Source organism: Cyprinus carpio, chromosome B12 (genome assembly GCF_018340385.1).
Source record: "Cyprinus carpio isolate SPL01 chromosome B12, ASM1834038v1, whole genome shotgun sequence".
NCBI classification, from domain to species: Eukaryota; Metazoa; Chordata; class Actinopteri; order Cypriniformes; family Cyprinidae; genus Cyprinus; species Cyprinus carpio.
The window spans coordinates 12,258,050-12,479,020 of NC_056608.1; the positions used below are offsets into that span (position 1 = coordinate 12,258,050).

General features: G+C 36.2%; 1 protein-coding gene and 1 long non-coding RNA gene across 2 annotated transcripts; both read left to right on the forward strand.

Annotated features, from left to right (window-relative positions):
* The first annotated feature begins 29,926 nt into the window (after window positions 1–29,926).
* On the forward strand, window positions 29,927–190,715 carry LOC109070743 (carbonic anhydrase-related protein 10). The gene is made up of 10 exons (XM_042735411.1): window positions 29,927–30,090; window positions 30,473–30,881; window positions 43,833–43,907; window positions 103,629–103,771; window positions 173,600–173,785; window positions 178,537–178,632; window positions 181,207–181,279; window positions 184,853–185,007; window positions 185,899–186,073; window positions 189,901–190,715. The coding sequence occupies exons 2-10, from the start codon at window positions 30,821–30,823 to the stop codon at window positions 189,921–189,923; spliced, it is 987 nt and encodes a 328-aa protein (XP_042591345.1). The 5' UTR covers window positions 29,927–30,090; window positions 30,473–30,820; the 3' UTR covers window positions 189,924–190,715.
* On the forward strand, window positions 160,902–162,798 carry LOC122139216. Its single transcript, XR_006156092.1, has 3 exons — window positions 160,902–161,068; window positions 161,796–161,861; window positions 162,268–162,798. It is a non-coding gene; the product is annotated as an uncharacterized LOC122139216 (long non-coding RNA).
* Window positions 190,716–220,971: the final 30,256 nt, after the last annotated feature.

Below are 220,971 nucleotides of genomic sequence, written 5' to 3' on the forward strand. Positions count from 1 at the left end.
ATATCCAAGTTCTAGAACAACATATGCTCCCATCCAGACGTCGTCTCTTTCAGGGAAGACCTTGCATTTTCCAACATGACAATGCCAGACCACATACTGCATCAATTACAACATCATGGCTGTGTAGAAGAAGGATCCGGGTACTGAAATGGCCAGCCTGCAGTCCAGATCTTTCACCCATAGAAAACATTTGGTGCATCATAAAGAGGAAGATGCGACAAAGAAGACCTAAGACAGTTGAGCAACTAGAAGCCTGTATTAGACAAAAATGGGACAACATTTCTATTCCTAAACTTGAGCAACTTGTCTCCTCAGTCCCCAGACGTTTGCAGACAGATGTTGTACTCTGAATAAAATATTGAAATTTGAAACTTCCACATCATTGCGTTCTGTTTTTATTCACAATTTGTACAGTGTCCCACATTTTTTGGAATCGGGTTTCACTTACCTGTCTGTCTCCCAGAGGTCTCCTTCTGTATTGTGACAAAAATATTGTAACAGTGTTATTCTGTTTTGTATAAATTATAGTGCCATGCCAAAGCATTTTCATCACTTTATCGAAGCTAAAATAAAAATATATTTATATCACCATATACGTTCATTTTCTGGAGCCATTTGAGTTCAATTTACAAGTCCTAGGACAAGCACAGGCCTCCCTGAACTTTTATTTATTCATGATCATGTGCACCAAAAAGAAAGAAAAAAAAGTTAGATGTTTATTAATTAGTAGAGTGTTGTGTTACTACCTGCCAGTCACTGTGGTTTCATTTGCATCCATTTTTATATTCGTACCAATAACCTTGCTGCCGCCATGTGCCATATCGCCATCTGCATGTGGGCTGTCTCTCCCACACAGACTCACAGGTCAGACAGTTTCAGGATATGATGATATCTCAATGTCTACAAAAAAAAAACAATAATTTATTTTGGTTGATTCTTATTTTATTCAATTAGTTTCAGTTTACGAAAAGCTTTTTAATTAACACTGACATGAAGATTACAGATGGGATTATGTGTTTATAGAGGATGTTTAGGGACCTTGTGCATTTTGTGCTCTGGGGCCCCATGGTGCTTTGATTCGGTTTTGATTCAGCGGTCAGGAGAGCAAATAACAAAAGGCCAAATGACAAACTTCTGCAGCTGCCCCCACAGAACGCAGTGTTTAAATAGTCGCTGTGATCTACTTACTGAAATAGATATGATAATCAGTGTGAGGGACTGTCTACAGATGGATGTGAATGAGAATCAGCGTCTCGTGTTGTCAAGAGATGTGTGTGACAATCATGCGGATAGAAGCAGTGAGAAACACAGCGAGGTCCCCAAACATCTCCACAGTCTTTTAACCTGTCACACTTCATCTGCTCACTACGATCATTCATGAATATTGCAACTAAGCAATGGAATATGACTGGGAAGTGCACTGTGGAAGGTCTGAACGGTGTCCCTCAGGTGTTACACCCACTCCTGTCACCAGTTGCCCAATTTAAACCTCAAATTTAATTTGTCCTCATAGACCTGACGGTCAGAAGAGTGCATGTCATAGCCTCTGTGACCTTGTTTTTTCTTTCTTCTGCTTCTTCTGTTGAAATTACATTTCATTTCACATTCTTTCCACAAAACGTTATGCTGCTATAATCCATATTTGAAAATTTATTTATAAAAAGAGTTTCACACATTGTTGTAATGGATTAAATATCACTGTTCCTAACACTTTCTGGAATAGACGCATAGATATTCCGGTGAGTGGCAGCTAAAGTGATGCAATCAACAATGTTCTATCAGGCATGACAGACCTCAATACCATGGAAAAAAGTGTTTTTATACCTAGAACAGACATTAAAGGGATAGTTCACTCTAAAATTCTGTCATCATTTATTCACTCATTTCTTTTTCATACAGAGATCACAGGTTATAAAATATGTCCAAGTTATAAAAAGGACATATATTTTTCTGAAGTAGATAACTTTGAGATATAGTAGTTTTGTGTGAAGAACTCAAAGGGTTAATTCACCCAAAAGAAAGTGCCCAACAATATCTTAATTTGTGTTACGCAGATGAATTAAGGTTTTACGGGTTTGGAATGACATGAGGGTGAGTAATTAAAGACATAATTTTAATTTATAGGTGAACTATCCCTTTAATGTCCCCAAATTTGTTGGTGTGCAATCAGTTATTTGATTTCAGTGTACACAGATGAGATTTGAAGACTGTGGTGGTTTTCAATGAATAATGGTTATTCCTTGTAACTTGTCATTATAAAATATTTTTATGATGCTTTTTGTGTTCATATTGACAGCTCTGCTCATCATTCACTTCAATTGTATTGAAAAGAGCAGCATAAACATTACATCTAACATTCTCCTTTTGTGTTCTGTAGAAGAAAGAAAAGTCTTTTAGTTATGGAACAACATGAGGGTGAGTAAATGATGACAGCATTTTGTTTTCCCTAAAAAAATGATCCCTTAGAAAAATCCCTCAATTGAATAATTGTTTTTAGTTGCAAATTGATAGGATTATACACAATTTATTTTTGTAAATGACAACAACAACAAAAAGTATATTAAAGATAGTTATAAATGGAAGGTGTATTATAGAAAATATATTAGGATAAGACTACAAATATATATGATCCTTCATATGATTTTTGGGATATTATGTTCTCAGAGGTGATTCGTGTTTTAACAAGCAACTATTTAAAAAGCCTGAGAGTGATTTGTATGTTGCCAATTTGTACACAGAAAATGTATTCAGGATTTACCGCAAAGACATTTACACACAAACACCACTCACACATTCGAGGGGATCCTTGTTCACTTAAAACAGGGAAAGCTGTTAGAGAGGATAAGGATCTCATCCAGCATTAATCCCAACCACTCAGCCCCGTCAGGAGAACGGAAAGCTTTGCCAATGTATTTTGCTTTTGTTACTTTTGATTTCATGCTCTGGAAATATTACACTTTATATTATGTTTTGAATAGCAATGATATAAATCTACAGGTGTAATATCAAATTCCTCAATTTTTCTCATAAAACAAGAATGAAAGTGCTCTTTGGCCCTGAAAGACAGCCCATATCATACAAATAGAATAATGTTTCAGCAAAAGTCAAGCCAAATCATTCAATTTCCTCAACTATACAGGGATTCAATAATCGACAGTTGAGGTGATAAGACGGTGACTGCAGAGGCCTGACCTGAGGTCGAGAAATTAATAAAGCAAAGACATTTGAATAAAGTATTTCGTTTCTCCAGTGCGATAAGCTCTTAGCATAAAGCTTGAAATTGTATAATCACCACAGCTTCTTTTCTTCTCACAGGACTCTGCAACTCAGGTTTGCTTGTAAATGAATATTGATTTGTTTGTTTCAAAATTCATCTGATTAACATAAATATTTTTGCTCTGGGGTCCACATTACATGTTTAGAATGTTTCATTATATTGGTGCCTGGGGTCTATGAATGGAAGTTCCACTATCAAAATGGAATTCTTGATCTTAAAAAAAAAAGAAAAAAAGAAAGAAAGGTAATGACTTAATTTTACTGTTTGATTATGTGGTTAACTAGACATGAATCCTTTGACAATTAACTTATTCTAGTGTTTAGCCATGTGTCCAGAGGACACTTTGGAGGCAGTGGATGGCACGTCATGAGAATGGATGTTTCATGGCGAGGTGCCTGCTTGGATTGGCATGTTTCCCTGTGTAGACACAGGTGTGATTGCTTAACATTTAAATCACACTGTCGAGGTCTGCTAGGGTTTTTTATTTTTTTTATTTTTTTAATTGAGAATGATTTTAAATTCCAGTTAAACTCCTGAATTTGAACTGAACGACTGCAACCTGAATTTGAACTCAAGGAAATAGAATTAAAATTAGTTTAAATCCAAAGACTGCAACAAAATTGTTAGCCACTTTTCACTGTAACAAAGAAAATTAGTAGATAAGCCATTTTCAGTTAAGTTTATGAATTTTTCCGTCAACCCTAAAACATTGTGTGCTGTGTCATGCATATTTCAAAATATGGGTAAACATATGTGTAAAATTCCTTCATTTTACAGTTTGTTACTGTATTTAAATAGACTGCACACATTATATACCTATATTGAAGAATCTTTTTTTTCAAGCATCTATTTTCAATATAAATATTATGAACTGTAATTTAACATTGAAGTGTCTCTCAGCAAGACAGGGAGTCTACTAGACTGTGTATATTTTAGTCATCAAGTTAAGCCTTGTTCATGCAGAGGCTTTGAAATATTAAGAGTCGGACAGTCCACATTAATAATTAAAGTATGGTATTCCAAGACAAAGTGTCTGATGTGTGCTAGAGAGAACATTTGAGCAGGCAGTGTACTACGGTTATACTCATGAAAATAAAAGAAGGCATCCAGCATTATAAGAATATTATCAACCAAAAACGCACATATCTTTGCAAATTACCTCCCACAGTTACCTTAAGTTTATGTATACATTATAAACTTCCCAAGCCTTTGGTATTTTGTCCTAGGTTTTCTTGATTGAATTTAAAATTCAACATTGTACACTGTTAACATGTTTTGCTATCAATGAAAAAAAAAAAATGTTGCAGACTAGTTGATGATTACCTTTTTTTGTAGATTAATTGCTTAATTTCAGAAATCACATCATAAATCAGACTAGACAATTGACCCATCTGAAAAGAAAGCACAAGATGGTGTTTTCATCTACATGTGTAATTTCATTTCCCAGTTCACTGAGATTAAATTAATTAGTGTTTTTAAAAAATGAAACAGAAATATGTTCATAACATCTATGTCTATTTTTTTTTCTTAAATAGAAGCATTGGGCAAATATTAAAGAATCACTAGTAGTTCAAGTCAAACAAAAAGTCATTTTGAATCTTGTTAGTCTACAACACACAGGAGCCTTTTGCTGCTGGTATAATTGAAGGAAACAATTAACTGATTGTGCCAAAGGCAGGACACAATTAGTCAGGATATAATAATAACAATATAGAAAAACAAATATGTTAAATTTCCATTTCGCTCCTAGCAAATAATTACAGTAATGAGATTTTCTCTTGTAGAAGTCTTGTAAGGTGGAAATGGGACTAAAACCGATTGAACAGAGAAAATTGAGTGAAATCAATTATCAAGTGTAGCTAGAAGCTGAATCTTTGGTGGTCAAAATGCTTTGGTTGTACTATTGTTTTTAGTCTAAATGAGATAGTATGTTCTTATTCTGTCACTCTGTGGTAGAACGAGTTTCCAGCCTCCATCCGATCTGTACAAACGTCACCCCTTTTCCACCAACGCAGTTTGGGTGCTGGTTCAGAGCTAGAGCCTAGTTTCAAATCGGTTCTTTGTCTTACGACACCCAGAGCACCAGCTCTGAACCGGGAAAAGTGGTTTGTAAGTAGCACCAAAACATTACTGGGCTAGAAGTAAGAACTGCTTGTGTCAGGGGCTGGGGGCGGGGTTACTGTGATCATATTTGAAATAACAGCTAAACACAAACAGGTTGGATTCGCTGTGTTCGGATGCCGATGTAGGTTCTTAAAGCTATGAACATCAACAGCAACGCAACATCCACCATTGTTGATGGTGTTTAGGCTTGTTCGGGATGGCAGCGGCTGGATCAGTCAGCGCATGGCACTGGTGCACCGCGAGAGCGACTGGAAGGCAGACGGCTCTTTATGCTTTTTGATTGTTCTCGCGGCGCTTCAGTATCACTTGCCGATCGGTCTGCCTGGCGCCAATGCATCCTGAACAAGCCTGTTGTGTTTTGCGCTGCCGTGCTACCATTGCTATGGGAAATGATCAGATGACGTAAGACCTGGCTCTGTGGTGGCTTTCTAGCCAGTGGAAAGGCAAACCGGTTCTTAGAAGGCTTGCCAGTCGAACCAGCTCTGAACTAGCAATAGCACTGGCTCTGAACTAGCACCCAGTTCATGCTAGTGGAAAAAGGGTAATGGAAGTCTCATTAGCATAAGCTCTTGCGGATTCATTGTGCTTTTCACAGCATAAACTGCTGTGCTGTTTCCCATCAGATCTTGAGTCTGTGCTGAGGTCAGACACCAGATCTAACGGCCCACCGACATTCTAGGCTGACCTGACAGTGTGGAAGTTGCACATTCTTTTTTAGAATCACACCTCTCCCTTTCACACCCTTTCATTTCCTCTGCATTAATCAGGCGACTGACAGAGCTAGAGATAGTGACTAATGAAATGTCACCGTGACTCTGATAGAGATGCAGACCTGCAGAAAACAGAGAGGGTGAGATGGACGAGGACCACATCCACAGTATGGTGGTCTCACCATGGTGAGTCCATCTGTTTTTCACATGCGGTCCATATATGAAACCAAATCATCTGCTTATGATAAATGATAAATATTCCCGTTTGCACCATAAGTAGGTCAGGACAGTAAAAGTCTTTTGTAAAATTGCTGTTGGGACAAATCAACCAGGTTTATTTGCATTTAGGAAATAAACAAATTTTCTAACCTAGATACTGTAGGGTATATAAATCAGTGTATGTTGGGTATGCAAGTAATTTCTACACATTAAATTGATACTTTTTAGTGCTTTTAAACTGTTTTAAGACTTTTATCAGTTGCATCTGAGCGGTTTTATTTTACATACAGCTGGACACGTTAAGGTCACATGACCAGCTGAATACTGCTCGTTTTTTTCCAGGAACTTCACTGTTATTGAACAGTTTTACTTGCAGAATAAATTAATCTGACAGACTCCCAATAGGACATTTCAATAGTGTCAGTAATTTAGGAACTACACTGTTATTGAACAGTTTCACTTGGTGAATATATTGGTCTGAGAAGGCCATATTGGCCGAGCACCTTCAATAAAACAAAATGAAAAAAAAAAAAAACTTCTGAAAAAGGTAAATTCAAATTTTTATAACATTAAAAGTAATTTGTATTATTATAATTGTTATATAAGCAAACAATCTTTGTAATTACTTGTTCAATGCAAAATTAAACTGATTTCCATTATATTTATCCACCTTATTTTACAATGTAGAAGTAAGTTATTTCCAGTGAATGTGTTTAATTCTTCCACCAGTGTAGAGTTATATATACACTGCTCAAAAAAAATTAAAGGAACACTATGAAAATACATCAGATCTCAATGGAGAAAAATATAATGCTGGATATCTATATTGATATGGACTGGGTAATGTGTTAGGAATGAAAGGTTGCTTGATGAAAATTCAAACAATTTAAAGACACCCCGAAAATCAAAGTGAAAAAATTAAGCATTAGGCTAGTCCATTTTGCTGAAATTTCATTGTAGCAACTGTAACAAAATGGTACTCAGTAGTTTGTATGGCCCCCATGTGCTTGTATGTTATCCTAATGAGACAACGGATGGTGTCCTGGGGTATTTCCTCCTAGATCTTGACCAGGGCATCACTGAGCTCCTTGACAGTCTGAGGTGCAACCTGGCGGTGTCAGATGGACAGAAACATAATGTCCCAGTGGTTTTCTATTGGATTTAGGTCAGGCGAGCGTGGGGGCCATTCAATGGTATCAATTCCTTCATCCTCCAGGAGGTGCCTGCATACTCTCGCCACATGAGGTCGTGCAGCAGGAGCAACCCAGGACCCACTGCACCAGCGTAGGGTCTGACAATGGGTCCAAGTATTTCATCCTGATATCTATGCATTATTTCATCCCGATATCTAATGGCAGTCAGGGTGCCATTGTCTAGCCTGCACCACCAAACCGGTCATGCTCCACGGCTTCTCCAGACCCTTTCACATGTGCTCAGGGTGAACCTGCTCTAATCTGTTAAAAGCAGAGAACACCAGTGGCGGAGCTGCCAATTCTGGTGTTCAATGGCAAATGCCAATCGAGCTCCAGTGAGCACAGGGCCCACTAGAGAACGTCGGGCCCTCAGGCCACCCTCATGAAGTCTGTTTCTGATTGTTTGTTCAGAGACATTCACCAGTGGCCTGCTGGAGGTCATTTTGTAGGGCTCTGGCAGTGCTCATCCTGTTCCTCCTTACACAAACGAGCAGATACCGGTCCTGCTGATGGGTTAAGGACCTTCTACGGCCCTGTCTAGCTCTCCTAGAGTAACTGCCTGACTCCTTGAATCTCCTTCATGCTCTTGAGACTGTGATGGGAGACACAGCAAACATAGCAATCGCACGTATGGATGTGCCATCCTGGAGGAGTTGGACTGCCTGTGCAAGCTCTGTAAGATCTGTAAGCTCTGTATCGCCTCATGCTACCAGTAGTGACACTGACCCTAGTCAAATGCAAAACTAGTGAAAAACAGTCAGAAAAGATGAGTATGGAAAAAAATGTCAGTGGCCTCCACCTGTAAAATCATTCCTGTTTTGGGGGTCATCTCATTGTTGCCTATCTAGTGTACCTGTTGTTAATTTCATTAACACCAAAGCAACTGAAACTGATTAACAACCCCTACTTAAGGGCCTGTTTACACCTGGTCATTTCAAGCATTTTCATTGATCGAATATCCATCTGATTTGTTAAAACATTCCCATTTACACTTGGCCACATACATGTGTCGTTGCAAAATGGATATAAATCCGATCTTCAATTCTCACTCTATATTTAAATTTAACGGAGTAAACGTCAACAAAATCAAAAGATAAACTGCATTTTTATTAACTATCAGCTCATTTTAAGATCAAAGACTGCAATAGTAGTGCGCTCGGTATCAGCACTGGAAAGATAAGTTTGTCTTGCTACTTTTAATTAAAATGATTGTGTGTTGAGTGTCTGCGTCTTACTTTCAGTTTCAGGCATTTTGGCTTAATGAAGAGATGTTCAGCTGCTCGTCTACAGCCATGCGGGTTGCATAAATGCAGTCTGACTAATGTCCTATAACCTATAACACGCTCTCACACATTTATTATTTTAAACTTTTTGGGAGGAGTAAAACTTGTGGTTTCAACAACCAGATGCATTTACACTTGTCCAGTTTCATCTAGAATGTGGCCCAGACCACCTCCTGAAGTGATTTATATCCATCTCAAATGCATTTCGGAGGGCATTTACACCTGGTCTTAATAGCTATCCGATCAGAAAAAAACGCATAAAGTGACCAGGTGTAAACAGGCCCAATATGACCAGATCAATATCCCAGGAGTTTAATTGACTTGATGCTATACTCTGATTAAAAAGTATCCCTTTCATTTTTTGAGGAGTGTATATAAATATCAGTTTGTGCTTCCAAGCTGAATAACGGACAATTTTGTATTGCTAAAATAATGACACCATAAGCCTTGCACATTCAAAAATCTTATATTATAAAAGTAAGGTGGATAAACATTGTATGTAACATTTACATTAATGCAATTCACCAGTTTGTTGATTTTGCTATCACATGGCTTTTGAATGGTGATATATATATATATATATATATATATATATATATATATATATATATATATATATATATATATACATCTGTTTCTTTTGTCATTAGGCTTATATACAATGAAAATGGGTGTTTAAATAATTTTCACTCAAACTGCTAGTAATTACAAATAATTACAAAGAATTGTCAAGTAACACATTGGAATAAACTTGAAATTTTGAAGAAGAATTTTCTTGTAATACATGCTTCAGTTTTATTTATGACTTTAAAAATATATATTTTTTTTTTTGACAATTAAGATTATTTATATTTTATACTTTAAAAGATGGAAACAGAAATAAATTTGTATATAAATATTTGAACAAACATATATTTGGACAAATACATTAATGTTATTAATGGGGTTGTGTAACAGCTACCACAAGTTAAGTTGTCAATCAGTTGGTTGAGATGGTCCAGTGGCAGCTTGCTCCATTTTGTTAAAAGCCATCTGTCTCTAATTTCTTAAAAGCAGGTATTGAACCCACATACAAGATCTATGTGTCTCTTTAAACAACGTTATAAAAGTTGCCTCTTTGGATGCTAGGTGATATATGAACATGCAGCTAAGGCACATTATCTAAATGTAGGCCACAGCACTGGTCCCATCCATTTGCTGATTAATTAAGATGACATTGCTTAATGGCATAGCAAAGGTTTAGCAGTTTGGACACTTAATTGTAATGGTAGAGCAAACAACATGGATATTAAACAGACCGCATTTAGGAAACACTGCCTAGAATGTTTGTTCTCACTCGGATTTGAATTGTAAAGATTGATCAACTCTAGTCTATGAATGTTTGTTCTCACTCGGATTTGAATTGTAAAGATTGATCAACTCTAGTTTTTTTTTTTCTTTTTTTTTTCTCACAAAGACCTCAGAAGTGCATATTCAGAAAAGATGTAGGTCTGTTTATTTTAGAGCGGAGAAAATAAATTAGACATGCACCACCTGTCATGGTAACTCTTCAGATACACAGAGCGTTGATTGTATTTATAACGCAGCTTTCGGTAAGTCAACTCGTGACAAGCTCGTGGTTTCCCGCTGTTCTTGTGGTAGCTGCTAGGTGTGTGTTCCCTAGAGGAAGCGGCTTGTTCGCTGTGCAAATACAAACGTTGAGTGTGAAACCGCTTCCCGAATGTGTGTTGAAGAACACGGCACAACACTGAAAACACATCCAGCCCCTGACATGTGCTGATGGAGCTTGTTTCCTCTCTCTCAAGATTAGTAAACACATTTCAACACAAATTCCCTTTACGATCAACTTAGATGAGAGATTTGTCTTTTTTGTACTTTCTGTGATATGTTTCCCTGTGAGATCTCTTAATCACATGTGAAGGGTGCTACAATGAATCTTAATTACATAACAGACATTGTGCTACACATATTACAAATCCTCTTTTGGGACACACTATAAAACAATAGAGGAGAAATTAGATAGGGGATTACTGTTCAATAATTCCATTAACGTGTGAAAGCAGCGGCAGGACTTCTCACCCCAGTTGTTTAATTCATGGGAATATTTTGGATGCTACAGTGGCTTAAAAATCTATAAAGAAATGAAATGAATGCATGATGTCCGTCGAAGGCATTTTATAAAAAAAAAAAAAGACTACTAACTAAACTTTCACTGGTAGGCTACTAGAATGGTCATTTTCTCCAAACAGACAAGAAAGAAAGTGCCTTAATATATATATATATATATATATATATATATATATTAATAATAATAATAATAATCAATAAATTAATAAAATAAAATAATTAAAAGGCAAAAAAAAGTATAGACAGTAAAAATAAATATAACAAAATATAAGATAAAATTGTTTGTAAGCATTAACTTTTTTTCATTAACACTCTTCATCCAGCTTTAGTATTTGTAAGGATTCATTTGTAACATTTATTTGTACATTCTCTTCAATGTATACACTGAAATATACAATATAGATGTATTGACAACATCTAAAACATAAAAGTAGTTATGTATACACAGCTTTAAAAATGTCTTTTATAGAGTCTTTTATATTATAAATACTTTTATTACAAAAACATATTGTCTTATAACTTCACCCTCTCAACATTGGGGGGAAAATAATTGTCAAACAGTGACAAAATTTTAGTTAGTATATCTTATTATATGGATGTTTTATGAATATTTTAAAGTTTAGGGTTGAGTAAAGGTATAGGCTAATACTTCGAAATAAATTGAATGCTGAATACAAGAAATCACACCAAACAAAATGACAATTAGGTAATTGTGTTAAATGTCATATAGATGTAATTAATACTTGTGATTAAATACCATAAATTTAACCTATTATTAAGGCTGTGCAATTAATCGCATGCGATTGTCACGCGCATCTTGTCAGTAAAGCCGGCCCCAAGATCAGCAGTAAATATCCATCACCTGCTTTCAGACGGAACGACATTTACTACACAGACCTGTAGTTCACTGACAAGCTACGCAATATCGCGTTCAGTATCGTAGGTGATTTGATCTGCGATACTGAACGCGATATTGCCTAATTGTCAGTGAACTATGGCTCCATGTAGTAAATGCCGCTCTGTCTGAAAGCAGGTGATGGAGATTTACTACTAATCATGGGACCGGCTTTACTGACGAGATGTGTGTGACACTCGCATGCGATTAATTGCACAGCCATACCTATTAGTTACATAAATGTATCTTTATTCCTAAAAGGATTTGTAAATATTTCCATGACCAAAATGCTTGTTTTTAGATGCTGTCATTATATTAATAATGTATCCCACAAATTTGTTCTATTCTTTTTCTTAATTTGAAGACTTGTCAGCTGCCACTGTGGCCTAAAGAACTGCTCTCAGAAACATTAATTGAGCCAGTCAGGAGATTGTTATAATACATTTATAATGTTGTTTCTCCAAGGAGAACATTAAATCCCATCATCAGGCATTGTGCAGATGGTACTCATTGCTTGGTCAATGAGCACTGCAAACAAACCGTTTATAAGAGTGCATTATAATCTTAGAAATTAACTTAAAAATGTAATGGATATTCCTGTTTCATTCTTCTGTCATATAGTGAATAATATAGATTAATACTGAGAAAATATATCTCAGCTAAATCTCTTGAGTCTTAGTAAAACATTTCTCCTGCTTTTGAATATCTCAGTGGTCTGATCAATTTCTGATATGTTCTGTGTGTGGTGCCCAGGCAGTGGAGAGATATGGGTTTGTGTTTCCTCTCACATGACTTACATGACTTGAATTACAGTACTACTGTAACACTATTTCTGTGAAGTCACATTAGTAATATATACTAACTCTCCCTAATGAGAATATTGGCCTACTTTTGATATCCCATTTACAGGAATATCAACTCAATATGAAACAATTTCCACATAAATCAAACAAATTGCTTGTAATTGTTTTAGTTCAGATTCGTTATTTATTTCCTTTTTAAGGACTTCAAATGAAGTTCGTTTTCGTTCTTCGTTCGGGGGGCAAAAAGAATTTTGAAAAGGCTGAGCGGTGGTATACTGTTTTCGAACATTCCAACACCCTCGCGCTCCTGAAGGCGGGGTGTAGATTAATGTAAACGATTAATGACAACAATGAAATGAAGTGTGTAGGCAATATAGGTGTGAGACGGGCCCCAATGGTCAGAATATTATAGACAAAAGAATAATGATTAGCAGCAGTTAAGAGTCAAGTATTATGTTTGCAATACAAAAGAACCATTCCATTTCCATAATCAGTAATTTATGGGAAGTGTAAATGGCTCATAATCTGTAAATTTTAGCATGATGTGAAAAAAAATGGAGTCAGTTTATTACTTAATTTTATTAGTGTTCATTTATTTTATTAAACTGGATACATTTTTATACCTTTTTATATTTTATGTGGTGTCATGATATACTTTTGATAAAAACAAAGGTTTATTATTGTATGTTCATTTGGCATATCATTTATTGTAGGCTATATCCTTTAAATTCGCTTATTGAAAGAACAACAACAGCTTTAATGCTTTCTCTGAAAGTCTGTCCGCGAGTGATTGTACATGTGCGGATATATTCGACACATTGTATTTATGTTGCTAGTGACTAGGAGATGTTGTTCTCTTGCCTGACCTGTGGTGAATGAGATGCGAACTGGGAAAAAGAAAAAAAAAATCGCACGTCAAAGAAGGTGGAGTTTGAGAACACACCAACTGATTGCGTAACTGCCATGGACCAACGGAAACTCAAAGGTGTTTAGGAGCCAAAACAAACTCCCCCAGAAAGTTTGCTTTGGTCAGCTGTATCGAACTGCCAAAACGATCTCAAAACAAAAATTTTTTTTTTGGTGTTTTTTTTTTGGATTATTATCAGTTTATTGTTTTTAGTTTTAGTTTTATTTATGTTGGGTTTTTTGTAGTAATATGATGATGTTTTATGAAATGATTGTTGTTGATTTATCTGCTTTTTATTCTAAATTTCTCACTGTAATACAAAGGTGTTTTTGCATAATAAATAAGGGTAAAACCATAATTACTGTAATCTCTACTACGATGCACATAGCATTCACATTTTATGTCAAAATGACAAGCTGAATTGTAGCAAATATCATTTCTCTAAATATGTAGATGAATGAATAGGTGTCTCTGATGCAGGTAGTTTGTTGAGAAATGGCAGACATTCTTCTACTTGCTGATCATTCAGAGAGAGAGTTAAATGAGCCTAATGGTCTGGATATGATTAACAGGTCTGTGTGTTGTGCCAAGAGTTGTATCTGGAACAATTTACTTGGAGTGATATCAGGATAATTGTGTGTTTTGGTTCCTCCATTATCTTCATACTTCTTTCTGTCTGAGAGTGGCAGAATCAAATCCCAGAAGTCATCTATATTCCATGTGATGGGCTTGTTTTGAATTCCACACAGAGTCAGATTCTGTACAGGGAGTGTTTTAGCTGCAACACGATCTATTTTCATACCTGAAGCGTTAGGCCAATTCACACTTTGAGAGAAACAGCAGACACTTGCATTGCCACAAATAAACAACAATGAAAACGCCGGAGAGTTTGATTGCAAGAGCCAACTGTGCAACACTTACAATAGCATGAATTACTCTCTGTTTGAATATCTATCTATCTATCTATCTATCTATCTATCTATCTATCTATCTATCTATCTATCTATCTATCTATCTATCTATCTATCTATCTATCTATCATTGTTTATACATAGGTATTAATATGTAACATTTACAAGCACAATTTTGTGTACGTTTTCATTGATGCTCAAATTTAGATGCATTTTAACATTTAAAATGTATGTATCACTGCAATGAAGTAATCTATAACAATTTCAACTAAAATGAATGTTTCATCATGTTTCATTTATTTGACAAATAATTTTGTAATGTAGTGTCAGGGGCATCATGCACTCATTATTTTTGAGGGGGCACAAATGAAGGGGATGGGGGACTCTCATGTCAAGCTTGTTTACAGAGGAGCACTGCCACCACCCCGGCCACCCCCTAGAACCGCCCCTGTGTAGGCCTGTTCTTGGAAATGAGCTGGCAGGAGAAATCACACTGAACAGAACGAAATGTTATCATTTCATATCAAGTAAATGAGTAAACAATTTAATAAAGCAATTGAAAACATAAGGCCATTGATATGACAACTAAAAACACCAATAATAATAAAATTAATGCCGCAGTTTCAATATTCATAGGGATTCATATTCAAGTGTCATCATTACGTCAGTATTGTACATTTAAATGCTGAAAATACGTCAGTATTGTATGTTTAAGTGCCTGTAAAAATGTAAGTAAATGTACGTTTTGTAGAACCACATTCTACGTAAAAAACATACGAATTACTATGACATCGTGTTAATCTATTAGGGGTGTAACAGTACACGTATTCTTCATGAAAATTTTCGGTACAGGTGTTTCATACAACAAATACAGCATTGTTTTAACCACTGCACGAATTGAACGTCATTGGAAACTTCCAGTTTTAAAAGATGTTACTTTTAATAAGAAACAAACTCTAATCTTTCAAATTATGCGTTTTTTTTTTTTTTTTTTCAGAAAATTCAAATAATAAATGCCATTTTGACGCTCTTTGATGTGCCGTGATAGATCACTGTATAAATGTCTCAGTTCATACGGCAATGTGGAGGACAAGTGAGCGCAATCATCCCATCCTCTTTACTACTAGTTTTAACGTGAAATAAACATAAATGAATATCTCACTATATTTTACTTTATTTACTACCTGTTAGTGATGTTTTAACCTGTTTAATGTATGTTTAAAAAAATCTGTTTTGAAACAAGTTATGATAGCCACTGTGTAAATGAATATATTTAAACAACAAATAGAAATGTTAGAATTTAGAAGTTAATTTAAAAACTGCATTATGTGCAATCTATCTGCCTGTCTATATTTTTTTCTCTCTCTCTATCTATTTTTCTATTTAGTTAGAGTACGCAATCAACAATATGGATTACAACTGCAATTATGGAAACTTCTAAGGCTGACTGTCTGTCTGCGAATGTGAAATCTTAAGAAGTCGTACATTGGTTTGTATTTTGTGTCTAGTGTATGTATGATGAAGTCTTGCTTTCTTGAGTTTTCCTATTGAACTAGAAAACCAGAGTTGATCCCCTTATTCTTTTAAACACTTACCACCAAGTTTAGATTAAAGGGCTGTTTTATCCCTTCGGGAGGCTTTTTCAGCCATGGAGGGCTGTCTCATGGAGGGAGTGTGCTTCAGCAAGATTGGTAAACTGCCTGATTCCTGTTCTTGAGATAATCTCTCCTTTATGCTTTTGAAAATTGTTTTGAAATATGCTGACAGTCATGAGAGAGGCAAAAGTGTCCAGGCCACCAGGTAATGCCTTTGCATTGAGGGTTCTAAGATAATTCTCAGCTTGTGTTCTCTTCTGTAAAAAAGTTAGTAAACACGATTGTTTTTTGTTTTTTTTTCTGATTGCTAAAATCCTAAGTCCCATGGGTAAGAATATCTTTCTGTCTCGCCTGTTTATGGGAGCCGTGATGTTGAATTCATTGCTCCTGCGGAGAGGCATTGCCACAGATAATTCCAGACTTCTAACAAAACGTGGTTCAGTACAGAAAAGGGGTGACTAAATTCCCTGTGTTTATTGTAAAGAGACTAAAAGAGGAAATGTCTGATGCAAAATGAGTCTGTCTGATGAGGTTGGGGTGAAATAACACCTTATGAAACAATGGCTTGGGGGTGGAAAAGTATCCTTGTGTGAAGTTCAGCAATTGCGTCTGATTATTTATTTATTTGTTTTTCAGGGAGCCTCTAAGCATATTTCTTTGCTCTTGTTAAATAAGACACATTTAAAGGACCCCCATAGCTAAAACCTTGCCACTATTAACACCTTCCTTCAGACTGGTAAATACTGCAGTGTAATTATCACTCATTTGTCTAAAAGGTGTCATTACAATGACAAAGTCAGCATTCTAATGTGTTTTAATGGACTGGATGTTATAATGCAGTCTTCAAGAGGACTCAGAAATATCGAATGAATAACATAAATGATCGGGCAATGGTAAAAGTCATATTTACAGTACAAGTGGGAAAACTCTGAATTCTAGTTCAGAAATCTTCAAACTTTTTGATGCTATGGACCTCCAAATATATTAAGCCATACACACATTAATCACACATCAGTTTGGGCTGAGAAATTACCCCTCAAAAGATCATTTGAAGTCATTATTGTGTGAAATGAAAAGAACATTGAATAAACAAAAAAGGAGCTTAAGAAATATTTTGATTCAACAGAATATATTACACAAATATTAAGAACACATAAACCTTTAAACATTTAGTTTTTAGGAGCTGGTATTGGGCATATTTACACAGACTGTTCTAAGAGAGCATGAATGTAATTACACTGCAATTAAAATAGCATAAATAATATTGTAACATTAATGGGTTATTAGAAAAACAGAATACTGAAGAAATATATATATATATATATATATATATATATATATATATATATATATATATATATATATATATACAGTAAATATAAAATATAGACTTAATGAGTGAGTGTGTTGCTGTGTGTTGAATTAATGTACTTTCCAAATTAAAGATAAAGTCTAAATGTTTCTGATGTGTATCAAGCAGACAGCTTCAAAGATCTGTAGATGATGCGTTGCTTTGGGCTAAAGGTATTAAGTGCAACACAAGGATCTTCTCTGGATAATTAATGAAATGACAAATATAGATAAGAGAGAATGACAGAGAAAAATCCTTCATTTACCTTGCCTTCATTATATCTTACTGCCTCATTGAACAATGTTTGCCGTGTGCGACTTTATATTGGTTCATAAAGTAATTAAGACAGAGAGCTATGTGGGACAGGGGGGGGTTATGTGGGACAGGGGGAGGTGGGGTGTCTTTTAAGAAAATGGTGTGTCTTTTAAGTGCGTACTTGTTCTATATTGTGAGTGATTTCCATTACCACATCCATGGATTAGAGATGCTCTGATACATCTTGCATTGAACAAACCATATCCATTAGTGAGCTTGAAAGACTTGTTAATGGACAACACTTTATTCAGAGCATGTCTTATTGTAAATGGCATCGACTGACACCGGATTATATAACCCAGTATCACTTCCAGCACACAGAAATGTTAGTCAGCAATGACAACAAATCAGACAGAACTGTGAGAAAAGGAAGTAGCACCACGGAGACTGTCATGCTCACATTAGTTCCAAGCACCAACTCCAAAACATTTACAGCGGCTGGATCAATGTAGTGCTGATACAAAGGTTTCAGAGATTTATGGGCCGCGACATAACAGCATCTACAGACGGAGAGCGAGAGCTAATGTAGAGATGGCAGGAAGTGTCCATCTAACACAATCAGCCTCCCTGTTATTTCTGACACTATACTGCAGACTAAAAGGCTACATTAGGCGCCCCTCACCTGCTTCGGGAGTCCAGACTGTGCCAGCTTTAATCAATAGACACAGACCTGCCCACTGGCTTTTGCTAGCAGACATGCCTCATAAGCTTTTCTGGCAGAAAGGCCGGGCTGAAATGCAAGTTGATGAAATGGAAAAGGAAGAGAGTGTCAGGCAGAGCAGCAGCGAGGAGATAATTATAAAGGATAAGAAGGGACCGACGGTGAACAGAGATCCGTTTCTCGCCAGTATCCACTCCACAAAGGAGGTGATATCCTCCCGAAAGCCATCTTTGGGCGACGGCGTCTGCACGCTATGATCAGGCTGGCATCATAGAACGTGCAGAGCACATCGTCCTGGTAGCTGGTGTGATGAGTGGTGTCCAGGAACAGTCTGGTATGGCCCTCGAGAGATCTTTCCCCCTGCTCCAGCAGGAGGAGGAGGTATTCAGGACAGGTTAAGGCATCCAAGGGGGAAAACAAAACACTGTACAAAACACAGAAAACAAATGGAGGGAAACATGCAGTTATAGACCACAGTATCAGCAAGCATGGCTTCATTTCAGAAAAAGGCTTTCTTCTCGGTCTATTTGGACCCAAGAAATGGAAGAAAAATTTGTAGAAATTTTGGCAGGAGCACCCGTGTCTGTTTGACGTTTCATCTGAGCTATCCCAGTCTCACGTGAGAACTCCAGTCTTGCACGTGTGATATTGCGTTGTTTCCTTGTCACATCTCGCGTGTGTTTGGTTGTGAAACGTAGTTTGCGTGCCAGACAGAGTTGTCGGCGATTCTTCCTATTGTAAAGTCATGCAGTGTGAAACCTTCTGTCACTGATCCATCGTGCAGTGTGAACACAGCAGCGACTGAATGCTGGCCAAGATAGCCATGCAGTGTGAAAAGAACAGTGACCCGACTACTTTGAAAATCATGCAGTCTGAACTCGGCTTTATTTTAAAACATTTTTTATAAATCATACCTAACCCAAACTTTTGGATTGGTAGTGTATGCTGAGTAAAATTAATTGTGAACTATTTTATTAATATTTTTCTCTATTTATTGATAAGTAAGATTGTTTATAATGAACATTTTTCTCACCTCATCTGATTTGTCTTTTCACAGAGTTCACTGCATACCATTCTGTGATTGCCTTTTCTATACGATTCATGATAGAATGCCCTGAAGGCACTATTAGATTGGTGGGTGGTGTGGTAGTAACACTTAGGGCTGCATGGTAACCAGAAGGTTGTTGATTTGAACCCTGCAAGATGAAAGCCGTGAGCTATCACAGCTGTACCTTTGAGTGATGCGCTTAACCCCAGGTTACTCCAGAGGGAGTTTACATGTACTGAACTGTAATTCATTTAAGATAAGTGTTGGCTAAATGACTGCTTTCTTACCAGACACTAGAAAGATCTAAAATATTAACAGCCATGTGATAGGCCATTCCTCATCTACAACAACACAACAACTTGTGAAGCAGGGAGGCTCTAAGGAGGCAAGGGAGGAATTGTCTCTTAAGAAAGTCCAGTTACACAAATGCTTGTTTTAACAACACAACAACTTGTGAAGCAGGGAGGCTCTAAGGAGGCAAGGGAGGAATTGTTAAAATATCAGTATATCTTATTCCATCTATTGGGAATAATCATAGCATACATTCAGGTAAATGGGTCAGTATTTGATAAAGATACATTTTCACAGGAAGATTGAACTTTTAGGGCATTTTGCACAAACATCAATTATGGTGAAGGCTGTCACGTGTGGTCCAGTTACACAAATGCTTGGTGTACAATTTTTACTATACAGGTTCTGGTCATATAATTAGAATATCATCAAAAAGTTGATTTATTTCACTAATTCCATTCAAAAAGTGAAACTTGTATGTTATATTCATTCATTACGCACAGACTGATATATTTCAAATGTTTATTTCTTTTCATTTTGATGATTATAACTGACAACTAAGGAAAATCCCAAATTCAGTATCTCAGAAAATTAGAATATTACTTAAGACCCATACAAAGAAATGATTTTTAGAAATCTTGGCCAACTGAAAAGTATTAACATGAAAAGTATGAACATGTACAGCACTCAATACTTAGTTGGGGCTCCTTTTGCCTGAATTACTGCAGCAATGCGGTGTGGCATGGAGTCGAGCAGTCTGTGGCACTGCTCAGGTGTTATGAGAGCCCAGGTTGCCCTGATAGTGGCCTTCAGCTCTTCTGCATCCTTGGGTCTGGCATATCACATCTTCCTCTTCACAATATCCCATAGATTTTCTATGGTGTTGAGGTCAGGCGAGTTTGCTGGCCAATTAAGAACAGGGATACCATGGTCCTTAAACCAGATACTGGTAGCTTTGGTACTGTGTGCAGGTGCCAAGTCCTGTTGGAAAATGAAATCTGCATCTCCATAAAGTTGGTCAGCAGCAGGAAGCATGAAGTGCTCTAAAACTTCCTGGTATACGGCTGCGTTGACCTTGGACTTCAGAAAACACAGTGGACCAACACCAGCGGATGACATGGCACCCCAAACCATCACTGCCTGTGGAAACTTTACACTGGACCTCAAGCAACATGGATTGTGTGCCTCTCCTCTCTTCCTTCAGACTCTGGGACCCTGATTATCAAAGAAAATGCACAATTTACTTTCATCAGGAAATGCTTCTGACGCTGTCTGTTGTTCAAGAGTGGCTTGACACAAGGAATGCGACAGCTGAAACCCATGTCTTGCATCGAAGCACTGACTCCAGCTGCAGTCCACTCTTTGTGAAACTCCCCCAGATTTTTGAATGGGTTTTGTTCCACAATCCTCTCCAGGGTGCGGTTATCCCTATAGCTTGGACACTTTTTTCTACCACATCTTTTCCTTCCCTTCGCCTCTCTATTAATGTGCTTGGACACAGAGCTCTGTGGACAGCCAGCCTCTTTTGCAATGACCTTTTGTGTCTTGCCCTCCTTGTGCAAGGTGTCAATGGTCGTCTTTTGGACAACTGTCAAGTCAGCAGTCTTCCCATGATTGTGTAGCCTACAGAACTAGACTGAGAGACCATTTTAAAGGCCTTTGCAGGTGTTTTGAGTTAATTAGCTGATTAGAGTCTGGCACCAGGTGTCTTCAATATTGAACCTTTTCACAATATTCTAATTTTTCTGAGATACTGAATTTGGGATTTTCCTTAGTTGTCAGTTATATTTATTAAAATTAAAATAAATAAACATTTGAAATATATCAGTCTAGATACTGAATTTGGGATTTTCCTTAGTGTTTTAACTCTTTGAATGGAATTATTAAAATTAAAATAAATAAACATTTGAAATATATCAGTCTTAGTGAAATAAATAAACTTTTTGATGATATTCTAACTATTTTTTGATGTTTTTTTTGTATTTTCCATTACTGTTTCATTTGTTTTGTTTTTTTGTGTTTTTAATGTTTTTATTGTTTTTTTAGTATTATTAAAATAGTCTTCTTAATCACAGGTTTTTATTGTGTTAACTTAAGCCCTGTTTGGACTGGATTAGTTTCACAAACGTAGATGGAGTAACGTCTGTAATATTAATGGCCAATTTGCACGGGATAAGACATCTCAGTAAAACTACCAGAAGTGGGAGGAATAACTCGATTTACACACCGCCATCACCTGCCTGTCGTCATATGCGTGCTACATCAGTTTAGTAATTAAATTAGTTAAATTATGATTGGATTCTGTTTGCAATAGGCACTTACCTAAAGCTCACAGAAATTTCATGCCTCTAACAAGTGCTTTCAACCTTCTTTTTGATCTGAATGGTATGCATTGTCATATTCAGAAAACATTTAAGGTTTGCAACAGACTTGTCCCACCCCCTAGAACGCAACTGAATGCTTCTTCAAGCATGGAAAAAATACGGAAAACTACTTTTAAATAGGAAATTACAGAATATTTACATACATATTTACAGCTGGTCTATTCGGACGGAATTTGTTTTACCTGAGGTAATTCTTCCGGACCTTTTTACAGAAGTTGAAAGTCGCTGTAATCTTTACTGACATCATCTGTAATGATTACTGAGATGGCACATTTGGATGGGACTAAAATCACTGAGAAGCTCTGGTAAAAATTACTTTACTCCACCTCTCCAAACTTATCACATCTGAATAGGGCTTTAGTGTGATAATATGCCCCACTTAAAAGGTCATAAGGTCATCTTGTCTTTAAAAACATTTTTTTTTTCATGGGCAATAATGGTGGAGATGTTAAATACTCAAACATAAACATAGACATTCACTAGAATAAAAAGTCTGATAATTAGCACTGCCTCCCTAATATCTCATTTATATCTTCCTAAGACTAATATAACATATTGTCTGCATTATGCATATCAGTGTTAATAGCGTTCATTTAACTATAAACATTTAGATGTGTTAAACTGTTTATGACTTTGTTGTTTTGATTCAGTGTTCATAATTTGTTGAGTGTAGTTGGTAGTAATCCTCTCTGGGTCCATTGTGTTCACTGGAAGGGACAGATAATCTGTACTCATTGTTTAATCAGTCAAAATGTTTAGTATTACGACAGGTGTCCTGGCTTAGCGCCGTTCTGTGTGATTTGTCAGCTGGAAATGGGACAGTCCACCCTAGCCACATCACCTAAAATAGGGCCATTTTTCTGATCCAATTCTAAATATGTCATTTTGGAAAGAATTATGCAATTTTGCAAATGATGCAAAACTTCATAAAAAAGTCATTCTTGTGGTTTAAAATAATATACATAAAGTACTCTTGAGCGATCATTCATTTACATTTGAGCCATTTGTGTTGGATAATGTGGACCAGTCTACATCACACTTTAATGGAGATATTATACATAGACCATTGTGCTTCTTGTTTTTCCAAGACCAAATGGTGTGTGGGTGAAGCACATTTTAGTTTGTAGGTGTTTGTATTTCTCTAAAAAGCTATGAGCGTCAGGAGTCCAGCAGAGTTAAGTAACTTAAGTAACAGTTTCCATGGAGTCTATAGTGCTAACAGCTAATCTCCAAGCTTTTAGGAAGAAATTTTCATATTGGTAAATTAAAATAATGTTCAGAAAGGAAAATGCTATGAACATACTATTCAGTGTCCAGATTTTGTACAGGACAACAGAACCGTGGGGAGTCATATTTACCTTGCACTTTTGAGATAAAACAGCTTCATATGGAAAACCTACTAAAACATTGTAGAAGTTCCTATCAGGTCAAAAAAGGGAAAAAAAAAAAAGTTATTTAAATGAAACCATAAAAATTACATTCAAACAAGTCTGTTTCAAATGTGAAAAGGGCATTTAGTTAAAGCTAATTTCATTTCATTTCATTTAAAAATTATATTTGAAACTTGTGAGGCATATGGTTTTAACCAAAGGTTTATCGAATTAGTCAAAAAAAAAAAAAATTTTTTTTTCAATTATATATATATATATATATATATATATATATATATATATATATATATATATATATATATATAGGGCAAATGGAGTTCTTTCAGAGAAATTTCCATTAATAAGGAGGACAAGACAAGGGGATCCCTTATCACCTCAGATATTTGCTTTATGTATAGAGCCCTTAGCGCAGAGTATACGAGCGAATCTTTAATAAAAGGTCTTAAAATTGAAGATGAGGAACATAAACTTGCATTGTATGCGGATGAGGTGATTTTGTTTTTAACAGATATAGAAATATCATTACACTAAGTGTTAAAAGAGATAGAATTATATGGAATTATGTCAGGATATAAATTGAACTTTAATACAACAGAAGCTATGGAAACCGGGGGTAAACTACAAGAGGGTTTTAAAGAGATGTATGATATTAAATGGAATGAAACAGAGATAAGGCTATAAGAAACTATTTTAAAAGGTGGAAACTATTATCATTATCTTTGTTTGAAAAAAGAAATATTATTAAAATGAGTATACTCCCAAGATTTTTTATTTCTGCTTCAAAATCTTCCAGTTTATATACACCTTAGTAATTTCACAAAGTGGCATAATATTTTTAGAAAAATTCTCTGGGATGAGGGGAAACCAAGAGTAAAACTGAAGGTTTTACAAAATAGTAAAAGGGTTGGGGGGGATAGGTCACTTGAGGCAATTAGTACATTAATATTTTGTGAAAGAAAGAAAAAGATGAATACTAGATATTACTGTATAGGTGAAACTTTCAAATGGTTTGTTTTAAGAGAAATAGTGTGAAAGAGATCCAGATTTTAAACCAAATACTTTTGATGATGTATTTAAGTTTTGAGCTAGCAAAGGATTTAAAAGATTTTTTCAAATTTATGGAGACAATGAGATGGAGACGTTTGAGAGTATAAGGAGAAAATACGTATTGTCTAAGAAATTATTTTACAAATATCTTCAAATAAGAAGTTATTTAAAGGATGAGATTAAAATACATTTTTTTTTTTTTTTGATGATGATATTCACCCTCTGTTGTGTTTTATGATTAAAGTTAGTAAAATTAATGGAGTAGATAACCTGATAGGTTGAATAAATAATATATTCAAAGAAATTAAGGACACAGGTTTATATAATATTAAAATAAAATGGGAAATTGAATTAGATCACAAAATAACAAGGAGATTGGAAACAAAGTTTAAATGAAAATGTAAGAACTATGCAATCTCTTGATTTTTCATATAAAAAAGTGTTTAATTATGTATGTATTGGTTACTGTTTTAATTATTTATTTATTTATTTATTTATTTATTATGCGTTGGTGATGGTATCATCACAAAAGTAAAAAAAAAAAAGTGAAGAAAGAGAAAGTAAAAGGAAAAATTTGAATAACTATTGGTAAAAAAAAAAGGTGTCTTTAAAGAAAATGTTCATTTGTATAACTTTATTAAATGTGCTTGAACTGAAATAATAAAGTGTATTAAAAAATAATTTAATTAAATAATTGTAGCAGTACTTCTTAGTATTACTTTTTTAGATTAACTAAATGTAGCCTTGGTGAACATAAGGCACTTCTTTTAAAAAGATTTTTAAAAAGAAATAATAATAATCTTAATGACCCCAAACTTTTGAATGGTGGTGTAAATTATTTCAAGCAAACAATGTGTTTTTGAATATGTCATGGTGATTTACCAGTTCCAGTTTAGTCATGCATAGTGGGATTATCAATAAATCAAGTGATCCACTTTGTAGGGTTGGGGTGGCGTTTGGGGTGAGTAAAAGCAAATAGCTATAGCCATAGCTGTGATTAAGGACAATAAACATCTGAACACCAGCCAACCGTGTAATTGAGTACCACATGCTTTACCTCTGGTTAGTGTCAACTAGCTCTAGAACAAAAATCACATAAAACAAATGAGCCATTTGTGTGGATGAAACAATTCCCATTAGTGCTGTTAATCTGATGGGTATTAGGGCCACAAGAGGTATTTTTAAACACATTGCAATTAGTTGATTGTTGGAAGAGTCATGATTTATTAAAAGCTTTTTCATAAACACTACAAACACAGCTACTCCAGAGAGGGCAAACAAACAGACCGGCCATCACTTTAAAGACCCGCAATGCAGTGGATTTAAAAGTTTGAGGAGAATTATGATTTTGCAATGTGAAAATAGTAAAGTTTATCTAGAGTACAAGTCAATGAGGTCGAGGAGCGCAATCAAGAATATAAACTTCCTGTGCCTTGAGATTAATTTTGCCACTCTCTCTTCAGAGGAAGAAAAATTACTTTCATTATATCATTTAATTCTTAATACCTGTCAACCCAAGAGAGCTGTCCCTACAAATTCAACCTGCACTTTTATTATTGAAAGCATAACAAATAGTAACAGTGCACTATATATATATATTTTTTTCATTTTCAGTCTGGTCACGTATGTCTTGTTTATAACTTCCTCTTTGGCAAATAGGCATGGTCAAATGAATGCAAATACATCCCATTATTGTGAGTAACATAGGAGATGGGGAGCTAAGAGTGAGTGACACATAAGGTCTTGGGTTTGCTAAGAAAATATTAAACAAAATGAAACATGACGGAGTCATTTTGGAGACTTGTAAAGTACGTTTAAATAAACATGAAAAACTAATTGCGTTTCACCTGTTCCCTTGATGTAACCATGGAAAGCACCTGAAAATGAAAAGAAGATATTTTGTAGAATATTTCAACTGTTTTTGTCCATGTAATGAAGGTGAATTCACTTATTTTTATGCACTGAGACCTTTTTCAAAATATCTTTTGGTTTTCACAATTTAAAATAAATCAAGCAGGTTTGGAACAACATGATGGTAAGTAAATGACAGAACAGACTTAGGTAAGTTAACTGAATTTTTAACAGGAATAAAAACAAGGCTGTGAGGGATAGAAGTACGGTCTGTTCATTGGATTGTACTATTGTATTTATTGTATGTATTGTACTATTGTATTTACTATTGCTGATGAAAGTCTTTGCCGAGAAAAAAAAAAAAAGAAACTTTCAATGTAGACAAAATCTCCGTAAAACAATTTTGAAAGTTGTGAGTTGGTGACGTGATCTAGGACTTTTATACAGTGTGTGCCAGTAAGTCTATCCCTCACAGCCTCGAGTTCATCTGCATTAAAATTAATATGGTGTCCAACCTGAATAAGGTCTATGGACCATTTTCACAGACTGTGATGAAGCAGTTCAACAGTCACCAGCATCATAAATCAAGCATTAAAAATTTTCAAAACTATTACCTTACCCTTATATATAATTTTGACTGCCAGTTTTATATGAATACACTCTTGCTTTATTTTTTGGAGGTCCTTTTAATTTAATGAATCATTTATGTGAGTCATGTTGTGGGTGTTGATCCATCACTCATAAATGCTGTGTTTTACCAATAAGGCTGCCAAATGTATACACAAACTTGCTTTATTTCTCACAAGCCTTTTTGAGAAGCCTCGTTTGAACGTAACTATATTGCATCCAGTTTTGGTTGTGTGGATTGGTTGGTGCTCCTACCACTGGCATGCAATGACCATTTGCAACAGAGTGGCTGAAGTAGAAATCAAATCATTTGGCAGTCCTAATGTGTTTTGATTTTTCCATTAGCAGGCCAGTCGTTCTGGCATTCATGCCGGCATGATCATAATTAGTGTCTTCCATTTGCATTTTTGCAGTCAATTGAACTGGTAGAGCATTGATCCCATGCTGATTGGCACTACCTGCACCGCTTTACAACACTGATCTGAGTTACAAGCCAGAGTTGGTTTCTGAACCCTGACTGCATTAAACCTGCTTATGTATGTCGCTTTCCATTTGCAGGGCTAATGTGTCCCGGCTTTGGAACAACCTCCCGACATGAGGCCCTTGATGGTGATAGGCGAATTAAGGTTGACATTCAATCGATCTGGGCCTGGCCTGGCCTGCAGCGAAGGGAGATATTCGCACACTAGGATTATGACCCCTGCAACCCCCCGCAACCAAACAGCGATTGACCTCCGAACGGATGGATGAACTACTTCCTATTTCACAACACACCTCCTCTCTCACAATAACCTGATGGCCACTCTTCAAATGATACTCTAGTTTTTTTCAGCAACTCTTTATACTTTGTAGGCAGACCTGATCTTCCTATACGCAAAATGTGCAAGCTGCGTAGGGCCCCCGAAACACCAGGGAGCCCACTTGCTCTCAAAGATGATTTAATTTTAGTTTTGTTTTTGAATTTGGCCAGCGTTTATGAAAACATGAATGCTCATTTCTTGTAATGCAGTGCGCTGCTGCCCTTTCTGTGTTAAAATCAGTCAAATTATGTAACATGAATGTCATACAGTCTTGCTCGAGACTAAAAAAACGAGTTGAAAGCGAACCGGGCCACGGAAGATACACTGTTTCTCAAGCGCTTTCCACAAACGCGGTTCGAGACAGAGTGAAACAAGGACAAATGTGTTTCATTCATTCATAACCATTCATACCCCCCAACACAGTTTTGCGTAAGGCCCCTAGAAGTCTAGGATCGGCTCTGTTGGTAGGTCATCTTGTATAGACATAACTGTGCTGGTTGCATTTGACTTTACATTTTCTTTTGAGACACATAAAATAGAAGAGTGTAGCTGATTGGTAATCTTAATAAACATATGTACTCTGAAATTTGGGCTGGTTGACACTGAATCAATAAGTTTCATGCAGTGTACTGACAATTAAAATATCTAGAATAATCTGCACTCCTCTTCTCGTCATCCCTCTTGTTTGACAATTGACTGACCTTGATAAAGGAAAAACCATGACTTACTGTATACCAGTGAGAGTCTGACAAAACATTTGTGAAAGCTGCATTTTAAATATTTCTGACAATCAAATTTGTGATTTTTAATAAAAAATACTTCTGTGTTTAGATGTTTTGCATTGTCATTTATAATTCTTGAAATTCCAGACCACAAATGACGTGAGTCAAGCCTGTCTGATTATTGCTATGGCTTTTTCATGCAGATAATCTTCTTTATAAAAGTAAAACTCTCCAGTCTTGGATTTGATCCTTCTCTGCCATATTCAGCATTGTTGTGAATAAGCCACAAAGGAAGCAATGAGTCAGCATGAGCAACTGCATTATGACATCGTACTTTGTAATTACAGAGAAAATTTAAAGGATATTGTTTTTATGATATCATAAGGACATGAACATACTGTATAAACGAACATCTGAACACATTAAATGAACACTCATGGATAATGATAACAGTTATCACATTTGCATGTTAATGTGCACTAAAATCATATCATCGTAAAACTCTGCAAGGCTCACTTACAGTATATTTGAATATGAGCACTGAGATTATATAATTAAGTTATGTAAAAAAAAAAAAAGATTATATAAAGATCTCAGATGAAGTTATAACTGTAAACTCTAAAGATAAATCTATGAATACCCTTAATGAGAAATCAAAGTACTGAGAATTCATAAAGGTAACAAACTGGAAATAAAGATTGATTGATTGATTGATTGATTGATTGATTGATTGATTGATTGAAGCTGTGAATTTTTACATTTTTGCATGACAGCAAACATCATATAAAATTGCAGCTTTAGCAATTTTCCATAGGCAAAACTATCTTACTTTATATTTGTATGTGTTTGTTTGTTTATGCATGCTTCTATTAGATGTAGAATTACCATCTGGATTGGTATCAAATGCAATTTGGGATTTATAAATTCAGACCATTCTACAGTAGCATTCATAACAATCAAAATCGCTGTCACTCTTAAATTAGTGACCTTAAAACAGTGAATAATAGCTACAGATATTATGCTTCAACGTGCCTAACTTCATTTTAAATTTATACAGTAAGTCCTAGTAACTTTAATACTGAGAAAAAAAAATGTGACAACGCATAGGTTATCCATAAAACATTTATGTAAATGCATATCCACGCTCGCTAAGTTAAAGCATTTTGTAGCAAAGAAATAAGAAAATCTTGCAGCTGTTGTGGGTCTGAAAGTGTTAGGAAACATGTATAGCTACTATTTATTGAGAAATGCACGCAACCTATTTGGATAAAGCGCGGGTTCTTGTTTCTTGGCAACCCGCGTATCTCTAATGTCTCCGCCCATCTCTCTCTCTCTCTCTCTCTCTCTCTCTCTAGCGCTCCATCCACCTGTGCCTAGGTAACGTGATCACGCAATTAATAGCGGGAGCGCGCACTCTGTTTTTTTTGTGGTCCGCGTACCCGCAGCGCTCGTGGAGCTCAGGAAATCTGAACAGCTGTTTCTTAAAGAAAACAGTGGATTGGGATCGGTTTGTTGTTTTTTAGGTTTCTGAGCCGTCGCAGGATATCAAAAGTAACAGGTAAGCTCAAGCTGTCTTATCTCCAGTGTTATTGTGGTTTGTTTACTGACGTTTCCGCTGCAGTGTTTCATAAACTTGTTTGTAAGATACTTTGCACTGTGACAGGAGCGGTCAACAACCGTAAGTGTTTTAAACACCGCAGGTTATACATTTACACCTTTCCTTTCATTTATGACACTTTATGAAGCAGGTGGATAAACGAATCCGTGCTCGTGTGCGCTGTTAAGTGTAACGGCATGTCGTGAACGAGGGAAGCACGCCCCCTTACAGCAAGTGCGCGGTCCCGTGACTTTCCCGTTAAACCTGGCTGAGTTAAAACTGTTACTCTCGCGCAGAGCTCCGAGGACACGTCAAATCACAGTTGTACTCTCTCTTTTCGCAGGGTCAGATTGGCGGAGTCCAGCATCTTCGTGGCATAACAGGAGCGCTTCTGGAACGGGAAAGAAAGCCTAAGTCGTTTTACGGAGGCTTGCGGGACGCAACGAAACATTTCAAAGTGTTTGGCACTGAGGATATCAGTCCAGATCCCCCTTCAGTTCGGAACATAGTCTTGGATAGTTTGGATTTCAGCCTGTTTGAAATGTGGCATTATGTGATCGAGATAAATGTGCTATGTGTGTGATTTGGAGAGGATCTTGTGGAAGGTGTCCATTGGGAAAGAGACTGGGTGGACTCATCTGCAACTGATCCCCGTTTTCTGAGCGCAATGGACTTGGAATGAAGACAAAACATGGATATAATCTGGGAAGTATTTATTATCCTTCAAGCCAATCTCATCGTTTGCACCTCAGGTAAGATTGTACATTACGGTTAATTTGAAAGTAAGTGCTTAATATTCATTTTATAATAGCTTAAGTTGTCTGTAAAACCATAAAAAACGTATTATAAATAGTTTACGTAGCTACTTTGTCCCTATTATTAAAATAATATTATTAAAAAAAAAAAAAATTCGGAAGGGGCAGAATTCTGTAGGAATCCAGTTTTTTGATTATAGGCTATATAAAAAATCGCTTATGCATACAACGACCCACGTCATGTTATGTGAATTACTGTTCCTTTTTATTATTTCGAATAATTTAAGTTAAAAAATAATGTATTTTGCTTAATATTTGCTTAAAATAGTATTTTACTGATGGTTTGCCATCAAATACTAGCAAACTCGTTCGGCTATATCCTTGTGTTGTAGATGGGCTAGGCATACAGTAGCCTAAGTTATGCGTAAATTAAATTACATTTAAATTACATCAATTATCATTGTCATATTTTTCCCCACTGCTAATATAAACGTAAATACTGATTTTGGAGGTGGTCATCACTGGACAGACTAAATGTAGAAGCAATGGAAACCCAAATTACAGCACGGATCCCTGACTGGTTTGCTCTGTCTCCATTAACACTTACTATCACTTTAGTCAATCTAATGCGGAGCCGAATGATCGTGTAATGTCGAATATCTATTGTTCTCTCAGACATTATAGTGTTAAAAACCACAACAGCCACGGAAATAACTTATTGAGTGGGCAGAAGTCTGAATGACTGCCAAAAGCTGTCCAAATAAGAATCACGATTATTATTAAATGACTAAACAAATCAAGTCCGTTCTGGTTTAACTTTAAAGCTCCTCGTGATAGGTTTATGGAACCGCATCCAGCAGCGTCGCCCACACGAGAACTGGACATTGATGGCAACGCAGCGCGCAACACATCCGTCTTTTTCATGATGCGTGGGACAGGCAACGTAAACGTCCTTGACCAGTGTTTATGGCCTCAGAGTGCTTCCCTTTTTAGTAGCTTCATGCAAATGTACACCATCATTTTGCATATGGTTGCTTTGAAATAATGGTATAAACACCCTTTTTAAAGTGACATTACAGATGAGCACAATTTAGTAAGTGTGAGTGGTTTGTTTTTACTTTGTTAGATATGAAAAATACTAGTCAGGGTTTAATAATATTGTGTGATTGAGAATGCTAATCAAGGATCAAAAGATTTCCTCATTCATAATGATCTCAAAACTTCATTCTGGTTCCTATAAAGCATCATCTCTAAAGATGATCTTGACATCAGATGTAATAAGCATGATGATTATGTTTATTAGGGCCCTTACGTCGATGATTATTTTTGTTATGTAAATTTCGTTATTTTTTTTTTTTCTTTTTTTTGTAGGACATTTTCAGAAATTTTATCCATTGGAAATTGATTGGATTATGAAAAGTGGGCATTGGATATCAGAGCAGAGCCACACTGAATGTGGGTTTGCTTTTTTGCCATTCAGTTAACGTTTCCCAGTAGCACACAGCCTATGTGACGTCAACGGAAAAGGATGTTTCTGAAGAAGAGCAAGTTTTTAAAAAATTGATTAATGATTGTGATGGCAGCCTTTTTAAAATTCAGAATAACATGCACAATGAATCATTCAAAATAAGAGCATTGAAATTAATATGCATTTGAGTAAACTGGATAAATGTTGCATTTTGCAAATTTTTTTACATCGACTTTCAGATACTTCCTGGTATAGCTATGGTGAATCATGTTTCATTTTCAAGCACAACATTTCCAATTTTCCACTGCCATCACTCCCCAAATAGCAAAGGCCTCTAATGTACTTTCAACTCTGTTTTCCCCAGCAGTTTTCTTGATGACGTGTCTTTTGTCAGCAATTGCATTGTTTTATGACAGATGGAAAACACTCCATTTTGCTGTTTAAAAAATGGTTTTAATTATTATTATTTTTTTTTTTTTGAAGGTCAAATTTATGTCTCTGTCTTTGGTATATAAGAAGGAAGCTCTCAGTGATTTTGTTGTTTGTTGGGACATATTCACAAAGATCAAAGATTCTATTTTGTCCCCACTACAGTCATAATTGGATCATAACAAGTGCCATCTTCCTCAGTTCTTTGGTTTCCAGGCATTCTTACCGGAACATCATAGATTTTAGCTGACATTTGCAGAGCATGAGCATTTGTTTAGTTATGGCAGTTAACATTTGCTTTGATGCCGCTCTGGATCCAGCAGAACAGTGATTGCCTCATGAGCCCCAATTCTCAATAAGTGAGGAGCATCTCCTTGTGTCGATGTACACAAATACTGCATTTTTAGGTGGAATGCGTTAGAAGATGATGCAAAATCAATTACGGTTTAATCAGTTATGAGATCTTATTAGGACTGATCTATTTGTGCACTTTCTGATTCTTTATCCCAATACACTGAATGATCACCCTGATTAGGATGTACAGCGAGGTGCAAAATCTTATGGTGATAAATGCAGTTCATGTGATATATCAGTAATCTAAGTTTGTTACATTGATCATGTGACTCTTGCAGACGTCAAATGATCTTTCTTTTATTCAAGCTCAAGATGCTCAGAAATCATGCTTGAGAACATGATCATTAGATTCAGAAAAGACAATTTTAAAATGTTTTTAAATGTAACTGCTTTAAACAAGTAATGCTGCCAATAGTAATTTCTATGGTGGATTTTAAACCTCACTGTCTTGGTATTATGTTAAAAAATGTAATTTAGTCACTTAGTTGGCTTTACTTTAGCTCTTTAAGTTCTGACATCCTTCAGTTAAATTCCAGGGAAGTTATTTAGTAGCCAGACAGACACTTTGCTTAAGATAATATTCCAAAACGGTGAGCAATGTTGCAAGTTATAGTAAAATTTCCTTATCAGAGCTGCAAGGGCCCATGCACTGTTATTGTCAAATTTCTCAGACCAGTCAATCAGTTTGGTGTGCACAAAAACATTGTGCCACCGTTATGATAAACAGACTTGATTATGTTTTTCAGGTTTGTTTGAATAGGACTGAGAATCCAAAAAATCTCAATTTCGACACACCAGAGGTTACAGTTCTGCTTTGTTGTACTGAGTCTTTGCTTATGAAAACACAAGAGTCTGCATTCATCCAGGTAATTGGAAGAATGTGTGTGTGTGAAAGTCTAGTCAAAAGCATCTGGACTTCTAAGTTGTTTTTCCGCTCAATTCACTGATACAAATGCATATACAAATGATGTGCATTGTAGTTCTTAGTCATCATTCACATTCATTTCAACCCTTTTGAAAATGAGAAAAGTTAGTTATTTATTCTCGACAACAGAGTTGAATACTGTGTCTAATTCTTTTAAAGAGCACCTCTTGTTTATTGAGAGTAAGGCATTTACAGTGGCATTATTAAGAGGTTGTATGCACTTTCATCTATAGTGGCTAAATGTTGTAATTTATCAATTCCTAATTTACATGGTTCTTGTTGTTGTGAGCACAATATATGTGCATGATTTTAAATAGAATATTCAAATTAATGCATAAAATTAATCATTTTTGTCCCTTGCAGAACATGTATTTTATAGATTCAGTTAGAGAAAATGTGATAAAAATACAGATAAGATAAAATTGGAGTAATGTTTCTCATTAAAATAGCAATGCTTGTAATGTTTTTAACGTCATGCTCTCTACAAAATGACTCCCAGCTTCCCTGAGTCCTGACAGTTTTAGAGTGAATATTTAATTAGCCCGAAGAAGCATGTCATTTAATAAGGCACTTGAATTATTAAAACTAGACACAAGCCATAACTGAAAGGCTGAAAACCTTCTAAAACAACCGTGGGTCAGGAGCAGCTGTGTTTAGCTAGGTCTTCCCTGATGGGTGGGTGTAGCTAACGCTATTGGCTGTCACATACATCGGGCATAGCCATTTGTAAAAACCCAGCCATGAATCTTGTCACAAACCCACAGCAGCGCAACACCATGACATGTTTGCAATAGCTCTCAGGTGCCCTGTGGCACATCATCCACAATGTGCACCTGGCCACTCTTAGCTCAACAAGCGACGCTAGCCACAGCCTGACAGCGATCTTGGCTCTCTTTGCAAGGGAGGCTTTGCTGCTGCCATGCGTGTGACACCGAGAAGGTGTTTTTAATGTTTGGGCAATGCCACGGCTGAAGGCTGGAACATTAAGCAATGATATCTATAGTACAGAGGCTTTTGCTGTGGCTGGGTGATCCTGCACGCCCACACTGGGCAACACTGTCTCAGCCGACTAATCTGATAATCCCATGCAGATGTGTCTGTGAGTGAGTTTGCATCTGTGCATGTGGACCAGGAGAGAGAGAATTGCAAGACTGTCAGCATCCTTCTTACGTGATTTGGTTGTTTATCCGTTTCCCTTCCGGGATGAGGGGTTTGTGTCACAGTTCAAAACGTTTAGATATTATGGAAATTGCCAAATGAATTGTTCTAAGTGAACCTGAATGCATAATACAGATGCAGATTGTGTTCTTGTTGATAAAAGTGTGTGAGTCTCTGAGGAGAATCGCTCCTGTAATACTGATAAAGTTTATATCTGCTAGTAAAATGTCCATTCTCACATTTGCCTCGATGCGTTTCTCAAGGGAAGTGCTAAGTTCTTCATGTTGTTTTGCTGGTCAAAGCAGTGGGTGTGTGTTTCATACCATGCCATCTGTCATATAATTTATTTATAGTAGAATAACTTTTAAGACTGTGGTGCTGCTTGGGTTGCGGTAAGGTCATCAGAGCTAACAACACCCTCCAGTATTAAATTTTTACAGACCATTAAGGCCCTGATGTACTCATTGCAAAGTTTTTTTTTTTTTTCTTTTTTTTTTTTTTTCATTGTTTCTTAGGAGTAAAAAGAAGTCCAGAATACTGTACACTGCTAGCGATCTAGGAGCTGTCAGGATGAAACCGATGCTGCTGGTAGCTGTGTTTAGATGAACATGTAAATATGTGCTACATGCTTTCCTTTTGATAATAAAATAAACATACAACAAAAATGAGAAAACGGTGGTTAAGAAAGCATCTGATCATAGCGATGTGGATATTATTGCACCAGCTGTGCAATTCAGCACTCTGGTCAAGTCACATTATGTGTATTTATACAACTGATTGCCTCAAAGCAAGCAACTTTAAAGTATGAAGCATGGGAAAACCATGTCAGTGTCTCTTTAAATTAGAATTACTACTTTCTACCATAAAGCAGCTCTCCAGTGTATTAATATTTTCATTTATGGACATCTGACTCGACAGACTGAACAGAAGAAATGAACCATAGAAGATTTCCACGTCAAAGGCGGAGCTCCAGAGCACACCTTTTTTCCAGAAAGTCTTATTTGCCAAGTTGCTTTGAACTCCTGAAATGACTTTCAATTTAGCCTGATTTTGTTCTTTGATTTTGTATATCAAAGACATTTAGCTTACTCTATACTGGTTCAAACAGCATACAGTTCATACATGTTGTTGTTGTTGTTGTTGTTGTTTTTTTTTATATATATATATAAATGAGCATGACAACTTCATTAAAGGATTATTCACTTCCAAAATATGCCCTGGCTGCAATAATGTAAAATATGTAAAAATAAAAATGTGTTTTTGGACCAATCAACCATGAAAACCTATTCTGGTACACCCTGAATACTAAATCAAGCATAATAGGAACCCTTTAACTTTATAGATACAATTAGAGAAAATATGGTAAAGTTTATAATTAGATGTTAAAATAATCATGCTTCTAATGTTTCTAATGTTATGCTCTCTATAAAATTATTCCCACCTTCCCTCAATCCTGACAATTTCAGTGTGAATTTTTAATTAGCCTGAAGAAGCATTTAATTTAATTAAGGATGTAATTCATTAAAACCAGACAGAATGCATATTTTAAAAACACTAAAATGCTGAAAACTGCCTAAACTTCTGAACTGGCTGTGGATCAAGAGCAGCTGTGTCTGAAATGACATGATGTTGATTATGTAAATACACATCTGCGTGGAATGTGTTGTAAAATTTACGTTATCTCTAATACCTTTTCATATCTCATACAAAATAAGACTCTCTAGATGCTCCCAAATGCTAATGGCTAGTATGGCAATGTTGATTAATACAGTTGCGTTCATACAGCCCCCAACACACACACACTGGACAGCTAGTTGTCTGCCATGGTAACAAATTAAAAAACGCAATGTTTTTTTTTTCTTGTTTTTTAAAAAAAACATTGAAAGATTAATGGGAGAAGCTAGGGTTATTATTTATTAATCAATTAAAGTTAACCAAAGGAATAATTGACTATTTAGAAAATAATTGATAGATTAACTTTAAAAATATCCATAGATTAATCATCAAAATAATCTTTAGTAGCAGCCCTAATTTGACTGTACAGAATGTCGTTGCTGCTGATAAGTCCTTATATTACCTCTAAAACGATTATGCCATGGCTTTGAAGAAGCCAGTGCAGAGGTCTGTTCAGTGGCACATAGGAATGATAAAAGCGTATCAAGGGTGATTACACATACAGCATATCGCCTGGCCTTTTTATATTGATAAACGGTTCAGGATGCTTGGGCTTGATTGAAAGAGTCCACCGGGGATGAGCCCTGCAACATTACACTGGTGCAGCTGGATCCATAATGTGGTGCCACAAACGGGCCGGGTGAAAGACAATTATCTCATAAGTCAGTAAGCACAGCTGTCGGCAAGGTCAAGTTTCATTTATGGGCAGGATTTGCGCCTCTTTCTCTTTTCACCCTGCATGGATGAGCCCCGGGACTGCCTCGGTTCCATGATGAATACTAATGTTTGCATCTGACAATTAGTTTCTGATGAAGTGTTTATTTACAGCCTCACCTAGTTTCTCTGAGACTTCTGGAAGTGCCATTTGTAGGTAGTTTATCACTTGGGTTTGAAATGCTCTTTAGAAGGATCAGGGATATAAATGTACTGTATGCAGTAGTAGAGTACCAATTCTCTTTTGTTGTTCTCTACTTCCATTGAGGAAAAACACTTTGAGTTGGGTACTACTGTATATATAAATTGCCTTTTTAAAACCAGTAGTACAAGATGGTATGACTCTATAAAAATTAATCTGATTCTGCTAAGTTAACCTTATTGTAGTCATTTTGTTCTCTTACAGGTGGGAAGAAGAAAAAGAAAAAAAAAAAAACATTTGCCGGACGAAATATATTGGATTTGTGATTTGTAAAAAACCTGTGATTAAAAACTTACATTTCTGTTATTTGGCAACCCAGCGCAGTGTAAATATTGGACAGAACACATGCTGGGTTATTTTGACCCAGCTTGTTGGGTTTTATACATTTGTTTTATACGTTTAATGTTTTTTAATGTAGTACTGGGTCAGTCAACCTGATTTGCAGGTTTTATACATATAGGAACAGTTCATATACAGTATTTTTGTTGAAATTTACTCTGAAGCAAGTGTGTAAGCACATGACAGGAGCAGCAACAGCAGCCGATGGGAATCTCTGGGAAGAAAACTGGCCTCAGTAAGCTGTTCCAGTTCATTAAATGACAATCTTATATATTCAAGATTGAAAAGTTACATCAAAATCAGCTTCACCTCTTGCTATCTCATCTGTCCGACATTTAAGATTCAGTTTTAAGCTGCCAAATGGATAGCGTGACTATAGCTGTGTTGCTAACACACTATGATCAATAGCGCTCAGCTGTAGTCAGTGGAGCACACAGGAAACTTTGTTACATATAATAGTGATGTAGCGTCAGCCCTGGTCATGCCAGAGATTGTCTTCTTACAGGGAGATGCAAGGGTCTGTAGTACTTACTTTTGGAAAAAAGTTTAACTGCTAACTTGGAAGCTGCGAGGGACCTCAGCCAATTATACAATGGCCTCTGGTCTCCTTCCCTGTGTACCGCCAAAGCTGCAGTGTTAGCATTAGCCATTATGGCTTTGAGTGTAGATCCAGTGAATGCTGCATTTGTAGAAGGCTAATGTTCTTATTTAATTCAGGAAGTTTCCCGTCAGTCAGAACACAGAATGACCATTGACAAATTAGTCCAGTTTTAACCAGTTTGGCACAGATTACCCAGTATTGGGTAACACTGACCCAGCACTGGGAAGGTATGTGAGGAAGGTGTCATAATTTCTACTGACAATAAAAATGGCCAAGCAGCTGAGTTACAGAAAAACTACCCAGCACCAGGGTAAGCATTTAAAAAACGACCCAACTGGCTGAACCCAACATTTGGGTTAAAAAAATAAGCCAGCATTTTCTAGAATGTGGGATTTGCTCACACTATGAGTTGAATCGGGAGCTTAATAAATCAGTTCACAATATGTGAAAAAGTGTCAGAAACTTTGTAATATACCAAAAGAAGAAAATATAATCTTTTTAGAATGATATAGCAAATGTGAGAGACTAAAGCTGTATATGTGTAAAGGAATAGTTCACCCAAAAATGAAAATTGTCTTAATTTACTTGTGATGTTGCAAAATGCTATAACTGTCTTCTGTGGAATGCAAAAGGAAATATTTAGAAACATATCTTGGATGTCTGTCAGCTTGTCGTGTTTCTAAATATGTTGTATCTAAGGGAAATTAAATGTGGCAGGAAAAATGAAACCTTGCGCTCAAATGGCAGTGCCTTATTTTCATGTATATCAGCGGCACAATTGCATGTGCTCCCACAGGTCCAGTTCTCTCTGCAGCTGTGTGAATGTTATAGTTTCTGTGGTCTTTAATATACACATTAAAGAGTCTCTCATGCCAGATAGATGCTAATAATAATGAGCATCACTCATTTCTTAACATACACAGAACTTCTCCAACACCAAATAGGTGCTAAAATACCATTTGGTTGCATAATGTTGCCTCTCATCCAATCTCTCTAATACGAATTGGAATTTTGAGCAATTTTGTTGGTCTGTTTTCTTAACACACACAAAAAATGAATGATCATTTGCTTACTATACTCATACTTACTGTACTCAGCAATAGTAACCTCCTCTGGTCATATAACAGGACTTCTGCACAAACCATGTATACTAATAATTAAAATATTGCCCCACTTGCACTATTAATCTGTATATATTTGAAAACTGAAGTTTCATTTTCCTAAGGTTGCTTGTCCACACTGACATTTCAGAAAACACTTAAAACACCTTGCTGTGCAAGCTTAAAATGTCATAAATGCTCACTGAGATGATACCACGAGACAAGACAGAATCAAATTCTCACTCTGTTCTTCTGAATAGATTCTACAAATATCTTTAGCAACATTATTAAAGTAAATAGCAGGCACAGCAATGCCGCTACAACCATAGATATATACAGTATTGTCACATTACTAAACGTGCCACATTTTCGCTGTACTTTCACATTGAAAAGATGTGTTTTTTATTTTTATCCAGATTAATGGGAACTGCAAGGTCTAGGCAAGAGATTAAATGTGAAAGTGCATTTCATTGATGCCTACAGCTGCAAACGTGTAAAGAAAAACCCATCTGTTTAAACCGTGTTAGTGAACTACAGTAGTTGGTACAGAACGAGTACTGGCCTAGCTAATTACTCAGGCACAACTCTAATCTCCAGTAGTGACAAATGTAGACAAATTTGCCTCTTTGCCGTTTTATGTTTAGCTGTTGTGAAGTGCCTCTTTGAAAATCCTTTACCAAGCAGGGGGGGTCCCTCCATTGGGAACTGTAATCAGAAAATTAGTGTTAATTACTTTTTGATCTATTGACATAAACTCTGCAGACATCCAATAGGTTTGTTACCTCTGTGCTGCAACTGCCCTCATCTATTCATTTGATTACCCAACTTTGAATAATGCATGAGCAAGTCAGCTGCTGGGAAGCGGTATCATTTGTAAAATGCTGAAAAGGCAACGCCAGCAGCATTCAATCATTTGAATGAAATTATTAAGCCAATCATTTGAATGCCATTATTACAGCATAAAGTGTAAACCCTGTTGGATCTGAGTTGATACCGTCCCTTAGAGGCAGTTCAGACTTAATCTGCCGATTATGTATCGTCTTCCATCGAACGTGGGGAGATTGACTATTTAGTAATTTAGTGCTCCTGTAGCTCAAGTGGTAGAGCATTGTGTTAACAAGCGCAAGGTTGGGGGTTCGATTCCCCGGGAGCACATGATAGGTAAAAATTGATAGCCTGAATGCACTGTAAGTCGCTTTGGATAAAAGCATCTGCTAAATGCATAATTTTTTTTATTTAATAATTTTATTTATTTAGTAATTATTTTCGCTCCCTTTTGATTAGTTTTTACAGGAAGCAAAGCGATGCAGATGTCGCCGCATACATCCTGACTGTGGACCTCCAGCACGCTGCTAATAACTTGAAGTCTTTCGGACAGAACCTTTGAAATTAACAGCTTTAGATGTCTATGACATCCGACTTCGTTTTCGCTTTATAGATTTGAAGCATTTATTTCTGCTGAAGCCAGTAAATATGTTATTGGGGCATTGCCATGCTGTGTGGGAAATGGAATAGAACTTAGCTGCTTTGCTGAAACTGCTGTCATAATGAAATATGTGATGTCTCATTTTCATGCAGGCCTGCACATTCAACTGGGACACACATAAGATCTGAGTGCAACGAATTACATTCAATCACAACAGTTCTTTGGTTCCTGTAAGCTTACATCCATATATACACTTACATAAAAGCCATCAGAACTCTCATTTTAATCACAATAGGCATAAAAAACCCTACACTTGGATGTTCTGTGGAAAGCTTTTGTCGCATAAAGTCTGGAGTGCTCGAGTCTTATGCTTTCAGAAATGATCAATTGGCGTTATGTTTTCCTATCCTGTCTCTGTCCCGCTAATGACGGCAGCTTTGAGCTGCAGGGATGGGAGCTTTGTTTTCCCCACTGAGAGGGAGAGAGATGGTGTGGTGCAGTGTCTGATGCTTGTCCTGGAGCTTCCACTAAAGCTTTCCTGTATTATTACACCAGTGTCCCTCAGGAGAACATGGCTGATGAATTGTTATTGCCTCTCACTCCATACTAACTTCAGCTTGAAGATAGACCCTGACAGGATACCTGAGACTAGGAGAGGGAGAAAGATTTGTGATGTTCATCAGGTGGTGATGAGATATAAAGTTCTGTAGTTTTCACAGTTTTTGTAGGCTTTGGCATATTCAAACACGTAAAATGCATGCGCTCTTATTTCAATGTTGTTGTTCATTTTGAGGTTATTTTAGCTTTGTACATTTAGTTTAACTGCACTGTTGAAGAGGGTGATTTTTACCATTCAACTGAACTATTTGAGCTTGCCACAGCGCACCGGCAGAAGTAATGATTATGAATGTGTCATTGAAAAAATGTAAGGAGACTGCATTAAAATTTTGACAACCTAGTGATTTATCGGTTTAACACCGCGTCTACACCGGACGCGACAGTTGTCACACCATGCCACAACAGCTGAAGTCTGTCTACACTGGGCACAACAAAGTGACCATTGAAAATCATTGGAAATCATTGGAAATTTTGTGTCAATACGTCATAAATAGAACGCAGCAGGAGTTTTCTGTCAGGGATTTGTAGTGTCGCGACATGCTGCATCCAGTGTAGACAGCATCACTGATTATAATGAGTTCTATAATATAGTATTTTGCCTCGTCTGGTGTAGACACGGTGTTAGAGAGGAAGTGACTCGTCATTTCCGCAGTAGTGGATGTGCCTGTATGCATGTTTCACACCGATATTGCATAATCTGAAAATATTTGTTTTCCATTTGAATTGGTTCATTTGAAAGTAGACATTTTATTATCTATAGACATATATTATTTTTTTTTATATCTGTAAGGTAAAGATATACATGGTGTTATGCGCTCAATTTCACAGACCGAGACGGCAGAAAGCGTATCCTGTTATCTTTCATTATTTCACAAAAGCGCAATTTGTTTTTATTGTGAGAGCACACAAATAAACGTAGAGTCTTTACAGATTCAAAGATGTATTACTCTTATCTGTATGGCCAAAAATGAGCAGTATTTTTAAGAGCAAGTGAGCGCACCGGCACATCAATCTGTCCTGCAGTGAGCGAGCTGCTTTTCAGCTTCCGCAGAGAATAGCGCACATTTCTATAGGTTAAAATTACATAATTCCATTATAACTGTAATTAATTACTTTTCACCTCTAAGTAGGTTTCACTGTAAATCCAATATTTTTTATTATGTTTTGGAAGACAAATTTGAGAACTATAGCCCCAAAGCAATTCAAAATCACTATTCAGAATTATTAATGAAGTATGAGAAGTCTGTGAACATCCAGAAGTGGTCCTCATTCATAGGGATCTTTAATCAAGCAGCTTTAGCATTGTGATCAACTTCAGTTTTAGGGTTTCAACAGCATTATGTTCAGATAAAGTAGTACTCAGTGAAATCGTTAGCTTCACTGTGGTGTTTGATTTTCCCAGTAGAGCCCCTAAGAGGAGGAAGCATTTTCACCTCTCCAGCCACCTCCTCTTTTTGTGAAATTGAACCACTCTCCTGCATTAGTTCTTGTCCTTGATAGAAGGATTAACCCTCCTCCAGTTCCATTAAAAGGCAGCCTTGCCACCTCTGGCCTCATAGTCATGTTTTCCAGTGGCAGTAAGGACGAGAAAGTTTAGGTGTAAAAATGCAATATCCTAAAATCTTGCCTTGTAATTTCAGGCCGTGACCTCCTTTAGCAGCAGGATCTTTACTTGGTCACTTCAATTATAAACTACAGCCCTGGTTCAATCGGATCTCTTGTCGGGTTCACACAAAATGCATCTCCATTCTAATGTTTGAGGAACAAAAGTGGAGGCTTGTAATTCCAGCTTTGTTTGTTTTGAGCTTCCCTTGCAGGGCTGTTTGCCAGAAATAATTTTTGAATGGAGAATGACAGAGAAAACAGTGAATGGTCATTAAAATTTTTTTTTCCTATAATTAATGCTAAATCACTCTAATTTTCCTCTTCTTTCCTCACAGCTCAGCCAAATCCACCCAAAATCCACGAGGGATGGTGGGCTTACAAAGAAGTTGTTCAGGGGAGCTTTGTTCCAGGTAATCATTTTACAACAGCTTTTTATCAGTGTTCACGAGTGGCATTCCCTACGCTTATGTTAAGCACATGTATACTACATTAGTTCTAATTAGAGAATAGTTATTGCTTTGTGATGTAAAATCACATTTTGTCAATCATTTGGGTCCTATTAAATATGTCATTTACTAAACAATTTATCTTAAGGAATAGTCCACTCCAAATTTGCCAGGTGTAGAGTTTATACTCGCCACATCAGCACAAGTGCGAAGGTGCATGCAGCATGCTGCAAAAATGACGCGAATATTGAGGAAACGATGGCATACGAAAGATTTGGTTTTCAAGCTAAAGTAAAAGACCGCTTCTTAAACCAGAGAAGGTGAACATGTTAATATTCTTGTGGAAAAAAACATGCAAGCACTGTCACCACAGAGTGTTTAGTGTTACTTTTATTTTTGTTTTCATTTTAAAAAAGTTTATCGTTCTTGTTTACCTCACGTCACGCTATGGAGGCTTTCTTTTCTTTTCTTTTTTTTAATTATTTGATTCCTCAGTGTTTGTTAAACTTTCTCTAATTTATTAGTCAGTATGTAATACTGTGTGTGGTGTATGCCATGCCTCGTATTTGTTTTTGTTAATAAACGTTATGTAAGCTAGTTTGTCATTGTAGCCTACTGTTTTATTGTAGTTGTGCTATTAAATTAAGAATGACAATAAATCCGTCTTTGTTTTAGTCTTAAAAAGTGAAAGGTGTTTAGATCAGTGGTGTGCGGTGGTGTTTTAAAATTAGGAGGCAGTTTTATATACATGTATTTATTATATATATATGTGTGTGTGTGTCCCTGTTACACTTAATGTTGTCAAATTTTCCTGGGTAAATAAATATTTGCCCTACATAAAAAAGAGAACAAATTTAATTATATTTTGTATTTTATTAATATTTTGTATTTTAAAAAAAATATTTTTAATACTAATTATACATTTCATAGTGTTTTTATGTATTTTTACATTTATTCCAAAATAATATCTAAAGGCAGTAACAATTTGAACAATATTCTGGAAACAGTTTACAATAAGGTTTCATTAGATAACATTAGTTAACTACTTTAGTTAACATAAACTAAGAATAAACAATAGCTTACTTGTACAGCATTTATTAATCTTAGTTAATGCATTGTTAAAAATTTGTTTATGCACTGTGAACTAAATTGAACTGACAATGAACAACTGTATTTGTATTAACTAATGTAAAAAAAAAAATATACTATTATAAATGTTCATTATTTGTTCATGTTAGTTAACTCATTAAATGACACCTTATTGTAAAATGTTACAAAATATTTTTTTTTATTTGTGAACTGATGTTCAGCTGTTGTTTTTAATAGTCAACTTATTTTCGGGTCATCATCATAAAAGCTCTTTAAACACTGCCACAAACACGAAGATATATCTTTCATTTCATCATGCTGAATGCTCACTAAAAACTCTAGTCATCACGTTTTCAGGCGGTTTCAAGTTTTATTTTGCTGTGAGTAGTGGTGTTTATTTGGAGTGGTTGGGGAGTTAAGGAGTTTATTTGTTGCCTACCGCGTTGTGAGGTCAGCACCGCACATGTTTTTTTTTTTTTTTTTTTTTTTGCTGAAAGTTACAGGACTGCATATGGTGTGTGATTTGAACTATAAACACATTCATCTTTGCTAATAATTTACTTTTTCCGCGAGTCCTATGTTCAAGGGCTTCTGGGGAAAAAGTCCGCATCCTGCGCAAGGGAGGGACAGTCCATTAAACATATGGGGGATTTTTTTTGTGTGTGTCTGATTTTTAATTAACTGCTAGTCATGTTTCAGTACTTGTAATGTTTACAGATAATGTTAAATTAAATACACACAAACGCGGGCATAAAAGACAATAGCGTAACTTAAACAGTTGGAGTTAGTTAGATTTTAATTGCAAGTAGGCCTACCAGTAGCTATCACTTCATATGGTATAGGCAATAACCGTTGACAGCGCTAGCTGACATTATTCAAAAAAATGGCCACGAATTTAGTGTTTAAACCAAATACTGTGTCGCCTATTTGGGCACACTTTGGCTTTGAGGCAGATGACAAGGGACAGCTGGTGAATTTGGACAAGGCAGTATGCCGTATTTGTCGCACAAATGTATCCGTCTCGCGAGGAAATAACGAGATGGCGTTAAAGATGCGCTCCTGGAGGAGATGCTGGCAATGCCCGAAGAGCGGCGTGATATCGGGGATGGAGAAGCTGCAATGAGTGCTGCTGTGGCTGGAGAGGGAGAAGGAGAAAGTGCACCATCTTATCCTCCAAAAAAAAAAAAAAGAATCTTGCGGACCTGCTTGGAATGAGAAGAACACAATCCTCCAATCCGGTTCCAAAAAGAATCCGTGCAGACACTGAAGTCACAAGGTATTTGCAGGAGGAAGCCCTCGATCTGCAGTCTGATACGCTTGCCTGGTGGCGGGATAATCAGGCTCGATTCCCTCTTCTGTCAAAAGTGGCAAGAAAATATATGTCTATATGCGCTACGAGCACTCCATCGGAGCGTGTATTCAGTGTGGCTGGCAACATCGTCACCCCGTTAAGATCCTCGCTGAAACCTGACAAGGTTAACATGTTGGTTTTCCTGTCACGCAACATGAAGTCGGAAAAATAAAAGCAGCAGCACGATTCACTTAAGCGGCCCAACAGACAAACACTTGTTCACTTTTTGGTTTTGTTATTTTGCACTTTAAAAAAGGTTGTTCATGTTTAGCCTATATAGTTAACTATTAATATTTAGCTACAATTTAATATAAATCTTAATTTGTTTATTAGTTTATAATAGAATACTGCTTTATAATTATTAAGAAGAAAGTTTAACTTTAGCCTAATCATTAGTTAATTATTAATATTTACCATTTAGTATAACTGTTACTGTTATTTGTTTATTTGTTAATAAAGAATACTGCGTTATAATGATTAATTTCCATTGTATTCATTTCCATTACAAGCTGCATGCGTTCTTGAGTGTGTGACGCGGCCGCGGGGGATTTTGTGTGTGTGTGTGTGTGGTGGTGGGGGGGGGGTCGTTTTAACCGCCAAATTGTGATTCTTGTTGCTTCATCACCGCGGTAAGAAAAAATCCCATACCGTCACAGCCCTTGCTGTGACACAAAGTAGTGTCATCTAAGCGGGAGAGTTGTTTACTTACTTTATAATTAGTTGATAATGCCATCATTTTCTTAATTCAGGCCGAGAGCTCGTAGAAAACAAGAGGCGGATTTCATCACAGGAACCAATCACATCCAATCATAACCGATCATATCCAGTTATTGCGCGACTGAGGCATTGCCTCCTTTCACATGACTTTCCCCCATTCATCTCAGTAAGCCTCCAGAAAAGTCACGGCACGCTTTAGGTTTCTTTAGTAAGTCTATGGACCAAAGGGAGGCAAGCCTCCGCTGTAAGTTTACCTGCGGGTGTAGCTGTTGGACAGTGTTACTTTATAAAAACAAGCGACTTTTAGACTTTTAATATCATATTTAGTCATACGTATTTGTGCTGTTTTATTTTTTTAATATTGATTATTTTCTCATTCAATTTTGAGGAGAGGAGACACTGCCTCCCTTGCCTCCTCGGGGGAAACGCCCCTGATCTATATGTAAACAAAACAGACAATTATCTTTTCTTGTAAAACGTGAAAACAAGATTGCGAATTCGCTGATGAAAAAGAACGGGTTGAATGTTAAACAATTTCGTACCACATAATTATAAACTATGATAAAAGTTAATCAGCATGCATTGATTAATCCCATGTTGTAGCAAAAAAAATAAAAATAAATTGCAACCAAATTTTGTGCTCGTGTGACCAACTGAGAAAGTTAGTCGCAAAACAGTGACCAGTGGGAAGAATGAGTCTAGAGCCCTGACTTGCTCAGCAATGGATCCTCTGCAGGGAATGGGTACCAAACAGCTGATAAAAGCATCATTAGTAATCTGCACAACTCCAGTCCATCATTTTAAGGGTTAGTTCACCTAGAAATGAAAATAGTGTCATTAATTACTCACCCTTGTGTTGTTCCAAACCCCTAATAAATTTGTTTGTATTTTGAAGTTAAATTAAGATTTTTTTGATTAATTACTATAGCTTTCTGACCCTCCATAGACAGCAACGCAACTGACACATTCAAGGCCCAGAAAGGTAGTAAGGACACCATTAAAATAGTCCATGTGACATCAGGGGTTCAACCGTAATGTTTTGAAGCTATAAGAATACTTTTTTGTGCAAAGAAGACAAAAATAATGAATTTATTGAACAATTTCTTCTCTTCATTCTCAGTCATCGACACACGTTCACTAGAGTACCACAATGTCAAGTCAAGTCACCTTTATTTATATAGCGCTTTTAACAATACAGATTGTGTCAAAGCAACTGTACAGCATTAATTAGGAAAATAGTGTGTCAACTAGGCAAAATGATCAAGTCAAGTCACCTTTATTTATATAGCGCTTTTAACAATATGAATTCAGTGATGTCATCATTCAGCTCAGTTCAGTTTAGTATCTGTGCGATCAAGTCAACGATATCGCTGGAAATGAAGTGTCCCAAACTAAGCAAGCCAGAGGCGACGGCGGCAGAATTCAAAAACTCCCATTGGTGACAGAATGGAGAAAAAACCTTGGGAGAAACCAGGCTCAGTCGGGGGGCCAGTTCTCCTCTGGCCAGACGAAACCAGCAGTTCAATTCCAAGCTGCAGCAAAGTCACATTGTGTAGAGGACTCAACTGGTTCCTGTGCTCCTGTCCCAGTTGCCGTCTAGGAGACAAGGTCTTTACTGGGTATCTGTCTCTGGGGCGCATCTAGTTGTCCTGGTCTTCGCTGACATTCAGGGCTGTAGAGGTCATCTCTGGGTGCTGATCCACCATCTGGGCTGGATACGTACTGGATCTGGTGGCTACAGAAAGCTCTTAGATTTCATAAAAAGTTAGTTTGCATTCCGAAGATGAACTAAGCTCTTATGGGTATGGACCGACATGAAGATGAGTAATTAATAACAGGATTTATTATTTTTGGCATTTTGCCTTTATTATGATAGGACAGTGTAGAGTAGACAGGAATCAAAGTGGGAGAGAGAGGGGGCTGGGATCGGTAAAGGTCCTCGAGTCAGGATTCGAACTCGGGATGCCCGTAATGCAACACCGTTATATGTTGGTGCACTACCCACAAGGCTGTTAGCACCGACCATGTTATATTTTTAACTTCAAACTGTTACTTCTGGCTAAAATATGAGTCCTCTATCCATGCTTTCTTGATTGAAAAAGACATGTTGTATCAATCAGGAGCTAAATGATCAAGCACCATTTATAGCATCCAAAACAGTTCTAACAAATCTTTGAAGTGAGAGGACAATAGGTGATGGATTTCTTTTCACTGGAGGAAGTGTTATTATGGATTATGAAGAAACTGAAAATAGTGTGTCAACTAGGCAAAATGACGGTGCAAATTTTAAGATAATTTCATTTTTGGGTAACATATTCCTTTAATTTCAAAAGTGTGCTATAAGTGTTGGGATCGGTGAATGTTTTTTTTTTTTTTTTTTTTTTTTTTTTCAGAAACCACAGGCATGAACCAAATCACTAGATACATTCTGACATTGATTCATTAGTTATTGTAGAGATTGTTGGAGATTGATTATTCCCTTTGCTTACCTGGAAGTAAAGCTGCATGGATACAAAGTGACATAATCAGTGTTTGATCACACTGCTACTTGTACTTATAGCATGATGCATGATTAGAGCTCTTGAAACAAAGAGGATGAGTTAACAGCAGAAACTGAAATGCCAGACAGGTTGAAATGCATGAAGGAATCCTCTGGCTTCAGATTAAGGATTCTTCAGAAAGGTTTACAAACTCAAGAATCTGTCCAAGTAATTCCTGATGCTTGAGCACAAGTCAGATTTCATTGTAAATTGTTCTGCTAATGAAGATGTTCTGACTTGAGTTATAGGGATGTGAAGATGGTCTTTCTCATGGTCTTCAGAGGGTTGTTGTTTCTTTCTATCGATTCTGTGTAATTGCACATTGTTTTTAACTTTGAAGCAATCAATTTGTGTCACAGAGATTTGAATCAGATAAAATGCTGATTTAAAAATCAATAAATGTTTGCAACATTTATTATTAGTGCCACAATTCTACAGATTTCAAAGTCATTGGGTCTTGTTTACTAATTGTGCTCAAATTGAGTTATGTATGTGCACAGAAAACATTCTCCTCCCCATTCAGGTGCATATGCACAAGATTTTGTTTCTGAAAAGTAGGGCTGTCGTGATAACCGCAATATCGCAATACTGCACTATTGACGAGCAAACAACAGAGGAAAGCAAGAACTGCAGCAACCGCGATTTTTTGCATGTTTTTTTTTCATAGGGGTATGCCCTTCTAGTTTTACACTTAGAGCATGTGTACTGAATATTAAATAAGTTAGTAATGATATCATAATGTGTACCATTCTGATTTGTACAGAGGCTCCATAGATTTGCACTTAACAAGCCTAAACAGACAGTGAATGAGAGAGAGATCAACTGAGCATGTGCGATTACTTGCGAGTCTTACAGTATATTTGTGAAAATAGGTTGTCATGTCCAAGGAAAGCCAAATCTCTATCTTAGTATTGAGGCATTGCTGGTCACTTGAGCCTTCTAACGTGGAGTTCAAAGTTAAAATGATTTCAACAGCGTGTTTCATTATGTCTCTGAATGAATCAGCAGTTTTTAACGTGTAGTTGAATGAACGGTTAAAAGACTGACTAACAGACCGTGTAGAATGCGCGCGGGTGGAAATATCAGTAGAAAGTCTCTTGTCCAGTCAGATTCGAGGATCAGAACTAGAGGTCGACAGATATGGTTTTTTTACTGGCAGATGTGGATATTTAGAAATCAGGGCAGTCAATGGCCGATATATAATGTTGATTTATTTGGCCGGTATGTTTGACTGATTATCTTTTTTTTCTTTTCTTTTTTTTTCTCTTTTTTTTCATCTCATAAAAGTGAGTTTGAGCAAATGATTATTGCAGGGAACAAGACAGTAATAGTAGTAGTAGCTCAATTTAGAGTAATAATACATGGCTCAAAACAGTTCTGAAGCACACTTTTTGTTTATTTTTACTGACAGACACCAGTGTTTCCTACAGACTGCAAATTAATTCTCTGCCAGCAGGAGGCGCTGTTGAAGTGGAGATATAGCAGTTTCTCCGGTAACGACTGTAATCAAATAAGCACTGCTCACAAATGCTACTTTATCAGGCATTACAGGAAAGACGAAATGAAAATGACATCAAAGCTTTTCTGAAGACAGTCGGTTCTTTTCAAAGATGCGTTCATATAAAAACACCTGCGCTGCATTTTAATTCTGAAACGTGAGGCGCTCATTTTATTCAACGAAGTATAAGACTTTTGGAAAATCTGTTTGTGGCAGTTTTGATATAGTGGCGAGCTGTCACAAATAACTCAATATATAGGGAACACTGGACACTGCTATAAGTCAAATGGCCATAGTGATAACTAGAGGTCGACCGATGTATCGATGTAAACTGTTTTAGACCGCTGCTCGAGTTGAGCATGATGCGTCTGGAGTGTGTGTAATACCGGTGAGTTCTCCTAGACTCAGCGTTGCTCTTTAATTTTGATTAGATAATCGTTAAGTGTTCAAGAATAGAAGCAGTTAAAGTGTGAGGGTATACATTGTGCTGGTATAATTGTAGGGCCCTATGATTTCCGTGATGCGGAAAACGCGGACGGAATCTAGTCATAAAAACAGAATTCACAGTTAAACGCGGAATGTCTCGGAATTGGTCAAATTTTGAATGAATTAATCAAAAGTAGGTAATTATACTTAAATCAAATCGCGATATGGACTAGTATCTGTTACTATTAAGCCGCAAAAGTCGATTTAAAAATGAATCCTGCATGTTCTGCATGACTCTAATGAATGTCACAGACGTCTCTCTAAATGAGGATGTAAACACATGAACAACATCTCCAGAACTGCTCTGAGAGAGCTTTCATGAGCTTCTGACCGTTTGATTTGAGTAAAACTAGCCTCATATCACATACACAGAACTGTAAAGGTATTCACGGCAACCCGTCAAAATAAAAGTCCAGTCTATTTTTCAGTAGAATGTACATAGTCTACTACTACTACTACTACTACTACTACTACTAAAATGAAACAAACATTATTTTTTAAAGAATAATCATACAACATTTCTTCCATGTTTTAATTTTTATAGTAAATCTCCTTTGTTTGCCAAAAAACGTTTGCATAATTTTCAGTAATTAAAAGATAAATGAAATACATGTTTCATGCCTTCATTTGATAACCAGAAAATTTTTAATACACATCACATAATTTTTGCTTCTTTAAGAAAAAAAAAATGAATAAATTAAGTTGTTTTATGGATTCAAATAATTAGACATGCTAAAACACAGAATTTGGTAACAATAAAAAATATGGTTAGAAAAAAAAAAATTCATAGGACCCTAAACATGTAATTTTTGTTAAACTTGTTTTAAATTGATGTGAAAATGTATAAGTTTCATGGTTTTAATTAATTAGACTTGCTTTTTGATTAATAAACTTTAACTATTAAAACGGAGTGGAGAAAAATTAAAATGGACAAAAACAGAATCCAGAAAAATTCAAACGGAAGTTACAGAATTTGGAAAAAAATAAAACTGAATTTAGAAAAAAATAAAATGGATTTTGTTTTAATTTCAACATTTACTATTACTATTATTATTACTTTTATTATTATTACTACTACTAGTATGATTCAGTATGGTTTTTTTTTTTTTTTTTTTTTTTTTTTTAATAAAGCATTTAAACTATTTTAGTTTTTGTTCAGTATCCATTTTAAAAACTATCGGTTAATTAATCGGTATCGGCCAGTGTGGTCCAACCTAGCTATTGGCAAAATCCATTATCGGTCGACCTCTAGTGATAACAAAAATAAAAGATTTCACACATATTACACAGCCTGCTGCTCCTAACTGCTTAAGAGTGCGCTGGCCACGAACGATGACATCATGGAGGAAATTTGTCGGACCTACACACACATTTCATGAGGTTAACAGTTAACATGCACGTTATAATCAGCAAAGAAGTTTCATCTGAATTGAACGTGTTTCTTCTTTCACATGCAAATGACGTGTTGCAGTTATGGATATGATAACTTTCCGGCATCAATTCAAGTAGGGTAAAACTTAATTCCAAAATGGGCTGTTTTGCCCTGCCATTAGCTTAAGCTGTGTGTGAACAAGCCGCTGCTGCAGAGTGTGCGCTGCTCCAAGTGTCACACGTAGCCTCAGATGGAGTTGTGCAACAGCGCTTAGCTGTCCGTCGGTGCGCCTGCCTATAAATCGGCCTAATTTGCAGCACAATCGACCGATGCTGATTAATTAAAAAATGCCAAAAATCGGCTGGCCAATCAGTCGGTCTACCTCTAATAAGAACGAACTGTTATACATACAGGCTAGGGCTGGGCCAATTTGCAATATACGGTATATATCCCGGCAATTTCATTTTTGTATTTGTTTTAAAAAATTATGTATTTAATATATATATATATATTTCACTTACTGCCCAATGTTGTCCAACAAAACAATACATATTAAAGGCTATACAAACAAATAAAGTGAATGAAACCATGTAAGCCTTTATATTATGTGAAAAAAAAACACATTTCATTCTAACATTGTAACACTGCAATCTAAAAACAAAAATAAGGCTTCTAAAGCAAAAGTTAAATTCACTAAAATAAAAATGAAAATAAATGAGAACAAAAGCACAGGGGTGTGTTAGGCTATTTTGATTACCCCATTACAGTCACTTTACACGCATTGTGCCATCATAAAAATAGACTTACTTGTAGGTTTAAAATTTTACATGTCACTTTTATTTTCAAAACTACAAATATTTCAGCAAAATGTTTATTTTAGTCAAAATTATTTTGCTCCTATTTAATTGAGCTCTGTCTATAGTGAATGGGACCCATTATCTGCAGATGAAATGTGTTTTTCACAGATTGCTCTTTCTGTCTCTATCTATAAACTATAAACCTTTTTGTGGAATAGTGGCGTGAAGAGGATCCATTGGGGTCAGCAAAGGGCCATCAACCTTCATAACATGAGCAAGCCAGACGTCCAAGCTTATAGTTTATGATACCTTATTTATGTTTATGGTTTTATGTGCTTTTTGATCCCTTTTTAGAGGATTACACTGTTCAACATTATGAGGGAGGGTAAAAAGAAGGATTTTAAAAGAGATAAAGCTGGAGAAACATTTTAAACCTTTGTCTCTGAGTCAGAGTCACATCCTGTGGTATATCACGCTGGGCTTAGAAGCACACCATCTTGAGCTGCTGAGAGGGGTGTTGGATTGGCAATCTGGTTCCTGTTTATTCACCAGAGGTGTGGGAAGGACTTTGTGTTAGGGAAGGGGCAGCTGTATTTTGATGATTGTTTAATGCTCTGTGCCTGGAACACTAAAGTGCTTGTTATCTATGAGCCCCAGCATTCGTGTTTCTGAGAAACTGTACTGTATGTTGCATCAGTGTGATCTGAGTGTGGAATGGATGGCGCCCCTGACCACTGCTGACTGATGAGCTACAACACGTTCAACTCTCGCCAGTGTTCTTAGCATGGCTTTGATATTGCACACTGCAGCTGATTTAGTTGTAAAAGAGGTGGAAAGAGTACAAAAATATTCTACTTAAGTAAAAGTACCATTAAATTAATGAAATTTTACTTAAGTAAAAGTAAAAGTACCATTCTAAAAATCTACTCTAGCAAAAGTAAAAAGTAGCTAATTTAAATGTTACTTAAAAAATTACTTAGTTACATTTTAACAGTGGGAGGGAGGCAAAAATGGGACAGGCCAAGGGGGTCAAACTCAGTTCCTGGAGGGCCACAGTCCTGCACAGTTTAGATGTAACCCTAATTAAACACACCTGATCCAGGTAATCTTATCATTTAGGCTTATTTGATAACTACATGATATGTGTTGTAGCAGGGTTAGAACTAAACTCTGCAGGGCTACGGCCCTCCAGGAACTAAGTTTGATACCCCTGGGATAGGTTTATTAAACTCAATTAAACTCAGTTTTTAATTAAAGGAATCAGTTATTTAGAATAATACGACATTTGTTACCAGGCAAATCAGCATCAACAAAATTCATCTTTTCAATGCAGAGGAAACGCAGAAGCTTCATCGGAAGTGCCATTTAGATGTATTTACACACTGTTTAATGCAGGACATGAATGCATTTATCCTGCAGTTACAAATGCATGAATAATGTTTTGATATACAAGACATAAAATGTTGAATACTCATTTGAAATTATAAGAAATTAATTATAAAAAAATCAAAAGATAATTTAAATGTGAAATTAAAATGGCCAGTATGTGTCAGCAAGTCACTGTTGATAAGTGAGTCGTTGCAATTGAACCGAATCGTTTAAGCGGTTCATTCATTCAGGAACGAAACACTGTCATGTTGCTCAGAGACACAAAACTGTGCTTTGGTGGCTGAGTTTGGAAATATTTTTTGTTGTAGAAATAGAGTAAAACAGGCAATATGGTGTCTAAAACGCAAGTCTCTTAATTGTTTACTGAACTGTTGTTAAAAAAAAAAATCTATCTATATGTAATCATGCAGATTTTTGGAGGACAGCATTCTTTGTGTGATATTAATTTACTATATGAAATGATATATATGAATATAGAAATGAGTACAATGAATATATACATTTTATATAAATGAATATATAAATTTTCTGCCCCATATCTTTAATTTTGTGATCATTCTAAATGCATTTTAGCAGACTGAATCACACAGTGAAAAACGCACTCTGAATGCGCGCGCACATCGTTAAAACAACATCGCACACGCCGCACCAGTGTCTTTTTGGCTAATTTGTGCAAAACCTCTTGCTAAAACATCAAAGCTTCATTTTAACCACCAATGCAACGATGCAATTATTTAGCTTACCTCTACATGCTTGCGAAGGGTTGATGTCTTGTTGAGATTTTATAAGCTGCAAGTTTGGTCTCCCTAGGCAAGCACAGCATACACAGCATAATAGAGCATAAATATGGCCAGGGGTTCACTTCATTTCTTTGCAGTTCAACTTCAGAATATGACGGGGTCTCATTTTCATGGGTGTCTGCACCACTAACGCCTATTTTGTCCGTCTGCATCTTTCTTGTGATTTTAGCGCCAGTTTGCCCTCCTGCCCATTATTTACTGCAGTAGTTTCCAGGGAACAATTTTTTTATTTTTATTTTTTTTTACTCAGTAATTAATGTGTTTTAAAATGTAGCTTTTGTACAGTACTTCAAACAAAATATACTTAAGTAAAATTAAAATTACAGATTTTAAAAATTACTTTAAAAAGTAGAAGTACACGAAAAAGCTACTCAATTACAGTAACATGAGTAAATGTAATTCATTACTTTCCACCTCTGCATGTGAGTATCTCAATATTTTGTTTGGTGATACTGTATCGATTCTCAAAAACGGAATATTGATACTAAAAAAAATAAAAATCATACAAGATTCATGGCAGTTGTTTCGTTTTGAATTCATATCCCGACCTCTAGATAGCAGTCTTCATCTCTGAACTTAAACAGTGACAGGAAATACCAGAATTAGGGCACACCATTAATGTTAGTGTTAATATAGTTCGCTGTTGGTGTACAAAGTTAAAGTGTGGTGTCATTTGGGCTTTTGTGGTAACATCCTCGGACCTCAGTTCCGCCGCTTGCAGCGTCCCATATGAAAAGCCTTCGCGCGGGCCACAGCGATTGGTAGGTTTGGCTGCATCTTTCTTTTGTGTTGGGGTTGTATCGTGTTCAGTTGGGGTTTTGTTCGTTTGGGGGGGTGTTGGCGTTTCGGTGTATTTAATTTATTTTATTTGTTTTTTTTTATATGTATTTATAAATATGTGATGTAAAAGTTGAAAGGTTCTGAGAATGTTTAACATCTGTATTTATTTTATTGTTTTACAATTGTAAATTCCTATTCCTAAAATAAGATATATCCCAATATATTGCCTTGCTTACAGTATCGCAATGTATCGCACAGGGCTGTGTATTGGCAAGAATCTGCCAATACAATACGTATCATGATACAGGGGTTGCGATACGATGTTTCGATACATTGCGATATTGTAAACATTAGAAATGATCCTCCAGAAATCAGTGGGACTGAAGACTTGAGTAATGGCTGCTGAAAATTCAGCTGTGCCACTCAATGAAAACATTTTTACAATATAATTTAAAATATATTAAAAAAGAAAACAAATTTTGAATTGTAATATTTCACTTTATTTTATTTTATTTTATTTTTGAATGAATGAATGAATGAGTCAAATAAATGCAGCCTTCGTGAGCATAGTAGTGTAAAACATTTAAAAACATTTAAAACTAATTTTAATATTGTTTTTGTCTAGGTGTTTGTTAGTATTTTTATATATGTATAATACTTAGATAAAATATTGCAAATAGTATACTTTTTAGTACCATCTTTCAGTTAGTTATTGGCCTTTAAATATTATGTTACTTGAAACAAGATCAATTTAGTTGGGAAGCAAAATTATAAAATATTGAGTTTTCAGTAAATGTATCTTACATACAAGTTTAAGTATAAACAAGTTAAAAAAATCTGAATATTGTGACATTTATATTTACATGGTGTGCCATGTAATCTATCTCTATATGTAATGTTGGAGAGTCACCAAAAGCTTTCATTTAAGCTGTGGTTAAGCTACACAAAATCAATGAAGGATGCTAATAGGCAGGTAGATCCTGCATGTCAAGCACTTACGAGCGGTTTACGGATTGACACCCACTGGTCGAAAAGTAATTAAGGACAGAGAAAAAATGACCTTTGGAGCTCTAGTTGAGCTGGGTCTGGAACAGAGGATGTGTAGCCAGTAGAAAAACATTGGACTGCACTGAAAACTATTTAATAGCTGTTCATTTATTAGACGACATGTGAAATTGTTTTACGCAGCAATAAGTTCCATGTATATTATAATAAATGATTTTGTGCATCTCACAGTGCTTTTGAACCCTCTCTTGCATCACATATCATGCACATGGCCTGTGTCAAATCTGCAATTGTCACAACTTTCAAGGCAGCCAAAACAAATTCTGTGCGTTGCCAGAAAAATAGGGGGTGCAGATGGAGGACGTCGTGCTAAGCATCTTTCTATGTGAATTACTGAAGAATCTCTGCACATTTTTATATAAATCTGTCTGAGTCAGTCCTGATCAACACAGATTTTATTGCTGGATACAGTGTTTCATTCGTGAATGTTGACACCACAGGAAAATTACTGTGATATACGACAGTCTGAAAGGAGAACGTTTGATAGGAGAACCTATGTGCACCATTAGTTGAAAAACCAAATGTTTCTATCATTTCAAGGCACAAAGTTTGTGGACTTTTTAAGAACCAAGACATTTGCTTGTCCTGACAGAGTAGTTTTAGTATGTAGTTTTAATGTACTGATGTCAGTTAGGTACACAGACATGAATTCACTTCAACACATACATCATTGGGTACTAAATGGCCCATTCTCCATTCACTTTTGACTGGATTTGTCATCAGAATATGTACCTGTACTGTACTATCATTGGTATTATACTACATATTCATCTGCATTCTGACAAGGTTTTAGAGCTGAAGCCAAAGATGAAAATCAAGGTCAAACACCATTTGAATGGCTATAATAGGGATAGGAATCAGCAAGGGTCTGGTCAAATAAGATATACATACGAATTCAGATTTTTCAGGGTCAGTAAGATTTTTGAAAATGTTTTTGAAATAAGTTACTTATGCTTACCAAGGCTGCATTTATTTGATCAGAAATACAATAATAACATTAATATTGTGAAATTTCAAATTGAATGCTTATTTATTCCACTATCATTGTTATTATTTATATTCTTATTTGTTTAGCTATTTATTTTCATAATATAGAGTAGTTGTTTTTTAGCTTGTTTCTTTTAGTAAAAGTCTCTTACTACATTTTTTTTGAAGTTTAGCTTGTTTCTTTTAGTAAATTAAGTCTTTTTTTCCCATTCAAAACTATACAAGTGACATGTCTTGGGTATTCTGTGGTCTTTGGGCGAATTCCAAATGGAAGTGAGCAACCCTATGCCTTACTCCCTTTGAAGTGTATTCTTTGAAGGGTGTAGGACATAACTATATAAGCGTTTGGAACTCCTTTGGTGAAGGCAATGACTGACAAAATGTTACCTTGACAACGCTGCACATACAGTACATGCAGTATTCAGCACTCCACCAGTTGTGGCAAATAAATTTCTTCTCATTATTATTATTTTATTCAAATATTGTCTAATTGTGTCTTATTTACTATTAAGCTTTTTCAAACTAAACTTGCTTAAATTTGCTTATACTACCATCTTAAATAATATTTCTGATGAAAATATTTTGTTACATTAAAATAAAGACAAATTTAACCCTCTGGAGTCGATCCCCACGTATACGCGTTATGAGGAATTTTCTCCTGATAACCCTGAAAAGAACTTAAATTACACTTTCAGTTTTGATCGTACAGATAAGAGCAATACATCAATCGAATCTGTTAAGGGTTTACTTTTATTTTTATCCACACATAATAACAACAAAACTTTGTGCATTTATAAAATAAAGAAAAAAACAAGGTGCGCTGTCTGTAGCCTTGATCTGCGGTGATCTTCATTTAGGAAACGCGTCATTAAAATGAACTGTAACTCAGTGAATACTCAACACAGAGACATGAGAGATAGATCTATAGAAAGCTTGACATGTCTACTTTTAAAAACAAAATACACAAATGATATTTAGACTGTATTTCTGATTAAATAAAGCAGTAATTGATGCCATAAAATCATGAGTAGCCTATGTTTTGATTTAAAGGTCAGAAGCTATAGCTTACATAAAAAAAAAAAAAAGAAAATCTGAATCGTGACACTTAAATTAAATAATTTTATATATACTGATTTGTTCATTAATTGTGTAATATGTTATAATTTTTAAACAAATTATGAGCTCTAAAATATTTGTACAACTCTTTTGCTTTAGACCATTTACAAATGATAAATCATAAAATAAAATGTTAAGGTTACCACTGCATCTTTCTGAAAAAATTTAAATAAAAAATGCAGTGATTAATATATAGTTTATAGTTCTTTTCAAATCTTCAAATGTACTGTCATTGTAAAAGAGCTTTATTATTGTTTCTTTAATTATAACAAATAAGTTCTTGTTAAAAACTAACCAAAATTAAAAGTAATTATGTATTAGCATCAGCTATCAGCCAAAATGAGTTGAAAATTATCGGCATATGCCACAGAACATCAGCTGAGATATATGTGATCATTATGTAGCAGGAACTGCTTTCAAAGGGTAATGGCCTATCCTGGCCACATTTTTACTGTGGTCTGTTTGATGATGGCCTGCAAATAATCCCCATGTATGAATAAATGAGCAGCGTCTCCGCTCCTCTGACTGATGAATGGGTGTTCTTGCACACATTAAGTGCTGCAGTAAGTAAAGAGGATTCAGAACATTAAAGAAGCTTATTTCATCTACAATGCTTTAGGTATTTGCTAAAATGCTTGAACTTTTACAGTATTTCTTAATTCCCAAACAAAAATATAATAGGTAAAGTTCTTCATTATTCAGAGAATAAGGATATAGGCATCTTTTAGACCGGAAATGATGCATATTCACATGAGATGACAATTCCAGTCATTTCTGTGTCCTAGAAAAAGCTTTTGAACAAAATGTTTTGTTCTACATAAGGATTGATTTCTTTGTATGTTCTATGGTAAAGTATGTTTGTTGTAATATCATCATCTGATTAATACTTGTTTTTTTTTTTTCTGTTATTGGAAAAGCCATTGTAGAATAGATTAATCATGTGACAAAAATATGTCTGTGAATAGGGTACAGTAGCATAAATAAGCATTTTTTTTTTCATCCATACCAGCAGGCGTCACTGTAAATCCAAACCATCAAGTTAACTGTTTTGGAAGACAAAATAGAGTCCTCAAAGCCATTCAAAGCCACTTAAGAAGTCTTAATACAGTACAAGACAGTTTAATGTGATCTTTATATAACAAAAACATAAAAATCTGCTGGTAAATAAAAATCAACCTCTGGGACTTACTTTTGATTTTAAGTAAAAATAAAAATATTTGAATTAACATCTGGTTATTAAAAAATAATGCATTTTTTATGATTTAAGGCATTTTTAATGATTACGGTAGGGGGAGGGGACATGTTCGGTTCACTTAGTTTTGTCATGACCATGACATATTTACTAGTTGGAACGTGATATTATGTCATGGCCATGAGATCATTTTGTTGAGGTAACGATGTCGTGGCCATACAATTTGAAGTCTGAAGTCAGATTTATATGATTTTTTCGTGGCCACCAGTTTAATGCATAAACAAATGCATTAAACTTGAGGTCACGAGAAATGGATGTTGTTCCCTCAGCATAGCATCTCAAGGCCATGACTTTACATCGCTAGCCACGAAAGGATGTCATTACCTCAACAAAATTGGACCAAAATTTGAACTGAAAAGTTAAGAATATTATGGTGACCAGGAGGGGACATCTTCGGTTCACTTAGTTTTGTTGTGGCCTCGACATATTAATTTGTGGGAATGTGATAATATGACATACCCACAAATTAATATCTTGTGGCCATGACATATTATTATGGTCCCACAAATTAATATGTCATGTCCATGACAAAACTAAGTGAACTGAACATGTCCCCTCCTGGTCACTGTAATATTCTTAACTTTTTCTGAGTTCAAATTTTGGTCAAAGAAATTTGGCGTCTGTGTTCTGTTAACATCTCCTCATCTTAGTCTCCACAACTTCAAATGATCCAAGATATCAATTCACCCGACCATCAAACAGGACATAATATATACAGGACATAGTATAATAATTAATATAAACAGGACATAGTATAATACTTAAAGAAAACACACAAGCATATTCCTTGCCTTTTGTTTGCGAGTGAACCATAGAGAAAACGCATTATGCTGCCGCCTTAATCTCTGGGTGCAAGAGACCCGACAACAAAATCCCCACCACAGCTGAATGGTAATTCATCTCATTGACAGTCATCCCCGCTTTCTCCTCAAGGCACACAGGAATACTAAGTTTAGGCAGCAAAACATATCCAGAGCAGCTAATTTTCTCTATGGTGGTGAAATACATCACAGGGCAGTTCCTCTCAGAATGGGTGACAGCTGTAGGTATTAAGAGACTGGCTGATGGATGGGGTGCAGGGAGGAAGACTCTCATAACCTGCTCTTTATTTACTGCCACTTGACTGACAGGGATGAGTACGAGCACGATAGGGTCTGGAGGAGAAAATGGGGATGGTTTGGGACGTGTGCGAGACTGCTTTGGACGTCTTGGGAGCAAAACTGTAGTCACTCCTTTCTGTCACTCAAGCTTGAATGCTCTGTTATCACCCATCAGTCAGAACACCAGGTGGGAAGCCAAAGAGCTCTTGGTGTGGCTAGAAACCTTAAAGCTTTAAATGACATTTATATTGTAGGTTGTTTGAGATATTTGATATCTATTGTGGATCATCCAAAATTTGCAAAACGTATGTAAGCCATTTGCATACAAGAGCTGCTGCTGAATGAGCCCTCGTTAGTGAAGATAAATGTGCTATTCGTTTCAGTTTCTTGGAAGTTATCGTCGTTTTAACCAAACTTTCATGTCTGGTTCACAGGTGGTAGATTTTGCTCTTAATATGGTGCATTTTCTTTCCAGCATGTACGTCAGCACTATCTGCTGCAGATCAGACCAGTTTCACTCCAGGGGGTGAAAAAAGACCACCCTCATTTAAGGGAAATACAGAGAGGTATAAGTCTCTGGGGTGTGCTGAGGAGTCTTGCAGACTATTTTAAAATGCTGCCGTTCCATATTTTTACATGTGCGGTTCAAACAAGACTCTTTTAGAGATGCCCTAAAGCAATAGAAGGGCTAATGTTATGGCTTATATAAAGATTTTATGTACATCCCTTATAAATTGTTTGGTATAAAGGTAGGGCTCTTAATGAAAGTGAACCAAGATCTTTCAGTCTTGGATTGTATATGAGATCTGTTCAGAATGTGATTGTTTTACATGGAAATGTGATGCAATGTTGGTGTTTTTCCACCACTACATAGGAGAAAATTAAAAGGATGGTTGAAAAAATTAAAATTTGCTTGCAAAAACAGTCCTTTTAAAATATCTCACTTTGGTTTTATGTTCCACAGAAGTCTTGGGTTTTGAATGGCATGTAAATGTAGAAAGTAAATGATGACAGAGTTTTCATTTTTGAGTGAACAGTCCCTCCTTATCCAAATCATGACCTCTTGGGTTTACATGAAGGAATAGTCCCACATTTCTTTTTTGACCAAATCCATGTACTGTAAGGCTGCTATTTCACACTTTATTTGGCTCAAAGGATTCTTGATGTTGAGAACCTGTGAACTTTGTGAGACCTCTGAACATGGTTGAGAATATCTGACATTTAATTACAGCCACATATACACTACAAAAAGTAAATTCAGGAGTGGATACTAGGGGCGATTCTAGGATTTTCATTATGGGGGGCTCAGCCCCCAGTGAGGGTATAATAAAAATAAAAAAATATATATAAATAAGATAAAAATGTTTGATTAATAGGGGTTGTTTACTAAACTTATTGCAGCATTCCACTGTATTGCATAGATGCGTATAACATTCGAGTACTGAATAAGCCAAATTCAAGTCTTCATGATCTCACACACACAACCCGTTTACTGTACAAACACAAATTTTTACTGTTTGCATTTCTAGTACAACCCTCTTTCCTTAACTCAAGTATGCAAACCTATATGCCACATTCACTGGAATATGTATTATATAGAAAGTTAAATTTTCAAATGAAAATGGCAACATGATTATTGCTCCCCCATGATATTTTGTCAACTGTATTTATGACAAAGAACTGCACAGATGCAGATATTATAACAATCTATCGATAAACACACATTGTCTTCTTTTTCTCGCTCTGCTCCGTCACGGTCTGCATGCCGATTGAAAAAGAATGCGCTGAAAGACGGGGAGATGCCGATCGAAATTTTGAGTTGATAGAAGTGTTTATTCAAAGTTGTGCTAAAACCAAAGCAATACCCGTTCTTGTCTTAGGACAACTTTGATGAACTTTTTTGATCCATTTCAAATGTTGACTATTGTAGTCAGCTATAGCCCCCTCTAAAAATGGCCTAGCAACGACCATGGTGGATACAGTTAAATGTGGTTTCCAATCCCCTAAATAGCTGAACGGGATTGAGCAACTCTACAATGGTACAACAGTATTTTTAACTAAATGCTGTCTAAATGTTTGAATTTTATCACAGAGGAGCCATGAAATGTTCTTTTACAGATATTACCTGAGAAACTTTTACCCTAAGTTTAACTGTGCTAAAGAGTGAAAAAAAAAAATTTTTAGGAGTTTTAGGAAAGGTTTTTGTTGGATTTTTAAAAAAAAAAAAATCACTACATACCTGAAAGCCATGAAGCCTTTCTTGTAAATTCCTGACTTTCGTTTATATTCTTTTTATGCCAGGATTAATTTATCAAATAATAGGCACAATTTTGTATAATACAAAATAGCACTGAGAAGCCCATTTTAAAGGTGATGTACCATGCATAAAATGCTGCTACCACCTGACAGATATCACTGAAATGGGTGTCATGTGAAATCACACCCATCTCTGTGACAGACCAAGGCCCCGTAAACAGCAAAAAAGAGGAAAGTCATAAATAAAAGGGGAGTCAGTGGAGATTTGTTTTTTTTTTCTTTTTATCAGAAATGTTCTCTGCCTGTCAATCATTGTGCACAGGGGTGCCATGCACCTGTTTCTGGCAGGACGCAGCTCACTTGGTGTTCTCTACAAGATAAGACCAAAAAAAAGGTTCCTTATATATATCATTTTAATTTTTTTTTTTATAAATAAGCACAGTTACAGCTGAACTTGACAGCTAGTGATTAGCATGCATTTTCTTCCAATGGAAAAGAGCAGCTTTGACATTTTGATTAACTCCTTTTGTGTTCAATTAGGGAAAAGTTGAGTTTTGAGTGACAAGAGGTTGGGTAGGTGGTGAAAGACTTTCAGTTTAATGTTAAATGACCTGTCAGAGGTTAAACTAGATTGGACTGGCCAAAGGTAGACGGTGGAATATATGTTTTCTGCCACAGATTTTGAGACAAAACACTTTTACCAACAGTAATTGTGGCAACATTACCGTTCAAAAGTTTGGGGTCGGTAAGGTTGTTTGTGGAATATATGTTTTCTGCCACAGATTTTGAGAGAAAACAGTATCCCCCAGAGTTAGATAAGTCCATACATACATTTTTCATTTCCTGTGCGTTCTGTAAGTGTTATTTACGCACCGCCACCGCTAGCCTAGCTTAGCACAAAGACTGGATGTAAATGGATAATGGTAGCATAGTAATCCCAATAAGTGACAAAAATAATGCAAACATTTTCCTATTTTCATGTTGTGATCTGTATAGTCACAGCGTGTACAAATAACAAGGCTATATGAGACAGAGACCATTTTTAATCGTATAAATACTGGGAACTATATTCTCACTAGGCGTAGGAGCACAGCTTACGTTACTTGGGCGGGAGTGGCTACTGGGGCGGAGTGATTAGCGCAGCACACGAGACGCCCTGTTGATGGTTCCGTAAACAAACAAAACGTGACTAACTAGCTAGACATGACTCGTGATCATGGCTGACTTTGAGGAATTGTCAGACTCATAGGAATTTTACTGTGTATCAAACCAAGATCCAGAACCATATAGTTTTGAGCCAGGATACACAGACGAGGAGTTACAAAGTGCTGTAGAACACTCCATCTCATCCTGATTAATAATTATCACAGAAAATGTATAAAGAATTATTACAGGAATTGATATATTTGAAATGCAATTTATTACAGCTGACCAAATGTATTCAACAGCATATAATACAGTAATGTTAGATAACTGCATTACAATAGCCAAGAATATGGGGAAAGTAATAGCAAAAGGCAAATAGTTTTTGCACAATGAACCCACAGACAGTAACGTTAGCCTACTATTTTCACAAACATTTTCTCAAAAAAGAAAACTGCCCATCCCCCTCCAATTCATTAGCAAGTTGAACGTATTATTCCTGAGAGTTACATTTAGCGCCGCTCATTTGTTATTGAGCGATACAGTGTGTTCACGACAACACAATAATAACAATAAAGGGGATACACGGAGCCCATATTCACGTAATAGTGTCACTACTTAGGTTATATTACATTAGCATGGCACTGTTACAGTATGGCTAATGTTAGTCATCTCAAAACATAACGGAACACTTACCGCAGCAACAGGTGATCCAATTTGTCCTGTCTTTATTATCGATGGGATGGCTGTATCCTTTAGCACGTTTCATGGTCCGTGTGGCAACTTGCATTTTTTCAAAATAGTCGTCTACAGTAAAATGTTCAGAGCAAACAAAATACTTCGTGATGGTGTTTACAGGTGTGTTTGGAACTATACCCAGAACAAGTAGCTATCGATTCATCAGGTCAGCGTTTTTGGTTGGAATTCTATGAAACATCATAGTATTACCTAGTCTCCCCTGTTTATTGTTGCAGCTCTTTACAATACAGCGAACACCCATGATTGTACACTATAAATTTACTATCTAGTAATTGCTGACTCTATTACTCCAACTCTGAGCGAACTCTCTACTCCTCACCACGGCACGTCTCGGGTGCTGCGCTAATCACTCCGCCCAAGTAGCCGCTCCGCCCAAGTAACGTTAGCTGTGCTCCTACGCCTAGTGAGAATATAGTTCCCAGTATTTATACGATTAAAAAATGGTCTCTGTCTCATATAGTCTTGTTTATTTGTACACGCTGTGACTATACAGATCACAACATGTAAATAGGAAAATGTTTGCATTATTTTGTCACTTATTGGGATTACTATGCTACCATTATCCATTAACATCCAGTCTTTGTGCTAAGCTAGGCTAGCGGTGGGTGCGTTAAATAACACTTACAGAACGCACAGAAATGAAAAAGGTATGTATGGACTTATCTAAGTCTGGGGGATACTGTGAATAAGCTAAAGTCCCCCAAAAAGTCGGAGTGTTCGTTTAAGAAGTCTCTTATGCTCACCAAGGCTTCATTTATTTAATTGAAAATACTATAAAACAGTAATGTTGTGAAACCATATTACTACAATTTAAAATAACTGTTTTATATTTTAATATATTTGTTAATGTGGAATAATATAATGGTGATATAGATGGAGCGAATGCTTAGTTTATATTGTGTAATTTGATGTATGGTTTGTTAGGAAAAGACAGTTGTTGGCTGATATACAACTATTTGAAATTCTAGAATCTGAGGGTGCAAAAATAATCAAAAGTTAAGTTTGTATATATTTATGGTAGGAAATTTATAAAATATCTTCGTGGAACATGATCTTTACTTACTATCCCAATGATTTTTGTATAAGAAAAACCGATAATTTTGACCCATATTGTTGGCTATTGCTACAAATATACCCGTGCAACTTATGGCTGGTTTTGTGGTCCAGGCATAGGCGTAAACCCCTGCTAATGATTTTTGTGTGAAAAATATCGCTGTTTTTTTTGTATAGCAATGTTTTATACTTTAAATAATTGTTTAAGTAGTAATAAATTTTAATTTTAGGTTTAGTTTTATTTTTAGTTTCCTTTCCTTTGAGTGCTTTGTTCTTTATGCCTGCTTTGTTCTTTTACATCATACATTTTAAGTTTATGAAGAGTTTTAGTGTGATAGTGATTTGGATAGTATTTGTTTGTTCATTAAGTAAGGCTGTCAATGGCTATTTTATTCACTTTAATATCGGATGAAGTGATTGCACACATGTCCTGTGATAGAGATGTCATTAGTTGTGGAACTCTATGTTAGTAATAATAACCGGTCAATGGCTATTTTATTCACTTCAATGTTGTTTGAAGTGATTATTTTAATTAATTATTTTGTTAGGTGGTTTGACGGTAAGGGTCGGGTGTTTTATTGGAGTGGCGAGGTAATGTAATTTAGAGGGGGTCCACCAGTAAAAATCGCATTCCGGGGGCTAAAATACACATTATTGGCAAGAACGATGTCGCGGCACGACCACAACAGCTTGATGTTGTCTAATTTGGCACGGTCTCCCTGCTGCACTAATAGTAGTGCCGCTTTCCTCTGTGTATACATATCATAACAAGTACAATTTTAGCTGGATTATTTTTGTCCCCTTCAGAAATTTTGTTTATTGCCCCGCCGGTTTTTTTAGCTGGATTATCCCCCCCCCCCCCCCCCCCCCCCCCCCCCCCCCCCCCCCCGCCCCCACCCCCCCCCCCCCCCGCCCCCCCCCCCCCCCCCCCCCCCCCCCCCCCCCCCCCCCCCCCCCCCCCCCCCCCCCCCCCCCCCCCCCCCCCCCCCCCCCCCCCCCCCCCCCCCTTATTTTTGTCCCCTTCAGAAATTTTGTTTATTGCCCCGCCGTCACATATTTTAGTGTAGTTTATTATTAATGTAATCAGGCCTGCACGATAAATCGAAATGAATTCGAAATCACGATTAGGCTGAAGCTACGATTGTCATGCATATCTTTCAGTGAAGCACGGATCTGTGATCAATAGTAAATCTCCATCTGAAGGCCAGAGGGCACTCTCGTATGGAAACTCCAAATACACCCCGCAGAAGAAACCCAGGAAATCCCTATAGCGGTTGCTGAATAAACAGAAGATTTAAATGCTTTAATTGATTCAAAGTGACTAATAAACACACAACTACGACAATATATGGTTCATCTGAGTTCTTATTATTATAATCTTCATTATAATAAAGTATATCTATAATGCAATGCAGGATTCTTCAATGAATAGACATTTTAAAAGAATACATATATATATATATATATATATATATATATATATATATATATATATAATAGGGGTGGGTGGGAGAAAAAATTGATTCTCTGATGCATCGCAATTCTCTCTTCAACGCTTCTGAATCCATTCTGAACATTTCAGAATCGTTTCGGAGCTTGTTTATTTTTCCCGCATATGGCACGTGTGCGCGCTAGAGACGCGGCGGGCTTCATTGCACAGAATTTGCGCTGTGAGACACGTGCACATTGCTTGACAGTCTGTGCTTCCACCTGCCGTGTTTTACTTTAAATATGCTTTCATTTATGCCATTTGGAATGCAGTACTATTAGCTACACGAAGCTTGCGCACTGACAGACTTTCACGTGCGCTTTGTGTTTGTTGTCCTGAAGCTCAATTGTGGCTGCGGTTAAATGCACTTGCATTTTCAAATACTTTTATATGAAATTGATGTACACACAGTCAGTTATATTTTCAGAGCAGGACAAAACATCTGATATCGAAATAGATCTGTGCATTAGTTTGAATGCAGCCTGTTAAAGCTGCCACCGTTTATGATATCATCAGTAATAATCAAACGGCAATAATGCTGAGGAAAAAAAGAACAATCCTCATCTATTGTCTAAAAACTTTCGTACACTTAAAGAACACTTATTTTAAATAAGTAATTGTTTTAAAAAATAGCCTGCTGTGCTTAAAGTTAATTTTACACAAAATAAATTTGATATAATGTTTATATGAAAATGTAGCCATGTGCAGTAATATTGAAAACTGAGAATGTGACGCATTGTGATATTGAGTTGATAATGATAATGATAATTGTAACTGAATTGAATTGTGAAACCAGTGAAGATTCACACCCCTATTTTTAAAATGGCAGTACTGACATACAGAGATTCCAAATATAAACGAAAAGAATAACTGCAATTTTGTTTAAGATGTAAAGTTGTAAAGATGTATTTTCACAGCATGTAACGGCCACGTAATGTTTAACGTTATTAATGTTAATGTTTAGACTCGACATCTCTGGTAGACGTTACAAGCAGAAGAATTAATTGGGGAAAAAATGTAGATCAAGATTTGTTTTGGAATCGGATTGTGACCCCCAGAATCGGAATCAGATTGGATTGTGAAGTGCCTGAAGATTCCCACCCCTTATCGATGTACAGGATGTATTACAACATTGTGATGCATCGATGCATCGTTAATCGTAATTGAACCGAATCATGGGCCTCTGTATCGTAATCTAGTCGAATCGTGAGATACCATAGATTCCCAACCCTAGTATATATATTATATATATATATAGTATATATAGCATATATATATAGCGATATATCTATCTATCTATCTATCTATCTATCTATATATATATATATATATATATATATATATATATATATATATATATATATTTTTTTTTTATATATATAATTTATATATATTATATATATATATATATATATATTATATATATATATATTTGTTTTTAACAATGTAAAATTCTTTACTGTCACTTTTGATAAATTTTTTATCTGTCTTTCAGTTTTAATTCTTTTAAAAATATCCTTTTGAACACTGGTGTAATTATCAAAAGAACCTTTTCTTTCTTCTTGGAAATTTAAAATCAAAGTCAAAGTTAAATTTAATATTTCATAATACATATTAATACATTTAACATTGTTGTTAACGTTTGACTAGCCCATGCTATACTTTCATCTCCAAGGCAGCTTTCAGGAACACCTTCTCATCTTGTCTTGTCCATAGTACACTTGTCTAACATAAGCTGCTCTGCTGGGATCTGGAAGTGAACGATCCTCTCCAGTTGGGCATCCCCTAGACATGAATGTTAAAAAGTAAGGAGTGCTATTATGAGAAATAACCCCTACTGCTCAGGAAATCGTCCTGGAACATCTTAGAAAGACAAGATGATAGCTTTGTATGAATAAAGTTATTGGCTTTGACTCGCCGTGGTGATAATGACAATTGAATTCAGTTGTTCTTGTACGGCTCGATGGCGGTCATGCCTAGCTGGGTAATACATGGGGATGACACACAGGAAAGGTGTGTATAAATAGAAACCTTGGAAATGTGAACTGGAAGTGGATTTACTGTGGAGATGAGAAAATCACAGAGACTGAGACATTTGTGTTAGCTAGCTTCAGTACAATTTTATTTTATTTTATATTTTTTTGAGGTGGCCTTTGCCTGACCTTTTCTTTCCTCTGCATGGCATAGCAGGATAGAACACCATTTCAGTTCCATATAACGAAAAATTGATATTTCTAAAAGATGACAAATGGTTGGGGACTTGTCATGACATGCTTTTAACAAGTTGTTTATCAATTTGAACACAAGTCACTCATATTAGATTATAAGGGATTATAAAGGCCAAACAGATATCTCATTCACAGTGTGAAAGATCAAGATCTTTCATCTTAATTTTAGTAAAATTTGCATTATAGACATGTTCTCAATGCAAAGGTTGCACCAAAAATTAGACAACTTAAAGTTGTAGTTCACCATAAAATTACTGTTGTCATAATTTACTCAAGTCATGTCATTTTAAATGAAATTAGTTTTTCTGAAGAATGTTTTCATTCATTCAACACTGTAAAAAATGATTCTGATTTTAACAGTAAAAACTGTAAATATGCTACAGTAAAAACCTGTTCATTGGTTATTGGTAAGTTTCCATACTATATACGGTGAATAACTGTAATTACATTTAATGCAATTTTAAAATACTGTTATTTGGAAGTGAATAAAGAAAGTCATTGTATAATTTACAGTGAAAAACCATAAATTGACACTCCCAGAATTTCCTGCATGACACTTCATATTTTTTTTCGTTGAAATAACTACGTTTCTTCTTAGTTTTTTTCTTATCAGTTGTGTAGTACACTAGGGTTTTATCTTACATCTAATGTTGTTAAATTAATGTTTATTGCATTATTTCAGTATCATGTGCGTCACCATGCTGGTGTTTAGTGTTTGTGTGAATGACACTGTGCACCTTCTATATATACAGAAAAGCAAGATCATGTATAATGTCTCTCATGGCAAAACTGTAAATTCTGATAAATTATGAAAGGAAAAAACCTTATTTAATGTGTGGGAATTGGGTGACCCGATGACTACGATATAAAACAATCAAGCCATGTGGCCTGGTGGTTATTTCACTTGCTATTCTGAGGAGAAATCAGTAGATGTAGGTCTTTACTTAATATTTACCATTATTCCAAATACGGTGATGGGTCAGGTTACTACATAGCCCACCTCAATCAAACTAAAGCTAAGAATAATTACTGGGACAAATGGTGTCATGACTGTAACTGGGACAGGGGACACGGACCGTAAAATTGAAACTGTCCCAATTTTATTGGACTGTCTGGTCAACTTAATCTTGTGTAGCCAAAGTTTGGACTATCAACACAGTATGGTCTAGTTTTCATATTATTCTGTCCAAGAATATGATTGGCATTAAAAGAAAACAATCACAGTCTTTTATGTGCTGTTTAAAGATGGATTCATCTGGGATTTCTTTCTGTCCTGCATATGATTGTCGTCATCCTGTGATTTTACAAAAAGCAAGAAAAAAAGATTAATTATTTAAAAGTAAAAATAGACATAAAAAAAAAATCTGCATAAAGCTATGTTGCATAAACTGCCATTAGATCAATATACTTTGAAGCTAATTATCTTGTTCAGATGAGAGATGAGGGTGTCAAAGCTAGTGATAGTTGTTAATATTGATGTTGCATTGCCAAGTAGGGCTGTTTCTAGGAGTTCTTGTGGCTTAAGAAAGCATTTCCGATTCAATTTTTGGGTTGTTTTTGTATGCAGTGGAAAGCTAGTACATGCCCAACAACTTTGTGAGCATCAGCAACTTATTGTGTTTAGCTTCTGCTTTTGTCATATACAGCATTTTTTTAGTTACACCACCATGGACTCTGCCCCGTGTTGCTGTGTTGTTGCTCACTGTCAGATTAAAATGGCTGATCTGCTTCACAACTGTTTCACTATGCAGCTTTTCTGCTAAGATAACATTTTAAGGTCCCCATATGATAGTCAACCAAAAAGGTCATTGTTATCATACAATAAGTACAATAAAGCTTCCCAAGTCTACTGAAATAAGCAAAGCCTGATGGGAAAGAAGAAAAATCTAAACCCACACTCAGTAACACTGCTGGAGGAAATATGCTCTAGTTTTTATTTTTTTTTTCGTCTCGTCCATTTTCTGAGTTCTCTTTTAAATGGTAATACAATGAGAGAGAATCCAGAATGCTATCAGAACTGCATACCAGCAGTGTTTGATTCTCTTTGGGCTTTTTCTTCCCTTTTAACTGCTGCCAAACAACCAGAAAGCCCAAGAGAGGGCCAGACACGTCTGCCTCTGGCTCCAGATTTGAATACACACACTCCACATTCTAATAAGCTGTGAGTTGGTTCCCAGATATTAATGCATATAGCAACATTAATCTCTGATAAATTCTTTTTAGGGCTATAAGTAAATGAACCAAATTAATTACATGCTATTCTAATTGATTAATCAATTTAATCCGCAATTTAGAATGGATAAACAAAGGCCTGTAAAAAATGTTCTGTGTGTTTGTTTGTTTGTTTGTTTGTTTGTTTATTGATCATTTTATTCAGCAGGAATGCATTAGCTTTGATAGTGACATTAAATTAAATTCTGTTCTTTTGAACTTTCTATTCATCAAATAATCTTGAAAAATGTTAAACTTTTTGCTTTAAAATTTTAAGCATCACAACTGTTTTCAACATTGATAATGATAAGAAATGTTTCTTGAGCATGAAGTATGCATTAGAATGACCATGTAACACTCAAGACTGGATTAATTGCTGCTGAAAATCCAGCTCTGCCATCACAGGAATAATTTTTCACAATATTACACTTTTATATTATTGTATCCTTGGTGAGCATATTAGACTTTGTTACCAACCCCAAACATTTGAACGTTACATTTTTTCTCTAGTTTTTCTGTAGCTCATGATCATAAGTTAATTTTAATAAAGACATAATCCATCATGCTGTCACCTTTCACTTCTATCTCACACCTTGCCACTCTGAAAGGTACAGTAGATGCAGGAATAGCAGCAGTATTATTGGACCAGTTTGCTTTTTTTTTATTTGTATACCTGGTTTGTCAGTGAAAATACCTATCCACTTCTCTTTGCATCTGAATGCTAAATGCTTTGTTCTTTTATAGCCTTAGTTATGGTTCACAATAGGCCATTTTGTATTTTTCTGTCATCTGCTGTGTGCAAGTGTTCAAGCTTTATTTAGCATACACTTTAAATCTGAAGTGTGTAATTTTTTCAATGTTAAAGTACTTCCTCCTATCCTGGCGTGATATGCAGAGACAACCGTTTGTTGACTGCTTGTACAAACACTGCCATTTTTTTTTTTTTGAGCATCCCGATCAACCCGACATAGAATAACTCAACCAATAGCATGATATTTAAGGCAAGACTATCCATTTTGCCATCTACTGAAAGATAAGGAGAGGAATTTGGGGGAACCCATTTTTGTTTGGTTTTGCTATGGTGCAAAAATTTCATATCTAACATCTAAGGATGTATTCTTAGATGTTGTCTTCCAAGAACACAACAAAGCTTGACCAATAAAAGACAACCCCGACCACCTACGTAGTCATGTAACATATGCTTCACCCGGTCTGTTTCGGTCTCTCAGAGCATGACTCGCTGATCTCAAAACTGATCCATTTGCCACCGTGGGCCTGCCAGTCTCCTCCACAATTACAGCTCTGCTCTCTGACAGTCGCTGCATACCACCCTCTAGGTATCTGACAACCTGCTTCCTCCCACACATACATTTATAGCCCTGTCACCAAAGAACGCCGTGTAATGAGGAATATGCTTTTCCTTGTTGTAGTACCGATTCCTGCCCTGTGTTACGCCATATTCCTTTGTTCTACAGACTCGTTGCACACTCTAGAGATTAGGCTGGTAGAAGATGGTCACTCGATAGATGCTGCTGCACCTGTAAATCATGCTAATTTAGCACTGGTTTTACCCGATTGCTGTCTTTCCACAAGATGAATCTTTTATGCGCTCATCAGATGTCAGTCCTCTGTTGCTTGATGTGTTTTTGTGGAGGCTGGAGGTTTCAAACTTATACAATTCTGTGCAGAAAACTTTGCTTGTTAAAGGAAGAAATGAGAGAAGAGATGCAACACTAAACAAAATCCGCTCAAAATCTGGCAAGACTGTTTATTTCATCCTTGAAAAGATTTATTTTATCGAACACCTATATATTGATCTGGTCATCTAGTTGTATTGATATTTTTGGTGTTTGTCCAGATTGAAAAGCAGATATACAGCCAGGTATTGTTAAATGAATAAAGCAGTATGAGTGTGATCCAAATTGAAAATCTCAGAATAAAAATTTAACTTAAACTTAGGGATAAACAGTACTGTATAACATTTATGTGAAAATCAGTATAAAATATGTAAGTAAATATATGAGATTCTGTGATGTTGATGGGTCATAATCAAATTTGTGACATTGTATTTCTCAAAAAAGTTCGGGACACCAAATCTAATACCAGTTTGGGGTGGATTTTTCAAGGCTGCAATTTTATATTTTCAAAAATACAGTAAAAACAGTAATAATGTGAAATATTATCAATTTAAAATGTAAAAATGTAAAATGTAATTAATTCAGGCGATGGCAAAGCTGAATTCTCAGAAGCCATTATTCCAGTCTTTAGTGTCACATGATCCTTCAGAAAATAGTATGCTGATTTGGTACTCAAGAACCCTTTCCTATTATTATCATAGTTGAAAATGATTGTACTGCTTTTTTTAACTCAGTATTACCAGTATTATTTATAATTTGTTTTAAAAAATTGTACTGACTCCAAACTTCTGAACAGTATTGTACTATTCACATAATTCTTCAAGTCAACTTGACACTATATATGCGTAGCATTATAAGTCATTTTAGGCAAACAGACTTGAGAACTGAGGTTGTGAAGTTCCTGATAAGCAGCAGTATTTGACGGGGCTCTGAAAGGCTCTGGGTGTGCAGTCAGTTGGATCTGGTGATAGCAGCCTGCGGTGCAATAAATTTACTACAGTAGATAGAGGATTACTTCCACAAACCTTTAGCCAATCACTGGCCTGTGTCGCTGAGTGTCTGTTACCTTTTGCCACTGATTTGGAACCAGTTTTTCTGCTCTTCTTATTATATTTAAGGTTAAAATGATATTGGGAATGGGCTGTATGACTGCAGGTGAAATAAAAATGAATCTCTCGTACTCTGAATGACTCACTTATTGTCAAAGTGCATCTTCGGGGTCTTCATTCATTTTCCATTTCCACTGGGGCACTGAAAGGCCATTACATTAGAGTTCATGTTCATCTAATTCTCCAGAATGGTAAACAGGTTTTGCTGTACAGAATGGAAAAACTGAAAAACTTGAGAATTAACTCAGGTTCTACATGTATGCAAAATCGCTTAAAGGGGTCATAGGATGCTAATTTCACTTTTACATGTTGTTTGAACATAAATGTGGGTTGGCAGTGTGTGTACACATCTACCCTATAATGCTAAAAATCCACCCAGTGGTTTTTATTTAATCCCCAAAAATAATATCCTCTTTTTCAAATCAGGCCGTTCTCAACTTGTTGTCTCTGTGATGTCATACAGACGAAGGCCCGCTCCCACGACTTTTTGACAGTTGATTGACAGTGCCGTCTTACAGTCCGACCGAAATTGTTTCGCCGCCGAAGCAGATGTAGACAAGAATGGCTCCATAGCGATTGAGGTGTTCTGTTGTTGGATTTAATAATGAACATAGCAGTCGTCATTTACTCTGAGCTAGGGCTGAGCGATTAATTGCATTTGCAATAAAACGATATGAAAAAACACAATTTTTTAATCGCAGAGGCTGCAATTACATTCAATCACGTGACATGCGAGAGTAAAGAGGTGTGTTTGACTGGACTTGAAGATCCATAGATGTAATACATCAAAGTATGGTGAGAGAAAGCATAAGTAGACATCTTCTCTCTTATAGCTCTCACAGTACTTTGACATGCACCGATCGGTCTAATCAGTGCTGCTTCAAGTCGAACACATCTAAGCAGTCTTCAAAGGAAGCATCAGGTTGGCAGGCTACAGTGTTGCCAAGTCCGCGGTTTGGGGAACCCCTCCATAAAACATGTATTTTACTGGCTGGAATACTGGTGGACCCCACTCCAAACTGATTGGGCTAGTTTTGAGTAGCATTTGGGTGGGTTTTGTTGTGAAAACCTGGCAACCCTGGCACGCTATACGTGGAAATGTTTGAAATCGTATATAATATGAACGTACTTCAAAACGGTACATTGAAATTACTCAAGCAGTAATAGTGTTAATACGGTGCATTTCTTTACGGAAAACATCGACCATAAAATAATATATATATAATAAGGTAATATATATATATATATATATATATATATATATATATATATTTATATATATATATATATATATATATATATATATTCTTTATTTATTTACTTATTTATTTATTTATTTAAAGTCTTTCTAAAGAAGTGGTTCTCAAAGTATGGGGCGCACTAGTATTGCAGGGGGGCACGGGCCATCAGCAGAAAAAGAAAAGAAATAAATCATTAAACAGCCAAAGGACGTAACTTAGAATGGGAGATGGATCAGTTTGTGAAAGGGAAGAGAAAAGCCATAGATGTCGCACAGAACCAGGCAGATGCTGGTCATTCAAATGCTAAATGCAGAAAATATGACGAGGCATATCTTGCTCTCAGCTTCACTCACTGTGTCTATACCGGTCCAGATGCTACAGTTGTTGCGTCGTTCCGAAACAGCTCTACTGTACAAAGCGACTGTTGCAAATCATTTTAACTTTGTGTCAGTACATCATAAATAGAACAAGGCATCAGTTTAATGTCAGGTTTTGTGGAGTCGCTTCACGCTGCGCCACATCCAGTGTAGACCGCGTCACTGATGATTAAAAGGGGTTTTACTGTATTTTGCCACGGCTCGCGTCTGGTGTAGACACGGTGTTTAATGTCGTTGGTGAGGAGTTGGTGATGTGTGTGTCCTGTGTGTTTGCTGTGAGTTTGAAGACAGCATTAAATAAACAAATAACAAAGAGAATAATAATAATAACAGTCATTCTCTCTATGCTACCTTTCAATGTTTCAAGTGATGCAGGTGTTTTTTCCCTGTAGATTTTTTTAATTAAAAAAAACATAAATATTTCATAATGTTTAGTGAAATTAGGCTATTTGGCGGACCAAAAAAAGTTTGAGAACCACTGGTCTAAAGTTAACAGACAGTGTTTAAAAAGTGCAGTCCACATATTTACATATGCCTATTATAGTGACTTTGAATAACCTAAAGTAGTGTGGTAAAGCAACAGATTTGTTTTTATATTTCTGCAATCTACTTTAGTTTGTGTGATTTATATATTAATGTTTACACCAGGCTTATTTGTCAGTGCTTTATGTTGTCATAATTATAACATTCTTACAAGGTTGGAAGTTCAACAAATCAGTCAATATACTACTGTGATTGTAGTTGTTTAATAAAAATGTCATATCAATTCATGCATCACGTAATTTCATCGTAACATAGACCTGGCCTACAGAAAAGAACATTTCTGTTTAATCTATCTAATATTGTGTTGGTCATACTATACAATGATTTTTAGCTCGTCGTTGTTGAATAATACAGAACATAAAGAGCTTTAAAAAATAGTCGCATATTAAATCGCAATATTGGTCCAAAAAAAATCACAATTAGATTATTTTCCAAAATTGTTCAGCCCTAATCTGAGCCGCTGAAGACAGTGGATTATTTTTGTTTGTATAGGGGATGCGCCCCGATCTACCTAAATGCATTTATGTTCGCTTGAATCATTCGTGATCCAGCTTCACTTAAAGCAGAAGTGAGTCTTTTTTATTTTTTTTTATTTATTTATTTATTTTTTAATCTTTACCATCGCCGTTCCTAATAACGTTCTACTTAGCAAGTTTCACGGCTAAAGTAAACAGTCTCTCACGGTTCTTCACCCCAAAAAAGAGAGGGGCGAGGTCAGCAGAGCTCATTAGCATTTAAAGCAACATGCAAAGAATGGGTTGTTTTCTGTAGAGCTGATTTTGACAAGGAAAAAAGGGTGTTTTTTACACTATCATTGAGAAACTTTAACCAAAGTAAACTTTTCATTATGACCCTAAAGAATCATATCAACTTGTGGAAATAGGGCATCCAATGACCCTTTTAATAAAGGTTCGATAATAGAGGAAGTCAAAATTGGACTGTCAGTTGATTTAAAATATTTAATCTGCATTGATTTTTTTCTAAGACAAAAACTTTGCATGGACAACATTTACAAAAGACTATATGTGAGTATATTCTACATAAAGACACATCTGTACTCCTCACACATCTGTACTCCTCTTGCATTAAAATGCACAGAAAATGCATACACTTTATGGACTTATGTTTAAGTCCTGTTTATGTTATGTTTAAGGGCTGCTGTTCTCTAATGGCCTTTTGAGTACAAAGGGTACAATTGTCTTTAGAGAAATGTCCCATCTAGATATGATTCATTAATAAATCACAGTAGTTGTTAGGTATTGTTTCCGTTTATGGATAAATAGGAGTAGAGCTGCCCCCTAATAGCCGACTAATCATTAGTTGACCAGAAGAGGCTTGGTCGACCAAAATTTTATTAGTCGCTTAGTCGCAGAAAAAAAAAAAAAATCCACAGGCGAGGTCACGCAGTCCGTGATGGACAGATTGCTAACGCCTGGTCTATGTGGTAATACAGTACATCGGGCAGGACATCCAAACACTTACCTATCATTCATCGACCTCAAAAATGGCTTATCATCTGAAATATGTAAGTATAAACTTCACATTGCCACTCAATCTAATGTTAACCAAGAGAGATGTGCACTATTTAGTGTCTGTGCGGAGTGTGGAAACTGAACTGTAGCGATTACTGCATGATAGATGGAGGCGCCTCTGCGCTCACTTGCTCTTAAAATACTGGTCATTTTTGCTCATACAAATAACAATAATACATTATTCAAATCTGTAAAGACTCAGTACTGTTATTTATATTAAAGGGGTCATCAGATGCCCATATGATATAAGTTGATATGATTCTTTAGGGTCTTAATAAGTCTATAACATACTTTGGTTAAAATTTCTCAATGGTAGTGTAAAAAACAAACTCCGTTTTTAGCAAGCCATTCTAGTGCATGTTGTTTTAAATGCTAATGAGCTCTGCTGACCCCACCCCTCTCTTCTGTGGGGTGACTAGCAGTACTGTTTACTTTAGCCAGAAACTTTCTTACTAGCACATATTAGGAAAGGCAATTTGCAAAAAAGCAAAAAAAAAAAACCTTATACCCACTTCTTCTGTAGATGAAGCTCGATCACGAATGATTCGCATGAACATAGATGCATTTAGGCAGATTGGGGATCAGCACGTTCCCTTCAAAACGTAAGTAACGTTAATCCTCTGTGTCCTCAGTGGCTCATATGTTGGGAGTATATGATGACTGCTATGTTCATTATTACACCCAACAACTGAGCACCTCAATTGCTTAATTAGAGATGTTCTTGTCTTCTGCTGCAACAGAGTTGACTCAGTGGCGGACCGATGTCAGCTTACTCAGGGCGGGTCTATGGTAAGATGGCCTTGTCAATCATGGGAGGGGCCTGTGCAGAACTAAGTCATTCTGACAGGAATGTCAGAACAGCCTGATTTGAGAAAAGGAATTTTAAAATAGGGATTTAAAAAAAAAAACACATGGTGGATTTTTATCATTATAGGATGGATGTTTACACACACTTCCAACCCACATTTATGTTCAAACAACAGCAAAAGTGAATTTTACATCTGATGACTTTAAACAATGTTAACCCTATTTAATAAACTGCATGTTAACTTTGACAGCCCTAATTAGAAATAAACATTTATTGGGGTGTTGCTTTTTGCGTATATTTACATAACATTATTTTTTTTTAATGAAGACCGTTCTAACTAGGTCACAATGGCTTCTTTAAATATTCCATATCATGTACCCAGCTAGGAGGATCAGAGAATGACGGTCTGTTATGAATTTTAATTTTTTGAGTGAAATATTCCTTTAAGCTTCTTTAAAGTATGTCTTTGAGTATTGGACTGCTGCTGAGCTCACAAAAGTGAAGCTCTTTCATTGCGTTTGTAACAATGATCGTTTAAAACCAATCAAGGTGCTGGACAAGAATAATTCTGCATGATTTCAATTTAGCGAGTACGTTAAGCCATGTAAGGTGGGCTGTGTAGTAGAATGAAATGATCTTCAATGAAAGCTTATTAGTATAATGGATTATTACAGTGTCACATCTTAGGATGTTCTTGCATCAGACTGACAACTATTTGTACAGTGAATTCTAGAATAAAAGTAACCTTTTAATCATCTGAATGAAATGTGCTGCAACATAAGCCCAAGGTATACTTAGGGTAATTTTTGTGTCTGCATGGACAGTGCACGTACAACAGCGTACATGCAAGGTGAATGAGAGCCCAGGTGGTAGTGTGCATGTGCCAAACTTGTTCGTCCATGCTAATCATTGGTTAAAGTATGTTTTGAAAGTTGTGCGTACATCGCTGTGTGTGAGGCCATAATATTCCAAAGCGACTTGTAGGACTGGGCGAGATATCGCATGCGATTGTCACATGCATTTCATCAGTAAAGCCGGTTCCCTGATTACCGCTAAATCGCCATCACCTGCTTTCAAATGGAGCGGCATTTAATAGACAGAGCCGTAGTTCACTGAAAAGCTATGCAATATCGCATTCATTATCAAAGGCGATTCATCTGCGATAATGAACGCGATATTGCATAGTTTGTCTGTGATCTACGGCTCTGTCTATTAAATGGCGCTCCATTTGAAAGCAGGTGATGGCGATTTAGCGGTAATCAGAGAAAAGGCTTACTGACGAAATGTCGCCCAGCCCTAGCGACTTGTGTAATGAAATTAATTTCAAGCACACAGAACTGGAAAACTGCTCAATTCCCATAATTGTAACAATATTCCAAGAGTTATTCCACTGGATTAGACATGGAATCTCTTGTTTCTCTTCCCAAATCCTCCATTCCATGCCAAAAGGCATTTATATAGGGAAAATATAGAATCTAGGTTGTTTTTAAATTTAAATTTACTTATAAGAGTGACGCATAATATATTTTGCTGCCACATTATACATGCTGTTAGCTGTCGGTGTCATATGGAGATGACTTTAATGTTTGCTTTCCCTTCTCTTTTCTTTGCGTTCCTACTGTACAGCAAATATGCTGTTGATGATTCAAACATGCAGAGAAATGAATCTAAACACTGGTTCAGGGTTTTACTTAAGGATTATTTACAGTACATTAACAGGCAGTACAACAAAACATAGTGTCTTTGTTTCAGCTTCCCACAAAGTCTGCAAATTTTTTTTGAAACACAGAGCTTTTTCTTACTGAATTGTGACGAATTCGCTACAGTGATGTGAATGCTTATGTAAATGCCTTGTTTATAAAGAAGATTTGTATTCAATTAAAAATACATGTTGAAGAGGCTGTCAATAGAAAAACAAACAAATCTTACCACTGTAATTCTGTAATCTTTCTATACCTTTTTATTCTTTTGTTTGTATTATTTTTTTAATTCCATTCACATTTATTCGGAATGAGTCAGACATTAACATTACCTTACTACTCAAACTGAAGAAAATACAATGGTAAGAAAGGTTTTTGAGTAGTGCGGGGGTTTTCATTTACAGTACAAATACACTAAAAGACATCAAATGATGATAAGAGAAGGGAGAAAATTTGGTGTGGATTCAAATTCATTTCACCAGTATAAACACCATGGCCACATCTTCAACATGAGGTAAGTTTTTGATCATTGATTGCTGAACAAATAGTGAACAAATGCAAATGTAAGTTTCAAATATTAAAAGAGACTTTGCCAATAATAATGAATCATATCAAGAAATTAAAGGCATAGGTTACTCAAAAATGAAAAATCTGTCATTTTTTTGCAATCATGTCTTTCAAAACTTGTATTGTTACTTCCTTTCTTCTGCAAAGCAGAGATATTTTGAAAAATGTTTCTCAAAATGTCTTTTTATGTTTCACAGAAAGTTTAGAATGACATGATGGCAAGAGGTTTTGGATCAACTGACCCTTTAACTCAATTAGTTAAAAGACTAGTGGTGCTTGTGAATCCGTTTTCAATTACATTTTTGATCCTGCCAAAGTCTCATGTGGTAACCCTTTATTGTCTAATAATATTTTTTCACTTTTTTTGGCCTTTATATAATTTAGGGAAACATCTTAGAACATTGTTGTTAAATATGAAGGTGAAAAGAAATACTACTTTTGAAAAACCTATACAGATAGGCCTCACCTTATAAAGATGTATGACGTTCATGAAGAATTTATTATTTTTTGAGTTAAATCTTTTCAGCGAATCCAAATCATAAAATCATAAAACCCTTTTGAATCATTCATGAATCTCATTGACTCAAATTTGGTCACTGTTGTTTTTAATTATTGCTTGGGTTCATTTAAACTCTTTAAACTCACCTTTGTTGATGGAAAGGATAGTTTTGATGAACTTTGAACTTGAATCTGTCAAGTACTCATAACTACCATAACTACTCTTTATAGTAGTATACTGTGTATAGTTCCAAGCATGCTTCGCACTGCATTTAATGAGAAAATGATAAAATTAAGTGTTGTTAGTGTTTAATGTTCATTTATGATGGAGGTATAGTATTATCTTTGAATTGTGTATTAATCATTGTGGGAGGCTGTGAAAGATATGACCATGATGTGTGTTTCTTCATTCAGTGAGCAATAATTTGGTTAATGCCAGCACCTAGACCAGTCCCTTTCTCATTTGCTCATCTGATGTCACTACTACTACTTCAACTACTACTACTACTAATTGCAATAGTAAATTAATTTATTTGTCTTTAACATGCTTTTGCTAGTTATTATCTAACACAGGAACGTAAACGTATTAGAGGGATAGTTCACTCAAAAATGAAAATTTGCTGTTAATTTACTCATCCTCAGGCCATCTAGGTAGGTGTTTCTTTTTTCTTTAGTAGAAGAGTAAAGGAGTTTTTAGCTGAAATCGTCATCATTAAAATGCAACCAGATTCATAACATGCAAGTCAGCGGCTGCAATTAAAAAAAAAAAAAAACACCTTCAAGGAAAACTAAATGATTATCCCTGGCTTCTGACGATATATTGAGATCGAAATGACCAGTCTGTGCAAGAAACTGAACAATATTTACAACATTACTACCTGTAATCCATTGCCTCAAGCAAATAGGGAATTTTTTTTTCCCTGCAAGCTGGTTTTAATTTTTTTTTTTTTTTTTTACTCAAATATGGGCAGCCTCTGAATGGAATTTTATGAATTGCCAATGACCACGGTTTCAGCTAAAAATTTGTCTTGTTGTACAGAATCTAAACTAATTACAGTACATGGAAAAGTTTTCCTGGTTATACTTTGTTTTAAGGTGTCATTGTTACAGTGTAATTATACATTTAAGTACTGAGTAATGTAGTTACTCTATGGTTAGGATTAGGGTTACTTGCATGTAATTTTGCATAATTTATTGTTATTATAATAGTAAGTACATGTAACAAGGACTAGGCTTGCCACGATAGACGGTGCTGACGGTGATGCCAGTGTTAAAGGGATACTCCACCCTAAAATGAAAATTTTGTCATTAATCGCTTAACCCCATGTCGTTCCAAACCCGTAAAAGCTTCATTCGTCTTCGGAACAATTTAAGATATTTTGGATGAAAACTGGGAGGCTTGCGACTGTCCAATAGACTGCCAAGTAAAATACACTGTCAAGGTCCAGAAAAGTATGAAAAGCATCATCAGAATAGTCCATCTGCCATCATTGGTTCAACCGTAACGAAGGAAGGCAAGGAAAAGAGGGAAAAGGTGATTTTGTTTTACGCAGAATTGCCGCCATTTTAAGTGAAAGTAAAATGTGCATGCCGCTTTTACAAGCTATTTAAAAGCAGAGGAAAAGAGGGAACGCCCCTGCCCCATGGTGAGACCGGTATTACCGGTGTTGTCACACGTCGATTAACCAGTGGAAAAATTTCCTCACTGTTACAACTCTAAAAAGGACACCGTAAAATAAAGTGTTACCGTTTTCCATAATGTAATTAAGTTTAAGCTTTTTTTTTTTCAGTGATTTATTTTTAATTAATATTTTCTCACTGTTGATGGTCTTTATACAATTTAGGGAAATTTACAAAGTTAGATTTCTAAAAGACCTATAGTACTGTTTTAAAACATGAGGGTGAACTGAAATCCTATTTTTGAAAAACCTCCAGGCTTCATCTTGTAAGTTGGACAGTTAGTAGACCTACATAAAATGGAGAAAATATGTGTAAACTGGATGTAGAAATGCAGATGGGACACTGTGGCATCCTTGTGGATATCCTAGATGAAAGTGTGATTGCTGCTAAGCTGCCAAGACTTCCTCTGCTCTAAACTCCTCCAGCAATGTGTTGTGATGTGAAAACTAGAGCACTAAATACAGATCCTGTCTGGATTGTACCTTATCAGGCCACAGTAGGCCCAGAGCTGCTAAAAAGAATCAAAACAAAACAGAAAAGCAGAGAACAATTGTTTACAAAGCTCTGCGTGAACTGATACTGTTTTGTCTGATCCTGAGGGCCAGATGTCTGGGAGCGGGCATGGAAGGGTAATGTTTTCACAACACACCTGTACAACCTGAAGCTGTTCATGGGGCTGAGTGTGTATTGGTGTGTGTGTGTGTGCATTTATATAGTTGTTTTGGGTGGTTGTTTTTCTTGAATCTGGATGACACATTAGGCTTAAAGGGATACTCCATCCCAAAATTAAAATTTTGTCATTATTATAAATAACAGTGTCAAGGTCCATAAAAGTATGAAAAGCATTGTCAGAATAGTCCCTCTGCCATCAGTGATTCAACCGTAACGTTATGAAGTGACGAGAATACTTTTTGTACACAAAGAAAACAAAAATAGCGACTTTATTCAACAATTCCTCTCCTCTGTGTCTCTCCAAATCAGCATAGCCCCATTTTCAAAAAAAGTATTCTCGTCGCTTCATAACGTTACGGTTGAATCACTGATGGCAGATGGACTATTCTGACAATGCTTTTCATACTTTTATGGACCTTGACACTGTTATTTATTTTGGCAGTCTATGGGGCAGTCTCAAGCATCCCTGTTTTCATCCAAAATATTTTAAATTGTGTTCGAAGATGAACAAAGCTTTTACGGGTTTGGATCGACATGGGGGTAAGTGAATAATGACAAAATTTTCATTTTGGGGTGTAGTAACCCTTTAATATGACCCACACTGCCTAGGGAGTGGGTTAGAGGGGAAGTGGAAGTGGAAATTCTGGTGCTATTCTTCCCTTTAAGTTATTATTTTGGTGGTGTTTTTTTATAGTGTTCTTTTTGTTTTTTATGTCTTGTGTTTTGTGTTTTGTCTTGGGGTTAAACTTGTAGCTTGCCCCACTTGTATGCACATACATTCTACGTGCATTGCTGGAGGAGGATGGGCTCCCCAAGCTGAGTCTGATTCCTCTCAAGGTTTTTCTCTCTCTTCACTTAAATATATTCATCATTACTCATTCTTTTGGTGTTTCAAACCTGTACTACTTTCTTCTGTGGAACATTAAATAAGAATATCTGCTCTTTTCAATAAAAACACAAAAGTTTTCCATACCACTTTCTGTGTTCTAAGTCTTCTGAAGTCATACTGTAAGCTCTTTGCAATGAACAGACTTAAATTTTCAAGATGTTATTTACTGAAAACCTAGCTCTTCTTGGTGTGTTTATGAGCAGCAATTCGTTTATTTAAGTGTAGCTAAAATAAATTGATTGCAACCACTTACCTTAAAAAAATTGTAAATTTTAAATCAGAAATGTATACTTTTTTTTGCAGAAAGGACACAATAAATTGATCAAAAGTGACAGTAAACACTCAGCAAATATATATATATATATATATATATATATATATATATATAAAAATTACAAATAAATGCTTTTCTTTTTGAACTTTTTTCAGTAATAGGTTTTATTAAGAAGAAAAAAAATATTTCTTCTGCTCTTTTTTTGAAGGATTGCGTGGCAGTGAGGACTGGAGAAATGACTGCTAATTTATTCAGCTTTGCTAAATAATTTCCATTTTTAAAATATTAAAATAGAAACCAGTTATTTTAGACTGTAATATTATTTCAAAATATGAATTTTTGAAATACAGTAAAAAATAAATGCAGCCTTGGTGAGCATAAGAGACTTCTCTTAAAAAAAAAAAAAAAAAAAAACACTTTCCGACCCCAGAGCAGTAGTGTATATCATATCTTCTATAATATATTTAGGATTCATGGGTTCAGCACATCCAAGAACAAGAAGAGAGCAAGATCCTCTACTTGCTACTTATACTACATCCTATTTTCTCCAGCAGTGTTTTTTTTTTTTTTTTTTTTTTACAGATCCCTTCAACATGATTATGAAAGCAGACAGAGAATATACTTCAAGAAGAGCATAAACAGGAAATGAACTCAAGATATCTTGCTTCTACCTTTGGAGGAAAAAAAAGATATAGAATTTGATATCACATATACCTTTCATTTTCGGGCAATAGTAATATTGTTTGGGTTCATTTCAACCTTTCTCCCCACAGATTGTGGAGGTGAATTGCCCAAGTGTGCACCTGTAAAACATGTTTTGTATGAATAAATGAAGTCAGATGATGTCAGACATCACTTGAATTGCATTGTAGTGTAGCTTCGCTGCAAGGCCATGATTATTATGCTAGAGGCTCGAATTCCGTAGCTTTTATTAATGCATCAGTCCCCAGTGCTCTGGCCCTTTTCATATCATTCATGAAATGACTCTGAAATCAGCCCCCATAGATATGGGCCTCAGAAATTCTGCCCAAGATTTCTTTCTCACATTAATTACCTTTTTTTAAATTCCAGAAGCCCAGTACTAATGAAAGACCTGGATGAAGTCTTCTCAGTGCTGTCCTCTTGAGTACACATGTCTCATCTCCAAGACATTTTCTGAAGAGCTCTTGCTCCTTTCTTTCTCTCCCACACACTCTCTCCTCACTTGTTCTGTTGCTGCAATCATATCACTTACACATGTTGTGCACGTGCATGCAATGTCTTTTGCATTGTTTCTGAAGTTCTTGATGTGCAAGATCCAAAAAAATATCCTGTTGAAGTTGGGGATAAAGCCAGAAATTTGGTTTGGGGACAATGTGATGCTGGTATGTATTACAACTTAAAACCGAATATAATAATTTAATCAAGCGAAATGATGTCATATGCCAAGCTACCTGAACTACCAAAATCACCAATTACACTTAAAATGTACTGATAACCACTATGATAATACAGATAGGATGATACAGGTGGCCACTTTATAAAGCATGGCCACTTATACAGGGTATATTGTAAATGGTACACAGAGTCATACACACAAAGACAAAACACCATCTGGGTAACACACAACACTAAAATGAGACAATAAACACTATCTGAATAACACGCATTATAACATAAAGCACCCTAATGTACAGTATTAATTGAAAGAAATATATGTATATAAAACTAAGCTACTTATATAAAATATAATTGCGTGCGATGGGTCATTTAGGGACTTGCCTACTGTAATTTATATGGTAATTTATAACTTTAATAATAATAATTCATTACATATAGCACATTGTGCTTTTAATTTCAACAAGTATTTAGTGTAAATTTGCATATGCAATTGTTATTTATTATGTTTTTAGTAAAGCATTTATAGTTTTTTTATGGTTAATAGTCAAATAATTTGGTGAAAATTTAAATTAAATATAAAAAGACAATACAGTCGGTTTGTTTTGTTTTTCGTGAGTAGCAAAATACAAGTCTCTTCATTTATCAAAAAAGAAAAAAAGAGAAAAAAAAAATATGTCCGTGTGTGACAAATCATATTTGATATGTATTTTATTGGAATATAAACTATTCTGAATATTTCCAGGTCTCTAATGATGATTTGCAGAAGTAAGCTATCTTCTCTGTATGTACAAGACTTGTACAATGGCCGCACCCATTCTTACTTTAAAATTAAGGTGGATTACATATCACAAATAATGAGAGGTCATAAATTGCAACTGATAGCTTGCTTTAAATGTGCTTCCTTTCTTATTTCAAGTCCATGCTTTGTCAAATGGCCTGGGTTTGTCATTGTTGTTAAATCTCAGACGCTTCATTGCCAGTATGTTTAGTAGTCCTTTAGCCCACATTTTAAACCCAGACACCACAAACCATTTTCCTCACTCACAGAATCAGCTTTTCAGCTATTATCATACAATACATAGTGACATAACGTCTCTCTCATGCATGTCAGTCATCCACAAATTGCTGGATTTGTCAAGTATAGCTGTGTGTAGACTAGGTTCAAAATGGTATTTTTGTATGTTTTGAAAGTCAAATACACTCCTGCAGTAAGCCTATAATTTAGTACAAATCCAAAATAAGAGAGCCTTCTGATCTCTTACGTCTGTTGCAGACTGAAGAAACATCTGAAACAATAATGCATCACTTAGATCTGCATCAAATAGTTCTTTTAATCAAATGTTACAAACCAAACTCTGTCAAACTTCTGTCAAATTAATTAAAAGGAGCCTTTTAGAGTAGTAGCTTATGATGATCATTTGTAGATTTTTGATAGTCGTTACTCTTATCAGCCTGGCTTATGAATATTAATTAGGTGATGTAATACTAGCCCAGTAGTCCTAACTGATTTGCCGAAGGTAGATATAGGTCCTAGTTATATTAGGATTACTGCTACTGCTACTCATTGAGTTCACTGCCAATGCAACCAGTTGGCAGAAGCTTCTGCTTAGTCTTACACCCGTCATTTTATACGTGTGCCAAATGTATTTCCCCAAAAATGGGGAAATACAATACCTAAACATTTCAAAAATGTATAATATTTGCTATTACACCTCCATCTGTCACAACCCATAACCCATCATCAGATTAAATTAAAGATGTGAGAGATGTCTGCCTGTGATTAGTCCTGGCAGCCAGGCCCAACCTCTGCCAACGTCGTAATGCTTTTTTCAGCCATGAAGGTAAACATTATTATCGCCCTTTCATCTTTTAAAACCCGCTGAATGTGAGACACATTGCTGTGTCCTCTGTCACGCCCTGCTCATTTGGCACGGTGTCATTCTTTTTTCCCGCAATTAATGAGAGCAAAGGAAAACAAAGCAGCGGTGTCTATTAAATTATTTGATTAAGTAGCTGCAGCTAATGGAGTTTCAGGATTTAAGAGCAAATGATGTATTGCAGATGACTCATCAAGGCATATAATTTGCCCACTTACCCATTTATGCATTGTCTCATTCATATGGCCATGCATCTTCATTTCATCTTTGAACAGCAGGTCATTCGGGGGCTTGGAATGGTGCGAAACAGGGGGAGGTGGTCAGTGCAACCCAAGGGAATTGATTTCTTCATTGCGCTGCCTTTCTCTCGCTTTTGCTCTCTTTCTTATTAGTGGTTAGGCCTCTGTAAAACAGTGTCTGTGATAAGTTCAAAGAGCTCGGGATACAGTTGAGCCGCCTGTGAAATCCTTTCAGAAACCACATGCTTGTTTATTGCTTCTGAGCTTAAAAGATTCATGGCTGGGGCACATAATCAGTATTCTAATCAAGGCATTAAACCAGCGTTTTCACTCGCACACAGCTGTTTTCTTTACAAAACATGCAGCGTTCTTAAATCGCACAGCGTCACATGGACTTGAATCGTGACATATATGGCAGAGGTCATGCGGCTGATTGAAGTCCTTCCTTTCACTGTTCATAAGGTCATTCGCTTAAGTTTTATTTATATCTGCATGATTAGAGGGGTGGCTTAAAGAGATATTCGGTTCTTACGCAGTGATTGTGGAGTTTGAAGGCTTTTGATTCACATGCATCAGACGGTGGATTGCGCAGTGTTTTCATGCCTCAGCCCCTTGTTTTCTCAGATCAATCGGGCTGGATGGGTAAACTAAATCGTAAAAGACTCCACATATGACCGTAATCTATTTCGAGTCATTTATCAGTGCGGTTCACCTTTGAGAGACATTACTCACTTCTTACAGCTGCCACAGACAACTGTCAGGCTTGGAGGTACATCAAGAGACATCAAGAGACTGCTTTTCATAAAATGGCCTCCTCATTCTCCTGCTGGGTCGAACGTACTCAAATATTAATCAAGTTCAGCATGCATGTTGATGCGTTAGAGCCTCAGCGAATAAAAGCACTGTACTTACACCCCGCCGCATATTCCTAGCACATAGACGCTGCTGAAAGCAGCCTCAGGCAACCCTCTAGCATCCAATACCATGCACAAATGCAGAGAGGCTCCAAAAGTGATACCTTGGACACGCACACAAAGGAAACTAGCAAGCAACCTTGAGCCATGCCTCACCCACTTCTCATCATAGTGAGTTACCCTAATTCGCAGACATCTCCTGGTTCTGTCCGGATAGCAACAGATGAATAATTCAAGTGATGCATAAGAAACACATCGACAGCTGCACGTGTTTCACAGTGGCTGCTATAGCTGCTGTCTGACACATGGACCTCCTTGGTACCATCCAGCTATCAAAAAGCACCAATTTTAATTGTGTTAATCAATTGCCAATAATGAGATAAAATTGAGCTGTGTTATGCTCTTGAGAAATTTTACTATGGTGTTTTTGAATTTGGTTCCTGGTTGTATTTTGGCCTTTTCTACTTGCTTGACTGGGTTAGTTTTGCAATAATGACCAACTCACTGTACATTATCTGTCCTTATCTCTGTCATTATAATTAAATGACTACTTATAAAATGATTATATACACTGAAATTAAATATTGCCATTGAGACTACAACTATATTACAGTACTGTATGAATTTATTAATTATGGTAATGCTTTAATTTTTAAGGTTCATTTTTTATATATGTTTATTAGGTATTGTGAACTAACATTGAACAAAATCTTTTTTAAAAGCATTTATTATTAATATAAATACATGGCAATGAAATATTGGATTAGATCAACACTATAACAATACTGGAATATTAATTTATATTTAATAACGATTAAATTTTACAATATAGTTCAACATTTGTTCACATATTCTGTATCTTGAACTAACCATTAATAATTTTTAGTCGTTTATTATAAATACGTGGCCATTAAATATTGATTTGGGTCAGCACAATAGCTATTGCAATATTAAATATTGCATATATAGGCTTATGATTACAGTAGCACAATAAGTTTCAACATAAATATATTTGGTATCATGACCTAACAACAAATAACTATTTTAAAGCTTTTATTAATCCATGTTAATATTATTTTGTAAATATACTGTTGTTTATTCATTTTTGTTCAGAATATATTAACTTGAAATGTATTCATACACAGAAATTGTTAACCTATGTTAATGCAATCTTCAAATTATTGTTTATCAGTTTAAACAAAATTATTATTATTACTCTGCAGTTACTTTTAAATGAATCTAACATGTCTACCTCTATTTATACTGTTTCACTTAACTTTTATTTATTAATTTTTTTTTTGCTGTAACACTTAGCTTCTAGTATTGTGTTTTAGAAAATGATACTAAAGGCATTAGTATCCTTAGTATTTATTTGCATTTGCATATAAAACAAGAATACTAAATCAGATTTATATTAGTTTTGTGCACAGACACATTTGTGTGGTAAAGTGTGAATTTAATGTGCATACAGTCAAATAGCTGCGAACATGTATGAAGTGCCCAAGTGTAAATACCCCCATAATAAACTGGACAGAACTGTGTGCAGAGCAGGGTTAAGCACTTACGAGATACAACAGTCGTATTTAGCTGTGGCATGTACTGTATGTGGCCACATATCTGATGATATTTTCCCATATTTTCATTCAATTTTCACAGATAAAGTCTGACTTCATTCCATTTATGCAGCTGACAAGCTCCGGTGATGTGTGGGTATCAAACATTGGCTCCAAATGCATTTACTGTAGCTGCTGTCGGAATTGGTCTTAGAACTCAGATCTGCACATCTGTCAGTCTCCCAGCGCTGTGGCATGAAGCCCAGAATTGTCCTTGTCGTTAAGATCTGATTAATATTTTTCCCCCGGTGATCGGGCAGAGTGCTCAATAACACAGTGTTTCCAGCATCAGTGCTCCGTGTCAGGCTGCACCTTCTCTCTCTTTTTCAGAGTCACGTTGTTCCATTATGGTTGATGGGTTGCATGTTGAAGGTGGAAGGTTTTTTTTTCCTCCAAAAAAATGGATCTTATCAATTAAGACTACAGAGAATCAAGAATGATGGGCAGATATCATTGTGATATTGGTATCTAATCAGTTCAGGACAAGTATTGTTGTTAATGTAAAAATGAAAATTTTGTTTTTTGTTTTGTTTTTTTTGTTTTTATGTTACAGAATGTACATTTCCTAGTCTAGTGGCGGTTATGTTGCCTCCCTTCTTTCCCATCACATATTTCATGACTGTTTGAGTACCTAAGGTGTCCACCCACAGCCGAATTTCCCCACAGTGTTGTAAAAGTGAACTATGTAGGGCAACTAAGCAAAGACATCTACCTAGTGAACAGCTGTGGAGAGATTTACTGAGGGGAAGTGGAAGTTTTGTAGGACATGAGACTAGTACTGTGGTAAGGAGTGTCAGATGTTTAAATACTATATGAAATACTGTTATTTATTATTTATTTTTTAAAATAAATACACTGTTTTATTTAATTTTTTACATTTATTTTATTATATTTTATCTAATTTCCAGTAAATAGGCTACAGTATGATTTGCAGCTTTTTAGCCTGTTACAGGTGGAATTAAAGGGAAGGGCATTCTCATTCTATAGAGCATTTGATTGGACAAACATCGGTGTAGTTCAGGATGAGTCATCAGTATTTTTGCACATTTTAAATTTAAAATGTTTTTTTTTTTTAAGATTTCTGCTCAAAGTTTACTTACATTTTTTAAACAATTATCATTATACTCAATTCAAAGATAATGTCAACACATGCAGAGCAACACTAAACACCACAAAGCTTTTATTTTGTTTTTGTTAAATCATCTAAATCAATCAATCTGGCTGTTTGAAAAATCAAAAATAACTTACAAATTTAACAAAATACTCATATTTCAAATAAATGCTCATCAAATCCTGAAAAAAAAGTATATTAAACAGCACAACTGTTTTCATCATTGATAAAATCATAATATACAATGATTTCTGAAGGATCATGTGACAGTCTGGCTGCTAGTAAATTAATTACATTTAGCTAATTTGGTACAGTAAAAATTTAATATGTTGAAAAATATTGCAATTGAAAATAACTTTGTGTGTGTGTGTGTATACAGTTTGTATAAAATTAGATTTCAAAAATATTTCAACATATTAAATTTTTTACTGTATTAATCAAATAAATGCCTCGGTGAGCATAAGAGAACACTGTTTAAAAAATCTTACCAACCCCAAAACAAATAATATCATGGCTTATGATCCAATCAGTCCTGATCGACAAAATCAAGCCTAATCCCACATTATTGCCCACTGAAAACAAACTTAAATGCATCATATTACATAAGGTAATTGTGTTGTAAATGGATGTTTCACATGGGTTATAGTGTTTTTAGCTCTTTACGAATCATTATGCCTCTGTTGTTTTTGGATAAACACATGTAATGAGCACAATTTAGATCTCAGTGACACAGGAATCCTGTCTTCTGATAAGCATGGCCAGGATAACAGCAGGATGACTTGGGGATTATTTTCAGATTCAATGAGAGGTTTAGGCTAAATCCACACTCTGACATGCCTGACATGGTTAACGGACAGCCAAAGAGAGCTTAAGTGATGGGGAAAACAGGACAGAGACTGAGATAAAAGAGAAAATGTGTGTAGTGGTTCAGTTGAGGAGAAGGCTAGCCTCAGGACTGCCTGTTCAAATGAGTGTTTACACACCACACGAACACAAGTCTACTAGTAATTTTGTCCTCCACCCGTTTATTCAGATATTATCCCCATGCTGAATTATAAAGGAATCAATAAGTCTGGGTTTCTAACCTCTAGAGATGTTCCATAAGTCATGCCAGACACATTTTGCTAGCTAGTCGATGTTATTTACTCAATCTCAGATCTGCATGATGCCACACACGAGCTGACCGTGTTGTAGTACACAAGTCAAAAAAAATAAAAAAAATATGTATTTGTCCATTGATATCAAGTTGATAAAAACACACTGAAAAACAGTATTTTGCCCCAAAGTATCATGTCCTCAGATAGAGGTTGGATTAGTTTAGATTTTTAGACAGACAAACAGAAATGCTATAGTATATTACTGCTAAATATTATATTATATTATATTATATTATATTTTTTATATTTTATTTTATTTTATTTTATTATATTATATTATATTATATTATATTATATTATATTATCGCTTTTGGGTTATAAGTTTTTACTGGTTATGAGTACAACTGGAATTTACCCTGTGTGTGTAATTTACTTATTTTGTACGTTTAAATAATTTGCACTTTAAACATCTACATTTCTGTTCAGTAGTACCTACGTATGACACAGTTTAATTCTGGTGCTTCTAATTAAGTGATTAAAAAGTAGTTGCAAACGTTTTACGGAATACACTAGGGATATGCATCTCCATAACTGAGGCCGATGCGATATGCATCTCAATGCATAGCTAGCAACACGATACATTGAAGATAAATATGAAGCAACTACTGATGCAATGCGATATGATTCACCCCTATTACGATGCAGTGCGATTCAATTTCGAGTCAATTAAACACATTGCAATTCAATGCAATACGATGCAATAAAAAATATGATTCTATAATTCAATATAGTTCTTTTATTTCATTGGTTCAGACAGACAGCAAATCATAAATGACCTAACCCTTCTGAGTTCTAACGTCTCGGTCTCTGTTGTGATACCTCATAAAACTTGATGAGAGAATGCACTTGAGAAACTGTTTAGAGAGGAGAAATAAATCTACATATAAGATATTGGTCACAAATTATTTGTCACTTTTCATAAATAATAAAAGTATAGCGCATTTAACAATAATGCTATACAAATAAATTGTTTTTCCAGTGCAAATGTGCATTGCATTACAAACGGCAACTTGTTTCCGATGCACATTTTTTAAATTGATGCATCATACACATACTCATCTCTGCATCAATCAAATAGGCAACACTTAACATTTTACGCAGATTATATGTAGTATCTAATTAAATGAACTTGCACTGCAATTTTTTCCTCAACATATCTTGATTTCAGTGCACGTGATTGCAGAACCCAAACCTAAATGATGGGATATGCTCCAAAGCAGTATAAGAGATGCTTATGTGTATTAAGTGTGCATTCAGGGAACTAAGCTTTGACATTTCTCAGACCTAGGACAGTCTTGTGCACACACTTCCTGTCACATGCTCTGATGTAGCCAAGATGACACAAGTGTGGGTATCGGGACAGGCCTAGCTTCTGTCCACTTCACAGATCCTCATCTTTGCACGTTTTTGGATCCGAAGATGCTGTATTATTTCAGAAGATTTGTAACAGCGCCCTCTACTGTATAATAGGAATAGCTTGTCAATGATGGGTAAGTATAATGTCACAAGCAAAGAAAAAAATACTTGTGGACAAAGCATTAAATGTCACACTGTATCCGGTAGTCTGTATAAAAATATCAACTGTGCTTCATTTGAAATCCTTCCCGTAGCATTTAATTTTGCTCTGTGTGGTTATTGTCAGCTCAGAAGTGCTCAAGGAAAAAGCCGCTCTCCAGCGTATCCTGTGGAGGCCAGCACTGAAGGACTCCTCAGAGATGCGAAGCCTCCTTAACAGGCGGGTGACATTTAGCAAGCGAGAGGAGAAGGTCCTGTTGAGTGTTTTGCTGTTGATGTCTCCGTGGCGGAGGAGCCAGCATACGTGTGCAGCCTGTGGAGAAACCACAGAGATTGTGGTGACCACGGCTCCTCTGTGCAGGCTGCACCATGGCAGTTTTATTCTCATTTGTATTCTGCTTTGAGAAGCCCTCTTTGCTGCCAGGTCAGATATCCCTGCCCATTAACAAATGACAGGAGGAGTTAACTTGACTGACATGTTTATTGTTCTCAGGATGGTCCGGCCTAATGAGGCCCATCGGCCCAGGGTGCTGAGATTACGCTGGCATTAGAGGACACGTCCAAAGAGGTTCAGCTGTCCTGTGCCATTTAAACACGCCGACTGCACGCTTGTCCCACTTGATGCAACTTTACCTCTTCAGCTGTTTACCTAGACAATGATAGCTTGTGAATGATTCGTGGTCTCGGCCACTTATCATTACGTGAGGGTTGATACTCCTGTTTGCTCTAATGCTACACCTGATAAAGCACTGCTTTGATGAACTGCACCAATTAACAGACAGAGAGCTGAATTACTCAGATGACATTCTGACTTTCCAAGCACAAAACAGCTGTCTTTTGCGATTTGCATGGAAAAATTTGTTGCAAGATTGCTGTAGGCTTACTAGTTGCAAAATTACTTAGTTGCAAAATTACTGATCTTAGTTATTTTTTTAATAATGCAGTTCATAAATGACTTGATACAATGGCTTGAATACACCTTTTCTGTGGTGAGCATGTTTTTAAATTTTGAGGTAAAATTAATATTTTTAAAGTATAAAAAAATGCCTGGTTAAAACAACAGTACTAATATCATAATTAATTAAAAAAGTCAATATAGAAGGAAATTCTTAGTTTAGCATAGTAACTATTTTTGAGAAAAAAATTACCTCATTTACATCACTGCTTATTATTAATTGAAAAAGAAAAATCTTTAATGAAACACATAATATGTATGGATGAATAATTCATAATATTTGTTAAATACATTTTTATTACATTATTGGTGTAAGTAAAAAAAAAAAAAAAAAGTTTTTTATATTAATACATTTTAAATATTATTTATTATTTTATTCAATTCATTAGTCATTACTCCAGTTTTCAGTGTCACATGATCCTTCTGAAATCATTTTAATGTGCTGATAGTTCACCCCCCCCCCCCCCCCCCCCAAAAAAAAAAGAAAAAATAAACTCCCCTCTGTCTTTTATTTCTCAAGATAATTTCATTCCAAACCCCATAAGGACATTGTCAAAATAGTCCATATGGCATCTGTGGTTCAACCGTAATTTTACGAATCTACAAGAATACAAAACGCATATGGCATCTGTGGTTCAACCGTAATTTTACGAATCTACATTTCTTCTCTTCTGGTTAGACTCCATCATTCATGAGAGTACCATGACACGCTTTTGTGAATGGCGGCGGAGACTAACTGGAAGAGAAGAAATTGTTGAATGAAGTCATTATTTTGGTTTTCTTTGCACACAAAAAGTTTTGTGTCTATGCAGGGTCAGAAAGCTCTCAGATTTCATCAAAAATATCTTAATTTATGTTCCGAAGATGAACAAAAGTCTGTAACGACAAGAGGTTGAGTAATTAATAATGACAGAATTTTAATTTTTGGGTGAATCTCTTTAAGAACCATTTCTTATTATTAATATTACCATTTCCAGGCTTTCCTCTGGTTTCTTGTTTACTGCTTAGAGACATAAAGCTGATAGCCAAGGGTTATCATTTCTTTCAGTTTTGCCATATGCTGGGGAAAGAAATGAACCCTCCCCACGATGTAGTCCGGTTGTGAAGTTTCACTGCTTCACTCCAAGATTAAGGATTGGTTGAAGAGGTTACACATTTGAAAGCAACTTCCAAGCATTTAGCATCAGTTTTGTAAAGGTATTTTCCCATCCTTCCTTTTTATGTATTTATTGTCAATCTGTTTGGCAAAACAGACGGTACTTTTTGATGTTTGTCCAAGATAGCCAGGGATATATGGATTAACCGTATGTTTTCAAAACTCACTGCTTTTCCACACCTTCCTTTTCCCCTCATCTAAGACAGTGCTTCTTAAACCTGTCCTGGGCATTCCCAACCACTGCACATTTCGTATTATTATGAGCTGATGAGCTGAATCAGATGTGTTAAATGAGGGAGACGTACAAAATATTTAGTGGTTGGGGGTCCCCAGGACAGGTTTGAGAAGCACTGTTTGAAGAAATACTTTTGCTTCTTTCATTCTATCTATGGTAAGTGCATAGCTACTCTCCTGTAGTCTTGGGGCAGAGGCTCTATGATTTTGTGGCAAGATCTGGAGTGGAAATGATTAATGAGCATCTTAATTGGTTCAAGTGTGTCTTCTTAGTCCTAGTGCATGCCTTCGCTCGACCCTGAACTGTGGTAAACCTTGAGGGTGGCCAGAACACAGGCTTTAGCTGTAACAAAGGGGAAGGCAATAATTATTCTGCAAGTGCTAGTCTTTTCTTCAGTTTTATTAATGTCAAAGAACAAGATCCAAACCTTGTGATCATGGGAATAGATGGAGTTCTCTGTCAGTGAATAACATTGTGAATGACCTTGATTTGATATAATTAACAAAACCTTCCCTGTGCTTAGATTGTTAGTGCAAACATCAAATAATTTATTATGAAGATGATTACTGTAAAGATTAATCTAAGTAAATGTAATTTTTGTCTTAAAATATATGAAAGGAGAAATGTGAAAATATATATTTATATTCAAAAAAATAATAACCATACTTCGTTATTTATATAGAAATCTTGAAATATTAATATACATAAATAAATAAACCAGGCTATCAGTCAAATTAATCCTTTTTCCCAGTTTTTGACCAATAAATCATACCACTGCATACAAAAGAACAATTACACTAAAAAGAAGACACTAAAATGCTAACCATTTGAAGTCCACTGCAGCATCAAAGAACAAAAATTTATGAGAATAACAATGTATTTTTACTCCTGTATTATGTCATATTGTCCTATGTGTACTGTTTATTTTTAAAGATCGCCAATGCCGGTATATTGCATCACCCCTTATTAACATGATAACAATATTTCATTTTTTAAATATCACAATTAATTTAGTGAAAGAAAAATGGCCATCATCCAGCATGTATGTAACTTATGATGTTGAACTGAGATGGATATATTTATGCTTATTATATACAAACATTTTAATTGTTATTTTTGATTACCACTGTATGTCCTGGGGCCTTAAAAGATAAAAAGGTTGCAGCCTTGCACTAAAGTGTATATTTGAATTTTAAGTGAGTTTATACAGGTCATTAAACAGAACAACCTCTTCTGTCTTTTTAAAGACCAGCTCTGATGTGTCCAGTCATGCTGAGAAGATAAACAATTAAACCATGCATTCAAAAATGTGTTTACTCACTCTCATATCATTCCAAAGCCACACAGTATTTTGAATTTTTTTTGCATAGAACAACAATTTTTGGGCTTTTATTTTTATTTTTTGAAAACTAGAGCTTACAAGCTTGAAAAAGAATGCAAAACTATTATTAAAGCCATCCCTACAAATCAGTAAACTATATTATTACGTTTTCAGAAGATATACGATAGATTTGAGTGAAGAGCAGACTAAAATAGTTGAAAATCTTCCCCTCCAGTGATATGTTAACTGCTATCCTTAAGCGTAAAACTCATTGCTGTTCACATTAATGTATTTTAAATCTGTCTTTAACATGCAGCTTATCTAAAGTGAAGATTCAGCTTGATTTTGTACGTGTGGATTATTTTATTGCCAAAGGTGAAAAGCTGTTGACTGTGGTTGTTCTTTTAGAGCTAACAATAGGTAATAAGTATTTACCATTTATGACATGTCACCTGTGTTTAGTGGATCGATTCCACACACTGCAGCCCCATTCCTGTTATAGATTTCCTGTCATTTCAGTGACTGATGTAGAAGGATCTGAATTATTTCCCATTCTTCTGCCTGCATCTTGTAGGACATTACAAACTAATTCAACAATTTCCTAAATAAGAGATGACTCAACATTTTTTGGAATATAATTTCATTCTCCACACTGCACCATCAAATGCAGAAATGCCAGGAAATGAGAGTGAAACAGCAGCCGGCTGTTAACGCCATTGAAGCGATGGCCGACCGCACCAACCAGCCGTGCTTTTATTAATCACAAAGCTACTAAGTTGCCTCAGTTGAGCCACACTTTTGTTTATTAAGTGTCCCCAAACAATATGCAATATGTGTCCCCTTCTTAGCGTAGCATTAGGGGGTCAAAGAGATTACACGTCCTTTGCGCGTGTGTCTGGGTTTATGTTCATTTTCCGTGTATGAAAGTGTGTGTACACATTGCTACTTTTGTCAAGTTATTCTCTTAAGGAGAATAGTTGAACCATCACATGACAGGAAACAGCAGGTGGTGCTTGTTCGGGAAAATGCAGGCTCAAATTATGGCGACTCACAACATGAAAAATATGGTGTGGAGACCACCTGCTTCTCTCAGCATCAGGACAATGGAAACAGTGATTTATGAATAGTCTTTACTTATTTGGAGGCCTGAAATGAGGGCAGAAGCATTGATGTCATTGTGGTGAGATAGACATTATGAATTATGTGTCGTCGCTTTCCTGCAAAGCCAACTGGGTCATGTGACCCAACCAAAATTTTCCAGGAGTGGAATTTACTTGATAGAAGATGCAAGCTTGGAGGTCTTTAACCACACCGCCGACTGCTCATGAATTATTAATAAAGAATCCTGTTTTGCAGGCTGCCAATCATTTCATGTAATGGTTGTCATCTGGTGGTGCATGTCGCACAATGCTGTGAAAATGCCAAGGCGAACACTTTGTATAAATCGTCTAAATTGCTTGAAAATGTCATGGGCTGCTGGAACTCAGATGTTGAATAAAGATATTTAAAAGAATAGCGGGATATTGGTGCACAGACTTTCTTATGAGTATCAAAGAGTTATGAGAAAGGGAGACCTGGGGCAGCTGTAACATTTTTAACATTTTCCTTCATAACGCACTGCTACAAATCTAGCTGGCTTCTTTTGGTATAAGAAACTGTAGCTGTGAGCCGTAGCCATTAAAAGACTTATAATAAGAAAGGCTAGATCATAAAATTGAAATTAATAGAAGTCAGTGTTACAGTTGTAACAGTGATTGCTGGTAATTATATTAACGCACTCTATCTTAAATAACAGCATACCTCGAAGTAATATAATTTCTTTAATACTGTACCTATTAATATCCCTTAATCATCTTCATTTTTATATGGTATTACTTCTTTTAGCTGTAAGGAACGTTTTATGTATTTAAAGCAGAAGACATGGGGATACCTGAAATGAGAGAATGAAAAAAAAAAGAATATTGGTGAATATTGGCTATATTTAAAAACTAGAAACTTTCATCAAATAATGTTTACATTCTTTGCATTACTTTACACATTTGCATATGCCTTTTTGTTACTTTTTTATTACATCCAAACCACCATAATTAGTACTTTTGACTTTTGCTCATAATTGTCTTTTATTATTATTATTTATTTATTTATTATTATTGTTGTTCTTATTATAACCAAATTTATGGTATTTAGTAGTTGCCATATCAAAAATACTTATAGAGAAAAAAGTGTGCCAAAACTCAAAAGCCTTTTGAAGATATCGCTGAATATTTATTTTACCATACTAAAATTAAATTTTCTGTCTGAAGTAAATTTTTCATCCCAGTTTTTAGTATTCATTTAAAATGAGACAAAACTGCTGTTATTTTAATCTCCAATCTGTTATTTATCAGTTTAGATATATTAGTAGATTATATTAGATTTATTATTATTATTTATTAGATTATTAATGCTTTGCTGACTAGCAAAAGAAACGTATTGGTTTTAAATTCCAGTTGCGCAGATGGGGAACATTGTAACACTGCATTACAATGTGCCCCGCTATTATTAGAACTATTCTATTCTATGACACAAGCGATGTAATTTACACTATTTACTTTTTTGAATTTTATCGAGAAACCACAAGAAACAGGTGAATAAAGACTACTGTCAGTGTCTATGAGAACTGATGTCATGTTCTGTGAGAGCTGTGTGTGGAGGGAGGAGAAGAGTGTCTCTGAATGTGTTTCTTCATTTGCGCACTTTGTTTTGAACTATAATCTATAGCTGTGTCTTGCGATCAAGGCCGTTCCAAGCATACTTGAAAATTTGATTATTTTTAATTCTTCAAAAATGTCATTATTTTATTCGAAAATTCGAAAATTGTATTTAATTGACAAAATATTTTAGTTTGTCTTGTGTATATATATTTATGTATATATATATATATATATATATATATATATTTCGTTAGATCAGATAACATTTTAAGCTGTCATTATGGTTATGTTACAATGTGCCCCATGTACGGGGCATGTTGTCACATTTCACTTCCTTTCTTTTGAGGTAAATAACAGATTATATTATAATTATAATTATTACATCCACTTGTGGCTCGTATTTATTAATTCATTCGTTATAAATTAAATATAAGACTACTTTTTATAAACAAATGATTATGATTTTTCGAAGAATGTCCTGTAAATCATCATTGTGTACATTCTTCCGTTGCAGTGCCATCATTCTGGGGGCTTGTAAATTCTGCATGGAATCTGTGTTCTGTGGGGAAGAGACAGTCTCCAGTCAACATTGAGACGAGCCATATGATATTTGATCCCTTCTTGACACCACTGAGGCTCAACACTGGCGGACGAAAGGTAAACCATGTCTTATGTGATGTCTGCATAGCTACAGTGTCAGTGCAGTGAGCTGCCTGGGAAAAGTAAACATTGTTTCTAGTGTCAAAGTGCTATGATCAACTGTGAAAATGCTACTTCAGTGAAAAAAAAATGCATCTAGGTCAGTAGTTATGCTAGATTCAGAACGGTTAGGAAAGTAAATTATGGTGCTTAGTTTGAATTACTATTTTCCACTGCTGTTTTTACAGTAGCTGATATCCTCCAGCATGTCATGCTAAACTCCAACAGCATTTTTATTATTATTATGCATGCAGCTTTGACCTCATATCATTCGAGATAGTTTGTCACACTGGAGGATGGTTTAAAATGAACTAGTTATAGATTCATTGGAAGAAACAAAAAAACATTTTCACTCAGAAATTGCTAGTAAATTTCACAGGCATTTACAACTACACACTTTGAATTAAACATGCTTACATAAATTTTGTTTGTAAAAAAAAAAAAAAAAGAAAAATCCATGCGCACATTATGCATCAACTAACCACATAAAAGTACCGTCATTTGTTTGTCAATAGAGAGAGGATGTTGTGTTTTGCATATTAATAAATCATCTCTTCAAATGTACCAGCAGTGGGTTACTGAGGTCGTACATGTGGCAGCACTAAAGGCAGAGATTCATACTCATACAGATCAGTCAATGACTAGAGAAAGGAAGGATAATAATTCACTGCATGCTAATTTTGCCAAAGCACTCTTGTCCTCTTGTCAAGTCTTATTAAATAATTTGTTGAATTCATTATTTGTAATTTAAAAGAATAGCAATTCACATTGAAACAATTTCATGAAAGGGGTTTGTCCTAGGTTAAATGCTGTTTTTGGCGGCACATTTAAAGCCATTTACTAGATTTTTGCTTGATAAAAATATCAGCATAGAAAGTTCATGAGTTAAAAAGTTTAGATAATTTTTTAGAGCTTGTTTCAGATAACCAAGAAAACCCCCCTGTCCTCTGATTTCCTGGAACATGTTAGACAAATCGTTTTTTTTCCACAGAGATATTTTGGTTTCAGTCGTACTGGACTGTAGTCCTTGATGAGTGTGTTTGAAGTCACAACATATGTGTTTGAGGTTCTGTCATAGTGGAGTTTACATTGCCAGGCTCTCCACAGCATGATAAATGGACTAATGAATAATTAAAGGAAATTAAAATGACCTCAGAATAGAAAACCAATTAATCAGGCGCAGACATGTATCAAGGTTATTTGCTTTGGATTGAGGGAATCACCGTTATTAAATTGTCTGTATTAATTGAATATTTGCTCTGCTGTAGATGAGCCGCAATTACTTGAAGAGCTTTTAATGAAATTAATCGCTCTGACAAGGGAGGAAGATGACAGTATCGTGTCCCTTATTGAAGTCTCCAATCAGCAAAGTGGAGAATTTGAGACATGAATATGAAAAGATGCGACATGGAAATATTTTCTCCCAGCATCATTAGCTTTGGGGCGCAGTAGATATGAGATAGGACTAATTACCGAAACGAATCAGGCCCCATGCCGTTTAGCATAGCATAGATGTACTGTGGAACATATTGTAGTACATTGTCTCACTATGTGTCTGTCACCTTCCTTTGTCAGCGTTGGTAAAACGGGACAGAATCCCGCCCAGAGACAAACAATGACAGATACGATCTGCACACAGATTTTATTCAGTTACATGAATATCATATTAGATTACTCACTGAGTTGGCCTTGTCATTGCGATTTCATTAGCTTGGGTAGTTGACAGTGTGAGATACATTCTCTGTATAAACTGATGGCATCAGTTCGGCTATCAGTCAGCTTAAACAGGCCGATGTTTGAACTTAGGGACAACACGACTCTCATGCAGATCACACACATACAGTGCACACCAAAAGAGACTCACCATGATAAAAAAAAATGTAATGGAACAACAGATTTTCTTTTCTTTTTTTTTTCAAATAACTTGTTCTTGAGGGAACTTCTGTAAATCTATTACTGATAGTAATGGTAATGTAGCATCAGCCGGTCATTATCATCTGATTATGCAGGAGTGATCAAGACCTTAATGCAAAGCATAGGGTGTTTTGATCTCCCTGTTGGGGTTTGTTTTACAGTTAGCGTTGGATGACTGTACATTATTAAAATTTTTATATAGCTACATACTTAGGCAAATACATGGCCATGGAAAATTTATTTGAGTTAAAACAGGCCAGGGTTTCCCAAGGGTTTGTAAGGGAACTGCAGGGGATTTGTGAGTTAAGGAAAAGCTTAAAGAAATCATAAAAAAAAAAAAAAAAAAAAATCAAGTAAATAAATAGAACTGAACAATTAACTGAAATAAACAGATATGGTTGTTATTTTAGTCTACATGACTGCATGTTTCGGACTACTATTGCAATAATAATATGCAGTAATTATAGTTTTATAATTAGTGAAAATAATATAAAAACTATTATTATTATGTAAATAAAAAATAATTAGTGAAAAATAATATTGAAAACTTATTATTATTATTATAGATATAGATATAGATTATTGGAATATCAACTTAAAATCTAAGAAAATATTTAGTGTCAAATTATTAGCATTAGAGAGCAATTCCATACAAGCGCTGATGGGAGGGGAAAATTCTGCCAGTGATTTACTAAAAATGCACACATTAAAGAACACAGACGCAGCCGAATCAATTCCATAATAACCAGCACAATCTACCAAGAGCAATGCAAAATAACACCTGCTTTAAGACATGCTTTTTGGGGCGTTAAATAATGGCGCAAATACCAGTAATTTGGTGAATAAAAAATATTATTTTATTGGGGTGAATTTATTTTAACATCAGCTTTAATTTATTTTTTTTTTGGACAGAAGAAAATCATAGCAGCCACCGTTTAAAGTATCTGATTGCTCAGTGGAGCCATGTAATAAGAGGTGATGGCAGTGTCAGTTAGATATAATATTCTGTTCGTTTGAGTTCAAGGATCAGTGATGTCATTTTTCCTGTAATCTGGCCAGAGGGAGAAGGAGATTGAAACCGTTTAACATGCAAGATGCATGTATGACCAGATGGGGAGTTCTGCTGCCACAGGGAGAGAACGCTCCTCTTGCAGCACTGAATCAGTATAATTACACTGGGAACACGGTGGAACGAGAAACTTGGAGCCATGGGATGACATCTGTAGTGGTCTGTGGGAACACACTGTTGGGGGTGTCCTATTACATATCCGGTCCCCTAGCTTTCGTTTCTCACACATGTGACTTCCATGTTGGCTTTGTACCTGAATGTTTCAGCTCTTTTCACTGTTTGTGGCAAATGTTTGCACTCGCATACTAAACTGTTTCTGTACCCTTTTTGCTAGCGGTTTATATTTCATGAACCACACACACCATGCCATGTCGCTCCTAGACAAGAATTTACATCCGTTGTAATTCTGCAACTCTGCAGAACACACCGCTTACAGGCATGACTGCTTCATTTCCTTTGCGAACTTCTCGTGTTGGCAAACCCTGGGGACGTTAGAATAAAATATGCAGTCAAATATTTTTGAATAAAAGTGCAAATGTAAAATATTTATTAGAGAAAGCGTTTGCAAAAGATGCCTTAACATACACGTGCATACATAAAGCTCAGCTATGTTTTTCATGGTGAATGTAATAAACCACAAAGGACACAGATGTTTATTGCTGAGGGTGAAATGCCTCGTGATTATGAGAATTGATTTAGTTATGCAAATTACTGATTCAAATTAATTAGACTCAAGTTTGTGTTGGCTGAACCTCCTAAGCTGTCACAGTATACAAAGCAGTTTGCGCATGAATATCTCAAAGGCTGCAATTATGTCTGTCTTGCCGTGGCCTCTTGCTTGTCAAGGCGCTGGATTTAATTACTGCTGGATCGCGAGAGCTCGAAGCCCTGATTCCGAGTCGGAATACGCAACCTAAGCCGGCGTTCGTGGCTCGTCCATCTGTGTGGGTGTATAAATTTGAATCATAAACATGGAGCTAAAAAGGATTAGGAAATAATTGGATTCAATCACTTGTGTCCGCAGGAAGGAGTGTTTGTAGGGTCCAGGGGTTGCGAGGCAATCTCACTGTAGCATGAGTCGCAGGAAAATGGGTCACACGGAAAGAGGAAATGGATCAGCAGTCTCCTGTCCTCTATTCTCAGATCAAAGCCTGAGTACTCCACCACAGCAGAGATTCTGAGTGCGCCTTCATGTTTGTGTAGTTCAGATCCTACTCCAACATTATGATAGCAGGGTTTTATTGAAATCTTCAGATCACATTGTGGTTTTCGTTGTACCAAATAATAACTACTGGGTGAAATCAATTGAATCTCAATTTCAAAGGACTATATTGGAATGACTTTCTTTTTATTAAAAACAATCAATTGTATTAAAGTTATTTATACAAAATAATGTTAAAAAATAGTTTGTTTTGTTGTTTTATTTAGTCTTGTTTTTGTTTTGTCTGGTTTTTTCTTTTTTCTTTTTTTTTCCTGTCTTGTTCAGTTTTGTTTGGTATGGTTTTGTGTTTTATGTTTTGATTTCTTTTTTTTTGGTTTGTTTTGTGTTTTTTTGGTTTTGTTTTGAGTTTTGCGTTTTTGTTTGTTCACTGTATAAAACCTACTGAGCCGTCTAACTACGCTTTTGTATTCTATGTTATTACACGGCTCTGTGAAATACTTGATTCTGATTGTTCAGTCGCGACATTCCGAGGTATGTTATCCCTGGATAACAACCTGTAAAAGCTAATAACACAGGCTCATCCGGGTAACAGCAGTCGGCGCTGTACTCTTGCTTGAACTATTTTTTTTTTCTTGGTGGAAGCTTTGCGTTTTTTTAGCTAATAAAATATTAAAACTCGATTCAAAATGGTGTACAATTGTATAATTATGTCATCCTGGTATCCTGGTATCGTGGACTCGCTCTCGTTTCACACAAACCCAGCTGCTGCCATTTTGCTACGATTGTTTTGTACGCTGTAATGGATTATAAGAGAACTAACAAACTGGTAAGGTTTTAAAACATTTTCATCTTAATTATTTTATTGCCTTAATTATTTTGTGGTGAAATGTTGTGTTATACGTTGTTTGATTGCACCGTTTCCCTTAAATGTCTGTTTAGTTTGAATTTGCCGCTTGCTCGCAACTTCAAATATTTAAACTCAAATCAATATTTCGCGTCTAATTATTTACTTATGTGGCAAGTAGCCATGTAATAAGCGGGATAATATACATCCAGCCGGTTGTTCTCGCAGAATAAACCCCTTCAGGCTGATGCTGATCCTGATCACCCTGTAGGGGTTTATTCTGCGAGAACAACCGGCTGGATGTATATTATCCCTTACTTAACATCCTGCCTGAACTGTAACCTCATAAGGGACTGATTTAGAGTACTCTACTGGAAACTCAACTGTTGATGTGAATTTTTTAGGACCGACCGTCCTCCCCCAGTTACACCAACATTTGTTCTGTTTCAGTCTACTGTAAAAGCTATATGCATTGCCTTAGCGGCAGATTCACTAAAATAATTATGCAACTCATGTAACAGCACAAACACATACAAAAAAAATACTCGGTGAAATTTGCATGCTGCAAAGTGCTGGTTCTGAGTTCTATATTGTGGAAGGTGCGGCAGATTATAGTGATCTGGCATACCTTGCTTAACCAGTATGAATCAACTACAACTGACGTTTATATTATCTTAAACACCTTTTAGAGATTTTTTTTTTTTTTTTCTGTTTCATTCCATAGCAAAGATATCTGAGTACTGCAGTATCTTCATTGCAGTTGTTTGTGTCTATGAGGCTTATAACGGTTGTACACTAAAGAAATACATGTGTATACATGCCGTGGACATCCTGCTGTGACTACTCTAAATCTTTCATCTCAGGGATAATCTAGTTAAGACCTCCTCCTTGATCTTGTTTAAAGATGCTAAGTCATTAAGAATTAAACATTGGGTAACATTAGCAGTACTGTATGCTGTCTGATTGTTCAGTATCCCTGGTCTTTAAAACACAATATATAGTGTTTAGGCAAATACTTGTGGTCAGTTTGACATCAATTTGAACATTATACATACTCATGGTCAATTCGGAACTGTGGCCAAGTCAGTAACTTTTTTAGAAAGATTCTCTTACATGGTTATACATTTTGCAACAAGGCTTGGCAATATATTGATTTTGCTAGTGATCTTAAATAGCATGATTTTAATACATTTTGTACTTGGCCATTAAGTTTCCTAAAGACCATATCATTAGAGTAGTAGCAATTAAGATGTTTTAAAAGCTTCTTGAATTTAAAATCATTTAACCAAAACTGCTTTAGGGTTGGTTAGTTTGGCTAATTTCCATGTATCATTTCAAACGGTCATTTCAGTGAGTTGATTTATAACTGATTCACTGTTTCCTTTTTGATATAAAGGCTAAAATGTAATATGTAATTAAGCATGGCTGTTTATATGTTTTGATATATTGGTGCATATAAATTGTTCTTCGTTGTGTTCATGTATAGTTAAAAATAGTGTGGAAAACATAATTATCAAGATACTGAATATTTTGTCAAAAAGTCTTCTGTGCAGAATAGTTCTGCCATAATTCACAATCATCATATTTGCATGCTGGACACAACTGACCCAATATTAAAACATTTTTGATAGTTGAAATGTGTTTAATAATTGTTATGAAACTGGATTGATGTTTTTAATCTTACATCATGTAATATCATCAGACTGACACAGAACTGCAGTTGCAAAATTCTGCTTCGTAATCTGCTAGCTGCTCTCATTCGGTGCTGTATTTTATTTATTTTTGTCTGACTAGCTCTTTGGCAGTTTATAATAGACATGGTAGCTGCTATAGACTAGCCATCAGATGTGATCAGCAGGGAAATGTGACATATGTTTTTGCATGTTTATGTTTGCTAACAGTCTGACAATGGAAGAGAATGACATACATAACCAATAGTGACAAGGGGTAGCGCAGTTAAGCTGTGAATCAGTGGAGGGAATAGTGTGTTCGCACATTGACGCTAGCTACTAATAAGGTCAATGAACAACCTGATTTAAAATGAACACATTACACCAGTTTCGTATCGCAACAGTTCGCAGACATTTCAGAATTCTGTGTGTCTAAAGGGCCTCATTCACTCCTATTAGTTTTACATAGAGTATTGATCTATTTGCCTAAGTGCATTTTCAAAACCTGTAGCATGGCTTATGATACACTGTGCAAGTGTACAGAATGTAAATAAGCCAGTGGTGTACATTTCAATATTTGCAATACGTATGGATGAACTGCAGCATTCCACCCAAACAGACTCTGAGCACTAATGTATTTCAGTAAGTGACAGTATATTAAACCATGCATTTGTTATCTGAATGCACATTAGAATAATTATACAGAGATGTATTGTTCCATAAAACTCAAGTTGAAATTAGCAAACAATGGAGCGAAGCATTGTGGTGTTTGTTGTTTAAATTAGCTGAGTTTGAGGGCCATCATTGGAATTAATTTGAACGCAGTGTTTTATAAAATGGAGCCCATAATTTCATATGGTTAATTAGAATGTCCTTTTTTAAAAATGTAAATAGTCTAAAAAAAAATCATGCACTGCTTTTTGTAATATATATACAGCATATGATTCAAATCAAATCCATGCCTCAGATTAATCTTATGTTTAGTTGAAACACAGCACATCATATTAAGTACTATTGAGTTAAAACTAAAAATATCGCGTGTAGATTCATAACATTGTATATTCTCAACTATAACTGAGCGTATGTAATCAGTAGCGATCATACTTGATGTAATGATGCTTAAGTGTTATCAGTTCCCATAATGTATGATCTTCACCTGCAGCCACTCGTAATGAAAATATTAATGATGAAGCAGAGATTGCTGAGGTTATAGTAACTTGTGATCATATCACTATATAATAATAATTTCTTACATTTATATAGCACTTTTCTGGGCACTCAAAGTGCTTTACATAGAAGGGGGATCTCCTCAACCACCACCAGTGTGCAGCATCCACCTGGATGATGCGTCGGCAGCCATATTGCGCCAGAACGCCCACCACACACCAGCTCATTGGTGGAGAGGAGACAGAGTGATGAAGCCAATCAGCAGATATGGGGATGGTTAGAAGGCCATGATGGTCAGAGGCCAGTGGCCGAATTTGGATGGATTACACTTCTACTCTTTTTCGAAGGACATCCTGGGATTTTTAACAACAACATAGAGTCAGGACCTTGGTTTAATGTCTCATCTGAAAGACAGATAATTATATTGTGTATATCACTGATATACAGAGTGTACATTAATTAACAAATCGTAAGAGCAAAACTAGATGACAAAGACATCAAGTAACAACAGAACAAGATCTAAAATATATCTCTTTATTAGCTTGCTGAGAGTCTTTTGGTGATGCCTCTCGTGTCTGTTGATTGAGACATGGGCAAGAGTCCTCTGGTCAGCTGTCAGGATGACTGATTGGTTCAGAACGCATAGAGGCCTGCTTGAAAGTGAAGTCTCAGTATACACTGCAGTACACTACACCACAGTTTTCATTAGTTGGACTTTCTATTAGATAAAAGAGGGAATTTGCTAAAAATATTTTGCATGACTAATAGCAATTGTTTATATTCACGTGATGTACTGTATGTTGTTTTAGTACCCAATTGAATGTTATGAGAATGAAGCATCAGCACTTTTATTTATTTATTTATTTATTTATTGTCACACTTTATTTTAAGGTCCAATTCTTGCTGTTAATAAACCATTAACTACAACTTTTGCCAATAAACTCCTAATATGCAGCTTGCTAATAGTTAGTAAGGTAGCTGTTAAGTTTAGGTATTGGGTATGATTAGGGATGTAGAATATGGTCATGAAGAATATGTGCTTTATAAGTGCTAATAAACAGCCAATTAATAATAGGAATGCTAATAAGCAGCTAGTTATTGAACTGGTCCCTATACTAAAGTGTTTTTATTTAATTTTAATTTTATTTATTTATTTTACAATAAATAAGTTTGGTATTTGTATTGTATGGAACGATGGGTCTTATTTATGTGGTCATTTACTTTTAATTAAGAAAATCATAGGAAGTTTTAATTAATTCCCCTAAGATTGCCCTTGCTGTATTTTTAGGCATATTAAAATTGTTCAGTTCATTCCATCTCTCTGGCTCAGTTTGTTCCTCTTATTGCTAGTAAACATGGTCCATAGCTTTTAAAATTACTTCTCTGTTTTTCCATCCCTATACAAAATTGCCCCCAAAAAAGGTTGAAATGGAAGATCTTAAAATTTTGGCTCAGAATACCCATCCTTCCTGCCTCAGTCTGTGAATGAAGAATTGTGAAGAGACGTAACAAAAAAGGCCTTTTATCTCTTTTACAATATCCTCCCATTGAAATATTAGTCATATCAGCTGTTCTTTGCACTCAGCTCTCAAAAATTCCACTTTCTCTTTAGTTTCTACGCCTGTCATTTTGCTATCCAATATTTTTTGCCAGAGTCAGGCAACCGATGTATCAGTGTCTGAAATAGCCTCTGTACTTGTCAGTTGTGCCTTTTCCCTTTGTGCACTTCGACAGTGCATTTAAAATCATCAAACGCTTTCTTTTTTCCAACTTTTAAAAAATACATTCAGTGGCCTGTGAGTAACGTCTGTGAAAAATGACTATTAAAACATAATTTCCATTCTATTTATGAAAAGATGGCAGTAGGAAGCTTCTAAAGAAGCTCTTTGTCATTTTTAAATTATTGATTCAGCTCTAGAATTTGGAGAGATGCATTGTAAGGCAGAAGAGAGAGGTTGGATGGAGGTGTTTTGCCGACAGAGATTTGGATACAAAAGCCTGCCATTAGTGCCAGAAGAGCCTGTTTTAATGGTTTTCTCACACAGTCAGTCTGCCACACTCATATTTTGGCTTGCACTGTGCAGGTGAGCTGTATTGATCTCAAGAAGTATCAAGGGAGCATTATCTTCCAAAAACAATTAGCATATGCCTTTAACTAACCTTAAATTGGAAACAAAGCTGAGAGTTGAGGTGTATCCAGAGAGACATGTGACCTTGTACTGAAGCCAGACATGCCATGACATGTTTAGGTAAACTCATAACTCATGTTTTTGATGAAACGCCTCTGTTCCCAGGTTCCATAACTGCAGGACTTTTATGCATATCCCTGGCTCCTCTGTGCCAAAAGATCAATGCAGACCTTGATGAAGGTGCGCTCAATGGATTTCTTTGCTGTCATCTTCATCAAAGTATTCATCTCTCTTGGTGTAATGATGCTTAACCTAAAGTTCGTATCTTTGGTACCTTAATTTCTGTCTGGCCATTACAGGCAGGCAGTTACTTAATAAAATGCAAATGGATGAAGAGAGGAGTATAAATCATCTCCCTCTTGTTCCACATAGAATGATTATTATGCCTTCCTCATCATTATCATGGAGCGCACACTGGAAATGTCCTTTCAAATGGAATATTTTCTCTGCTTCAGGTGAACTTGAGTCTTTTTTTTTTCAGTACAATGTGTCTAAAGTTGTTTAAGAAACTTAGAAAGACTGTGGGTTCATACAAAGACTATGGATGTGTGTATTCAAGGCCTTTCTTCAGCTAACCACGACAGAATGTGCCAAAAAACACAGTTTTCTCAGAGGAGGCTATACATACGTGTGGAGGAGGAGGGGAAATCAGATGAGAAAATAACCAGTTATACAGAAATAAAATGGACTTGTTTTTCTTAAATGACTCAAATAGAAACTCGCCGCATTCTGTCACGCATGAAAACAAACTTGAAATTGAATATGAAATGATCTGAGGAACATATTTTTAGTACTTTGCTTGGTTAAATTATAAATTATAGTGTGACAATCATTACATTTGCTACATTTACCAAGAATCTGTTGACTAATCATCAGAAAAAGTGTATTAATTATAGTAATCTATAATAAACTGATAGTGGACAAAAGAGACACTATGGTTTAACAGTCTGAGGTCAGTAAATTCTGTTTTTTTAACTTTTTTCATCAGTATATCACTTTTGTTTTTAACAAAAATATATTGAGCAGAAGAACTGTATATTGTGTGTGTATTTATATATATATATATATATATATATATATATATATATGTATTTATATATATATATATATAATACAAGGGATGTGACGAGATCCGATGTGTCCCGTGAGATCCGGCTGGTGTCGCGAGAACGTGACGATATCCTCGCAAAACTATTTGCAGTTTACATTAGATCTGCACAATTAATCGAATTAAAGATTGTGATCTCAATTCAAACACACAGGTAATCTCATTCCTGAAAGACAACGATTCAGCTATGTCTATTACAACTGTTTCACATTGCAAGTGTCAGTGGAGCGTGAGAAGCAGGTTTTGTCGCTGCCCATAATCATCAGAAAAAGTGTATTAATTATAGTAATCTATAATAAACTGATAGTGGACACATAATTATTTCTGTTACAGACATTTAATTAACATAAGTACTGGGATAAAAAGTTATAGTTTGGGTATAAACACTTACTGTATTCTCTACAGTAGCGTTCAAAATGAAAGTATCTTAACACATGTATGTATTGTAACACTTATCCTCTTCCAGCAGCAGGTGGCGACAACTGCCCGTTTAAGAAAAAAAAAAAGTATTTGTCATTGAATCATTCATTCAGGAGATTCCAATAGTGAAACAAGTCTTTATGAACTGAGACACTGACTTCATTTATTTATTTATTTATTTTAATTTTGCTCAAGTTAATATATGTTTTAAAGACTTAAGCAATGAACATTTTGTCAAAACCACTAGTAAATTGTTATTTTGTTTAGTTTTCTAATCTTTTTTTCTTCAGAATTGTGAGATAATCGTGATCTCCAGTTTATATATATATATATATATATATATATATATATATATATATATATATATATATATATATATATATATATATATATATATATAAATTCAATTTATCCAGAATCATGCAGTTCTAGTTTACATGTTGTTAATTGCTGCATATAATAGATATATTATATTATATAGATATATAATATAAGTTTAATTTCATAAAGCACAAGTTGATTTTTTGCATTTTGTGTTTTTTAGTTGAATAAAATAAAAATTTTCCCTATATATTTCATCATTGAGGATTTCTTTTAAAAAAGTCTAAAAATCTCGTGTCGTCTCGTTCTCGTGAACCCAGTCTCGTGTCTCGTCTCATCCCGTCTCGTGGGACAAGTGTCTCGTCACACCCCTATATATATATATATATATATATATATATATATATATATATATATATATATATATATATATATATATATATATATATAGTAATATTGTAATAAGCTGTAATATCACAGTATCGCTGTATTTTTGATCAAATAAATCCACCCTTAGTAACCATATCAAAGAATATTCTATATTAATAGAAATATTTAAAAAATAAAAAACTTACAAACCAAGTTTTTGAGTGTTATTGTACATGAAGTGTGTGTTTTAATCCATTTTTGTGTAGTTATTTTAAATAAATAAATAATAAAATTGCATAAAAGATATCTATGGTTTTTAAACTAATATACAGATCATTTTCAGGATCTAAAGGCACAAAATCAGCTGAAAGTCTGACAGAAGTGCATGCTGGGTGAACAGGCGGTTAAGTGCTCCCCTGAGGTAAATAGTAGGGCCTCATATTCCACTGCTGTCTGTCAGGTATCGCCGTGATTCGGTTTTCTGTCAGTAATTCCATCTTATGTTGATATTGAAACCACAGCTGCCTGTTGGAGCCTCCTTCCAGATATCATCCTACGTGCCATATCAATACCAATACGCCATTACCAATGACAGGTGTCTCCTCAAGGAACTCATATTACCACAAGAAGCGCAATTACTGCATCTCAAGAACGCTTCCTCTTTTTATGTTGACAGTTTCAAGCTACATTTTGTTTTAATGGGAAGTGTAGCCGTTAAAGCTCTGGATTGTAACTCAAACGTTTAAAAAATGGTTAAAGGGGTGAATCGTATTCTTATGAACTGCTGAGTTTCACTGTCCCTCTTCTGTCCCATTGAACCTCAGGCTGCTCCAGGTGGGAACTGTGAGGTGTGTTAAATGAAAAGTGGCTGCTAAATGGTAAATATGTGATTAATTAACCTAAATGTAATTAGCGTTGCACAGTTTTACACGTTTCATGTGTCGACTGATGTTTTGACAGTTCTTAGGAATAGACCGCTGAGAGCTGGCAGGTTAAGAAATGCAATGCATATCAACCATCGTACAAGAAAAAAAAAAAAAAAAGCTTATAAGAGCCTTGCAAGAGGTTAAATAATACAAGGCACAGCATTAACGTTTGGAGAATTACATCTTAAATGTAAAACGTTTAATGTTACAGTTGCCTGTGGCACAGTCTGCCAACCTACGCATGATTTCTTGTGAGTATACGGACTGTTTAAGTACCTGTTGAAGCCATGCTGTGACACTCAGTTGGTTGCATTGCAGATTGAAATGGTGCAAACACTGTTACTGCGCAATCTGACGTTCACTATTGTTCACAGTTTGTTTTTTATGAAGTAAAAGGTGCCAGGTGCTGCGTCTGGGTGCACTAGACATGAGATTAAAGGGACACCAGCGCTAACCTGTCATGAGACTGCGTACTCTGGCCTTTTCGCTCCACTTCCTGTGCGCAGCACTATCAACACATCAAATAGGTCTTCAACCTGCAGCAGTAGGTTTAGCACAAGGCTCACAGGCCACACAGTCCACTCAGCTGAATGTCTTGTTGGCAGATCCACCTTCCTGTCACTTGTCTGACTTGTTTTGCTGTCTAAAAATGCACTTATTGCATTTCTGTAGTGCAAGTTTGGACTTTAGCATATGACAGCACTTGATTGATTTACACCTTAGACATTTGGAAATCTACAAGCCAGATTTTACAAAGTATCTGTGTAATACACAAACAGTTAACAGATAGACTAGTTATTATTTTTTTGTTTGTTTGTTTTATTATAGGTTAAAAAAAACCTATAATTTGCACAATACTGTTCAAAAGTTTAGGGTCGGTGATGTTTTAAATGATAAAAGAACGATGCATTAAATTGATCAAAAGTGACATTAAAGCCATTTACAAAGAAAGAGTTCATCAAAGAAGAGTTTTCAAAGAAAAAAGTGCATTAAAAATATTAAAAAGCACAAATGTTTTAACTTTTGTATTAAGAAAAAAGCATGCTGAAATTTCAGTTTTGCCATTACAGAAATAAATGGCATTGTAAAATATATTAACATAGAAAATTAAATTGTTTTTAAATTGTCAGAATATATCACAATATTGCTGGTTTTACAATATTCAAGTCAAGTAAATAAGTAAATGTAGCATGTATGAACATGAGACTTCTTTCAATAACATTTAAAAATATTGCCAACCCCTATATATATGGATATGTGTGTGTGTGTGTGTGTGTGTGTGTGTGTGTGTGTGTGTGTGTGTGTGTGTGTGTGTGTGTGTGTGTGTGTGTGTGTGTGTGTGTGTGTGTGTGTGTGTGTGTGTGTGTGAGTGTGATACTGCGTGTGTATTAATAAATATATATTTTTTTTACTTATCTAAAAATTCCTTATGTGTTGTTGTGTTTGAGTTTGATTGTGATTGTGTATTGTTTGGTGTCCCATACTCAGAATTAGTGCTCTGCATTTAACCCATCCGAAGTGCACACACACAGAGCAGTGAACACACACACACACTGTGAACACACACCCGGAGCAGTGGGCAGCCATTTTATGCTGCGGCGCCCGGGGAGCAGTTGGGGGTTCGATGCCTTGCTCAAGGGCACCTAAGTCGTGGTATTGAAGGTGGAGAGAGAACTGTACATGCACTCCCCCCACCCACAATTCCTGCCGGCCCGAGACTCGAACTCACAACCCTTCGATTGGGAGTCCGACTCTCTAACCATTAGGCCACGACTCCCCTTAGATACATATTTTAGACACTACCAAATGTTTAGAGAGACAGATGTGCAAAAAGGAGCACTTTATGGTTGATAGAGATATCAATTTGGAAGATCCCACATCCGATTTTGAATGAAAAACAGTATTAGTCTCTGATATGAAACTTGTTTCAACATGACAGTGCAGACAGAGTGAAAAAACTCCAGGCAGCAAAACAAGAATTGGACATTCATCATGTCGCACGGTTGTTTAGATGCAACTTCGAAGGGTTTTATTGCCAACCAAACACAATGCTATCTGTTAGCTCGGATACTACAGGGGATCCAGGGAAGGGATCCAGTTATTTTGTATGTTCTGACAGTTGAGGTAAATGACTCCGTTACTACGCCTAACACCAGGTGTACAGCACAACTTTTTGTTGCTTGACCCAGTCAAAACCACAGAAAAAGAGTAAGTCTTCATTTTAGTGTGACTTTATTACAGTGTGATTATACATTTACATGCTGCGTAATAATAAATTAACTACTTGTACTTTCTATAGGGTATAGGGTTTAAGGTTTAAGGTTAGTTGCATGTATTTATGCATAATTTACAGTAGTATTTTGCAACATGTAAAAAAAAAAAATAATAATAATTTATGTGAAACACACACACACAAAAAAAACAGTTTTTATATCTATTCTGTTTGCGATGCATTGTTCTAACCAGTAGAAACGCACAATATGAATGATATGATTTAAGGAATTCTCTTCTGCTCACCAAGCATGCATTTATTTGATCCAAAATACAGCAAAAGCAGTAATATTGTAAAATAGTTTTATATATATATATGTACAGTATATATATTTCAAAATGTAATACAAAATTCAAATAAAATTCAGAGCTAAATTTTTAGCATCATTACTCCAGTCTTCAGTGTCACATGATACTTCAGAAATCATTCTAATATGCTGATATGCTGTTCAAGAAACATTTATTATTATTATTATTATTATTATTATACATATTTTTTATAGTACATTATAGTACTTTTTTTCAGGATTATTTGATGAATGGAAAGATCAGCATTTATCTGAAATAAAAAAAGCTTTTGTAACATTATACACTGTATCATTCAAAAGCTTTTTTTAATTATTACTTTTTTTATTAGCAGGGATGCTTTAATATGATCAAAAGTGATGATAATGACAATGTTAGAAAAGATTTTGATTTCAGATAAATGTTTGTTCTTCTGAACTTTCTATACATCAAAGAAACCTGAAAAAAAATCTACTTGGCTGTTTTCAACATAATAATAATAAATGTTTTTTGAGCAGCAAATCAGAATATTAGAATGATTTCTGCAGATCATGTGACTGGAGTAATGATGCTAAAATTCAGCTTTGAAATCACAGGAATAAATTACATTTTAAAACTGGATTGGAATTGAGGTACACATCCAAACAGAATTTTGGTTTCAATATTCGATTAGCAGTTCTGTATTGTAAAAAAAAAAAAAAAAAAAGGAAGGTGCTGTCGGGCGCACATGCACCCCAACCAAGCATCATCTGGTCTTCTGTCTCATCCAATCACATTTTATCATTAGATATTTGTTTTACTTAACTTCCCATCAAACATTCCGTCAGTGAATTCCTCAGCTGTCATGAAATTTGAGCAAACTGACAAACATTTTCAATTTTGTTTGGTTTGTTTAATCCCACAACTGCAGGAAGCCCAGCAACCCTAATGAATATTACAGAGGCTCTTCTTTCCCACTAGGAAAAGCAGCAAGGAAAGGAGGTGTTGTATATGCACCGTGACCTTTGTCTGGCAGTGCCTGCTGCGGTTAGCCTTGTGTCAGAATGAAGCCTGACACAACTGCCTCTGGGGGGTCAAGACTCACTCCTGGGGATGTTTAGCACCTTGGTGTTAGCAATGGGGCTTATAGGCCACAACCCCTCAAAGAGGCCTGTATACACACCTGTCCGCCTTTCCCTGATGTGTATTGACGATATAGCCCCGCATTAGCATAACCACCGGCTCAAAGCACTGTCGTTTAGAATCACGAGACAGCCGTATCGCTAATGTGTCACACGCTCGGGGTGATTGGAGATCTATATAAGCCTCTGAGATGTACAAGAGCAGAGGGCAAACAAGCCAGATTCCCATCAGCCATCAATCCGTCAACCAATCAGCGTGTTGTATAAGGATGTTCTAACTCAAGCAACTGTTTCTGGAAAAAAACGGGATGAGACAAGTACTTGCTCATCCATATTCTTGACATGTAACATTACTTCTGGCAAAAGAATGAAATGGTCAGGGCTTATTTAGAATCAGCATAAAATCTATTGATTTTGGGAAAGAAAGAATTTAGAAGAAACTCTGCCTATCCAAAGCCCTCAGCAGAGAAAACACCTTCACTTTCTTGGCAGGAAAAACTGGAATAATCTTTCTTTCAAAACAGCTGCTGACAATTTCCATAATTTCAATTACATCAAATACCATGGTGCTGTCTGACTGAGATTGATGTAGTATAATTATACAGCACTCTTCTCCAAAGCAGTGCCCTTAACATCAATAAAAAGCCATCACAGTCTGATGAGGTAAATGGCTCTGGCTTGCAGTAAATTGCGGCCTTTACCTGCTTCTGCCGATTTTCTCCAGCTTTATTGTTTGATATAATTAAAATGTAAACCAGCTCCTTCCATGGGTGGTTTCTCAAGCGATGTTCAATCACTCTTTATTGCATTGGGCCTTGGCTGTACAAAAGATTCTTGGAGGAACCAGGGGAAGATTGAATCGGTCGGCAGCCTAGCTGGGCTTATTTCCTCTAATGTGCGGTGGGCTTAAAAGGCTATACAGGAGATTAATATGGCTTCAGTCTTTTTGGAACAGTGACATTTATTCTTTTCCCAAAGTTTCTGCTGTTTGGAGGCACTTCCTTATTTTCCTGCATGCCGTGTTCCTATTTCTCGACTTTCCTTTTATTTCCCTGTCTCTCCCTTTCTCTTTTTCACTGCCTGTTACTCTTTCACCTCCCTCTCCTTTCCCGTTCCATCCGGCTTCGCTCTATCTCATTATCTTTCTGTCTCTCTTTTTCTCTCTCAGCTTCCCATTTTTAAGTTGGGAAGCTTCCAAAATCCTGCCTTTCGCAGATGCACTACACTACAATCTGTCATTTCTGTCACAGACTCGTTTATTATACATTGTACCTCAAAAACACTGGAGCGCAATACATGACCAGAATTTGAGCAGACGTGCATGGGGTATTTGGTCTCTTTTAGACAGTTACCGCATGCAAAACGCTCTGCCATTGAGGTTATACTTTACTGTTCAGTTGAACTGCAGAGCAGAAGTTTCACATAAATAAACCCCTGCATGTACCGCTGTCTTTGTACGCTGGAGATTTGATGTTCAGTGGAAAGCATGTGTATAGAGAATGTTTGTATTTGTGGGGCCTGCATATTTCTATATCACCTTTTACTCTCCTCAATATTTCTAAATGTTGGTTTAGTTTTGAAAGTCGTTTTCTGGTCAGGCGCATATGTAAAAGGATTAGGTCACGTCTAGTTCATTATGTTCATGTCTTTCTTTCTTCAGTCAAAAAGAAATTAAGGTTTTTGAGGAAAATCTTCCAGGATTTTTCTCCATATAGTGGACTTCAATGGGGATCAACGGGTTTAATGTCTAAATTGCAGTTTCATTGCAGCTTCATAGGACTCTACACAATCCCAGCCGAGGAATGTTTTATCTAGTGAAACGATCAGTAAAGATCAATCAAAGATCAATAAAAATGTATATATATTTTAATCACAAATGCTCATCTTGCACTAGCTCTGCGATAAGCATGACTTCATGTAATACGTAATCACATTGGAAAGGTGTATATACTGTGTGTGTGTGTGTGTGTGTGTGTGTGTGTGTTATTAAAGATGATTAATTAATAATGTGATGTTTGGCATGTGAGTGAATGGTAATTCATTTACCAAATGTTGACATCCCTGTCCCCTTGGAGTGGGGACTTTGGAGTGAGCAGGGCACGTTCATGCCATTATGTAGTCATTTGGAATGCACTTGGCAAAAGGAGCGATGTCATTTCCTCATTATCTTCAGCTGGGATGTTCCTGTGGCAACGCTGCACGGTGTCCGTCAGCAGATGACGCTGTTTTTAATGTCATAAATGACTTTTTATTGTTGTTAGCATAACTGTTGCAAATAAACATTTTTTTTTTATTTTAAAAAAAGTTTTTCAAATATGCTATATAATATATACATAAATTTAGATGCGATAAATTTTTTTTTTTTTTTTATGCTGGTGTCCATCAGCGAATCTGCTGACGGACACCGTGCAGCGTTGTCACAGGAACATCCCAGCTGAAGATAATGAGGAAATGACATCGCTCCTTTTGCCAAGTGCATTCCAAACGACTACATAATGGCATGCACGTGCCCTGCTCACTCCAAAGTCCCCACTCCAAGGGGACAGGGATGATCACTTCCATTTGGAATTTGCCCGGGAACCGTTCGGTACACGGTACGCGTATCGTTACACCCTTAGCGTTCGGTAAAATTTTATATTTTATATATATATATATATATATATATATATATATATCTCAATAAATGCATCTCAATAAGGTGCATCTCAATAAATTAGAATGTCGTGGAAAAGTTCATTTATTTCAGTAATTCAACTCAAATTGTGAAACTTGTGTATTAAATAAATTCAATGCACACAGAATGAAGTAGTTTAAGTCTTTGGTTTTTTTTGTTTTAACAAAAACCCACCAATTCAGTATCTCAACAAATTAGAATACTTCATAAGACCAATAAAAAAAAACATTTTTAGTGAATTGTTGGCCTTCTGGAAAGTATATTCATTTACTCTACATGTACTCAGTACTTGGTAGGGGCTCCATTTGCTTTAATTACTGCCTCAATTCGGCGTGGCATGGAGGTGATCAGATTGTGGCACTGCTGAGTTGGTATGGAAGTACAGGTTTCTTTGACAGTGGCCTTCAGCTCATCTGCATTTTTTGGTCTCTTGTTTCTCATTTTCCTCTTGACATTACCCCATAGATTATTTCAGGTCTGATGAGTTTGCTGGCCGGTCAAGCACACCAACACCATCGTCATTTAACCAACTTTTGGTGCATTTGGCGGAATCCTGCTGGAAAATGAAATCAGAATCTTCAAAAAGCTGGTCAACAGAAGGAAGCATGAAGTGCTCCAGAATTTCTTAGTACATGGGTGCAGTGACTTTAGTTTACAAAAAACACAATGGACCAACACCAGCAGATGACATTGCACCCCAAATCATCACAGACTGTGGAAACTTAACACTGGACTTCAAGCAACTTGGGCTATGAGCTTCTCCACCCTTCCTCCAGACTATAGAACCCTGGTTTCCAAATGAAATACAAAACTTGCTCTCATCTGAAAAGGGGACTTTGGACCACTGGGCAACAGTTCAGTTCTTCTTCTTCAGAGCCCAGTTAAGATGCCTCTGACATTGTCTGTGGTTCAGGAGTGGCTTAACAAGAGGAATTTAGTGAAAGTCGTGACATTTGTCAAGTATGGTAACCCATACTCGAAATTGGTGCTCTGCATTTAACCCATCCAAGTGCACACACACAGCAGTGAGAAGTGAACACACCATGAACACACACCCGGAGCAGTGGGCAGCTATATACAGCGCCCGGGGAGAAACTGGGGGTTCAGTGCCTTGCTCAAGGGCACTTCAGCCATGGGTATTGAGGGTGGAAGAGAGCGCTGTTCATTCACTCCCTCCCACCTACAACTCCTGCCAGCACCGAGACTCGAACATGCAACCTTCTGGTTATAAGTCCAAATCTCTAACCGTTAGGCCACAGCTGCCCCGCTAAAACGACAGCAGGCTCCACACTGCCGAAACCCGGGCCTCATTATCTTCAGCTGGGGTGTTCCTGTGACAACGCAGCACGGTGTGCGTCAGCAGATTTGCTGATGGACACCAGCATAAAAAAAAAAATAAATTATATATATATAATTTTTTATATATATATAGCATATTTGAAAAACTTTTTTACGAATACGACAACTGTAGCCAAATTCCTTGACACGTCTGTGTGTGGTTGCTCTTGATGCCTTGATCCCAGCTTCAGTCCATTCCTTGTGAAGTTCACTCAAATTCTTGAATCGATTTTGCTTGACAATCCTCATAAGGCTGCGGTTCTATAGTTTAGGACCTTGGCTTCCAAATGAAATATTTTTCCTTCCACTCAACTTTCTGTTAACATGCTTGGATACAGCACTCTGTGAACAGCCAGCTTCTTTGGCAATGAATGTTTGTGAAGGGTGTCAATGATTGTCTTCTGGACAACTGTCAGATCAGCAGTCTTCCCCATGATTGTGTAGCCTAGTGAACCAAACTGAGAGACCATTTAGAAGGCTCAGGAAACCTTTGCAGGTGTTTTGAGCTGATTAGCAGATTGGCATGTCACAATATTCTAATTTGTTGAGATTGAATTGGTGAGTTTTTGTTAAATGTGAGCCAAAATCATCACAATTAAAAGAACCAAACACTTAAACTACTTAAGACTGTGTGCATTGGATTTATTTAATACACGAGTTTCACAATTTGAGTTGAATTACTGAAATAAATAAACTTTTCCACATCATTCTAATTTATTGAGCTGCACCTGTATATATATATATATATATATATATATATATATATATATATATATATATATATATATATATATATATATAGTTTTAAAACAGACCGATTCCTGGCACAGCGCAAGTTATTACAGTGTAAACTGATGGACATACAGAATCATACCTGGAACAGAAAACTAATAAATACAGTAATATTCAAATTGTACAGTATTAAAATTTAAAATGTATTTGAGATGCATTTGAACTGCTTGTTAAGCACTTGAGCCTAAACCAATGCTTGAGAAAGTGAGAATTTGTACAACTGCACTTTCCATCTTCTAGATAGTGAGATATAATCTTGCGAACATTCCCATGTGACTACTAGCCCTGGTCTCTCCTACTATCTAATCTATTGTACAAGTAATACACTAGTATTCGCAGTGAACCTGCCATATTTGTCATTGTAAGCTATTCCCGCTGGGTCTTCTCTCCTTATCAGGAGCCACTACTGCAGTAAATCTGACACGCCGATAATCGGTCGACCCCCAGTGAATATGACTCACTTAGCCAGAGAAAGTAGAGTTCTAAGGCTGAGCAATAGATTGATGATTCAGCCAAGACCATCCATGTTCAAGAATGTAGTGTTAATGGGTCAAGGTTAAGCGAAATTAGACATCTGTTTGTATTGTATGAGTTTTGTGCCAGTAAAATCCTTAACACAAAACAGAAATTGCTGTTTTTTTGTAGTTTCAAACAGTGAATGGCATTCACAGACTAGTTTAAGGACTTTTCAGCTTAATACAGACTGTCTGGTAAATGCTAGTAAACATTAGTGGTCAGCCATTATGGTTTGTTTAATGGCTGATGCTCATATTGATTTCTAGACTGATTTTCTAGAACCCTTAGTAGGACCTCTAGAGACCTTTTCAGAAAGTGCAGTTCTTTGAAGAAAAAAAATTAATGGAGGCATTTGATAAATGTATTTGAAGTTCTACATTGTAGTACACAATTAGGACATTCTTTGCACCTCCATGTTCTCCAGAGGGTTCAGCAATCTGAAGAACTGTAAGTATCTGTCAAAGTATGTATTTTTACAGTATTATTGCTGACATATTGCATGATAGTGTTGGCAGAATGAATCAGAAGAGGTTTGGATCATACTTTTAGTTAGTTATTTTCAGTTTATACGTGTACTGAGATACAGGAGGGGGGTGTTTGGGCGATTGAGTTTCTGAATGTTTCACCAGTCTTCTTAAAGCAGCATATCTATCTGCCAAACCACGTTACATTGAACAAACTTTCGAACATGCTCCATTTATCCCAGGTCTCTTGCTCCATATGGCTGCCTGCTCTGAAATATCTGAAGCGTTTTTTATTTATTTTTTATTTTTTTTGGATCTGACAGAGAACATACATACAGTAGATGTGCATCACCCATATGCTTCTCAAAATGTGAAGAAATCTGGTGCTGTTTATCTTAAAACAATCTGTATGTCTTTGCACTTTTGACTTTTGTCATAAAAGTAATCTAAAAGTTTCACAAGACAGAAAAGTTCAGTTTTATTAATTATGCAGCTGGATGACATTAGCCATATTCATATTGACAAAACTATATCCTGTAGTTCTTAGCATTAAGCATAAATCCGCCAAGCCTTATTGACAACATTGACGAATTCAGCCAGTTTACTTTTTTAATGAATATCTCTGACCTTATTGTGCAAGATTCATCAGTACACATTATTCTGGAGGAAAAAATTATTTATTAAAACATATTTTTACTTTCTTTTTTCTGCTAATGTAATCAAGATAAAAAAATATAAGACAAAAATAATTAGTCATACTGGTAACACTTTATTTTGGTAGTCCACTTTAGATATTCTACTAACAGTAAGTAACTTTGCAACTACATGTCATATACTGTCTGCTTAATATCTTCAAACACTTTCTTTGTCAACTTATTGTCAACTTATACAAACCCTAAACCTACTCCTAACATTAACCCTAAACCTACCCTAACAGTCTACTCGGAGAGTTAGTAGACATGTAGTTACAAATTAATGAGAATTAGTTGACATGTAGTTCACATGTATTTACAAAGTTACTTACAGTTAGTAGAATGTCTAAAGTGGACTATCGAAATAAAGTGTAAACGTCATACTTTATTTAAAGGTTCTATTAACAAACCATTAACTATGTCTTTTGCCTCAGTAAACTACCAATTTGCTGCATATTATTAGTTTGTAAGGTAGTTAAGGTAGTAAAGTTTAGTTATTGGGTAAGATCAGGGATGTAGAATATGCTCATGCAGAATACGTGATAATAAGCGCTAATAAACAGCTAATATGTTAATAACAGGCATGCAACTAGTTAATATTGGGTAAGTCGTGGCCTAATGGTTAGAGAGTTTGACTCTTAACCCTAAGGTTGTGGGTTTGAGTCTCCGGCTGGCAATACTACGACTGAGGTGCCCTTGAGCAAGGCACCGAACCCCCAACTGCTCCCTGGGTGCCGCAGCATAAATGGCTGCCCACTGCTCCAGGTGTGTGTTCACGGTGTGTGTGTGTTCACTGCTGTGTGTGTGCACTTTGGATGGGTTAAATGCAGAGCACGAATTTTGAGTATGGGTCACCATACATGGCTGTATGTCACGTCACGTTTGAGAATTGGTCCCTATAGTAAAATGTTACTAAATACTTTAACCAATAATACCATAGCCCACATTTCATGATTCAGTTTCGTTTTGAATGAAGTCCCACCCATTCTCGCTGAATATTTAGTTTCACTCAGAAATTTGCATTACAGAAGTGGAATGCGTTGGGTTTCATGTTGTCTTTAAGTGCTGGTTTATTGTCCTAATGCCCTTCAAACCTCTCCAGCGACTGAAATCAGAGGCAGCGAACACACCCAGCAGGACCCCTGTGCATTGTTGGGAGACTCAAATCCCCAGGCTTTGGATTATCTACGTGCTTAAACTGATTCAGGATCAGGGGATGCTAGTCACAGCTCACTAATCTCCCTGTGTAGGTCAGAGGAAAGCTCTCTGGAGTCAGTGAGCCAGCACTGTTTGGACTCCGCTGAGGGCTATTAATTCCCTTTCTTGCCACAAGGCTCTCTGTCAGGAATCGATTGTGCTGAGAAATTGACAGCGGAGGCTCCTCTACTCTGCCTAGCTTTCTCTTTTTCTTCACTTGCTAATGTCTACGTCTTCCTCACGCTCTATATCCCTTTCTCTCTTTTACTATTATTTATCTCTTTTTTTTTCAGCTGTGCCTCTCCTTTCTCTCTCTTTGTCTCTTTCTCTCTAATTGGCATCTTTGAGGTAGTTGTTAGACACATTGTATATGGGTTTGATTAAACCCAGTGTTTGTTGTATACACTTTTAGGGGGTTGATTGTTTCAAAGGAGTTTCAGGGTGCAAGCTGAGGTCCATCTCCCGCAACGCAAATTGTCATTTGGCATTGCTAACATAGCTGGCTAAACAGCGATTATCTAAATAGTTTCAAGCAAAACAACAGAACATTTGATGTCTAAAATTCTATTTAGGCAACATATTTTAACATATTGTAATGGTATATCGCCCAACAAAATGTGATTGAGCAGTGTACAGTTATCAAAAGTTCAGTTCATATTAAGCAGCACAACTTAATATGATTTTTTTCTTTTTTTTTTTTTTGAGCACCAAATGAGCATATTCAAATGATTTTTTGAAGGATCATGTGACACTAGAGACTGAAGTAATGGCTGCTAAATATTCAGCTGGCCATCACTAGAATAAATTACACTTAAAATAAATTAAAATAGAAAACTGTTTAAATTGTAATAATATTTCACAATATTACTATTTGCACTTTATTTTTGATTAAATTAACTTATTAAATCAAAGTAACATTGCTGCAAATTAATGAAATAAATTACATTGTCAGTAGGACCTAGTTTTGGACCAAGTGTTGTTTTGACTTTTAACAAATTACAGATTATTTTTCCTTTTTTTTCTTGTACTAATTTGGATAACAGACTATGTGTTTAAAACTAACTGCTTTTTTATACTACACTGTAGCATAAATAAAATAATACAATTTAATTAAATAAAAAAAGCTGTAATATCACAATGTACTGTATTAATTTTAAGGAATTTTCTATATTTTTAATAGATGCTTTACGTGTGTTTTAAATTTTGCACTTCATTGCATTTTTTTTTTTTAAATGGTTGATTTTATGTTTGTTAATGGCTTAAACTTTTTAGAGCAATATCTAAAACATGCCATGTTATTTAGAAAGTAAAACAGTCGCAGTGGCCTTTGGCTGGTTAGCTTTACTCCGTTTGCACCTTCTGGTGGCACCAGCACCACCTGACTGCATAACGCATCTTTCTCCATTGACTGAGAATTACTTATGTATTCTGATGGAGGCACGTATTCTTCTCGCTGTATCAAAGCACAGGCAATAAGAGCAGCATGTGGCACAGGCTGCAGGAGAACACTCAAGTGTTTATGTCCATAGTTCTGTTTCCTCCTGTGCAGCCTTTACAGAAGAGTGCATGAATGGAGCTCTCATAAATGTCCTTCATACGCTGAGAGAAAAGGAAATATTGCGCACACATGATCGCACGCGTACACGCACGAACCCACACACTTGGACTCAGATGGAGGAGAAATGCTACAGCAGTCTGAGAAACCAAGTGTGACAAGTGAAATTAGGACATGAAGTTTGCATCAAAGCACAGCTGAACAAAGCCTGGTTCTTGCAGCGAAAGTGTCCTTCACCTCTTCAAGTCAGTGCAGAAAGTGCCAGAGACCACTGTTAGTGTACGCTTTGATCTTCTACCACTCCAAACTTTGTCCTTAGTGACAATAATAATGATGTTTGGTAAAAATACTTTTTTTTTCCAGAAGATCTTTCATGTGTTAGTATTGACCTAAAGCAGTGTACTGTATCAAGAAACAAACAACCGGCTGAATCAGTGTAATCTTTGTTATAGTCCAGTCCAAGTTTACCCAAAAATAAAGCACTGGAAGAACATAAGGGGTAATGCACTTAGAATGTATAGCGTGTACTGTTTAAGCACCAGATTCACTACAGGAGTTATGCAAATCAGGTAACAGCACAGACGCTGCCAAAAAACCTTCGCTGAATGCAATTTCGACAACTCCGTTTCCCATCTTATAGACCGGTTCTGAGTTGTGGAGGATGGAGCGGATGCAGAATGCAGAGTGTTTATGGAACTACACCAGCATTTGGATTTATGTGCCGTCAGAATGCTTTTCTATAGAAAATGCACGCAAACATCTCTTTTGAAGGCAGCGCATACAGTATAGCGGGTGGTCAAATTAAACTGTAAGTGGTAAAAGAATAATACTCATTTCAAGTGGAGTCAGACATATTATAATTATAATTTATATTAAAATTAATGACCAAGCGAAAGTAATTTTTACCGGTGGGAAACTTCTCAGTGGTACCTCAGTAATTGAGTTGAAGTGAACATGGCAAACAGTAGTTTTGTGAAGTGTTTTTTTTTTCTTTCAATATTTTATATATATATATATATATATATATATATATATATATATATATATAGTATATATATATATATATTTTTTTTTTCTTTTATTTTTTTATATATATATATATATACATATGTATTGATTGTATTTTGTTTATGAATTGATTGTATATTTTTTTATATGAAAATATTTGTGAGAAAAATGTTAAATATGATATTGTAAAGATGTCATGTTGTTTCCTTAACTGCCTTTTATTAATAAAATATATGGAGTTTATTCAATTTGTATGTTAACACTGTTTCTTTATCTACTCATTCTATTAATGCAAGATGCGTAATCCTTTAAAATAATAATAATAATAATAATAATAATAATAATAATAATAATAATAATAATACCGTACTGTCAAACCTTACTATGGCTGTTAATAGAATAAAATAAAATTAATCATGATTTTATCAGCAATCTTTAGAAAGCAGAATGAGAAAAGGTGAATGTGTAAAAATAATAATAATAACAATAATAATAATTTTGTTAAATATATTTAATATTTTATGTTAACATTAACTTTACTAAAGAAATATTAAAATATAATATGGAGATTATTTACTTATTATTATATATATACTAATTATTATATTAATACATGATGTATAAACCTTTCAATAATAATAATGAATAATAATAATAATAATAATTATTATTATTATTATTATTATTATTATTATTATTATAAACAATCTTAATGTTACCAAGGTTTTTAATTGGAGTAAATTAAAAGATTAATCTCATGATTTCTCCAGTATTTAGAAAGCAGAACACACACACACACACACACACACACACACACACACACACATACCATGTGCAAATAAACCAATACACAATCATGCAGACATATGCTGTAACTATGTTTTGCTGTCATTCATGTTTTTTTTTTTTTTTTGGTTTGGCTACCTGCGTAATTTATTTTCATCTTGAATGCATTGCAATTCATAATAACGGCTGTCCAACTTAAAGTGCACTTGAAGGCGCATATGACAGGATTTTGAGCTGAAATACTTCGTGCTAAAGTGCTGCTGTTTAGCAAATTCAGTCTAAGTGTCTCATCAAATGCTAACTATAGTGCTGATGCACATGAGGCCCTTCGGAAAGTTTCTAGAAAGTAACAGAGTGCAACGGACGTGCTTCCGTTAGTGGAAAAATGCTTTTAGTTGTTTAAATGTGTAATATTATGTCGGTGTATTGAGTGTTATCTTTGTTTTCCACTACTTTGTATTCCTGCGCTTACTGAACTTGCGTGTCTCTCGCTCAGATTTGCCTTCATTGGTATGCTGAAGAAAACAGGGTTAAGTTTAGACATAAACACTCCAGCATCTAAATGGAATTGCCAGCTCCCATTACCTGGAAACATATACCTCTTACACCTTCCCCTGATGGAGTCTGGTAATACATGCTACCGGAGCACTTTAGAGAGACTGTTTGTGAGCAGAGAAAGTGTATTATTGTACACATACTTTCAATGTCTCCTGTAATCTTTAATACTCATGACCTTGATGTTGAAAAAAGAAACAAAAGATAGCAGCAGACCCTCCTTCTATTCTTTACTAGCCATTTAAGGTTGAAATATGAATAATAGATTTGTGTTTCTTCTCTTGTTATCTGCTAAGTATGCTATGCGTCTCACTCACATTCCATCAGATAATCTTTGAAACAGGAGAGCGTGTGATGTGATGGCCGATATTGGCTGCTTTTGAAGCTGTTGTTTGGTATACAGTATCTTTGCTGGTTAAGTGGCTCTCCTTCGCAAAACTGTAATGTAAACCTTTTCAGGCCACTCGCCACAAATGTTGTGGCTTGACGAATTGCAGCAATACGAGCCTCAAAGTGCATTCTTGATAGCTTTTATCTAAGTTTGGACGAAGTGCTCAGTGATCAAGCCGGACATGGACATTTTGAATTGAAACCAGGGGGACGTCTGATAGAATTAGGGAAGAGAAAAAAAGTTGATTCATTTTGCATTTACTGAGAACAGATTGATCTACTAATATAAGATACATAATGAATGTAGCATTCTAGATTGTCCAGTTATTGATCACAATAAGGGTCAAAATATTGGATCACAGTAAGGATTTTTTTAAAAACATTTTCTAAGTAATTAGAAAAAAATATAATTTAAAAAAAAAAAAAAAAATTAATGACTCATGTCTTTGCACATGACTTTGATTTGGTGGACAAAACTCATAATAATATTAAAGATTATACACAGTTTACATTTTTGTGTGTGTTATGTATATTTTTTCTTATTTATTTACTTATTTTATTAATTTAGGTTTCATATGTTTTGAGAGGTGGATAAAACCTATACAAATTTGATGTCTTTGTATCTGAATATTGGCTTCACCATGATCCATGTTCACACTACATGACTTGGTGGACAAAACTTAAAATAATAATATTAAATATTATACACACTTGTTTTGTCTTAAAAATGCCAAACTATGTGAGGTTCTTTTTAAGAATTCCATTATTTTTATTTTATTACAATTAAATAATACAAAAAATTACATTTTTAGAATTAAATTTGAATGAATGAATTAATAATAAAATAAAAAATAAAAAAATAATTTAAATAAAATAAGAAATGAAAAACATGCTCCCTAGAACAGTCATTGTACATATAAACTGAATTTAATTATGTATGAAATAATTTTTCATTTTTTAAATAAATTGATGGGATGATATATGTGTGTGTGTGTGTGTGTGTGTGTGTGTGTGTGTGTGTGTGTGTGTGTGTGTGTGTGTGTGTGTATACATGTATGTATATCATCATAATGTAATTCAATAAAAAAAGTCAACATGAATAAATGCTTATTATTTATTTGCCTCATTCCATAATGAAATAGTTCTTTAGTTCTACAAGAAATTTTCTAAGGCAGTCACCTCAGTCACATTTATATGAACACTGTGGATAGAGGGATTGAGGCTGATAGATGGAAAATGCATGAATGAATGACAGGCATTGAGAAAGAGAGAAAGATTGAATTGGTAGTAAATTGGCCTTTTGTTCGACTAAAAGCTTTGACCTTTGAGGCTTCATTGGCAGACTGATCTGTTGACATCGCTGATAGGTTGCAATCATTCCAGGAGTGTCCCAGAAATAGCACCGCTGTTGTACTGTATGTCTGTGCGATGACCCTTCTCAGCCATTAAATCTTGTTAAAGGTTAAAATGTGAACTTGACTGTCCCATGCAGATGACCCAGCAATGCTATTAAAGCAGCCTTGTTTATGGGGCAATGTTTATTATCTGTTAGAATTACCACAACACAGCTGGTAAAGAAAATGCTGTCACATACGATAAGCATTTATTTCAGAATTCCACAGTAAGCTCAATGCAGTTTCTGTTGTTTCCTTGCTTGACAGTTTCAATGCATTTTGCGCTTTTTTTTTTTTTAGGCCAGTGCAGATTTCTTTTTCTTTTCTTTTCTTTCTTTCTTTCTTTCTTTCTTTCTTTCTTTTTTTTTCTTTCTTCTTTTCTTTCTTTTTCTTTTCTTTTCTTTCTTTCTTTCTTTCTTTCTTTCTTTCTTTCTTTCTTTCCCAATTTTTAGTATCCATTCATAGTCAAATTACTGCATTGTGGTAAAGTAATAATAGTTAAAAGAGTAAATCAAATGCAAAATTTTACTTGAACGACCAACCTTTTTACGAGGCAGTAGCAAATAACTGCTTTCTGTCTAATTCATTATCAAAAAATTTTGCTTTTATTAAAGCTGTGAAGTAGGGATAAACGATAAATATTGGCACGATATTAATGCGCATCTCATCAGTAAAGCCGGTTCTTTAATCAGCTGTAAATCTCTACATGTGCGTGCTTTCACGTGGAGCAGAATTTACTACACAGAGCCATTGTTCCTTTAAAAGCTTGCTGTAAAAATTAGAAAAATAGGACTGTGGTTTTGCGCAGCTTGTCAGTGAACAACGGCTCTGTGTAGTAAATGCTGCTCCACGTGAAAGCACGCACGTGTAGAGATTTACAGCTGATTACAGAACCGGCTTTACTGATGAGATGCGCATTAATATCGTGCCAATATTTATCATGCATGCCTATAGTGAAGCCATTTATTACTGGAGAAAATGTTGTAAATTGTGAAGAGGAATAGGGCTGTTAGCTGACTGATTCACTTTGTGTTTAACAGCGTAGATTAAGAGCCCTAACATTTCTGACAATAGCTCCAATCAGAATTACCAAAATGTTTGTGTATGTATGTATATACTGTATGGGCACACACACATTGGTTTTTATGGTTTACAGGGACTCTCCATAGGCATTTTTATACTGTATAACTTTATTTTTTTTTATCACCCTACACATAAACCTACCCCTCACAGAAAACTTTGTGCATTTTTAGATTTCAAAAAAACTAATTCTGAATGATTTATAAGCCTTTTGAATTACAGGGACAACGGAAGTGTCCTCATAAATCACCTTCACGTCATAATACCTTTTTCATACCCATTTCATTATACAAATTTGTGTCCTCATAAACCACATAAATGTGCACACACACGCAAACATTTCAATAATTATAGAAAACATTATTTTTTTGTTACATGTGCATCTGTATATTTGTGAAAGAAAATAGAGGAAAAAATCTTTTGATTTTTTTTCTATTTGTATTTCCTCTTATATACTTTGTAGAGGGGAGGTGAACAGTTCTTTCTGAATGGACAGTAATTAATGTGGCAAGTGCTCTTTTAATCCTCCTAGAGAATGAAGTAGATGTCTCTAGCCTGGTTGTACTCAGAGGAACCCACACACAGCTTTGTTTGCAGCCCTGAGTCCAAGGCCAGGAACACCAAGTACTGACTATTAACCCAGCCATTGCAATGAAAATGAAAGCATGCAGAAATAAGAAGCTGTTTCGATTGTAAAGCTGAGTGTCATAATGTTCATTACCATTAGAGAGCCATTGGAAATGCTCCTATCCAATTGGTTCCTTGTATATGGGCACATGCAATGACATGTTTTTTTTTTTTTTTTTTTTTTTTTGAGTTTAGTCTTGAAATCAGAAAGCTGGATGATGTGTGTTTGTTTGTGCTTTGTTTCTTGACTATACTGACAGAAAGAATATTGCAGCTGAGTTTGTTCTACTCTTCAGTGTATATATAACCGTTCACATCAAAGGAAGCACACAGGGTCGGATGATGAAACCGCTGTGTCAGAGGAGACGTGAAGCCATCTCGTTCCGTTGTGTTTACTTTGGAGAGGTGCATTTCTGTCCTCTCGCCGGTCTCAGTGCTTCTCCTTGCATTGTTTATGGCATGTTATTAGTGGCACTCATAGGTTGAATGACAGCTGAGCGAAGCCAGCTCAAAAACTGTTTTAGTTTTGATGGAGATGCCAAGCGGCCAGTGTAAACTGACACTTGGACCAGCCCGGGAAAGATGAGGAGTGAGGAAGAATTGACGTGCACGGTGGGTTAGACTATGTTAACAGCTTTCCTTGTCTGATTTATGGAAGCTAGCCACCCGGTTCTTCTGAGACTGTGGGGCTAGATTGAGTGGTCGGGGTGTCCTGGAATTACTAGACGAATGGCTCTGCTTGTACCTCTAGTGAAGGGAAGAATTATAAAACAATAATATTTTTTACTGAGGTTCTCAGCATGTACTAAAGTCTGGTGAACAGTCTGCTCCCCTTTTGGATCCCATTAGTCTGTCCGCCCACAAAACAAACCTCAGTCTTGCAAGCCCACATAAAGAAATGTATAAAGAGGCTTGTAAATGGGCTTTGTAAATGATTCAAAATGTCTGGCTATTAGGGCTGAAACTGTTCCCATAAAAAATTAGAACTGCATGGTTCACCACCCACGCTTCTGTGCGCATTTGTGCAACGGTTCATCTCCATGTCCAAGGATGCCTCTGAAAATATACATTTTAAATGTGTTGGAATTGTAAGCTGTCCATTTTCAAGACTCGTTACCATGCTTGGCTGTATAGGTCAAGCTGCAAAAGAATGTACAAAGATGCGAATATAAATCTGAGTGTAACTGATGCAGTCATGTGCTTTATTAGTAGCAGTGACAGCACTTGTCAGACATACATTACAGAAGCACTGCACAGAACAAATAATTACTTTGTTTATATGTGTGTGTGTGTGTGTGTGTGTGTGTTAGCAGTGTGTGTGTGTGTGTGTGTGTGTGTGTGTGTGTGTGTGTGTGTGTGTGTGTGTGTGTGTGTGTCTTGAAGCATCTTGGAGACGTTGCCACGGTTCTTCTGTATTTAGTCTGTCTCAGTTTGTACTGTTTCTTCATGTTATTCCAGACAGACTGGATGATGATGAGATATATATGGCATTTAAATAATTTTATTATTTTCTTAATTAATCATTACTGTTTTTTATTATTTTATTCCCATACTCCATACCCCATAATGACAAAGCAACAACAAAAAAAAGTTTAAAGTACATACTTTGTCATCATGGGGTTTAATGCTTTAATATTTTTAAATCATTTTAGCATAAGGCTTAACATAACAAAATGTGAAAAAAATGGAAGGGTCTGAATACTTTTTGGATCCAATGTGTATATCTATATAAATGTTCCAGAGCAAAAAAACAATACATTTAACTCAATGAATTGTTAAAAAAAAAAATGTATTTACCATGACCAATAAACAGTAATACAAACTGGACTATGAGAAATTTGAACTCTTAGGGGCTATTTATTTTATCTGTATGGTTACAGGCGATAATCATATCAGAGTTTATGAACACTGAGATATCAACGGTGGTGGAATATGTGGTCAGACAGTGTTTCTGTACTGCTAAACGGCCTCATGTTGGCCTCTATAGTTGGTAGGGGACTTGATGAGCATAATCTTTCCTGTACTTTCATCCATAGCTAGGTGAGGTAATGAGGTAATTTGTCAAAGTTATGGAAAGCAGACCCATCCAATGTGTATTTCTATCCCGCTGAAAGATGCATTTCCCAGACAAATTGCCTCTGAGTGCTGATAGCAGTAATCCCTTGAAACAGACGTATCTCAATGCCGCCAACAGCATTCCATTCTGGGTGCAGTGCAGAAGCCATTAAAAGTTGAAATTGTGCTCATAATGTAAACCTGAAGAGAGACATGTTTAATGTTCACTTCCTCCTGCTAAAGACCTTTTCTCAAACATGTTCCATAACACGAGCCAGATTGGCCTCTCTTTGCCTCTCTGTTCTGTTTAAGATGTCCAGTTTAGAGCAACAAAGCTTGAGACACAAAGAGCTACACAACTCACTTACAGTAAACACTGAGTGATAAAGAGAGGAGAGAAATCAATAGAAGGGAGACACCACAAATCTGTCGATGGAAAGAAGTACTGGAGCCTGGCAGTGGGATTAAATCCGCAAAGTACTGCCTGTTAAAGAGAGGCCATAAACACTCAAGCCGCATCCATGTTTGTCAGTGCTCTATATTCTGAGCTCTGGCCTTTTAATTCCGCTTGGCCCAAATTAGAGGGATTTATTGAACAAAGATACACTGATTGGGAAAGCCTGGAAAAGCTACCAGCAGTGGCTGAACTGTCCTAAAATAGCTTCCAGAAAAGACAAGATATATAATTTGCATTGAATGTTATTGGTTTCTGTTAATGGTTCCTGCACATGCATTCTTCTGCTGATGCAGATAAAATAGTACTATACTAAAATTTCTTACAATACTGTAGTAGCACCGCAACAACGGTAAAGAGTTTTACAGCACAAAATAAACAGCATGACACTTACAAGCTAGTCTTTAGAATCAGGAATATACAGTGCAACCAATGTAGTTTGATTCCTACATGAATGATTCTTATGAGTAGTTCATTGTAGTGAGTTAAACACAGAGCACTTTCAGTATTGTCAAATTCCCCAATGAATGACTGTTATTAGTTGATTCTTTTTAGTGATTCAGTTCAATTCACATTCATTGGCACAGTACTCCTTAAAGATGTATATAGTTTCAATTTTAGTGATTCAGTTCAATTGTAGTACTCCTTAAAGATGTATATAGTTTTCAATTGAGAGTGATCTGTTATCAGAGGTGAGTGTCCAAATGACAGAAATTTGTCTCTAAGATTATAAATATCATGCAGTTAGTTAACATCACATTTTCGTTTAAGCAGAAACTATGAACATCTTAAAGCAATGATAACATGACATGATCATAGTGATCATCACACACATAAGATCCGATTACTGTAACCCGATTCACAAACAAATGACTCTAATGCACATACAGCTCAACCACTATAGACTAATTCCCTCACAAGTGATGTTGATGAGTTGGTTCTTTTTAGTGAATCAAGCACATACCATGCATTATAGTCATTTCTACCAAACAAATGATTCTGAGAATCAAACAATTGTGCTGCAACATCTAAGAGACATCTGAGATGTCAGTACACACTTTTAATATTTTAAAGAATATTAATAATGAATGAATGAAAAATCAGTATCATTTCAGAAATAGTTAACGCCAAAACTTCTCCTTTTGCAAGAAGTGTTTTAAAAAGGTAAAGTATTATTAATGTTATAAATTATTATTTTTCCCCCAAATATTTATTTCTTATACTCAACTTGGCTGTACAACTTATTTCGACTTACGTTCAAATACATTAAACTGATTTTAAAAATCAAGTTGAATTTCCTATAACTTTCCTAAAAGTTGAAATTGCTCAACTTATTTTGATGAGTTCAAGTAATGCAAAAAAGTAAGTTGCCATGACTGATCATATCATTTTAACAGTGTAGAGAAATTACCATAGTAGATGCTAGAGGCTTCCCAGGAGGTGCTGGTGAAAAAGCAGTGACGCTGTTTCCTATCGACAGCTTCATGTAAAATTCATGTCAAATTCTCCACCCAGCCACCCCCTCACTAAGCCCTCCCCTCAACCACTCCATTCAACCTTCCCTTTTCTTTTGCAGCCTTCCTGTCTGCCCTCATCACAATATGTGACTACCAGACACACATTTGCCACACCTTCCCCTTGTTGTTCTCCCGTCTCACTCCACAGAAACACATGAGCTTCGATAAGAAGCCAAGTCCTTGTGCGAACAGCCAGCTTCTCCAGATGGCAGTGAGGGAGGGGAGGAATGGGAAAAAACAGAAACACCTTGTGTTTGCTCACAGGGTGAGAAAAGATCTGGATTTGATCAGTTGACACTGAATGAAATGACAATTTCGGGGGCTATGCTGCTATTATTTCACAGATCAGAGCATTTAAATAGGACCTGCCTGTTCAGTCTGTGTGCTTTTCTGAGGAATGTTGTCCCTGCTTTTTGTTATTCCTGCCAGCTTGATCAAGGTCGTCTTCCTTTTTAGTTATTAGTCTGCACGCTCCCTCTGCTGGCTGCTCAGGGGGAAATAAAGGGAAGAATGATGAGGGGATCAGTCAGCAAATGTATGTGTGAGGTGCCTGGGGGCAAACAAGCTGTGCCTGACTGGTAAGGAGAGACCTGAAATGAAGCACTAATGATAGGTGAATCAGCATTTCCATTGGGTTTATGGTGGATTCTCAGTCAGACTCTAATAGAGTCATTAAAATGAGGGGTCAAGTGCTCCCTATGCCCACTGTTAGTATCAGATAGATTTACGGACTCTCAGAGACACTTTATATAGGGGACAGTGCATGCCACTAAGCATTGTTTTCCTATCCCGTTGTGTCCTGTGAAGTAAACCTAATTTATTTTATCGAGAAATAAGTTAGCACTTGGTTTATTCTTCAATAAATTCATCCACTGCTTAACTCTGGCTGTCTCTCGCTGCCTCTGATAGTCTGTCATCGCAGGCCTGCTCTGAGCAGACATGAGCATCTGGGTGTCTTTTTGAAGTTCCCAGGTGTGAGCTCACAGGCAGCTGCACTTCCTCCCCTGGTTGTATCTGTGAAAACAGAGGAGGATGATGAGTTGAAAGTCCTTCACACTCTCGTCAAGTTGTTTTTACAGCACTACTTTTGCTATAATTCTTTCTCCCCACTCTACCGTGGCATCCCTCGCACCGAGCTGCCTTAAAAAGCAGACAGATGGACTAAACAGCAGGTAGATAAATGCTGATAGCACCTTGACGAGCCCTCAGACAAAACAAGGGGTCTTGTGAAAGAGAGCACTTAAATGAGGCAAAGCAGCTGCTTCCTAGGGGCTGCGAGAATTGGTTTGTTTCATCCTTTTTGTGGCATCCACATCCACTCTGTAATTTGCTAGTCAGCCCCAGTTTAATAGCATTTAAGAACTGCTAATATGGCAGCGTTTTGCACTTGAGTGATGCTAACAACCCCAAACCTTGTCTGTTGCAAAAAAGAATGGGCCATTGAATAGCAAAGCAGCATTTTATTCAAATGAAACTCTTTTAAATTAATTAAAAAATCTGCAGTTCTGTGGTGCAGGTAATTAAAGATAGATTAATGATTAAGCTAATGCAGTCGTCTGCCCAGTTCAGTACCTTGGAGAGCGGCACCTTCTCAGCTCAAATGTAGGGCAGTGATTTTCAGCACCATGGACAGCGGTCATCAGCTCTTGCTGGAACGCCAATATAGTCGGTGTGCTGTAGTAACTGACACGCTCAGACGAACTGCTCCTCCGTGTACCTGGCTCTCACCTCTCAGGGGTAGTTTGTCTGCTCCTCTCGCAGTTCCTTGGCAGAAGTCCTTTGCCTCTCAGCTCTCTAGGCTAAGAGTGATTGTAGAAACCTCCCAGTGCTATTAGACCACCATGTTCAATTGCCCCATAAGTCTCTACCCTGACCACTGACTCAGTGTGGCATTAGATTATGTGATACATCACCAAAAAAAGAAAGAAAGTCTACTTTTCCTTTTAGTTTCACCCAGCATGCTCTGGAATGTTCTTGAACTTGTCCTTGACAAAGGGCCCTTGTCTTTTTACAGTAGTTACTGTCATCCACTTGGGAAAGAACAAGCTGTAGGCTGTCTTTCTTCTGAAGGAAACAAGTAAGCAGCAAGTCTTTTGTATGGGATTTCGCCTCTGGCCCTCTAGGGGCGATGAGATGCCCTGGACAGGCTATACACAAAGTGTGTTGTGATTCAGGAATGGTACTTGCTGGGGTCAGCTCATGGCCAGGGATTACGCTGGAGGAACGTGCATAGCTTTCCAATCTTCTCAGCAGGCCATGGAACAACATTAAACTGGATTAGGAGCCTCACTCACCCTCTCGTCAGGTCAAAATTTTTACATTGTCTAGCCAACCTCACTATTCTCATTCTGTTGTCATGAGAACATTTTCTATGCATTCATGGACCAAACCCTATATGTGTTGTTAATTAATTTTACTCAAATAGTACATATTTGTGTAGTCATTTATAGAATTGTATGCATGTATTTTTAATTTATTGTGTGCTATGATTTACCTGTTTATCTGTTAAAATCCTTACTGAGAAGTTATAGCATCAGTGTGAGTCTGTCCCAGATGTTGTTCCCATTCCATTGCTCTCGCTTTCTCACCTTGATTTCCTGTCTTCTATTTCATGTATCCATAAAATAAGGCCAAATAATAATAAAATAAACGGCACTTTTACAGCCATAAACATGCAGACAGATGTCTTAGGCTGTTGTGTCACGACTCCCGTTGTATTGTCAAGTGAAATAATGGTTTTGCTTTTCCAAAGCATGTCTCAAGACCAGTGCGTCCCGTTCTTTTCTTTTACGCTCCATTTCGCTGTTTTTAGTGCAACAATGTGTCTTATTTAAAGGCCCCATAATAAACTTGTCTGAAAACCTAACCTAATTATACAGGGCTTAGAGCCTGATGGATTTTAAAACTATATAGCTTTGCACATCCCTAGTACTGGTCCTAAATCCAGCCTCTGCTGATGGCTGCCATAAATTCCTCTATGATGCTTTTACAAGCTTCAAACGTCTCTGTGTCTGATGGAACAGCCCTTGTCTGGCAACACATCCACAAGTGAGCAAAATCATCATGTACAACACATTATGTGACAGTTGGCAGATGCTACACTCCTGTTAGAGGTGAGTTACGGAAGCAAGCGTTGGCCAAATTCAAGGATATTCCTCTCATTGGTCAGGTAAAGATTTGTTGCTGGCTATATGCATAGACCCTTTCAGATGTAATCACTTTAATTACGTAAATATGGCTAATGAAGCAGGCCATTAGCTGGCAATAGGCTAATGTTTCAGCATTTGTTTTCTGTGGAGCGATACATTTTGTTTTTCCCCCAGGTAAACTGACAAGCACACCGTAATACAGGGCTAGTTCATGTTATCGGAAATCTGACTGGCTGTCAATTTCCCGGCTAATTTATCCCATCTGTTATTCATATGCAGCTGCAGGGGGACGGTGAGGAAGAATGGACAAGCAAAATCAATCTGCAGACCCTATCTGCTACACATTTTCACAGATATGATGACAGCAAATAGTGTCATCACATTTCACAGTGTACAAATCCAGGGAGGGTCTGTTTGGCTGACATGTCAGTACAAAAATGACACATCTGTGACAGTGAAATGAAATCTGTCATGTTTGACTGTGAAATGTAAAGCCCTCAAACAGATCAGATTAACATTGAAAGGTTTTGACATGAGGTCAATCAGGAGTGCCGTTTTCTGTGCACATGTGGTACATAACCATGTTTTAGATCATTATTTTCAATAGTGGCCTTAAGTATTAATTAAGTTGATGGTTTTCTCTGACCCTCTCTATTCCTCTCAGTATTGTCCTATTTTTTGCCTCTTGGGTGGGATTTGTCCTAAATTCTTCACACAACCTCTGGTCTAAAAATGTATCCGTACTTTGATGTGACCATATTTATTTGCTTCACATGGATCGGCACGGCTTTTTCCTCTGAACAACTTATTTCAAAGTTACTCAGGCCTTCATTAGTCCCTCAATGTCCTTATCATGTATCTTCATACACTACAGCAAATGCTGCCCTTGAGAACCTTCACAAGATCCACTTCAGGCTATTTTTCTCCTTTTCTCTGTTCAGGCGACAGAAAGAACTCCTTTTTTCTCTGTGCAACCACAGCAAAAGAAGATCCCACCAGGGAATTACAAGCAGAATTAAAATCTACAGCAGGAGGAGGGGGGGCCAAGGGTAAAAATCTCACACAATCCCTTTCCTCTGCTCGGTACTTAAACATAATTTTTTCCATAATCATTTACCAGATCCTAGTAAGGAGTTTCTCAGATGTTACAGCAGTTTTGTTTTGTTTCCGAATGGTGTCGACACTTAGAAAGATCCAGAGGATACATGTCGAACAGAAGGTGCCCTTTGCCCCAATATGTTGTTGTTAAAGCATTCAGGCCGCAGCCACATGCTTACTCACTCCCCCTGGGGGTGTCCCATCTTTGTTCATATCCTGAATGGAGCTCATAATAAATACATTTAAAGGACCACACATACTTTACCATTTACATAGGCATCAAAATGACAGATCAATGTCAAATCCACCTGCAAATATCAGCAAAAGTTCAGCAAAATAGCAAAAGATATGATAAAAGCCGGCATCTCGGCTACTTCACAGCCGTCTGTGCTTGGCATGATCACTGCTGATTTGGTTTCCTCCATTCTTAAACTTTAAGGCAAGCAAAGATGTAAAATGAATCCAAACAGGTGTTGGAAATCCCAACATTTCACAGACAATTATTTTGTCAATGGCTTACTTAGTGATCCTCCTTTGTGGGCCCTTTCAAAATGGAGAGAATTTCATTTCACAGCCATCAAGAAGAACAGTGGCTTTATTCCCAGTTGACACTGTTACTTGTTTTCTTGCTGCATGATTTCTCGCCTTAGAGATGTTTGTGTTGTTAGGAGTTTGTTGTTCATGTTACGGCGCTTTGGGAATGACCCTAATGTGGAGGGAGAGGCAAAGAGGCCTGTATAATCGCTGTGCCAGAATGTTTCATAAACAGCTTAGTTGCGAGATGATGCTTTTAAATATAGATGCAACATAATGAAGAAAGAAAGGAAAAATATAACACTGGGTGAAAAGATATTGTGTGAGAATAGGATCCGGCACACTGCATATATTGGTTTGGGTTTATATTGCATTTTAACTTTTTTCGACCTCTCCCACAAGCGGTTTTCTTTGGAAAGTTTGGCACTGCATTTTTTTTTCATGGCAGAGAAGTAAATATGTAAATACTTTTAACACTTTCTCAAGTTTTTGGAGTGTTAAGTTTTAGAATTGTCTGTGTATCGGTTTTCATATACTTAAAGCGATATGAGAAGTAGGTCACTGACATTTTTCCCCAGAATCACACAAGCTTTTTTTTTTTTTTTTTTTGACCTTGCAAAGATTGAGCGAATGCCAAATGCATGTCACAAACTGTAGTTCAGTGTCAAGTGAACTCGGTTTGCTCAGTGTTTTATAGTGTCGTCTTCCTTAAAGGAATAGTTCACCCAAAAATAAAAATTTGTTGAAAATGTACTAACCCTCAGGACATTCTAGATATAGATGAGTTTGTTTATTCATGGGAACAGATTTGGAGGAATTTAGCATTACATCAATTGCTCACCAATGGATCCTCTGCAGTGAACGGGTGCCGTCAGAATGAGAGTCCAAACATCTGATAAAAACATCACAATAATCCACAAGTAATCCAAAAGCCTCCAGTTAATCAATTAACATCTTGTGAAAAGTCTTAAAGTTATTCTATAAATATGTTGTTAACTTAACAATAATCCTTATAGACTACTAATACTCTACTAACACCCTAGTGAGAGTTGGTAGATATGTAGGTGCAACATTACTTACAGTCAACAGAATGTCCATCAAAATAATGTTAAACCAAATTATGAACAGATCAAACACAGTTTGCCAGCAAAGACAGTCCAAAACAATTTGGATGTGAGAGGACAACAGGAGATGGACTTTTTTTTTTTTGCAGCTGTTTTGGACTCTGGATTCTGACGGCACCCATTCACTGCAGAGGATCCATTGGTGAACAAGTGATGAAATGCTGAGTTTCTCCAAATCTGTTGAAGAAGATGAAGAAACAAACTCCAGAATTTCAAATTTTTTAATTCATAGCTTTTATGGAATTATGTCTGTACAAACTACTATTGCGTTTTTTTTTTTAATACATAGTTTTACGTTTATGATATTTCAGTAATTCATTTTGTAAACTGCATTAGACTTCACAGTAAATTAATATTACAAACATATATATTTTTACGTAAAATGTAGCTAAAACAAAAATAAACTTTGTTGTTGTTGTTGTTGTTGAGCAAGCAAAAAATGTTGGCAGCGACAGTAAAAATCTGCCACCATTATTCTGACCAGGCCAGCAGAAAAAAGACTTTATTGTTGAGCCCTGAGCCCTACTTGATTTGAAGATTCTCTTTTAATCAGTTCATCCTATCCTCAGAAGGCCTGCTGGTGTATTTCAGCTCTGTATGTGCCTGCCAACACCTCCAAATGTGGTCACACAGATCTGAATTAAGTGTCTCCGCTCTCTTTTGACATTGCACACACCACTGCCAGTGTCACGGTGTGTCATTAAGTTTCTTGTGTGATTTTTGCAATAGCTTCTGCTGGCTCTGATTCCTCATCCCTTTCCAGAGTGCCCTTCAGTTCAGTCAACAATGCAGCATGCCTGGCAGCATCATTACCGAGACTGAACAAGGAATCAAAAACAACCATTGCACTCTCCTGCTCCCTTCACTGAGTTAATGCAAATCAAACACAACATACAATTAACCATTTTGAAAAGCGCTATTAGGAAATTGTGCCTGTTATATCGGAATGTTTAATTGCGACAATTTACCAAATTCATTACATTCTGAAGTCAATTTGTTGTTATAGTAACAAAGAAATGTGGAATGATATGAACACTAGTCATTCATTTAATAGTAAAGAGAGGAAAAGTGCATAATATCAGTCCTGAAACTAGAGCAGATTAAATATTACATTTTTGTCTATTAATTGACAATCTGCTTGGCCCTTAATGACATATCCTCAAATATCCATATTTCAGGGTTTATTAAAGGCTTTTTAATATAACAGAATAAAACATGTCTGGATAAGTAGAGGAAAAGAGGCCTTAAAATCGCCAGATAGCTAATTAGACGGCTACGGCTTTAAGCAGGGTTGCTCTATGCCAATTCGCACGTCTCCTACACAAGACTGCAGAGGATTGTGGTGTGCCATTGTGGACTGCTCAGTCCCATCTCATGAATATGCTAATTTGCTCAGAGGCCACCCCTCCGAGTTCCCATACCTCACTTTACATTTAAATTTCACAGCCTGTCAATGTCATCCACACTGACTAGTTTGACCTGTGCTGACGAAATGTCAAAACCCAAACGTGTGGCATCTCCTGGCTATGAGTTTAGAGCTGTGGCAAATCTCTCTGTGTGTTTTATTAGCACATGGATTCAGTATGGCTTTTTTGTGGATTTACAGTGCATGTGATGGTAAGTATCACACTGCAACCTGTTTGTGATGCCATGACATTCTGGCTTATCTCCTCTTTAGTTGTATAGAAACAAATTTCATTACTGATTATGCCACCTTGTCCTCAGGTTGTATTTTAATTTGTTTTTTTGTTTTTTTTGGTAAATGTGTTGCAGCTTTGTGTGGTGGGGAGGAGTTTATTGAAGCAAAAGTTGTAGTTAATGGTTTGCTAATAGGGAGAATTGGACCTTAAAATAAATTTGCACAGTAAAAACCTATTAAAATAGAACATATTTGTCATTTTCTAATTCTTCTGTAGCCACAGGAAATGCTGAAATTGAAGTAATTTTTCACTAATAAACTGTTAATTCGAGAAATGCAACTGGATATTTGAGTCAGTGAGTTGAGCTCCTCTTTTAATTGTTTATTCCTATTTGTGGAATGGACCAACCAAATTCACAAATGAATCAAAAGTATTATTATAATTATTATTAGTTTTATTATTAATCTACCTCGTGGTCAACTCAGTGACTCAACTGTTGTTCTTGTTTTTTCTCCAAGCTCTCTTGACATGGACATTGTGAATTATTATAATAAATAGCCGCATGAAGATTCTTCAAAATTATTATTATTATTATTATTATTTTCCCTGAAAATGTTTGGAATAACATGACTTAATGACAAGAATTTGCATTTTTATGCTTCATTTTTCAGTGCAAATAGCCATATCAGACCCCTTTATGTAAAATTAGTTTACATTATTTATTTTCTGATGCACACAGATTACTCTCATGCCAAAACATCTTCCAATTTCTCTTTTCCTGTCTCATTCTGCTCTCACCAGACCGCTTGGTAAGACAACCCTGTTTGCTGAAATGATAGACCTCCAGGGCCTAAATTCTGAATAAAGCTTTTATTTTTTATATAGATGATGTTTTCATTTCCTGTTTCATTCCTCCACACTTCCATGTGGTAAAACTCCAGGGTGAACCAGACAATAATCGAAGATGTGCTGTAATGTAATGTGTTTTTGGAATCAACACAATGATGATCACTCCTCCTGTCCAGCTGGAAATCTCTACTTCATTGAAAATCAATCACAAGGGCACACGGGGCCAAGCATACTGATGAGGGTCGAACACCCCTCGTAAACTGTAGCCCAGGTAATGCACAGACATTATGGCAATACAGGGATGTTATGGAACCCCAGTATGGCTGATCGCTGAGTATTTTCCTCCTTAGAGAGACTTTATGTTCATAACATTCTTATTTTTGCCTCTAATGTTATGCCTTACTTTATGAGAGGAGAATTATGTAGAAGCCCACAACAATTCAAGATGAAGAAAAAAAGACTTAATAAATGTGTAGGTAACATTAATATTTTTTCACTTCATGTCTCTGACAACATCACAACTGTTCTCTCTCTCTCTCTCTCTCTCTCTCTTTCTCTCTTGTCTGTGTGTGTGTGTGTGTTCTCTCTCTCTCTCTCTCTCTCTCTGTGTGTGTGTGTGTGTGTGTGTGTGTGTTTAATACTGTTAATTCATGAGCATTCATTGTGCCTTCCAACCTGACTCACAGGGCCAGTTACTTCACTCACATCTGGAAATTGGAAAATGAATTATAAAACTGAAAACAGAATGTTTCTTGCCTTCACACATTTCCCCGTAAAAACAGAAATGAAAGATTTACATTGGCACTTTAAAATTAATTTGACCGGCATGCCATTACACTGAATTAGCATACTGTACTTTGTTTTGTGGAAATATCCCCAATGCTTTACTGTTCATGCAATATCAAAGTGCATTTGTAATGCTTAATCATTAATGCACCCAGAAATGTGCCCATGTTTCTGACCGCACAGAAAATGATTTTCTTCTCCTTTGAGAATCTTCTGTAGGAAAATAACCAAGAATAAAATAATTTTCTGTCTCCTCATTGAGATGCTCATGTACTATAAAGCATATTTGGACAAGAAAAATATTTCAGTTACTATTTTTATTTTTGTTGTTGTGGCAAGGTAAGAAATTATTGTATAGTGATGTTCTCTTTTCAAACATTGCTCAAAGAAATGACAGGGCTCCTGATTACCAAGCGTTTCAGACTTGATCCAATGAAACCGTTATAATAACTAAAAATATCCACAGCTCAGAGCACAATGTGGGAGTAAGTTATCAAGCTTTAAAATCACATGCGTGCAGAGTGTGGAGTCTGGCTAATTATTGGCAGTGACTTTCGTTTCAGTTTTTACGACAGTTCCAACTGTGAAGTCTCTGATAATGTCCTCCGGTCTCATTTTCTACTGCTGAACAGAATAACTGTTAATTCTTCAGTTCCAGTGGTTAGGTCTTAGTGCACTTTAGGGGGTGGCAGACTGCTAACATAAATGCTCATCTATTCACCAAAATTACTGTTGTCATCTTGATCTCGTATTAGCGCTGAAAATTCAAGAGTACAATTGGAACATGAAAAAGATGAATGATAATACTGATGATGCTTTGCTTCGAATGCATTCTGACATGTTGCCTGAATTACACATACTCTACACATCATATATTTTCATACTCGTACTTCATACTTCTATAGTTACATTTATTTATTGTACTTCTTTAAATTAAATTAAATTAAATTAAATTAAATTAAATTAAATTAAATTAAATTAAATTAAATTAAATTTATGCATTTAGCAGACGCTTTTATCCAAAGCGACTTACAGTGCATTCAGGCTATCAATTGTTACCTATCATGTGGTCCCGGGGAATCGAACCCCCAACCTTGCGCTTCGTAACGCAATGCTCTACCACTTGAGCTACAGGAGCACAATCTTTAGAGAGATTCATTTAGAGAATTATATGCATTGTGTAAAAGTTAAATAAATTAATAAATAAAACAAATAAATTATGAAAAATAGGTACAAGAAGATTGAAATATAGATCAAATTTGTTCAATTGTCTAAATAATCCTTAGACATCAGTTCGTTAGACGAATAATGTATTATTATTAACGATAAGAAATAAGTACAGTAGTAGTATTATTGTTGTTGTTATTGAAACAAAGTTGCTTTATGATTTGATTGGTCACTTTTTTCAGTTTTTATCTAATTGTTAATCTACACATCTCTTGTTGAAGAGATGTAATTTATACAATTGTGAAATTATTCAAAAATACTTAAATAAATCACATTATCTGTGAAAAGCATTGTTAGAAACTGTTCTTTAAAGACCCACCAAATGTTGACTGATATATAACAACTGTTAAGTAAAAAAAAGTGAAAATCAAATGAATCTTCAGAGAGGTAGTGTTGATTTTCTGCTTGTAAGACAATCAGCCTACAACTTTTTTTTTTTTGACCATATTGCAGACAAACATCCCTCCTCCGACAAAAGATCTCAGGAGCATTTGGTCTCTATAATAGGGGTTTAAGCAGTGTCAGACACAGAGGCGCAGTATATGCTGTTTGTGACAGCTCTGAGTCTCTGGAGAAGGCCATGTGAAAGGCGCTATGGCTGTGTGCATCTGGGATAGATGGGGGGGCCAACAGAAACAGCTGGCTTGTGCTCATGAAACCTCCACAACTGGGAGCCAAAGCTGCCTATACATTTAATATGGCTTTTTGCCAGCATTCCAATCTGCCACCAAAGTATCACTGCCACTCAGATGTTCAGTACGGTGTGTTCAGAGACATATGTACAGTTTGATATTGCAGGCTGATCACATACATGTTATTTATTGCCATCTGCCGTCGCATAAGGCCAGCTACTGTAGAATGTGTTACAGTAGCGCTTGCCTTCGATCGACAAAGTGCAAAAGGAGGCGAGATGCAAAGAAGGCCATTCCTTGACATTCCCAACCTCTTTAAAAACCCTGCTCTCCCACAGAGCCCGACTCCCTGTTGTCATGCCAGGGAGCGAGTTCAGTCAGGCATTTCAAAGGTTCAGTCTACCCTTGGCATTTGAGATTGAATAAACTATAGCTTATCCATCTAAAACAGCAGGTCACTATCTCCCAAGAGCGCAACACAGAGTGCTAGAAGAGAAGCAGATAGTTAATCTTTCACCTTCTCTGGAAAAGAATGAGGCCCATAACCCGATGTACCTACATGATATGTGGTCCGTCCCCCTTTGCGCCATATGTTGTCCACGAGTGTGAGGGTGGAAGAAACATTGCCAAGCAGCATCATGTCAAAGAAAGGCAGAGAAGATTTCCCAGAGGGCAGCTTGGATGACATCCCATGACCCACTTGTCCCTTTTTTTTCTTTAGGTAACAAAAGTGTGAAGTATGCAAGTAATTCTCAGGGTCCTGAACTCAACACCCTGCTCCAGTGTGTAGTTTAATGAGTTTTTTCACAATTGTCGGCTGTGGCTGAACGTGTCTTAACTTGTTTAGTGCCGTTATGGTCGATACATATGGCAGGGGATTGGTTTACGGATGGGGGCTGTGGGCGGATTGATTCTTGACTAATTCACAAGACTGTTTTATCAGTTCAAACGCCCTTAACCCCATGTGCACTCCCACCCAAAGGACTGCATTGATGTTTTATTTCACAAAGAATGAAACTAGAGCTCAAAGTGTATTCTGTAGGCAGTGGAAGGTATGACAAGAAGGTTTTTGCTAAAATAGGCCAATTTAGAGTGTTATTACAGTGCTTGCGAGGAGAGTTTCATATTGATATTCCTCTTCTATTACAGTGCTTGCAAGACAGCGCTGTATTGATATTCCTCAAACATTATGATTTGAGATTTGTTCTGAAGTATTCATTTTCTACAATTAATTCAGGTCTGTTCAAGCTTTGTTTTGTAGATAATTTCAGTCTTAGGTTTTATGTCTTACTAGAATATCAATATGCACTTATGATGGATGGTGTCACAATAATGCACTTGCATGAATTACAGCATAGCACCACCCCACTGTGTCTCAAAATAATTCACAGTGTTTTCTATTTGTAATTTTCGTAATGTTTATATTTTTTGTTGACAGTGTGAGTTTAAAAATTACGCTTTGTTATGTTTTTGTAATTTTTTTTTGTTTTGTGTTATAATATACTTTAAAAGAATGTACTGAATTAAAATTAAATGAAAATGTATTGTAGTTTAGATTTATATTAAATTTTAGAGTGTGTTTTTGACCCACTTAAGTACATCTTTACATGTAATTTCATAATTACTTCTACTGTCTTTGAAATATAGTTAAAATGCACAGTACTGCTTTATAGCAAAGTAATAGATACTTAATATAATTTCCATTTGAACTGATGTCATGTATTTAAATATTAGTTCATATATTTTGAATGACAAATGATAACTAAAATAAAACTATACTTTCAGTATTGAACTTCAGTGCAGGTGCACATTCAATGCAATTAAGTATGCTTATTTTTTTACAATAGTACTGAAATTCAATTGGTTTTTCTATAATTATATTGAAAAAAGACTAAAACTAAAGTCATCTTCACTGTGACATGGCACCTTTTGTGCAGGTGATTCTGGTTACGAGACACTTGAAATCCAATGTTTGTTATTGTTGATGTCCCAACTGGCGATTGATTTGAGTGATGCGCTGGAAATGAAAAATATTAGTGTGTAATGACATACAGAAACGTGGTGTTTTTGTCACACAAAGTTACTGTTTGGCTTCAGAGAAATTGAAATAGCATATGATTCATATGGACATTTTTGTCCTTTCTTAATGCTCATGGTCACAATAAACTGTTATTTTCTGGGGAAAAAGCAAGTTTCTTTAAGTAAAACATTTGTGTATTGCTTAGGAAATTACTTAGCTGTTGGCTAAAAATAAACCTGTCATCAAAGAGCTCTTATGTGTTCTCTGCAGTTGCTTTATGGCTGCGCCAGCACATTGCAGTATCATTGATCAAGATGAGATTCATTGTCAGTGTGAGCCATGTAGCATTCATCAGTCCAAAGCCCAAATTCCAATTCATATGTCACATGAACATCTATTGACCCAGATTACCCCTGAGCACCACACCAACATGATTACACCCATAATTCCCCAGTATTGATCATCCATCGATCTCAGGTAATGCTACCATTAGCCTCTTTCAATTCGACATTTAATGATTAATTTCAATAATGAAAGCAGCAGACAGTGCATTGATGTAAAGCATATTGACTGTTCTTGCTCTCTCAGGACAGTGAATCTCCGTGACCTCCCATTATATTACATTTATTCATTCCGGCTTCTGCTTTATATTATTAACATCGCCTGGGTTTGGAAAATTACAAGTGCTGCACATTCTACCCATTAAAAGACGCTTTATCTCAGAGAGATAATGTAGAGGCTTGTGAGTCACACACTCGCAACAAAGAGAGAGACCCCGAGTTCACTCTCTTATCACGCAGGTGCTCCTCACTCAGCCAGAAGCACGGCACTCTAGGTAAAAGAACCGTCTCTAAAGCCCAACGAAGAATCAGATAATAACTTGCAAGCAGTTGTGGTATGTGTTGTTTGCTTCATTATTCATTAGGCCTGAACTTGTGAACCTTTTTGAGTTTATTAAAAGTGATCAACCTAGCTTGAAGTCATCTAATATTGATATTGTTTCATAAGGAAGTAAGAACATTACACACAAACTTTTTTGTGTGTGTGTGGTTTTAGTAAGTTTATTAGTTTTGGGGCCATTTTAATGCTTGTGTTGATGAAGTGGTGTTTTTAAAATGTATTTTTATGGGAAAATGGGCTAAAAAAAACATTGTCCAATAAGTCTCTTCTTAATTTGATTAGTGATATCAAGTAGCAAATCATGTGCAGGGCTATAATGTAAACTTTTTTCACTATTTTCTAACTATTTTTAACTAAGATATTGGCTTTGAAAAAGGGAAAACCCTTTAGATAGAACACTGACTTCCTGTTTTAATAGGAAATACATCAACACAGGGAAGTAAGGCATGACTGCTGGATTGTTTTGTTGAGTTACCTGCCTTTTTTTACTTAAAAATGAATATTTATGTACATTTTAATTACTCTCACTGTCAGTCAACCCATTAGATGTATCATCTGGCAGATTAAAGATGTAGTTTGATTGTTTTTGCTAGCTTGGGAAATATAGGAAGTGTTGTGGCTCAAAGAGCAGTGGGTTTTGTTGTGTTCCTCTGTAGAATTCCCTCCAGATCCGCTACTCTCTCCCACTCAAAACAGCCACCGATATATAGTGCTGCCTCAAAAAAGACCCTCGGGCCAAGAATGGCAGTTCCTTGAAGAATGAACTCATCTGAACAGCAAGGCAAATAAATAAATCAAATGTTAAAAAATGCAGACAAAGTCTACACGGCGCTGCAGAAACCATCTTCGCTGTTTCTAATTTCATAGCATGTTACAGTGACAAATGTGTTTTATGCAGAATACAAATCTTGTGGGTTTTCTGAATTTTTTGACAGTTGTTGGGATTTTTTTTATTTTTTATTTTAAATTGAATCTCTTCCAAACATCTGTTCTTTGTGATTCAGAGTGCAATGAGAGTTTTGATGGAGTCTTGTCTAAGAGAGAAACATGGCTGTGAAAAAACAAACTTTAAATCTAATCACACCTGTCCACCTCTCAAACTGTGTGTATTTTTGGGAAATGGCAGCTGTTCAATCTCTATATGAAAGCACAGTCAGCAATTGTGCCACTTAGCATTGGTTATTTACCCATTGACGTCCCCTGAAGTGTTACCTGTACGTTGTTTATTCATGCGATGACAGCAAACTCACAAGGGAAAGCTGAGCGCCGGTTTACCAGAACAGCAAAAGCTTCAGGCTACATCCTTATCCCATCCCTCGCTCCCCTCCCAGCCGCACACAATAACTTATAACTGTAAACGCCCTGGTAAAAATGTGTTCCTGCCATCCCGGCTCACCATGATATGTGGCAAGACATCGGTTTTACAGCTCACCTCTGCTCCTGCATCTTAATGAGACGGCTTCACTGTCGATCAGCCGGGCCAAGATTCTTGTGTCGACTCGTCTGAAGTGCTCCTCTACTCTTTAATTGAATCTTCCGCCCCTTTCCTCCCCCTCTGGCTCTCTTTGGCTGTCAGCGAGCCAAGGGTGTGTTTAAGTGTTAATTTGTCAACAGCGGTGGGGTGGCGTCCGGTTGGCTGTGTTGGCATTGGTGCGACGGGCACACAGCGGGAACAGATGGAGTTCAGATGTGGCTTCTTAAACGTGTGCATAAATACTGCCATTGTTGCTGTCTGAGGACAACTCTTGAAGTTGCATTTGCCTAATGTGGATTTTGGGTACTCATTTGCACTAGCTTTTGCATTAATCATTTTAAAAAGTTTAGCTAATTTTTTGGTTATTTTTTTAATATTTTTCGGGGGGAAATTTTAAAAAGTTTAGCTAATTATTTTTTTTTTTTTTTTTTCTAAAATTATCTTTAATTTTTATTTGTTTAATTTATGTCTAAGATTTTTTTTTATTTGTTTTTGTTTTTTTCAAATCATTTTTAAGAGTTGTTAGTTGTTTAATAATTATAATAAAGATGTATTTTTTTTTTTTTTGTGGTATGTGTAAGGATAAAGGCATTTTATTTCTTGGGTAACCATTTTGTAACTAATTCTGCAGAAAAAGTAGATTTGTCAGCAAGTCATTGTTCAAATAGTTCCATAGGAATTCATTGTTTGTATTCAAAAAGTAGTTTGTTGTGAAAGGACCTACTGAACTTTTTTACTTTGCAATTTAATTATTTATTCCAATTATTCATATGAATACATTTGAATAATGTGAATAAATATTATTAAAACTAAATTTATTCAATAAATGTATTGCTGCATTTCATATTTTTTTAGATTAAAGGAGGTTTAGGGATTTATTTTATAATTTTGTTGATGAATTTCATTTTTTTTTGTATTAATGGATGTTTAGTAGGCCTCTTAGGCCTTATACTTTATTAGAGCACCACCATATTCCCTCTCAACTCCAGTCTGTTCTGCCTCTGAGGCTCAGATTGTCAAAATTCCATAAAAAAATCTCTTTGAAGTAAGAGATGATTCTCCTATTGATAGTTTTCACGTGACATCACACACTCATAGGAACGCCCACCTGGAGGGCAAAATAAAGCTTTGCTCCACTGACCGCCAATTATTTTCACGCATTTTGCATTAAGTAGTAATGTAGTAAAACGCAGATATTAAAAGGTGAAATTCAGTAAACACCTTACTGATGATGTATATTTTGTACAGGCAAGCATATGAACCCAGAATATAAACACAATGTGCAAAGTTTTACGTTAAATGATTTCCCATAGAAAACTATTATAAGGAAAACACTGAATCATTTAGCGGATTGCGTTCATATTCTGACCTCATCTGTTTGCCTATGTACACTATGCATCATTAATATCTAGTGATTACTGAATTTGATCTTTTAATATGTTTGTCACACTGTTTAATGATTTAAATATTGCCGCGGGTGCTTAATATGGATTGCAAATGGCTAAAACTCGCATTTTGTAAACATACCTTTGTTTTATTCTTCAGGTGATCTGAATATTTGCGGCTGTGAAACAGATTGATAGGCTTGTGCTGCAGTTCTATGGATTTTTTGCCCTCCAGGGCTTCAAGCCGGTCACATGACTGAAGGCTATCAATAGGCTTCCACAAAAAATTACCAGACCCTGAGACAGTTCACATACTGTAACACCTCCATCTACCTCCCTAGATAACAGTACTTAAGCCCGAAGTGATTTTTTCCCAGCTGAGTTTTAAGTTACTGCATTGTTTTCCGTGTAACTGCCCTTTTGGGGTTGTAACACCAACTTTGAAGGCTTTAATTTCTCTATTTGTGTTTAATATGGATGTCTTGATGTAGTTTGCCATTATAATCAAAACAGATTTGGCATCTAAGAGCTTAAGATTGCATCCTCAGGGAGATTTCTTGTGATATGCTGCAATATATGGATGCCTAATTGCAACGTCCGCCTCCGCATCATGCATCCTCCCCATGAACAGAAGTTAACACAATAATACATAATAAATGTACTCCGGGTACATGTATACATAGTGCACAAATGTGCTGTTTATGTGCATGTTCCATGTTTTTCCTCCCTGCTGTTTGTATTTCTATAGCAAATCATACCGGCATGATAATAGTAAGGAAAGCGAACCTTGAATCTGGGACAGCTGGCTTTGAGTCATTTATTGAGTCAGCAGCTTCAGATCAGCCACTAGACCTTCAGATCCCTTATTTGTCTCCGTTTCCCTCTCTCCTCTTCCTCCTCTGAAGGGTCTCATTATTAAACTCTTTGAACCAACTCTGGAACAAAAGAAGCAGTCACTGCAGAGGCAAAAGCAATATTAGGAAAATTTGTGTGTGTGCTTTTACTCATTTTTATAAATGTGAAATAGCGAACAAAAGCAGCGTACTGGAAGACAATTCCTACAGCCTGTATGCACTATAGATTTAAAAGGACAGCACGACTGCCATTTGCCATTCATGTGTAATTGCATGAATGTATATATATATATATATATATATATATATATATATATATATATATATATATATATATATATATATATATATATATACATACATATACATGAATATACACACACACACACACACGCACAAATACTATATGTGTGTGTGTGTGTGTGTGTGTGTGTGTGTGTGTGTGTGTGTGTGTGTGTGTGTGTGTGTGTGTGTGTGTGTGTGTGTGTGTGTGTTATGAAAGTACGATGCTCACTGGCTCTGAATACACATACAGACAAACCATGGGTCTCAGGAGGGGTGGGATGTTTATCCGTACCGGCTTGGGATGTTGATCAGTACTGGCTTTAGATGGGTGTCATCACGCGTCTCAACCAATAAGAGCATTTGGGGTGGGTCTAAGACTGCAGCAGCGTCCACATGAGTGCTTCCGATAAAATTATTTAGGCTAAGCATCAAATTAACAGAAAAGAGTGCAACCTGCTCGTAATCACTGCTTCATATGTAGGAAATAGGGAGTGTCCGATAGCACATGAAGACAGCAGAGAAGCGCTCTCGCTCAGCACAGTGGAGTGCATCGTTTTGTTAACTTTGTGGTTTATTATTTTGAGTCATTTGGGACGCGGTAACACACGGTCCCCTCACAAAAAATTGCTTTATTAAATATTGCTTTATTATGGGGAAGTCGTGGCCTAATGGTTAGAGTCAGACTCGTAACCCAAAGGTTGCGGGTTCGAGGCTCGTAGTGACAGGGATTGTCGTGGGGGGAGTGAATGTACAGCGCTCTCTCCCACCTTCAATACCACGACTGAGGTGCCCTTGAGCAAGGCACCGAACCCCCAACTGCTCCCTGGGTGCCGCAGCAAAAATGGCTGCCCCTGCTCGGGTGTGTGTTCACGGTGTGTGTGTTCACTGCTGTATGTGTGCATGAGAGATAAAATATGCATTCTTACAACTGTCTAAAACATATTATATAAATGTCATAGAGTAAACATTAATCACTTTGAAGCAGACTAAAGTGCTCGCGCAACAGCATCGCCTTGTGACACTGCAACCAATGTGCAGTGCTCTTTTTTCTTATTTTTTAATGAAATCACACACACACACACACAAAGTTTAATAATCAATAGTCTGTATCGTAATCTGTTTTTCCATCCACAAAATATAATATGCCTAAAAATGCACTGCGAGCTCTGTCTTTGTCTCTGCAGCGCACGTGTGAATGTCAGCGGGAGGAAACAGTTCTCATGCACAAAGGTATGAGTTTGAAAAGGTATCATATATCTAAAAGTATGAGACAACAACAAACAAACATACTATTAAGAGCCGTGCTTGCACAGGTTCTGTGCAATCCTCTTCATTAATATTCTCTGTGTCTCAACTGGGCTCAAATTGATAAGCAATATAGAGGACTTCATTGTTTACAATACAACCAGAGCACATTCTGAGCTTGAGGGGCAGGATGTTCATATGCGCTCTAGAGGCGGTTTAGCGAATCACAACACACTGAGCCAGCTGACCAATCTCAGCCCATAGTGTATTTCTGAGGGAGGGGCTTCATAAAAACAGGAAATAATCGAGGCGTTTGTTAGAGAAGGGACAGGTCGATGTGGAATAAATGTAAATTATGTGAAAAATAATGCATTTTTTTAAAGAACACATGTTAGACTGCACCCCATAAAGACAATCAAGGCTAGAAAAAAGCCAGTCAACCACCCCTTTAAAAAATGAATGAGGGCAAAGGTAGTGAATAACTATGGTAGTGAATAATCCCAGGTCACTAAACACTTAAAGCAGGGGTGTCAAACTCAGTTCCTGGAGGGCCGTAGCCCGGAAGAATTTAGTTCTAACCCTGCTCCAGCACACATATCATGCAGTTTTCAAATAAGCCTAAATGATTAGATTAGCAGGATCAGGTGTGTTTAATTAGGGTTATATCTAAACTGTGCAGGACTGTGGCCCTCCAGGAACTGAAATTGACACCCTTGACTTAAAGGGTTAATGGTGTTCTGAAGAATTCAGACACTCACCATCTTTGAACTTCAAATTTTAGAAACTTTCAATTGTTTTCTAGTGGGACAGAAACCGGTAAAAATTGTAAGCTGAAAAGTGAAAACGGTAACTATATCTGGCAGTCAGCATATGCGCAAACTGAAGGTGAACTAATACAAATCACAAAAAAAGAGAACAATCAACCCAGTAAATGGAGAGCAGATATGCCTGACTTGAAATGCTAGGGACAATTAAGGAAACTGCTTAAAGAGTGGATACATGTGTGCTGACAGATCCATTTAAAGCACATTTAATTGTGCTAGCTGGATTTTTTTTTCTGCACAATTTTTTTTCAGGGTGCAATGGGGTTGCATGCTGGGACTTCTGTGTAATCCATCGTTTAGCAGTGTGTTAGCAATTAAAACTAGGAGCATTGGCATTACTGACCATTTTGAGAAACTGGATCAATTCTAAAATTGATCCGAATCTCAGAGGTCAATTTGCATTTATGTGTAGGGATGCATGGGCAAAAACGGCAAACTACTTTTAGCTCGCTCAGTTTTGAAGGCAGAGATCTCTGAGGTGGAATTAAACTGAGGCAAGACATCGGAAAGAGCAAGCAGGAAAGCATGTCTGTCTGGACGCGTGTGACGGTGTGTATTACACTGAGGACATGTTCAGCAGACAGCATTGCAGATATCAGATATTGCTCTCTAGTTCCCTATGACGTCAGTCAGTACAGTGTGAGCATAAATTTGGATTATATCAAAGGCCTTGTTTCACCAATCACTGGGACTAATTGAGCGGTTGCGCATTAAAACGTAGCTGGTGTTTACATTTTCATTTTAGCTGTTAAAAAGTACAGCCTGTTTGCAACGTGTGTTCGTCTGCATTTTTTATTAAGAAAAAAGTACATACATGGCTTTCATATATTTTATTAATAAGCATTAAAATGCAGAACATGCATAAATGAACAAATAAAAATAAATAGGAATAAATCTTTTTCTAACAACTCTGATGTAAACTCTGAAAGTTTTTTTTTTTTTTTGTGCATACTAGTGATGAACATAATCAAAGATAGAAAAAAGTCTGTCTTTGTACACTGTTAGAAATCGCTTTATTGATTTAGCAGCACACTACTGTAAAAAACCTACAGTACAATACCACATTTATCCATTACAGTAAAAAAACTGTAATTTATATTATAATCTGGGTAATATTGACTTGGCAGGAATATTTTACAGTATTTTAGTGTTGCTGTATCCTTGCTGTAGCCTGACTGTAATACACCAGGCAATAAATCAGGATTGCTGTAAATAGCGCGCCACCTGATGTCACATCACAGACAACACAGCTGCTGCTGACCGGAGAGAGAAGCAGAACGGAGGATTTATACAAGTTCGGTAAGTTAATTTGATTATTATTCTATATGTTTTTATTCTAGCGTACATGATTTTTAGTGTGGTATGAAACCGCAAGTTTAGCTAGTGAGCCTTATAATCTCCTCCCTCAAAGCTGTAGTCGAAACTCTGCGAGTTATGCACTTTCACCCGCTGCTCTCCCGACGTTTTCAGATCTAGTGAATTAGCTTAGGGTTTTTTTCTTTTTTGCGAGTTATGCTATTTTAACCGCTGCTCTCCCGACATTTTCAGATGTTTTGGTGAGTTTTATTTTGTTTCTGTCGAGTTTGAATGAAGCTTTCTTTACTATGGTATGCGAGGTAAAATTACTGTGTTTGTCAGTGGAGTTTGCTGGGTTTGAGGAGATCGATTAAGGTAGTTTGAGTTTTAACAAAAGAGATATTATGATAAAACAATTATTTATCTCTCTTGGAATCTCTTTTATAATGTTGTCTGATTCAAACCTGTCTCTGATAAAAACGAGCACTTTTTAGACATACAGTACACATACACAGAGCGCAGAAATATATATATTTGCAGTCTGCTTCACAAAAGACGGCAGCAGCAGTCGGAGTCAATATCTGTACTGGACATATTAAATTAGTCACTCACTTAGACACGGTTGAGAAATATATGTATACGGTATATGTGATTTTAGCCCATACATCATCAACAAGTAGGCTAACACATTGAATCAAATTTACTTTTTTTCAAATTTAATTTCTTGCAGCTCTACAGTATGGTCCACTTGTGTTTGCTCCTGGGAAAGGCACTGCTGTCACAAGACAGTTTTTTTGTAAGTATTATTTAAATAAATTTAATTTTTATTTACAGTTTAAGTCAAAAGTTTACATACCCCTTGCAGAATCTGCAAAATGTGAGGGATTATCATAAAAAATGCATGTTATTTTTTATTTAGTACTGACCTGAATAAGACATTTTACATAAAAGATGTTTACATATAGTCCACAAGAGAAAATAATAGTTGAATTTATAAAAAAAAAAAATGACCCTGTTTAAAAGTTTACATACACTTGATTCTTAATAAAACTTAAATACAGTTGAATTCAAAAGTTTTTATTTCTTTTTCATCTATGCTACAGAACTTTCATTTACTATTTTCCCCATGCTGTCTGTTCATCTTTATTGGTGATGTGGATAACAGGTTTTGTCTTTGTGTGTGTTTCATGAATTTGTTTCAGTTTCACCACTGATGGGAAGAAATGTACTAGTAGACAGGGAGTGAGCAGAAGATCAGGACGGTGGTGCAGAGTGATGGCCATCAGTCCTGCATGTCAACCACTTCATTCAGTCCAAAATGATGTTTAAATGGAGGACTTCACAGAGATGGTCAGTGGCCTCTTTGCCACCACCCACATGCCCTACATTTAGGGGTGACATTACATGTTGTGAGACACTACTTGTTGTTTTTGCTCATTTTTAACATAGCTTTAATATAAATCAAGTTCTCTCTTAGGACAGTGATTCCCAATCCAGTTCTCAAGATGCATGTGTTTGTTTCATTTATATTCTTGCACACTTAAAATGCTTTAATGGCTGTAAATTGTCAATGCACTGTACTCTGGGTAGCAAACACAGTACTGAAATATTTTGAAATGTTTTAATAAAAATACATATGTAAATATGTTTGGATTACCTTTTGATTTGTAATGTTATTCTGAAGTATAGTAGTATCACAATTTTACTAACTATATGTATGTATTATACCAACTACACACACACACACACACAAAATATCTATTACACAATAGCAAAATACAGTAGAATTACAAAGTACTGTAAAAAATAAAATTACAAAGTACTGTAATAATACAGTATAATATTGTTTTGTAGTTATACAGTACACTGTTTTACTTACTGTAAAGTTGCATTACAGTTCATGGCTGTAAAACCAAAATACAGTAACTTACTGGCAACTGTGCTGTCGGTAACTTACTGTAAAAATACAGGAAAACTGTTAACAGTGTACATTTGCACTTGCACTCATATTCTTTTATTTGATGATGCATTTCAGTGCACTGGAATTATTTTGACGAAGTCAAGTGCACTAAACTAGAGAGTAGACTGAGATAGTCTCCTTATTTTCAAAAATAGGTTTCAAGGTTTTTGTTATGTTTTTGTTTTTTCACCCAGTGTGACTTTTATTGCTTTGCTCTTTGCTTTTTTCTTTTGCCAGTTTTTCATTTTGACATTTTAAACTTGGTTAAAAAGGCTTTGAAAATGTTGTCACTAAACAGTATCCTGTCGCTGCTTTGATTAAGAGGTTCTGTTGAAATGAGTTTGTCAATTTAGACAATGCATTTACTTTTCACCTTTACTCTGGCATGCCTTTCACCTTAATGAAAAAAATAAATAAATCTAATCTTGTCATTTAGTGAAATGCATTATGGTCTTAGCCACATTCTCTTCACAGGGTGCCAAAAATGGTATTAAAATGTGCTAATTTCTGCTCAAACCACAAGACCTGCTGGGAGTTTACAACAATCTAGTGCAGGCAGTGACCTTGTGAAGAAGCACCCAATTGCAATGCTAAATATATATATATAAGATAATACTAAGATACACAATCAGAAAAGAGTTCAAAGCAAGACTAATGGAACCAAAATTCACAGAACACATCAACATGAGGGAAACCTGAGAGGGTATAAATACACAAGCAAATGATTAAACAAGACATATTCAGTGATCGGTAAATGTACATGACATTACTGTATCATAATTTTAGTCTTTTTGTATGTAACATCATTATATCCCACAATCTTGTGCATGATTGATTGGTGGAATAAATTAAAACGGTGCCTGAAAAAAAGTCTAGTTTCTCTTCATACTAAAACACAGACTATTTATTCATTGACTGACTTGGCAGAAAGGTAGTTGGCTTAGGTTTTGGACACAGCCATGGGCTAATAACATCAAAATGAAGGGCCGACATAAAAGTGAGACTGACATAAAGCAAATAAACCCCAGAATGTTACTCTCTCACTTATTGACTGTACCAACATGTACTGTATTGACATGGCCAAAAGTTTTGGCAGTGACATAAATTTAGCGTTTTACAAAGTTTGCTGCTTCAGTGTTTGTAGTTAATTTTTACACGCTTGAATGCTGGATATTAGCTTCTGGGCCAAATCCTGACTGATGGCAATCCATTCATGCCTTATTAGTAGTGGTTAAACAGATCGTAGTTGATCCGTGATCCATAAGGACCAAGCCCCAGGGTTCGGCACGCATGTGATCTGTGGATTAATTGCAGAATTTAATCATGATAGAGTATAAGTTTATCATTTGTTCGTATTTACACAAGCAAGCTAATTTTAAGCAATTCCAGAGAGAAAAGCTGAAAGGAAACTCGATTCCTTACTAGTGCGTTCTTTTCTATGCGCACAGCCACACACACATGAAGCGCGCACACGTGTTTCAGATTGCGTGCGAGCACCGAACTGAATCCTCTTTTGAATCCTCTGAACAGACACATACACTAAATTATGATAAAACAATCATTTAGGTAAATGCAGTCAGTTATGTCTCAAGTGAATGGAAACAGATGAGAAAGAAATTTGATGTGATGTGTATCATTATATTGCACCCGTACATCAGATGTTAAAGGGACAGCAGCCTATAAATACTGCTGCTGTCATTAATGATCATCAAACATAAAATAGCTGTGCTAAAAATCTATATTTAATGTGTACAGTGAACACTGTGCTGTGTTTGTAATTATTACATTTCTGTATTTAAATACTATCAACCTTATTTTATTTATAACATATTCTGTTGTATTTATCTATGCTTGTAATTTGTGAATTTGTTCATATTTTACTGGCTGTTCTCTTGTCTCTTTAATCATGTTTAAACTTTCTTAATTAATCTAGTAATATTTGCGGTGGTATCAAAGAAGTACTTCACTTTAATTAATAAATGGAAAGCAAGTTAAACTGAAATATTTTTATTTTCTTGTTGATCCGAAAAATGATCTGATCTGTGGGTCAAAAACCGTATTGTTTGTGATTTGTGTGATTTTGTATATTTATTTATTAGTTCTCGGAATAGATCACAATTTGTGGGCTTCTGCTTGTCCACTCGTCTTTTGAGTTTCATGGCCACGGATCTAAAAATTTCAGTGTAATGATCTTCGAATTACTTCTTTATCACTCTTGCTTTGTGACATGGTGATCCATCATGCTGGAAGATCATCACCATATTGCTCATGGATCGTTGGCAGTTGTTTTTGCAGGACATTTTGATGCCATTCATTATTCATGTTGGTGTTTTTTCCAAAATTTCAATGTAATCCACTCCCTTGGTTGAAAAGCAACCCCACACATAGATGGTCTTGGGATGCTTCACTGTTGGCACAACACAGGGCTCATGGTAGAGTTCACCATTTCTTCTCCGAACAATCGATTTTCCAGATGTCCCAAACAGTAGGAAGGGAACTTTTCTATTTTTTTTTTCTATCAGAGAAAATAACTTTGCACCAGTCTTCTGCTGTCCAATCCTTGTACTTCCTGCAGAATTTCAGTCTGTCCTTAAGATTTTTCTCAGAGATATGTGGCTTCTTTGCTGCCCTTCTTGACACCAGGCTGTTGTCCAAAAGTCTTGGCCTCACTGTGCGTGCAGATACTCTCACAGCAACCTGCTGCCATTCCTGAGCAAGCTCTGCGCTGCTGGTGACAGGATTCTGTAGCTTATGTGTCAAGTGGATAAAGGTGATGGTGTTTTGTTGATTGATTGAAACTCTCTCCTTGAAGTTCTTGATGATCCGGTAAATGGTTCTTTCTGGTGCAATATTCTTTGAAGCAATTTTTCTTGCATGTGAGGCCATTTTGAAGCAAAGCGATGATGGCTGCACGTGTTTCTTTGGAGGTAACCATTGCTAATAGGAACACAATGATTGGAAGCGCATCTTCCCTCCTCTTATAGCAACAAGTCTGCTCTTGCAATCTAATAAGAATGATAGTGATTTCACCTGACTAGTACTCATTCGCACTTTCACATGTTGATGCTGATATCCTCTTATAGCAATAAGTCTGCTCTTGCAATTGCACATGTAAGGTACAAGGCAGCGAAATGCAGTTAGCATCTAACCAGAAGTGCAATAAGCAGTAAGTACAGAATATACAAGGTCTACAATATGTACAATAACTATACAGATAAGTATTATGGACAAAATTTACAGATTTTAAATACTATCAGCATGATATTACAGATAGGTGTACTATGAACATATTATACAGATGAATATGTGAAGTGTATGTACACTCTAGGCAGAACTATGAACATATGAACAATTTAAAACTATTGCAATGGAAAGTAAAGTGCATAGAAAATATTCAGTGTGCAATGGATTATTCAGTGTTCCTGGATGAACAGACAGTAGTGCAAGTAATAGCAAGTTTGTTGTTTTTGCTTGTTGTAAATAAATAAATAAATAAATCAGTCAGATGTAGTGATGAAGTGGGGGAGGAGTCTGTGTGTATGGTGTGGGGGGGTGTCAGAGGGCAGAGTTCAGCAAGGAGACAGCTGTAGGGAAAAAGCTGTTCCTGGATCTGCTGGTCCTTGTCCGGAGGCTCCTGAAGCGCCTCCCGGAGGGCAGGAGGTTAGTCAGTTAGTCAGTTAAGGTTAGCTGGTCATTTTGTGTCAGGATCAAAAAAACTGTGAAATTTTGTTTGTTGTTGAAATTTGTTTTGTGAAAAGTTCTCTTTTTTTGGCCAATGAAGCTTTTAGCAATTATTTAAAATGCATCTGATCACTCAATATTCTAGTAGCTTTGTCAGCAAACCTTGCAAAACAAAACATTTTTGTCACAAAAAATTTTTGGCCAGTAACCTAGTGTGGTAAACTTTATGTTTTTGTGACATCTGATTCAATTTAGTGAATAAGTTTGTTCGCTACTTTTTGTACTTGTAAGTTAGAGGTGTCGAAATTAATCGTTGCATCGTGGATGTGGACAATTCTGCATCGATGCAGTAATCGATTATAGCCTATGACGTCATTTTCATATGCGCTTTTCACGCGAGTATTAAAATGTGCTCTCTATTTTTAAATCGGAGCTTGGCTTTTTTGTGCATATGGCACGTGTGTGTGCTAGAGGCAAACGCAGCGGGCTTCATTCCACAGAATATGTGCTGTGAGACACATGCGCATTGCTTGACAGTGCTTCCACTCGCTGTTATTTTAGTCTTTTACTTTAGATATGCTTTCATTTCTGCTGTTTGGGATGGAGTATGTAATAGATGCATGAAACTCACGTACTGACAGACTTTCACATGCGCCTTGAGTTTGTTTTTCCTGAAGCTCACGGCTGCGGTTAAATGCACTTGCATCTACTTTTATGATACAAAATTGATGTAAACAGTGAGTTATGTTTTCAGAACAGGACAAAACATCTGATATGTGGAAACAGATCTGTGCCTTAGTGTGAATGCAGTCTATTAAAGCTGCTAGTGACCTCTATGACCTCATCAGTAATAATCAAATGTCAATAATGCTGAGAAAAAAGAAAAACTCATAACTATGATTATCTGTAAACATTCGATACTTAAAGCACTCCCAGATACTGAAAGTCCTTTTTGTTGTCCTTTTTTCTGTCAATATGGGGTGCTGTATGTACATTAATGAGGAAAAAAAATGAACTTAAATGATTTTAGCAAATGGCTGCAATATAACAAAGAGTGAAAAATTGTTGACATTTTTGCAGATTTATTAAAAAAGAAAAACTGAAATATCACATGGTCCTAAGTATTCAGACCCTTTGCTGTGACACTTATATATTTTAACTCAGGTGCTGTCAGTTTCTTCTGATCATCCTTGAGATGGTTCTACATCTTCATTTGAGTCCAGCTGTGTTTGATTATACTGATTGGACTTGGTTAGGAAAGCCACACACCTGTCTGTATAAGACCTTACAGCTCACAGTGCATGTCAGAGCAAATGAGAATCGTGAGGTCAAAGGAACTGCCTGAAGAGCTCAGAGACAGAATTGTGGCAAGGCACAGATCTGGCCAAGGTTACAAAAAAATTCCTGCTGCACTTAAGGTTCCTAAGAGCACCATGGCCTCCATAATCCTTAAATGGAAGATGTTTGGGACGACCAGAACACTTCCTAGAGCTGGCCGTCTGGCCAAACTGAGCTATCGGGGGAGAAGAGCCTTGGTGAGAGAAGTAAATAAGAACCCAAAGATCACTGTGGCTGAGCTCCAGAGATGCAGTTGGGAGATAGGAGAAAGTTGTAGAAAGTCAACCATCACTGCAGCCCTCCACCAGTCAGGGCTTTATGGCAGTGTGGCACGACGGAAGCCTCTCCTCAGTGCAAGACACATGAAAGCCCGCATGGAGTTTGCTAAAAAACAGAGAAGTAAGATTCTCTGGTCTGATGAGACCAAGATAGAACTTTTTGGCTTTAATTCTAAGCGGTATGTTTGGAGAAAACCAGGCACTGCTCATCACCTGTCCAATACAGTCCCAACAGTGAAGCATGGTGCAGGGACAGGACGACTGGTTGCAATCGAGGGAAAGATGAATGCGGCCAAGTACAGGGATATCCTAGATGAAAACCTTCTCCAGAGTGCTGAGGACCTCAGACTGGGCCGAAGGTTCACCTTCCAACAAGACAATGACACTAAGCACACAGCTAAAATAACGAAGGAGTGGCTTCACAACAACTGTTCTTGAATGGCCCAGCCAGAGCCCTGACTTAAACCCAATTGAGCATCTCTGGAGAGACCTGAAAATGGCTGTCCACCAACGTTTACCATCCAACCTGACAGAACTGGAGAGGATCTGCATGGAGGAATGGCAGAGGATCCCCAAATCCAGGTGTGAAAAACTTGTTGCATCTTTCCCAAAAAGACTCATGGCTGTATTAGATCAAAAGGGTGCTTCTACTTAATAGTGAGCAAAGGGTCTGAATACTTAGAACCATGTGATATTTCAGTTTTTCTTTTTTAATAAATGTGCAAAAATGTCAACAATTCTGTGTTTTTCTGTCAATATGGGGTGCTGTGTGTACATTAATGAGGAAAAAAAATAACTTAAATGATTTTAGAAAATGGCTGCAATATAACAAAGAGTGAAAAATTTAAGGGGGTCTGAATACTTTCCATACCAACTGTATATATATATTTATATATATATATATATTTACATTTATGCATTTAGCAGACGCTTTTATCCAAAGTGACTTACAGTGCATTTAGGCTAACATTTTTTACCTAACATGTGTTCCCTGGGAATCGAACCCACAACAAAGAAATGGCATGTTTTCAGTGTTGTTAAACAATTACATGCTTTAATAAACTGTGATTTTCTTTTTTCAAATAAAGCTAAACAACTTCCTTTTAATACTGTAATTTCTACACTACTTCTGAAAGCCAGTTTTTCCTCTGTGAACTGTTATGTTCAGTGAGGTTTACACAACCCTTTTACTGACCGATCAGTACAGTGCATTGGAGACTGTGGAATAAATTGATTTACATCATTTTCATTGTGAATTCAGCCTTTCAAATCCTTACAGAATCTCATAATGCCAGTCCCCTTGACAGAGCATGTGCTTCTCTAATTTCTTTATTTCATTGCCGTCTCACTGCAGCATTATAATAGCGTTCATGATATTAATTTCAAAGCATGCAATTATGATTACCTGACCAGAGAGTATTACCAGCATCAAACAACTGGCCTTTTGGCTTTAAGCTAGTGGAAATAATGTTTCATAGTTTAAACCCATGCTTATGTGATCTTTACATAAGAATCCTGGAACAGTTATTGCTACATAGCAGTCGAGAAGGTATTTTGTAACAGATCTGTCACTTTTGATCATTTTAAGTCATTTATTTAATATGAATACGTATTAGGGGTTACACAGACTAGTCGAGTGATCGACTACTTTAACCACTAGTCGGCGCTGTCGGAAACAATCGACTACTCGAGCGTGCATTAACCATAATGCATGCACACTTTGCCTACAACGCAAATTGTAGGATTACAATATTGCGTGTAGATGTTACTTTCTATCACTTTCTCTATGTTACATGTAAAATTAAAATATGTAATTTAATAATTAGGGGTGTGCCGAAGCAGACTACCTTATTCGGAATGGCACGGATAATGGCTTCAAAAACGAATAACGGACAAGGAATAATTCTGCCTGAATATTCGGCTGAGGCTGGCACACTCTGCTGTTTGATAGATAACAGTTAAACTAGGGGATCAGTGCAATATTATACACAGACCTCTAAAGTCACGCAATAATGAGTGTGTGAAGTGAATGAATATAAACTTTATGAAGGAAAAGAGCGCAAATCAAACACCGCATTAGTGTTGCCTCTCCGTGCATCTCTCAGCTTGGTGAGAGTAATATCACGTATAATAATACATGATACACGTTATATTAATTGTATATATTTAAAAGGCAATGATTTAAACCGTAGGCTACGAAATGACATGAATGAATGGAATAAACACAGCGTCCTCACCAATCAAACAGCCGCGTGGCGCGCCTCAATCTCTCAAAAACCAAACCAGTTCTCTCTCTTTAAAGTAGGCTAATAATCAACTTAGATGCAGACAGATTTTTTTCTGTTTGCTTTCTTTATCTTTTGCTGGTTTGTGTGGCACACGCACATTTGTTTAGTAAGTTCAAAAAGACTCGCTTAGAGAATTCTGCGTAATGAAAATGTGCGCCTTGAATTCATTCAGTCATGTTCAAATGATCACTAAACGTTTGTCAAGACATCTCTGCTTATATGATTCATTTATTTTTAGAAATGAATAATTCTTTTACTTTAACGCAGCATATTTGTTCAGTGATAACTATGGGGAAAAAAAAGGTTAGTCATAACGGTCTTATCAAGTAACTGTACGACACATGGTTTTATCCGAAAACAGATACTAATAATTTTGTGACTGTTACAGATACAAATACTGGTTACATGAAAATTTAAATATGTAATGTCATAATTATAAAGTTCTGACAGTTAACGTATGTTATGTAATTGTTGCATTAGGCTATTAATTAATTAGTTAATTAATAAACGTTTATTGATAAAAACTATTTAATGTCTATTCATACAGTAGCTTGAACCACGAGTAGTCGAGTAACACAAGTATTTTTTAAATAAGTAATCGACTAGCAGAAATCAGTAGTCGTGAAACCCCTAACTTATATATACACATTTTAGTTCCAGTCCTCGATTATGATTGGTCAATTTCAAGTTCAGTCCAAAATTTTACAGTAGTAGTAGTTGTTTTCGGAGCAGTGCGATGTGCCAGCCATAGAATTGTCAGATCAACAAATTAAAGCGCAGCAGAGCATTTACTAGCATGATTTTGAATTTATTAATATAAATTATGAGGTGAAACAGCTCAATGCATTTGGGAAAATTAAAATGCAGAGCTGAAACAATACACAAGCTTGTGCATGAAGGTAAGAAAGTAAGAGAACATTCTCCATCTGATGATCTTCATACCCTCTGGTAACGTCTGTAGGGACTGGCTGTAGGAGGTGTGTTGCAGTTTGTTTTGCCATCTGATTTTTCAAATCAGCTGGGAAGATTGCAAGAAGAAAATGAAAAAAACATACATATATCTCAGTTAAAAAGCCCATGTATATACACAAGATGTTCAGCATGTACTGCCCCATCAATAATAGACAAATGCTCACATTTTGGAAGAAATAAAAACATCTAGCAGAATGGATATACAGCGTCTGTGAGACTTCAGTCCATTTGGCACTGTTGTCAAACAGTAGCAGAAACATCTCAGTTTGTCATGTACCCCAGACAGGGATTTTCTCCGGGTGAAGCCGCACAATGAGTCTTTTCCCCTCTTTTTTCGTTCTTTTCCCTTTGCCATCTGTAGTTCATGAATAATCATTGAGAAATGACCTCTTCAGGGTTTTTTCAAATGTCTTGCCCTTTTCTCGGACGAGTCCAGCACCCAGAGGTAACTGTGCAGATTGGTGATCTTTAAGTGTGGATATACTGTATCGTATTTACTCGCTTTTTACTCTCAAGGATGGTCTTTGCTCCTCCCATTCCCACTCTTTCTTTTCCCCTCCATCGTTTCCTTTCTTATTCACCACTTCTCTCTACCCTACACAAATCATCGATTTTTCAGAGGTTCTATAAAATATTTACGATGTGTGGGCAGGCCTCTTTCTTTGGGAATTTGGCGAGGGAAAATAATTTTGAAGGCAAAGTCGTAAAAGGAAAAAGAGAAAGAAAGAAAGAAAGAAAGAAAAAAGAAGAAAGAAAGAAAGACAACAAGGGAAAATAATTTTGAAGGCAAAGTCGTAAAAGGAAAAAGAGAAAGAAAGAAAGAAAGAGGCAAAAAAAGAAAAGGCAAGATAAAAACCATTGGAGCATTTCTTGAATATAAATAAATAAGCAGATACACTGGTAAAGATTGCTATCCATGGTTCTTGTATCTCCATGCTGTCTTCTTAAAGTCTCAGATCGAATCGATTCCAAGCAGATTCTCACTCTCTTCGACACTTCTTTGGTTTTCATTCTTCCATCTGCCACACCAGCTCCTTTCCTTCCACTTGAGTTTTTACATGTTACAGCATCATTGAGAATGAGAAAATAATTCAATTACAGACAACTATTTGTTTTTCAGTAAAACAATTCGATGTAGAGGTGTTTCTTCAACTATAGGCACTGTTAGCCCTGTAGACTTTTAGAAAATAAACTCTTAAAACACACTTTTCATATTTTCATTAGCATTCTGGGGTGAAAATGATGTGATGGAAATTATATTTTTTTAATAACACGGCTGACTCCTTTCCCTTATTGAGTCTAATTTCATAGCTAGCATTTTATATATTATAATTCACAAATTATATTTTCACAGTTTGATTGAAAATGACAAAATATTCTGTTAAAAAGTTGTTTGAGCTTGATTTTTCTTTACACATCCCATCTCATGAATCAAACATGCTCTTCACTGACACTGATTTCTCCTTGGAAAAACAGGTACAGTAACTTGTGAAAAAAAAATGTATTGCGTTCAAAACTGTTGGATGTGGTTGAAAATATGCAAAAACTGGGGGATTTTCACACATGCTCCTTTATGGATTATCATAAATTTAAACGTCAAAGACAAGGGATAAACAATAACATCTGTACATAAATAGAAAAATAGATTTTTTTTATCACCCAAATTAGAGGCTCGACCTTCATTAAAACCTTTTTATTTTAAATCAGGGCAAAGGCAGCATTAAGATGACAATTGTTTTTTGATAATGCCAACAAATAGCAGTTCTTGTGTAGCTGATTGCCATCTGGCTTTAACTTAGCTCCTTTTCTGGGTCATTTAGAACATAACCTTTTCTAAGACAAGCACATTATAAATCAGAGAAGCCACCCTTGAATGAGCCTGTGCCCTACTTGTCGAAAGTCTGGACGCTCCATTGGTCTTTTTAGCGTTTCTTTCCATCTATTAGATTGGTGGTTTTTAGTTTAATTGTATGGCAACTCTTTTAAACATACTTTTTTTTTTTCTTTCTTCCTAAAGGTGGGAGGGACGATGTACAACACCGGCCGCCATGTCTCACTCCGACTCGACAAAGAGCACCTGGTGAACATTTCCGGTGGACCAATGACATACAGCCATCGTCTTGAGGAGATCAGGTTACACTTTGGAAGCGAGGATGGACAGGGCTCTGAGCATCTCCTCAACGGCCAGGCCTTTTCTGGGGAGGTGAGCTACATCATGAGTGGGCTACAGATCAGATTGTAGAGTGCCAGTAGCTGCTGATAATCATCAGCCTATTGATCTGTTAAGGTCACCATCTAAGTGCAAAGTGTAAAGACAGCATGCCTCGAAGGTCAACAGTGTGTGTAGGCTGAAAGCAAAACTCTCCATGGCATATAGGTCTAAAATATTCAAATGTTTTATGCATCGACAGGGCATGCATTTCATGAAATGTTTAACATTGTTTGCATCACAGTTTGCACCCTGCTGAACAATATCCTTTAGCATACTGAAAAACGCAGCAATATTTTGGGCTGATATAATCCTAACTGTATTGCTGATGATGAGCGAATGTGCTCATTCTCCACTGTAAGTAGTCTCCCACTAACAGAGCCATAACAGTGGAGAAAAGCATCTCAATTACATTCGTGGTGTAAATTTAGCATGCGCTGCACTGCGGCCTCTATCATTTGATAAAGTCGGCAGTCAGTGAAGTCCTGACATTTTTCTTTGAGGGTAATAAGACCGACGATTTGTGTGGCAACAAAATAAGCGTGAGCTTGACAGGCAAATCCTCAGTAATTAATGATTATAATTTCTCTCCCCCCACCACCCCGTGGCAGCCAGCTGATAATCCAACAATAATAAAACAAAGTGTCAACAGTCTATCAGGGCAAAGAGAAGCGTGACCTGGGCACCAAAATGCCAGCTCTGTCTTTCACTCTTATGTTGAAATCATTACTTCTCAAGGTAGACAACAGTAGCTAAATCTGTATTAATTTCTGCTGTAGTTCTTATTGTTTCAGCTAATGAATTTATGCCTTGACTGTATCTGGAGAAAGATGTCTGTTGGCATTCATATTAATCTCAGTTGTTCGGCTAGTGCAGGACTCAACAGAGGTACACTACCATTCAAAAGTTTTGGGGTCAGTAAGTTTTTTTTTTTTTTTTTTTTGGAAAAGTATTTATAGCTGAGGAGTAATGACTACTGAAAATTCAGCTTTGCCATAATTTTGTATTATATTTTTAAAATAGAAAACAGTTCTTTTCAAATGTAAAAGTGGTGGGCAGTCTGTGTGACTGTGTAAAATTAAGAATCATCTTACTTTCGATTTAATGAGATGAAATATGAATTTAACTGGCAATATCCCAGAGGAAGTTAAATTGGAATTTGAACTTTATTTTAGGTCCAATTCTCACTATTAACAAACCACTAACTATGACTTTTGCCTCAATAAATGTCTAATTTGCTGCTTACTAATAAGGTAGCTGTTAAGTTTAGTTATTTGGTAGGATTAGGTATGTAGAATATGGTCATACAGAATATGTGCTTTATAAGTGCTAATAAACAGCCAATCTGTTAATAACAGGCATGCTAATAAGCAACTAGTTAATAGTGAGAATTGGTCAATATCCTAAAGTGTAACCAAAATTACATTCAAGGTGCAGTTCTGCATCCTGCTTGTTTCTGCAATTTGAATTCAGGATTTGAATTGGAATTTAAAAGGCATCCTCAATGTTTTTTTGAGCACTCACCTGAGCCAAAATTACCAGGCGACTTAAAACTCTAGAGCTGAAAGAAAATGACGTCATGTTTATGAAAGAGCTTTCAGAATCACTCTTCCTCTTGCTCAGGAATAGCTCTGTATAAAAAACGTCTAAGGATGTAAATTAAACCAAATGAGCCGGGACTGTGCCTGTCCTTGAAAAGAGAATAGAGAAGAAGAATATTACAACTGAAAATGACAAACACATTCCCAACCAGAGACTGTTTTGCATTCAAATGCAGCCAGGCTTTTAAGCTTTATTTGGATGTCTGTCTCCGTAACATTCAACACGGGTGCCTTTCTCTTGTCTCATTTGTTCTATAGTAATAAAAGATTGCTTGAGTGATGCTCACGGTACCCAGAGGGAAGTTGCCTCTCTGCAGATGCGTTGCAACACCTCTGACTTAATACATGCCTTGTTCTCCCAGATCCTAGATGGGCAGTCTCACTCACAAGCTGAAAATGAAACACCAGTGATGAAATGAGTGCTAAAATATTCAAGGTGTTTTTTTACGGACTTGCCTAGGTGGTTTCCCTCTATCTTTATTTCCCCTTGGAGGAAAAAACATAACAGCAAAATAAATAATGTACTGGATTTTAGATAACCTTTTTGTATGCACAAACAACTGAAAGCTTTTCACAAAGATTTGTCTGTTGTGTTTGTCTCTGTTATGTCTCCATTTCACATGCTTCAGTGTCTCTCAATAAACCAAGTAATCATTTTGCAGGAATATACAGTATGTTTAGCTTTTAGCCATCATTTATAGGTATATTAAAGGGATAGTGTTGTTCCAAACCCGAAAGACCTTCATTCATCTTAGGAACACAAAATGAGAATCCTGCATCAGCAGCACCACACACGGGTCATGAACACACATCGAAGACTGAAACAGAAGAGAAGAAATTGTTGAATAAAGTCATTATTTTTTGTTTTCTTTGAGCACAAAAAGTATTCTCGTAGCTTCATAACATTACAGTTAACCTGAACGTGTCAGTTGCATTGCTGTCTATGGAGGGTCAGAAAGATCTCGGATTTCATCAAAAATATCGTAAGACAAAGGTATATTGATATTTTAGGTATATTGAAGATATTTTGACTACCCCTTTAAGTTGTTTTCATACATCACAATGCACAAATCACAACTATATTTCATTATGCAATGATGCATTTTATTACCACATAATACCATCTATGACGTAAAGACAGAAATATTCGGATGTGCAGATATAACGTTTTCAAATATATATAAACAGAACAATCAAATGCATTAACATTAAAAAAAGAGTTTGTTTCTTTGCAATAATAAACAAAAAATCCACTTATTTGCACAATTATCTAACAGCCCACACTTTTGTTTTCGATCCCCTTCTCACCCTTTCATTAATTTCTAATTATCAATGGTAGAAAAATAACACATTACCATCGCTGTTCAGAGCTTAGATGCCACAGTATATTTGCTCATTAAAATCCCATTTTCATATGTCCTAAATATAGCAAAGTGCCATCTAAAAAGTAGAGGAGAAAATTGGAAATCATCAAACTTCTACCATAACTAATTATATTATGTTATAAATTGCATAACAGCCCTCTCCATCACGTCCCGTCCTACTAAAAACCTTACGATCAGATGCCATGCTGTAACTGGAAACTGGTCACGTTAGCCTGATGCTTTCACAGGCTACGTGCTCCTTCACAGGACATCTTAACGTAATCAAATAGGATTGTTCTCCGTACTCTTGGGCTTCCGTTTATTTGCTTTATGAGTGCACGCTCCGATTCATCCGCTATTGGATGGCGGTTCCAGGTGACTGCTTTTCATTTGCCCTGTTAGCGCTGTCCACCGCTCTTTTTGTTATCGACTTGCTGTCTTCATATTTCGCCCATGGTAGGCCTAAGCCAGCTATCACACAATAAAGAGCTTGTCAGGGGGCCCACCAGAGGCATAAGCTGTCTCCCGTCGTAGCAGAGACACCTCTCCTCTCACTGTCTGACAGATCCGTCTGTGTGCAAAGATGCGCTGAACATTTCCTGCTACTGTTCGACACCTTTCCACCATCTGCAAAATTCACAGAACCAATGGATCTGGTGAGATGAGCGGAGCAGATTTTCGCACATATAATGTGACTTCTTAGAAAGACTAAGTCAGTTGAGTGTAAAAGTTTCAGGTTGAATCGCTTCAGACTCACTCTGGTTAGAGAGTTGAGGGAAAGAAATGGCTTCCCGCACAAAAAAAAAAAAAAAAAAACTAATCAAATTAACATTCGCTCTGTAATCGCGTTCCTCCACACTTGATTAAGTTTATAGACGATCTGTCACTCCCTGGCTCCCCTTTTGCATATTTCATAATTACTATCAGCCACACAGATTTTAATTTATTTCTTTAAAAAAAACAGCAGGCTAAACAGGGCTTGGTAAAGAATCGATCTTTGCAAAAAAAGGATGTACAACGCCGCTCCCAGCATATCTACAGCGGTCCTCAAACTGCTTACAGTGTTCTGTGGTGGATAAGACCGTGGATGAAACACTTTTTCCCATTTACAAAAAGTTATTTTACAATAATTGTTCTCTGCTCAAGGTAATCTGTACATTTCTTGGCTCTGCTTTCTTTCTGTGGAGTTCACGGAGAAGAAATTGTGTCCTCTTCACCTATCTAAACTACCTAAGTTTTAAAGCTCTTTCACGGGGACAGCGTGCGCTCAAGCGATTCACAGGAGGAAGATTAGCCGAGCTTCACAATGAATTTGAATTTAAATTTGACAGACATGTTCAAACAAAAGACAGAAACAGCTGTTTACCTGTGATTGTGATTCAGAGCCATCTGTAATGACAGAAACTCAGGCTGTTATCCAAACTGACTCTCAGCTCATTCAAACTGTCACATATTTATTTTTCATATTTATTTGAGGTGAAAACAGGTTGTAAGATTAAATCTGCACTATGAAAACTGAATTTTCGGTAATTGCCATGCAAAGTATTATCAATCAGTAATTATTCCCAATTATGCTTTCATATTTCATAAACTCCAAGAGAAATTTGCACTTAATTTCTCAACACCTGCATAGCTGACACTTACTTGACATGAACAACAACCTTTTTTTGTGGGAAAGCTGACACTATTTTATCCTTGATTGTGAGAATAATGTGAAATGGAGAAGCATATTTTTTAAACAAATTCAAAACCCACTAATGCCCATTTTGTCTTTACACAGGTGCAGCTTATACATTACAACCATGAACTGTACACCAACTACACAGAAGCTGCTAAGAGTCCAAATGGCTTGGTGATAGTGTCTATATTTATGAAGGTGAGTAATGATCATACACTCAACAACTGAAAGTGAAAGCACAGAAACCAAGTATTTTAAGCAATATCTTAATTGGGTAATCTCAGATCATCTCTGTACTATCCACTCCACAGTAGTGTGAAAACACAGACTTACATAAATGTGTTTCTAGGTAAATTTTGTTATAAATTACAAATTATTCACTGAGAGATACATATACATATATATACATACATATATATATATATATATATATATATATATATATATATATAAACATATACATATATGTGTGTGTGTATATAATATATATATATATATATATTCTTTGATGAATAGTGTTCAAAAGTACAGCATTTATTTCTCAATTCTCAATAAATGGATAGATGGATGGATGGATAGATAGATAGAGGGAGAGACTGAAACAATTAGCCATGCAATTAGCAGACAACAGGCAAACTAAGTGTGCATCTCCTGGTCATTCTGGAAGGACAAGGTTATGATAACTTTCCCCTGCTTTTTTAAAGGACTGAGAGTAGACATGGCTGCAGAGATTCCCTCAGGACAAGAGTTCAAGCTAAGATAATTAACCCATCCAGTGTCATTGGCAGGCTTAGTCCCCTTTGCCTGAGTCTGAGTCTGGTCCAGTCACCTCTGCTGTCTGTCCATATGGAAAGCGCCTAATTAATGCTCATTAATATATAGTCTGTGCATCTAAACCCATTATGTCCATTCTCCATATACTATAGAGAAACAGTTATATATCTGTGCTATGATCAAACACTACATTAACAATATTTTGGTGTATTTACATTTAACATAAAATTAAACACTGATATTTACATATTGGGATCATTCATTATGAGCCAACACCGTACACACAAATGTGTGCTTTCAAGTCAAATATGTGGATTTGACATATAGCATTTGAAAATGATTTGAGAACACATTCAAACTATAGCTATCTATTAAATAGCTCTATCTATTAAAGAAAGGCTGACAGCTAATAGTGTTGACATAACCATATTTTTGAATATCAAAAAGGTTTTTTTTTTGTTTGTTTTTTTTTTTTCTGGTGTTCCTAACTACTAAAAGTTAGTACAATTCTCAAACTTGTTCTTCAGAATTTGGATGATGGTTCCTGATGCTGTTGACAAAAAGTAGGGATATAGCAGTTAAGCTTTATTAGAGAGGTATTCTTTTCATCCTGCCAGGACATAATATAAATATAAATAATAAATATACATAATATAAATATAAATTTTCTTCTACATATATTTAAGTATAAATCTTTTTATTCTAAATTTATTTTTATTATTGTTATGAAATATTTTTAACTATGGTATTTTGGCAGAAAATATGGTTACTGCAGTATTTTTATTAAGATATGTTTGACAAAATTTTAAATAAATTTTAAAAAGCATATTTTCTGTATAATTTGAACCATTTCTCTTAAGAGCCCAATTTTAAGTCTCCATTTTATTCTATTTTCAGGTTAATTTCTCACTGATGTGTTTGATGTTATTCAGTTATACTTTACTACGGTCACTGCCCTCCCCTGTCACTGATCCCAATGAGAACATTGTGACTTCACTCCTATTTTCCTGCGCTTTTCTTCTCTGTGAAATGAGTCACCCAAAGCCATTTTCTGAGGAACCCCATGCTGTGTTCCCAGTTATGGCATCACACCTCTGGGAGGGACTCCCATCTGAGTCTAAATAGTATGAACACAAAGGACCCCCCAAAAAAAGCACTATCAATAGAGGGACAAGCATAAAATGGAGAGGGCTGAAAAGAAGCCAGCCATTTTGTTTGTGATATAAACAGCTACTTGTATGAATTGCAGAGTTGTTATTCTTAGTATATTGATTGCAAGGGAAAGTAAAAGCTATTCTTTTTTTCATGCACTGTGTAGTCAAGCCTAATTATTTCTTGGTAGTGATAATGGCTAGCCATAGCCACAGGTTCTATAACAGAAAGTCTCGAAATGATGCGACTAAGACTTTTAAGCCTCAGACCTCACTGTTCACTGAATGAGGAGGTCAAAAGAGAAGTGATTTGTGGTGTAGTCACAAGGCACATTTCTTTTAATTGTTCAGACTGAAAGCGTTTCAAATTAGCAAGTAAAGTGGAGTCAAAAAAAAAGCACTGTAACTGTCTCGTTGGCTCCATTCATGCTCTTTTACTTGCTAAAATCAGCCACAGCTGACGTGTTTGTTTTCTTGGCAAACATGTCAGTGTGTCATAAGTGATTCTATCAGGTGTCATTTAATTACACTGTTCAGGTTCATCCTGATGCATTTGAGTGCCGTTAAAACAGTTTCAGCTCCTTAATGGATCAAGTAAATTTAATTTTTTTTTTTTTTTTTTTTTTTACTACATTAGAAACATTACTTCCCAGGATTTTGATTAGGGTTTTTTTTCAGTCATGTTTGTCTGCCTTTTAGAAAAAAACTGTCACTAATAATCTGCTGCTTTTTACTTTCCCCTTGACCCTCTTTCTCCCCCTTTTCCCCTCTCCTGTCAATCACTCTGTCCTTCTCATCTGTTTTTCCCTGTTCTGACCTTCCTTCCTTGACATCTGTTCCATTTCAGATATCTGAGACTTCAAATTCATTTCTGAATCGGATGTTGAACAGAGACACCATCACAAGAATAACATATAAGAGTAAGTGGAAAAAATTATATTGTTGACCATCTGACACTAAATCCAATTTGGTTTTCAAATGCGCTCGATTGTACTGACATTTTGCAAGTGATGAAATCAGATCAGTTTTTTCAGACAGTATAGTCAGTATCAGGTGCAGCTTCATCAGCTGCTAGAGAAATGATGTAAGCATCTCCATGAGATCTGAGGATAGCTGTCGGTGAGGTAAACTGGAGATACTCGAGACGGTGCTGAATCATGAGTAGTATGAGAAAATAAATGACAGAAAAATTTTACGTATTCATGTGTCCAAAACCGCTGACTAATTTACTCAGTAACTATTGACTATATATATATATATATATATATATATTGATTATTTTTAGTATGAGTATATATATATATATATATATTTACGTATTCATGTGTCCAAAACCGCTGACTAATTTACTCAGTAACTATTGACACCAGACTGCATTTATTTAGTTTAATTATTTTAATATATTTTAAAAATGTAATTTATTCCTGTAATGGCAGTCGAATTTGCATTTGAGTCAGCCACACCAAAAAATGACCCTTTGCTGCCTGTCTGAACATGAGAAATAAGCATAAACGTATTATTTCCGTTTTTGTTCTAACTGAACATCACAAGATAAATTGCGTTTTGTTGGCTGCTTGATTTCTTTTTCAAATTGTAGATTTTAAGATTTTAAAGTTTTTTGAAAGATTAGAAGTGGTGATTTTTTGACATTCAAGTCACACATGGTGTAGCCCAAATATAGCCTTTACTTTTCACATTAATTCTAACTTCAGATGTTTACTTCTAAAGATTTAGGGCCAGATTTACTAAAAGCTTGCGCGAGCGCAAACCATCTTTTGGCATTAAAATAGTACTGTCTGAATTACTAAAAATGCGCAGTGAAGAATTAGTGCTGAAAAAGCGTGGACAGTCATTTTTGCGCCTGACCTTATTGAATATGCATTTGTAAGAATTTCCCTTTCAGAAATTTATGGGAGGAGAGTATTAAAATCACGTAACATGATTTAATGTTTGTGCTCATCCTGCAAAGTTTTAAATCTGAAAGTGCACCGTGTATAAAGTTATTGTCTCTAAAAAAAGGGTTGACTCTGAATCATTGAAACGAGTCGTTTTTAATACGAATCCCAAGCTTTTTCATGTTGACGTCAACATGAAACATAAGCATATTGCCCGCCCACTTGTTGGTCTTTTCCTGTTGGTCTGAATGAAAATGCAAATTCATTCTTTGCCTCTAGGTGCCGCTTTTGGAGTGGTAAAAATAGTGGTTTCCCCGGTAATGCTGTACACAAAGCAGCACTCCACTCACAAACGCTGCTTTATCAGGCATTACAGGCTACAGGTATGATGGAATGAAAATGAGACCAATCGGACCAATCACCGCAGATTAGCGTAATGCAAAGGAGGGGTTTGGAAAATGAATCATTGAGCAAATCGTTTGTGAGTCGTTGAGCAAGTAAAGTAAAAAATAAATGCATATTATAAGACAATAAAAGTGTTTTTTTTTTAAACCTTGCATCAATGTCAACCTGTTTTTGGAACTCCTAAAACCAAAATATGAACCTTTCATTAATAGGGGCACTGTAATAGGGGCACTTTAAAGCAGTCGGTAATTTGTGCTGCTGTTGGTAGATTGCGCTGGTCATTATGAAAATTATCTGGCTGTGTCTGTGTTCTTTAATGCGCATTGTTAGTAAATCACCCAAAGAATTTTCCCCTCCCATTGGCACTTTAATGGAAATGCGCTCTAATGCTAATTTGCCTTGTTTAGTAAATCTGGCCCTTTGGTTTCAAAATTCATAAAACCTGGGTTCATTTGGGGAGATTTTCTGCAATAAACCAAAACCCAATGGAAAGATCCAACCAGGAACCAGGGTGATACATTTGACATTTATAACTGCATATTATGACAAATCCGTAAAGTTTCTAAAGAAAAACCATAAACCTCACAGTGGTTGAAGCATTAGATTTGACAATTTGTTATTAGATTTGCTCTCTTCAGCTGCAGAGAAACACTTCTGATAGGCTGTTTTGTAATAAACTGTGTTGCTCTGCAATTCATACCAAAGTAATGCTAATTATTGATTGACAGCAGCATTTTGAAGGCACAAGACTTGTGCAAGTAAAGGTGTTGAGTAGGAAATGTCTTCAGCCTTGAGAACTCAAACCACTTTCTAGTTTGGGAATATTTCATGGCCGAAGCTGACATGCAGTGTAGTGGAAATGTTCCGTGGCATTATCTTTTAACTCACCAGAGGAACTTTTGAAAAAAGGCCTTCATAATTGAATTAATAGGGGTGGGATAAGAGCGGATGAATAGATAAAACGTTCTGACCTCTGGTGGCTGGTGCGTGTCTCCCAGGCCGCAGCGGTGCATGAACACAGGCTAGCTGAGCTCAGGGAAGACTCGACAGCACTGCCAGGAGGAGGGCAGAGGAGCGTAGGCTTTGACAGCTGTCAGAGCCCCCCAACCTGCCTCTCCGGTCTCCCGCTCTGTTCCTGCTTGAATCTTTGGAAACGCACTACTACCAGCCCTTGCTGCAGCAGCAGTGGAGCTTGCGCATGTATTTTTCAAACGTATCCCCCTCCTGCACAGCCAAAAGGAATTATTTATGCCACCAAAGCTATCAAAGTTCTGCGCGATGACGCCGGTGGAATGACAAACATGCGGGCGGAGATAGAGATAGAGTGGTAATCAATGGGATAGAGGGAGAATAACGAACTATTTCCTCTGGCTGGCGTGAGTCGGAACCTATTACATTTCTTTTGTCAGTGAAGGGGAGTTCAATATTGCTGTTCCTCATAAATTCAGTGCCGCATTATCTCACACTGTTTCCCATTCATTGATTTATTTGTGGCGGCCCGCCACATTATCAAAACTGACCGCCACAAATAGATTTTCCAAAAGTCTTTGACTTCGTTGAATAACCATGAGCACTGCACGTTTCAAAATCTGAACCCGGTGTGGGTGTTTTTATGTCAATGTATTTCTGAAGGAATCCGACCGTCTTCAGAAAATTTGGGATGTCATTTTCATTTCATCTTGCATGTAATGTCTGATAAAGCAGCGTTTTGTGAGCGGAGCGCTGTTTTTTGTACAGCTGTTACCGGGGAAACCTCAATTTCTCCCGCTTTACAAGTGCCTCCTGCTGGCAGAGAATGAATTTGCACATATATTCCGCCACAAATTGAGTGCAAGTCTGTGGGAAACACTGTCTCGTGTTGGCCCGCTATTGTGAAGTCAAAATAACATATACTGTCACCACTCGTCCAGCAAATCAAAGGCAATGCAATAAATCTTGAAAATAACTGTTGACAAGCAAAGATAAAGAATTGTTTGGTTACCAGTGTTGCTTTCTGTTTTGCTTTTGTTGTTTGGACATCATTTCAAGACATTCTTATGTTACTTAATATATTGTATTTTGACTTGGATGAAGACTTGGCTAGAAAGTGCACTACTTTGATGATCACTATTCAAATTACAAATTCATGTTTGCAAATTGGTTATCTACTAGTTTAAATTGATACAACATTTTTTTCCCACTCTTTTTGTGTAGATGATGCGTACCTTCTCTCGGGGCTAAACATTGAGGAGGTTTATCCAGAGACAGCCAGTTTTATCACTTACGAAGGGTCTATGACAATCCCACCGTGCTACGAGACTGCAACGTGGATCCTGATGAACAAGCCAATTTACGTCACAAAGATGCAGGTAAATTAATAAATGGGGTATTTGTAAAGCTTAAAAAAAATGGAAATAAGTTTGCAGGGAATTTTGTTAAATTCATTTACAAAATTATTTTATGTAAACCTCTTGACTGAACTTAAAATGATACACTGCAATCTAATTATCTATTTAGATTAAGTAATGTTAATAAAGTAGTTGTATTAAAATACTTTAAGAACTTAAAGTTATATGATTATCAATCTACAACTATCAATCTCGAGACACAAAACTTGTGAAATAACTTAAAATCCCAAAGAGACAACAAGATTGCATGAAACATGACAACTACCTGATCATTTTAAGTAAAGGAACAAAGTCATCCAGACATCTTAAGACAACAACAGTGTAAATAAAACTGGAAAACAGTCACACAATGCAAGCATATTAATTATTCATGCCAAGTGCATGCTGGGAAGGTAGGAAATGAGACTGAACAACAAAACCATTTTTCAGTGTAAAGCTAAACTAAAAAAAATTCATTAATTCATGTCATCAGCTCTGTTTGAAGATTTAAAAAACACAGATTATTATGATAGAAAAGCTGCATTAGTTGTCAGAACTCCAGAATACCAAGTAAACAAACAAACAGAATAATGAAGTAAATCTTTCAGCGTTATTTACTTGATCCAAGAATCAATTTTTATGGATTCAGCTAACGGCATGCTTCTTAAAGGCAGAATGCCTCACTTTTGACCCTGCAGATACACTGTTTTGATGACATGGAATATAATCTGTTTTTGAATGACACTCTCACGTAGCTCCCCAGATGCTTTTTGATGTGGGTCTGTTAGGATTGGATTGACTGTGCGATAATTGCCTGACCTGCCATCAGAGAGTCGATATAAAACGTCTGCTCCGTCTGTGTCGTCCTTACAGATGCACTCCATGCGACTGCTAAGTCAAAACCAGCCCTCGCAGATATTCCTCAGCATGAGTGACAACGTGCGCCCAGTACAGCCTCTGAACAACCGCTGTATCCGCACCAACATCAACTTCAGCATGCAGGGCAAGGACTGCCCCAACAATAGGGCACAGAAGTTACAGTACCGAGGTCAGTGTCTCTGAGCTTCCTCCTGTGATCTCTAAGCCCACTTTGAATTAGAGACTAAACCAGCCCATGACAAACTAAAAGTGTTTCTATGGCTTTCATCATTTACTTCTCCAAAACAACATGGGCTCCAAGGCAGAATAACATTGTTGGTCATAATGAACAGGTTCGCTGAAGTTACTGAGTATAAGTTACAGTTTAGTTTCTAGCTGACTAAAGGTGCGTCAATATAAATGACTGTAAGTATTTGGTGATATGTAAAGACAAGCTATGCCTGTTTATTCAAAAGAAATAATTGCAACATTTTCATAAAACATTTATGAGGATCCATGACTGTTACTATGCTGTATATGTTGGCAGTAGGCAACCAGATTGCTCACTAGGTTTCATAATAGAGCTAATGTGATTTAAGGTATGTTTTACTGTTATACAACACTCAAAAACATGAGCACATGTACGTAAACAAGCATTTTGTACATATTAGATGAGTGAAATTAATTATGCAGTAGTTTATGAGCAAATATTTACCCTCAAGACAACCGTATAATTACCCTTTTCCTTAAATGCGTCATGTATGTAGAGTAGGGATTTTATGTTTGAAATAAACTCGCTGGTTGTTCCGTCATCCTGTCAAAAGTGTTTAGATAATTACTGGTAATCTCCTCTTGACCATGCATCATTTATTGACTGATCTAGTCTAAGAGGTTTAGGAGTCTCAGTAACACAGCAGTCCATGGGCATCTTAAGATGTGTTTGTGCTTCTACTAGAATGCCTGAGATGTTGTTGTAAATTGTTTCAGCACTAAAGCATCATGTACAAGGAAAAGAAGGCTCTTATATTGAGCCTGCTCTTATCGCAAAATTTCATTATGGAGAATTCGCTTGTACTCTCGATACAGCAGTGGAGTGATAAATCAGAGTCGTGCGGCATTTGTTCAAGAGGTTGGATTTACCACCCCAGCGGGTAAATGAGCGATACAAAAAAATGGTTCCTTCCTTTTATTACATTTGAGTTGTTAAAAGCTGTAAATATCTTGGAGGAGAAGGAACGGATAGAGGCATTTAATTAGTGTTGGTTAGGCATCTGAGGTCATGTATCTTAACCAGGGAGACACATCCTTTGTTGCTAGCACAGTGAGGTGTCTGCAGGCTAATTGAATGTTAAATTTTAGCTTGAGGTGGTGATATTCAGAGTGCAAGAGAAAATTGTAATTCTGGGAAACCTCACAATGAACATGAATACAATGTTACAGAGTCTTACAGAACAGGATTTAGAACTTGGAAAAAAAATTCAAATATTGGTGATTTTTAAACATAGTGAGACAACACTGTATATTGAGAGTATGATTTTGCATATGCATCAGACTAAACTGTTAAAGGGATAGTTCACCCAAAAATGAAAATTCTATCATTAATTACTTACCCTTGTGTCATTCCAAATCCATAAGCCCTTTGTTCATCTTCAGAACACAAATTAAGATATTTTTGATAAAATCTGAGAGCTCTCTGACCCTCCATAGACAGCAAGGTTACTTGTACGATCAAGGTCCATAAAAGGACATTGGTTAAATTGTCCATGTGACATCAGGGATCCAACCATAATTTTATCAAGCTACAAGAATAATTTTTGTGCGCAAAGAAAACAAAAATAACGAGAGGTCTGGGTTGAAGGGAGGTCTTATGGGTTTGGAACAAGATAAGGGTGAGTAATTAATTAAATTAATTAATTTTTGGGTGAACGATCCCTTAAAGCGAAAACTGTACAATCCAAGTTGTCCTAAAGATGAGACATGCTTTACTTGCCCCGTTTACAGTTTTTTTCAATCACTTTGGTACATTTGTCAAATCATCCTTAATATCTGCAAACCAGCAAGAGCATTTCTTAAAACAGTTTGTACAAACAGCACCACACAATCGATGTCCTGCAAAAGCCTGTAACTTGCTCATAATTCTTGGTTCATCTATCAGAAGCATTTGTCAATGGGCACACCAGTGCCATCAGAATGACAAGCCCCTGTGTCATTGTTCACAAACAAGACAGTCAAATTCTTAACCATGTTGACAATAACAGTGTACTCTGTATTTCCTGAACTATGGCTCAGCTTTTCATAATTGAAAATGCACAATGCAGCTCTTTATATATATATATATATATATATATATATATATATATATATATATATATATATATATATATATATATATATGTGTGTGTGTGTGTGTGTGTGTATGTATGTATGTATACATACATATATATTAGTGCTGTCAAACGATTAATCATGGTTAATCGCATCCAAAATAAAAGTTTTGGTTTACATAATGTGTAATAATGTGTATATTTATTATGTATATATAAAGACACACACATACAGCATATATTTTGAAAATAGTTAAATGTATATATTTATATTCATAAATTATATCATGTATAAATGTATTTAATATATAAATAAAATATATATACAATTTTTGTTAAATATATAAATGAAATTTTTTTTGTGTTTTTTTGTTAAGTAATGAATAAACAGTACACATACATACAATATATTATGTAAACAAACTTTTGGATGCGATTAATCACAATTAATCATTTGACAGCAATAATATATATACTGTGTATATATATAATATACAGTACACACACATACAATATTATATTTAAAATAATATGAGCTGTCCTGTGAATGTAAATTTAAAACAGTGCATTCAGGCTATCAATTTTTACCTATCATGTGTTTCCCGGGGAATCGAACCCCTAACCTTGCGCTTGGTAACGCAATGCTCTACCACTTGAGCTACAGGACACACTGTACACACACAGACACACACACACACACACACACACACACACACAGCCCGACACACCACACACACACACACACACACACAAGCTACACACACAGGCACATGCTTTACACACACACACAAACACACACAAACACCACACACACACTACATTTCCCACACTGCTTTATAATCGAACGTTTGTTTGATGCACCTCTGAGCTACATTTACATTTACAAAAACAAGTATAATATAAATGTAGAGAAAAATGCTTGACAGTGTATGACAACTAGTTTGACCTTTTGACACTGACAATGACTATTCAGCACATCAAATATAATATATTTTCATTAAAATGACATAATTAATAATGTAGGAAACAGCAGACATCTGTACATAATCAATGTACCAAAGCATTGGCAATTTGTTAAAAAGTATGAGAAATTGCTTTTATGATGTGCACAAATGAATAAATGATGTGGAGGTTAAACAAAGTGTTGAGAACTTCAGTCGGGATCTGAGAAATGTATAGCAAAAGCGACTGAGAAAAGCACTAAATGTAGACATGTTCTAAATCTTATATCCTTATGTGTAAATGTTAGAGAAAAAAAAATTGTGTTTTACATTAAGTTTGCATTAAATAACAAGCGAGTCTGTTAAACCTCACAGACTTCAGTAAATGAGTGTGCAGTGAGTCTGACTACACATTGTGCTATTCTGGCTATACATTTTGTTCAAATGTTTCTTGTTGGACATTAAATGTAGAGTTAAAATTCATGTCATTTTATGCTAACAGTAACTGTATAGAGACAGTGGGATAATATTCAAATAGGGGAATGTGTGTTCTTCATCCAGTTAAAAAAATCTTGTAGTGATTTAATCTTCAGATTTTTGTCCTAGAACATGATGGTCATATTTTAGTCCTTTTTTGAACAAACCAATAAGCTGATGGATTGTTCAGAAAATGTCATCTCAATCTGTGATCAGTGAAGTACAGTGAAGTGTGATAATAAACATCATATTTTTGTATATTTTTCCCCTTACAGTGAACGAATGGCTGCTGAAATAGAGCCAGAATGCGGACCAGCCCAAGACCACTAACAATATGAAAAAGAACAAAGAGAATTGCTCCTGGATCAGTACAGAATGAAAACTGACATATGTCCTGCCAGATACAGTCACGATGTTGTAAAGAAAACAACCAAACCCCAGCAAGAAGAGACTCTGCACCCATGGCAAAGAGATCCAATTTCATACATCCAATCAAAACTAGTGACATACTGTTATAACTACACAAATGTTTTGATACCTTTTTTTGGGAAAAACACTAACAAAAAATATAACATTTATTTCATAGGCTCTTCACAGATGGAACTGAATGTTTTTAGCCTTTGTACATATGGACAACTTGCTACCAATCTGGGAAAAAGGGACAGGACATTGAACCACCCTACCAATACAGAAACATCCTTGAAACATAACTGCATTCTCAATCTTTATTCTCGCTCACGCTGTGGAGAGGAGGAACAGGCAGCCTTGCAGGTTTATTGTCAAGACTAAAAAGAAAAACATCATAAAGACGACTATGGGGTGATGTCTGTGAAGAAGAAAAAAAAGTGTCTTGGCCTTGTAAATAAAATTATTCATGCTGAAAATGAATATGTAAAGATACAAATAAACATAAAAAAAAATAATAATAATATCAGAGGGAAAAATAAATGAAAAAAAAAAAAGAATATTTTATGCTTGGCGCACTTTCTGGAGCAGAGCTGATGCCTTTTTTTCTGTTTCATTGTTTACAATGGTCATACACTGTGTTTGATTAATGTTATCGGCCCAATAAATGTGTTTGGAAAGTTAATTTTTGTAAATATTTTTCAATGTATTTGGCTGCCCATGTAAAATGAATTTGTTTTACATACGCATTAAATATCCTCAAAAAAGAAGAAAAGCATACATTTGCATGGAGTTTGGTGTGGAGGTCTTAGGAGCTGTTTAAAGGTGATTCGTTTAATCTTTCACTTGAATCAGCTGGTTTAAAACGCATTATATTTTTGTTGGTGAGATTATTTCTAATGCGTGTTTAATGGGGCTGAAGCTGCTACAAGAACACTGCAGTGTTTATTTGCTATGGACTTCATTGCTATCAGCGAGTGAAAGCTGCATTGATCCCCCCACACCACCTTTTGGTTTAATTATATCTCAATCAATGAAGCATACCTCCTGTTTTAACCCTGGTGTGAGGAAAAACACGGCCTGTGATTCTAGTATTTTATCTCGGTACCTTACAGATGGCTAATAAAAAGATAACGAGAGGCAGAAAGTTTCAACAGCAAGCACACTCATGGTTATAGTGGCCATTTTTCTATCAGGCCTGCAGTGGGAGAAACAGAATTAAACCTTTTGATAGATAAATACTCCCTGTGTTTTTTACTCCTGACAAATAATCACCCCCGGACTCAAACACCTCCCATACAGTATATCTCAGTGGAGCACATTCACTTTTCCTCTCTGTGATACCTGCTCCTGCCAAGGACTATAAATATCACAAATCCGAGGAGGCGGAACTCAGATGTTCAGAGGATATTAATGATAATACATTAATAAAGCAATGCAAAGGTATTTGCCTTTCAGGGAATTTAAGTGCAGCATCTGCTGCATAAAATGATGTAAGACTTTTATTAAAAGTCCATGGAGACACAAATGTCCAGGTGCTCAAAGGCATAAAAGACAGTGAATGTGGTCAGATGGCATTTCCTGGACAAACATCTATAACAACCAATAATAACAATAATTTTGTATGTCAATAACAATTGTCATCTTATAAGAGAAAACTCTTAAGATGACAGTTGTTATTGACATACGAAATGATTGTTATTATAGGTTGTAATTTGCACAAAATCTGTCAATAAGTCCAGGTCATATTTTAGAAATGAGAACTAAGAAACTGAATTGAATAAATTCTTTAAAAATTCTTTGCATAGCAATATTTTCTGAGAAGTATATAAATTTTGCCTCCCAAATCTTATTAATGATTTTTTTAATTTCTTTATTTTTTGTTTGGTTTGTAATTTTTTCTTACAAGTTTTTATAGTATTTTATTGTATTTATATATATATATATAATATATATATATATATATATATATATATATATATATATATTATATATATATATATATATATATATATATATATAATATTGGCACCCTTGGTAAATATGAGCAAAGGCAGCTGTGATTAAATCTGCATCCTTTATCTTTTTGATCTTTTATTCAAAAACTCACAAAATTCTAAACTTTCATTGAAGTAAAACAATTGAAAGTGGGGAGAAACTCACATTATGAAATAACTTTTTTTTCTCCAATGCATGTTGGCTACCATTATTGGCACCCCTAGAAATTCTTATGAATAAAATATCTCAGTAGTATATTCCTATTCATATTTACATTTTTTAGCACACCAAGGTGATTATGAACATGAAATTGTTCAGCCAAGACTTCCTGTTCCACAGGATTTTAAATACGAGGAACACAAAACAAAATTCCATTGATCATCCATCACAAAGAATAAACTCAAGAATATACAGTAGTTCTGTGGTACAGAACAAGATTGTTGAGCTTCACAAAATAGAAAATCCACATTTCCACCATCAGGGCAATAATTAAGAAGTTCTAATTAACTAAGGATTTTACAATGCCTGGAAGAGGACGTGTGTCTATATCGTCCTAATGCACGGTGAGGACGAGAGTTTGAGTGGCCAAAGACTCTCCAAGGTTCAAAGCAGGAGAATTGCAGAGAGTAGTTGAGTCTTGGGGTCATAAAGCCATATATAAATATATATATATATATATATATATATATATCCAACATCCCCTACATCACCATATGTTGTTCTGGAGGGTTTCAAGAAAAAAAATAATCTAAATAAAAAAACTAAATCATGTTTATTTGTTTGTTAGGTATGGATGTTAATTTGGATGTTGCTTGTTTATTTAGATGAGATGAAAAAAAAAGAGATTTTTTTTAGAAAGCACACCAGATGGATTTAGCACAAACAGGGATAAAAAGTACCCCATGCCCACGGTTAAATATACTGCTGGATCTTTAATGTTGTGAGCTTGTTTTTCTGCCAGAGGTCCTGGACCTCTTGTTCAGATGCATGGCATCATGGATTCTATCAAATACCAACAGATAAAAAAATCAGGACAATGATCCAAAACAAACATCAGAATAAACACAAAAATGTGTCACTGAGCACAAAATGAAGCTTCTGCCATGGCTGTCTCAGTTCCCTGACCTGAACCCTATAGAAAATGAGTGGGGTGAACTGAAGAGAAGCACCACCAACATGGAGCTGGTAATCTGAAGGATCTGGAGAGATTCTGGATGAAGGAATGGTCTTTGATCTCTTATCAGATGTCTTATCAAACTGTCTTATCAAACTCATCAAGCATTATAGGATAAAACTCAGAACTGTTATCTTGGGAAAAGGACGTTGCAATAATTGGGTGCCATAACTGTGGCTAACATAAACTAGAGTAAATCATTTATTTCAAAATGTTTGTTTCCCCCACTTTCCATTGTTTTACTTCAATGAAAAGTTCGAATTTTGCAAATTATTTGAAAGAAAGATTAAAAGGATAAACAATGCAGATTTATTTTCACAGCCAGCTTTGCTCACATTTACCAAGGGTGCCAATATTAGTGGGCGGCACTGTATATAATGCGAGCGCTGAATGGTTTAAACACTGGCAAGAATTAAAAAGAAATGCAATTTATAAACTTTAGTGACGATGCGACTGCCTCGATGGTGCAAGTGTCAATTCCTGTGTAAACTGTGCAGCGTGCAGCTCGCTTGTAGTGCAGACACCATTTGCGCATTTTGGGAAAGAAATTATGTGAAATTATGTCTCACAGAAAGTTTTCAAATTACTTTATAGGTTAATGAAGAAATATGAATTGTACCTCACTTTCTGCATTACAATTATTTCACCCACGCTGGACAGAGACTGAGACGGTGATGCTATATGTCGTGCCAAATCTCTCACGTCAAGTGTGTGATCAGCTTGAGATCAGATTTTTAAGATTGGCCTTTACAGAGACCGCCGATCAAACATCCCAAAGCCAATAGTGATCAGTAGCCAATCAATCGGATCTATTTATATATATATATGTGTGTGTGTGTGTGTGTGTTTGTGTTCAAATGGTAAGTTAAATGTGACCTGGACATGTTTACATGAGAATTTCACCCAGTAGGTTTCTTGCTGTAACTTAATTTTTCCTCTATGTGCTGTTGTGTGTTCTCTTTCCTTTCTACATAGTTTATATATATATATATATATATATATATATATATATATATATATATATATATATATATATATATATATATATATATAAAAAATCACATCCTAAAAGACATCCAGTTTCTCATTGTGATTCCCAGTGCCTGCAGGTGACTGGTAAACTCTTTGCAATCTGTCAGTCTTTTAGAGAATGTGCTCTCTCATGGTTGCCACTCAGCTTCTCCTGAAGACAATCACTGCTAGTCATCCTTGCTTTGTAATCCAATGAAAACAAGCATTAGGGTCAAGAAAGTTAAATGCATTCCCTCTCATATGCCAGACAATTTCTTTTTGGTAGTATAGCGTTAGGGTAACTTGAAAACTGTGGCTCTAAAGAGCTTCATGGCCATTTTTCTTGGCTTCTCTTACTAATGGTTCAGGAGGTTCAAACATATTTTCTAAGTTATTTTCATGGCCCCTGCCCTTTTGTTTAGTTCTTATATCTCTTTTTATCTCTCCTAAAAACACTGGTGATCTGTGAAGGAATTTTCCAGTGAAAGCTGATATCTCTCGCTGATATATAAAGTCTCAATAATTCACATTGTGGTATAATCTTTCCAATCACCTACTTTACCAATCATCATTTGAATACCCATTATCACTGGTCAATTTACTACTCAGAGTGATTAAATGGATAAATGAAAAATGGAAATTCTGTCATTAATTACATAACCTCATGTTGTTTCAAACCAGTAAGACCTTTGTTCATCTTCAGAACACAAATTAAGATATTTTTGATGAAATCTGAGAGCTTTCTGAGGCTGCATTGACAGTGATGCAACTGCCACGTTCAAGGCCCAGAAAGGCGATAAAGACATCGTTAAAATAGTCCATGTGACAGCAGTGGTTTAACCATAATGTTATGAAGCTACAAGAATATTTTGTGAATATTCTTTTGTGAAAACAAAAGTCACAACAACATTCAACAATTTTTTTCTCTTCCATGTCAGTCTTTAACATGAGGGTGTGCAATTAAAAACAGAATTTTCATTTTTGGGTGAATTATCCCTTTAAAAAAAATTACTGGGCATCTGAGTTATGCACATAAGTAAATGAATAGATAAAAAAAAACGGTTCATTTGATCGCATTGTTTCATTCTGAATGAATCTTTGAGGAATATCAGCCTCCCTTGCCTCTACTGACAGACCGCCGCAATCTATTGTTTTACAGTTGCTGAACTAAAATACACATTGTGATGTTATACCATGTTATTAGTGTGGTGTGTCTCCATTGTCCTATTCTTACTCTCCCTTACTTTTTTATTAGCCAACAGATGGAATGTTCCCGCCTGCCAGTATATTGAAGAAACCTTTCACAAGAGCATGGCTGCAAATTGTTCTCTCCTGTCCGCTGGGATTTTATTTTCACAGCCCAGCAGAGCTCACAATGTATGCTCTCCTGTTTATCTCTTCGACATATAGAGAAACAAGATGCCCGTCGGGCTGCATTTCATAGTTTCTCCTCTCATTTTGGGTTTCTCTGACACCCCCCCTCCTCCACCCACTTACATTCCTCTTTTTTGTACATCTCATTATTTTACCCAGAATGCACTGCTCTAGCCAAACTAGTCCACACAAACCGTGTTCTCATCTTTAGGCTGATTTTCCTAACAAACTTAATTCCAAAGCATTACATCTGAGAGCTTTGTCCTCCTTCCTGTTCTGAAGATCATTGCACATCGAAAGTCGCAGGGAGTGACACAAATCGCTGGGAAAGATGCAGCATTAGTCATGAGTTTGAGGAAATTAGATGCAGCTAAATGTAAAGGAGATCAGCGGCGGGAGAATCATCAGAGTTTCGTATCTATGCGAGAACGTACCATGCCAGCCAGTGCCCCTTAAAACATTAAAATACTCAGCTTCTAACAAGTTGGCAACCTGGATTAATGAGCGGGTGTAGATGCTATTATTCTCTACCTCTCCGACCATTTCAGTGCACACAGGCTGAATGATAATATTTTATCCCTCTCTCTCTTTAAATCCAATTAGCTGAAAGAAAGTGCTTTGTGGCACCACGCCGCATCAATTATTCATTCCAGTTTTTACACCCAATACATGCGGGTTCCTGTGCATATTAAACAGAGGGAAAGGCGCAGCCCTGCCAGATGTGCTGATCCTGGTCATTTTCATCTGGGGCCTCTCTAGAGAAACGCGGCCCCAACACGCTAGCTCTCTGCACGCAGACATCAACATCTACTGCCCAGGAAACGCTGGATTCATAATGCTTACTGGCAACACAGAGTGCACATCAGAACAGTATACGGTGTTTGACAAGAGAGTGTGATCTGAATCAAGAGAGATGTGTTGTTGCTGTAGTTGGTAGTGCAGACTATTTAATCTCAAATTTGCCAATTAAAATTTTTGCAAATAAAAACCTCTGAGCTGGGCAGAACCTAGGTCACTCCTGGCATGTAGCACTTTACAAAATGAGCATGCTTATGTTGTAATTTGAAGAATTATTTAAAAGAGTATCAACCAGCTTTGTAGTATATGTAAATAAATGAACTCTTTCTCCATGTGACCTGCATCCAGATCTCCTGGTTTATTTGTCAGCTATAGTTAATTTTTATTTGTGATCACATGGGTTTCATACATTTGTACCAGGTAAATGTTCCAAATTTCTGTAAGGTAATGGATGGCTTTCCATCTTCTTTTTCTCTATTTAGCACAGATTAAAAAAAGTTCCGTTCTACTGTGTAGACAGACAATATTTTATTAAAAGCCCATCTTGTCAGTGGTGAATCAGCTCTTTAAGTATTTCTACAAAAGGACTGGACCTTGGGAAATATGCGCTTAAAAGGATTAGGCATATACTTTATCTATTATAACTAAATTATTATACAAGGGCAAAAAAGTTAAGCGACAAATTGTTAGCCTACGTAAGAGTGTCAACTAAATTTTGATTTTAACCACTTTATAAAATTCTGATGATATCACACCCATTTCTGTAATTTTCTGAAACAGGATGGAGACCATAAAAAAAAATCACTGAATTTATCATATTAATATATTAATCATATTAATATAATGTTGCTAAAAGTTACTAATTTCTGTTCTGTTGTTTTGCCATTAAGGAACTGGCTTTTGTTGTCAAAAAATGACAATAAAAGCACAGAGTCCCTAAGGGGGACAAGGTGATGAAAAAATGAGATGGGAGGAAAAATGATGTTTCAACGATTTTGTGTTTGTGTGAATATTGTTTGGGTTCCCCTGAGAAATTTTGCACTTGTTTGCAAAACTTTTGCGACAAAGCTTCATGGGGGAATTTAAAAAATAAGATAAAAAATTTCGAAAGAATGCGAAAGAATTGAAATACATTATTTCCTCCCGCCTCATGTTATTTCTTTCACCAGTTTTGCATTTGGTTAAAGCACAAAATCTTTGCAAGAAATTACAAAGTTTTTCAATAGAACACAAAAGTTTTGTAATTAGACCAAAAGCAATGTCATGGAATTTTTCCTCCCCTCTAATATTTTTTCCCTCATAATCATGTCCCTTCAGGGATGGAAAGTATAACTGAAAACAGGGAAAATTAAACGATTTGATAAGAGAAATTAATATAGTTTTATGTTATATGGTTATTATAATTCAGTCCTATGCTGACTTGCAGTAATTATGTTACTGTGATAAAATTAAATATGATTTCTTTAAAATAGGTTTAATATTTTACTTGATGTATTAAATATGATGAGGATATGAAAATATACTGCACAGTAGGAATGGCCCAGCTTGTTTAAGGTGAAAACTCTGAAATGTATTGCATCCAAATAAATATCTAGAGTGAAAATCTGTAAATTACATATATTTTATATTTTGTGGTTTTTATAATGTGCTGTTTTCAATAGCACATTATAAAAACCACAGGCCACAGATGGACTGGCACCCTGGCTGATTTAAAGTGAATTCCACAGCACTCAGAGAGTGTCTTCAGAAGCCACTGGCATTGCTCTTAAGATGAATCTGCCCCAAGGAATGTGCAACCTTTGCCCAGACAGCCGAATGAAAAAGTTCCAATGAAGTGGGAGGGTGGTGGAAACATGTCACTTTTGCCTAATTGGGTCTGCCAACTGCCCCACTTCCAGTCTCTCTGGGAAGTTCATCTAGTAGATTGCAGGTTTAGAGCTCAGATCCTTCAACTAAATCTCATGCTACAGGAAAAAAAATGTATACTTACAATTTAGGAGGTCACCACATTGATATCTCTAGTTTTATCTGTACAACATGCACATGTGACTGAATGAATTTGGGATGAAAGTTAAGTCTCTGATCAATGAAAATATTTAATTCCACATACTGAAAAACAGTATATGGTGCACTTGTGTTTTGCTGTAAAAGACAAAGCTAAAGATATTGTCCAGATCTAAAACAAAATTCAAGTCCATTCTGTGATTTACAATGCAGCTTTAAATGCCATTGTGGCCATGAACATGAGGCTTATCCTCCATCTGAAGCAGCACCACACCGTGTGTGGCTGCATTTGTCCTGGTAGGAATCCTCAGATTAAAGGTACAAACCATAAAGCAATATGACGAGTAAGAATGCTGCTGTACTGAATGTTACAATTTAACAGCACATTTGCAAGTGTGAAAATGTTTTTTTTTTTTTTTTTTTTTTTTTTTTTTAATAACTTGAATATATAAATATATATATATATATATATATATATATATATATATATATATATATAAATATATATATATATATATATATTTAAAGAAATGTATATTGCTTGCAAAAGAAAATCAGAAAACAAGCTAATATTAAATGGCCATGCAGTGCATTTTTTATCCATATGGTGTATTACAATACAGTACATAGGCCCTATCAGCTAACTGGGCCAGTCTAAACAGCTAACCTAGTTTTTAGTCTCTCACACCCAGACCTTTAACTGACAATATAAGATCTGCGCTTCATTTGGCCAAGGACTACCAATTTAGGCAGGAAGAGGCCAGCTGACTGACATGTAAAGCAACCAATTACAGGCTCTTTGTTCAATGTCATGTTTAAAGACAGAAAATGTCATGAAAATAACAGACTGCCGTGCAAGTAACATTGCAACAATCTACATTAAAAATACCTAGAAAATTAGTTATATATGTAAAACGAATAAACACAGCTATTCCAGTCCGAAGCTCTGTTTGGAGCACGTATCTCCAATTTTTAACACCCACAAGTAATTCAGGTAATCCAAATATAAAACTGGCTTTCAGCATTAGGTGTGTTCTTTCAATACAGATGTAAGGAGACATAATAATAATAATAATTCATTACATTTATATAGCACTTTTCTAGGCACTCAAAGTGCTTTACTTTGTGAAGGGGGGTCTCCGCATCCTCCACCAGTGTGCAGCATCCACCTGGATGATGCGACAGCAGCCATAGTGCGCCATAATGCCCACCACACACCAGCTTACTGGTGAAGAGGAGACAGAGTGATGAAGCCAATCAGTAGATACAGGGATGATTAGGAGGCCATGATGGTCAGAGGTCATTGGGCAAATTTGGCCAATTAAAAATTGGGATTTTTAATGACCACAGAGAGTCAGGACCTCAGTTTAATGTCTCATTTGCTTTTTGACAGTTTAGTGTCCCCATCACTATACTGGTGTGGTGGGACCCACACAGACCACAGGGTGAGCACCCCCTGCTGGCCTCATTCAAAGCTCTTCCAGCAGCAACCTAGTTTTCCCAGGAGGTCTCCCATCCAGGTACTATCCAGGCTCAACCTTGCTTAGTTTCAGTGGGCAACCAGTCTTGGGCTCCAGGGTGATATGGCTGCCGGCTAGAGCTAATAAACATAGCATAGAGCTAATAAAATGAGATCACTCTAGAAACCTTTCAAATGGCAAAATGTCAGACAATCTTGAAGAAAAAAAGACACTTCATATATTTCTTAGTTAAACATTCAAAAATATTTTCCTTTCACCTTCATTTTTTACTAAACGGTAGATTTCCTGAAAATCCAGAAAAAGTCAGCCAATCAGATTTAGACATCAGACTGAAAGTGGTTCCAGTTTAGTTTGCCATGTGCATCACACATTTAGCCAATCGAGTATGGGTGTTCCATGAGCCTGACTTCTAAGCCTGACACTAACCAAACCATTACCCCTTGGGTAATCTCTTCTGTCACACATAGCATTTACTTTACTGAATATACATTCTTAACTAATGCACAATACATTTGGAAGTTACAGTATTACAGATACTACTTTACAGTAAGATTCCATTTAACATTAGTTAACTACATAAGTTGATAAACTATTAATCGTAGTTCATGACAACTCTCGAAGGGATTGTCATTGTAATGTGAATGATAATGTTGTGTTTGGTCTTGGCGGGAATAGATCTGCTACACTGCTGCTGCTGCTGCAGCAGAGCAAGTACCGAGACTTGCTACTGCCAATAAATCCACAACATGCTGCTGTGAACATGTAAGAAATACTGCTGCACATATAACATATATGAAATAACCCCCATTTAGCATGCATGAATCACCCCATATCAAATCTATACGGTGGAGCTGGGGAAGGTGGAGGGTTTCTGAAGTGCACTGCAACTGCTACAGCAAGCATTAGTCAAGTATTTGAAAGTTGAGCAGCAAGCTCATTGGCTGCTGATACAAAAAGAAAAAAAAAATGCTGCACCATGTGATGATGTCATTATGTCAGATTGAGTTAGACTTATCAGATTGCACCTTCTAGAGTTTTATAACAGAACTATGGATTTAAATGTTTCTAAAATGTAGTAATAAGTCATTAAAATTAAAAGTTTTATCTGATAATATTATTTAAAGAACCACAGCTAACATTATTTTAACAGCTCAGGGTTGAGCCTGGTCAGTGCCTGGATGGAAGACCTCCTGGGAAAACTAGGTTGCTGCTGGAAGAGGTGTTAGTGAGGCCAGCAGGGGGTGCTCACCCTGTGGACTGTGTGGGTCCTAACGCCCCAGTGTAGTGACGGGGACACTATGTATACTGACAAAAAGCACCATCTTTCAGATGAGATGTTAAACCGAGGTCCTGACTCTCTGAGGTCATTAAAAATCCCAGGATGTCCTTCGAAAAAGAGTAGGGGTGTAACCCCAGCATAATTTACCCATTGGCCACTGACCATCATGGCCTCCTAATCGTCCCCATATCTGCTGATTGGCTTGATCACTCTGTCTCCTCTCCACCAGTAAACTGTTAAAGAGGTTATGAAAATGTTAAAATGATTTTAAAAACCATTACAATATATATATATTGTAATGATATGTAATGATATGTAATTCGTTTCCTAATGTCATATCAAATATTTTAAAAAGGACAATTCATATCATATTTTAGTTTTATGTTTTTATTGTAGTGTAACCTCTTCTGTGTAAATATTTGATTCTCCATTTCATGACCCCTTTAATGAATTAAATAACATTAAAGGGACCACGGTGTAAAGTGTTACCCTATTACCAAGTCTAAATAAATTTGAAACCACCTGAGCTCATTTTAATCATGCTTTAAAATGTGAACCTTGTAACACATGGGCTTCCAAACACTGCAGTTGACTACATTACTGAGTTGTGTATTTCTAGTGCTTACAGTTCTTCTTTACACATTTCCTCTTTTAGTTTTGACCCTCCTGCCAAGAACTTTTCGCACTTTAAAAATGCAGAAATGTAAATGCTTTTTTATGACCCTGATCTTAAAAAAAAAAAATACACTATAATAAACACAAATAAGATTCACGTCTAGTGACTGTAGTTCTCTTGGAGATGGTTGCTTAGCAACAGCAGAGTAACAAGTGCAAAAGAGAGTGGTACCCATAGCACAAGCCTATTAATGTTCATTTATATTTCTGAGATTTAAAAAAAAAAAAAAAAAAAAAAAAAAATATATATATATATATATATATATATATATATATATATATATATATATATATATATATATATATATATATATATATATATATATATATATATATATGCTGTCTGTATACTGAGTTCACATCTGTGTCAAAAAAAAAAAAAACATTATTATTATTATAGTGTGAACAATAAGCATGTACATCAATGTGTTTATTCTTGTGTCAAGCATGTTAAATCTACCAATTACCACCAATCTAACCATGAAATTAGGTCATGTCGACTCATACATGGCTGTAACCTACAGACTTGATCTTATGTAGAGTACATTTCTTTGCTTTATTTGATTAAATCTGTGGTGTGATTACAATTAATCAGGTGAGACAATATTTCTAACAGTGAACGGTGCTCATTATGTATCTCATATAAACTACATGATCTTTTCTTAATTATCATGAGTGCAACACTTCACAGAGCAATAAGTTCATGCCTCCCAGGAGCGAACTGTTATTCAAAGCAAAGGGCAAGCTTTGACACCTTACCTGATCTACTAATGAGGCCACAAGCAATGGTTTGTGAATAATACCTTAATCCAAGTGTTAGTAACAGACGCTCTGCTTTTTGAACAAATCTCAGATTGACCTGATGCAGGAATTTAACAATTATAATTCCAGAAAACTGACTCAGACACTGCCCTGTCATTACAGTTGTTTTATGCCCTGTTGGCTCAATGGATGAATCATCTAATCAAATGGGAGTATTTAAACCTTTAACAATGTACTGTCACATATTTATTCACCGGTTTGATTTGTCTAATCTAAGGATTTCGACCTGGACACGCACAGACACACACAGTGAGAGAGATCAGAGTACAGCACCACTCGTACTATCATGCACCTAGAGGAAATGGAGGTTTAGCCTGGTGTTCAAGGGCACAGTGACATTAAAACTACACGAGTGGGTGGCAGGAACCACTAATATAAGTAAAAAAAAAAATACAATCATATTGATGTTTTTCACAGGAATAAAAAATTATATTGTTTACTCGCTCTCGTGCTGTTTTAAACATGCTGTTTTTTGTTTTGTTTGTGCAATATATAAACAGTGACAGCATTTTTTTATTATATTTTTTACTTTTTATATTGCTGTTTTTGTCATGATGTTTTTTGCTTTTTTTTTTTTTTAATTACGGGAATAAAGTTGTAGCAATTTTTTCTTTCAAAATTATGTAGAATAAAGTCAAAATTAGAAGAATAAAGTCAAAATATTTTGAGAGAGTTAAAAATTACGAGAATAAAGTTGCAATATTTTGAGAATAAAGTCAAAACATTTTGAAAATAAAGTCAAAATTACAAGATTAAAGTTATAATATTTTAAGAGTATAGCCTATGTTGCTCATGCACATGGCCGGGATTGGGAGCGCTGGGAGAAATTCTGGTGGCCTGGCAACTGATTTGAATATATGTGGGATTATTAGCAGATATCATACTATGTCATATACTCACAGGCACAGCATGCTTGGAAAAAATATTTCACATCTTTGAATGCTTTATTTGTACTGTGCCAGTCACCAAGTTTAAAAAAAAAATACATTCAAGTTTCATGCAAATGTGTGTCTACACAGATTTTAGTTTTTTTTTTAGACATTGTTTTTAGAGGTGGCATAATTGAAATCCATTGGCAAAATGTGCAATTAAAAAAAAAAAATGTATGTATATATATATATATATATATATATATATATATATATATATATATATATATATATATATATATATATATATATATATATATATATGAAATAACACACACACTGCATTATGAAAAACCAGTCAGTAAATACAGTGTTCGTGAGAATGTGTGTATTAGAACTATTAATGGAACCGAACATGATTCTCAAGTTTAGTCAAGATCCTTTTTTTTTTTTTTCTTTAAAGTGAATAATTTTTTAACCTATAAACCAAAAAAAAATAAATAAAAAAAAATAAAAATAGAGCCTGAAATGACATGAGGGTGAATAAATAATTTCAATTCCGTGGATGAAATATTCAATGTGGATATATATTTAGCTCAGGCTCTTCAGTCCAGTTCTGTCCTGCTCTATTATATCATGCAATGCAAATGGACCTGTGATAACGCATATTTTCAAGGTGAACATATCCCCTCTGCAGCACAGCAGAGAGTCAAGAATATGTCAGTCCCTTATTCTTTGTCTAAACCGTTTTTGTTTTTTTCTTTCTGCCAAGTAAACAGAGAATAAACCTGTCTCGAAGTAGGGTTAGGCTGACTCCATTAAAGGTAAATTCTGATCCAAGAGCTGTCTGCATTAACAGCTTTTACTACAAATCCAGTCAGGCTAACCATGCAGAACATTGCGCCTGAGCTCACAGAGACTCTTCTCTTTTGTGACTATAATGTGCCAAAAATGTAAAACAAGAAAAAAGGTAACAAAAACGTTGCAGTTGCATAAACGTTTGCCATTTTGGCCTGTGACGAGATGCTTGTTTTTGTCTAATTCTCTAAAATGATAGGTTTGCAGAGACACAGCTCACCTGGATAATCTGGGCCAGGTTTAATCCACATGCATAATCCCCTTGCCACCCATTAGAATATTGATGCTGGTCAAAATCCAGGTAAAATACCTTTTCACGAGATTGGGTCAGAGGAAGTGAGCTGAAACTAATAAATGGGGACATGATTGGGGAGAGTGGAACAGTCAATTTAAGGAAGGAGTCTGAGGTTTGCCATCAATGTCACAGTTGTTTAGGTCTCACTTCAGCCAACAACTGCACTTTCCCTGTCTTCATCTCAGGTGATGACAGGAAAGGAATGGCGTGAAATGGCACAGGGGAAACGATGTACACAACAACTGCACTGAGAGCACCACTGTGCCAACTGCCCTAGTTGCATGCAACATTTTATGCTTTTTTCATAGGTGCTTACACCACTGTATTAAAGGAAAACAAAAAGCATCATACATAAAGTATATACTGTAGATCAGTGACACGACACTCAATTTTGTCCTATTAATTTGTCCAAAAAAAAAAGAAAAGAAATAAAATGCAATACAATGCATACATTTAAATTTAATACACGTCTTCTATGAAGAACATGTTTTTAATTTCAGAATTAAAATTTCATGTTAATATCTCTTGGGGGCATAAAATATCAGGCTGATACGACTATTCTACTATAATAAGGAAGAAAAGAAGTCTCATTAAAAGAATTAAATACATTAATATGTAGTCTGGCATAATCTTCTATAAGACCATCCACAAAATCAAAGTCATAAAATATTTATGAAAACATTAGATTTCAATATTTGATATAATAAGTGTCTGTGTGTTGGTAATGATGAAACTTTTCTTAAGAACAGTAAATAAAATGTCAAAGTACATTTCTAACTTGGCATGTGCATTTAAACTAGAGTTTTAAAAGATTTTTCTTTATTATAGACACTCATATACATCACTGACCCATATGTTGTTAAAGTAAAGCTAACTACTGACAGAGTAAAAAACGCAAACTTCATAAAAACGAGGACACCATGACAACCTACTATCATCAACCTCTCACTTTGTTCTTACCCTAATATTATTTGGCCTTTAAAGTCTATAGTCAGCAAAAAAGAACTTCCTGAGGACCCACATATCTTTCTTTCAACTCTGCTGTGAATGATAAATATTAATTAACTGTTGAGTAAAGGCCCATTGATGGCCCATTTTTCAAAGGCCAGACATTTTCCTCAGGTATCTGATAAATATTCAGGCCTGTGTTATACAGCACAGTGTAGGTCATTCATAATAGGTTGGTCAGAGCTCCAAGTCTGGCCAGTTGTGATATTATAATAGGCTCTTGAATGCTGGTACCAATTTATGTGGCAGAATTGAAACCCTGCAAACCTCCCCCTTGAAAGTTTTTTCCGTTTCTGTCAGCCTGTAAAATACAGGCTGAAAAATGCCAGCCTGTCCACTTCTGTGCTTTCCTGTAGCTACCATCACATCAAGACTTGCTAATTGTTGTTAACAAAAATGTCTTGATCTTAGCATGAACTCGTTGAGTGTCTCTGTGGACCGCCCTTATAAACGGGAGTCCCAACAAATTGATGCACTAACAAAGCAACTCACTCCCTCTTTATTTTCCCCTATCTGTTGTTCATTGTTGCATACTCAATGTGATGTTTACATGTCTAGGGAGATCCAATTAAAAAGAAGCCAGGGGCAGTAAGGGCACTGCAAGGAACATACCAGACCCACAAATGCTTTGCATGCAGTGCTGCTCGCACATCTTACCTTCATAAGTTTCAGATCAAGATTTCACTTCAAGGGGCCTCATCAGTATCAGCAAATGAAGACAGTATGGATTTCTCCCTTTGGACATGACAGCTAGTGCAATCTATGGAATGCAGCATTGGTCATTCTACTCAAAAATGTAGCATGCCAAGCCTCCAATTACTGAAAATTAAGCTGAAAACTGCCCTGCACTCTGGGCTCAGATGGCTCCAGGCTGCGTTTTCTGTACAGTGACGTAAATCACTATTTAATCATCGTAGCATGATGAAAAGGGAGTATAGGGTGTATAGAGATCTTAACTAGCTACTAGTCACAACTTTCCCAAAAGCTTACATGGACGAACCTGAATCTTTAAAACATTGGGTTCAGGATTTTTTAAAAGCTTAGCTTAAAGATCTGATATAGGATGATGAATAGTACTCATAAATGGCTATTGAAATAGTATTTTCACTTAAAAAAAAAAAAAAAAAAAGTACTCATAAATGGCGTATTACTGGAGCATCCATGCCTCATGACTTGATTAAAAAAAAAAAAAAAAAAAATGACATGGTATATTAAAAAGAAACTATGCTTTAGTAAGTCGAGAGCTGTAGTCCCAACCACACTTTGCAATGCCTGTTTGTGAAGGTTTGCTGAAAATATGGTTTCAGGAAACACTGATTGGTTTAACTACGTTGGTTACAATGGAAACTATGACCATTGTTGGATAATAATACTTTACAGATGAAACTCTGGGCAGTTTATGGCTACTATAAGCTGCAATATGGACCGGACCCTACATCCATTCAAATGTCTTGTTCTGCCATACTGCTTTTTAGCTATTTACATTTCTTATAAATATGAAATAAAATAAAAAAATAATAGTTAGCTGTAATTTGTAATTAGAGTTTATTTTGACTAGCAGTAGCCTACTAGTCAAGCTTTCTCAAAAGTCCTTTTAGGAACATTGTCTAGTGTGGCAGTATCATGATTTCAGATGATAAAACCATGGTACTTTGATATTTAGGGTAACTTTTTTATTGTCCCCTTTTTACTAAGAATTTCACAATACTATATGGTGCATCCTAAACAAGGCAATGTTATGCGCATATGTGTATTGTTTTGATAGTGTTGGAAAATGTAAAAAAAATGTTGGAAATGTGGAAAATGTATTGTTGTTACCTACAATACTGAGGTGTTCACACACTGCACATGTAGGCCAACTTCATCGCAAACGACAGGATACAACGGAAAATTTGGCTTCCACTGAAAATATCCCGCTTAATTTGAGACATTTTTTGTCACAGTAACGTTACTTGAATAATGGTCTTGCTTAGCTTTCATAGCGTTTACTGAGGGAAAACCCACTCCAAACAATGCATTTTGTGAGTGAGCTGAATGAATGATTCAGAAATATCTTGACTGAGCTAAATGTTTTTTTAAACAGTTAGTTTTGTTAGTGAGTTTGATTTGTGATTATTAAATATAAGAGAAAAAGTGATCTATGAACCATTCTGTCGACGATATCTGCTAATAATGTATTAATTACAATTCATATAAAATAGTTAAAAATGCTGAACAACCGTTATAAAAGATGCTTCTGCCCAATACTAGGGACAAACGTTTCGAGTTTTTGACACACTAGTGCAGGGTTCCTCAAATCTCGCCCTGGAGGGCCAATGCGCTTCAGCGTTTTTCTAATAATCCTGAAGACACTGATAAACATGCTTAGGTGTGTTTGATTGGGGTTAGAGCTAAACTCTGCAGGAAAGTTGATCTTGTGGGCCAGATTTGAGGATCCCTGCACTAGTGCTTCGAAACAGTGTTCCAGAGCATTGCTTGAAATGAGGCTGTCACGTGACCTGTGAAAACGAAGCTTCGTTACCTCACTGACATGTCACGCTAGGCTCAAATACAAAGTGCATCGATTGCAATGCATTACCGCGATCCATTTTGTGCAATGTTATAGTTATATCAGTCAGCATGCCTATATGTATGTAGTGTTTTTACTTGGTCTATCGTTGTTAATTATAGTACTACTATTAAGAGCAATTACATGTGAATGTCTGTTGAATGAATGAAAATTAAAACACCTTGCAGGCTCAATTACTGCTTATGTGAAAAGACACAAGTTTGATGCAGGTAAAAATGAATAAAAATTAAGTCTTTATTGTCATTGTATTGTGCAAAATACAATAAACTCTATCGCTGTACATGCACATGCCGCATTGCTATGACAAATATGCTTATTAAATAGTCAATTAAACCTTAGAATGACATCCCAATGAACAAAACAGTTAGTGTAGGAATTTTTATTGACCACCAGATGCACTGTGTCAAAAGCTTCGAAGCATCAAAGCAGTTTGTTGTAAAAGCCTCACTGCTTCAAAAGCCTCCGTCGGCACATCCCTACTCAATACTGATGAAATGAGACTAAAGAAAGTTCATTAGCACATGTCACGTGGGCGTACATTTGTCATCATGCACATGCACATGTCATACACACATCATGCTGCCTTCACGTGTTATCAGAATTATTGTACAAGTTTCCTAATCGGAAATTTACGGTGCCCGGGAGCTGACATGGTCGGTTCACTTAGTTTGTCATGCCCAAGACATAACTCGTGGGAATGTGATAATATGTCGTGGCCACAAGATATTCATTTGTGGGAACATCATATTAAGTCGTGGGAACGTGATATTATGTTGTGGCCACGAGATCATTTTGTCAAGGTAAGGACATCCTTATGTCGTGGCCTCGAGATTCTATGTTGAGGGAACAACATCCATTTCTTGTGGCCACACTTCTTATGTTGAGGGAACTACATATTTTTCTCGTGGCCACGCGTTTACTGCGTAAAAAAAACCTGCGTGACGATGGCAACTGGGATTATCAGAGATGGATTCATTAATATTTTATTTTGAATTAAGAAATAATTATTTATTATTGAAATTATTGCATTTTTAATTATTATATTAACCATAGGCCTTGGCTACCAGACTGTATTAAGTGCGATAGTCAGCATTCAATTGAAGTTATCATGAATAAATGTTACATAAAGTGCATAATATAAAATAGGCCTACAAGAAAACATTTTTATTCATCCTACAGTCTTGTAAGTCCATTAACAGATCACATTATTATCTGTTATATTTTTATTTTCATTTATATTCATTTTTTCCCGTTATTTTGATCTTTTTACTTAACGTTCTGAATACTTTTGTAATAGTTTACTGTAAATGCTCGACATGCCAATAAAGCTTTGGTTATGCTGACTGGAATTTTTGCTGGAATGCAATTTAAATTTAACACACTGTATATTTCATTTTATTTCTGCTAATTAATACTAATTTTGTTGAGGAATTAATCCACGTAGTTTAATTTGTACATGGAAACACAACACACTCATTTATCATCACACATGGGCATAAATACAATCATAAAGTCAAAACTTTATTAGCATAATTGTCAGCCGTTTATTTGCAAAATATATAGTAGGCTAGCAAATACTAGCATAATTATACAAAACATTAACTAGGTAACGCGATACAAATTGAAAGGGGAAATAAGCATACATAATAAATATAAAAATATAGCTCTAAGAAGTTAATGTAATAATGATAATAATATACAAATATTAAATTAAATGCTTAATGTTAATAAAAATGTTTTATCTATCTCTGATAATCCCGGGTTGCTATGTTTATTTACGCATTAAACTCATGGCCACAAGAATAATATGTCACTCCCTCAACATACTGTAAGAAGTCGTGGCCATGACAAATTGATGTCATTCCCTCAACATAGCATCTCAAAGACATGACCAAATGTCGTTACCTTGACAAAATGATCTTGTGGCCACGACATAATATCACGTTCCCACAAGTTAATATGACGTTCCCACAAATTAATATCTCGTGGCCACGACATACTATCACATTCCCACAAGTTATTATGTCGTGGCCATCGACCATGTCACCTCACGGGCACCGTAAAAATTAGACAACCTCTCAAGCTGTATTTACTACTGGGAAATTCGGAAATAATTTTGATACCAGAGTTTCCAAGTTAGGCGGCTCAAAATCTAAACATGGTGGAGGGGACAACTTGCTGCTGTCAATGCTGTTCTCACAACAACTACATCCCTTTGTCTTTTCACTAAAGTAGTATATTTATAGGCTAGATATGAACGATCATTCAAAGCATATTGTATGTTTTATAAGCAGTGAAATAAACATGTATTTGACTGAAATCCCAGAATTGTCAGCAAACTGCATGTGTAGCTTGGTGAATGTTTATGATAGTCAACCAGTGGGATGCTATATTTTATTCTTTCCGACATTAAAGCATTAGAATACGACAAGCTCGTAATAACGACTTCATATGTGGGAAATAGGAAATTTCCAATAGCACGTGAAGGCAGCATTATGCTCAAGCATTTTTACTTGTTTTGCTATTGCTATTGCGATTGTGGTTGCATAATCTTTGTCTTACAGGCATTAAACTGCGAGGAAAAAAAAAAGTTTCACATCAGTGAGTTAGTGACTTATCTGTCCAGTGTGCGATGGCTTTCCGGCTCATTGTCAACACACGCAAAGCATCCACTGCTTTAAGCCATGATGTGCTTTGATGTAGAAGTCCACTTTAATAATATAACAGCCCTGACTGGGTATTGAACATGTTTTATTCATTGTTTTTTTATTATAAGGGCATTTCATGCATGTTATGCAAGTGACATCACAGAGACATTTCTGGACGGCTGTTAAGTGGCATTTCCTTGTTACCAGGAAGTCACTATGCTAAGCAGTGCAGTGTGAGTGATGTGTGTATGCAGTGAGAATTATTTAATATAAAGAGATTGTACTTGAAATTCACAAGTGGAAAAGCAGAATTTGCCACTCAATGTGTTTACATGTATAAATAAATAAATAATATAACTGTCAGACAGACTCACTCATACACACGTCAAACTGAAATTAAGAAATACCCTATTTGAGATGCAGCCAGCAAAGAAAAGTGTATGACAGGGGTCACTCTTGGAAGCCCAAACACCTCTGACATCTTTGAAAAAAGGGCAATGAAATTGGGTGTGCAGAATCTGCATGGCTGGCCATGCCCGGACATCCAGGTATAAATAAGCCAGCATAGCATCTGCTCACTCGTTCTGTTCTGAGGAGTCAAGAGTTGCCATAGAGACCGAGGTCCCCTCAGCTGGAGCTTTTTCCCATAATAATGCTCACCATAATAAAACAGCTGAAAAGTCTTTGGTAGTAACGTTGGGACAGTGACTATTCCCCAGGGTAAAAAAGGCACTACAGAGATCACATCCTACCCGATGGGGAGGTAACATGTGACAGGGCTCCAGACTCATTCTTCCCACTGGTCGCTCATTTGCAACTAACTTTCTCAGATGATTTAGTTGCAATATTTTTTATTTATTTATTTATTTATTTTACACTCCATCATGGGATTAACCAATGCATGTTGAACTTTTATCATATTTTATAGTTATATGGAAACAAAAGTGATTAACAGTCAACCCATTCTTTTTCATCAGTAGTATTATCTGTGATCTGAATTTTCGAAATTCGCAATCTTGTTCTCACGCTTTACAAGAAAAGATCTACACACCTCTCTTTTTAAGACTAAAACAAAAGATGGATTCATTGTTATTCTTAATAAAAAAAAAAAAAGCACAACAACAATAAAACAGTAAGATACAATGACAAACTAGTAGGGCTGGACCAGAATATTCGAAAATTCATTCGGTGGGTTGGCAAACCATTTTCAATTTTGAAATTTGAATATTCATTTTTTATTTTTTTTTTTCAAGCACCTGGCATCCACTGTGAAACAGTTCTCATTCACGCTTGAATATGAATTGCCCATGGATGAATGGTATGATTCAGTTCAGAAGAGAAGACAAAAAAGTTTGCCAGCATGCGTCGTGTTGGCTGAGTGATAGACCCCTTGCATCTGAACATGAGGAAACAGAGTGTCTGTGTCCAAACAGGTTCTGCTGCATGGTTTCAGCATCTGGCCATCGTAAATTGGAGGTTTAAAAACACTGTGCGTGTGACCCAAAGAAGAAGGAAATTTATTTTATTGACCAGGTTGTGGCTATTTGCCAGGTGGCAGACAGCCGTGGTGGAGCCGAATCCACTTCCCGTCCCCCTACCGGAAGTGGAACCAGGCTGGCCAAATGGTCACTCCTCCTTGTGTCGCCTTTCTCAGGAACGCTTTGAAGCCTTGCAAGGGTTCCTGGTGCCCAGATGACGATCTGGCAGTGATAACTTCCTGCAAGTGATGGGCCGTTGGTTAGGCTTGACTGAAGGCCCGGGCTGTTGTGGGGCCTCAGCCGTCCTCGCAGGGGGCCATCCCCGGCGACGAGCAGACGGGGGGACGGAAAGGCATGAAGTAATGATCGTAACTTCTCACAGAGAACCGCTGCATTCGGCTCCGAAAAACAAAACGAGTGAGCAGATGCTACACTGGCCTATTTATAACCGGATGTCCGGGGCATGGCCAGCCAAATTCTGCGCAACCAAATTTTTTCATTGGCCTTTTCTCAAAGATGTCAGAGGTGTTTGGGCTCCCAAGAGCCACCCCTAGTGTCGTACACTCGACACAACGTCAAAGTGAACGACAGAAAGGAAACTTTTTTTTCTACAGTGTTGTGAAACTGAAGTCAAAATCAAACATTTTATAGAATTCAGGATTTGTGGAAAAAGCTATTTGTGCTCCAAACAAAGCAAAATGTGATGAGTTCCACATATAGGACATCAACCATTTTAATTTACCTCTTATTAATTATCTAGCCTAATTTGGTGCTTTGCTTTTTTCACAGCTACTATATAGTCCTCTGGGACAAAAATATGACTACTGCAGAAAAATATATATACTGTATATTCCATTATTGAATGTTTTAGTGGTCCTGGGAAATGTTTTGGAAGGAATTTTCTTTAACCTTTGTAGAAGAAAAACCTTTGGATTTTACAAAGGGAATTATTGAATCCGTTTTGAATCTCCTCTTACAAAGTGTATTTGTACACGTATATGAGAAGGAAGAGAGAGAGAAAAAGAGGGGGACAGAAGGATGGGCAGACAAGCAAAATAACTGGTATAAAATATACAAGAGAAGAGGAAGCACCCTCTTTCTTTCATTTCCTTCCTGTTGTCTTTGGGGAGCAGGGGGAAATGGAGGCAGGAAATAGGCTGATGCAGTTTCAACTCAGGACCCTCTTTCTTTAATTTGATTGCTGTTGTGTTTTGGGTGCATTTGGAAATGGAGTCGGTGAGGTTCGAATTATGTATGATGGTTTGATGACATGGTGTAACCAAAAAAAAAGAGCAGAGTGCGAAAACGTGGAGCAAACAATGAGGTAAAGTGCCTTTTATGATGACATAGGTGAAACACAAAAAAAAGAGCAGTGGGCAAACGTTGGAGCAACAGTGCCTTTTTTATGAGTTTACAAGTGGTGAAAATAAAATTATATGTATATGCAAGAATAAGCGCGCTTAGTCCAGCAGACGGGATTAGGTGTGTTCAACTTAATGCGGCGCTGAGCAGACAGATGGTTAATGGTTAATGGGTGCAGTGCCACATTAAGTCTAACGCACCTTTTGTTTGATGTGTTCAGTAAGTTCCGTCACGATATAGCTATACGTCATTCAAGCTGACCAATCAGGTTGTGAATGTATCACTATGCCTTTAGGTTCACTGTCTTTAGGTTCGCTGTCAAAAATGCCAGTGTGAAGGCTAAGTGGACCAGGACCTTTTTCCTTTTTGGTCCGGACCAAATGAACCAAACGAACCGAACTACAAGTGTTAGGCTTGATCCTCATGGGCATAGTTCTCTGTGATTTGAACTACATACTTTCATTACGGTAAAAAATGTAATGCGTAACAAATAATGTATAGTGATTTCAAACTGATGTACAGTAGCGGAGTCAATATTAATATAAATCTATTAATTTATTCAAAATTTTACAAAAACAATTACTTTGTTAAATGTTTCAGTATTTTATATATATATAAAAATACTGAAATGAAACATTTAACAGAAGTCATTGTTTCTGTAATATATTCTGTAATTGGGTGGTTGTTCTGCACACTTAATAAACAAACTCCAGCTGGTCCAAAATGCAGCAGCTAGAGTTGTATGGAAGTATGACCATATTAGCCCGGTTGTGTCAACACTGCTCTGGCTCCCTATTAAACATTGTATAGATTTTAAAATCGTGCTTATTACTTATAAAGCCCTGATTAGTTTAGCACCTCAGTATTTGAACGAGCTTTTATTGCATTATAGTCCTCCTCGTCCGCTGCATTCTCAAAACTCTGGCAATTTGATAATGCCTACAATGTCTAAATCAACTGTGGCAGATCCAGTACATATCCAGCCCAGATGGTGGATCAGCACCTAGAGATGACCTCTACAGCCCTGAATGTCAGTGGACACCAGGACAAACTAGAGGAGCCCCAGAGACAGATCCCCATTGAAGACCATGTCTCCTAGTCGGCCACCAGGACAAGACCACATGAACCTGATGAGTCCTCTGCACAATGTGACTTTGCAGCAGCCTGGAATTTACCTGCTGGTTTCGTCAGGCCAAAGGAGAACTGGCCCACCGACCGAGCATGGTTTCTCCAAAGGTTTTTTCTCCATTCTGTCACCGATGGAGTTTTGGCTCCTTGCCGCTGTTACCTCTGGCTTCCTTAGTTGGGGACACTTAAAGTGTGTTCACACTTGTCATGTTTGGTTCAAATAAACAAACCCTGGTGCAATTGCTCTGTTAGTGCGGTTTGTTTGAGTAAGTGTGAACACTGCCATCCGAACTCTGATGGGCGCCAAACAAGCGGACCGAGACCGCTAAAAAAAAATAGGTTTGGTGTCTTTAGGTTCACTGTCAAAAATGCCAATGTGAATGCTAAGCGGACCAGGACCAAATGTATCTTTTTCCTTTTTGGTCCGGACCAAATGAACTGAACTACAAATGTGAACACACCCTTAATATCCAGGGATATCGTCAACTTGATTGCACAGAAACTATTTAAACTGAACTGAGATGGATGATGACATCACTGAATTCAATGATGAACTGCCTTGAACTGAAAATTGAGTGTTTACTATTGTCAATTTGCATTATTGACACTTTTCCATAATATTTTATAATTTTTTTTTCTTTGACAATGTATGTGTTTTTAATATTTTTATATTTATAGGTGACTTGACTTCACTACTGCCAATACATCCACAACATGCTGCTGTGAGCATGTAAGAAATATTGCTGCTGCAAATATAACACATGAAATATGAGTATATGAGCCTTGGCTACCACACCAACCCTCTTAACAATAGCGGCCTATGGCTATGTGAGCCTTGGCTACCACGCCGACCAGCTAAACAATAGTGGGCTATAACTATGTGAGCCTGGGCTACCAAGCCGACTGGCTTAACTCTAATTAGACGTGCACTATGTGTAATGTTTAATTAACAAAATGGATGCACGTTGCAATCTGACAGATAAGACCCCAGTACCCACTTAAGCAAATATCATAATTTAGTCATTTGATAACTGCTGTTACTTTCTCCACTTCGTCAGTCCCAGCAGCAGCATAACAGCTTGTTAATTCATGTTCGTGCAATGATGAGATGGACAAAGGTAGCCAATGGATGCCATTTTACTCTCTCTGGCAGATAAAAGTTGTTGAAATGCACACACAAAAAAAAAAAAAAACCCTGGGTGGACTGACCTGAATGAACTTAAATAAAAGCTGAATATAAATGTTCATTCTCCGTTTTTTGGAATTACACAGGACAGCGAGAGCATGCGTCGCACAAGCACATTTCTCTGAACTACACTACCCATAATGCATTTCACTCAGAAATTTACATTTATGCATTTAGCAGACGCTTTTATCCAAGTGCATTCAGGCTAACATTTTTTACCTAACATGTGTTCCCTGGGAATCAATTGTTGGACCTTTACGCTGCTAACGCAATGCTCTACCACTGAGCCACAGGAACAGGAAATAACTGTTACAGCCATAGATAGTGATCTTCAGTGTCTCCCGCAACACACCCTGCATCTCAATGTTCATACTATCCATCCTAAATTGTATGTGAGATTAGAATAAGTGTGTCCCAAAGCATAGTATGTTGAAAAGAGTATGCCAAAAGTCCCCTGATGGTCTACTATTTCAGTGGATTTTTGAAGTGTGGATCCATGCACACTCTAATGGCTAAAATTGCCCACAATCCATTGCGCTTTGGCGAAGGATTCAGTCCAGAACTACAAATACAAATAAAACGTGTTAGAAAAACTACAAATGTGGCGGATGCGCGCAATCGATGGTTAGGTAGAGAGTTTTACAAGTTTACAGGGGTTTGAGTTACTAATAATCAACATTTAACATGGTAAAAAAAAAATATTTATTTATCGTTACCCGTGTTATATTTCAGCTGCAACAGCAATGTGAACTTTTATAAATATCCATTTGGTCATTAACTTTTAAATGCATCATTATGCAAAAAATATGAGCGGAGTTCTCAGCATGAAAGACCCATGACTTCAGATCAACTAGCTACTTCTTTTCTCTCCAGTACGGTAGGTTAAGTTAAGTTAAATGAAATTAAATGTGAAGGATGTTAACTGTTACATGATGATTGACAGGCCAGCTTACAGTGACGGTCCTTTAAAGACGCAGTTGTGTGATGTGATAGTATGTCCCAAAGCTTGCCTACTCTTCTACTACATACTCAAAAGTGTGTACTTTTTCTTTACCAAAAGAGTACATACTTTAAGGCACACTGAGTGGGCACATTGAGACGCAGGGACTGTCATTGATAAGACTGTGATAAGCGCATGCTTCTGATGCTGCATGCAGCTGAAATCAACCACACACTCATCACAATGAAAACATACTTTAAGGCACATTGAATGGCGCAAACAACAGTTATTTGCAAATGCTGCAATGATAAGATTCGCACCTCAGATGGCAACACAACAAATCTTTTTAACCACCTCAAAAGAGCGCACCATAAAGAATATGCTGACAGTCAAATTGTGAGGGGACCCCACGCAAGTGCATCAGGTACAACCATGCAGCCAGAAGCTACAAGGCTTAAACAACATTAATGAAGGAAGCCTTTGAGAAGGGAACTCCGTATGACAGGACAAATAAGTGCTGGAAAGATGTGACTGATGCAGTGACATTTTACCTGGCCAAGGATATGATTCCCATAAAATCTGTGGAAAATCAAAGTCGTAGATCCATGTTATGAGATACCCAGCTGCAAATATTTTTCCAGCACAGCCATTCCACATCTGTATTCCGAATGCCACAGCAAGATGGAAAGCATAATTCAAAATATTACGTTTTTTGCTACAAAAGCTGATTTGTGGTCTGGCCGCACTTCAGAACCTTATTTAAGTTTGGCCATTCACTTTATTCATGACTGGAAGTTGTGCTGTGTATTTCTAGAAACAGCATACTTCCCACAAGATCACACGGGGAAGCGCTTGAATGTTGGGGACTGAAAGAAGCGAACATGACCTGCATGACTACAGACAGTGGGACCAACATGGTTAGGGCCCTGGAGCTCAACAGTTGGACGCGTCTGCAGTCCTTTGGGCACAGACTTCACCTAGCTATCGGTGAGTAAAACTAAAACTAAAACTAAAAAATATTGTCACTGGCATTTAGGAGTTTGTTCGTAATAAGAAATAATTACGAATTCCATTAGGAGCATTGAACAGTGTAAAATTAGAGAGATTAGTTTACAATATGAAATGCATTATTATATTTAAATGTTTTGTATATGAAAAGTATGGTATTGTACTGTAGATCTGTTTGATTTCAATAAAATAGTACAATTTAAAAATATAAACATTTGTGAATAAAAATGTTACATTGTGCATTGTTAAAACTATGCATTACTCTTTTTTTAATAGGAAAAAGTGTCAAAGTCCCTCATGTTGAATGCATGACATCTGTCTGTAAGAAAACTACAAACACAAATAAAGTTAAGTTAAGACAAATAAACACAAATAAACATAAATAAACACAAATAAAGTTAACTTAACAATCATTGATTGCAAATTATTGCACAGATACTATTTAAACTGAACTGAGCTGCATGATGACATCACTGAATTCAATGATGAACTGCCTTTAACTGTCATTTTGCATTATTGACACACTGTTTTCCTAATTAATGTTGTTCAGTTGCTTTGACGCAATCTTTTTTGTTTAAAGCGCTATATAAATAAAGGTGACTTGACTTGACTTGACTTGCCATATTTTTGAAGGTGATTTGGTTTTGTTTGTGTTTCTTTGGTTGTCAGGTTTTTTTTCCTTATCTCTAAAAAAGACAATAGAATGGGAATTAAAGGGCTACTTGTCCACACCAAATGCAGAAAGTGAGGTGGGTCCTCTGGAATGGTGTAGAGTTCATGAGGCAAACTTTCCAAGAGTTAGCCAACTTGCTAGAAAGTACTTGTGCATTCCAGCAACAAGTGCTCCCTCAGAAAGTGCCTTCAGCACTGGTGGCAATATTGTCACCTGCCAAAGGGCAACTCCCAAGCCAGATAAAGTCAATCAACTGGTTTTCCTCTCTAAAAATTTGTGATTGTGATCAGTCATACTTTGTGCTCTTTTAAAAGGAGATGTAAGTTGTAAGAGGGTAAAGAGGTTCTAAAGCTGGTAGTGCTAAGTTTACAAGAGTCAGGAATCAGAAATATTCGTGCACCTTTGGCTGATTTGTTTTGGTTCTTACATTACACTGTCACACACACACACACAAAAAAAAAAAAACCCTACTTAAAAGATAATAAAAGGTAGTTAATTTTTATTTTAAATTTATTTTATTTATTTATTTTTTTTATCTATTTATAGTGTTAGAGTGTTGTGTGTTTACTTTTTGAAGCCAATCTTTATTTTGGAAGTTATGCTAAAGTCTCTGAATGCACTTACATTTATTTAACTAGAGCAAGTTAATATTTTTATTGAAACATTATTTTTTTTACCTTTTTAAAATAAATTATTTTAATTTAAGCTAGTTTCAACCTGATATGCATCTCTTTGTTTATTGTATACTTTATGTTAGATGCTACTACCTCAAAAAGAAAAGGGGATCTGTGTCTAATAATCTGTCGGAGCATTACAGCTGTTGCCAATGTTAGATTTATTTTTAAACCAATGTTCATTTTGTGAAGAGAAATTTTGATTGTAATTGAATGCAAGTCTTGTTGAATGTTCTTACATTGCACTTGCATTAATTCTACACTTGATTAAAATATGCTTGAAAATGTACTTTGGCCTAAATGGTATGTCTTTTTCCCCCCTTTTATATTTTGTTACCTTGTAGGACTGCATTTTTAAATGGGGGCATTAGTTTGGCTGTACTGAGGCTCGGTAATGGCAAAATAGTCCTTAAAAAAACCAACATGAAAAAGAATCGTGATAAAATCGTAAAATCTTGATTTTTCCTGAAAAAAAATAAAAAAAACAAAAAAAAACGAGATATTATATTTTTTTCTGTAGTTAAAGAGACTCTTTTATTTTTTTATTTTTTTTATTGTTAGAACGAGCCGTTTTAGGAGGGTGTGGTTGACTCTTAACTTTTATAAAGATATCTCTTTGGATTTGAGACTTTAGTCTTTGCAACTTTACAGATCTTCTTTATGCACCAAGAGCTTGTAACACTATAACTTAACTATAACTTGAAACCGCATCTTAATACATCATATGACCCCTTTAACTTTTGTATTCAAAGAGACACATTTATATGTTTTTTTTAAAGCTTTTAATATTTTATTTACTAGCTAGCTGTTGTTTTTATTGTATTATCTTATCTATGCAAAAATATAATGAAGAACGTCATTTCAACAAATGCCTCTCCAACCGAGCAAATGAATCACTTACAGATTACGCTCTGACATTAACCCAGGTCAAAACTAAGCTGTTAAATTATACATATTTAGTGCCCTTTGCACATTACAATCCGAGATGCCTGCTGGGAGGAAACCAACAGCACAACATAGGCTTCCAAGAAACCAACCCCAACCCCCCCCCCTTTTTTTTTGCATTAATTGTGCATATGCAGGTGTGTGGTATGGCGAGGTGAAGGGCGCTCTGCAGGGCTGTCTGGACCTCTGCTGCTGCAGCTGCTGCAGTGTGTGTGCAGACAGATGCAGGGATGTGCTCTAGATTGACCTCAGCTAATACACTTACTCCTGTGCTCCTCACTATCATGTGTGAGTGTGCAGGTGCGGATTAAGGCACAGGCTTGCCTAGGCTGCATCCTAGGGGCCCAAAATGTGCAGGGGCCTCAGATTGGCCGGACATTTTTTTTAATTATTTACAATTTTCTTCAGCTCCAGCAAAAAAGACCCTCATTGGCCCATAAGAAACATCAAAGGAGGATTCGTTGCAGAGCGTTTGACAAAATGAATGTCTTGTATTGTAGAATGAACACACCGCCGAGATTTCGTGTGTCATTGGCCCATAAGAAACATCAAAGGAGGATTCGTTGCAGAGCGTCTGACAAAATGTCTTTAACGTTTTGAGAGCGACTCCCTGATGCGTGCAAATTAGGCTACATAACATATCTAGGCATATTATTAGTATGTAGGCTATACTATTTGTCTATA

Excerpts from the sequence above, each read along its gene's own strand:
- LOC109070743 (XM_042735411.1), top strand. The coding sequence starts at position 30,821 with ATGGATATAATCTGGGAAGTATTTATTATCCTTCAAGCCAATCTCATC. Across the intron at positions 30,882-43,832 it reads TCTCATCGTTTGCACCTCAG|CTCAGCCAAATCCACCCAAA; the intron begins GTAAGATTGTAC and ends CTTTCCTCACAG. Across the intron at positions 186,074-189,900 it reads ACAGAAGTTACAGTACCGAG|TGAACGAATGGCTGCTGAAA; the intron begins GTCAGTGTCTCT and ends TTCCCCTTACAG.